This window comes from Asterias amurensis, chromosome 22 (genome assembly GCF_032118995.1).
Source record: "Asterias amurensis chromosome 22, ASM3211899v1".
Classification (NCBI taxonomy): Eukaryota; Metazoa; Echinodermata; class Asteroidea; order Forcipulatida; family Asteriidae; genus Asterias; species Asterias amurensis.
The window spans coordinates 9,884,566-10,163,781 of record NC_092669.1 but is presented as its reverse complement, the minus strand read 5'-3'; the positions used below and the strand labels follow the sequence as shown (position 1 = coordinate 10,163,781).

Genomic DNA, 279,216 nt, shown 5'->3' with positions numbered 1-279,216 from the left:
AGAGACCCACTTGAGAAAATAACCAAGTGGAGAGAAATTATTTATTTAGTAAAGCAAGGAGTTACTTCCAGTGTAGTAAAACCTAGAAGATATAGGTTAGAGCTTAAGTATTTATGTTGGCTGAATAATTTTTTTTTTTTTTTATATAAAAAAAAGAAAGGAATTTTCAAGAATTCAATTGTGATTTTAACAACTTAATGTCCTAATGACTGAAACAGTTTTTTGTAAATGTTCAAAAATGTTGATAATGTTCAAACATTGATATTGTAGCAAAATGTAACAGTTGTAAGTTACAGTTTGCAATCCAGTATGCTCTTCTTTTACAAAATTGCTTTGAAATCTCAAAGGTGGTTTTTAGGCATAATATTTGGTTCTAAAGGGCACTGGACACCTTTGGTAATTGTCAAAGACCAGTCTTCTCACTTAAAAACATAAAAACACAAATCTCTGAAAATTTTGACTCAATTGGTCATTGAAATTGCAAGAGAATAACGAAAGAAAAAACACCCTTGTTGCATAAATTTGTGTGCTTTCAGATGCCTAATAAAGGCTTCAGGCCTGAAGTCTTTTATTATTTGAGTGAGAAATCTCAAAAACTTTGTTACTTCAGAGGGAGCCGTTTCTCACATTGTTTTATACTATCAACAGCTCTCCATTGCTCGTCGTTACCAAGTACATTTTTAGGCTTACAATTATTTTGGGTAATACCATTGGTGTCCAGTGCCTTTAAAGGAACACGTTGCCTTGGATCGGACGAGTTGGTCAAAACAAAAGCGTTTGTAACCGTTTTTTATAAAATGCATATGGTTGGAAAGATGTTTTAAAAGTAGAATACAATGATCCACACAAGTTTGCCTCGAAATTGCGTGGTTTTCCTTCTACTGTGCGAACTAACATGGTCGGCCATTTATGGGAGTCAAAATTTTGACCCCCATAAATGGCCGACGTATTAGTCGACGAGGTAAAAGGAAAACCACGCAATTTCGAGGTATGTTTGTGTGGATCATTGTATTCTACTTTTACAACATCTTTCTACCGATATGCATTTTATAAAAAACGGTTACAAACGCTTTTCAAAGACCAACTCGACCGATCCAAGGCAACGTGTTCCTTTAACAGCATCTGTGTCGCTTAAAATCATCACTGCAAAGAGATGACTACCAAAATGGCACAAGCAAAATTTATCGAGATCGGTCAGGTGAATTGGATGAACTGGTGAATCACAACTTAAGATGTTAACTTATTTTTATTTAAATTGTTCTGTTCATTTGTCAGTGTACTTTAATTAAAAATGTAGCTGTTTATGTTGTCTGAGAAGTGTGAAAGACAAAATATCTGTTTAGCAGAATTAAACCAGTACTAATAATTAGCAACAACAAAGAAAAGTGTGATTTTGAGTTCTTGATGTTAATTCTTTAGTCTTAACCCCTGCAGGAAGGGACCGAGTTAATAGTGGTGTGTCCGGAGCGGTCTAGTTCACCAGACTGAAGCTCTGGGAGGCAATTTCATAAAGCCTGTAAGCACGAAAATTTGCTTAGCGTGAAATTTCTTCTTTGATAAAAACAGGCTTACCAACCAAATTTCCAAATGATTTTAGGAGAAACAAACAACAGCTGAATACTAGTAACAAGCAATATGCAACAAGTTAAAATTTGGTTGGTAATCTTGTTTTGATCAAGGAAGAAATTTCATGCTAAGCAAATTTTCGTGCTTATAGGCTTTATGAAATTTGGCTCTGGTGTTGGTCAGCAACAGAGTGAGGGTTTGAATCCCGGTCATGACACTTGTGTTTACTGGTGGGCTGAAGTTTTAAAACAGAGGCTGATATAGGACATGTTATGTTCAAAATCATACGTAGTATGCCTTGGGAACTTTGGAAGTGCAAAGCGCCCTCAATTAATCCAGAAAAATATTTTATATTCATAAATACCCCAGACAGTTTCTCTACTCCTATTTGTGGAGAGCGCGTCACGTGGTGGTGTTTAAACCTTTGATAATGACCAGCTGGAGCTGTTTATAACAAGCTGGCTTCCGCGTGTCGGGCGCGCAAGATTATCACGCAATTCATAGCTATAGTAACAGAGCGTAATCTAAGTGCGCGCACCTAATTTAAGCGCACGCGTGTACACACAACCGACGCGCATCGAACAGATTCTTCGCAAAGTTTTTGAAAAAAACATTTCAAAACCTCGCTTTTTAACAAAAGGGCATTTATGAACGGGAATAAAAGAGTAATGACTCGTTTTTAAACTTCCGTTTAAAACCTTGCAGAGTCGTTGCCGTGTGATCACCTGGCCGCCGACCCTGCCGGCTTTAAACGGCCATTGAAGAACTCGTCGCTACCCTTTTATTCCCTTATTAAAGATACATACTTTTAAGTTGGGCTGTTTTGCCTTGGAAGGGACGTGTAGGAGGGGGAATTTACCCATTCTTTATTTTTATATGCATAGGGAAGGCTCCCCAAACAGATTTTCAAAAACAAGTATTTGTAGTGCAGTCCAGTGCCCAATTTCATAAAGTCTGTAAGCACAAAAACTTGCTAAGCACAGATAAAATATTGCTTAGCAGATACTGGTTACCAGCCAAAAGACCTTAAATTAACACTGTTGTGACTGATGCCACACCCATTTTCTGCTTAGCATAATTGCTTAACAGTATTTTCTGCTTAAAAGCTTTATGGAGATTCGGCCCATTTTTATGGGTGAGTTATTGCTGACAAAAAAAGTCAAAAACTTAGGATCCACATTTGAGTAAACCATGTGGTTTATATTTCACAAAGCTTGTATGTACAGTGCCCTCAGCCTTAGAGAAGTTAGATCAAAGAGCAGGGCCCAATTTCATAAAACCTTTTAGCATACAAATTTGCTAAGCACATAAGAATCGTGCTTAACAGACTGCGAGTATATAAGCACAAACTCCATAATGTTTTCTTTTTTGATTCTGATGCCCCAATCATTATTTGCTTAGCAAGGAAAATTTTCTATGCAGTATTGTCTGCTCAAAAACTTTATTATATCGGGGTTAGTTTGCGATTATTATTTTTTTCTCAAAGTATTTTTGGATTTTGCGAAATATAAACTTTTTTTAAACCGGCCTTATGAATTTTGTTTTTTTTCATTCATCCAATCGGATTTTTTAAATTCATCCAATTGATTGGGGTATACATACATAACAACAAAAAGAAGGAACAAAAAAGCTGAGAAAATTGTGGCACTGAATTGAATTTTTTGCTTGAGTTCAGATAAAAGTTTGAAATAAATCTCACCCCTGAGGGCATCCTTAGTTGTGTGGTGCCCATACACTTCAATAGGACCAAAAAAGTAAATTTCATAAGGGCGCCTGACTATTCTTAGCACTGACCAATGCAAGCTGGTCATTAAGCAGTTTGGCAGCAAAGAGTAGGCATCATTGTTGGATGCTCCCTGCCAAATTCCTGCACTATAATCTGGTGAGTTGCATTTCTTAATTTCAATGGTATAAATGGATTCATTCTATAGTGTGTATAATAACAAGGAGTATAATTTGGGGAATTTGTTGCCAAAGAAGTCAGGTTTAGTGAAGTGGTGTCTTGCCATGCCTTCCACCTCTGGAACCCCAGTTCGAATCCCACTAGTAAATATATGGGGTGCGTTCGATTAGCATCCCTGGGTCTACCCCGCGCTGCTCACTTGGGTGAGCCCCTGACAAGAGCTAATCGAACGATCACACTCGCCCTCTCATGGTAACGTCATGTACCTCAGGTCACCCCCAAGTGACCCACTCCACAAGCAGGGCACTGGGGCTGACCTGGGTGAGCCCCTGGAATGACGTCAAAGCTTTTCGAACGCACAGGGGGCAGACCAAGGTGGACCCAGGGAAGCTTAACGAACACACCCATGGATTTGGTTTTCAGTCCCTAAGTTCCTTCCTCCATGGTCAAGTTGACCGTGTTGGTTTTCCCTGGAAAAATTCTTGGATAACTTTGCGTATGGCGCCACCACTTTTTCACTCATTTTTACAAAAAAAGGATATCTCATTGAGGTAAATTAGATTTTATATTATATCATATCGAGTGAAAAAGTGGTGGCGCCATACGGAAACTTTTCCAAATTCTCTAGGGCTATCCTTCTCTAACTTCTCTCATAGTTGTTGTTATTAATCCAAGTAATAATCAGACAAATGACGTCCATGTGAAATTCAATGTTAACGAGTTAGTTTTTTAATCATCTATTATCAAAGTTTTAAATACAGAATACAGTGCTGTGGTATTGCAACCATCAAGTACAAAGTCGTTCATCAAAATGCCGACCCCCCCCCCCCTCCTATAACTACATGTATAAATATATATTTGGTTTGCGATAACATCATGTGTGTATCTAATTGCCTGGGATGGATTTCACAAAGAGTTAAAGGCAGTGGACACTATTGGTAGTTACTCAAAATAATTATTAGCATAAAACCTTACTTGGTAACGAGTAATTGGGAGAGGTTGACAGTATAAAACATTGTGAGAAATGGCTCCCTCTGAAGTGACAGAGTTTTCGAGAAAGAAGTAATTTTCATTGAATTTGATTTTGAGACCTCAGATTTATAATTTGAGGTCTCAAAATCAAGCATATGAAAGCACACAGCTTCGTGTGCCAAGGTTGTTGGATAACTTTCCGTATGGCGCCACCACTTTTTCACTGATTTTTACAAAAAGGGATATCTCCTTGAGGTAAATTAGATACTATACTGTTTGATATCGAATGAAAAAGTGGTGGCGCCATACGGAAACTTTTCCAGGGTGTTTTCTCTTTCATTATTATCTCCAAACGTTGATGACCAATTGAGCTCAAATTTTCACAGGTTTGTTATTTTATGCATAATGTTCAAATAAACTAACTGAGAAGACTGGTCTTTGACAATATACCAACAGTGTCCAGTGTCTTTAAGACTAGTCTTATAAAAACTCGTCCTAACTTAGGACTAGCCTTAAGTTTTGAATATCTCCTAGGACTAGTCCTAACCTAACTCTTTGTGAAATCGACCCAAGGTAGATTATGCTCTTTTGAGAACTTGTCTTGCTTTATTATCTACCAGGCAAGTAGATACACACATGGTGTTAGTGTTACCGCAAACCAAATATATATTGATACCTCACCAATGCAATGCCTCAAATCTCATGTTATTGCATTAAAATAAATTTAATAGCTACCAGACTATACAGCATCTTAACCCCTTGATTTCATATTCGTTATTTGCATCAGGTGCCTGGGACCCAAACAGTCTGGTCTGGCTAGTCTGGTCACGGACTCTGAGGTCCATCTTTCAGACCTTGGAAAACCAAGCAGTTTCAACTTCACCTAATTTGTGTCCACCTTATGTCTTCCATGGGATTTCCTGACAGGTAAGATGCTATACATCATTTTATCACAGTAATTTTCACATAAAACCAAGCGTTGTAAAAAAATAATCCACAAAAACAAAAACATTTTGCGTTAGCTCACAAAAAAAGGAAAATTTGTGTTAACTTTTTGTTCTACTTTTAAAATATCCTTCCAACCATATTCATTTCATAATGCTTTTATAGTCTAAAGCGCGTAATCTGATGACAACATGTCATCAATTCCAGACTTGAATAAAATATGACCAGCCAGCAACTAAAAAACAAATACATTGTTTAATTAAGAATTTAGCACACATTGATAATACTAATTACAAAACACTTGGCCCAAATATTTGTGTTGTTGCATAATAAATAGTTAAGGTTTGACGACAAGCACATGATAAGCATTGTTGTAAACTTTGAGCCCGATTTCATTGTAACTCTTGTTAAAAATTAAGAGTAGCAAATAATTGTTGCTAATTCTTTAAAAAACAACCTCAAAATTCCATTATTCTAGTTACGGAAGCAAGGAATTTCGCACTTAGGTTAAGCGTATTTCACGGGTTAGCAAGGAATTTTGGCTTCTGTGCATGTGTACTCACTGTTTCTAGGCATTCTTTGCTTACACAGTTAGCGCAGAAATTTGGCGCTTGCACAGTAAGCGGGGAATGGTATGTAAATCATGAGAAATGTAAGTTTGAATTTTGGCTTCTGTGTACGTGTACTCACTGTTTCTAGGCATTCTTTGCTTACACAGTTAGCGCAGAAATTTGGCGCTTGCACAGTAAGCGGGGAATGTGATGTAAATCATAAGAAATGTAAGTTTGAATTTTGGCTTCTGTGAATGTGTACTCACTTTTTTTAGGCATTCTTTGCTTACACAGTTAGCGCAGAAATTTGGCGCTTGCACAGTAAGCGGCGAATGGTATGTAAATCATAAGAGAAAATGCAAGTTTGAATTTTGGCTTCTGTGCATGTGTACTCACTGTTTCTAGGCATTCTTTGCTTACACAGTTAGCGCAGAAACTTGGCGCTTGCACAGTAAGCGGCAAATGGTATGTAAATCATAAGAGTAAATGTAAGTTTGATTGAATGAAAGAATGAATGAATGAATGGTGATCGAAAGCGCAGAATTCGGCGGTAAGCAAAGCCATGAACTTGGGCCCTACTCTGATGGACTGGACATAGAGCTACATACCTTTCCAAAACCCAGGATTGCCTTTGTCGTAAAATTTGGGGCAATGTGCCTTCTTGCAGGGTGCTTCGACATCTAGCGGTGAGTAGATTTGGAACCCAAACTTAAGCCTAGGTTTTTACCACAAATGTACATTATATTGATCGCAGCACTAACTTGCCCTATACTTTGAGCCGCTAAGTTTTGAAACAATAATATCTTCCAATGAACAAAACATGAGTAACTTAACATCACTAACAAAACTCTGTTACAATAAATACAAAGACTATCAAAACAATCGACAGGTTAAAAAGTCTCACTGTGTAAAAAATATACAGTGTAGATACAGGTGAATTTAGAGTACTTGGTGTAACAGTAAGAAAAAAGCAAAAAACTTGGAAATATTTACAAATATTTACAGAAAGAACAACTTAAAGATGTCCGAAGCTACGTGTTGAATTTGAATGAATTCACTTTCAATAAAACATGAAACTTATTGTATTGAACTTCAATGAGTCAGAAATGAATGGATGATAAATGGTTAACTGTTACTTTTTGGCCCATAGGCATAACGTGAAATTTGTGTGCGTTGACATGTTCATATCATAAATCTATCTGCCATAGAAATAGAACCCGGAGAACGTTGAGTGAGACATTGTGCGGGCGCTTTTGACCACTTTTATTGATTCGCATACACCATTTTGTTTTGCCATACAGTAGACGTCATGAACATTTACTTATGAAAACCGAAAAAAAGGGTGATCATTTTGCCAAACACTTTCTCATCAAGTGACTTCATCCACACAATTAAGCCTGGACGACTTGTGTCGTATTCACGACTATTGATTTTTTAGTCCAGCCGCGACTACATGTTACAGTGCAAGGCTGGGACTCGTGCCAAGTCCCAAGATTAATCCTAAGTTAGGAAGAGTTTGGTGAAATCGACGGCTGGCCTACACACAATTATTTACAAGTACAATTTAACCAAACTGTCTGACTACTATTTCATTCTAGTCAGATTTGTTACTCAGCATTGGACAAAAATATCAATTATAGCCTGGATAAATATCGAAAAAGAGACACATTGCCTTGGATCAGGCGAGTTGGTCTATGAAAAGCGTTTTAAAACCATTTGTTATAAAATGGATATGGTTAGAAAGATGTTTTTAAAGTTGAATATAATGACCCACACAAATATGACTCGAAATTGCATGATTTTCTTTCACGTCGCGAACCAACACGGTCGGCCAGTCTATGGAGTCAAAATTTTGAATACACAAAATGGCCGACCATGTCTCTTTGCGATGTAAAAGAAAAACCGTGCAATTTTGAGGAATGTTTGTGAGAATAATTATTCTCTACTTTTACATTATCTGTCTAACCATTTGCATTTCATAACAAACGGTTTCAAACGCTTTTCAAAGACCAACTTGATCGATCCAAGGCAACGTTTTCCTTTAATAGCATGGACATCAATCAATAGATGGTTTTTTTTATGGCTGGTTTTAAAAAAGGCGGGAACTTTCAGAAGAGTGTAAAAAAATATTTTATATAAAAAGTTAAACACTAAAGGACTGTTAAAATAAATATGTTACTGTTATTAAAAATTTATGTTCTGCAACATAAATTATGAGTTATAAAGGTGGTTTACAAATACCCAAGATAGTTTTTTGGTTGAAATGTGGTCACATGACCAAGTTCCCTGTTTCAGACCAATTGGCTTGAGCACATTCAGCATTCATAGCAAATAGACTGTAACGAATATGACATTAAGCTTGGGCGATATCTCGATATAATCAAAAATAGTAGACACTTTAAAAGACACTGTTTGTGTGTGTAAACTCATAGAGCTATGAACCATGGGTAGACAGTACACCTCACAGATCCATACCTCGATTTGTTTAGATTTCAGAAGTATAAAAATTGGGCATAGTGAAATGTCAGCATTTTAGACTTCAAATATAAATCGCGATATAATCGAATATCACGATACTCTATTGACGATATATCGTGGGATGATAAAAGCAATATCGCCAAAGCTTATATGACAATCACCATTCAAATACCTGCTCGTGAACATGGCGTCTGTGAGCTAGGCGTGTACGTGTGCGTGCACGTACGTGTTCCATAGAAATCAATAGGTTTAGACGCGCATACGGCCTGCCTTACAATATTGCCTCTTGCATAGTAATAAAGGTGTTATTCGATACGGTCTATTTTGTATTGGTATGCAAGCTTACGCGGGTGCTAAATCACGCATACACTACAATCAATGAGAGTGGCATGCAATGTGACCCCTTATAAATTGAGCCTAAGGGAGGGTCTGACATCAATTGAAAATTTACAAAGCAGAAAAGTTTTACTATTTTACAGTTTAAAGGCAGTGGACACTATTGGTAATTACTCAGAATAATTATTATCACAAACCTTTCTTGATTACGAGTAATGGGGAGAGGTTGATAGTATTAAACATTGTGAGGAAAAAGCTCCCTCTGAAATGACGTAGTTTTTGAGAAAGAAGTAATTTTTCACGAATTTGATTTCAAGACCTCAGATTTAGAATTTGAAGTCTCGAAATCAACCATCTAAAAGCACACAACTTCATGTGACCATGGTGCGACAAGTGTGTTTTTTATTTCATTATTATCTCGCAAGTTCGACGACCGATTGAGCTCAAATTTTCACAGGTTTGTTATTTTATGCATACGTTCAGATACACCAACTGTGAAGACTAGTCTTTGACAATTACCAATAGCATCCAGCGTCTTTAAGCTTTCTAACAAAATCTGTCTTTATGAATACGAACTAAAGAGCAGTGACTCGGTTTTTAGCAAATAATAAAGGACCTTGCCTTCAGCTTGGTCTGTTATCACTTTGCCATGACCAAGTAAAAAAACACTGCAGGATTTAAGATCAAAACTAAAACTCAGTTTAGTATCCTATACTTTAGTATTGTTATTGCTTTGCACATGACATAAAAAAACTGAGAGAAGAAGGTGAATAATAATAACAACAAAAACTAGACATGCGGTACCTTCTAGACTGGTGCCGATTTACAACTGATGCCCTAGTCACTAGCATTTCAGTAATCTGTCAACCTAAATGGCCTGTATTTTTACTTGCATGATAGAGGACACTTACCACTAGTCAAATATAGTGTAAAAAAGTGTTCCTCATTAAATGTGCACAAGAAAATTCACAGCACATCTTCAACTTGTAGATCTTCGTAGGCAGGAGGCGGAGTTTCGTTCCCTTGCATCATGACCATGCCAGCGGCAGTGAAGCCAGCTCCGACGACCTCCAGGTACGTCGGCGGGACCTCGTCCCCGACATCATCCTCGTCCTTATCCGAGGTGCTGATTGGTTGAGGGATCTGCACGCCATTGTTCAAGTTGTACGAGACGAGTAAGTTTGTCCGAGCGGGGCAGCGATGTGGCGGGAGGTGATGGCAGAAGTTTGAATGCTGCGTGAGGCGGTAGGGCGTGGTCACTGTGTCTATCTCGCCGTTGGCGTCTATGCCGTCGCCCATTCGACGGGAGCGGCTCCGCCTTCGGCGACGCCCGCTGTGATGATGATGGTGGTGGTGAAGGTGGTGTGGATGACCGACTGCAGCAAAATAGCGTTGCTGCATACGCCGGACACGGCGAACGTAAACAAATATTGTGATGGCCATGAAGGTCATGAGCATAGCGCATGAAACGATGAGTATATCGATGAGGTTGGGGGAGGTTTCTACTGGACGGAGCGGTGTGGCAGGTGGCTGTGTGATATCTGTAATTAGAAATAAAAACAATTATTTCAAAAGATAGATGACTTAAATATGGATGATTTATAATGCGTGTTCCGTCAATCAAATGGCATGGATCTGTCTGTGTGAGTGAGTTACTTAAAGGAATACGGGAGTCGACGAGGTAAAATGAAAACCACGCATTTTCTAGGCATTTTTGTGTGGATCATTGTATTCTACTTTTACAACACCTTTCTACCCATATGCATTTTATTACAAACACTTTTCAAAGACCAACTTGACCGATCCAAGGCAACGTGTTCCTTTAATGTTCAACCAAATGTTGACAATCTCCCTATTTTGTCAATGTCTTTGTTCGGGGGTGCCAGTTAGAGGCTATACCACCTGTAACTACCTTGTAGCCAGGGATCACACCCAAGTTATGATACAACATGGGAAGCGGCAGCCAGGGGATCACCTTAAGGGGATCACCTTAAGGGGATGCAACTTTTTGTTTCAGTTATCAATATAAACCACAAGGGAAACTGACTGGGTAAATTTTGAAATGATTTTGGGGGTTGAACAAAGAATTGACTAGAGTGGGATTCGAACCAACGACCTCCGGATTAACGTGCCGGCGCTCTACCAACTGAGCTATCTAGCCCTATATTGGCGGTGTCCCTATTTTGTCAATATCTTTGTTCAGGGGTGCCAGTCAGAAGCTATACAACCGTTAACTGCCTTGTAGCCAGGGGTCACAACCAAATTACGATACAACATAGGAAGCAGCAGTAGAGACATCACTTTAAGTCAGTTGATGGAATGTAAAGTGTCTTCACCGATGGCACAAGTGCCACAGTCAGGACTCAAACCCACTGTGTACTGATAACAAAAACAGACTCAAGTGTAGTGCTGGGCGAATAGTGAAATTTTGTTATTCGGATACCGCTGGCCAACTATCCGAAATTAACCGGATATTCGAATAGTTTTTTCGCCGCTAGAGGGCGCTGTTTAAAAAAAAAAATTTTTTTTTTTTTTTGCCGCTAGAGGGCGCTGTTCGTTTGTGAATGAGATCTTTTGGGCGGATTGATATTAGTTTTAGACAGTGTCACTCGGTTCATTCATAAAAATGACCGGATCTAATTTAAAGATGGCGATTTGCTTTTTCTTTTGATCGTCATTGACTCTACGTGAAGGAAAACTTTTGTAATCTTTGAACAAATTACGTCAGAAATGTCATTGTTTTAACTCTTCACGGAGGTGAGCATAGTTAAATACTTAATATATGCTGTTTTATGCTGTCTTAATAGAAGTTTCATAAGGATTCAGACAAAACATTCATATCAGTTGTCGCCCGACGTCCGCGGATATTCGGATATTAAAGAATATCCGGTTACTCGGTTGTAATTACAGAATTATCCTGTTTGTAAATAGGTATTCGCGCCCTATGCGGATATCCGGTTAAGAAAAAAAAGGCATTCGCGGTTACGGATAGGAAAACCTATTCGCCATTAACCGGATATCCGAATAATTCGCCCAGGCCTACTCATGTGCTCTTCTTAACTGCTCTACCACAATACGCTGGGGAAACTCATTCCTAATTCAGATTCAAGTTTCAAATAGAAATACATCAGTTGTCCAAGTGCAACAAAGAAAACAAGACATTCTCGCAGAAACTTATCTTAAGATTTAATTTTGCGTTAGTGTGCTTTCAGACTCTCTTAGTCTATTCATGTTTTTTCTACTTACTTATGGTACACTTAGTTACCTGTTCATGTTTGTTGTGTTGTCATTTAGCCTTTGAGAAGGACTTTGCTAGGGTCAAAACATCAGGGCCCAATTTCATGGTTCTGCTTACCGCCGAATTCTACGCTTACGATCATGATTCCCTGCTTACGTGCAAGCGCCAAATTTCTGCACTAGCCTTTTAAGCGTAAAATGCCTAGTAACGTGGAGTACGCACGCGCAGGAGCCAAAATTCGCCGCTAACCCGTGAAATATGCTTGCCGTAAGCACAGAATTCCCTGCTTCCGTAAGTGCCGATTCTGTACTTACGGTAAGTAGAGCCATGAAATTGGGCCCAGGCCATTAAAGGCAGTAGACACTGTTGGTAATTGTCAAAATCCAGTCTTCTCACTTGGTGGATCTCAACACGTATGCATAAAATAACAAACCTGTGAAAATTTGAGCTCAATCGGTCATCGAAGTTGCGAGATAATGATGACAGAAAAATAACCCTTGTCACACGAAGTTGTGTGCGTTTAGATGGTTGATTTCGAGACCTCAAGTTTTAAATCTGAGGTCTCAAAATCAAATTTGTGGAAAATTACTTCTTTCTCCATTACTTCAGAGGGAGCTGTTTCTCACAATGTTTTATACTATCACATCAACCTGTCCCCATTACTCATTAACAAGTAAGTTTTTATGCTAACAAATATTTTGAGAAATTACCAATAGTATCCACTGCCTTCAACTATTTTTTGCATTAATACCATAGGTCCTTTGGTTGGTAAGCAGTTTGCACCAGCTATTCCTATTTTCTGTTTTTGGGTAAGTTTCAGCTACATTTTCTTTCTACGTAGTGAAAATTAGTTCATTCTGGATTGCACAGCTCAACATTCGACATAACATGAGCCAATAATTTCAGCTGTTGACATTCGATGAAAGTTTGAAAATCTGTTGCTCGCGTGATCTGGAGATGTTTTTGTCGGAGTAAAATGCACAATTTTTAGAAGAGCGCTCTGCTATGTCAAAATATTCCCCAATGCCTGACCCAAAAACAGCTAAGCGCTAGCTTCCTTCTCAGTTACCAACTTGGATTTCTGGATCACTATTCCTCTATCCTTAGAGTCACTTCCTGGTCCCAATTTCATAAAGCTGTTTACCGGTAATCACATTTTTGTGCTTACCGTATTTCACCATGATTTCTCAAGTAAGCAGAAAATTTCTAGGCCTGCATGCGCGTTCACCATGGTTTGCATTGTTACGTCACTCGTGTGCTTACTGAAGGGCCCAATTTCATAGAGCTGCTAAGCACGAAAATTTGCTTAGCATGAAATTTCTTCCTTGATAAAAACGGATTACCAACCGAATTTTCATTTTGTTGCATTTCCTAGTTACTGGTATTCAGCTGTTGTATGCTCAACTTGAAAAATCGCGTAGAAATTTGGTTAGGAAATCCTGTTTTTATCAAGGCAAACATTTCATGCTAAGCAAGTTTGTGTGCTTAGCAGCTCTATGAAATTGGGCCCAGGTTAGCCAGCATTTACCCTTGCGTACTTGTAGCACCTTGTTAACCCTTCTAAGGTGCTAGCTAATTGCGTCTCAAAATTCATCCCTACAATAACCTATCTTTCTGAAAGTTTGTATATTCTCAGCGCCTTGAGTACCTTGTTTGGTAGATACGTTCGCTACATAAGACTTTGATATTATTACTGTGAACAGCTTCATGACATAGAAATTCTGCTAAGGGACACTCCATGAACACAAAACCCTAGGTAGAAAGTTCCGCTTGCAAAAATTCTAAGGAAAAATTGAGTGGGACACTACAGCCCTGTATGCCTAGTTTTTGAAAGGGCAAGGGCACCAAGGCATTTTCTCTTTGGTAAAGGGCACCCTATAGGGAAGTTGTAAACTTCTACTGTATCATTGCAAGGGCACCAAGGCATTGGGGCAATTTGTTGCCCCAATTTGTCGCCTTTGTTGCCTCCATGAAGTCACAACAATCTGAACTTAATGTAATTTTGACAGGCAACCTGTTTCTGTTAAGCAATTCTTTTCTGCGCTTAGTACGTTTTCGTGCCTACAGGTTTCATGAAATTTGGCCCAGTTGATCACAGTGACATGTTGGCCATACATGAGTGTAAAGGAAAACATTTCCACATCATTCACAGCAGCAGCTGTATCTCAGGTGCCAAGTTCACACATTTTACCAAAAAGGAAGCTGTATGTGATTTGTAAATGGGATTCAAATCTCTTTTTTTCTTTTTTATAATTGGAGTTTGTGACAGTCAGCAGTGCGCCACAGCACCTTGTAAACCAAACATAGTGCTATGTAAAAGGAGTAGGTCTTACACATGTCATTCTTCAAAAACATAGCTCCACAAAACCTTGAAGAAAATTACTCAACGCTAAAGTGCCTTAAGGGTTACTGAGTGACTGGTACATGATGTACACGAGCGATATACACGTACGGAGCCATGTATTATTATTATTAGGCCTATTTAATGAAATGGCTTGGATATAAGATTTTGACTGATGTACTTTTTATAAACTTAACCCTACTACTGTTTACCCATTTAACATCATCCTGTTTTGAATGATAGATGCCAGCCTGCAATGATATCATGAATGCATAAGCAACACAAAGTCAACCCTCTTACTGTTTGACCGTTCAACATCACCAACATGGTTTTGATTGACAGATACACTACATGTATGCCAGCCTGCAGGTAAGCAAAATCTTGTTGTGCTTAGCTAGTTTTTGTGCTTAAATAGGTCATGGCCCATGTGTAATTCCAGGCCTGCTGAAATTGTTCAGTGTCAATGTCAGCTTGACGACGGCCTAGATACGCACAAACCCAACCTGTAAAAATTCTAAGCTTGGGCGATATCACGATATTATCGAATATCGCGATATTAATTTGGAAACGATTTCGATATCGGATTGATTTGGTTTTAATCGAAATATCGATATATCGCGATATATCGAGTAAATATCGCAATTTCACGATGTATTTCCTAGCTGAGACATCTTGCACCCCATAGGTTTGGAGTAAAACCAGAAGAATAGGTCATTAGAACACCTCTCTTATGCTATGACTGTCTCTTCTACAACTTTCACTTGGAGTTAGAAGACTGATGATGTCAAATTTAATTAATCGCGATTATATCGAATATCGCGATATATTGTGGGCGATATATCGTGAATAAAATAAATCGATATCGCCCAAGCTTAGAAAAAACCACAGCTTCAATGTTTCTGGGAATAACAGCAAACATTCTTAATTGAATTACTGGGTTTCTTCGCTCGATGGTGCGAAGATAGATCACCTGCTGGTAATCTATTCAGGACTCCTCTTAGATTTACCAATTTTGTCTTCAAGACGATGTGTCAGATGACGATAAGCTCTCAAGATGCTCAGTGATCTTAGTGTTTGTCATCTACGGCAAGTGTTTCAACTTAAAGGATTTGGGGCACTTTTTGTAAGACACAAAACACAAACGTCCACAGATTTACATTAAGCTCACACGGTTTGAATGATGGTTGAAAGCTTCCTTTAAAATATTACTTGCCGAGGTGCTGTAGTTTTTGAGAAGTTAGTGAGTAAAATAATTTCACACAAAATAATTAGTGTCTCAGCGAGACGAACAATTGTTTAAGCATGTAGAACGGATTAACACGACTCTCCTGAAAATATTGCTCTTTGATTTTTCAGGGTTTTATTTTGAAAACTTCACAGATTTATACATTATTTACTTGGAATATGACCAGGCCAAATTGTATAGAGCAGATTGCACACAAATTTGCTAAGCAGAAATGGGTGACTGACCAGTAGCACATGTAACACGCATTGATTGTTACCAGATCTCTGCAATTTTGCGCTTAGCAAAAACAAACCAAAATTTTAAGCAATTTTGACTCAAAAAATTGTGAGCAAGGCACAGTGCTACATTCTGACATGGGGGCAATACACATTTTTTCCTTTCTATTTGTTCACATACTTTACTGTTTAAACAATAGACAAAAGGAACTAAGTAGACAATAACCCTTTTAAAGACAACAGAACAAATAAACAAGCCGACAATAGTCTTTGTTCTTGCAAATGAGGACTGCAAGAATCAGACTCTGACTGTAAATAGAGCATTAAGACTAGGCCTGGGCGAATTATTTGAATATCCGGTTAATGGCGAATAGGTTTTCCTATCCGTAACCGCGAATGCCTTTTTTTTCTTAACCGAATATCCGCATAGGGCGCGAATACCTATTTACAAACCGGATAATTCTGTAATTACAACCGAGTAACCGGATATTCTTTAATATCCGAATATCCGCGGACGTCAACTGATATGAATGTTTTGTCTGAATTCTTATGAGACTTCTATTAAAAGACAGCATAAAACAGCATAAATTAAGTATTTAACTATGCTCAACTCCGTGAAGAGTTAAAACAATGACATTTCACACGTAATTTGTTCAAAGATTACAAAAGTTTTCCTTCACGTAGAGTCAATCACGATCAAAACAAAAAGCAAATCGCCATCTTTAAATTAGATCCGGTCATTTTTATGAATGAACCGAGTGACACTGTCTAAAACTAATATCAATCCGCCCATAAGATCTCATTCACAAACGAACAGCACCCTCTAACGGCAAAAAAAATATTTTTTTTAATTTATTTTTTTAATAGCGCCCTCTTGCGGCGAAAAAGCTATTCGAATATCCGGTTAATTTCGGATAGTTGGCCAGCAGTATCCGAATAACAAAATGTCACTATTCGCCCAGCACTAATTAAGACCTATGACCTTCGATCTACAACCCTCAATACTACCATCTCAATACTACATAGTATGAGCTCTGGACTCTAGAGGGCGCTGTCCAACTATAGTGGTGTCTGTGACAGTGCTCACACCTTTTGGCACAAAAACAGTTTCTCGCTCTCTCTCTCCCTCTCTCAAAACCACTTTAAGGAACCAATTAAGAAAATAGTGAAGATCATGCAGATTGAAACGACTTATAACCCTTTGCCTTCCCCCTCCCCTTTCCCCACAGATATCCCCCTTTCAGTCTGCCTTATCCACTAATTCATTATTTTTTCACTCTCTTTCAACCCTCAAAATTGTCCTTTGTGTATCCATCTTCTTGTGGTTAAACACCCCTTCCCTCCGCCCCACCCCCTTTTCATTGTTTACCCCTTTCTTTTTCTCTTTGGGGTGTGCTTTCTGACTCTCTCTTTCTATTCATGTATTTCCATTTCACTACTTATGTTATACTTATAGTTACCTGTTCATGTTTGGGAAGAAACTATTGATAAATAATCAACTTGCTGATTTTTTGTGTGTTTGATTTTTTTTTTTTATGCAAGTCTCCAGACACACAAGGCCTGAAGGCCACGTCAAGGTGTGGGCTACAATTATTTTTGTCCAGAGGCCGTTGCCACCTACTCCTAGGGCTGAAACAGGGTTACCCCTTTTACAGTCCATACGGATGTAGGCTTGGGTATCATCAGTCCGAAGCCTGGCCGGTAGAGCAGAAAGCACTACCTCCTCAATTTTACGTAGCAAGTGTCACGACCGAGATTCGAGCCCACACTCTGCTGATCAAACACCAGAGCTTGAATCCGGTGCTCTTGACATGCCACGATACAACCATGTGTGAATCTCTTTTGTTTAAGTGTTGGCTCTGAAAAGAGCCCTTGTGGTCCTGACATTCTGAGCAGTACCTGACTTTATGAGCAGTATATTCTGCTCAGGAGAGTATACAGTTCAAATATGCCAAGACCACACAAAGCTTCAAACAATGGTTCTGTACATGTATATTATGTTGTCACTAAGCCTTCGAGGAAGACTCTGCTAGGGTCAAATCGTCAGGCCGTTAACTATTTTTGGCATTTACTAAACAGACCTTCGTTTTTGAGGAGCGCGATCACGATCGCGCTCCTACCGCGCTCCTGGGGCTTTCTTCAGGTGCGCGATCGACAGCGCTCCTCCTCGATCATTGCGGTGTATTTTATTTATAATACAAAAGCATATTTCACGTCAGTCGTTGTTACTTTGCGTGCAACAATAAATAAAAGAAACATTGAACGCTAGAGGTCGCTTTGGAACGATGCACTAGCGTGATATTAAAGGCCCTCTAATGGTAAAATCTACGCGAACCAGCAATAAACGCATTGAGACAAGACTCGACGTGTCACGTGCGAGTTTTCGCGCATTTCCAGGCGGCGCAAATGCAAGGGCGAAGCGCATACCGTCAACGTACGTAGCTCAATAAAACATCTGTTGTGCAATCTCGAGATTGAGCAGCGCAATTAACAGATTGCTAGCTTTACGAACTCGCAGCCGGGTACATTACTACACGTACGTATGTACACACGCTGCTGTATACGTCGTCCATGCAATACTAGAACTACTACTAGACCAACCATGGATCAACGACGTATTTTCTCGTAAGAAAATTTATATTTTCTAATGCTTTATATCAAATGTGAAAACATTTAAGAAAAAAAGGAAAGGTTAAACATAAAACCTTAAAATCGTGCGGTATTTTGTCACACGGGAGTGGGATCGGGTTGTTTTACTTTATTTTGTCTGTACATTTTATTTGTGTACGTCCGAGTCCGATCCGACCTGACCATTTTAGTAATCATAAACCGAGTATGCTATCAAACAAATTGAGCTCCTGGACAATCTAAGATGAGTGATTTTTTAGGAGCTCAAATTGAGCTCCTGAGTATTTTCAGGAGAGCGATTAAAAGAGCTCCTTCTATTTCTATAAACGAAGGTCTGATTGACACCACAGGTCCTTTTGGTTTACCTGGTTACCTGTATATTCGGGCTCTGCATAATGAAGGCTAAATGAAGCCTTATAAAATAGTTAATAAGCAGTTTGCAACATTTTCTGATTAATAACAACCTACCGTTTTCGCAGTTATGTTCATCTTCACCGTTGCTACAATCTCTAATTCTATCACATTGTCTCTCCTTAGGTACGCAGGCTCCTTTTCCACAGTCAAACTCCCACATAGCACACGCCAACGTCGGTATCACAGAACCTAGTAAGATAATGGACAGTTCAAATATCGTTACTAGTCCCACAAAAGCCTGTTTCACACAAGATCTCTAAACGATGGTCAAATGCATTGAAATCGCATCCGTGTAATAAAATCACAAATTTAAATGAATCTGTGTGATGAAATCACCACGGACCCACATTATAATCAAACTGGATCAAGACCTCCCCCAAAAATCGCATCCCTGTTTAGAATCACCGAGATCACTTGTGTGAAATGACACATGGCATTACGATCAAGCAGTACACGCCATCACCCGGTGGAGAAACGCCGTATGTTTGAGGCATCAATCAAAATGGCGTCAACGGCACAACTGCTGCTGTTGCAAATTATTTCAAGTTGCTTTCCTGAAGGTGTTCATGCTATGACCAAGAAGAGTCCGATCACGAAAGCCTTCAATTTGGCTTTTCTACTTGCTGTTTTCGACAAAATGCTCTCGGACACTTTCATCTTTGGAGTCTTGTTATTTCAAATATGAAATTATAAATCACAACAAGGAAAACTGAATGGGTAAATTTAAAGGAACACGTTGCCTTGGATCGGTCGAGTTGGTCTTTGAAAAGCGTTTTGTAACCGTTTGTTATAAAATGCATATGGTTCGAAAGATGTTGTAAAAGTAGAATATAATGATCTACACAAATATGCCTTGAAATTGCGTGGTTTTCTTTTTACCTCGTCCAATAACACGGTCGGCCATTTATGGGAGTCAAACTTTTGACTCCCATAAATGGCCGACCGTGATAGTTCGCGACGTAAAAAGTAAACCGTACAGTTTTGAGTGATACTTGTGTGGATCATTATATTCTACTTTTAAAACATCTTTCTAACCATATGCATTTCATAACAAACGGTTTCAAACGCTTTTTATAGACCAACTCGTCCGATCCAAGGCAACGTGTTCCTTTAACAAACTAAAAAAATCAACTTAAAAAAAATCTGTTCACTTACTGCAGTCTTTCTCATCACTCCCATCCACACAGTCCTTTGTGCCGTCACAGACGAATCTCTCTGGAACACAATGGCCGCTATAACATCGGAACTCCTGAACGCTACAGAGGGCTGTTATCGGAGGTGAGTCTGCAAAACCTGGAAATTAAATATTTAAAAAAATTGTACTTAGTTTATTCGTCGCGAGACTAAAGCCCGGTTCATACTTCCTGCGAATGCGATACAAATTTTGATGTCACAGCCCCGTTTTCGCTGCGAATGTTATGCAGGAGTTAGCACATTTCAACTGATGGGAATTATTCGTTGCTAATTTGTGACATCAAAATTCGTTATCACATTCTTATTCCCAGGAAGTATGAACCTGGCTTGATTCTGGACACCAAGCAAAGCTTAAAACAATACTCCATAGTACAAATAAGCTTGGGCGATATCAATTTATTTTATTCACTATATATCGCCGACAATATATCGCGATATTCAACATAATCGCGATTAATCAAATTTGACATCATCAGTCTTCAAACTCCCAGTGAAAGTTGTTGAAGAGACAGTCATAGCATAAGAGAGGTGTTCTAATGACCTGTTCTTCAGGTTTTACTCCAAACCTATGGGGTGCAAGATGTCTCAGCTAGGAAATACATCGCGATATTGCGATACTTAGTCAATATCGCGATATATCGATTAAAACCAAATCGATCCGATATAATAGATGTTAAATTTGCATCGGGGATAAAGGATATTAATTTTGGTTTTTACCCATACACCGATATCAAAATCGTTTCCAAATTAGTATCGCGATATTCGATAATATCGTGGTATCGCCCAAGCTTAAGTACATATGTTGAGCAGCAAGGCCTTTGGTGTGGTTTTCTTGCAATGTGAGCCAAGACTTTACCTTTAAACAACTGGCAATGTTTGCCTCTCCAGAACTCATCACACAGGCAAACGTAGTGGTCCATGAAGGCTTGGCAGGTCCCTCCGTTACTGCATGGGTTGCTACTGCATGGTATGGCTGCAACAAAGTACAATGGTTACAACAATAACAAATTTTATTTGCTATGAAGAAAAGCTAGGAGCCTTTAAAAAAATGATGGTGGAGACCAATCCACGATTTTGTAAAAGTTTTACAAAACCAAGCCAAGGTTTTGTAAAGGTTTTACAAAACCTTAGCTTTGTCTCCACTCTCATTTTTGTCTTGCTCCCTTTCTACGTTAGTCTTCATGCTGTCATGATTGAAGAAAGTCGCACTGCCAGACACTGGGATAACCCCTTTTCTTGTGATAAGTGTAGTGTTCGATTTAAAGGCAGTGGACACTATTGGTAATTACTCAAAATAATTATTATCATAAAACCTTTCTTGATTACGAGTAATGGAGAGAGGTTGATAGTATAAAACATTTTGAGAAACAGCTCCCTCTGAAGAAACGTAGTTTTCGAGAAAGAAGTCATTTTCCACGAATTTGATTTTGAGACCTCAGATTTAGAACTTGAGGTCTCGAAATCAGGAATCTGAAAGCACACAACTTCGTTTGACCATGAATGGTGCGACAAGGGTGCTTTTTTCTTTCATTAATATCTGCCAACTTCGACAACCAATTGAGCTCAAATTTTCACAGGCTTGTTATTTTATGCATTCGTTGAGATCCACCAACTGCGAAGACTAGTCTTTGACAATTACCAATAGTGTCCAGTGTCTTTAACAGGCGTTGATAGTTTTTATAACAACACACTACCTAAAGCTTTACATACGTAGAGTCTGATGGGCAAAGTAAAGATTAATTAAGTGTCTTGCTTAAAGCCATTGGACCCTTTCGGTTCAGAAAAAAAATTAAAGTTCACAGATTTACAAATAACTTACAGGGTTTACAGAAGGCAATGATGAAAGACTTCTCTTGAAATAATACTCCATGAAATGCTTTACTTTTTGAGAAAACAATAAAACAATATAAATTCTCGTTAACGAGAATTACGGATTTGTTATAAACACATGTCATGACACGGCGAAACGCGCGAAAACAGGAGTGGGTTTTCCCGTTATTTTCTCCCGACTGCGATGTCCGATTGAGCCTTAATTTCCACAGGATTGTTATTTTACATATAAGTTGTGATACACGAAGTGTGGGACTTGGACAATACTGTTTACCGAAAGGGTCCAATGGCTTTAAAGCCATTGGATCCTTTCGATTCAGAAAAAAAAAATAAAAGTTCACAGATTTACAAATAACTTACAGGGTTTACAGAAGGCAATGATGAAAGACTTCTCTTGAAATAATATTCCATGAAATGCTTTACTTTTTGAGAAAACAGCAAAACAATATAAATTCTCGTTAACGAGAAATACCGATTTTTTTTTTAAACACATGTCATGACACGGCGAAACGCGTGGAAACAAGGGTGGGTTTTTCCGTTGTTTTCTCCCGACTCCGATGACCGATTGAGCCTAAATTTTCACAGGTTTGCTATTTGATATAGAAGTTATGGTACACAAAGTGTGGGCCTTGGACAATACTGTTTACCGAAAGGGTCCAATGGCTTTAAGGACACAGTGTCATGACTGGGACTCGAACTCACACTCTGCTGATCAGATAAAGCCGAGCTTGAGCAATTAAATCGATGAAGCCTTGTAGTTATTTTTTTAAAATAATGCACTCACCATAAAAACACAACAGGAATTTTGTTTTATATTATACATCACAGAACATTGGCGGTAATTTATGGCAACAAATACGAGACCTAAGTCCTAGTTCAACATGATGAGAAAGTCGCACCAAAGTGAAGAACATTTCAGTTTCAGCAATAATAATAACTGGACACTTTTTTTTTACAAAGGTTAGTTAGGAACTTTTATTCAAAACTTCCTGCAAGTCGTTTTTAATTACCATGAAACATAATTGGTGTTGATGTCCACACATTATAAATTAAAGAAAATAATGAAGGCCGGCCACATCAGTCAGAGTCGGACAATTGTGGTACAAAGTGACTTGGGTACGAAATGACTTGGGTACGAAGTGACTTGGGTACGAAGTGACCGACATCGAGCTAAAAAATTAAACGTACATACGTGTACAGTCAATAGGTCTAGTTGCAGTTCAAAGAAAAGCTGCAGACATTGCAGGATTTTGCAGCACGAAAATGTTACAATATGACGACTAAATACGACATTTTAACCTTAATTATAAAAAATACAATGACAACAACATTACACTACATGATTTCGAAAATAATTACCTGCATCATTAGGGAGAAAGAGGACGAAAAAGGACAAACCATACGCCACATTGAGCGGCCAGTCTGCTCCGAACGCCGCCATTTTGTCCCTTCAGCTCAAAGAAAAAAATTTGTGTTGATAAAAAAAACTCGCCCCAAGCGAAAGTAAATGGCCCTCTCGTGGTGAAACTAATATTATAAACAAAATTCTGGAGGCGTTCTTTTTTTCTCCCTTTATTTTTGAAGTTTGGCCCTTCCCTTGTGGTTTATTTTTTGAAGTTCCGGACTGTAGCATTATGAAATTATTGTTTAACTAAAAAACAATTTCTCGCTTACGTAACAGCAGTGACTTTTAATTTGAGGGCCAAAAATGGACTCCAAAATATCTTGCCCAAGTTCCGTGGGTCATTGCTCCTCAAAACAGTTTTACCTCAATAAAAATATGCTCTTTAATAGATGGAAATTTGCATCGGGGACAGAGAATATTAATTTTGGTTTCACCCATAAACACTGTATACTCAGTGTTGATTAAGTAATTACGAGACACAAGGAAATCGATCTTTTGTTTTTTGTTTTTACAAGAACCACTTTTCAAAAAGGTAATCATTTTGATGGATTCAACCCAATATCTGTTTCATGTTTTTTTTTTGATGGTGTTTTTTTGCTTTGTTTTTTTTTCTTCTAAAGGTAATAAAACTTCCCCCTAAATACGAATATGTTGGAATCACATTTTGCATTATTTTAATCACAATTAGGCTGCGTCTTTGTCTCCGATTTTTTTTTTTTTTTTTTTTTTTTTACACTATCTGGGTGGAGGTCAAACAGAATTAAACACGTTTAAAAAAAATACTGAATAATTTGTGAAGCAGTTTTTTTTTACTACAAACATATTTTGTCATTTTATTGGTATAATAATTATAAGCCTACTTTTATGTTGTTCGCGTCAAACCCTCAAGCGATCGGAATTGTCGGATATGGGACATTAATTTAATGATATTGCAATCAGTCTGGCACCACCATAAAACAACAGTATACATCCAAATACAGTCCACAATGGCTGGAGTTTCATCCTTGAAAGGGCAAGGCCATTCTCATTTTGCAAAGGGCATCCACATTGGGAAAACCAAAGGGGCACCAAAGCCAAGACCAGGGGCACAGGAGCCATGTCCCCCGTGGCCGCCTCTGCGTGTAATTTGTTTTCCTTCCAGTTGAACTTTTCACCCTCTTGAATCGGGTCAGTACTGTTGTTCCACCACTAAGAATTCTTTGTGCGCTTTACACTATTGGTAATTACTCACAGTAATTATTAGCGTAAAACCTTTCTTTGTGGCGAGTAATGGGGAGAGGTTGATGGTATAAAACATTGTGAGAAATGGCTCCCTCTGAAGTGCCATAGTTTTCGAGAAAGAAGTAATTTTCCACGAATTTGATTTCGAGACCTCAAGCTCAAGTTTAGAACTTGAGGTCTCGAAATCAACTATCTAAACGCACATAATTTCGTGTGACAAGGGTATTTTTTCTTTCATTATCATCTCGCAAGTTCGATGACCGATTGAGCTCAAATTTTCACAGGTTTGTTATTTTATGCATATGTTAAGATACACCAACTGTGAAGGCTAGTCTTTGACAATTACCAAAAGTGTCCACTACCTTTAAAACAATAATGATATTGTTCATAATTATACCCCCCCCTTGCACAACACGGAACGCACCCGCAAAATACGCGATAACAATTTCCAGTATGCGCTTATCTAGGTCAAGGGCACACAACTTCATAAAGCCTGATAGTAAGCACAAAACACTTTCTTAGCACAGGTAAACACCAAACGTTTCATAACAGACATTGCTGTGACCATGGAGGAATAAATTTCCTCCATGATGTGACTGGCGCCCCACTAAAATTTTGCTAAGCAAATAAATTTGAAAAGCAGTATCTTCACTAGTGTGCATGTGTACATTTTTTTTAATGCCTACCGGGCGGGATAGGCGCGTGTTACAAGTGCACGTGGAAAATAGGCCAATGGGTCAAACCATGGTCAAACCATCATTAGGTTAACTGTTTTCCCATGATTCCTTGAAGTTGCTGCACCCGTGCGATTATAATAGACAGATCCATTAAGCTCCGCCCCATTGCGTATATTGACCAATCACAACGAAACAAAGGTCCGACAAATCAAGGGCCAATTTCATAGAGCTGCTTAAGCAAAAAATTTGGTTAAGCACGAAAATAGCTTGCTAATTTTACACAGGTTACTGGCCAAAATGTCATGCCATATACATTGCTTGTGACTGGTATTGAGCTATTGTTTACTTAGCATAACAATTGAGTGGAGTCTTGGCCGGTATTCTGATTTTACTAAGCATGGATTATTTTGCTTAAGCAGAATTTTTTGCTTAAGCAGCTCTATGAAATTGGGCCCAAGTCCGACATGCGTGCGCGTACATGCTTTGCGCGCGCGGCAGAGTTGTGCAGAAAGGCATTGGAGAGGCTCACGTGTTCTTGCAGCACACACGTGCGTTGTGGGCGGAGCCTAATGGATCAGCCTATTATTATTATTATGTGACTGTCTTCTCGGTCAAAATAATGTCCACCAGGGCCCAATTTCATAGAGCTGCTAAGCACAAAGATTTGCTTAGCATGAAATTTCTTCCCTGATAACAACAGGATTACCAGCCAAATTTCCATTAGTTACATAGTGCTTGTTACTGGTTTTCAGCTTGTTTGCTTATCCTGAAAATCACATGGAAATTTGGTAGGTAAACCTGTTTTTATCAAGGAAGAAATTTCATGCTAACCAAATTTTTGTGCTTAGCAGCTCTATGAAATAATGGGCCCTGTCCCCACTCTATATTACTCGAAAGTTCAAAAGTTTGAAAGTAATAGTTTATTTTTTATTACATAACGTTACTACACCCCTGTGCAGCTTTTAATAAAACGATGTGAACAAATATTTTAAATGTGAAATGTTGCAAGTTACGAGCGCAGAAATATCAAAAGAGGTTAAAAAGTTCAAATTTATGTAATTATTTTTATTTTATTATACCGAAAACAATTTTGGACTGGAATGTTCAGACGAATTCATCAAAAGCGCCCAAATTGGGCGACATATCATCTTCGCGCAAGATGCTAATGTCACCCAAACATGCAGAAAATTGCAGTAGCAGTTGGGCTACATTTGTGCTCCACGCGTAATTGAATGGCTAGAATAGATGAATGCCTTTTTTTTCATCTACCGTCAAAAAAATTTCAACCCAGGCCGTCAAACGGGCAACCGGGAACGGAATGTTAAAATGATGGGTGAAAAATGCCCGTTGTTGCCCACAAACTTCACCCGTTTGAGGTAAGATTCTCGTGGATTATTCTAAGGATATGTACGGATACTATTTTGCGACAACATGGCCTGGAAATAATGGATTTATTCGTCGTACGCGGGGAGCGGCAGGGAGGTTTGGGATCTCATCCACGGTAAACCTCGCAGATCGTCTGCTTCTTTTCGTGAATGCAAAAGCGACGTTGGGTTTTATTTCATGTGTCAAGTCGGCAAGATGTATTTGAGATGGCGGATGACAGTGCGCAGTCTCCATGCTCCAACCTAGTAAGTTACATTTTACTATTGAATTTTTTTAATGATTTGTGCTGAATTTAATTTACATTTTAGGTAATGGCTGCGTTCATTTTTTTCATTCACGTATCAATTAGACGTCCGCATTGAAGTTCGCCTAGATAAATGTTTATTATTGTCATTAATTATTCATTGCCTCAGCTCAGTCAGAGTCAGACTGTCAAAAAAAAAAATGAAATACAAAAATTGACATAAAAAGTTTTTTTTCCTTCATTTATTTTCTTTGATTTTTGCAAAACTATTGATAGATTATTATTGAAATCAAAAGATTATATTGTCTGTGTTCAAATGAAAAAAAAATTGAAACCACTAAATTTTATAAAATTTTATTTGGGACAATATTGGGTAACTATTTATTCTTGTCCAAACAAAACAAAACAAAACATTACAAGTGCACTATAACTTATAAGTGTACATCCGGTAATTTTCAGCTGATCAGCTGGTTTTATTGTCACCAAAAAAACCAAAAAGCACTGGGATACTACCTGTAGTAATTCAGCATTTCCTTTTTCTTGCAAATAAAATAAAATAATTTGCATACGTGTCATTGTCTGAGAGTGAGACCTAATATAAAATATTATCAATGAATTCACAGTTTTTACGATTAGAAACAATTATGGCAAACTGTCAATACCAGTCAATTAATTCACATCCCATCCATTCATACAATTTAATAATTAGTTTTCAAGGACATCATTCAGACATAAAATCCACCAGGTATCAGTTACGGGAAAATGTATTGTTTTCCGCAAAATTCCCAGTTTGTAAAATCCCACGTTGTAGAATGCAACACAGATAGTAGTAAACACATTTTATAGCTGCAGCTGTTACAAGTCACTAAATAATGTTTCCTTTTGTGGTTCTACCCTTCACTAAAGCATTTATTATAAACCATGAATTATGATCTGGGCCCAATTTCATGGCTCTGCTTACCGTAAGCACAGAATCGGCGCTTACGGAAGCAGGGAATTCTGTGCTTACGGCAAGCGTATTTCACAGGTTAGCGGTGAATTTTGGCTTCTGCGCATGCATACTCCACATTACTATGCATTCTACGCTTGTAAGGCTAGCGCAGAAATTCGGCACTTGCATGTAAGCGGGGAATCGTGATCGTAAGCGCAGAATTCGGCGGTAAGGTAAGCAGAGCCATGAAATTTGGCACTGTTAGTGTCTAGCATGGTACAACAGCCCACAAAAATTGTTTTGTGCATAAATCCGATTGTGACATTTCGTAATCATCTTCAAATTCTAAAAACATAATTTGAATGAATTTGAAACGAAAACAAATCTTACTGACGAGTTGTTAAAATTTTTCCAAAACTTTGGTCTTTTTCAAAATCATGGCTTGTTGAGAAGCGAGAAGATGCTTTCCTTTTACTAGGGCTGAAGTTTGGCATACGATCCCTAGCCTGGAGTTCAGCCCCAAGCTGTGCTTTAAAAAATGGCCTAATGTTAATTTTGAGAATTTTACCAGTGGTCATTTTCAACATTAGAGACTGAAAAACTGTAAAATTTCAAAGCCCATTCTGTGATGTTTTTTGTTGTTGACATTTTATGTATCAGTGTATTATAATAATTTATTCAGGCAAAACACACTTGACAAATTGTTTGCTGTTTTCATAGAAACGAACAATAAAATGAGACTGCCTGACAACTTTACTTGGTTTCAATTGTTGTCCAAATGACATCCCTGTTTACAATGTAAGATTTTTAAAAGTAAGTAACACAAATTCTGTTATAACTTCATTTTCTTTGTTTTCATTTACAGCAGAAATTATTTTAGTCCACTAAAGTGACTAGCAGTAGTGTGGCAATTTGTCCGTTTGTTCACCGACTATATTCGACTGTGTAGGGAGGTCGCTTTAATCACAGTATGCACTGATGTAGACCGATATGAACCAAAAAATTGAGTTTATAGAGCGCTGGGGGCTTAATCCCCTCTGGCAGAGACCGAGGCCGTGGTGGAAAAAAATGGAAGCTGCGATGGTGGCCGGCGTAGAACCTTACGGGGCGGCTGGTGCCAACTCAGGCGGCCATCATGGAGCAGCACACCACGGCCCAGGAGTTCAAACTACGCATGGAGCACGCCCTCATTCTTCCAGTCCAGGGCTTACGCATCAGAACAGCAGCACAAGTAGCATCAATCCAACGACCGGGATGTCAAATTGTCGATCGCTTCCAATGCTACTTGACGAGGACGAGAGCGGCGACGAATCGGGGGACGATTGTCGCGACGGGCGTGAGCCCGGTTGGGAACGTGTCGTCATCAACATCAGTGGTTTACGGTTTGAGACCCATTCCAAAACCCTAGGCCAGTTTCCGAACACTTTGCTAGGGAACCCTGAAAAACGCATCCGATATTTCGACCCGTTACGGAATGAGTACTTCTTCGATCGCAATCGTCCGAGCTTCGACGCCATTCTGTACTATTACCAGAGTGGCGGCCGGCTTCGGAGACCTGTCAATGTACCCATGGATGTCTTCACCGAGGAGATCAAATTTTACGAGCTCGGCGAAGATGCCTTGCTGAAGTACAGGGAGGACGAAGGATTTATTCACGAGGAGGAGAAAGCAATCCCACAGAACACCATCATGCAAAAGATCTGGTCTCTGTTTGAGCATCCAGAAAGCTCCAAAGCAGCGCGGGTCATAGCAATTATCTCAGTGTCTGTCATTCTTATATCCATAATAACCTTCTGCATGGAGACAATGCCCGAGTTTAAGGACGCTGATGACGAGGCCTCATCAGAGCCGACGCCTCCGCCATGCGGGGGCGCCGTCTATGACCTCACCACGCCGGAAATGTCCAATGGAACGCACAGCAACACAGACGCCGAACTAGCAGCATACTTCCAAAATCCGTTCTTCATCATAGAAACGTACTGTATCATCTGGTTCACCACAGAGTTTATCTTGCGTCTCGCGTCGAGTCCCAGCAAATTGATCTTCTTGAAAAACATTATGAATCTAATTGACGTGATAGCAATACTTCCCTATTTCATACAAGTGGGTACCATAGTGGCGCAGTCTTCGACAGATCGCAACAGCCAAGCCATGTCTTTGGCCATCCTTCGTGTTATCCGATTGGTACGCGTCTTTAGAATATTCAAATTATCCCGGCACTCCAAAGGGCTACAAATTTTAGGTCGAACTTTGAAAGCTAGTATGAGAGAACTTGGGCTGTTAATATTTTTTCTTTGTATCGGAGTGGTGTTGTTCTCAAGTGCGGTGTACTTCGCAGACGCCGATAGCCGCGACGAAAAGGGGAACCCCATATTCAAAAGCATCCCCGATGCGTTTTGGTGGGCCGTCGTTACCATGACAACAGTAGGATACGGGGATATGAAGCCGCAGAGCACCGGAGCGAAGATAGTTGGTTCTCTATGTGCTGTCACGGGCGTGCTGACGATCGCGCTTCCGGTCCCCGTCATAGTATCAAATTTCAATTATTTTTACCACCGCGAGTCCGACAACGAAGACACGGGCCAATATTCTCATGTTCAAAGTTGTCCTTATTTACCGCCGCCATCTGCGCAGCGTAGCCATAGTAGTTGTAGTCAAAACTCTATGAACAATATTGTGGAAATGGAGGAAGGGTTACTTAATCAGCTACATGTACCAGTGCCTAAGTCTCCTTATAACAACAATATCGATGGCCGGCTAAATAATATCCAGGGAAACTGCATTAACCTAAATGCAGTCAGTATTGAGACTGATGTATGAAAATAATACAAACAGACACACACATAAGATCAAAAAATCTATCGACACATAATTTAGAAACATCTAAGTGTTCAAGAAGCAGAGTCGGATATAGAATGGACTGAACAAGCTTTTGATCGCTCCGCGTAAACCATTTAAGGAACACATTGCCTTGGATCGGACGAGTTGGTCTATAAAAAGTGTTTGAAACCGTTTGACACCCATAAATGGCCGACTGTGTTAGTCGACAAGGTAAAGAGAAAACCACGCAATTTCGAAGCATATTTGTGTAGATCATTATATTCTACTTTTACAACATCTTTCTACCCATGCACTTTATAACAAACGGTTACAGAACGCTTGTCAAAGACCAACTCGACCGATCCAAGGCAACGTGTTCCATTAAACACTTTCTCAACTCTCAGTGTACATCAACTCAACAGAAACATGAACTGGGTGCATAGTTCATTATTAGGTTAATCTCGCTTGCCATTCCCCGTTGTGAAACTGTAGCGCTCATGCTCATAAAAAGAGCGTGAAAGTCCTGCGAAAGATGTGTCATTGCATTAGAGACATGGGCATGTGATCAATATGCAAACAAGGCTTCCAGTTTTTTAATAAGCGCTGCTTGTAGTGGTCTAAAATAACAAGAGACAGTGCGCTGTATTTGAAACCTGTGACGAACAGACAGATCATCCATGTTTGTTTACTAAATAACAATTCGGACAATTTGTAATTTTATTAATCGAAAATCTTGTTTGTTGAAAGTTAAACAGATCTCATTAAACGCAGTCAATGTTAATTCATTGAACTATGAGAACATTGGTTCCACATAGTGGTCTGCTTTCAAAAAGTAGCTACATGTAAGCATTTAACAACAATTAAGCTTACCAGAATAAGGTTACCTACCAACACGTTACAAGCATTATTCTGTGCTTAAAGGAACACGTTGCCTTGGATCGGATGAGTTGGTCAAAACAAAAGCGTTCGTAACAGTTTTTTATATAATGCATATGGTTGGAAAGATTTTTTAAAAGTAGAATACAATGATCCACACAAGTTTGCCTCGAAATTGCGTGGTTTTCCTTCTATTGTGCGAACTAACACCGTCGGCCATTTATGGGAGTCAAATTTTGACCCCCATAAATGGCCGCGACGTGTTAGTCGACGAGGTAAAAGGAAAACCACGCAATTTCGAGGCATGTTTGTGTGGATCATTGTATTCTACTTTTACAACATCTTTCTACCCATATGCATTTTATAAAAAACGGTTACAAACGTTTTTCAAAGACCAACTCGACCGATCCAAGGCAACGTGTTCCTTTAAGCAACTCTATGAAATTGGGCCCAAATTCCCATCCGGTTTTACTACTTTTACTTCAAAAACATGAAACACCTACTTCCATACTTCTCACAACCTTTTTACATGATACAAATAATTAAGTATTTGGTTAGCTTTCCACAAAATTGAAAACAATTGTGATTGAAATTGTCCGTTAAAGCTACAAACTGGAGTGATAATCTAAAAAAAAAAAAAATTAACAGTACTTGCACTCTTGCACATTTAATGTTTGTCCTTTCACAGTCCTGTAAATACGTTTTTTTACATTGTACATTTATGCTGTGTTCCATTAACTTTAAGTTTTGTTTTTTTTAAAAGATATCTCAGTGTTTAAGTGTTTTTCTAAAAATCTTCTTATTGTCTATTTGAATTCTACTGTATTTTTACTCCAAAACATTTACAATCATAAAAATTCAGCATTAAAAAGTCGACAATCATTGATAAATTGTTTCAGGAACCCTTTTTTTTGGCTCAAGGTGTTTTTGTTTTATTCTTTAGAAAATGCATTAAAATTACAAAAAATTGTTTTCTAAAATTATATTGTCTTATAGAGAATGTTTTAATGGGATCAACTACATGTACCTTTTTTTCTGTAGACTTCTATAATAAGATTGTTATCAGATAAATTTAACCAAATTTAAACTTGGGTGTGATCCCTGGCTACACTGCAGCTAATGGTTGTATGGCTTTCGACTGGCGAACAAAGATTGACAAAATAGAGAGACAGCCGACATAGAGCTCAGATGTCGCGTAAATCCTGGTGCATAAGATGATTGAAATTGAAATCAAACATAGAAAAGTTTCTAGGGTTTTTATTAGGAAATTATAAAAATGAGTGTGTCCAAATTGTTGTATACATGTATGATTTATACATGTTGTCCAAGTTGTTTTCTAAAACATATTACTAACACCAATTGTATACAGTGTACACAAGTGCATAACAATCATAATTAAATAAACAATCAACAAATTTGATTAAAAATCGCAAAAATAGGAAAGTTTCTAAAAGGTAAGAGCACAAATAAATTGGTATGCAGCTAAGATGTTCATGTACCAAATTTCAAGACATTAACAGAGCTCCCATACGATATCTAGCAGTGCTTTCTTTTCACATTATAAAATACAACATGAATATGACAAATCATTATACAGTTCCAGGAAATAACATTTAGCGCTGAGACAGCTAGCCATGAGATAAATATAATTGCTTTTAAGTCACTGGACTCTTGGTTCACTCAAAAGAGTAGTAGCATAAAAACTTACTTGGTAACGAGCAATGCAGAGCTATTGCTAGTATAAAACATTGTGAAAATTGGCTTCCACTGAATTAACATTATATTTATGTAGTTTGTGAGAAAGATGTAATTTCTCACTCAGTTATTTATAAGACTTCAGCCCTTAGCCCTTTTTAAGCACACAAATTTGTACAACAACCTTTGTTGGTATGACACTGCTCTAGAATTGCAAAGGTCGTGGTTTCGAAATCCCACCTGAGTAAAATGCCTGTGAATTTTTTTCACAGGACTCAGGAAAGTACTGAGTATACAGTGCTACACACATCGGTGTACATGGGTAAAAACCAAAAATTAATATTCTTTATCCCCGATACAAATTTAACATCTATTAAACCTTTGTTTTGTCTTGCAATTTTGAGGACCAATTGAGTCCAGATTTGTTATTTTATGCATGTTGGGATACACCAAGTGAGAAGACTGGTCTTTGATACATCATGGATACATCTCAAACGCTTCCAGTATTTTAAAGGCATTGGACACTATTGGTAATTACTCAAAATAATTATTATCAAAAACCTCACTTGGTAACGAGTAATGGGGAGAGGTTTAAGGTATAAAACATTGTGAGAAACGACTCCCTCTGAAGTGACGTAGTTTTCGAGAAAGAAGTATTTTTCCACGAATTTGATTTCGAGACCTCAAGTTTAGAATTTGAGGTCTTGAAATCAAGCATCTGAAAGCACACAACTTCAGATGACAAGGGTGTTTTTTTCTTTCATAGTTATCTCCTAACTCCAATGACCAATCAAGCTCAAAGTTTCACAGGTTTGTTATGTTGAGATACATCAAGTGAGAAGATTAGTCTTTGGCAATTACCAATAGTGTCCAGTGTCTTTAATAGCATTATCTGAAGTACCTGAACAGTTCTAAAAGACTAAACGTATGCCTTCTCACTTTTAAACATCATAAATAGATTCAGGTTTGGAAGTTCATTGAGACCATTGAAGCTGTAGCCCACAGGTATTGGCCTTGGTGCACATTAAATGGAAGTGCCCTTTGAAAAATGAAGATGGCATTGCTCTCATAAATTCCAGGCCTGCAGGACATCATCAATCTGTTTTTCAAATCAATTTCTGAGACATGGTACACATAATGTTGAATACAGGAGTAGATAATGTCACAAAAGCCTTTAGGGCGCAGTGTTGTGAGGATGTACACTGAATGTGGTCAATAACACAAGTTATCATGTAACTTAATTTGAGTAGCTACGCAATGTAACATGTGTAATCCTGTGATGTAACGTGAGTAAGAGAATAATGTAATGTGCGTGTAACCAATGTAACATGTGTTACAACCAATAACCTTACAATGTTACAAACAAATGTGTTACATGAGAAACCATACACTGTAACATAAGAAACATATAATGTAACACAAGTAACCATGTATTGTAACGTGAGTAACATACAATGTAACATGAGTAACAATGTAATGTAACATGAGTAACATAAAATGTAACGTTAGTAACCATGCAATGTAACATGAGTAACCATGTAATGTAACATGAGTAACAAACAATGTAACATGAGTAACCATACAATGTAACGTGAGTAACCATACAATGTAACATGCGTAACATACGCTGTTACATGAGTAACCATACAATGTAACATGAGTAACTATACAATGTAACATGAGTAACATACAATGTAACACGAGTAACCATACAATGTTACACAGGAGTAACCACTCAAGTAACTTGAGTTACCATACAATAATTACACAGTAGAAATTCCTGGAAAAAGAACCCTTGGCTGTCTTAATTAAACTGACCAGCCGCCATAAAACAAAATTGAAAATAATAAAAAGTTATGACTTGCGATGCACGTCAGAAGCATTACCATACAATGTAACATGAGTAACCATGCGATGTAATATGAGTAACTATTAATGTAACATGAGTAACCATACAGTGTAACACGAGTAACCATACAATGTTACACAGGAGTAACCACTCAAGTAACTTGAGTTACCATCCAGTAAATACACAGTAGAAATTCCCGGAAAAAGAACCCTTGGCTGTCTTAATTAAACTGACCAGCCGCCATAAAACAAAATTGAAAATAATAAAAAGTTATGACTTGCGATGCATGTCAAAGCATTACAAATGATAGATTAAATGTAAGTTATGTACAATGTAATGCAGCTTGTGCATGCGATGGCCAGGCACTACACTGTTCAATAAATTACTCTCCTTGAATAAATGCAGGGGGATATTTATCAAAGGATTTTGACAGGAAGATTTCCTGCAGGTTGGTCTCATGTAGGCTTAAATGCACTGGATAATTACTCAAAACAATTGTGAACATAAAAAGTTACTGTTAACGAAGCTTACTTACAACAAGCAATGGAAAGCTGTTGATAGTGCAAAACATTGTGAGAAGCGGCTCCCTCTGAACTGAAGTAACGTAGTTTTTGCGAAAGAGATAATTTTTCACTCAGGTTGTAAAAGACTTCAGGCCTGAAGCCTTTCTTAAGGCATCTGAAAGTCACACAAATTTTTTGCAACAAGGGTGTTTTTTCTATGACTAACTGAGTCCAAATTTTCACAATTTGTTGTTTATGCATGGCATGGTGGGATACACCAAGTGAGAATCCTTGTCTTTGACAATTACCAAACAGGGCCATTGCTTTAAATACCAAAATACCAAAATAAAAATGCAATCCCAGACAGTAAGCTACCTACATTAGCTTACTTTTTACAGTACACAAATGTTGTAATTTTTATTTGGGGCTTAAGTTCAAGTACAGAAATTCTTCTCTGGATTAGCCCAGCAACTTTTTCTTCAATGGCTTGAAGGTCATTTGAAAAAATTGTCGTTCCAGTGGGACGCTTTCAATCTCTTTTTAAATGTAGTTCAATACAGCTACAAGGTAACGTGTCCCTCTAACAAAATGAAATGTTTGTGCTAACGGCTCAATTGAGGGGAGTTATCACCTATTACGATATATTGTCTTCATAGGCCAGTGAACACTTTGTGCCCATTGCCCGTTGGTCGGATAGACACTTTTGTAATGCATCTGTTGTCATAACAGAACAGTACAAGCGCTCGCTTAAAATTTGATCCTCAGCATTTACACACCTAAACAAGGTGTACGATGTACAGTATACATGTAATGTAAGGCTGCATTATGCGCATCGTACATGAACGGCACATGTACAGTTAATGCCCTCGCAGATGATGGCTTGTACCATGTTTCCATGGCGATATTATTCAACCCCTTGATAATGTTGATGACACAAAGAAATTGCATGTTGTGGTTATGATCTCTAAAGACCTTGCACTTAAAGCCATAAGCCCTTTTTGAGATATGGCGGACACAATGCTACAACACTATAAGGGGTGGGTAAATTTGTGCGTATTGACCATAGAAGTAGAAGTGTGTTATTCAGTGAAGTGCGCATTTTAGGCGACGCATGTCATGACACGGAAAAACGTGCGGAAACAAGAGTGGGTTTTCCCATTAATTTCTCCCGACTCTGATGACCGATTGAGCCTAAATTTTCACAGGTTTGTTATTTTATATATATATAAGTTGTGGCATAAGTCGCGCTGCGTGTGACGCGCGTGTCACGTCCGCCATACCTCAAAAAGGCTTATTAGACACTTTCGGTACAGAAAAAAAAAGAAGAAGTTATTTACAAATAATTTACAGGGTTAACAGTTCTGTAAGGTAATTGTGAAAGACTTCTCTTGAAATATTATTCCATGAAAAGCTTTACTTTTTGAGGGTTCTGTAAGGTAATTGTGAAAGACTTCTCTTGAAATATTATTCCATGAAAAGCTTTACTTTTTGAGAAAACATTAAAACAATTATCAATTCTCGACATCGAGAATTACGGATTGTTATAGTAAACACATGTCATGACACGGAAAAACGTGCGGAAACAAGAGTGGGTTTTCCCATTAATTTCTCCCTACTCTGATGACCGATTGAGCCTAAATTTTCACAGGTTTGTTATTTTATATATATAAGTTGTGATACACGAAGTGTGGGCCTTTGGACAATACTGTTTGCATAAAAGTGTCCAATGGCTTTAAAAAGAAAAAGCACTTAATTTAAGATTAGATGCTGTGAATGCATGTGATCATTTTATAGCTCCATGATGTGATACACCATGTGTAGTACATCACTTAACTGATAGCATGTTCGCTGCATATAGAATAGTCAGAGAGATGACTGAGAAATTTCAGAATCCAGAAACTGTTATGTCTGCCTGGTAAACAAATTTGCTGTCTTCAGAAAGGTACCTACTTGTACACGTAGGATTATAATGAAATTCTGTTACCAGATCTAGGTATTGCTTAGGATACTGTTCCCAGAAGCTCCTTTAAAGACAGTGGACACTATTGGTAATTGTCAAAGACCAGCCTTCGCACTTGATGTATCTCAACATATGCATAAAATAACAAACCTGTGAAAATTTGAGCTCAATCGGTCGTCGATATTGCGAGATAACTATGAAAGAAAAAACACCATTGTCACACGAAGTTGTGTGCTTTCAGATGCTTGATTTCGAGACCTCACATTCTAAACTTGAGGTCTCGAAATCGAATTCGTTGAAAATCACTTCTTTCTTGAAAACTTTGTCACTTCAGAGGGAGCCGTTTCTCACAATGTTTTATACCATCAGCCTCTCCCAATTACTCGTTACCAAGTAAGGTTTTATGTGAATAAATCTTTTGAGTAATTACCAATAGTGTCCACTGCCTTTAAATTTATAACTCAAGGGGTTGTTAAACCTTTCACGCACTTATTTTACTCGTCCATGGACACATTAATATTTACCTGTTTTTTGTTCTTTACAGATGGTGCCAAACCCCCAGCCAAAAACAAAAAAACAATTTGCACTAGCACCCTAAAAAATTTCCCTGTCTAATCTAGTTCATAGTTCAAAGTTCAATTTATTTCTAGTTCCCTATTTCTGAGGATAATGTTCCCCAAAGCTCCTTTAAATCTATAAACAATAGGCTAACTCCAGGGGTTGTTAACACTTTCATGCACCATTTACTTTACTCATAAATTTATCATCTGGATACATTAATTGTTTACTTGTTTCTTTTGTGCAAATGGCACCCCCCTAAACCCCCCCCCCAGGTCACACAAGCACCCTCAATAACGTGGCCATGCGATCTTTGGTGGGCAATGCCACTGTGCGTTATTATATTTCAGTGAAGTGCGCATTTTAGACGGCACGGTATTTAGACTTAAACCAATTGACGACCATAATGGTGAGCGTGGCACCATGTGCAAGGGTTAATACATAGTTACCACAGTGCGAATTCCTTTAACACAGGTTCTGATCAGTTGTCTCGTAAAACGCTGCTTGTTTTTGTCATGATTGGACCAGTACATCTAGACTGTGCACACAACACACACACGCTTCCATTAGATTGCTCCTGCATGGCTCACCCTCGAACAGGATTCAGCGTTCTTTCTCATTCAATATAACATTCACGCCAATAAGGCTCTGGGCAACTTTAAAGGGTCTGGGTACTCTTTGTAACACAAAACAGTGTCCACAGATTTACAGTAAACTTATACTTATAGAAGGCTTTCCTTCAAATATTGCTTGCTGAGGTGCTGTAGTTTTTTTTTAAACGAGTAAACCAATTGCACAAAATTGCTAAAATAATTGTTCTCATTGAAACAAAAATATTTCCTTGACTTGCTTTACCCATTTCTCAAAAATTATTGCACCTCGAGTAAATAATATTTTAAGGGAAGCTTTCTACCATTATCTTCAAACCGTGTGAGTTTAATTTAAATCTGTGGACATTCTGTTTTGTGTCCTACAAAAAGTCTCCAGACCCTTTAAAGGGCACACGGATAGCTTTCTCCATTATGCGCCGTGGTGATGTTTGTGTGAGATTAGAATGCACTGTATTTGTACATCACGCTGTCGTCGGCCCCCCCTTCATTCCACATCAGGGTTCACTAGAATCGACTTCGCCAGTAGTCTTCTGACAACTGATTAAATATTGGATTTGCAGGGATCCTGAGAAAGGGCCCCGTGTGGACATTTTGGAGACTCTCTCTACATAATAATGTAGAAATGTTTTCTGTTTCCAAGGGCTCTATTCTTACGTGCTAAACAATACCCAGTATTGTTATCTCATACGAATGTATAGCTTTACCCACTCAAACTAAACAACTGTGTAGTTTTTGTTGATTGATTTGTGCAAATGTCATGTAACAAATAATAATATAAAAAAAATTGTCTCCACTAAAAATTTTGAACATTGTTTTTATATAGTGATCAACTTGTGCGGGTCTTTCGTAAGAAAGATAAACCAGTGCGCAACGATTACATGATAATCAAGTAAAGACTCTGAGGGTTGAAACGTCATGCCATTGTACAAACTTGTAACTTTTTTTTTCATTTATACCATTGGTCCTTATCCATAATTATTTTGTTTCATAATGTTGAACTTTTGATCAATGTCACGCTGGCAAAGTACTGAATTCCACAAAAAATTCCTTAGCCCTGTTAGCACATAGAAATCAAGTCACTCTCTTTGATGTGGTTTTAGTGTCTGAGATGTAAATCCATAGACATGACAAAAGGCTTAGAGGCTATTAGAGGGATTTATGATCAGTGTACTCTGTTACAAGAAGGGCATAAACGCAGACTGCACTTTTATGTCTAAGTTAACTTCAGGCCATTTAAAAATAAATGTTCAGGACACCTGCGTATCCTATTAAGAGGCCGGCCGCCTCCTTTAAGAAGTTGGGCTACCTACACACACAAAAACTCAAGGAGATTTTGAAAATTGTGATTTATATGAAAACTTGAAAAATTGATTGTGTCACATTTAAAAAAAGATTGTGACTGCCATATATTCAAATATTATTGATATTATTTTTTGTTTTTATTAGGCCCAATTTAATAAAGCCCGTCAGCATATAAACTGCTAGGCACAGGGAAATCTTGCTTAGGCCAAACAAAATAAATGTTGTGTTTACGGTAACGGCCCTAAAAAATTCCAGGTAGGTAGGTAGGAAAATAATTTTATTTTGTAATTTTATTTTTATTTTTAAGTTCTTGAATTTTGAGTTATTTGTTAATATTTTAAACCCGTTACCATGAATTATACTAACCTTGTTCGACTCATCAAGTTATAAACCCTCATGTTGGAAAGTGGTAAAATATAAAAGTTTATAAGTTGTTTTAGAAAAAACATAACATCAAGTCAAGTTGCAAGCGCTTTAGAAGTTACAAGGAAACTTTTTATCTTACCATTAAATCAGGGCCATGTTTTAAATGCTGACATCAGTTTTACCAACTTTCAATTTGAGGTGTGGTTATTTTGTTCACATTTTTCATTCCATTGTTGTACACTTACTTGCACTTTACCCAGACTGACGAACCTCCGGGTTGCTGGGTGAAAATGATGTCACTCAGTAGGCTCAGTGGTGCAAGGTGTACCATAACATTAACAACAGAGCCGAAACTCACAACTCACATTTTCCCCAAAATAATATAGCAAAATGAATAAACACTTTTGAGGGTCAAACTTATTATTTTGAATGTCAGCATGATCTGATCTGAATGTGTGTTGTGAGCACAAACGTGATAAAAGTTTGGCCCATGGTGATCTTCGAAAATATTGAGAAATGTCTTGCTGACATCGATGTTTACTAGCTTCAACTTGGCTGGCTGATGGAGGCACTTTTCTGTTTTCAAGCTAAACAATTTGTTCATGTTACCGCACGAAGAACTGCCTGACGTCGACGCCATGTTTTGATGCAGTTTTCATTCGCAGTCTGTCCGTAGTGTAAAACGTGTTGTAAACGTACGCGGCCGGTCACCCACGTGCTGTACACCACTGACAGCTACACCATGTTTTGTTGTGGTGTCCAATATGCGGCCGGCTGCCAGGGGCCCAATTTCGTTTCGTGCTGTACCACTGACAGCTAGCTGTACTGTACTGTTGTACCGTGTTTTGTTGTGGTGTCCAATATGCGGCCGGCTGCCAGGGGCCCAATTTCGTTTCGTGCTGTACCACTGACAGCTAGCTGTACTGTACTGTTGTACCGTGTTTTGTTGTGGTGTCCAATATGCGGCCGGCTGCCAGGGGCCCAATTTCGTTTCGTGTGACATTGGATCGCCCCGAAGTACGCTGTGAACACAGCGGGTGCGTCGGGGCCGGGCATCGGGTGGCGCGTGCACCTTTCACAGAAAAAATTGTGGCAGTACAGTAAGCTAGGCTAGGCGTGGGCCGGGTGCACAAGTTTTGATATCGCCATGATTTTTGCAAAAATGCATTATTACACTGGTAAGTCGTAATAAACAGTTTTAAAGTGAGGCAACATGTTAAAATTCTCATTTTAAATTTTACCAACTCACAAAATATTTAGAAAAATGTTTTGAGGTCGGCAATTCGGCCGCAAAAAATTCAGGTCGGTCGGGTTACCGTAAACACAACATTTATTTTGTTTGGCCTTAGAAGAAACTGGTTACCAGCCAAAACTCAATCAAGTGTTTATTGTTGCAACTCGTGCCCCAATAATATTTTGCTGAGCAAATAAATTTGCTAAGCAGTATTTTCTGCTTTAAACATCTTGATGAAATTGGCCCGTGGTAGTTTGACTGACAGATAGCCCTGTGGACAGAAAATTTTGTACCTTTCATGCTTCAACAGCTCTGTGATATTTGTCCCTGCCTAGTGCTCAGGTATTCCCTTTTACAAGTGAGAACACTTCCCGTCAGATTTCTCCTCTTTTCATCCATAAATTATGAGAAGTCAAGTTTTTCTTTTGGCGCAGGAATACCTCTGCCGATAAATCTCAGCATTCTGTAAAAGTCATATCTGATCCAAGATGGCACATAAATATAGCAGTTGAGTCTATCACTCAACGATGCATGCAATTTGTACAACTGTCAAAGACAATATTTTAAATATTCAAGGGTTTGACATGTACTCGGTGTTTGTGAGTAGTACGCTCAGGTATACACAAATTGCAAGGTGTCTGTCGTTCAGGAGTGTCTGATGGCACATATTTGACCAAATAAGCCCCTTTAAAAGGCACTGGACACTATTGATAATTGCTCAACATAATTATTAATTAGCATAAAACCTTACTTGGTTACGAGCAATGGAGAGCTGTTGATAATATAAAACATTGTGAGAAACGACTCCCTTTGAAGTGACATTGTTTTTGAGAAAGAGATAATTTCTCACTGAAATACTAAAAAACTTCAGGCCTGAAGCCTTTGATAAGGCATCTGACGAAAGCACACACATTTGTGCAACAAGGGTAGTTTTTTCTTTCATTATTCTCTTGCAACTTTGATGACCAATTGAGTCAAAATATTCACCTACTACTGCATGTTGGGATACATCAAGTGAGAATACTAGTCTGTGACAATAACTGAAGGCCGAGTGTCCAGTGCCTTTAAAGCCATCAGACACTTTTGGTAAACAGTATTGTCCAAAGGCCCACACTTCGTGTATCACAACTTATATATAAAATAACAAACCTGTGAAAATTTAGGCTCAATCGGACATCGGAGTCGGGAGAAAATAACGGGAAAACCCACCCTTGTTTCTGCACGTTTCGCTGTGTCATGACATGTGTTTAAAATAAATCCGTAATTCTCGACAACGAGAATTGATAATTGTTTTAATGTTTTCTCAAAAAGTAAAGCATTTCATGGAATAATATTATTTCAAGAGAAGTCTTTCACCATGTAAATCTGTGAACTTTTTTTTCTTCTTCTGTTCAAAAAGCTTCTCAAAGGGGGGGGGGGGAGTATTTACAAGAGTAACTGAGGGACTTATCATTTATACCAGCACATAATATTTGTTTCAGTTGTTCACGTCCACTTGTAGTGCTAAAAAAACATTGACATCTGAAAATGATCGGATTATATAAGGAGATAATGGGAACCAGTGATTCACTCAATAACTCCATTGATACCAGATTGGCTGGTGTTTACCAGTCGCAAACAATCCTACTGTCTTCCATGTTTACTCACGGATTCGATAGGATAGATTGGTTACCAGTGTTCAAATATTGGTGTCCTCATATCACCTCAAAGACTAGACTGGCTTCTAGTCCTCCTGTACTTAACATTAATTAACACCCCCATAAACACCCAAATGTTTTAACTAAAATAATACAAAATTAATTTAAGTGCAAACCTTACTTAATTGTATCTCCACCAGGCAAAGTTTCAAATCTTACTTCTGTACCGGTACTATGACGACTCATCTTTTTCAAAAACATTTCAGTAGGCCTAACATTAGACATTGGATTTTTCAATTTTTCTTGATCTTTGCACCGCTTGAAGACAACCAAGAGGGAACTTTGTTATTGAAGCAAGCGCAATGAGCACTTTTTGTGATTCCGGCGTTATAAAAGATGTCATTATTATCATTATTATTAGATACCGCAAACCTTACTACATTGTACACCATGCAAAGTTTCAAATGCTACTCATCATAATCATTCATAGAATGTACATCGTGGAGGAATTTCTCCCTCCATTGATGTACATGGTGATATGGCAAACAGAGTTTTGCGCACCATACATAGTTTTATATGATACTGATGTACCTACATTATTATTTGTAAGCAGTTAACAACCAATTAATCAATCAATCAATCAATCAATCAATCAATCAGTCAATCAATCAGTCGATCAATCCTTTAAAAAAGTCGGTCACTGAGACAAAAATTAGTTTGTGAAATTGTTTATACTCATTTCTTAAAGAATACAGCACCCAGCAAGTAATATTTCCAGGAAAGCTTTCTACCATCAATATCTTTAAACCGTGTGAGTTTAATGTAAATCTGTGGACATTTGTGTTTTACGTCCCACAAAAAGTAAAGAAACACTTTAAAAATAGTACAGTAGGCCTAATAACTGATTTATATAATACAGCCAAGACCACAACCAGCACTTTCTTCTGATGTACTGCAGTAACATTAATCGCCTCTGATTGTTACAGGAAGTCAATAAATCATGAATTGTAGGCTTAGGGATGGGATTATGCTATTTTCTATCGAATATCACCATGGAAGATGTTAAAAGGTATTATGCAGGAGCTGGCCAAATAGTTGCAGACAGTGTTATGTTTTGTGTTATCAACCATAGTCCTGTATGCTTTGCTTTTGGAAGGGCGGGGGCACAAAGGCATTTTCTCCTTAGGGCACCCTATGAGGACCAGGGGGCATAGAGGCAATCGCCTTGATTGCCTCTACGATGAATCGGGCATGGGAAGTCAATCAATCATGATTTGTGAAGGCTTAGGGATGAGATTAAATACTATTCTTGTCGAAGATCACCTTGAAGGTCTTAAAGGTATTATGCAGGATTTGTAGAGAGCTGACCAAATAGTCGCAGACAGTGTTCATGTTTTGTGTGTTACCACAGACCTGTAATGTACATGATGCATGGAGAACGGTATGATTCACTTTTGGAAGGGCAGGGGCACAAAGGTATTTTCTCTCTAGGGCACCCTATGAGGACCAGGGGGCATAGAGGCAATCGCCTTGATTGCCTCTGTGATGTATCAGGCCTTGGAAGTCAATAAATCATGATTTGTAAAGGCTTAGGGATGAGATTATGCTATTCTTGTCGAAGATAACGTGTGATCAACCACAGGCCTGTATGCTTCGCTCTTGTAAGATGTTAAAAGGTATTGTGCAGAATTTATAGAGCTGACAAAACAGTTGCAGTTAGTGTTCAGGTTTTTTGTGATCAACAAAGCCTACAATGTATGTACACTTGAAATAACAAACCTGTGGAAATGTTTGCATTCAATGTGTTCTTCGCACTGAAAGACAAAGTGATGCCTTAAATCATGGAGGTAGGATTAGAGGAAGTCGGCACTTTAAGATCAACAGCCAACTTTAAGGGTTTGGGTACTTTTTGTATGACACAAAATACAATGTCCACAGATTTACATTAAAGACAGTGGACACTATTGGTAATTGTCAAAGACCAGTCTTCTCACTTGGTGTATCTCAACATATACATAAAATAACAAAACCTGTGAACATTTGAGCTCAATTGGTCGTCAAAGTTGCGAGATAATAATGAAAGAAAAAACACCCTTATCACACGAAGTTGTGTGCTTTCAGATGCTTGATTTTGAGACCTCAAATTCTAAACTTGAGGTCTCGAAATCAAATTCGTGGAAAATTACTTCTTTCTCGAAAACTATGTCACTTCAGAAGGAGCCGTTTCTCACAATGTTTTATTTCATAAACCTCTCCCCATTACTTGTTACTAAATAAGGTTTGATGCTAATAATTTTTTTGAGTAATTACCAATAGTGTCCACACTGCCTTTAAACGACACCGTTTGAAGATAAGAATGGTAGTGCTCCCTTAAAGTATTACTTGCTGAGGTGCTGTAGTTTTTAAGAAATGAGTATAACAATGCCATGGAAATATTTTTGTCTCTTAAGCAATTACAACATATTTATGTAACTCTCTTGAAAACATTGCGCTATGATTTTCACAGTTTCTCAAAAATTTGACGACTAACAAAGCTGAAACTTCTACAGATAAATTAAGTTACAATACACTTTATTCACAATGAGTAGGGGTTCATGTCATGGCCTAAAACTTGATCTACAAAATGTATCAAAACCCTTTATGAAGTGTCTGAGAGCATGCTCAATGCTCAGAGGTAATTGTCCGTCTGCTCCAAATTAATAATCCACCTCTTCAGCGTCTCAGGAGACCAAGTTTTTTTTTAAAGCCATTATACACTTTCGGTATAGAAAAAAAAAAAAAAAAGTTCACAGATTTACAAATAACTTACAGGGTTTACAGAAGGTAATGGTGAAAGACTTCTCTAGTAATATTGTTCCATGAAATGCTTTACTTTTTGAGAAAACATTAAAACAAATACAGTCTCGATAGCGAGAATTACAAATTTATTTCAAACACATGTCATGACACGAAGAAACATGTCGAAACAAGGGTTGATTTTCCCGTTATTTTCTCCCGACTCCGATGACCAATTGAGCCTAAATTTTCACAGGTTTGTTATTTTATATATAAGTTGTGATACACGAAGTGTGGGCCTTGGACAATACTGTTTACCGAAAGTGTTCAATGGCTTAAAGCATTAGGCTGCAATATATTTACGCGTCTCTCCTAAAAGTATTGCTCATTTTTGCTCGCAAACTTGATGAGTAACGAAGCTGAAATTTCTACAGGTAAAGTATCTTCATTCACAGTGAGTAGGAATTCTTGTCTTGGCCTAAAATTTATCTTAAAAAGGTATCAAAACCCTTTAAATGATTTGGGTACTTTTTGTAACACCAAATACCACAGATTTAAATGAAACTTACAGTCACTTTAAAGTTAATGATAGTAGAAAGCTTCCCTGAAAATATTACTTCCTGGGGTGCTGTAGTTTTTGAAAATTATTTATGGTAAATCATATAACATCTGCTTTTATAGTGAGTAGGGATTCATGGCCTAAAGTTTGATCTACAAAATGTATCAAAACCCTTTAAGAAGTGTCTAAAAGAGCAAGCTCACTGCTCAGAGGTAATTGTCCGTCTGTTCCAAATTAATAATCCACGTCTTGGACAGTCCGCATTGAAATTCAATTCCTTACAGCAATTCCTAAGGTAATGTCATTTCCATTTTTGATCAGTATTCCACCCTATAGGAAAAATTGTTTTTCCTTTTCATACATGCGCTTGTAATCTACCCATATGCCTGTTAGAATGTCTGGTGCCCTGATTATTTGCATACTAATGTCATGCTGTAGATGTAGGGACCTCCGAACCAAGCGTAAATTTAGTCTGGTATCCTTCATAGTGTATACTGTAAGAGTCGCTGTGATCTGAGCATACTTGACCCAGATCGTGGTCTAATTAAGCGTGATGCCACAGTACATTATTTATATTAATACGATGATACATTAGACAGGCGAGGCACTGTGCAGTTATTGTAGTTAGTAATAACACACAAGGGGATGCATGTGTAACATGCGTGGGTGCAGGAGAAGGGGTGGGGTAGCCCCCACCCCCACCCCCCACCCAGCATAACTTGACCCTGTCCGTTTTGTCTGTGACCTAACTACTGTCGCCATGCCCGCTTCAAGCAAACTATCCATAGTCAGAGAACCCATGGAGCTAGATTTTCTGTGAGGATTTATCTTGCAGGCCTGTTAACTTCGTTTTTGAAAGGGTAAGGGCACCAAGGCATTTTCTCCTTGGTTGAGGAAATTTCTCCCGGAGCATTTCAAGGGCACCAAGGCATTGACCAGGGGGCATGGAGGCAATTGCCTTCATTGCCTCCTGGAAGTACCAGGCCGTCTGTCATTTGTTGGGCTTATTGCAGCTACCAGGAGAAATTGTAAATTCTACTGGAGCATTTTAAGGGCACCAAGGCAATGACCAGGGGGCAGGGGGGGCAATCGTCTTTCTTTATTTTACTACCGCGGAGTAGATTTATCGGATGTTCTGGAGACTTCTCAGTTCTGAAAATAACTGTCCTGCTTTTTAACTACTACCCGGGCGGAATGTATTGAAAATTGGCTGGGACTACTACTTTAGCTTATAGGATCGTAATTAACTGCACTACACTGCGGAGTCAGTTCTTGAATTGGTCTCGACGTTTTGACTAGCTTGCTCTAGTCATAGTCAGGAGACTTGTAATTGTTCTAAAGAAGTCAAATTGCCTTGGAACATCCTCAGATGGAGACGGCGCACAAGAAATACAATAAATTCCTCTTAGAAATCTGAATCCATTAAAGCCATTGGACAATTTTGGTAAACAGTATTGTCCAAGTCCCACACTTCGTGTATCACAACTTATATATTAAATAACAAACCTGTGAAAATTTAGGCTCAATCGGTCATCGGAGTCGGGAGAAAATAACGGGAAAATCCACTCATGTTTCCGCATGTTTTGCCATGTCATGACATGTGTTTAAAATAAGTCTGTAATTCTCGCTATCGAGAATTGATATTGTTTTAATGTTTTCTCAAAAAGTAAAGCATTTCATAGAATACTATTTCAAGAGATGTCTTACACCATTACCTTCTGTAAACCCTGTAAGTTATTTGTAAATCTGTGAACTTTTTTTTTTTTTGTGTACCGAAAGTGTCCAAGTATACATAACATCTGTGTAACTCATGTATACGGGAATATAAATAACAGCCCTGTAAAGCTGTAATTTGTTGGTAACTTGTGGTCACTACTAGGAGAAGAAAAAAAAAATGCTGTCTAGTTATCTCAGCTCATTGGACTTGCATAAAACGGCGGGTGCACCGCGCCATAATTAGATGGCTAACATGACTCATGGTGCTTTTTATCTCAAGTTGTATAATAGCGGGGCGGAATGATGGAGATTGCATTCCACTCAGGGGGTGAGGGTCTGAATTAAGAACCCTTTTCATTATTTCAATTTACCGGGACTCTCTTGTCGGGGGCGATCAGGTCGTGTCGTGTCGTTAGCGATAAATATTTGGAGTCCATTAGTTGGGATTGCTGTGATCTGTAATGTAAGCATTTTGGAGACAACTGCTTTAAAGGGTTTGGGTACTTTTTGTGTGACGTAAAACGCAAAAGTACACAGATTACATATTACAAGCACATCAAACAGACATGTTCCTACATGCTTGTCATGTGGTCATAATGTATACTTTATTATACTTTAATAATCATTAAAATGAGCACTGAGGTCCTTTTTATACACCTGGTTGCAGAGAAGCAAATTATGCACAGCTAGCAGGCATATGATATGTGTTTAAGACACATACACAGTATCATACAATGATACAATTTAGGAAATAAAGACAACAAACACAAAGTACAGTCAACACAAACAAATGAAAATTTAGGGCAATAATTTTGATCATGTATCAGAAGTAAAATGAACAGTAAGCAACATACAGAATTAAAGGAACACGTTGCCTTGGATCGGACGAGTTGGTCAAAACAAAAGCATTTGTAACCGTTTTTTATAAAATGCATATGGTTGGAAAGATGTTTTAAAAGTAGAATACAATGATCCACAAAAGTTTGCCTCGAAATTGCGTGGTTTTCCTTCTACTGTGCGAACTAACATGGTCGGCCATTTATGGGAGTCAAAATTTTGACCCCCATAAATGGCCAACGTGTTAGTCGACGAGGTAAAAGGAAAACCACGCAATTTCGAGGCATGTTTGTGTGGATCATTGTATTCTACTTTTACAACATCTTTCTACCCATATGCATTTTATAAAAAACGGTTACAAACGCTTTTCAAAGACCAACTCGACCGATCCAAGGCAACGTGTTCCTTTAAGCAAATACAGAACTTGCTTTTACTTGTACTTTAAAATTAAAGACACTAGACAATATTGGTAATTGTCAAAGACCAGTCTTCTCACTTTGTGTATCTCAACATATATGCATAAAACACCAAACCTGTGAAAATTTGAGCTCAATATTGGTGGTTGAAGTTGCGAGATAACTATGAAAGAAAAAACACCCTTGTTACATGAAGTTTTGTGCTTTCAGATGCTTGATTTTGAGACCTCAAATTCTAAATCTGAGGTCTTGAAATCAAATTCGTGGAAAATTACTTCTTTCTCGAAAACTACGTTTCTCACAATGTTTTATACCACCAACCTCTCCCCATTACTTGTTACCGAGTAAGGTTTTGAGCTAATAATTATTTTGAGTAATTACCAATATTTTCCCTGATTTAAGATCAACCTGTGATAGTTTGTAAAGGAATTTATTGTAGATTTGCAACCTGGATACCCAGATTTGGACACCTTGTTTTCAATTCCTGTTTACTCTTCCTGTGTGTGTGTGTGTTTTTGCTCGTTAAAATATTCCATACAATGGTACAAGCCAACCACAGCTTGCTTTATTTTATAATTTTTAAATTTTTATTGTCCAAACCGACAGTAGACAAATCACCAGTAAACCGGAAAAAGGAAAGACAAAATTAACTCGATATTTACATGTGAAATTATAAAAACATAGGTGTGAAGAACTGAAAATAGAATTATATAAATAATCAATCAATCATTTAGTACTCATAATTATGTACATGTAGTATAAATCAAACATGGCACGCAGTAGCAAAGTAATCCTTCCATGACTCGAGAAACTGCCGCGAATGGATAACTGTAATCAGCCAATCATAGAGTGAGTTTTGCTCTTTTCATGGCCACGCCTTCTCGTACCGATCGATCCATGGCCAAGAAAATTCCAATTTTCTTTTCCACTCGGTAGCTTTTTTCTATTCACGAGATACAAAGGGGAAATCGGAAGGCACATCACAAGAGAACCAACTTTAATAAGCAATCGCGATTGTCGTAATTCTAGTGGAACTCAACCATCTGGTACAGTTGGTAATAACCCTTTTCAGTTTGTTTATCAAAACAACCCTGCACAGGCCTTGAGAGTTGGCGAAAAAACTTTTAAACCCAACATTGATTTCTATTGTTGGCCTTGCGGCTTACCAACCAAAGAAACACCCGTTCACTGACCCAATTCTACTGGCCTTCCAAAACTGTTCATCATCGGAGCGCTGTAGTGACTGACAAAGATTGACAAAGACGTGTTTAAATTGGGATCGCTGATTAGTCTGCGACGACGTAGAGTTTGTTAAAAGTTTTCTGCAGAATTGCCTGTTAAATGAGCTGTTGTTGCCAGTAGACGAATAACAAGTGATCTGCAGAGTTGCACAGTTTAATAGCGCAGCTCAAAATGTTATGCACAACACGCAGCAATCTGAGAAAGTAACACAACTTTGGACACCAAGTCCTGTTTAGAGTTGTGTTTTTTGTGTGTGATAACCCTCGGCTTAGGGGGTATGACAGGATAACACCTGAACCTGCTTTAGTGCTGAGGCGATTCCGTCACTTGAGAATGACACCCTAGTTTACTCCACTTTTAACATACTCCAGGGGTGCTTGGGGCTACACAGTAACTGCAGGTCGATAAAAACGGGGGATCTTGAGGGGTCAAACTGACTCCTCCCAGCATCTCCGCTAAGCAAGCAATTTCTGCTTACCATGCTTAAAATATAATTTTATATGCAAAACAAAACAAACAAGTTTGATTCAAAACAGGTCATATCTATTTAAATGACCCTCATGTCTGATCTTCATTTAACTTCAACTTTAATTCCTTCAAATGCTGAAGACTGAGCATGATGTAATTTTGTCTCAAAAACCATCTTCCATTTTTTCCATCTTCTACTATCGAAAAGAACTGGTCTGTGTACTCAAAGTATCTCTTCCTTATACAAATCTCAAAGAGTCTGTTAAAATATTCTGATACGCTTGAATTTAAAAAAAAAGAGGTTTCTTGTCACTGTGCCTGCCTACTATTCAAGCAACTCTATGGCATGGGTTCTCTATCAGTTTCGATTTGAATATTCAAATCTGGTGATTTGCATTAATTTGCATGTTGTACTAATATTTGCATATCTTATTTGTAACTTTATTAACAGAAGTGATGGGATATTGGAGTCATGTACTTGAATGATAGCGAACTTGTTTTTCATCCGAAATAAATTCACAAATGAATTTGATCAAGACTCAAAATCAAAGGAGGCTTTGTAGAAATAAAAATAGTTCAATCAAGATTGTCAGTATTTATTCAAAAAGTGATCATCACAACTGTTTGCGTCCAAATTGTTGAAAATTTTAAAGCGTACGCCGAGAGAAGAATGGCAAAAATGCATTCAGGAGAGGCAAGAACAATGTTTTGTTGAATATAAGCACGTACTAGACAAGCAAAGAAGAACCTGTGTTGACAGTTACCTCTTAAAAAAGTAGAGCACTCAAAGTGTCCATAATTTGGGTGAAGTACCACATAAAGTTGTCCTTATAAATTTGAAAACAAAGATTGTTTTCATTCCATACATGTAAATACTAATCTCGTCTTTTTGTTGGACAAGGTTAGTATTTATGTGTGTACAAGCGCTCCAAACTCAACACCAAACCCACAGAGTTGCTAAGCATGAACATTTTGCTAAGCAGTAACAGGTTACCAGTGAAAATGCCATAGTACTTGAATACTGATGCTCTGCATTAGATGCTTAGCAGATATGTTCCCGCTTATAAACTCTGTGGAATCAGACAAGTCTTGTTATATTACTTTCCTAACACATGAGCTTTGGTACCTTTAGCATGGTGCTGCCATTTTTGTCATCTTTCTCTAATGAATACATTGTAACCAAACTGAGGTTTGGAAGGAAAAAATAGTCTGGTTCCTTGTTGGAATGATGAAAACTCATAGTCTTTATTGTCTGAGTACACAGGGAACCTCCATTAAATTCATTGAAACCAAACCGAGGTTGGAAGTAACAAAGTAGTCCGGTTTCTTTTTGGAATGATGAAAATTCACAGCCATAATTGCTTGAGGAGACAGGGAACCTCCATTAAATTCATCAAAACCAAACCGATGTCGAAATGAAAAAAAAAAAACCTGGTTCCTTTTTGGAATTATGAAAATTCATATTCATTATTGCATGAGTACACGGGGAACATGACCAAGATGGCAGCACAATGATAAAGGTCTGCTTATAAATCTATGCATCTCATGTACACTGTTGACATTTCTCATGGTGTATGGATACTGTATGATGCTATGAAATTTCCCCCACTCTGTCAGTCTGAGGTGATTTTTCTTTACGATAATGACTCTGACACTTTTGCGAACTCGTAAAAAAAACCCGACACACTATGAATTACGAGGCTGATGTGTTAAAGACAGTGGACACTATTGGTAATTGTTAAAGACTAGTCTTTACAGTTGGTGTATCTCAACATATGCATAAAATAACAAACCTGTGAAAATTTGAGCTCAATTGGTCATCGAACTTGGGAGATAATAATGAAAGAATAAAACACCCATGTCACACGAAGTTGTGTGCATTTAGATGGTTGAGTTCGAGACCTCAAGTTCTAAATCTGAGGTCTCAAAATCAAATGCGTGGAAAATTACTTCTTTCTCGAAAACTATGGCACATCAGATGGAGTCGTTTCTCACAATGTTTTAGACCATCAACCTCTCCCCATTACTCGCCACCAAGAAATGTTTTAGGCTAATAATTATTTTGAGTAATTACCAATAGTGTCCACTGCCTTTAAATACAGACCGTCACATCCATAAAATATCAGCCTCCATTAAACGGCATGGTTACTTTGAAAGCATTGTATTTCATACACAACCATTTCAATCTCAGCCAAAATATTCAAGGGCACTTTTTTTTTTGAATAAAAAAACGCCTATAAAATGTTATCCCCAATAAAACAGCATGGTATAACTTTGAAAGCAATGTACTTCCTACATCTCAGTCAAAATATTAAAGGGCACTTTTACTTGGAAGAAGAAAAAAATACAAAAATTACTTCAAATTATGAACTAACTTGTGTAGTATTGGAACGGGGTTATTTTCTAAACAAGGTTAGTAGAACTAGGTGCATTGTTCCCATTTAGCTTGGGTGGGGTTTGTTTACCCTTTTCTCTGACCCCTTTTCAAGTGTTGGGATCCATGAAGGATGGTCAGACATGTTTACCAATTATTCAAAGCAGTGGCCTGTGACATACATTGTGCACACCCCGTGCGAGAATTATTATTGTTTGGGGTTTCGAAAAGATTTTGAATACAGGAAAAACCTGGAAACAACCCTACAAGTTCCACATATTTATTTTGAGAAATTTATACATTGTGATGGCAGTATTTCAAAATGAATCTTCAACAAGATCATACACCTTTCAAGACTTGTGTTGCATTATTGAATAATGTCCGACGTGGGAGAGATGTGTTTATCAATAGTTGTATGCCCCCCTTGAAAAATGAGCATCGTCATCACGCAGTCGGGAACTCTTATGTGATCAAACAAATATACGCACCGTCTGACCTACATCCTAAGAGGAATGGCAAGGGAACTACAGGCTACACACAAAGACACTAATATCAAAACATAGACTAGCCGTGTGTCCACTAGCCATCTAATTATGACCCTAATGGCATGCTGAATATGTTAAGCACACCCCACGTCTGTGGATTATCTTCAAATGCATCAGATTGTAATCTACAATGTAGTAATGTCGTTCACCAACGGAGTAGTTTCTTTGACTTTTATTTTACGCTAAGTCTCTGTCAGAAAATGCATAATATTGCGAAAAAAAGAATGATTGCCAATGATGATGCTATACAGTCAATATCAGAATTTAAGCTTACCATCAGAAGATTTGAATTTTTATGTTCTTTAAATTAACTCGTATTGTTTGACGAACGAGAATTCCTGTTTATGAAACCATTTTAGAATTGTTTCGTTTTAGAAATGTATTTTGTAATTCTGTTTTATCGCAACTGATTATGACTTATGGTTTGAAATTTAATTTTAATATGTGTGTGTTTTTGTTAATATGATTTTGAAGAAAAGATAAGAAAAAATGTCACCAGAGTTTGTTTTTTTCTTAAAAAAAAAACCAAATTCCGTTGAATATATTTCAATATTTTGTAAGTTTTTAACCAAAAGAATCTTCATTAAGAACAATGTAAAAAAGATGATGTCAAAGTGCAGTTGAACGTTAAACTGTTTATTTTACGAAACCTTTATAATAAAGTATGACAGACATCTTGGTCTGGTTCCAAATGCAACGTTGTGTTGTTTGTACTAACCCATGGAAGGGGGACTGACTATTGTGTCAAGCCTCACTTCAAAAACCAAACTTAATCTCACAAGGTTTAAGCACGTAAATCATTACTTACGTAATCTAACATTTAACAAACTAACTTGTGTCAACAATATTCTAACATTCTAAGTTTTTTAATGGAAATATGAATAATATTTTAATTAATTTGAGAAGGGAACCCATGTCCATAGAATTGTTATTTGCAAATTTGTGAAAAAATGGATCGGAGCTCAGAGTCTCTGAATGAAACCTATTCCAAGGTTCGTTAAAAATATATTAATGAATGCTTTCCAATATCTGGGAAAGCGTAAACAAATATGTAAACAAGGAATCATAGACAAAGGAGGCACTCAGAAAAGATTGTTGCATTTCATGTCAGGTACTCATCTGAAACTCTGTTTTTTGTTGTTTTTAAGTTTTAGAACATTTGAGGTGTCTGTTAATGACGCGTATTAGGGACAACACGGAGGATGGTCTTAGCTTGACGAGTATCTGACATAAGTCCCACACCCCCACCCCCATCTCGCTGGCAAGAAACCTCTTCTTTTTTTTTACTTGAAGAAAATGAAAAATTATTAGCACGACCCAATTGTAGCCCGTCAATGCCATAACTTTTTGTTCATGATTTTGTTCATGACGGCGATCTAGGATTCTTATCCTTTCTCAAGATTGAGCTCAAAGCCATTTTTTTGTTTAACATGACCAGAAAAAAAACCTCCAAAAGATAGCTCTAAACAGATTGAGAATGATTAAAAATAAATGAAGAAATTGCTCGTCATGTACAAAATCTTGGACCAAAACCGGTAAAAATATGAACACTATAAATCCAATGTATCATGTAGGGAACTCAACATCTTATAGGTTAAGTTTAGTTATTGGTATAAAATAAATTCTTGTGTACAATAATCATAAATATAGCTGTGCAAATAATGTGTCCTGCAGAATATTGAAAAGAAAACCAGGTGTACAGGTATTTTATTACTGGGTATTTAGGAATTTATAATATTTTATGACTTGGCTTGAGTGAGTTTAAATATTCTGATAATCGTGAACGAATGTCGTTTGAAACGGTTCCCCAAAAAGTCTGATGGATAGACTTTCTTTATCAGACACACTTGAAACCAAACCCCATTGTGGATAGGAGGTACGTACATTTGAGAATAACATAATCTATTCGCTGTGACAATCTGCGAGACTGGTCAAGGTAAACGCTTGCTGTAGATCTTCGTTGTGTTTGCGTCATGATGTTCAAGTGAATAATATACATAGACTTCTCAAGACCATAGATTTTCGTGATTTGCATAATTTTGTTGCTTTAAAGTGCATTCACAGACCAACCTCCAAGTTTTTTTTGCAAAATCTTGTCAAACATTGCTACATTTGTACAGCCATGCTAAAATTAAGCAAGGGACCCCAGTTTAATTGCTGTCGTGTGAATAGCACTTAAGAGAAAAACCCTACCCAGCTAAAACAAGACTCAGATCTTCGCTGGGTTTGAGAATCCGCCGAGGCGTTGGAGAGGATCACACCTCATCTCAAGAACACGGCAAGATGCGATCGTTGTTTGTTCACTTCTTAATCAGCGGGATGTTACACCTCACGACTGGCATTTTTTTAATCACAAACTCTCCTACCACAGCGCCCCGATGTGATCAGAGGCAAGTTTTCCCCCCTCGCACAAATTAGTTGCCAGCAATCACCGAGATATGCTTAACAGATTCCCAGCGTCTCAAAACATGCAATGGCTGAACCTGGACAGGGATGATGTGATTTTTTTTTAACAAAATGAATGTAACACGGGTGAGGTGTTGTGCGTGTGTCGCCCCACATTAAGAGCACCGTCGTCCCAAGGTGACGCCTGCATCATCCGCCCAGGCAAGAAAGGTGATCTTGTTTTTCAAACCATGGCGATGGTTTTATGACGCCAAATACAACATGGGAAGATATGTTATGTGATTACTACAGTAGCTGACTGTCTGCCTAACAGTTACCATTCTTAGACACACATGCACAAATAAAAAGACGGCTGAGGCGTATGATACTAAAACCGGCACCTCATACAAACTATTGTATGTTTGCTCATTTTAAAGGGGCATGACGTCGAAACGACAAATGAATCATTAAAAGCAGAAGTAAAATCTTCAAGCACGGCTGAGGCAAATATGATACCCAAAACTGGAATCTCAAACTAACTTTGTTTGCTCATTTTGAAAGGGCATGAGGACGATGATGAATCCATCACTAAAAGTGACTATTCAAATGAAAAGCGGAGGTAAATTCTTCAAGCACGCCCGAGGGGAACATTCGCCTGAGGCACATGATGCTCAAACTGGCACCTTACACAAACTACATGTATGTTTGCTCATTTTAAAGGGGCATGAAGACGAATCCACAAATGTCATCATTAAAAGTGGCTATTCAATGAAAAGCGGAGGGATGAATTTCAAGCTCCTAACATCTCATTTTAAAGGGCATGGCTGAGGCATACATGTATGATACCAAAACCGGCACCTCACACAAACTATGTTTGCTCATTTTAAAGGGGCATGATCACAACAAATCCACAATAATAAAAAGTAACTGTATTCAATGAAAAGCAGAGGTAAAAACTTTCAAACACATGGTCTCACAAAGGGCATGACGATGAATCAGCAAACGTAATCATTAAAAGTGACTGTTAAATGAAAAGCGGAGGCATAAACTTCAAGCTCGTTTTAAAAGGCATGTTCCTCATGGAGGTTTGACTATAAAGAAATTGTTTGGAGTGACTCCGTCATTTGATACTCATGGTAGTATGTGGTCAGGCGGTACCTCTGAGGTTGATGTTGAATGTGAGGTTCTATTTCCGTCTGCACCCCCGTCTTCTCGTGATACGTAGCTCTGTCTAATCAAAAACAGTCAGCTGCTGCTTTCACTCAACTCAGGCCAAGTCACTAATTGATAGAGATCTCTAATATAGATTCAATGGAACTCGGGAAGCATTTGATTGCCAGCCGGCATATCCTAATAACTGCCTTGTGTTCTACTGTCAGGAAACAGTTTTGTCAATCGATGTTAAGCAGATTTCGTATGCTTAGCGGAAGTCGTGTCGGAAAAAGTGTTATTCAAGTTTGCATTGTTTTCTGAAAATTTCTGCTTAGTGTGTGAATTTGTCAAGTCTTATACGGTAACTGCCTTGTGTTCTATCAGGAAACAGTTTTGTCAATAGGTGTTAAGCACATTTCTTATGCTTAGCAGATTTCTTATGCTTAGCAGAAGCCCTGTCGGAAAAAGTGCTATTCAGTTTGCATTGTTTTCGGAACATTTCTGCTTGTTGTGTGAATTGTCAAGCAATATTTTCTGTATTGTTGAATTGGCTCTTTGGTAAGAATGCGGTTTGAGCTCAAACTAATGCGTTAGACCTTTGTTAAGTGGCCGTGTAGCCAGACCACAGAGGTTCCCGCATTGCTTCGGATTCAGAGCTATGCGGTGAATTTATGTGTCACTGGTACCCTGAGGCAGTGTACAACGGGCAGGTGCCTGCCTCGTCGGAATCCATTGAAGTGTAACATACATATTAAACATAGTTCATGACGTACACTACGTGTACATTCTATCTGGACATATTAAATTAATTACAGATCATAATGCAGGTACCATTAAGGCTTTTATTGTCTACTGTCGGTTTGAACATGGCAGACTTGTTTGGCAACCCATAAAAAACTGCAGTTTGTATGCACTCTGTAAGCATGCAGTCAACTGCTTTAAAGCCTTTCCATTAAAATGATTAAGCAGTCTGTAAGCACATTACTTGCACAGTTATAGTGTTATTAGGTATTTTATTCAGTAGATCCATATCAGTGCGTGGCCATCTTGATTTCCTATCCAAAGACCTTTCTATTGCAACATCACAGCCCAAGTTTTTTTTTCCAACCGAGGTTGGGAAACTGTGGAAAGCCATGAATGTAAAACAAGTAATAGAGGACCACAGTTTGTACCAAAACAATTCAAAAATTGTGATGACTTTTTTAAATTTATTTTTTTAAATAAAGCAACCAATCATGGGAGATGCTTTATTTGATTGACAGTCTGCAGAAAATGTTAAATTTGGTTAAAACATCAGGGCCCAATTTCACAGCGCTGCATTACCAACCATACTTCCAAATGTTGCATATTGCTTGTTACTTGTATTCAACTGTTGTTTGTTTATCCTCAAAACCAAATTTGGTTGGTAATTCTGTTTTTATCAAGGCCAAAATTTCATGCTAAGCAAATTGTTGTGCTTAGCAGCGCTATGAAATTGGCCCCTGCTCTGAATGTTTTGGTAACATTCGGTTGTCCTGCCAACGAACAAGGTTGGTTTATCGACAATGGAAAGGTCTATAGTATACCACTCAAACTGAGGCTGGTGGTAAGAATTAGTCTGGCCCCTTATACATTTCTGTGTTGTATTAATGACTGCAAGTAGGGTATCTGACAAGATGGCCATGTCATGCTAAAGGTCTTTATAAATAATTCCAGTAACGAGATCACAAGAAAATACTTTTATCTAATCATATCCCTTGAATCATATTTCTGGATAACTGTCTATAAATCAACAATAAAATATATCATTATATCGTACTTGTAAAGAAATCATACCATAGACAATCCTATAAACCATCTACAGAGGTGTCATGCAAAAGAGTGTATTTGTCAACAATATTTCAAAATAAGAGCCATCTTGAATTAAATATGTATGTTGCCTGTTACTACTATGAATTACTTGTGAATGTTTGACAAAATGACCAGCAAAATAACTGGACTACCACATTGCGATTATTATAAACACGTGTACCATCACATTTTCATAAATCACTAATTAATTAGGCCGATGTATGTATAGTATTTCTAAAAATATAACAGTTTTTTCTATATTTGGAATCTTGATGTTTATACTGAGCCAGTGAAATGTTTGCTTGCATTTTTACGTCTGCCTCAAAGCTAAAAATGAAAATACAGGTTCCTGTGTATAATTGTGTCACCAGAGCGTTGTGTACAGAAGTGCAATGTCAGGTTTTTCGAAGTAGTTTTTACTGCAGGGTTTCTCCCGATGTTTTTTTCCTCACAACTGTGGGGTTTTCTTGACCAAAGTTGCTGAATTGAAACCCGATCATCAGAATGTTTTCTACATGATGCTTATCTTTGGTTTTTAAAAACCCTACTGTGTGATTCGGAAGAATTCTAAATGGTGAACATTTGAGTGAATTTGATCTAAAGTAAACAAAAATATTATTTTTTTGTTTTGTGTATCAGTCAAAACTTGTGTGTATCAGCCCGATACACTAGCTTCTACATTGGAGAACCCTGTTGTGAACTTAAATGCTTGGAAAACGTTTATGAAACTCATAGATCAGGCTGATTATGTACTAATGTTATGTGACAAACAAATTATACTCATGTGGCAAAATGCACTGATGTAAAGCGCGGTCTTCCCCTGGAAGTTTGCCGCATTTTAAGGGGATAGATCGTGATGATGTACTAATGTTATGTGACAAACAAATGATACTCATGTGGCAAAATATGCTGATGAAAATCGTTGTCTTCCCCTGGAAGTTTGCCGTATTTTAAGCGGATAGATCACGAGGATGTACTAATGTTATGTGACAAACAAATGATACTCATGTGGCAAAATACGCTGAAGCAAGCGGCGTCTTCCTCTGGAAGTTTGCTGTATTTTTAGAGGATAGATCATGATGATGTACTATAATGTTATGTGACAAACAAATTATACTCATGTGGCAAAATGCGCTGATGCAAGCGCCATCTTCCCCTGGAAGTTTGCCATAGGCTATCTCTGGTTCCTCTCATCGCACCATTTTTATTCAGTAACTGTTAATTTAGATCTTGCTATTGCCTTTTCTATTCCGCACTAGCTAATGTAATTTCTGCTCCTGGCGGAATCTGTACTTTTCAGAGATGCTAATGTTGTATTTCTCCGGGAGTTAAGTTGGGGCGTTAGATTATGAGTCCAGCATAAAAATAAGGACACACCAAAAAGGAATGTTCAAGTACTGAAGCGGTGTACGCTTCCTCTTTGGGCTAATACAAAATCTGCTTTTGGAAGAGTTAATTTATGTACATGTAGACATGTATGCTTCGTTTTTAAAAAGGGCACCAATGATGAATGGCACCCTATTATAAGAACATTGTAAATTTCTACCGGAGTGTTTCAAGGGCACCAAGGCAATGACCAGATGGCATGGAGGCAATCGCCTTCATTGCCTCTGTGAAGTATCACAATCAGGCCTGAATGTTTTTTTCTTAACAATTTCTTGTTTGGTCAGTCTTAAGATCACAAATAAATTGTGTAAAAATGTATCCAGAGCACAAGAAGAATATACAAGTTGGACATTTTCTTGGTTTGTCTGAAAGGAAATAGTTGGAGTATTTCTGGATTTTAGAGTTTTGGGACATCCAACATCTTTGTGGCAATTGACGTCGTTTCAGTGTGCCATAATTAATCGGCATGCTCCTACATTGATGTTCATTACACGATGAAATTATAATGTGCCGTCGCTAATGGAATTGATCAACTCTGCGTGTCGGTTTAAAGGGAAGGTCACAAGCACTGGAAATTTTTTATTTTTACTAACCTAAGATTGTTTTTAAAGAATCATTCAAGTTATTCTGTATAAAACTGAGAAGTTAACCTTTTTGGGAAAACCAGTTGCTACTTGAAGCTTAGTACATAAAAATTGCTTAGCAGAACAGGTGACCAGCCCACAGACTGGGTATTGACGTGATGGCTGGTCCTCTTTTCAATTTTATTGCAAGCAGATAAATTGACTAAGCAATCATGGGGTTGTCTATTCTCATTTGTTAACAATGACCTTTTTTTCCAGAAATATTTCTGGAATAAGTAGTTGACCTACTTTTTAGTGGCCATTTTATTCTTCCATCCATTCAAGTGAATGTACACTATACCAGACTGAGGCTGCAAGGCAAAAAATTCTGTTCCCCATTAGTGAAGTGAGACTAAACACCCTCATTGCCATTGGGTATAAAGGCTGTTATACGGCAGCGGCAGTCCTCAGACCTTTCCTTTAAATATGATATCGCACTGTTATGATAATTATTCTATTAATTGACTGCAATGATAACAATGCAGGGATATGAGTTTCAATTCGTGCATGCATTAGTACATGCACTGTACGTGTTCTCTACTTCATGTACAGTTCGTATGTATGTTAACATGTAGCCTAGGTTGGACTCCTCCATTGCATACAACGCACTAGACTTGGTTTCAAGTCTGCGATCGTGGCTTTTAGTCTACCCGATAGCCAATGCATTATTGCCTGAAATAGCGCCCTCTTGCAGATTAACCTCCGTCAGGGAGTAAGGGCGCGTGTGATAGCTATTATCTGTGGGGACCCTTTTTTCGTGGCTGAGATGCAGAGGAATGACCGCGTTCTCAGACTTGAAATCAACGCACTGATGTCCTATCAGAGCTAGTTTACGTGAAGGCAGCTCGAGCCACTCAAACGGACATTCTGTGCTGTGCAAAGCTCTAAGAGTAAACAAAAAATGAGGCGAGCGTTGGGAATCAGAGAGAGATAGAGAGCAATTGTGTCACGCATTAGTCGGCCATCTTAATTGACTGACGCACAAGGCAGGTCAAAATGAGGCTGGGATTCAAATAGTATGGTACCATAGTAAGCATGATTGTGTCATGGTGATTTTGGTACAGAGGTTAGGGAAGCAGACTAGACCTAATGCCTTATTGTGATTATCAGTGGTACACATCAGCATGTTGGTGAAGAGAAATTTTCAAGAGCATAAAAGATGATTTTCGAGAGCATAAAAATAAATAAATTAAGCAAATTAATGTATAAACTGGCTCAGATATAAAGTATAAGATTTCTCATTCACACCCCGCCCTTAAAAAACCCTTTACCCCTGTGTGATTCACAGGGGTCCATCCTGAATCTAACAAAATCCAACACTTTATAGTAACTTAACATGCTCTTTTAGCTGTTGGACTCTACGTATTTGGTATGTCTAATCCCATGTATAAACAGTTTACTAGTCCAACAGTATCTAACAAAACATGCAGATGGATTTTGATGGGTTCGGGCTGGTATAAGGTTAGAGACCGTTGTGCCCAAAAGTGGTCTGTAACCCAAATTCCAATAGCGGCCGCAACCTGCCATAAGATTTGACTAAACTTCCATTCACACAAAGAGGTCAAATAAAGGTTGTGTCTGAAAAGAATTTTTCAAATAATCCCTTTGTATGATTGTATATTCCCAATTTCTACACCCAAAACAAACTTTCTGTTTCATATTATATCAATCTTTCCTATGTAACAGTGTGTCCCAATTTCTTAAAAACAAAACAAATTTTCCAATTCATACTATTTCTTGAAATTTTTACTGAAAAAAATTGAACAAAACTAAAAGTGTCATATGGATGTATTGTGATACATCAACGAATGGTCTCTGATAAGGGTTTAGGGGTAAAATAGTATTGTGTAAAGGCCTGGAATTTCATCTTTAAGAGGGCAAGGTCGTTTTCATGTTTCAAGGGATTTTCCATTGAAACATCTTAGATGCTATAGGAAACTTTTAAACAATGTTGAAGGGGCGCCAAGGCCAAAACTAGGTCTTTGTGAAATTCCAGGCCAAGTGTAATAGAAATAAAATTGTCCGCTATCACAGGAACTTGGTTATTACCGTCTGTCAGGGCTTAGTAGAGGAACAAGCTGTCTATGGCACCCACTTGGATCACACGGTATCAATATTGCCAGCAATTAGAAATTCATGCAATCGATTTATTGTTAAAGGGGCAACCAATTATATTGGCCTTGCAAATTTGTCAAAAAGACAAATAAAAACTAAACGCAGGAAATTTGCCTATCTTTTGTTTTCGAAGTGTTGTATTTCAGATTGTACAAGTACAGGAACACGTAATAGGGACTTGCTATCACGTCATTCTATATAATTAGTTATCTGTACCAGTAAACTACAAGTCGTCCGGCAAAAGTTCAGTCGACGATTTTTATTGTCTGTCTCTTCTAACGCCTAATACGGGTGAAATCAGTACGTCGTCGAGTGTAATCGGAATCGCTGAGTGGGATCAACATGGATGTAGGTGTCGGCGTGGTGACATGATCTCGGTTTTGTGTCATTGCCACTGTTTGGATGCGGTTGCCACGGTGACAAGCTATCTTCATCTGCTCGCTGTTTAAACATACCCCCCCCCCCCCCCCCCGATCGTCAATGGATATGATTCCAAATCTTGCATTTCATCAACCTAATGAAAGGGAGCACACACACAGAATAAGTCTCCTTGTAGTTCGACCTGCCCCTACTCAAGAAATTCATCCTAGGATCACAGTTACCATGGAAATGCAATTGTCACAAAGTACGCAAGTAACATGTGTCCGTCAGTTGGGAACCTCCACGCAATCTGCATTTCACTGAAATGGCTCTACTCGCATTGCTGTCTTGACCAAGCCAACGTTACTCGATCCTTCCACATTTTTTTTTTTTAATAGTTCCCCCCGTCGTCGGTCTGTGGATATTTTGTCAAATACAGGATCAGTGAATATTCTCCGCACCAAGCGTAATGGAATCATCTTGTTCGATTTGCATCTCATGATTAATTCATGGGGCCCTACTCTTCTGAAATGCCTATACCCTCTCCAGCATTTGCATCCAGGGAAATGGAATCTGATGCTGTGTCATTTGCATCTCATGAATAATTCATTTGTGTCGGAATGTAGTCTTCAATATGCCATCTTGAGTGTGCCATCCAGGTGATGGGATCTGCTCCCGAGTATTTGCATCTCATGAATAATTCATCAGATGCTGTAATGTAGTCTTCAGAAAATGATAATGCCATCCTGAGTGTGATGGGATCTGCTCCCCGAGCATTTGGTTCTCATGAATAATTCATCGTATGTAAGGGATGTACTCCAAAAATTGATCAGGGAGCCTTTGAGAATTTGCATTCCGTTGGAGCCACTCGTCATAATTGGGGACCACTTCAGACAGTACTTCAAGAAGGGAAAAAAAACACCGGTTAGGAAGTCTACGTCTGGTTTCATCACGTTGAAGTGGTTTCGTTGAAGGGGAACTACAAAGTTTCAAAAAGAATGAAGGATATTGGAGGAGACCGTTGACTCAAGAAAAAAACACCAATGGATCAAAGAGGTAAGTTATTTTTTTATTTTCCCCCCGAACAATGAAAAAAGAGAGATTTCTTTTTCACGACAGATGGTTCTACGACGATATTAGCCGAACGTTGTCGTTTACAGCACAACGCAGATTCATCTCAAGTGCTGTCGTAGAAATATAGGGACGACCGTTGTCAAAGCCGACGCATGCGCAGATGACGCCAATGTCGTCATTACCGTCACAGAACCATCCGTCGTTGAAAACGAAATCTCTGTTTTGACAAAATAGGGAGACTGCCAACATACGGCTTGATAGCTCAGTTGGTAGAGCGCCGGCACGTTAAGCTGGAGGTTGTTGGTTCATATCAAGTTCTAGTCCAATTTTTTTTTGTTCACCTCCAAATCTTTTTTATATTTTGTATTTTGACGCTTGTGTGATCTCATTGTGTTGTCAATGGGAGTTTATAAAGTGCTGTGAGAAATTATTGAGCTACTTTAAAGTTGCAAATTTTGTTTGTTGTTTACTAATCACACTTTCAAATAACCCAGATACATAATTTTTCAAATGGTTGTCTTAATACACCAATCCATTAAGCCAGGCCCAATTGTCATTGACCAATCACAACCGCGAAATCTGATCACCATTTGAACCGTTTGGTGATCTTTGCACTAATGGTTATCGGGTTTCGCGGCTGTGATTGGTCAACTGGTAAGGAGGCGGGGCGTAATGGATCGGTCTATTGTCACATGGATACGCTGCCAATGGATTTAATAATAATAATAACAATAATAACGTAGTCTTTTGTAGCGTACATATCCACAAATGAGGTTCACAATAACAACAGAGATGAAGAGATATAATACTAAAATTTCTGCTCACTAAATGTTTTGTTTTGTTTGAGACTGATGCAAGAACATTTTGAACTTAAACAAATACATTGATGTGACAAAACTTCAATAGAAGAAAATGGTGACTGAAAAATGTTTTATTTAACTCAGAAATCCCAGGCAACTTACACATAATTTCATGGCTTAAATTGTCATCTTCTTCTTTAAAAGTATTGATAATATTGACACTTAGCGAAACAGTCGGGCGCTCCCTAAACAAAAAATTATTTCTCAGCTTCGCTTTCGGAAAAATTCAAGATTATTATAATCTGCAAGTGTTTATCAGAGCTGGGGTGGATTACACAAAGGTAGTCCGACACACAAGGCCGAAGTCCACTTCAAGGTGTGGGCTACAATTATTTGTTTCCAGAGGCCATTGCCACCTACTCCTAGGGCTGAAACAGGGTTACCCCTTTCACAGTCCATACGAATGTAGGCTTCCTAGAGCAGAAAGCACTGCCTCCCCCATTGCAACAGAAGAGCGTAAAATGTACTTATGTAGGTCAAATAATTGTGCAGGTTTCACCAAGAGCCGTTAATGTCAATGTGAGTGTAAAATGCGTTTTTTTTAGCGGGTTGTTTAAGTACAGTAGGTCATCTCACTTTTTAGTTTTTAGCCTTCACAAAGCGACACATACTTTGTCTAATATGGCATTTAGCCAATATATTTAAAGAATTTATTTAGTCAATGTAAAAGTTAAACTTAAATACAGAATCGTATAAAGGTTCCTATATTGCAAATTGCGACTTAAAGGCAGTGGACACTATTGGTAATTACTCAAAATAATTATCAGCATTATAAAACCTCACTTGGTAACGAGTAATGGGGAGAGGTTGATAGTATAAAACATTTTGAGAAACTGCTCCCTCTGAAGTGATGTAGTTTTTGAGAAAGAAGTAATTTTCCATGAATTTGATTTTAAGACCTCAAGTTTAGAACTTTTGAGCTCAAATGTTCACAGGTTTGTTATTTCATGCATATGTTGAGATACAGCAAGTGAGAAGACCGGTCTTTGACAATTACCAATAGTGTCCACTGTCTTTAAGTATTGCAGATATGTTGTAAAATGCAAATCTGAATCACGCGTTTGGACATAATTGGCGTGTTGTGAAAATGCTGACAATTAACGTAACTACATGTACACACAACGAAATTATTAAAGGGACACGTTTACTAACACGGCATGCAATTTAAGTGGAGTCGAATTCCATAATGGCTGACCATGTTAGATAGCAAAGTAATATGAAAACCATACCAATAAGATGCGAATTTGTTTGGATTGTTGCACATGTAATCTACTTTTAAAACATCTTTCTAACCCTATATCCATTTTATAACAAACGGTTTCAATCGCTTTTCATAGACCAACTCGCCTGATTCAAGGCAACATGTCACTTTAAACAAATTGTCATTCTTAATTTAGCATCATGTGTAAAGCCCTTCACAGTGAAAGTAAACAGTAAACCTGGAATTTTTCCGAGAATATTCAGTTGCCTTTTCCCTGAAAAATCATTCATTTCAACGCCCCCTTCCCCGCCTAATCAAATTGTCAATGCATAATTTGGCATCACCTGTAAAGCCTAGGCACTGTCAAAATAGCAACCAGGAGTTTTTCCAACATTAGAATCTCTTTCCAGGAAAATGCTGTCCTTGATATTTGCAGTATGGTTATTGAAGTATCTTTTTATAGGCATAGAGGTTGCAGTGATTTGGTTCATTTAAAAAAAAAAAAAAAATTCAAAGTGAATAAAAAATAGGAATTCACTCTCAGATTCAACTTTTGGGGCGTAAAAACTGTTAGGCTTATCTTATTACATTTTAACCACTTTGAAGTGAAATCTTTTTCCAAAATGCTTTATATATCGAAAGCTATGCAAATTTTGAACTCAAAATGGCGGTCTGTGTTAGTTCCAACATACAGGTATTATAAGGAAAACCATGCAATTTCAAGGCTTAATGCATTTGTTTGGATCGATGTATTCTACTTTTAAAAACACCTTTCTAACCATATGCATTTCATAACAAATGGTTTCAATCGGTTTTCATAGACCAACTCGCCCGATCTCAAGGCAACGTGTCCTTTTAAAGCCATAATACACTTTCGGTAAACAGTACTGTCCAAGTCCCACACTTTGTGTATCACAACTTATATATAAAACAACAAACCTGTGAAAATTTAGGCTCAATCGGTCATCGCAGTCGGGAGAAAATAATGGGAAAACCCATTCTTGTTTTCGCGTGTTTCGCCGTGTCATGACGTGTGTTTAAAATAAATCCGTAATTCTCGCTAACGAGAATTTATATTGTTTTACCGTTTTCTCAAAAAGTAAAGCATTTCATGGACTAATATTTCAAGAGAAGTCTTTCACCATTACCTTCTGTAAACCCTGTAAATTATTTGTAAATCTGTGAATTATTTTATTTTTTTTCTGTACCGAAAGGGTCCAATGGCTTTAAAGTACACATACATGACTAGATCATGCTCGAAAGTAAATTGAGTGCAGACAACATAATTTGACCAAGTTGCATGAAATAGTCGCAGAGTACATTCTAATGGGGCTGACAACATGGACTCTGTACTGGTATATTCATGGGACATTACATAGAGTCTTAAGAGCTGTGACATTTAGGATGTCTCTCTATAAATAGCATTACATTTTTTTGTAATACATTGTTTGATAATCTGTCATGTGTAATACAGTGTATTACAATGTGTTACTAATCCAGCTACTGTTCAGTACCCAGTTGCCTGTCTTGGCCCAAGGAGTGCGTTTTGGCGACCCCACCCAAAAACTGTTTCGGTTGTTGGTCGTTGGTTCTGCTGTTCAGACTGAACGATAACAGAGTTGTGAGCTCGGTTACTGTACTGGTTATGACGTCAGAAACAGTTTTTTGTAAAGCATTTCATGGAATAATATTTCAAGAGAAGTCTTTCACCATTACCTTCTGTAAACCCCGTAAGTTATTTGTAAATTTGTGTGAATTTTTTTCTTCTTTCTGTACCGAAAGTGTATAATGGCTTTAATAGCGAGAATGTTACGCCAAGTGAGAATAATGGTCTTCGACAATTTACCTATCTCGAGTTAGGATGAGTAACTCGTGTTAACTTAAGATGAATCTGAAGGTTTACATGTTACAATGCAAGGTTGGGACTCATTGTCCTAAGATTCCTCCTAAGTTAGGAAGAGTTTGGTGAAATTGAGATGGCAGTCCCTTTAAAGGGAAGGTACATGTTTGGCAATTACTCAAAACAAATATTATTTTAAAAACTGACTTGCATGGTAACGAGCATTGGAGAGCTGTTGATAGTATAAAACATTGCGGGAAACGACTCCCTTTTTGAGAAAGAGGTATTTTCTCACTAAAATAATGAAAGACTTCTAGCTAGAAGTCTTTTATTCCTATCTGAAAGCACACAAATTCTTCCAACAAGGGTGTTTTTTCTTTCATCATTTTCTCGCAACTTTGATGACCAATTAAGCCCAAATTTTCACAGGCTTGTTATTTTATGCTTTTATGCAGTGTTCTCACCAAGTGAGAACACTGGTCTCTGACCATTACTAAACGTGTACAGTGCCTTTAAAAAATCCTGGAGTGTCAAACATTCCTGGAATTTAGGTGTCACTTTGAGGCAAGAAACTGACCAGGCAGCCTCTGGTTTTGATTTATACTGGAGGAGCTGTTATGTCTTCTTCTTCTTCTTTTTCTACTTCTTCTTCTGCCAGCAATATCTCCAGGGCCCGCTTTCATACAGCTGCTAAGCACAAAAATTGCTTAGCATGAAATTTTTGCCCTAATCAAAACTGGATTACCAACCAAATTTCCACGTGATTTTCAGGATAAGCAAACAACAGCTGAAAATTAGTAACAAGCAATATGCAACAAATGGAACTTTGGTTGGTAATCCTGTTCTTATCAAGGCAAAAATTCCATGCTTAGCAAATTTTTGTGCTTAGCAGCTTTATGAAATTTGGCCCTGGTGTCCATACTAGAACCCCTGGGTGCTCTGCCTCCTCATGTTGTTATTGTTGGACTGCTGTGAAGGGATGTTGTTTTCAGAACAGCCTCGGGGAGTTTTAATATTTGGTTGAAGAATTTTGTTTTTTTGGAGGAGGATAAAATTCAGTCAAATTCAAGAGTGTTTTCAGAGACAGAAGTTTTGTCGAGGAGTAGTTTATTTGTTGGTATTTAGCTTTATTGGTATGTCATAAAGAAACTATGACATCATCGGTTGAAGAATTTTGTTTTTTTAAGGAAGTTATGATTCAGTAGAATTCTAGAGTGTTTTCAGAGACAGAAGTGCGTCAAGGAATAGTACATTTGTTGGTATTTAGCTTTATTGATATATGTCATCAAGAAATTATATGGATGGTTGAAGATTTTTCTTTTCTTTGGAGGATGTTATAATTAAGTCCAATTCTAGAGTGTTTTCAGAGACAGAAGTGCGTCAAGGAATAGTACAAGAAAATATGACATAGATGCTCAAGGAATTTTGTTTTTTTGGAGGGGGATAATATTCAGTCGAACTCTAGAGTGTTTTCAGACAGAAGTATTGACGAGTATTGTCATAAAGAAATAATGGTTGGTCAAAGAATTTTGTATTTTTAGAGGAGTATGTAATTCAGTCCAACTCGTGAGTGTTTTCAGAGACAGAAGTGCGTCAAGGAATAGTACATTTGTTGGTATTAAGCTTTATTGATATATGTCATAAAGAAATTATTATATCTATTGGTTGAAGATGTTTCTTTTCTTTTCTTTGAAGGATGGTATAATTAAGTCCAATTCTAGAGTGTTTTCAGAGACAGAAGTTCGTCAAGGAATAGTACAAGAAATGATGACATAGATGCTCAAAGAATTTTGTTTTTTTGGAGGGGATAATATTCAGTCGAACTCTAAGAGTGTTTTCAAAGACAGAAGTATTGACGAGTATGTCATAAAGAAATTAAGACATGGTTGGTCAAAGAATTTTGTATTTTTAGAGGAGTATATAATTCAGTCCAATTCTTGAGTGTTTTCAGAGACAGAAGTGCGTCAAGGAATAGCACATTTGTTGGTATTAAGCTTTATTGATATATGTCATCAAGAAATTATTATATCTATTGGTTGAAGATGTTTCTTTTCTTTTCTTTGAAGGATGGTATAATTAAGTCCAATTCTAGAGTGTTTTCAGAGACAGAAGTTCGTCAAGGAATAGTACAAGAAATGATGACATAGATGCTCAAAGAATTTTGTTTTTTTGGAGGGGGATAATATTCAGTCGAACTCTAGAGTGTTTTCAGAGACAGAAGTATTGACGAGTATTGTCATAAAGAAATTAAGACATGGTTGGTCAAAGAATTTTGTATTTTTAGAGGAGTATATAATTCAGTCCAATTCTTGAGTGTTTTCAGAGACAGAAGTGCGTCAAGGAATAGCACATTTGTTGGTATTAAGCTTTATTGATATATGTCATAAAGAAATTATGACATAATTGGTCGAAGAATTCTGGTTTTTTGGAGGGGTACATAATACAGTCTAATTCTTGAGTGTTTTCTTCAGAGACGACGTGTTGTCAAGGAAAAGTACATTTGTTGGTATTTAGCTTTATTGATTATGTCATAAAGATATTATGACATAATTTGGTGAAAGAATTTTTTTTTTGGAGGAATATATGATTCAGTCAAATTCTAGAGTGTTTTCAAAGACAGAAATGTTGTCAAGGAAAAGTACATTTGTTGGTATTTAGCTTTATTGCTAGATGTCATAAAGAAATTATGACATAATTGGTGAAGAATTTTGTTTTTAGGAGTAGGATAATTCAGTCCAATTCTTGAGTGTTTTCAGAGACAGAAGTGTCTTTGAGGAATTGTTCGTATGATTGAAGGCTACACTCATCCTGTATCTTTTATTGAAACACGTCATAAAGAAATGGTGACGTCAGCATTGGTTGCAACAACAACAAAAGCAACACAAATAGTTAGGCCCCTACCTGTTAATAGAAATTATTGTGAGTGTAATAACCAAATGTATCCAGTGCCTTTAAAGGCACTGGACACTATTGGTAATAACTCAAAATAATTGTAGCATAAAAACTTACTTGGTAACAAGTAATGGAGAGCTGTTGATAGTATAAAACATTGTGAGAAACGGCTCCCTGTGAAGTATCGTAGTTTTTGAGAAAGAGGTAATTTCTCACTCAAATATTAAAAGACCTGAAGCCTTTTTGGTATCTGAAAGCACACAAAAGTGTTTTTCTTTCATTATTTTCTTGCAATTCTTCAATGACCAATTGAGTCAAAATTGTCACAGATTTGTTTATATCATGCATATGTTGGGAAACACCAAGTTCGAATACTGGTCTTTGACAATTAACAAAGGTGTACAGTGCCTTTTAAAAAAATGAACAGAACAAATTATTTTCACAGTGATATTTTAAAAGCTGATCTTTAAGGCCCAGGGTCACTGCCCAGTGCCATCTTGCCGCTTTTTTCCTCTTCTTACACGGACAGAAACCACCTCTCACTAACAGCGGCAATAAAACCAAAAGCACGGCAAGCTGAGGTGGCAAGTTTGTAATGCGTACGTGTCGCCTGCTCCACCCAAACCCACAATCTCATTTACAGAAGGTGCGGGATCGGTGAAGGTGACTGGCTCGTTTAGTACAGTTCAGCACCTGGGTTATGTACAGGTTACATCGGAGAGCCTTAAAGGGGTAATTCCTAAACTAAATAATAATAATAATATTCTAAGTTTTTGTTGTACCCATACACACGGAGCTCCGTGAAAAAAAATCACAGGCATATTTCTCGGGTGGGATTTGAACCCACGACTTTTGTAATTCTAGAGCAATGTCATAGCCGTTAGTTGCGACTATTTTTGTAGTAGTCGTGGTGGCAAGATCATACCCGAGAAAACGGTAGTTGTGACTCGAAGAGGATAACCCTGTTGCAGCCCCATGAGTAGCTGGCAACATGCCCCTGGTGGCAGTTGATTTTCCTTGATAGCCCAATAGGCGTGTAGCCCTCTCCTTGAAGTGGCCGTCCGACCTTGTGGTGGCACGATAACCCGAGTAGTTGAAAAACGGTAGTTGTGACTCGAAGAGGATAACCCTGTTGCAGCCCCATGAGTAGGTGGCAACTTGCCCCTGGTGGCAGTTGATTTTCCTTGATAGCCCAATTCAGTTAGGTGTAGCCCTCTCCTTGAAGTGGCCGTCCGACCTTGTGGTGGCACGATAACCCGAGTAGTTGAAAAACGGTAGTTGTGACTCGAAGGGTATAACCCTGTTGCAGCCCCATGAGTAGGTGGCAACTTGCCCCTGGTGGCAGTTGATTTTCCTTGATAGCCCAATTCAGTTAGGCGTGTAGCCCTCTCCTTGAAGTGGCTGTCCGACCTTGTGGTGGCACGATAACCCGAGTAGTTGAAAAACGGTAGTTGTGACTAGAAGAGGATAACCCTGTTGCAGCCCCATGAGTAGGTGGCAACTTGCCCCTGGTGGCAGTTGATTTTCCTTGATAGCCGAATTCAGTTAGGTATAGCCCTCTCCTTGGAAGTGCTTTTATGCAAAACAATAGTTTAGGCTTGATGTTTTAACCCTAGCAGAGTCTTTCTCGAGGCTATAATGTTCCCTAACATACATCAAAAACAACTAGGTTGAATCTAAAACGAAAGATTTAAAAAAAAAGGAACCCCACTAAGCATAGTACAAATACAAATGAGTGCTAAGTTTCTTCATGAAAAAAATAGTTAATGGCCTGATTTTTCGATCCTAGCAGAGTCTTACTCGAAGGCTATAATGTTCCTTTATAATTGTCAAAAAGAACTAGGTTGAATCTAAAATAAAAGTTTTAAAACGAACCTCAGTATACATAGTACAAATACAAATAAGTGCTAAGTTTCTTCATGAAAAAACCTGTTAATGGCCTGATATTTCGATCCTAGCAGAGTCTTACTCGAAGGCTATAATGTTCTTTTATAATCGTCAAAAATAACTAGGTTGAATCTAAAATGAACCCCACTGTACAAACGGAAATCGAATATTCACAAAATGAGCGGATTGGTTTACTACCTCCATATGTTCTTCAGTTGAATGCTATCTCAAATTTGACACAACAACCGTGTCATACAAGAGATCTATACGTCTCAATTACTTCACAACAGCAGTACTCCCAGTTTTCAAAAAGAGACGCAATTGTCTAAATTCGTAATGTATGTTTGCACACAGCCACAATCAAAGACACTTAGAGCCATGATACACTTTCGGGACAGAAAAAAAATAAAAGTTCACAGATTTACAAATAACTTACAGGGTTAACAGAAGGTAATGGTGAAAGACTTATCTTGAAATATTATTCCATGGAATGCTTTACTTTTTGAGAAAACATTAAAACAACTGTCAATTCTCGATGTCGAGAATTACGGATTTATTTTAAACGCATGTCATGACCTGTGAAACGTGCGGAAACAGGAGTGGGTTTTCCCGTTATTTTCTCCCGACTCCAATGAATGATTGAGCCTAAATTTTCACAGGTTTGGTAGTGGAATATAAAGCAAGACAGTTCTCAAAAAAAAAAAAATCTATAACCGGCAAGTAGATACATGGTCATACCACAAACCAAATATATATATTGTGAAAATTATTCTAAACTGACAATATGGATGGTCTGTTGCTTGTAAATTTAATCCATGCTTATTTTTCCGTGAAATATAGTCCGCTACAGCAACGCTTAATGGGTTGCGCATCGCCATGTCCCGTTTTAGTCAATTTGTTTTTCTGCATTTGTTTATTCAGGATTTACTAAGCAAACACGGAGGAACAATTAGGGTTACTACAGTAGTCCTGTGGCTACTGTAAATTAATCATGCTAAATTTGAGCCTTACACTTTCGTTCACCAACAGTATCAAAAACGGTCATCAAGATTCAGTTGTTTGTTTCCCTGCCTTTCACCTCTGAGGACCCCAGTTCGAATCCCATCTCAGACCGTAGCCTTGCATGTGGACTGGTTTTCAGACCCACCAGAATGCACAGGTGTCCCCCCCTTAAGAGGTTGCCTCCTAAATCTAAAACCAACAAGACTATTTTGTTTAGGCCCTATTATAGTCTCCTAGTCATGTGAACTATTATGGTTCATTTGAGGGTTTGCTTTGTTCTAGAGTGTATAGTTGATATTATGAAGCCATTAAATTAAAGGCAGTGGACACTATTGGTAATTACTCAAAATAATTTTCTGCATAAAAACTTACTTGGTTACAAGTAATGGAGAGCTGTTGATAGTATAAAACACTGTGAGAAATGGCTCCCTCTGAAGTAATGTGTTTTTCAGAGAAAGAAGTAATTTTCCACGAATTTGAATTTGAGACCTCGGAATTACATTTTGAGGTCTTGAAATCAAGCATCTGGAAGCACACAACTTCGTGTGACAAGGTTGTTTTTTATTTCATTCATCTCGCAACTCATATCTCGCAACGACGACCAATTGAGCTAAAACTTTCACAGGTTTGTTATTTTGTGCATATATGTTGAGATACACCTACTGAGAAGACTGGTCTTTGACAATTACCAACAGTGTCCAGTGTCTTTAAAAATATAAATGTGGTGTGGGTGGGTAAAAACAATTTTGAAAACAAAAATTTAAATATTTAACTATTGCCTACACAGGTCACATAATGACATAAAGAGAGCGCTAAAAGGGGCTGATTCATTTAGGACAAATGCAAACGAATGTAAACAGTGTTAATTAGCCAGAACTCCCTGAAGAAAAAGTTGTGCCCCCTCAAAATTTACCCTTGTCTTATAGCACAGCAAGAAGGGGAAAGCATTCTGTGTGTAAATTGAACACATCTGTGTTATAAGGAGGCCACCCCAAAGATTACGAAGGTCAACTTGTCTATTCAAGCTGTCTATTCTCCACCGTTGTTATAGATAAATCTTGGATGTGCCACCGATTGCGTTTGTGCATGTGTGCAGGTGAACTGTATTTTCAGTGTTTAAATTTTTTAGTTATATTAAAGCCATTTGACACTTCCGGTTAACAGTATTTTCCAAAGGCCCACACTTCGTGTATCACAACTTATTATAAAATAACAAACCTGTGAAAATTTAGGCTCAATCGGTCATCGGAGTCGCGAGAAAATAACGGGAAAACCCACCCTTGTTTCCGCATGTTCGCCGTGTCATGACATGTGTTTACCATGTGTTTTAATGTTTTCTCAAAAAGTAAAGCATTTCATGGAATAATATTTCAAGAGAAGTCTTTTACCATTACCTTCTGTAAACCCTGTAAGTTATTTATAAATCTGTGAACTTTTAATTTTTTTACTGTTCCGAAAGTGTATATTGGCTTTAAGCCCTCATGCTGACAACGTAACTGTTTGGCAAATGCCTTTGAACCATTTTTACCTTGAACCATGGGGCAACCAGTCCCTGGTTGTCGAACCGTTAGTGTTTGGAACGCGCGCCTTACCTTATAAAGAATAGCAAATGACATAACGAAAGGGCTGAAAAGGGGCGTAGTCATTTAGGATAAATGCAAACTAACATTTACAGTATTAATTAGCCAGAACTCCCCCAAGAAAAACCCCAGTTTTAGTGCAGCATTTTGTGTGTAAATTGAACATCTGTATTATGAGGAGGCCTGCCCGAGCTTAATCAAGGTCAAGTTGTCTATTCAAGCCATCCCTTCTCCCATCGCTGTTATAGATAAATCTTGGATGTGCCAACGATTGCGTTTGTGCACGTAAGCAGGTGAACTCCATTTTGCATCGTGGACAAATATCAGTTGACATGTACATGTACATAATTTATACTCCGCTTACCGAGAAATGCAGGGGGGGGGGGGCAGGAGGCTGGCTTTCTTTAAAGACACTGGACACTAACTATTAGTAATTGTCAAAGACCAGTCTTCTCACTTGGTGTATCTCAACAAATGCATAAAATAACAAACCTGTGAAAATTTGAACTCAATTGGTCATCAAAGCTGCGAGAGAATAATGGAGAAAAAAAGAGAGAAAAAACACTCTTGTCCCAAAAGTTGTGTGCTTTCAGATGCTTGATTTCGGAACCTCAAAATCTAATTCTGAGGTCTCAAAATCAAATTCGTGGAAAATCACTTCTTTCCAAGAAAACTATGTTATTTCAGAGGGAGCTGTACTATCAACAGCTCTCCATTGCTTGTTACCAAGTAGTATTTTATGCTAACAATTATTTTTAGTAATTTCGAAGAGTGTCCACTGCCTTTAAAGCCATTATACACTTTCGGTAAACAGTATTGTCCAAGTCCCACACTTCGTGTATCACAACTTATATATAAAATAATAAACCTGTGAAAATTTAAGCTCAATCGGTCATAGGAGTCAGGAGAAAATAACGGGAAAACCCACTCTTGTTTCCGCACGTTTCGCGGTGTCATGACATGTGTTTAAAATAAATCCCTAATTCTCGCTATCGAGAATTGATATTGTTTTAATGTTTTCTCAAAAAGTGAAGCATTTCATGGATTAATATTTCAGGAGAAGTCTTTCACCATTACACTTCTGTAAACCCTGTAAATTCTTTGTAAATCTGTGATTTTTTTTTTTGGTATCGGTGCATGACACATTATTGGTTGATGAAATAAAACATTGAAATTACTAAATAAGGCCGATAAAGATGTAACATTTTATTCTGGTAATTCCTGATTTTAACTAGAAATACTGGATACAGGACTCGGGAAAGTACTGAGTATACAGTGCTAACACACATCGGTGTATGGGTAAAAACCAAAATTAATGTTCTTTACCCCCGATGCAAATTTAACATCTATTATAGAAATACTGGCTTTCACAATACTATATTTCCTTCCCTGCCTTCAAAAGAAAATTCCCTTGCTACATTCCCAAGTCTTAGATGACTCCAACATCCCTCCTTGAAATGTTGAGGGGTCTTGTGTCGTATAATATGTTTAATTGCTTTGCGTCATTGATGAATGCCTCTTTGAATGGTTCAATCCAAAGCACATATTCTCCATGACCCTTTCCCCCTGTTAGATTAATGCATTCACATCTCGTTTAGAACCCCATTACTAAATGGAAGTGGGGGGTGGGGGGCTGTATCCCCCTTCTAACAATTGTAGATATAGGCTGATCATGGTGATTGACTTACGTCATTGATGGATTGGTAGTTTTATTTCTCCCTTCCCAGAAATTATGTTGAAATAGGCAGCGTCATACTTTAGTCACCATCATTAATAATAATTATAATAGTAATAATAATAATATAGGCTACCCATACAAGCCTATAGATGAGACAATGTTTAGATTTTTATGTAGCGCATTTGTTTGTTTGTTTGTTTGTTTGTTTGTTTGTTTGTTTTATTTCCATTAGTACAACAACAAAATTCTACGTCTGAGGTCTCAAAATCAAATTGGTTGAAAATAACTTCTTTCTCGAAAACTATGTCGCTTCAGAGGGAGCCGTTTCTCACAATGTTTATATCATCAACCTCTCCCCATCACTCGTCACCAAGTTAGGTTTTATGCTAGTAATTATTTTGAGTAATAACCAATAGTGTCCACTGCCTTTAAAGAACAAACTGCAAATGGCAAAAAACATGAAATTGTAGGAGTGTCATTTACGTAGTACATAGCAATAAAAAAGGCTCGGCCTCAAAGTTGTAAGCCTGATGTCACAACCTAAAAACAAAATCATCCGCGCGTACGGCGATATCAATGTCCCTGAGGGCTATAATTTCCGACGGTCCCTAGCACTCTCGTGTACAGAATCCAACCTCCCTGCATTCATCTCATACTAAAAACTAAAGAGAATACTAAGGCCGAGTGAAAAAAGAAACATGTTTAGCGTCCGGGTTTCAAAAAAAAAGGAAGGAGGAGGGGCTTTTTATTTTTTTATTTTTTGTTTTTAAGATAGCCACCATTCTTTTTCAAATTTCCATTGTTTTTTCTACTGTTCAAACACAATGCATAAATGAAACATGCTGGACCAGACATTGAAGGAAAAAATATTTAAACAAAAAAGGAAGGAAGAGGTTTTTTGTTATATTTTTAAAAAAAACATTTTTGAAAGGCTGCCCAACACAATTCTTGAGACAAATGGCTGGGCTATTTTTTCAAAATTTATGTTAAAATATATCCCTTTTTCTGTTTACAAACAAAAAATCATTTAAAAAAAAAGAAGGTGGCCTCTAAAAAAGAAGCGGACGGGGACGCTAAACATGTTTTTCTTTTTCTGCCTAACATAAAAACTTACTCAATTAATAACCATCATCATCAGTGAGACAAGAATCAATGTAAATCAATAGCTCCATATGACCATGGAAGCAAGAGAGACGCGTGTATTCCAATTGTTCCTAATATTTTCCGCAGTTCATGATAATCGCATTAATGGGAGGTATTATTATCGACTTCCTATAGGGAGAGGAGGGCGATGAGGCAAGAGGACATGGGTGATCCTAATTGTTATTAGGGGCTTGTTGTTATGCGGCCATGTAATTGTAATTGTTTTGACATGAGCAGGAGGCCTTGCTACGGCATACAGGGGGCGGATCGCTATGGGATGTGAAGACAGTTAAGGCCTGTATGCTTCGTTTTTGAAAGGGCAAGGGCACTAAGGCATTTTTCTCCTTGGTAAAGGGAACCTTGTGAGGAAATTGTAAATTTCTACTGGAGCATTTCAAGGGCACCAAGGCAATGACCAGAGGGCATGGAGGCAATCGCCTTTGTTGCCTTTGTGAAAGATCAGGTGTACATTGTACATGTAAATGCTTCGTTTTTGAAAGGGCAAGGGCACCAAGGCATTTTTCTCCTTGGTAAAAGGAACCTTGTGAGGAAATTGTAAATTTCTACTGGAGCATTTCAAGGGCACCAAGGCAATGACAAGGGGGCATGGAGGCAATCGCCTTCGTTGCCTCCGTGAAAGATCAGGTGTACATATGTAAATGCTTCGTTTTTGAAAGGGCAAGGGCACCGAGGAATTTTTTCTCCTTGGTAAAGGGCACCCTATGAGGAAATTGTAAATTTCTACTGGAGCATTTCAAGGGTACCGCGGCAATGACCAGGGGGCATGGAGGCAGTCGCCTCCGTGAAAGATCAGGCCTGGCCAGTATAGCAGCAGAGTATCAACAGATTTCGATGAAGAAAATTACCAGTTGTAAAACCATTGTGGAAACATTTGTGGGATATTTTTGGGTAGTATTCTATGAAAAGAAGTATTAAAAAATGGAAAACAATTTCTAGACAAGTGCAAGCGTTTGATACCCTTCAAGTTTAAATGTGTTTCGAAATCTTAAAACCTTTGATGACGTCACATTTCAAGTAGAATAAAGTCTGTACATTTTTGTACCGAGATTTTGTAGTTGATTCCTGAGTGTTGATGATATTTCAAAATGCCATTGAACTTGACCTTTAGTCTGGTGCAAATATGCCCCTTTGGAATGTACCGACCCATCCGGTTTTGATGTGAGATGACGTCATAACTTAATATTCGCTCTCAAAGAGTGTCAACAAAATAGCAGTTTACTTGCAGGCCACTGGGGTGGATTTCACAAAGAGTTAGGACTAGTCTTATCTTGAGTTAGGATGAGTTACTCGTCCTAACTTAGGACTAGCTGTACGTTTTTCATATCTCCTAGGACTAGTCCTAAGTTAGGACTAGTCCTAACAGTTTGTGAAATCGACCCCTGGATACCTTTGGTAATTGTCAAAGAGTGAGTAATCTCACTTGGTGTATCCCAACAAATGCATAAAATTTCTTTTTAAAACCTGGTTCATACTTCATGCGAACGCGAATGCGAAGCGAATTTTACGTGAATTTGACGTCACACCCTTCTTTTGCAGCGATTATTCGCAAGGGAGTAGAGCAGAGTTCAACTGCTGCGAATTGTTCTTGCGAAATTGTGACGTCAAGATTCGCTTCGCATTCGCATTCGCATGAAGTATGAACCAGGCTTTACTCGATTGGTCATTAAAGTTGCCAGAGAATAATGAGAAGAAAAAAAAACCTTGCTGTACAAACCCATTAGTTTTTGACGTCATCTTTCAATATTCATCCTGGAAGAGGGTCAAACAAAATAGTAGTTTACTTAAAGCCATTATACACTTTCGGTACAGCAAAAAAATAAAAGTTCACAGATTTACAAATAATTTACAGGGTTTACAGAAGGTAATGGTGAAAGACTTCTCTTGAAATATTAGTCCATGTAATGCTTTACTTTTTGAGAAAACATTAAAACAATATCAATTATCGTTAGCGAGAATTACGGATTTATTTTAAACACATGTCATGACACGGCGAAACGTGCGGAAACAAGATGACCGATTGAGCCTAAATTTTCACAGGTTTTCACAAATTTTCACAGGTTTGTTATGTTATATATAAGTTGTGAAACACGAAGTTTGGGACTTGGACAATAATGTTTACTGAGAGTGTATAATGTCTTTAAAGGCACTGAACACTATTGGTGGATACTCACCAAAACATAAAAACTTACTTGGTGATGAGCAATGGAGAGTTGTTGCATCTGAAAGCACACAAATTTATCCAACAATGGTGTTTTTTCTTTCATTATTTTCTTGCAACTTTGACGTTGTGAACATTTGAGTCAAAATTTTCACAGATCTGTCATTTTATGCATAATGTTCAGATACACCAAGTGATGAGAATACTGGTCTTTGACAATGACCAAACGTGTCCAGGGGTCGATTTCACAAAGAGTAAGGACAAGTCCTAACTTAGGACTAGTCCTAGGAGATATACAAATTGCATGGATAGTCCTAAGTTAGGACGAGTAACTGGTCCTAACTCGAGATAAGACAAGTCCTAACTCTTTGTGAAACCCACCCCAGTGCCTTTAGGTTAACATGAGGTTTGAGACTTCCCCACTATCACTAGGCCTCAATCTATTTGAAAGTGAGTGCATCTTGCAACCTCTCTTTAAAAACTGTGCAAAATATAAATTTAAAAGTTAAAGAAAGTTTCTGCAGAAAAAGATGATTTCTGAGATAGACAGAACTATGGCCCGTTTTACAGGAGAGCAAATTATCACTTGCTAAAATGTCAGCATACATGTAATTTTAAAATTTTACAAAATGTACCTCTTGTGAAAAGAACAATTGTTTCTACTATCCAAGTTCTCTTGCAAAATCTTGTCAAACATTGCTACATTTTACAACCATGCTAAAATAAGCATGGGACCCCAGTTAAACTGCTGCCATGTGAATAACACTTTAGAGAAAGGAGGTTGTCCATTGACAGACACAAAAGAGGAGGGGCAGTGAATGTTTAGACTAGCATCCATGCTAGGAGATTGCAACTGGCCCATTGCTATCATGTTATTGATTAATCCTTAACGAGATTATGGAGTGTTAATCACTAGACTGCTTCTGTTAATCAGATAAGCTGATAATCCCCTGTGATATCAATTAGGTGGAATTAGTGGTTAGTGAACTGGTTGAGTGCTTTGTTTGGTTTGTGGTTTGGTTTGTGATGGATCTGGATTGTGGTTTTCTTCAGGGGTCTAAATTTAGGGGAATCCCCTCATGGCTTGCAGCTCAAACAAACTGGACCAGAATTTGTAAACAAGGCCAGAATTGAATTGAGAAGCAACTTGAACAAGTACTGACCGACGATTTGGTGTTTAAAATGTTTAAATTTTTGAAGCGGAACTAGATTTGTCCATAAATGGCTGACCGTGTTAGTCGACGAGTTATTTGTGCTTATCATTGTATTCTACCCACCAACCCACAATTTCAATTTCTTTTTAAACATTGACTATTCATTTCTCACAATGTTTTAAACTATCAATAGCTCTCTGTTGCCTGTACCAAGTAAGTTTTTATGCTAATAAATGTTTTGAGTTATTACCAAACATGTCCAATGCCTTTAAAGCCATTGGAAGCTTTCGGTAAACAGTATTGTCCAAAGGCCCACACTTCGTGTATCACAACTGATATAAAAAATAACAAACCTGTGAAAATTTAGGCTCAATTGGTCATCGGAGTCGGGAGAAAATAACAGGGGAAAACCCACCCTTGTTTCCGCACGTCGCTGGTCATCACATGTGTTCAAAATAAATCCGTAATTCTCGCTATCGAGTATTGATAATTGTTTGAATGTTTTCTCGAAAAGTAAAGCATTTCATGGAATAATATTTCAAGAGAAGTCTTTCACCATTACCTTCTGTAAACCCTGTAAGTTATTTGTAAATCTGTAAACTTTTTCTTTTTTTTCTGTGCCGAAAGTGTATAATGGCTTTAAGCACAGACAATGAAAACAAGTTGATTGCAATGAATGTTCTCTTCCGGAAATTTTGATCATGTTCCGTCTCTTTAAAACAACAAGGCCACCCCTTAAGCCATGAAAAAAAACCTAGTTGATCATCCGGGCTTTTCCAAAAAGAGGAGGATGAGGGTGTTTTTTTTAATGTTTTTTTTTTCAGATGGCTGCCAAGCATTTTAATTCAAACTGGCCACCAGTTCTTCAGTTTAAAGTCACCACTTACTTTATGTAGTTACAAGTTCTTAAAAGATGAGTAAGTTTTATGAGAAATACACAGAAAACTTGTCTAAAAAAGAAGAAGAAAAAAAGTAAAAATAGAAAAATAAAATAAAAAGGATTTGGCCTCAAAAAAAGATGAGGGAGCAGATGATCAACTTTTTTGTTGTATTTGGCCATAATACATTCGCTTTTCCTTCGCATCCCCAAGTGTTAAAATCTCCGCCGAAGCCATACCTTCATTGATTATTTTCTCGGTGTGTGTTTGCTCATCGCACACCGCTATAGATTTTGTCGTTAATACCCGGAAAGTGGCGGTCGGCGACCAATATCACCTGAGATGAACAGGTTGCTGCTTCCGCTGTTTATGCGTTATGCTCCGTCTGTGAATTGAACGTGCCCTACTGGCTAGACGGCTATGTATTATTAGTCAATATGGAATATTTCATTTATTATTTCTGATGGTGACTAGAGCAAGCTAGTCGAAACATTGAGACCAATTCAAGAACTGACTCCGCAGTAGTACAGTTAATTACGATCCTATAAGCTAAAGTAGTAGTCCCAGCCAGTTTCTATACCTTCCGCCTGGGTAATAGTTAAAAAGCAGGACAGTTCTTTTCAGAACTGAGAAGTCTCCTGAACCTCCGATTATCTACTCCGCGGTAGTAGAATAAAGAAAGACAGTTCTCTAAGAACAAACTCTACCTGGCAAGTAGATACACACATGGTGTTACCGCAAACCAAATATAAATTGATACCTCACCATGCAATACTTCAAATCCTATAGACATTATGGACATTAGCAAAACATTGCGTACCATTGCGTACATTGGGTACTGTATACAAATATGAGATCTGCAAAGTACCGAGTATACAGTACTATTCACACATGTTGGTAAAGCTAAAATTAATATTCTTTATTCCTGATGCAAATTTCCATCTTTTAAATCGTTGCGGTACCTGCTGCCATAGCATAGGATTCGAACTGCCTCTATAGCTCCTGGGCAAACTTGGTGGTCTAGTTAGTAAGACACTGCTCTAGAATTGCAAAGCTCTTGGGTTTGAATCCCACCCGAGCAATTTGCCTGTGATTTTGTTCACACAGAGCTCAGGAAATTTAAACCAAAATTAATATTCTATATCCACCATGCAAAATTCAATCTACTCAGAATAATCGTTATGACTTTTTGTTCCACTTATGATGAGACCTCTGACATTTTGAAGTGGTCACTCGGCAGCATATTTGTTTTAATGTTATGACGGAACCATCTGGTTGCAGATATGTAAAGATTGACGGAGCTTCAAGCTTCAAGGGAAGGAACTAGATCTATGCTGTGACATCATCTTGTCGCTCTGGTATTTATTTGCAAGATCATATGTTTGTAATGATAAAAAAAAAAACTCAGGGGTCACTCAGAATATTCAGTCTTTACAATTTTTGTCCCTCGTAACTGTGGGTTGGTAGAAAAAGAAAGAAAAACAAATTGAAATTCAGTGTACAGTTAAAAGGTTAGGGTACGTTTTTTACGACCCAAAACACAAACGTCCAACGATTTACATTAAACTTACAGTTTAAAGATATTGATGATAGAAAGCTTCCCTTTAAATATTACTTGCTGAGGTGCTGTAGTTTTTGAGAAAGGGGGTAAAACAGCCTCACAAAAACAATTGTTTATCAGTAAAGCCTGCATGGTTCATACTTCCTGCGAATTAATGTTGACGTCACAATTTCATAACAAATAATTCGCAGCAGTTGAGCTGTGCTCAACTGTCTTGCGCATTCGTAGCTAAAAAAGAGTTGTGACATCAAGTTTACGTCAAATTCGTTTCGCATTTGCAGAAAGTATTAACTTGGGTTAACACAAAAGTTTTTTTACACTTAGGGAATAACAGTGCGAGGACCCAGTCTTCACTGCGTGGTAATGACCAGGTTGGTGGTTGGCGCTGTTAACGGACCGAGCTTTCACTGGGGTCAAAGGAGACATTTGATTGGCTGATAGCTGTTCTTTGTGCATTAAAACGCACGCATGAGCTCAGCGTCCATGTAGCATGTCGCTGTAAACAAGACCATATATGGACAAATGAGTTTATACACGCGCACCTGTTACCTCAAAATTGATACATTTTCAGTGCGTACGCGCAAATGCGCGAAGTTGCAATGAAACTAACATGTATATAAATAAGCATGTGATACAGTGCAATGCACAAGTGTTACACAATGTATGCTGATTTAGGAGCCACTTAATAGCTATTTTCCAAAGACGGTCTTTATACAGCACGTTAATACACCCCCACGTGACTGGGTTTTGACAAATCAGAGACTTGAAGCCGTCCAAGGTATTTATTAATGTAGCATGAACAACAAATTTAAACAACTCTCCAGAAAAATTTCCCTGTGATTTTCTCTTATTTTTGGAGAAACAAAGACCGGGCAACTTTATTTAGAGACTGCATTCTGTGTATGGTCAGACATGGCTGACTTTTACAAAACATAAACTTGTTTCGTTTAAATTGTGAAAGATTAATAATGTTAATGTAGGGGAACATAAGGTTTTCTTATTCACAGTCCGGTTTTTATTACGACCGTTTGAGTTGAATGGATGTCGGCCAGTTCTTGATTGGGAAGGAATTAAAGTCGGCTTGCCCAGCCAAATGTGTAAACTTGAGTCTCTGGAAATTGAGTCAAAAGAATTTCAAAAAGTTTCACAGATAATGCTTGATTAGTTTCTTGTAAGTACAGATGGTCTGAGGATCCTGAAAGACAGTGGACACTATTGGTAATTGTCAAAAACCAGTCTCCTCACTTGGTGTATCTCAACATATGCATAAAATAACAACCTGTGAAAATTTGAGCTCGATTGGTCATCGGAGTTGCGAGATAACTATGAAAGAAAAAACACGCTTGTCACACAAAGTTGTGCGCTTTTGAATGCTTGATTTCGAGACCTCAAATTCTAACGTCGATGACCGATTGAGCTCAAATTTTCACAGGTTTGTTATTTTATGCATATGTTGAGATACACCAAGTGAGAAGACTGGTCTTTGACATTTACCAACCATGCTCAAATTAAGCAAAGGACCCCCGCTAAATTACTTTCCTGTGGAAACGGCTTTAAAAGTTAATAAGCCCCTATAACAATATTACGCCAGGGTGCTGCCTCTGTAAAAAATAAGACCTGTATATAGGCTTCGTTTTTAAAAGAAAAAGGGCACCCTATGAGGAAATTGTAAAAATGCACCAAGGCAATGACCAGGGGGCATGGAGGCAATCGCCTTTTCATTGCCTCCTTGAAGTATCAGGCCTGAAAAAATATTGTCCCCGGGGCTGCTCAAAAAGGAGAAGAAAAAAAAGAAGAACAAAAGTAGTTGAAGAGAGTTGACGACATGTCAATCATCGCTCTAGGCAAGAGTTTCACCCTTCACTGGTTTCCCTCATCAAATATTTGTGTTGAACAGCATGTTATCATCCCAATAACACCATCCCCAGGGTACCAGGGAATCCACAAGGAATTGTCAAATCATAATGCGGTTTAGGAGGCACTTGACTTGAAGAATTTAGAATGATTATGAAAGACACTGGACACTATTGGAAATTACCAATAGTGTCCACTGCCTTTAATTCATTTGAAAGGACAATAATGTGTGAACTGTCCAAGGTCCCTAGTGCAGGCATGGTATTCTTACACCTTAAGTCTGATTTCTGATTTATTTTGCTGGAAAAATCTGAAAAATTGTGATTAAATAGCCTGAAAAACATGAACAAGAAGGCTAGCCCTTGTGCTCAAAAACTATTTCCTACTTTTTTCCCTAGGACCAAAAATCATGTCCGCTAGTTAGATCTCCTTAAACTATTTCTGTGACGTCACTCTATTGTTGAAAGTGTAGATTATTTTTACGAATCTACACTTACCTGTATAGAATCGTAACATAATCTACAGTTGAGTGTAGATTCATTACAAACTTAAGTAAATAGTTCAACTTGAAAATTACTGTCCCAAACTGAAAGATGGCATGAAGTGCAACAAAACATAGCTGAAAATTCCTTATCTCTCAATTTTCAAACATTATCCAGTTTAGAAAAATCACTTTAGTAACACAACTAAAACAACTATTTAAAATTTATATTTTTACATAGTTTTTAATGATTCCTGTAAGTGGCGGCTTTCCGCTGTTGGATGTCAATAAATAAAAAAAATAAAAAAAATAAAAACTTATTGTTAGCTGAGCAAACTTTGAGCAGACGTTGTACTCGATAATAATGCAAGCTGTAAAGTATGCCTATTTTGTAGGCTAATTTAAAATGTGACCAACCGTCGCTTGACAACGTACAGAAGGGCCTAGATACGAAATTAGATAGACCATGGAGTAGACTGACTAGTGTTGTTACCGAGCGGTGGAAGTGTCGTGGCCGAGTGGTTAAGAGCACCGAATTCAAACTCTGGTGTTTCTGATCAGCAGAGTGTGGGTTCGAATCCCCAGCCGTGACACTGTGTCTTTGAGCAAGACACTTAACCATTGCTTCGTCCCTCGGATGGGACGTAAAGCCGTTGGTCCCATGTGTTGTGTAAGGCATGTAAAAGAACCCAGTGCACTTATCGAAAAGAGAAGGGGTTCGCCCCGGTGTTCCTGGTTGTGGCTGCTTAATGCGCCGTAGCACCTTGTAAACCCTTATTAGGTGCTAAATAATTGGGTCTCAGAATTCATCACTGCAATTACCTATCTTTCTGAAAGTTTGTATATACTCAGCGCCTTGAGTACCTTGTTTGGTAGATACGTGCGCTATATAAGACTTCGATATTATTTTATTATTATTTGTTACTGTGGAGAAATCCAATCCCTTGAAACTGTTACATAACCAATGGGGGAAACGGTTCAAGTCAGAGAATAAACTCTAAAGTGTAGATTCGTGATAACAATGTACACGCCTTCGGCTCTATATTCTATTCGCGAATCTACACTTTCTCGTCCATTCTCCTGAACCTAATTATCCAGGCATGCAACTCTTTTGCGTTTCCGCGTTTTTTGGGGGTTTTTTTACGTAAAAAAAAAAACAAAAAAAAAACAACAATTTTTTTTTAAGCCTAATAATATATGACTGGCAACAACAGCGTACAACTACAATCATGTAAAATAAGCCTAGTACATGCTAACAATGTACCTAAGAGCATAATAAACCTCAACATTTTCTAGGGTACCGTTGTGGGTATCATGTCCCGTGGCGTTTCGGCTGCCTCGCTCCGCACTTGCGTTGAAAATGTTCCTCTTTTTTTTTTCAACGGGCAGTTGCATGCTTGATTATCCATACTTTATGGAAAGTATAAACGTCATTGTCCCTTCACACAAGGTTCATTCGCCTCTAGCAAACTGGAACCTGCCTCTAGCTACCCGCCAACCTCGGTAGTCTAGTTGGTAAGACACTGCTCTAGAATTGCAAGGGTCGTGGGTTCGAATCCCACCCGTGTAACATGCCTGTGATATTTTTTCACAGGACTCGAGAAAAGTACTGAAATACAGTGCTAACACACATCGGTGTATGGGTAAAAAAAAAAAAAAAAGTTCATTTAGTGAAGTTTCACAACCATACTAACATTTAGCAAAGGACCCTTGTTAAATTGCTTTCGTGTGAAAGGGCCATGTCAAACAGCTGAGCAAATGTTTGCCATGAACTTGTAAAAATTAATTAGTAAATGAATTTGTTTATAGGGCCTAATTATATTTTATTAAGGCTCTCATGTTTGTTGGAGTTGGCTCTGGCCACCTGAGAGCCCCTGGTGATGGTCACTTAATTAACCTACTTGACATTCTATGGATAGATCTGAATGCTAATTAGTTGTCCCTGAAAAACCTCAATGATAACGATCATTGAACCTGCATTCTCCTCTGGTTTGCACGCCGATGCTCCACCAACTGAGCCATCTAGCATCTATGTAGCCTTGATTCAAGGCTGTTGGTTCAGTGTGCCTCGGCGCGGCCAATACGATTCGGCAACAACTGCAGTGCATAGACAGTGTACATGAACACTCAAACACAGTATACATTTACAATGTACAGTCGAGATCAGTAAAGCGAAGTCGTGAGTACGGTCATTCTTTCAACCTCGTACGTACTACACACAGTAAAATGTACACATACAGGTACATATGCAAACACTGTATGTACAATGAACACACTGATCCACACACTGTAATACTGTAATATAATAATAGTACTATAACAATAACAATAATATCGAAGTCTTATATAGCGCACGTATCTACCAAACAAGGTACTCAAGGCGCTGAGTATATATATACAAACTTTCAGAAAGATAGGTTATTGCAGTGATGAATTCTGAGACCCAATTATGTAGCACTTATAAGGGTTTACAAGGTGCTACGGCGCATTAAGCAGCCACAACCAGGAACACCGGGGCGAACCCCTTCTCTTTTCGAAAAGTGCACTGGGTTCTTTTACATGCGTTACACAACACATGGGACCAACGGCTTTACGTCCCATCCGAAGGCAAAGCAATGGTAAAGTGTCTTGCTTAAGGACACAAGTGTCACGGCTGGGGATTCGAACCCACACTCTGCTGATCAGAAACACCAGAGTTTGAACTCGTTATGATCAAGTTCAAGTGAGCACCATGATTTACTAAAGGTTGACTATTTCGACTGAAACCCAGGCTGGTCCACCATTGGTTGACTACTGTGGTCGACCATTTGGAACCATGGTTTCTTCACTGGTCCATAGCATGTTCCATTCTAATATGTGTAAATCTAAGAGGGGAACCAATGACACTTAAGCGAAAACGCGGATGGCAATGGAGTGTTGAATACAGTCATACCGATGCTACCGATTTTCACTGAGCGGTAACAAGTTTATCAATAAAATGCATTTATATTGAAACAAAAAATACACATTTGAATTTTTTTTTTAATTAGGTGCACACTATGCAATTGTAGGCCATTGCAAAAGTAGCTTCTGTGCACAATTTTAAAATATGTTTTTACTGTTTGCCTACAGTGGCTTTTAGCCTTGCTTGGGGCAAACTTCCGTGAACAAAAAAACATAACAAAAACACCAAACAAACACTCGGTGATATGATTGGTTAATGACCATCACATTGATAATAAACAAACTGACTGGTTTACTGTTTTGTTTGACTTCATCAGGTTAGAATAATATTGAAAAATGTAAAAGCACTGGTACCATTAAAAACATAGACAGCTCATTGATTCTGGGATGTGGATTTCTTTTGCACAGAAGTTGGGAAAGTACTGAGTATACAGTATTAATTTTTAGTTTACCCCTATTCACCGATGTGTGTTAGCACTGTAAACTATTGTACTTTCCAGAGCTCTGTGAACAAATCACAGGCTTTTTCAATAACTCGGGTGGGATTCGAACCCATGATCTTTGCAATTGTAGTGCAGTGTCTTACCAACTAGAACACCGAGATTGCCCAGTAGCTAGAGGCAGTTAGAATTCGTTGTTTTAGCAGCGGGTACTGCAATGGTTTAATATATTAAACGGCGGCTACAGAATGCTCAGAAATATATAGTTGTTACATTTTTGTAATAGATGCAGTCCAGTCCACGGGAACAGAAAAAACAACGAGTCTCATACCGCACGTTAAAACATGGTAAAAATGTTTTTTCCCTGAAACACTCCAAGCCAAAATTCTGAAAAACGTGAGGTCAAACAAACTCGCGCGACAAAGGAATTGTGATGTCATTAGCGGCTATTTGATGTGGAAAATAGCACCCTCAGTTTGCCAAAGCTGGAGAACTGTGTTCAAACCCAATTAGGTGAAAATCGCCACTGACGTCAAGGGGTCATTATAATAGATAAGCCGTTTTTGACTCTCGGCTGAAAAAGCCGCATGGAGAGGTGCATTTTTTACTTGAATTGTTTACTACCAAATGCAAATTTTAAGCGTAAAATGGTCATAAATCTGTATCTACGATGACTGTTTGGCAAAAAAAAGGGTAATAGTTAAAATATTGAGATTATCCTGTAGCCGCTGTTTAAAGAGTACAGGGGGTGGATTTCACAAAGAGTTAAGACTAGTCTTATCTTGAGTTCAACTTGTCCTAACTTAGGACAGTTTCTAATATCTCTCAGTTAGGACTACAGGCCTGTATGCTTCGTTTTTGAAAGGGCAAGGGCACCAAGGCATTTTCTCTTTGGCAAAGGGCACTCTATGAGGAATTTGTAAATTTCTACTGGAGCATTTCAAGAGCACCAAGGCAATGGCAAGGGGCAACGGAGGCAATCGCCTCCGTTGCCTCCGTGAAGTATCAGGCCTGGGACTAGTCCTAACACTGTGAGAAATCGACCCTTGTACTAAATACACAGCGGGGCTATGAAATTGTGTCCTGTAACCCCTTCATGAAATATCTCTAGGTAATTGAAACAAACCGCACATACTGACCACAGCAGTCTAGCTTAATCCAGAATAAGGTTACCAGCCAAACTATTATATCACATGTACAATTTGACCGGTATCCTGCTAATACCTGCTTAGCAGACGATTTCAGCTTAAGCAAGGTGTAGTGAACTCCATTAACAGCTGCCAAGCATGTGTTAACTTTAATGCTTGCATGCAGAGACTATTGCAATTTCTCTTTTTGTGTATGACCATTCTGGGAATGCCAGCTGTAAATGGTGAAATTGGACCATGTAACCCCTTCATAAATGTCTCTCTTTGTAATTGAAATAAACCGCACATACTGACCACAGCAGTCTAGCTTAAGCCAGAGTAAGGTTACCAGCCAAACTATTATATCACATGTACAATTTATGACTGGTATCCTGCTAATTTCTGCGTAGCAGACGATTTCTGCTTAGCAGACGATTTCTGCTTACAAAAGCAAGGCTATGAAATCTGGATCTGTAACCCCTTCATGAATATACTCTACGTAATTGAAATAAACCGCACATGCTGACCACAGCAGTCTAGCTATAGCCATCTGATGTGTACAGCCCTGATGTGAATTAACATGATGTGATGCAGTGTTACAAATCCCCATAGGGCCTCCATGTAACGTATTACTATTCGCAGTGTCAACCGCTGTTTGCTTTCAAAATATATTCACAGCCGCGTGCCGGCTTGGCCACATGGACGAGACGTGGGGCCTGTCAGTTGCTCTTTAAAGGGGTTTGGGTACTTTTTTATACAAAATAAAACGCAAACATCCACAGATTTGCATTTAACTTACATTGTTTAAAGATAATGATGGTAGAAAGCTTCCCTTAAATTATTACTTGCGGAGGTGCTGTAGTTTTTGAGAAATGAGAAATTTCATGAAAATGGAATATAAAATTTCACGACAAATATTCTTGCATGGTTAATGTGCATTGGATTTACTTGATTTTCCTGAAAACATTGCTCTGTGACTTTTTTTTCTCTCTCTAAAACTTGATTAATAAAGCTGAAACTTCTACAGGTAAATTAAAACAAATAACATCTTCATTCACAGTGAGTAGGGATACATGACATGGCCAGGCTTAAATGTTTTGTTTTTGAAAGGTCAAGGGCACCAAGGCATTTTCTCCTTGAAAAGGCATGTAAGGGGCACCCTATGAGGAAAGTGTAGATTTCTACCATGGCATTTCAAGGGCACAAAGGCAATGACCAGGGGGCATGGATGCAATCGCCAAGTATCAGGATGTATCAGGATTGCATGGTGTTGAAACCCTTTAAACAGGGGCGACAGGATAATCTCAATATTTTTACTATTACCTTTTTTGGGGCCAAATAGACATCGTAGAACCCTTTTATAACCAGTTTACGCTTAAAATTTGCATTTAGTAATAAATAATTCATGTCAAAAAATGCACCTCTCAGCGCGGCTTTTTCAGCAGAGAGTAAAAAACTGCTTATCTATGATAATGATATGCAATGACCCTTTGGCGTCATTGGCGCAATTTCCCAACAGGGTTTGTGCACAGTTCTCCAGCTTTGGGCAATTGAGGGTGCTATTTTCCATATCAAATAGCCGCTGATGACATCACGAGTCCTTTGTTGCGCGGGTTTGTTTGACCTCTTGTTTTTCAGAATTTTGGCTTGGAGTGTTTTGGAGAAAAACCATTTTTACCATGTTTTAACGTGAGGTACATGTAAGAGACTTGTTATATTTTTTTCTATTTCCTATGGACTCCATCTATTACAAAAATGTAATAACTATATAATTATTTCAGAGCATCCTGTAGCCGCCCTTTAACTTGGCAGAGCGTGCCGTCTTAGGCTGTGATGGTATGTTGAGTGCAGCGTGGATGGAGTATTAAATGTGGAACGTCAGTTCATTATCTTCAGATTAAAGATAAGATTATGTTGGTTAGTTGCGACGACGTTAATGCATACATGTGTCAGTTGTACACGCATCCTTTATGCCAATTCATGCCTAAAAATAACACTCTTAAAGGTATGGACACGACAAGATACTGAGAAAAATTTACAAATTTTCCAACAATGCTTTTTTTATTGCACGCCCACGACCCTGATGGTTTTAAAGTAGTTTTAACAAAGTTTTTGAGAAAGTGGAAATTTCTCACTCAAATAATAGTGCCTTTAAACGAACATTAAAGACTGCGTCCCAATTTACTTACGTCTATTGATGGACATATTCCTTCAGCATCTCAAGTTTATAACTTCCTGGACTAATGGAAAATAGGTATCAAATATTTCAATCAGTTTTTTTCTTCACTATCAGTTTGGCTGTGCATCTGAAACGGTTTTAAAGATAGGGTCGTCATAGATTGTTTTTTTGTATTAATAAAGTAAAGTTAAGGAATATAAGAGTAGGCAACGAGGTATTAAATGGCCATTTAATACCGGTTGGGTTGTGGCCAAGCAATAAAGGCCCAGCCGAAGTCATCATTTGAACATAATTTGTTCAAGATATTAAACAGCGAGGTAATTGTCTGAGAATGTTTATAAATTATTATTATTATTATTATTTATTTTTTTTTTTACAAAATAGGAGGCGACTCAAAAAAGGAAGCGGGCAGGGATGCTAAATACGTTTTTTCCCCCTCATACAGAAGAAAACTTCTGGCATCATGTTGATTGTTTTGCATAAAATGTGCACATTAAATTGTGCATGACATCTCCCTCGTTGTGTATATATAACAAATGGGTAGTCGCTCTGGCTCATGCTCAGTGAGTGGCCTAAGGATATAGGCACATTAGTAGTCACATCCGATAGGATGCTGATGTTTGAATTTCATGATGTCCAGCGAGGTCCCGTTCACGTCGTCCTTCAACAAGCCTGCGGCAACGTTAGGCCCAAAAGAAAAAAACTTGAGGGGCCTTTTTTTTTCCTCCTTTTTTTTTTTTCAAAAATGGCTGTCTGACAATGTTTTACCAACCGGGCTGTTTTTCAAAATTTATTTGTTTGAATTTTATGATGTCCAGCAAGGTCCTGTTCACGTCGTCTTTCAACAACCCCGCGGCTACGTAAGGCCTATAAAAAAAAAAACGTTTAGCGCCTTTTTAAAATTTTTGCACTTGCGCCACAGCACCTTGTAAACGTGGTGCTGTGTTAAAGGAGTAGGTCTCATAATTCAAATGTAGTCCCATATACGTTGCAGGAACTACTGAATGTTGAAGCACCTTCAGCATCCTGCCTTTAAAAAAAAAGGAAAGAGGGCCCTTTTTTTTCCTTCAAAAATGGCTGCCCGACACAGTTTAAAGCAATCGTCTGGGCTATTTTTCAAAGTTTATTTTGCTTCGCCTGAGATTTTGTAAAGAAAAAAAAAGGAGGCGGCCTCTAAAAGGAAGCGGGCAGGGATGCTAAACATGTTTTCTTATTTATTTGGCCTTATAGATGTGTCTGAGCGCTGACGTAGGTTTAAGCAGGCGGCAGACAACTTGCATTGATTTTAAGAAACCTCGCTGTAAACTACTCGCTGACTCACATATCTTTGCATAACCTTTCTCAAGAAAAACAAATTTTAGTTTTATCAATTGTCCTCTAAGTAGGATTTGAAACTTTGCATGGTGGAGATAAGATATAGAAGAGTTTGCGGTAACACCATGTAATAACAATCTCTAAATGAGTTGGGGTGGTTCTGAAAAGAACCGTTGGGTTAACTCGACGTTTCGATCAGTATGCTCTGATCGTCTTCTGTCCTCTAGTCATTTGCATAAAAAGTTTTCAAACAGTGCTGATGTTTTGATGGGTGAATATTGTTTGTGTTTTACCCATAATACATCCTCCCCACTGTATACTTGGTACTTTCCAAGTTACAAATCCACTGGCATAAACCTAGGGCGGGATTCGAACCAGCAACCTTTGGCATTGTAAAGCATAGACCAATTTTATAAAGCTGTTTAAAGGGTATGCCGTCGATTTCACAAAACTCTTCCTAACTTAAGACTAAACTTAGGACGAGTCCCAACCCTGCACTGTAGCATGCAGACCTTAAGATTAATCCTAAGTTAGGACTTAGGGCGGGATTCGAACCAGCAACCTTTGGCATTGTAAAGCATGGACCAATTTCATAAAGCTGTTTAAAGGGTATGCCGTCGATTTCACAAAACTCTTCCTAACTTAAGACTAAACTTAGGACGAGTCCCAACCCTGCACTGTAGCATGCAGACCTTAAAATTAATCCTAAGTTAGGACGAGTTACTCATCCTAACTCGAGATAAGACGAGTCCTAACTCTTTGTGAAAACGACCCCTGGGTCCTTTTGTAGGACACAAAACACAATGTAAGACAATGATAGTAGAAAGCTTCCCTTCAAAAAAATTACTTGTTGAGGTGCTGTAGTTTTTGAAAAGTGAGTAAAACAATGTCATGAAAATAGTTTTCTTCTAAGGAGACGAAAATTATTTTAGCATGGAAAACGTATTTTTGCAACGTTTTATTTATTTCTCAAAAACTACAGCACCTCAGCAAGTAAATATTTTAAGGGAAGCTTTCTACCATCATTATCTTTTAAAGACAGTGGACACTATTGGTAATTGTCAAAGACCAGTCTTCAATCAAATTCGTGGAAAATTACTTCTTTCTCGAAAACTATGTCACTTCAGAGGGAGCCGTTTCTCACAATGTTTTATACCATCAACCTCTCTCCATTACTCGTCACCAATTAAGGTTTTATGATGATAATTATTTTGAGTAATTACCAATAGTGTCCACTGCCTTTAACTGTGTAAGGTTAATGTAAATCTGTGGACATTTGTGCTTTGTGTTGTATAAAAAGTACCCACAGACCCTTTAAAGGTACACGTTGCCTTGGAAATCTTTTACTCCACAAAATGGCCGACTTTGTTAGTTTGCAAAGTAAAAGTAAAACCATGTTATTTAGAGGCAAATTTGTGTGGATCATTACATTCTACTTATAAAAACATCTTTTTAACTATATGCATCACGCCTGGAATGTCATCTTTGATAATGTTGAAAGGGCAAGGCCATTTTCATTTTGCGAAAGGGCACTTCCATTGGAAAATCTTAAAGTCAATGGGGAAACTTCTGAAGGGGACCAAAGCCTCCGTGGCCTTCTTGTAATTCCAGGCATGAATGTTTTTTTATAGACAAACTCGCATGATCCAAGGCAACGCATCCCTTTAAAGCAATCGCACAACATTGGTAAACAGTATTGTCCAAAGGTCCACAGTTTGTTGTATCACACCAAAACCCACCCTTGTTTCCGCACGTTTCGCCGTTTCATGACATGTGTTTAAAATAAATCTGTTATTCTCGATAACGAGAATTGATAACTGTTTTAATGTTTTTTCAAAAAGTAAAGCGTTTCATGGAATAATTATTCAAGGTTCAAGGGAAGTCTTTCACCATTACCTTCTGTAAACCCTCTCTTTAAGTTATTTGTAAATCTGTGAACTTTTAATTTTTGTTCTGTTCAGAAAGTGTCTAATGGCTTTAAAGGCAGTGGACACTATTGGTAATTACTTAAAATAATTGTCATCATTAAACCTTACTTGATTACGAGTAGTGGGGAGAGGTTGATGGTATAAAACGTTGTGAGAAACAGCTCCCTTTGAAGTCACGTAGTTTTCGAGAAAGAAGTAATTTTCCACGAGTTTGATTTCGAGACCTCAAGTTTAGAAATTGAGGTCTCGAAATCAACCATCAGAAAGCACACAACTTCGTTTGACAAGGGTGTTTTTGCTTTCATTATTATCTCTTAACTTCGATGACCGATTGAGCTCAAATTTTCACAGGTTTGTTATTTTATGCAAATGTTGAGATACACCAACTGTGAAGACTGGTGTTTGACAATTACCAATAGTGTCCAGTTTCTTTAAGAATGAGCGATGCAGTACAGATAGGAGTCTTCATGTCACCACATCAATGGTAACCTGTTCCTATACATGGAAAGGCCACCAGGGCAAAGTTCTTGATTATTGAGGGTGCCGTTTCTCACAATGTTTTAAACTATCAACAGCTCTCCATTGCTCGTTACCCAGTAAATTTTTATGCTGACAACTATCTTGAGTAACTACCAATAGTGTCCAGTGTCTTTAAGATTTGCAATTTAGTACAGATAGGAGTCTTCTCATGTCACCACATCAATGGTAAACTAATCCTATACATGGAAAGGCCACCAAGGCAAGGTTCCTTATTAATCTGGGGTGGTATTCGACTAACAAGCTTACAAGAATGTTTACTATTTTCCCCGGTAGTACGAGAGCAGCATGCATTCGGCTATCCATGTCTGTGAAGTTATGGAACCAATTTAGAGTGCTATAATACTTCTGGTGGAAGGTCAGTTGATGATCTATCCCAATAAATAAGAGAATAAAAGATTAGTGACTCGGTCTTGAACGTTTGTTGATGATGCATTCACGACTCTGCATTCATATTTGCTCTTTTTGTTAAAAAGCATAATTTGTTTTGAAAATCTACCAAAAATTTGTTGTAAATTTTCAGTTCTTGTTACGATCTCATACTCTGTTTCACAAAGCGTCAAAATGCGACGCACTAATAGTTGTGCATTGATAACCTGTATTCATTATATTACAAGTAAATTAGTGCCAAGCGTAAAGCTGATCTATCCCAATAATATTTATCCCAATTAAAAAAAAAAATGGAAATGTGTTGTAACCAAACACATATCTGTAGCAGACTAACTTCCATGTCTGGTTCTCATCAATTATTCCTATTGGACAGATAAAACTACATCCATGAATCCCAAACATTGATCTAACGCGCCCAAGATAAATAATACATGGCCATGTATAATTTATCGTTCTGGTAAGGTACTGATTTTCACAGCTTGGCAAATCAAAATAGGTCAGCGTTTGAACATTTGTAGTGCATCAGCACGATGTGATTAAAGGTACTAGACACTATTGGTAATTACTCAAAATAATTGTTGGCATGAAAACTTACTTGGTAACAAGCAATGGAGAGCTGTTGATAGTATAAACATTGTGAGAAACGGCTCCCTGTGATGAAGTAACGTAGTTTTTGAGAAAGAAGTAATTTCTCACTAAAACATTTGAATTGATTCGAGACCTCAGCTAAGGTCTCGAATTCAAGCATCTGAAAGCACACAACTTGTGCGTCAAGGGTGTTTTTCTTCCATTATTCTCTCGCAACTTCGACGACCAATTGAGTTCAAATTTTCATAGGTTTGTTATTTTATGCTTATGTTGAGATACATTAAGTGAGTAGACTGGTCTTTGACAATTACCAAAGGTGTCCAGTGCCTTAAAAGTTCAGTTATAAATTCCAAATGCTTTTTCTTTTATGGGTTTTGATACCTTTTATTTTTTGCCATGACATGAATCCCTACTCTCTGTGAATCAAGATGTATGTAATAAAAGTTTCAGCTTCATTAGTCATCAATATTTTAAAATAAAAAGTGAAAATCACAGAGCGATGTTTTCAGGAAAGTCAACTAAATACGGTATTATTTAAGTATTGTTCAGTACTGGTATTTTACCAGCTCTGGTAAATATATTGTACATGTTAAAATGGAAATTAATTTTTTGTGACATCGTTTTACTAGTTTCTCAAAAACTACAGCACCTCAGCAAGTAATATAAGGGAATCTTTCTAATACAATACAATTTTTTTTACAGTTTAACGTAATTCTTTGTATATTGTGTTTTGTGTCCTACAGAAAGTACTCAAACCCTTTAAAGGATCTAGTTACTTTTTGTAACACAAAACACAATGTCCACAGATTTACATTAAACTTACACCGTTTGAAGATAATGATAGTAGAAAGCGTATTTTAAAATATTAGTTGCTGAGGTGCTGTAGTTTTTGAGAATTGAGTAAAACAATGTCATGAAAATACGTTTTTACAGGCTAAAATAACTCTCATTGTTTTACTAATTTCTCAAAAACTACAGTACCTCAGCAAGTAATATTTTCAGGGAAGCTTTCTACTATAAGAGTGTCAGTTTAAAGCCATTGGACCCTTTTGGTAAACAGTATTGTCCAAAGCCCCACACTTTGTGTATCACAACTTATATATAAAATAACAAACCTGTAAAAATTTCAGCTCAATCGTTCATCGGAGTCGGGAGAAAATAACGGGAAAACCCACCCTTGTTTCCGCACATTTCGCCGTGTTATGACATGTGGTTACTATAAATCCGTAATTCTCAATATCGAGAATTGATAATTAATTTAATGTGTTCTCGAAAAGTAAAGCATTTCATGGAATAATATTTAAAAAGAAGTCTTTTACCATTACCTTCTGTAAACCCTGTAAGTTATTTGTAAATCTGTGAACTCTTTTTCTTTTTCCTGTTCCGAAAGTGTATAATGGCTTTAATGTAAATCTGTAGACATTGTGTTTTTTTGTCCTACAAAAAGTACCAATACCCTTAAAGTGCAATTTGAAAAAATTACCTGATCTTTTTCCCCAGAGTGAGAGTTGAAGGCTGAATGCTGAATACAAACATAATCAGGTTACCACCGGAGATTGACGGACAAAAACCTTCAGAAAATCAGTTTGATCATCCCCAACAATATTGTTCTCCCTTACATTCACCTGAACGTTTTCCCCTCGACTTTTAAGATCCATAACAAAGCCTGATTCAGTCGACTTTAAGAAGGAAATACTTCAAATTTGTGTTTGTTTGTTGAGGAAAGTGGATTTCTTTTGTGGCGTTTTCTACAATCCATGGTCAGTGACATGGCTAACAAAAATTAATAACAAGATTTTATTTGAATTTTTCGGACATTGAGTTTATTTGTTTTATTTATTGATTTAGTCGGATGTTAAACCATTGAAGATATATAATAAAAAAAATCTGTTAATGGCTGTTTTTATTAAATTCTGACTCTTTTATTTTACCGGCAAATAGACAGGGAGTTTATAAAAACGGATGATTTAAAAATCTTGCTATTGAAATGTCTTAACAATGTAATAAGAATGGGTTTTCATTCACCGCACATGTCAATAGCTGGATAAGGCACTTTACAATTGCGATTTCTTAAACCAATTAAAAAAACTTTCTCAACTCACTGGGGAGCATACAACCTCAAGCTGCTTAATGCTAGCAGGGGTCAAAATTAACTCGTGACCACAGGCCCAAGGTCAGTTTTGGGCCAGCAAACTCATAACTGGACAGGTCCGGCAGTTTTGTGTGATTAAATAATGATAAAAAGTTGCATTTTCATACTTCCTGCAAATGCGATAAGAATTTTACTATCACAGTCCTGTTTTTCTCTGCGAAGGTTTCCCAGGAGTTTAGCTCAAGTCAACTGATTTGCAGGAAGTATCAGCCAGGCTTTAAGGTGATCCCCTGGCTGCCGAATTGCAAAGGTCGTGGGTTTGAATCCCACCCGAGTAATATTCCAGTGATTTTCTTTTCACAGAGCTCCGGTAAAGTAACGAGTGTAACAATGCTTTATCTGGTGTATATGGGTAAAAACCAAAATTAATAACAATCATCATCCCTTATAAGGAGTGGTCATTTTACTGGATGTTTTTTTTATTCACCTGCAGGTCATCCTACATGTGCATCTATCATCGAAGAAGGCTCCATCTCATCCAGGAAAATCACCCAGAAGTACTGACGAAGCCTCTCATATGCAGCGTCAAGGAATAACCCACCATGATTTCCTACCTACGCTTAGGGATACCACCAAGTATCGCCCTTACTGAGTAACATGCAACGTTGCCTGAACATCAGTGGGATTCCAAAAATGGCTCATCATGTTCACATGCATGGACTTAAAGTGGCAGGCACCCTGTGAGGAAATTGTAAATTTCTACTGGAGCATTTCAAGGGCACCAAGGCATTGAACAGGGGCAACGATGCCATCACCTCTGTTGCCTCCGTGAAGTATCAGGCCTGCACTTACCTATAGTCTGTGGGTCATCACTCCCAACTGGGGCAGAATGAAAATTACAAAACAGTAAAACACAGCGCCTATTCGTTATAAGCCCCCATAAGGATAAGAACATGACTCCTCCTGCCATTTCATCATCAGACAGTCTCCAACAACATCATCGTCGTGTGCCCAGAAAACAACTAATCATGCAAGACGACTCAAAAGACAAGCCCTGATCTCCCTAAACGCCCTGCCATCTTTGCTTCAGCGGAATGACCTTCGACCAAACGATTGTGATTAGAAACAAATATAAGTGATTGAGAATATCTTTAGACCGTTTTCTGTGCGTATGGCTCGGCGATCACATGGCTATTCGATAAATCTGATTTGTTAAATCTGAAGGGTTTCGACTGACGACTGGCAGAGCCTCACCGATGTTCCTAATTACATATCCCAGACAGCTCTAAATCCTTGTTCCAACCTCCAATTGAAATCAGAACCAAAATCGAAGATTACTTTCCGAGAAATGCATGATTAGAATTCAATAAGACCAGTTTATGAGGACTTTCAGGGGATGAGAGCGGCCCTGGAGAGTTTAGCTCTGACGGTGGTGCGGAATTAGCTCGGACCTAGTTGTGAATCAGAGACCTGTTACCACACAACACATCTTCACTCTAAGGTTTAACCACAACTACATGTACAAATAGAAAACAAGAAGCATTGCATATCACTTTAAAAGTCAATCAAAATGAAGCATAGATGTATCTTCAAAAATAAAAACTACAGAAATTGAAGTTTCAAAACTAAATCGTCCAACTACTTCCCCGCATTTCATGTTTTCTACAAATATGAATTAAAATCAATATTACCCAATGAATGATATAAACCGAGTCTTCGCATGACAAGGAATTAGCCGGATCCACTATGAACTTTGACCTTGTTAATCTTTGCGGTGAGAGGAAGCAGGAAACCACAAGCGACCTACTCTGAACTTTGACCTTTGAGGTCAGAGTGAGCAGGAAGCGTTTGGTGACCCACTCTGAACTTTGACCTGGCAACTGTTAAGCTTTGAGGTAAGAGTTACAAGGAAGCTACAAGTGACCCACTTTGAACTTTGACCTGGCAACTTGTTAACCTTTGACATTGAAGATAAGCAAGAAGAGAACTTGTCAGGAATGTAATTGGATCTTCACTCTGAGAAGTTCCTCAGTAGATACAGGATGGATAACTTGAATAGGAGACCACTTTGAGCCGAGGTGAGCAAATCTTTTTTTTTCTGAATTAATAGAAAAAGAATAACGAGAACTCTGAGTCTTAGGCTATGTCCGAAACGGCGACTTCTACGACAGCTACGGCTAGATCGTGCGCTTCTGCCTATTCTTCAACACAGAGGGACGCGCTGATCTTAGCCGTAGCTGTAGCTGAAGGCGCGGTTTCGGACAAGGCCTTATCTTGGTTTGTAGTTGGTTGTCAGTATAACTTTAAAGCAAGTATTTTAGACTCCCATAAATGGCCGACCGTGTTAGTTCGCACAGTAAAAAGAAAACCACACAATTTCGCGGCAAACTTGCGTGGATCATTGTATTCTACTTTAAAAACATCTTTCCAACCATATGCATTTTATAAAAAACCTGTTACAAACGCTTTTTATAGACCAACTCGTCCGATCCAAGGCAACGTGTTCCTTTAAGGTATTTTTTTGTCATCTTTTGACATTCAAAAGATGATAGGTTATAGTTATTAAAAGTGCTTTGAGGGGATTGTGCATGCTTCCGAGTAGCAGGTTTCAGCTAGCCCGTTGGCTAATCAAGTGATTAAGCCATATGTTACACACTATTGATGTTCTATGTCCACATAGAGTGCGTGTATGGCAGACACAGATGACAACTGAGCGTGACATTCTTTTTTAATTTTATGGAGTTAACAAACATTTTGTACTTGAAGTGTTCAGAGTGCAAAAAAGCCCTATCTTGACTTTTCAAGATTGAAATTCTTGAATAGAAGTCTTTTATATATTAGGGCCCACTGATGGCTCTGCTTTCACAATATTCCGCACGTACAGTCACACTTCTCCCCTTAAAAGATTTTGTTAGTACAAACTTTCCGCGTTAAAGGCGGTGGACACTATTGGTAATTACTCAAAATAATTATAAAACCTTACTTGGTAATGAGTAATGGGGAGAGGTTGACAGTATAAAACATTGTGAGAAATAGCTCCCTCTGAAGTAATGTAGTTTTCAAGAAAGAAGTAATTTTCCACGAGTTTGATTTCGAGACCTCAGAATTAGAATTTGAGGCCACGAAATCAAGCATCTGAAAGCACACAACTTCGTGTGACTAGGGTGTTTTTCTTTCATCTCGCAACTTTGACCAGTTGAGCTCATTTTTTCACAGGTTTGTTATTTTATGCGTATGTTGAGATACACCAAGTGAGAAGACTGGTCTTTGACAATTACCAATAGTGTCCAGTGACTTTAATGTGTAAGCAAAGAATGCTTTTTGGAAGTGGAAGTTTTGCACACTGTAAGCAAACATTCCTTGCTGACCTGTGAAGTATGCTAACATTAATCATATATTCTTTTGTTACCTTGAGCACTGGTTTTTCACTAAGGAGCCTTGAAATAAGTTAAAATATCACTATAAATATAAATAGGTAGTCTTCGAGTATTTTTTATGCTAACAATTATTTTGAGTACATACCAACAGCCTGTAAGTCCTACTTAAAATTTGGCTGACTATTTCTACATTTTGAAGTACTGAGTATACAGTGCTACACACATCGGTGTATATGGGTAAAAACCAAAAATTAATATTCTTTATCCCCGATGCAAATTTAACATCTATTAAATACATTTTGAATAAAATCCTGCCCCCTTATGCTGGCCTGTCTTTTTGTCACTCATCCCATGGTACCCAACCTCCTTAAACTTCATTAAGAATTGGAATTGCTAAACTCCATATCTTTGGATCTTCTCATCCATGCACTGAGTTCTTGAGGTCTGTTTGATCACACACCATGGTTGACTTGGTGTTAAATTTCCATAAATCTTGCATCATGATGCTCATCCATCACATCCGTCCCCTGATACCTGTCAAATTCAGAAAAAAAATGTAAAAATGCTTTGCTTTTCATATAGTCGGGAATTTTTTTTTATTGTTTATACTTATATAACCCTTGCAATATGCACAGCGTACTCACATGTGCCTATCCTGGGTGTCATTTTGGGAGTCAAAATCGTATACAAACATGCTAAAAGAGAGTTGACACCTAAAATTATGCGGATTGTTTGGAGGCGCGTTCTGTATTGTGTAAGAAATCAATAGCTCCCTCTTGCATAACACGAAACGCTACAGGTATGCCTAGGTCATGCGCACGTTTTTACGCACAGAGAACAGCTATGTATTGTCCAATGATCTGCCTCCTTTTTGAAAGTGTGACGTCATATGCAATGGGTCTGTAGATGGGTTGCAATACGCGTCATTAACCGCCATCTTTGATGCTAAACAACGGAAAAGTGCACACGTGTACGCGCTGCGCGTGACTCTCAGCCATTCACAACTCATCAAATATGGCGGCCGACGACACGTATTGCAATCCATCTATTTTTGCCAGGCTATTAATAGACTGACCTTGGTTAAGTTTTGTCTGTGAAGATGCAGCGAAATTTTTTAAATGTGACGTCATACGTACAGGCAAAGTACAGCATCGGTAATTTGTTTGAAAAATTTTGCTAGAGAAATATTTTTTTTATTGTTATTATGTTATTCATGGTTAATTAAAAACATTTAATTTGGTTGCCACGGGCAAAATTACATTGAATTCACAAAAATTTACAGTTAAAACATTAAAATTACAGAAAGAGAAAAATTGGGTTTAACAAGAAAAAAGGAACATTAAAATTCTCACAAGTAAAAAACTTAGTGGGGAATAAATAGAAAAGAATTAGAAAACAATAAGAATGTATATATTTGGTTTGCGGAAACACCATGGTGTGTATCTACTTGATAGGTAGAGTTTGTTCTTAGAGAACTGTCTTGCTTTATTCTACTACCGCGGAGTAGATTGTTCGAGAGACTTCTAAACACAGTTTCCTCTTAGAAGTTTAATATGTAAGGAATTGCACTATTGAATTAGCATGACGCAAAATTACAGACAGAGTAAAATTGGAAATCATTAGAAAATTATGATTAAAATTGACACAAGCAGAAAACATAGTGGAGAATATTACTGGAAAAACATTAATTTAAAAACCCTTTTTTTATCATTACGGATACGAAATTGCAATAAAAGATAATGGTTTCTGTGTTTCTTCACTTTAAAGTGCAACGAATACTTGTTTTGAAAATGACGCTTGAGCCGAGACGACTGTTGGTTTTAATGATGAAGTCGCCCATATGTGCATCCCATCTGCGATCGTCAGATACCGTGTCGTCTTTCCTCATTACACCAAAACAAATTGGTTCCTGTTTTACTCATTTTGTGCATCATTTCAGCAGATGCGGATATCTACGGCAAACTTCCTCAATACATCGTTGATTACAGGGTACTTCTTGTTCATCTTGTGTAACCCTTGTGTCCCTGCAAAAGCAGGACAAATAATAATAATAAAAATAATAATTATAATGTAAGCATTTATGAAGCGCCCCACAAAGATCGGAGCGCAGTGGACACTTTTGGTAATTATTCAAAATAATTATTAGCATAAAAACCTACGTGGTTATGAGGAATGGGGAGCTGTTGATAGTATTGACCCCTTGCACGTGCGTCAACGGCAAAAAGTAAAGCATTTCATGGGGTAATATTTCAAGAGAAGTCTTTCACCATTACCTTCTGTAAACCCTGTAAATTATTTGTAATTCTGTGAACTTTTTTGTTTTTGTCTGTACCGAAAGTGTATAATGGCTTTAAAAACATAGCTTCATGTACATTGCAGTATAATTATAAATTATAATAATGATAGAGTGCCATGAGCGTCACTAAGTGATGGGTTTAAGTGCAATTAAAGAAACCACTATTATTTTTAATTGGGGCAATTGCTCCACTTAAATGCACTAGACGTTACTGGTTATTCCTCAAATATATGTGAGCATAAAATCTTACTTGTTATCAAGCATTGGAGAGGTGTTGATAGTATAAAACATAAGTAACAAATTTGAAAAAGACTAACATTTAAAGACTTCAGGCATGAAGCCTTTTTTAGGCATCTGAAAGGAAACAAATTTGTGCAACAAGGGTTTTTTCCCATTCATTATTCTCTTGCACTTTCGATGACCAATTGAGCCCAAATTTTCACAGATTTTCGCATGCACAGTCGCACAGACACCATGTTGTAGGGCAGATATTTGAACGTTGACGTCATATTTAATACGGTCTGTTATAGTAAAGTGTCTTGCTCAGGGACACAAGTGTCACGACCGGGATTTGAAACCACACTCTGCTGAAAACAAACACCAGAGCTTGAGTTCGGTGCTCTTATCCGCTCGGCCACGACACACCCACTTTAAAGCCATTGGACACTTTCGGTACAGAAAAAAAATTAAAAGTTCGCAGATTTACAAATAACTTACAGGGTTTACAGAAGGCAATGGTGAAAGACTTCTCTTGAAATATTGTTTCATGAAATGCTTTACTTTTTGAGAAAACATTAAAACAATATCAATCAATTACGGATTTATTTTAAACACATGTCATGAAACATGCGGAAACAAGGGTGGGTTTTCCCGTTATTTTCTCCCGACTCCGATGACCGTTTGAGCCTAAATTTTCACAGGTTTGTTATTTTATATAGAAGTTGTGATACACGAAGTGTGGGACTTGGACAATACTGTTTACCGAAAGGGTCCAATGGCTTTGAAGGGTATGGCCTTAATTTTCTGGGTATATGGGTGCAGTATAAAAAAACACCATCTGGTAATGATACTCACGCTCCCTTTGGAAGGCGAATCATTAGATCATGCATTTTTCCTGGTAACTCTTTGTCTGTTTCGATGATTCAACCCAAATAGATAAATGGACAGTATTGATTTATTTATTGGTCCAACTTGACCCACATCCAGGACAGTAAAAAATGTGAAAGATTGAAGGTATCAATGACACCTCATACCCGCCTGTCATCCATTTTACACTTAAAGGAACATTACGCAATTGTTTTGTTTTTTTGCTAACAAAACAGTTGCTGGCAGTGCAAGCACTTCATGTAATCCACCATATATACATAAACTGACTTACCTGTAGAAGTTTGAGATCGCTCGACCATCCTGGTCACGAGAAAATAGTGAAAAACTGATTACAAGTTTTGCATTGCATCAATGGCAAAATAAAAAGGAATCAAACGCTCACTGAGCGATAAAGTCCAAAGGGGAACTTTAGATTAATTATTTCTAATCAAAATGAATTCTTTGGACAAGCACTGACCTACTTAGAAAATGTCTTAGAGACACTGGACACTATTGGTAATTGTCGAAGACCAGCCTTCTCCCTTTCTGTATCTCGATGTATGCCCCCCAAAACAAACTTTGAGCGCAATTGGTCGTCGAAATTGCGAGATAACTATGAAAGAAAAAACAACCTCGTCACACGAAGTTGTGTGCTTTCAGATGCTTGATTTCGATACCTCAAAATCTAATTCTGAGTTCTCAAAATCAAGTTTGTGGAAAATTACTTCTTTCTCGAAAACTACGTAACTTCAGAGGGAGCTGTTTCTCACAATGTTTTATATTATTAACCTCTCCCCATTACTTGTTACCAAGTGAGGTTTTATGCTTATAATTATTTTGAGTAATTACCAATTGTGTCCAGTGCCTTTAACTTGGTTGTATGGTATTAAGTACACTTCAATACTCAACCAATTTTAGTCAATTGAAAAGCAAAAGACCACCGCTGGTACCGGACGTGTCCAAATCTGAGTTTACTAGTCCGCAGGCTAAAATTAAAAAGTTTAAGTCTTCTATCAAAAAGGAAAAATTTGTGTAAACATACTGTATGTTTTGTTATACTCTTAGATACTATTACCAAATGGTATCAAACTTGATCGCTAGCTAGACCAGCATGCACCTCATTCTGTGCCTAACACGCACGTACCGAATACTTGCGATAAGGTCTACAAGACGAACATGGCCACAGCATGCGGAAGTATACATTACTTCACTTACCGCCAATACACAAGCATACCTACATCATCACCTTCTCTACCAACACCCCCCCCCAACCACACCTGGTGCCACCCACGCTTTGTTCCCACCCAGGTGACCAAAAGCAACAACAAAACTTACAATAAAATACACGCAAAATGTATACATGGATCATCGGCAGTATGAAAACATGCTAACAACGAGGTACTCATTGTTTTAAGGGACACGACGCCTTGGATCGGGCGAGTTTGTCAATTAAAAGCTTTGAAACCGTTCGTTCGTTATGAAATATCTGGTTATAGAGATGTTTTTAAAGTAGAATATAATGACCCACACAAATATGTCTCGATATTGCGTGGTTTTCCTTTTACTTTGCGAACTAACACTGTCGGCCATGGAGAGTACAAAATTTGACGCCACAAAATGTTCGACCGTGTTACATCTGGTTCACGATATGTTAGGAAAACGGGGCAATTTTAAGGCATATTTGTGTGGATCATTATATTCTATTTGGTGTGTATCTCAATGCACAAAATTATGTCGAAGCTGCAAGAGAATATCGGAAGAAAAAACACCCTCGCGCACAAATTGTGTGCTTTCAGAGTCTTTAATTTGAGACCTCAGCTGAGGTCTCGATTTCAATTCAAATATAGTGAGAAATTACTTCTTACTGAAAAACTATGTTACTTCAGATGGAGCCTTTTCTCACAATGTTAACTTTCAACAGCTCTCCATTGCTCGTTACCAAGTAAGTTTTTATGCTACCAATTATTTCAAGTAATTACTAATAGTGTCCAGTGCCTTTAACGAGTATAGTCCGCAGCCTGATATTAGAGAGTTGTTTGCTACATTGATTTTTCTCGTTGTCTCCTGACAAAAGCCAATGACCTTGAGAAGGAGAGTGGATCGATTCGATATGTCCGCTGTTCCACATCCTCTTCTCATGCGTGTGAAATTGTAACAGACGTGGCTTGCTTATTTTTCACCCCCTCTTTTCTTTTCCTGGTTACAATGTGTGAAGATATGAATGGTAGGAGATCAGTTTCAAAGAGCTGCTTAAGCACACAAAGTAGCTAAGCAGAAAATGTATGCTTTGTAGAATGGGGGTTACGATCCAGAATACCATTTCAAATGTACTTTTAATGACTGGTGTCCTGCCCCCTTTTGCTAAGCAGAAAATTGTTAAGCAATTGTTCCTGCTTAAGCAACTCTATAGAATTGGGCCAAAAAGAGCTGCTTAAGCAAAAAATATTGCTTAACAACTGTCTGCTAAGCAGAAATGAACAGGATACCTGTTACACATTGTGACATGGTTTGGCTTTTTTTCACTCCACCTTTTTTTCCTGTTTGCAATGTGCAAATATATGAATGGTAGGAGATATGGGCCCAGTTTCAAAGAGCTGCTTAAAGCCATTGGACCCTTTCGGTTTAGAAAAAAAAGAAAAAAGTTCATAGATTTACAAATAACTTACAGGGTTTACAGAAGGCAATGGTGAAAGACTTCTCTTGAAATATTATTGCATGAAATGCTTTACTTTTTGAGAAAACAGCAAAACTCAATATAAATTCTCGCTAACGAGAATTACGGATTTATTTTAAACATATGTCATGACACGGCGAAACGCGCGGAAACAAGGGTGGGTTTTCCCGTTGTTTTCTCCCGACTCCGATGACCGATTGAGCCTAAATTTTCACAGGTTTGTTATTTGATATAGAAGTTGTGGTACACAAAGTGTGGGCCTTGGACAACACTGTTTACCGAAAGTGTCCAATGGCTTTAAGCAAAAATATTGCTTAGCAATTGTCTACTAGTAGGATTTTAAACTTCGCACACGTATTCTAGTAGCTAAATCGGGGTACTTTCCAACTTTACCATCCCTGTTCATCAGACATCCTTAGACCGTTCCTTATACTTTCTCAAATCCCTGAGGAGTATACAACCGCATCAACTCGGTACAATACTGCAATGAGCCCCTCTTTAAATAAATAAATAAATAAATAATAAAAGGTAGTTCAAATGTGCTTTTCCAAAACTTGATCAAAGCGCATAACAAAGAAAAGGATAAACTAGGCCTAAAACTAGAAAGAAACAAATCATAATCTACCATTTAGGAAAGAGATAATATTAAGTTTTTTCTTAAAAGTAACAACACAAGAACGGACATTAATTGGTAGAGTGTTCCAAAGTTCCAAAGTTCAGCAGCAGAGTGTGAGAAGGCGTTTTTCCATAAGTTAATCTAGATTGATTGATGAGTGTTTAGCTGAGTTTTATCGGAAGAAGAACGGAGTCCTAGACGGTGAGTTTGGCGAAGATGAAACATATAAGACAAATAAGGTGTAGCAATGCCGTTTTATAATGTGTTCAGATGTTTTTCAGTAATTGAATTGCAGCCTTGCAACAGTAACATTGTTTTCATGTTGTGACATTCTCTCCAAGCCGTTTCTTTTTCTACTTGGTCTATTTGGAGTATTAGGAGCGTGTCGTCCGTCCCAAGTGGCAGACACACGCAGTGTGATTGGGAATGTGTACACCTCTGCACTGAGCCCCTCTATGATGATGTCTTCAGATGTTTTTCTCCGTAAATTGAATTCCAATGGAACAGTAACATTGTTTTCATGTTGTGACATCCTCCCAAGACGTTTCTTTTTCTTCTTGGTCTAGAGTAGTAGGAGCGCGTCGTCCATCCTAATTGGGGGACACACGCAGTGCGATTGGGAATGTGATTTCACGGTCTGTTAGGGCTGTGAAATTTACACAGCTTGTTGTATGCCGTGGAATTGTGATGCAGAGGCATCCATGCATGGTTCCCCGCTCGGAATGCTTGAACTCATGGTGTTCTGTCAGGTACCGACCGACCATGGGCTCAATAAGCCATTTACGGAGTTGGATTTGAATAATGTCTGGTACAATGACTTGCTGATAGTCACAATGTACCACTTACATTTGAATTCCTCAGACTATTTCTTGAGCTGCATTCTAAAACTTGGACTCGCTGCTTAACACAGAATTTTGCACTTATAACCCCCTAGAATCCCCTAGAATCCTGCATAGAGATCCATATGCGCATTAATCTGTAGTGGGTAGTGGCATGCAGGGCCCAAATGACTTAAAGGCAGTGGACACTATTGGTAATTGTCACAGACTAGTCTTCACAGTTGGTGTATCTCAACATATGCATAAAATAACAAACCTGTGGAAATTTTAGCTCAATCAGTCGTCGAATTTGCGAGATAACAATGAAAGAAAAAACACCCTTGTCACACGAAATTGTGTGCGTTCAGATGCTTTGATTTCGAGACCTCAAGTTCTAAACTTGAGGTCTCGAAATCAAATTCATGGAAAATTACTTCTTTCTCGAAAACTATGCCACTTCAGAGGGAGCCGTTTCTTACAATGTTTTATACCATCAACCTCTCTCCATTACTCGTTACCAATTAAGGTTTTATGATGATAATTTTTTTGAGTAATTACCAATAGTGTCCACTGCCTTTAACTAGAACACAGACACTTGGCACAATTTGGTGATCTAATTGTTAAGCAGTTTTGGCCGAGCGGTTAAGAGCACCTGACTCCATCTCTGGTGTTTCTGATCAGCAGATTGTGGGTTTGAGTCCCAGTCAGGACACTTGTGTCCTTATAAGCAGGACAAATTTCCATTATTGCTTTGTCCTTCAGATGGGACGTAAAGCTGACGGTCCCGTGTGTTGTAATGCATGTGAAAGAACCAAGTTATGGATACTTATCGCTGTATTAAGGAGTTCTCAAAAGATCAAACTCTACCTGGCAAGTAGGTACACACATGCTGTTACCGCAAACCAAATATATGGAAATATTTTGTTGATCTGAATTAATTACTGTACGTTAACTATAACGTGTATAATATCACTACTTTAGAATTCACCATACCTTTAATAAGCACATACTAATTCCAACACGTATATTACATGTTGGTATACCGTGGCCTTGTAGTTCTACTCTTGTTCTCGAGTAATTCTCGCATTCACTGTCTACGCTCGGCGAACTGGGGTCACGTATGTTCCACGCTCCAGTGAGCAATTTTAATTAATCTCGGCCAATGTGACACTCGCAAAGGAAGAAAAATAACTCCTCGATTCGACAACCACTGAATATTTCATTAAGTTTTTGATGTATATGAAGTTAGTGATATGTAGATCAATGTTGGGGAGAGCTCATTTCAGGATGATCATTACTATGTGACTCTAGAGACTTTACAAATCTTGTCATTCTGTCATTTAAAGGAGCATTACAGAATTGGTAAGAAACAAAAATAGTGAAGATCACAGATTTACTCAAAACTTACACGGTCTAATGATGATGTTAGTTTAAAACATCCCTTGAAATATTTATGTCTAAAATGTCATATTTGATGAGAAATACACACAAATGTAAATAATCTAACTTCGCGTTTGGGGTTTATCGCTCAGTGAGCGTTTTATTCATTTTTATTTTGGAATCGATGCAATGCAAAATTTGTAATCGGTTTTTCACCATTCTCTCGTAACCCAGATGGCCGATCGATCCCAAACTTCTACAATTTTGTCAGTTTATGTCTATGGTGGATTACATAAAGTGCGTGCAACTGCCAGAAATCTTTTGGCTAGCAAAACCAATTCTGTAATGTTCCTTTAAGGAAGCTTGTGCATTGGACTTGAGAACTCTTGTACTGTTCCTAATTCATGCTCATCCATAATCTTTGTTAGGTTCTAATAATAGTTCCCCGCTTCTGTAGTCATCCTTTAAAAACGTTTCAGCTGTTCCTCAGTCAATAACATTCGTCTTCATCATGCTGAGGAATAAATTAGAAAGCAGTCGTGGGTCTTTGATCGCGAGAGCCAGTCTGGCGGTAACAATGTCTGTGTGGTCAAACTCGCTGCTCAGTTTTTATGCCACGTCGGCCATTTTTTAAAGGGTTTGGCTACTTTTTGTCTGCTGACACCACAATGTCCACAGATTTACATTAAACTTCATTTAAAGGGAAGTTTTACATTGTAATCACTCTTAAAATCTATGGCAAAAAAAACAAACCTTTGATTCTTGAATCTTGAATTGTTATACTCTCCTGAAAGCATTGCTGCTGTCCTGGGTCCAATTTCATAGAGCTGCTAAGCACAACAATTTGCTTAGCGTGAAATTTCTTCCTTGATAAAAACAAGATTACCAACCAAATTTCCGCGTGATTTTCAGGACAAGCAAACAACAGCTGAATACCAGTAACAAGCAATAAGCAACAAATGGAAATGTGGTTGGTAATCCTGTTTTTATCACGGAAAATATTTCATGCTAAGCAAATTTTCTTGCTTAGCGGCTCTATGAAATTGGGCCCTGGAGAGGGTGGGCTGCAAAGTCCATTTGTGCTGTGCTTGTGCTGTCAACATTGTGCTTAGGCTACAACAAACAATTGTTGAATTACTTCTTTCTCGAAAACTACGTCACTTCAGAGAGAGCTGTTTCCCACAATGTTTTATACCATCAACCTCTCCCCATTACTTGTTATCAAGAAAGGTTTTATGATGAAAGTTATTTTGAGTAATTACCAATAGTGTCCACTGCATTTAATGTCCTAAAATTTGAACCTGAGAAGCACAACTGCGGTAACACTTCTCAGATTGTGTATTCTTATTAGGGAGGTTTTTTTTCGCTCCAGATTTTCAGCGATATCTAAAAAAAAACAATTTTTAAAAGTTTTGTTGTGTGCATGACTAACACAGTCATGGTTCTAAAAACCAATGGTATATAATATCGAAGTCTTATATAGCGCACGTATCTACCAAACAAGGTACTCAAGGTGCTGAGTATATACAAACTTTCAGAAAGATAGGTTATTGCAGTGATAAATTCTGAGACCCAATTATTTAGCACCTTATAAGGGTTTACAAGGTGCTACGGCGCATTAAGCAGCCACAACCAGGAACACCGGGGCGAAACCCTTCTCTTTTCGATAAGTGCACTGGGTTCTTTTACATTCGTTACACAACACATGGGACCAACGGCTTTAAGTCCCATCCGAAGGACGAAGCAAGGACACAGTGTCACGGCTGGGGATTCGAACCCACACTCTGCTGATCAGAAACACCAGAGTTTGAATTCGGTGCTTTTAATCGCTCGGCCACGACACTTCCACGACTATATATACTTTGCCTTTAAAGGAACGTTACAGAATTGGAAGAAAACAAAATTGTGAAGATCACAGATTAACATCAAGCTTACACGGTCTAATGATGCTGATAGTAGAAACATCCCTTGAAATATTTCTGCTTGAAATTTCATATTTGGTGAGAAATAAATAATTTAACTTTGCGTTTGGAGTTTATCGCTCAGTGAGTATTTTATTAGGTTTTTTTGTCTGCATCAATGTCATGCAAAATGTGTAATCGGATGTGTAACCCAGATGGCCGATCGATCTCAAACTTCTACAGGTTTGTCGGTTTGTGTACATGGTGGATTACATAAAGTGCAAACACTGCAAGCAACTGTTTTGTTAGCAAAACCATTTCTGTAATGTTCCTTTAAGTCTCATGTATAATGCATCTGTCTTTGTCTGGGGTGGTCGTGAGAAAGGGGCCAAGGAGGTTTTTCATTAAGCTTTCACTTCCGTGTTTTCCCCTCTGTTAAAATCAATGTAGCTAATCAAGTGTAGCACTGAACGCAAATTGCTTAATGTTTAAAAACAAGCACAAAAATACTTAGAAGTCTCACAGATTTTAACAGTAAAAGGGACAATTACTGTTAACTTTAAAGGAACACATTGCCTTGGATCGGTCTAGTTGGTCTATAAAAAACGTTTGTTATAAAATGCATATCGTTAGAAAGATGTTTTAAAAGTAGAATACAATGATACACACAAATTTGCCTCGAAATTGCGTAGGTTTCTGTTACTTTGCGAACTAACACGGTTGGCCATTTATAAAAGGAAAACCGTGCAATTTCGAGGAATGTTTGTGTGGATTATTGTATTCTACTTTTACAACATCTTTCTAGCCATATGCGTTTTATAACAAACGGTTAAGGCCCGGTCACACAGGCCCCGATAACGAGAATGAACACGATAACGATAAAAATGCGCACCCTCCATTAGTTGAATGAGCGTGGGCGTATTCTGTGTGGAGCAATTCAACCAATCGCGAGCGTGCATTTTTATCGCTCTCGTTTTCGTTCCTGTTATCGGGGCCTGTGTGACCGGGCCTTTACAAGCGCTTTTCAAAGACCAACTCGACTGATCCAAGGCAACATGTTCCTTTAATCCTCTGCTCAGTTTAATATGGGGAATCCTAGGGCCGGTCGAGGTATTCCCCATCCAAGCCAAAACACCCCTATACCAAAATATCTTAAATATAGTGAGCAATTAGTTTATTGCTTCATGTTAATACTCAAGTGTAATTTTTCCAAGCTTCCGAGCATCTATCTTGAAAAATGTCCCAATAACTCCCAAGAAAAAGGACCAATATCTTAACGCCCAATGTCATCAAAAATACATCTGCTCTAGAATTGCATGGGTAGTGGGTTCGTATCCCACCAGAGATACATGCCTGTGATATTTTTCACAGAACTCAGGAAAAGCACTGAGTATACAGTGCTTACACACATCGGTGTATATGGGTAAAAACCAAAATTAATATTCTTTATCCCCGATGCAAATTTAACATCTCTTATTAAAAATACATCAAAGTTGGAAGTCAAGGTTACAACACTGAGCAACATTTTTACTCAGTATCCCAGTTCTTGGGCTCTCAAGTCTGTCTAATATGGAATAATTTTGAGGGCCTACAAAGAATTATAATGAACTCGAGGCTCTGTTTCTCCTTATTATAGTGGGGTGCACCGTTATTATCAACTGAAATAAAAGCGCCATCCTAAGAGGCCCAATTGACGACGCTGCCTAGTAACTGAGGCTCCCCTTAAGGCTTTTTTTTTTATCTCCAAACGAATTAAATGTCGCACACTTGCCATGCCTTGTTTACTTCGGTTGAGTATTTCTCTCAATTTGCATTTGGCTGACGTTATTTGCTACTCATTGGCATTTACATGGAGTATGTCTTAAAACATGGAACTGGTGTTAATTCATTTGCAAGGTGTTGTGTTTTGGGTGTTTGTTTTTTATTCTAAGTGAACAGTGGTCTAAAAAGGACCCAGTTGCATAAATCATGTAAGCATAACAACTTGCTGTTAAGCACATCAACATATTTCTAAGCAGAAATAGGTTACCACCCAAAAACATAAAGTTAATAATGCTGCGGCTGGCACTCAATTCTATCTGAGCAAAGATAGCTAAGCACTAAATAATTATGCTTACCAGAATAAGGTTACCAGCCAAACTAACATGTCACTGGTACAATTTGTGACTGGTATCCTGCTCATTTCTGCTAAGCAGAAAAAATGTTAAGCATTATTGTTATGCTTTTATAGCATCTCTGTGAAGTTTGGTTTTGTGGATTGTTTTATGCAAAACCAATGTTTAAAAAAAACATGAGGTACATCTCCTTTTAATATTTTGTAAATTACATGACCCTCGGGCTACATTTAGTCTCAAATGTGGAATATGCATTCTTGGGTCTCATCCAATGTCGGCCTGTCCTAACATTGATGCCCACCCCTTAGTAATTGATTAGGATGCATATACAGCACATGTCGAATTCTGCATGCACAGAGCCGTAGCATATGCTAGCCATAGTGATGTATTGACATTTGTAAAGTCTCTGGTTTCATTCTTGATTAATGTACTCTTTAAAGGGATGTGCGTTGGATGCGCTTAGCAGATCCTGAACAGAAACACGTTTGTGCTGTGGTAAAAACTTGTTAAGCACAGAAATAAGTTGCTTAACAGAAATAGACATTCATATGCAATGTCTTTTACATTCTTAATTAATATATCCTTTTAAAGGGATTAGCATGGGACGTGCTTTGCAGATCCTGACCAGAAACACGTTTGTGCTGTGGTAAAAACTTGTTAAGCACAGAAATCTGTTGCTTAACAGAAATAGACATATGCAATGTCTTTTACATTCTTAATTAATATATCCTTTTAAAGGGATTAGCATGGGACGTGCTTTGCATATTCTGCTTGACAGAAAAGAAATTAACAATTTTTTGTTATGCCTTACAAAACACACCTAAGGTTTTACGTCCCATCCGAAGGACGCAGCAACTTATGGCAAAGTGTCTTGCTTAAGGACACAAATATCAAGACCGGTACTTGAACCCACACTCTGCTGATCAGAAACACCAGAGCTTAAAAAAGTTTGAACATTTCTTGTTTTTCTACCTTTGTTTTGTTTTCAAAGGACAAATCTCCAATGGTCTGCTGCCACTTAGCACACCAACGTCACCAATTGGGAGTTTTCGTAAAACCAACTTTTCTGTTGTTGCCTATTTATCTTGGGTTGTTGTGATAGTTATATTAGATATTTTGTGATTTACTCCCTTCTAATCACTTATAATCTAATCTTATCCCTTCCCATTTTAGTAATCCAGTTAAGGTAAACCATGCTTACGGCTTGTTCCTCTATTACTTTTTCAACTTTGAGCAAGTTCGAGTGCCACCATTTAGTCGACAAGTGATTGACCACTGGCCAGCAACATAGAGCAAGTTCCCCTCTGCGCTTAACACATGTTAGAATGGAACATGCTGTTGGGACCGGTGAAGAAACCATGGGCTCGAGGCTGGTTCCAAATGGTCGACCACTACTTACAGTTGCCAACCTATGGTCGACCAGCCTGGGTTCGAGTCAAAATGGTCAACCTTTAGTTAACCATTGTGCACACTCGAACTTGCTCATACTTGCGCAGTAACGCACTCACTAGAATGACTCGTCTGGAAGCCTAGTCAACCATCGGTACCACGATATTAATTACTTCCATTGCCTTCTGAGTTTTTGCTATATAATGTCACCGCTTCCCCTCTGCGCGTTGATTAGGATTAAACAGCACAAAAAGCAGCTAAGCACCAACTAATTATGTTGCCAGAATATGGTTACCAGCCAAACTACCATGTCACAGGTACAATTCGTGACTGGTATCCTGCTCATTTCTGCTAAGCAGAAAAAATGTGAAGCATTATTGTCATGCTTTTATAGCCTTCTGCGATTTTTGCTATATAATGTCACTGGTTCCCCTCTGCGCGTTACACATGTTTGAATGGAACAGGCTATTGGGACCATGGAAGAAACTGGGGCTGGTTCCAAAAGGTCGACCGCAGTAGTCAACCAATGGTCGACCAGCCTGGGTTCGAGTCAAAATGGTCAACCTTTAGTTCATAATTGTGCACACCCAAACTTAATATTTGTAACGGGAGCGACAACGTCATGATTATATCTTTTCCCAAAAGAAATGTACCTGGCATGTCTGCAACCTTTGCTACTGTTGCATTTTTATCTTGGCGTGATGTGACAGTGATATGAAATAATTTGTGAGTTAATCATCTCTAATCTAATCTAATCTAATCTTCCCATTAGTGATCCAATAGATTAGGTCAACTTGTTGATGGTTTGTTACTCACTTGATTTCTCAACTTTGAAAAGGGATGTTTTTTGCCGGAACAATTTAAATGTACGCGGCTACTTTGGCTGATGTGATAGTGATATTATTAGATAGTTTGTGATTTAAAGACAGTAGACACTATTGGTAATTGTCAAAGACCAGCCTTCTCACTTGGTGTTTCTCAACATATTATGCATAGCATAACAAACCTGTGAAAATTTGAGCTCAATCGGTCATCAAAGTTGCGAGATAATAATGAAAGAAGAAAAAACACCCTTGTCACATGAAGTTGTGTGCGCTTAGATGGTTGATTACGAGACCTCAAGTTCTAAATCTGAGGTCTCGAAATCAAATTTGCGGAAAATTACTTCTTTCTTGAAAACTATGGCTCTTCAGAGGGAGCTGTTTCTCACAATGTTTTATACCATCAATCTCTCCCCATTACTCATCACCAAGAAAGGTTTTATGCTAATAATTATTTTGTCCACTGCCTTCAATCCGTTCTATCACTTCTAATCTAATTCCATCCCTACCACTTAGCGATCCAATAGTTTAGGTCAATCTTCTGACATTGTTCCTCTATTTATTCTCTTATCTTTGGAACAGGAGCGACAACGTCATTATGGTGTTTTTTTTCTCCGAAACAATTGAAATTTAACTGTTGCATTTTTACCTTGGGCTGATCTGAAAGTGATTATGAAATAATTTGTGATTTAATCCTCTTTAATCCTAATCTAATCTTATCCCTTCCACCTAGGATCCAATAGTTTAATCCAGTTTGCTGACGTTGTCCCTCTATTATTTTTCAACTTTGAAACATGAGCAACGAAATCATGATATTAATACATGTTAAATTTGCATCTGGGTTAAACAAGATTCATTTTATTCTTTATACACCGATGTGTGTTAGCACTGTATACTGTGTAGTACTTTCTGATTTCTGTGAAAAAAACATGCATATTACTCGGTTAGGATTCGAACCAACAACCCTTGCAAGTCTAGAGCTGAATTTCATAATGACTAGACCACCGTGACTACCAGGTAGCTAGAGGCATCACGATATGTTTATCAATAGATAATTTGTGAATAAATCCTGTCTAATCACGCCTAATCTAATCTAATCTAATCTTATCCTTCCACTTAATGATCCGAAAGTTTAGAACATTCTGCTGACGTTATTCCTTTTATTTTCAAACAGGAGCGCCGACATCGTGATATTATTCTTTTACCGAGATGGATGTCTCCATGGTAACATCCAGGCCAAAGAGATTTTGAGGAGCTTCGTCGTCGGAGACAGGATAAGAAATTGAGCTCCACCCGTCTCTGTGCCCCATCCTTCGACTTCCTCCTTCCTAGGGATAATGAGATGCCTCCAAGTCTTTGTTGAATAAACATCCCCCTAATTGCGACTCGTCTAGCTTCAGAGAACTTCTGAACTCAAAACAGCCAGACAGCTCCCTCGATGTATACTGTTAAAGGGAAAGTATACCTTTGGTTTTTTGGACCGTTCCGTTGGTTTAATCCTACATCAATGCAGATGTACAGACCTGTATGCTTCGTTTTTGAAAGGGCAAGGGCACCAAGGCATTTTCTCCTTGGTAAAGGGCACCATATGAGACCGTTTTAAATTTCTACTGGAGCATTTTAAGGGCACCTAGGCAATGACCAAAGAGCATGGAGGCAATTACCTTCGTTGCCCCCTTTGTGCCCCCTTCAAAAGTTTCCCATGGACTTTAAGGTTTTCCAATGGAAGTGCCCTTTGCAAAATGAAAATGGCCTTGCCTTTTCAAAGATGAAAGTCTAGGCCTGATACACAACACAAGTAACCTGTGGATATTCATTTCAAGAGGTGGTCTTGTTTTTGAGATATCGCCCAAAAAACCAGAAGTCGTTATTTCCAAACCAGAAGAATAATCAGTTATAGAGAAATGAATCTGACGTTAGTGTTTCTCAGATTCAAATTTTAGAGGACAAAAAACTCAAGTATTTTTCCTATAACCACATTACTCTGAAGTGAAATGATTCTCAAAACTCTTTTTACGCGTACTGTCGAAGGCTGCTGTACTTCTAACCATGGAGGAAGGAAGAGAAGGAGCTCGAACGACCCGCAAAACCGCAGAGTAACAAAAGATATACCCTGATAATGCCCCTGTCTGACCAGTGGAAAAAGATAGGAGACCTCAGCTGGATGGCCGATTAACGAGCAGGATTAGATCTCTTTGTACAGAACCCGTGGTACCGCCGCTCTGCACCGTTGCCTTCGTGTAAAGTTGAATCATTGGAGACAAGAATTGTGAATATACTCGTTTGCATTTACAGTTTGTGGTGTTTCACTGAAACATCATGGCATATTTTTACATTTTATGTGACTTTCCGGTCACTAGCGGTGGTTCAAAACTTGGGTATTAGCACACGAGGGTGGTTGGTATTCAATTGTGTTTTTCGATTTGGTTGGCACAAGTGTACACAATTTGTATCAGGTCTCAAAAAAGTTGTTTTTTCTGTATTATATCCATACGACATACGACACCATAGTTGAGTGAAGAACCTAGTGCGCACGCGCAAACTCACATACGCCAGGTCGCCCATTGTCTGTATAAGGTATGTGGGTGATTACGACAGCGGTACCACGGGTTCGACTTTTGAAGTCCCTTCGTTCGAGCTTCTTCTCTTCCTTCCTCCATGTTCTAACCAAGTAAGTTTTGAATGCAATTAATTTTACAAAACGTATACCTTCCCTTTAAACTTTGCAAGCACTGAACTCGTTTCCCCTCGAATCATTTCCACTACTGCAGAGTAGTGGCTCTGAAAGAAAACACGGCTTTCGTGTTCTTAAGTGAGTAAAAACAATAAGTCGTAAGTACTCGAGCGAAAAGTTGAGAATGTATGACAATTTTTTTTTACCAGTTTTTAAATTTAAGTAAGAAGAGGAATGCTATTTATTGCTTGCCTGTGAACAGTACTAAATCAACAATCTTTGTTGTTATTTGTATACAATATGTTGTGACGCTTATACTTGTAAAGTTCTTGGTTACATTTCAGAGAAGAAAGACTCTGCTAGGGTCGAAAGTTCAGGTTACTATATTTGCAAAAGATTATAATATTTTCTGGAAAAACAAAATCAGGACAGGGGTCGATTTCATAAAGAGTTAGGACTAGTCCTGAGAGATATTGAAAACTTAAGACTAGTCCTATGTTAGGCGAGTAACTCGTCCTAACTTGAGATAAGACTAGGCTTAGTTAACTCTTTGTGAAATCCACCCAAGAACTCATTGTACAATATCAGTAACCCTTCAAATACGAAAATCAGAACCTTTTTCTTTCCATGTATTCTGAAGGGGCAGCCTTTCATGTTTTAATCAATCAAATTTTGGTTTGGGGTTTGACTTGTCTGATATTTAAACTCATCCTTAAAAACAGTAAAGTTATTGACAAAGTGTCCTGCAAAATGGCCTTTTTAAAAACCATGTTTTTGTGATCTGTAATCAGAAAACTAGCTTCTGGGTCATGTAAATTCGGTAAAATATGGAGTATAAAATTGCACACAGTGTGACACTTATGGGGATACACATCTAAGTGTATGAATCCAACTAGCTGTGTGATTTGTTTATCCCTCTGACCGGAGCATAACCTACAGGCGTTTTTTATTAGTGCATTATGTCGTCGGGTCTTGGATGACCCAACTCCCATTGTCTGATTCACTGACGTCACTACCTGAGCCCGCAGCCGTTTATTTTATGAATGAATGAAAAGTAATGAGCGATGGGCTGTGTTGAGTACACGTCATTGCTATGGACGTCATGACATAGGGACAAGTTTTGTCTAAACCGTCATCTTTTACACTTTGCATGACATCCGCAGAAAGGGTGTGAAAGACTCGTGACACATCCGATGTATAATTAGCACAGCTTGGAAATCAAAGATGGCCACCCAAAGTTCATTATTTTATTCAGGACATCGGTGTATATGGGTAAAAGCAAAATTAATATCCTTTATCCCCCCAATTTCCATCTATTAAAAACTTGTAATTCATAACAATTTCAAACCATCCTTAAACAAAAAAAAATCATATATTTTAACTAATTTCTTTTTTATTCTCCAAATGAAAATTAATGAAATTTTAGTGGCTTATTCTTGAAAGATTGTCCTCTTCTTTTAAAGAATTAACAATATTTGAATAGCATTTTGGATGGAAGATTTATAAACGCTTGCCCGGCATCCTAACATTCTTAATCTAGTAATTGCATGCTTGGCTATAATCCAAAGTTCCTGTATGTAACTGATAATAATAAAGGCTGTTAAAAATGTCAGCTTAGAATGCCAAACAAATGTTAAGCTTTTGACCAAACTACCATAAATATGTATACGATAAAGTAGAGTCCATTGTCGCAACTGTCTTATACACAACCCGGTCTAGTACAGTTATAGATAATTGCAAAGATGGAATCTCCATGAAATGTATTTAAAAAAAGTTCCAGTAAACAGTTTCCGTGTAACAATTTCTCTAATGAGTGGGATTTGAAACTTTGCATGGGGAAATACAATATGGAAAGGTTTGCAGTAACACCATGTAAGACTATCTCTAATGAGTTGGGGTGGTTCTGAAAAGAACCGTTGGTTTAATTTCTCTAATGACTATAAATTTCTTGTTTCGTTTTTTTTTTATCCATATTCTTTAAGAGTTTGATATCTCTGTGTCATGTATAATGGTTAGAAGCTTGTATACGTTGTATAGTCAGTTGCAGGGTTTTTGAAGAAAAAAACAAACGTTTTCATAAAGTTGTTTACTCTTCTTTGTATTTGTGCCATAACAACAACAACTGTTGTATTGACTTATTTTGTATATATAAAGACAAGTCGGTTCTATGCAATTAATTCGATATATTAATTGATTAATTGATATGTTATTATTATTGAGTGAAATTAGTAGTTATTTTAGCTGATAAATATCCAAAAACGTTTCAGCAATATACATGCACACGCAAGGACAGTTTATTTAATGTTGCCATTTATTAAAACAGTTCCGGCTGGGTGCTGTTTAGGTTACTAAATATCCAGGTTAATGAATATTCAATGAATTCATGAGTATCCAATGACTTAATGAATATCCAATGAGTTAATGAATATTTAATGAGTTAATGAATATTCAATGAGTCAACAAATAGTCAATGAGTTAATGAATATTCAATGATTTACTTAATATTCAATGAGTTAATGAATATTCAATGAGTTAATGAATATGCAGTATGACATTTGCTAATGAATAATATTCATTCCAGTGAGGACACACTCAGTTTGGCATTGAATATCAAGATAGGATAGACAAAGGGTTAATGCTAATTCAAATTTGTTAATGAATATTTAAATTGGTTTATGAATATTCAATCAGCAGATGAATAATCACTTCTATAGTGCTGACAATTCTTAACCAAATGCTGCCTCAGACTTATTATTATGTAAATGACAGTCATACAGAGATTAATTTAAACTTGTTTTGCTATTTTGTTTTCTTGGTAGATATTATTTTGCACAAAAGTGGGGTGACTCAAATAAGTAATGTTCAGCTTGCAAAATTAATAACGTTGAAGGTGGATGCAATATATCTACATTAACCCTACAGGCCAAAACACAAGCAATTTACAGGCAGCTCCGTGAAGGCTTTAGTTGAAATGCAAAAAAGTCTCTCAAATTTTGCATGTTTTTCTTTTTCAGCCCACAACAGAGCAGGCAATGTTTTGTATTGGGAGCCAGTTTTATATAGCACTATTTAGTTAAAGCTGAGACCAAATTATTTTTATTTGGGAACAAACGCAAGATGACGAGTTTTGACTTGTAGATTGAGTGAAGTAGTTTAGATGACCTTGTAAATAGAGGACAACAACAACAGCAAAGGACAAACAACAACAAAACATACGTAGTCATTGTTTCCGACACTGAGCACATCAGAAAACTTCCCAAAGTAATGCTTTTTTAAAGTTCAGTGATCAAGATGTGAAGGAACAATTGTAATCAAAATCTACTCCCTGTTCTATTTAAAGATAGAGTCATACTTTAATGAAGACGCTGAAAAGAAATTGTGTAATTTCTATCCGAAAGCGTAGTTATTATAAAAATGGTAATGCATTACCATCTTAAAAAAACTTTGCTTAATACCATTATAATGGTCATAAACATCCTGCAAAGTTATTTTTATTAGAAGTCATAGAAGTCAACAAAGTAAACAACTTTGAATCATTTCGATATTTTTGAAATTTGCATGGTGTCCGTTTGAAAACCCTTAATATGACCAGAAAATTTGGTTGGTACCCGCTGTCACATCGCTATATGTGTATGGAGTTGACATTCTTGATCAAAATTTGGTGACAGTTTTTCCTGTTTCCTCCACTTCATTAAACTGAAACTTTCACAGGTGACCTTAAAGTATCTTTCTTAATAGCTATTGTCTGTAAATCAACATAAAACGTGGACGAAAGCTAAAAGTTTTACTGAAGTAAAACTGAATAGATTGCAAAGGTCGTGGGTTCGAATTCCAACCCAGAAATATGCCTGTGTTTCACAGAGCTCGGGAAAGTACTTAGTATACAGTGCTTACACATCGGTGTATGGGTAAAACCGAAATTAATAAAACTGAGTACTAAAATATTATTGAGAATTGAATCAAATTGTATGAAACAAAACGGTGTTTGTAATTTCAAGTAATAGGACGGCCATGTTTCTCTCTCTCCTGCGTACATACAACTGCTGCTCACTTCCATGGCTTTTAGTTTAACCTCCGCACCCAGGGGTTTTTTCAGGACCAACATGCCTCCTTCCCTCCGCCCATGACACCATCCTCCATTTCTGGAGTCATGGCATTTTTTTCTCTATTTAAGGACACAATTCGGTTGCATGCCTGTGTAACAAACATCTGATCAAAAGTTGTGTAGACAGACCTTATGCACATGACGTCATTTCAGTAGGGCGCCTCACCTAGAGGTCACAAGGAGGTTGTTCATTGGCCAATCCTGTGCGCTGCGCGTACAAATCTGTGCGTTTCGATTGTTTCTTCACCGTTTTTCCACTAAGATGGCCGCTGGATGACGTCAATGCATAAGGTCTATTAATAACCAAAATCTGTGATTATTCTTATTATCTGGAAAAAATATGTGGTCCATGACTCCCCCCCCCCCCCCAAATGAGACAAATATTTTCTTAAAATGTTGTCATAATATACAAATTTAAATGAAAGAAAATTTAAGGAACTCTATGAAGGCTAAATGTTTACCATCAAATTCTAGTACTTGTAATCCATAAGACATCTTGTAATGTTAACTCTATATAATCAGTACTAAACAAATTGTATTCAATACAAAACTATCAAGTTGCTTTGGTCATCAATTATTACCATCTCTACCAAAAGAAGACAGGAGATTGGAAATTATATTTATAGCTTAGAAAAGCATGTTGTTCTTTTATAGAATGTTAGAGACAATCAAGGTGATGTAATTTTGACAGCTTAACTGCTTACAAATCAATTTCAATGACGTAGGTGTCTAGAATGAATAGACTTGCCCCAAGCTAATGTGCGTTTCTAAATGGTCTCTGCTGAAAATGCCATTGTCACCCGTGTTGTATACCGAGGTAATTCTAACTGAAGGTATGCAAAGCATTTGGGAAGTCTATTAAAAATGGTGTTGGTGTGAATAAGCAGGTAGGGAGTTTTTAAACTGACATTATCTGTCAAAAAATATAATGCTGTTTCAGTTCTGTCAAAGATAATGCCGCTTTAAAGGTGCATTGAATGAGCCAGTTTGTGATTTATGAAAGTGTACAGCATTGTGCAGTGTTTGAGCCATATTGTTGTAAAACACGCGGGACTTGGAGCAAGTCTAAGTACTAGTTTCAGTAAACAAACAAATTGTCTGGTTTAATATAGTAGAGAAAGACACAAATATTATACTACTCTTAATAATGCCTTCATCTTATTATATAAAAGTGAAATTATTATTACAAAAATTAAGATTTGTCTGTGTGTATTTCGCTTGTACGCACAGCGGCTGTTTCAAAACTATACAATTTGGCAAAGTAGTGGAATAGCTTTCATAGGGGTGAGTGAAGTTCTGTCATGAAAAAGGCCCTGGATTTCAAAACGAGTGAATACTGTAGACCTTCAGCATGGTGCAGCCATCTTGAATTTTTCCCCATTGACATCAATGTAACCAAACCGAGGCTGGAAGAACAAAATAGTCTGGTTCCTATTTGCAAAATGGTAATTCGCATTCATTATTGTTATTGGATACAAGGAACGCGACCAAGATGGAGAAAGCATGCTAAAGGTCTATAGTCTTAATCTTGAGTTGGGAATAATTAATTACTTCTAACTTAGGACTAGCCTTCAGATTTTAATAGTCTGGTCATCTAGAACTGTGTTTGAAAAAGGGCAGAGGTGATAGTTTTCAATTTTGAAAAATTAAAACAATTATTATGGGAATGTTTGAATAAAAATTATAAAGGAGGTTGTTGTGATTGTATTCAATGAGGAAATATTTCTGAAATTGTGAGATTAACAAAACCATCATTCTGTATTGTTATAATTATAATCGCCTTAAAGAAAATTATCTGTATGTGTCAGGCCTATACATTGCCGATGTCGTTCAACAGTTCAAAGTGAAATTATATAAAAGAAAAATATTGCAAGAAATCAATTTAACTTGTCTCTAAATCTGTCGAAAGCCCACTCAATCAATGAATTTTAACATAAAGTAGTTCAGTGGTTTTGGGGGCAGAGAATTTCTAGCACAATTTTAATGTGTAAAAACAGATACAGGTTAAAAACCTAGTCTGTGATCAGTACACACAAGTTACGCAATTACTGTTTCCTTTTGTTTTCAATTAAGATTATTTTTTGAAATATTATTTTAGCGAGGTTTGGTTTTTCAGTACTGTTAAGTTTGTTTATAATCTGAAGTATTAATAATGATAGAGATATGTATGTATTCAATTTAAATTGATTATTTTGTACTTGGTCAGGATTTGATTTTGTTACAAGGTTTTTCATCTAATCTATTGTATTGATTATGTAATCATTTATCTTTTGGGCTTGCCAGAACATGTTTATTTCTTTTATGAAAGTTTTTAGGTATCACTTGGTCGTAGCGGTCTTCTTCACTTTCCTTGTTCCGTTGTTGCGTTTAATTTATTAACTTGCATCACATTGTAAGATAGTTTGTATGTTAATCTATTTGAATATTGTTGAATATTCATGAGATATCTATGACGTAGCGTATAACTGCTCATGCATCATTCATATATTAATCATATACCCTCTCTTTTGACTTCTACTACAGATATACCGACGTTGTAAATAATAACTGAAACTACAATTTTATGACGACTTATGAAGTATTATGTGTATACACTAACAGGGCTAGTAGCTTTATGACATTTTATTACATAATAATGTAAAGAATGTGTGACTTGGAACATTAACTCGAAATGTAACATTTATCAGCTCATGTGATTGATTATTATTGCTTATAAACATTTTCATGTTGGGCATACTACTTGAGAACTCCTGGTGTTTTCTTATTGTGTTATTTGTCTTACATTCTCATCAGCAAGGGCCCTTCTGTTCAGTGATACAACCAGGACCCAATTTTATGGCTCTGCTTTCCGCCGAATTCTGCGCTTACGATCACGAATCCCCGCTTACGTGCAAGCGCTGAATTGCTGCACTGGCCTTGTAAGCGTAGAATGCCTAGTAACGTGGAGTACACACGCGCAGAAGCCCAAATTCGCCATTAACCCCTGAAATAGGCTTGCCGTAAGCACAGAATTCCCTGCTTCCGTAAGCGCCGATTCTGTGCTTACGGTAAGCAGAGCCATGAAATTGGGCCCTGATACTTCTATGAGGGGTTAGGGTTTGGCAAGGGGTTACAGGCAGTGGACACTATTATTGGTAATTAGTCAAAACAATTATTAGCATAAAACCTTTCTTGGTAACGAGTAATGGGGAGAGGTTGATGGTATAAAACATTGTGAGAAACAGCTCCCTCTGAAGTGACGTGGTTTTTGAGAAAGAAGTAATTTTCCACTAAAATATTTGAATTTGATTTTGAGACCTCAGAATGAGATTTTGAGGTTTCGAAATCAAGCATCTGGAAGCACACTGGACGAGTGTTTTTTCATTCATTATCATCTCGCAATTTCCACTTCTCTACACAGGTGAGAAGACTGGCGGGTCTTTGATAATTACCAATAGTGTTCATGCAGTGTCTTTAATTTTATTGGGGAGTTGCTATACAGACCATTCGGAGTAAAATTATAAAAAGTCTGTTTTATTCATTACTTATTGTTTTCAAGACACAGTTTCTGGAAAACCGTACAGTGCATCCATCGAACATTTGAATTAACCATCAAAGAATGATTAAGTTGCTCAAAGAGATTCAATGACTACTCCCTTCTCTCTAAAAATACACATTTATTCAAAATGACCACAAGAGGGCGGTATACATTTTTACCATGATGGTGATAGCGAGACAATTTTCCTTGTAACTAGTGCAGTGTCTTGCCTGCCAGAACAGGTCAATAAGGGGAACATGATCGATACATTCTAACCCCTAGCCCAATACCGACCACGTGCGTTTTGGCGGCTGTAGCCAATAAATGTTTCCGATTCGCTGATAATGGTATGTTATGGTCAAGTCAACCGAAACAATTATTGAATACGACCAAAACGCACCCCTTGACACCATTTTAAAATGTAGGGTTATGAAAACAAGGGGAAAACCTTCTTTCTTATTATTATATATATTTATTATTATTATTTTTGTTTCATCTAAAATTAAATAAAAATCAAGACGTGATATACTTGTTGTGTTTTTACATAATTTGAGTAATAAAAATTCAATAAAAATGCAACTTTGTGGTGGGAGCACAATAGCCCTATAAATCGGTCCAATCCACTCCGTATCCTTGGCCCCAGCACGCACTGATATCAAAACCTCCACAGGTTATTTTTGGGGGAAAAAACCCAAAACCCCAATGAATAAATACAAGTTCGTTCTCTCTACGGACGCATGGGACAAGTTTTTTACTGGAATCAATAAACTTCACTCACACTGTTTTTCTGTACATTTGTTTACAAACAAACAACTTTTAATTGGGTCTCTCAACCAGGCAAACAATCAATGAAAATGTCACATTTTCAAATAAAATACGAACATAGGAGTGTATATTACAGTGATGCATACCAAGCTATACTAATCTACGTTGTAAGAATCAGGAAAATGGTAAATAATTTATATCAATGAAACCACAAGATGGTAAAAAGGGCCCAATATCATATTTGCTTATCAAACATTTTCTGCTAAGCAGAATTGAGCAGGATACCAGGCACAAATTGTACATTATGTTGTGGTAGTCTGGCTTGTAACTTTATTCTGGTAAGCAACATTTTGTTGTGCTTAGCTACTTAGTGCATGCTTAAAAGCATCTCAATGAAATTGGGCCAAGGCGGGAATTAATAATGATAGTGAATTGGATAGCTCTGTAGAGCTGAGCCGCAATCCCAAACGACTGGCATGGAAGGAGAGACCACTGGAGCGAGTGGAGTCGCGAAGCCACGAGGTCCTTTTACAACCTGGGCCCACTTTCATAGAGCTGCTTATGCAGAAAAGTAGCTAAGCGCACCAAATTTGCTTACCAGAATAAGGTAACCAACAAAACTATAATGTCACATGTACAATTTGTGACTGGTGTCCTAATCATTTCTGCTCAGCAGAAAATTTTTAAGCAATATTTTTTGCTTAAGCAGCTCTATGAAATTGGGTCCTGTTCGCGTTTTTTTTCTCAAGAATTATTCATGAGTATGAAGTGTGCATTATTCATAACCTTGTATGCAAAGTGCTGAACGATTAACCAATCTAAACGCAGACTTCCCAAAAACGTTTTATAAATGAATAAAAGGTGGATGATTGTTGTTTCACAGGCAGTGTGCATAATTTGTGAACGAATGCTGACCTGCTGACCCCTGGCGCTTCTGATTGGTTTGGACTTTTGCAACCGACTTGACAGCAAAAGTCAAGATTTGTATAAAAAAAACCATAAGAAACCGCAATCAAGTTTTAAAAGTCCCTCGTGCTGCGCCACTCGGTGCATGGTCTCCCCTTTCAGTCGCTTGGGTAATAAGTTTACTTTTGTATATCTCGAAGGTGCTACTGCTAATCACTGCCCCTATCCTACACTGTACTATAAACAGGGCCCAATTTCATAGAGCTACTTACAAGCACTAAATTTTGCTTAAGCAAAAACATCCTTGCTTAGTAAAATCAGATTACCGGCCAAGACTCCACTCAAAACAACAGCTAATACGACATACGTAACATGAAATTTTTGCCAGTAACATGTATAAAATAAGCAAGCTGCTTTTGTGCTTAAGCAATTTCTTTGCTTAAGCAGCTCTATGAAATTTGCCCCAGGTTTTATCTAGCATTACAAAATGTCATGATTGGTTATACACTATGTAACTATCGTTTACAAAAAGAGTGTTCTTGTGCATTCCTGAGCCTTTGAGGCAGGCAAGATACTACAATGGTCATCAAGCTTGATCGTCATATGCCATATGGGAAATTTTACACTTTGAGTCGTAATTTCAACATATATTCAACAAGCAGTCATAACAATGACAGTAATGTAATTTTATTGTAAACCAAATCCCCTTAGTCTTATTTGTCGACGTTTTGAGATGTGTCCCTTCATATCAAATCAGTTTGAACAATCTCCATAAAATTCAAGATTTAAAGTTTTATACCGTGGGGCTGTGTACTTATTGTGCCTGCAGGAAGTCCAGGCTCTGTGGCTCTTTTGTAAACATGTGATGTTACAAGTCACATGGTCTATAGACGAGAAACCCAAAGTCTGCAAGTAAACTGATATTCTTTGTACATATTTACAACAACATGATTTTGTCAATAATCAAAATGAAGAATGAGGGGGAAAATTGTGCACTTAAAAATTAATTGAGTGTCTCTTATCAGTTTAAAGGCACCTTAGTCTTCAAGTTATAAGGACTAGTTATACTTATCTAAATACAATAAACAGAAACAAATGAGAAAGAGTGTTGAATAAATAACATTTTGGACAAGGTTTTAAACCATCATAAGTTTACAATCCCCCCCCCCCCAACCGTCGCCCTGAAAACAATTGTCAGAAAAAATGGTGCATGGGCTTGTGTGAAAACAAATTTTGTTGCTGACAAACAGTCAAGAAACATACACGCGCAGTGAGGGGAGACATTTTGTGGACACAAGATGGCAGCAGGTAGTTCTCAGAAGAGACTGTTTCGCAAATACCCATTGTGCAAGCCCTAACTGTTGAACGAGGTGCATGCTGATCTAGCATGCGATCAAACTTGATTGCTAGCTAGACCAGCATGCACCTCATTCCAAGCCCAACATGCGCGTACCTAGTTTGTATAAAGTTTCTAGTAACTTTAGCTAGTATGTCTGCTGCCACCAATTGTCTCAAAGCCCCCTTTGTTGATTGAAAGAAAGTGATCAGTTGATTATTTCTATTAGAGTCATAGATCCCCAAAATGAGTTCACTAAAAGTGTTACGACTTGGGGAGTAATAGCGACTTCGGGATTTTTCGAGGCAAGCAATTTTGACTGACTGATATTAAATAAATGTAACTTGCAGAAAACACAATAAATAAAACTACTTGTCTTATACCATGTTACCAGTTTTCCCAATGGTTGTACATTTTTGTTAAGCAACTGACTGAAACCACCCAAAAGTATTTCAACTTGTGAATGGACATCAATAAAAAAGAATGAATTATTAGGCCTGGAATATGATAGTGGATACTTTTAGGTTCACCGAATAATATAATAATAATAATGGCTTCTAATATAGCGCTCAGGTTCGTCACGCAGTGACACTCATGGCGCTCCAACATTATTACCCCTGGTCACTGGGCCTTAAATCATTCCTTAAACCATCTCAGCTCCCTGGTGCAACAGCCTTGTGCAACAAATGCGCTACATGGCTAAATAGGGACACCGCCAATATAGGGCTAGATAGCTCAGTTGGTAGAGCGCCGGCACGTTAATCCGGAGGTCGTTGGTTCGAATCCCACTCTAGTCAATTCTTTGTTCAACCCCAAAAATCGTTTCAAAATTTACCCAGTCAGTTTCCCTTGTGGTTTATATTGATACATGGCTAAATCAATCACAAGAACCATCTCTGCCCTCACAGGTACCCATTTACCCCTGGGTGGAGAGAAGCAATTGTAGTGAAGTGTCTTGCTCAGGGATCCAAGTGTCACGACCGGGATTCAAACCCACACTCCGCTGAACAGAATCACCAGAGCTTGAACTCGGTGCTCTTATCCGCTCGGCCACCACACCCCATAAATAGTGCCCTCAAACTGTGTACGTCATGTCTAAGAAGACTAACTGCAAAATCTTGTGGTCGACTTCCACAACATTTGTCTGCAGATTTGTAAGATACTGTACCCCAAAATAGAACATGTTTAAAGGCACTGGACACGTTTGGTAATTGTCAAAGACCAGTATTCTCACTTGGTGTATCCCACACACGCATCAAAAATACCAAACCTGTGAAAATTTGGGCTCAATTGGTCATCGAATAGTGAAAGAAAAAAACACCCTTGTTTAATAAAAGGCTTCAGCTGAAGTCTTTTGAGTGAGAAATTACTTCTTTCTCAAAAAGTACGCACTTCAGAGAGACGTTTCTCACATGTTTTGTATACAATCAACAACTCTCCGTTACCAAGTAGGTTTTTATGCTAACAATCATTTTGAGTAATTACCAATAGTGTACAGTGCCCTTGAAGAAATTGCCCATTTGTAAATGGGGATTATTATTATAAAGATGCTGACCCTATGAAATGTATACAAAAGAAGGGATTATACCATTGGATTCCTCTCTTCAAATCGACTAAGAAACTGCAGGGAAAACAAAACAAATGAAAAGAAACAAAACTGTGATAATGATAAAAGAAAAACATGTAGAAGGGTTGACTGATGAATGGGGTCCAAACATAGAACCCTGAGGAACTAGAGTGTATCTCAGATACACAAACACATTGCCAATCTACTAGTCTTAGACTAGACTTGTGGACAAGTCGTTAAATGTCTGTCGCGGTGATAGCATTCCGGTTCTCTCCGCGATTCCTGTGACACTGGCGATATTCTCACGAGACCTCCGGCCCCCCTAGCTACCGCTCTCACAACTACGCAGTAGTAGTCGTCAGCTTCGAGCGAGAGAAGTAATCTAGCCAGAGCAGTATTTGATCCACCAAGACTTGACTATCGTGACAGATCATTAAAGACTTGTTCACAAGTCTAGTCTTAGAAAAAAAATTCTCTGCTAAATAAAAAATGTGTTATTTGGAAAACAGTTTTTAGCAACTACCTTTGAACAAACTATTTTTTTATTCCAAGAATAGAAAGTTTCCATTTGACGTGACACAGTAGTGTGAAGTCGGCCATCTTCGAAGGCAACTCAATCATTGTTTTTACGCAAAACTTACTGTTATGCGGCACATTTCATTTCTACCAAATTTCTCCCATGATTGGGGGCATAGACAACTTAGAACGCTTGCTGCAGCTCAAAGCCAAAACCCAAGTTGCCCGTAAAGATGGCGTCTATCACAACAATCTAAACAAAACCAGTTGCTCAAGTTTGTAAAATAGTCAAACAAACAGAAACCAATCTTCTAAAAATTGTTCCTTTACAAAAGGAAAATCATTCCCATGAACTCGTAAAACGTTCACAAAAGTGTTTGAAAGCGAGGTTTAGCTGCATATGACGCAAGCAAAACCGTGAACGCTAACGTCAAAAAATTGTGTTATATCTGGGTGATGTCACCACTTAGGGCTCATGCTCACGTATGACATCTGCGCATGTACGTACCTGACGTGAAAAATGGTAACCCCACAGATGCTAAAAATGTGAGATTTTAACGAAACAATTTTCTGATGGTCACGTTCATGCGGAGCGTGCAGTTAAACCTCCCTTATGTTATAAGAGATGTTAAATTTGATGAACTGCCTCTAGTTACCGGGCGTTCTTGGTAGTCTAGTTGGTAAGACACTGCTCTAGAATTGCAAGGGTTGTGGGTTCGAATTCCACCTGAGTATTATATGCCTGTGATATTTGTTTACATGACTCGGGAAAGTACTGAGTATACAGTGAAACACACATCGGTGTATGGGTAAAAACCAAAATGAATAGTCCCTAATGTTGTTTAACACCAATACTCTAGCGTTGATATCAAACCAAGCCCTTTTCATATCTACGGCTTCAGCTTCAGATTCAGCTCAGGGCTAGCTTGGCCCTGCGGTTCTTTTGACAATTGCGCATGCTTTGAGTACGCGCTCATCAGGGCCCATTTTCATAGAGCTGCTAAGCACAAAAATTTGCTCAGCAGGAAATTTCTTTCTCAATAAAAACAGGATTACCAACAAAATAAATTTCTATTTGTTGCATATTGCTTGTTACTAGTAATCAGCTGTTTTTTGCTTATCCTGAAAATCGCATGGAAATTTGGTTGGTAATCCTGTTGTTATCAAGAAAGAAATTTCATGCTAAGCAAATTTTCGTGCTTAGCAGCTCTATGAAATTGGGCCCAGAACTTCAGATGAGAGGACGGAGCCTGAAGCCAAATCCATAGCCAAAGCCGTGGTTTCAAAAAGGGCTATAGTACTCAATGAGTTAGTATTTACTTCAAATGCATGATGACCAATGTAGGCTTCACTGATCTGGTGCACTTACCCCACTGATGCCAGGTAGATTTAAAATGGTGCTAAGTACAGGTACTCTACGAAGGAAGTTTATGACTACTGGGAAGAAACCACTGTCAAGAAAAACAATCAAGAAAATTGTGAAGATTAGGGTTAAAGATAGTGTGAAGATTAGGGGTAAAGACACTGGACACTATTGGTAATTGTCAAAGACCAGTCTTCCCACTTGGTGTATCTCAACATATGCACAAAATAACAAACCTGTTAAAATTTTAGCTCAATTGGTTGTCGAAGTTGCGAGATAATAATGAAAGAAACACATTTGTCACACGAAGTTGTGTGCTTTCAGATGCTTGATTTTGAGACCTCAGATTCTAAATCCGAGGTCTCGAAATCGAATTCATGGAAAACTTCATTCTCAAAAACTACGTCACTTCAGAGGGAGCCGTTTTGTCACAACGTTTTATACTATCAACCTCTCCCCATTACTTGTTACCAAGTAAGGTTTTATGATAATAATGATTTTGAGTAATTACCAATAGTGTCCACTGCCTTTAAAGATAGTCATACATCTATGTATGTAGATTGGTTATTAAAAGTGTCATAATAGTGGCATCTTATAAAGACCCATTGCATATGACGTCACACTCTCATACAGGAAGCAGATCATTGGACAATAGCTGTTCTATGTCTGTAAAAATGTGCGGGTGACCTCAGCGTACCTGTAGCATTTCGCGTTATGCAAGGGGGGCTGTTGGTTTCTTACATAATACAGAACGCGTCTCCGAACAATGCGCGTAATTTTGGGTGTCAACTGAACTCTCTTTTGTGCACGTTTGTGTACGGTTTTGACACCCAAAATGACACCCAGAATAGGCACATGTGAGTACGCTGTGCGTATTGCAAGGGGTCTATAGCGCGCATATCCGTTTATACTCAGTGACGCTCAAGGCGCTTTAACACACAGTATTTTCCTGCAAGGTATGAGGGACTCTGTTTGAATAATGAGATCTTCTCCTTTTCGAACATGCCACCTACTCCTAGGGCTGCAACAGGGTTACCCCTTTCACAGTCCATACGAATGTAGGCTTGGCATCAATTCGAAGCCTGGCCGGTAGAGCAGAAAGCACTACCTCCCCAATTTTATGTAGCAAGTGTCACGACCGGGATCCGAACCCACACCCTGTTGATCAAACACCAGTGCTTGAATCCGGTGCTCTTAACCGCTCGGCCATGACACTGCCACCATGTTATGGTTTCTACTGCGGCGCAATATGCTGCCAATCAAATCAGGAACAACGGGGCGAACCCCTTCTCTTGGTTCTTTTACTTGCGTTGCACAACACACGGGATCAAAGGCTTTACTTCTCATCCGAAGGACACAGCAATAATGGTTAAGCCTCTTACTAAAGGACACAAGTGTCACGACTCTTAAACCCACACTCTGCTGAACAGAAACACCAGAGCTTGAGTCCGGTGCTATCACCTGCTCGGCCACGACACGCCATTTGGCAATTAAAGCAAAGATTGTTGTAGACGACCATGAAATCAAAGATAATCTCAACTCTGTCTTACCCAAATAATAAGAAAAATCCATATGTTTCAAGGATCATGCCAACAAGGGGCCATCCTATCAGAACGATAACCATCCCTCCAATGAAGAATCCCGTTGCTTTCCATTTATGTTGCTGGAAGAAGAAGCGGAAGGTTCTTTCAAGGCCAATGACGCAGGCTAGACCAGCAAGAAATAGAATCTGAAAACGAATCAAGAATTATTCAATTATTGCGGAGGATTTCTTTCGGAGGATAAAAACTTAAAACTGGGTCTTAAAACTGGGGTCAATCTTACAAAGAGTAAGACTAGTCATAGGAGATGTTAAAAACTTAGAGGCAGTGGACACTATTACTCAAAATAATTAATAGCATAAAACCTTACTTGGTAACCGAGTAATGGGGAGAGGTTGGTAGTATAAAAACCGAGTAATGGGGAGAGGTTGGTAGTATAAAACATTGTGAGAAACGGCTCCCTCTGAAGTGGAGTAGTTTTCAAGAAAGAAGTATTTTTCCATGAATTTGATTTTGAGACCTCAGATTTAGAACTTGAGGTCCCGAAACCAAGCATCTGAAAGCACAAAACTTTGTGTGACAAGGGTGTTTTTTATTTCATTCATATCTCGCAACTTTGACGACCAATTGAGCTCAAATTTTCACAGGCTTGTTATTTTATGCTTATGATGGGATACAACCAATTGAGAAGACTGGTCTTTGACAATTATCAAACGTGTACCTTCCCTTTATAGGATTGCGGTAGTTTTTGTAATACAAAACACACATTCCACAGATTTACATTAAACTTACACAGTTTGAAGATAATGATAGTAGAAAACTTCTCTTAAAATATTACTCACTGAGGTGCTGTAGTTTTTTGAAATGATGAAAACAAGTCATACAAATAATGTAAAACGTATTTTCGTGACGTTGTTCATTTACACTCATTTCTCAAAAACTACAGCGACTCAGTTAATAATATTTTAAGAGAAGCTTTCTACCACCATAAGCCTTTTTGAGGTATGGCGGACGTGATACGCGCGCATCACACGCCGCGACTGATGCCACGCTCACCACATTTGTGGTCATTAGGTTTACGTGAAAACGCTGTGTCGCCTAAAAGGCTAAAATGCGCACTTCACTGAATAACATACAATCTATTTCTATGGTCAATAAGCACAAATTTACCACAACTTTACTAGCATTGTGTTCGCCATATCTCAAAAAGGCTTATTATCTTCAAACCCTGAAAGTGTAATGTAAATCTGTGGATATTGTGACACGTTTTGTGTCCTACAAAATGTACCAAGACCCAGTCCTACTACTTGCCTTCAACTCGCCGACTTGCCGTCAACTCGCCGTCAACTCATTTTCGTGCCGTCAACTCATTAAATTTAATAAATGGGGCACAGAAGTGTTAAGTCTGGGCTAAACTACATATTTCTCATGGTTTTCGGTAAAATTCATTCACAAAAACGACTTTGTGTTACAAAAAAAAAGTACCAATCATTGACATCTTGGACCAATACTAATCAATGTGAAAAAGCTAGATGACTGCCGATGGTTTTGCTGCTTCGAGATAATTTTTTCACGCAAAAATACCTAAATTTTTATTCCGAAATATGACCTAAAACTTACGCGAATTCTCTTTGAGCTGATACTTTACAATTCTATGCTCTTTTGTGGATTTTAAAAATATATTCGTGGAGTTGACGGCGAGTTGACGGCAAGTAGTAGGACCCCCAAGACCCTTTAACCAAAGAGAAAGCAACTTCGTGTCGTTTCCCTTTCAAAAGCGAAGCATCTGGCCTAACTGTATAGTAAAAGATACAGGTAGTCACTCACATTTCCAATAGCAAGAAGTCCTTTGTCGAATAGAAATATGATTCCAAGGAATAAAAAGAAAGCTCCAAAGCCGGTCAGTCCTATGCCAATCTCTGCAATTAGAGAAAAATATATCAAATAGTATACACATATTGACTGGCAATGAGGTAACTAGTAATCATCTATTCCCCCGAGGGACTTTGAGTGACCAGAATAGGGACCTTTTTCCCGAAGCCGAAGGCCGAGGGAAATAGGCCCCACTTCTTGTCACCCACAGGCCCGAGTATGGATGCGCCATGTACGAATCGAGGAAATTAGAGTCGGAGAAAGGTAGCAAATTTATCGTTAAAAATTTCTTTTTCAAATTTTATTTGTTTCACTTTTCAATACACACAAAAAAGCAAGCAAAGAGTTAGGTTAACACATTCAGCTCAGCCGGTTTATACTGCCAAGTGGCTCGCATGGGGAGGCACCAGAATTTTTTTTATTTTTGGTTATTTCTGAATGAGGAAATGGTGTGGACGTATGACTAAGGATTCAGCTAGCAGATAACTTTCCGTATGGCGCCACCACTTTTTCACAAATTTTTACAAAAAGGGATATCTTATTGAGGTAAACTAGATACTGTTTTAGAATAACTTTCCGTATGGCGCCACCACTTTTTCACTTATTTTTACAAAAAGGGATATCTCATTGAGGTAAATTAGATACTATATTATTTCATATCGAATGAAAAAGTGGTGGCGCCATACGAAAACTTTTCCCTGTTTTATTTCATATCGTATGAAAAAGTGGTGGCGCAATATAGAAACTTTTCCCAGCTAGCCTTGGCCACACAATCAAAAGTCACAAGTGTTCAATTCAATTCAAGTGGGGCTAAAAAACATGTTTTTTATTTAAAACAATAATTTACCGTAGGGCCAACAAGCGGAGGGAGTTCTGCGTATTTGGCACTATTTATCATGTTTGTTGAACCATGGACATGATGAACTATGATTGTTTGGACCACTCACTCAGCTTAAGACAAAATGTACAAAATGGCTCAATCAATCATTTCAACATGTTCAATGCAAATTTACAATGACAAGTCGATCGTGTTCTGATTTTGGCCAGTTGCATTGTTATTTTTTGACCGATATTGAACACACTTATTCACTACAAAAACGCACAAATTTGTCGATACACCTTTAGTCTTAGACTGTTACTTAAAAAAATATAAAATACTCACTCTGAAAATCAGTAACTTCAAACATTTTGCGAACTCTTTCAACCACTGTCGTCTGCAAAATTGACGTGTCTAAAACTATAACCTCGTTCACTTCTTTACTTTTCAGTCTTTTTAATTTATTATATTTTTTTAGTCCAAAAACTAAACAATTATTAATAAAAAACTTATTCGATTAGATAATATCTTCATGAAATATTTTTTTTTATTAAGTAAATATAAATAGGTGTACTAAGCGAACCAAAGAAATACAATTTTTGGCTAACGTCTTAATGTATCATGCGCCCTCAAGCGTTTGTCGTGACTAGTCTTGCTTTGATGGTGCTCGGATTTATAGGCGAAGGTGGGCCAAATTGAGGAGCATGAAAACCAACTTTATCCCGTCATGTGTGACGGCTGCTGATCCAAATCAGTGCATACATGGCCCAATTTCATAAAGCTGTTTTATAGCAGAAAATACTTCTTGGCAAAATACTTTCTTTGCTAAGCAAAAAGTAGGCACCACCAGTCACACATCACAACAATAAATATTCGCCGGGAAGCGGTTTAATAGTGGCATAATTTTCTTTTATACTACTTTTCTCTGTGCTTAGCAAGTTTTTGTGCTTACATAGGCTTTATAAAATCTGGACCAGGTAGAACATAAACCTGGCGTGTATTTACACGGTGGCTACAGAAACAGTGTGCCCTTTTTGCAAAAATTTATGTAAAAAAATAAATAAAGGCTTTGCCCCCCGCCCCCCCCCCCCCCACATACTTGAGTCCACAACAAGATGAAATTCCAGACCTGACGAGAAAGGGCACTGATCAGATACGTGAAATAGCCTCCCAAACTTCGTTTTTAGCACCATAGTGTCAAATCATGTTTCTTTTGAAGAATGCACTGGGGAGGTATAATCCACAACATACAGGCCTACATCTGATGATCTGAGTAGGCCTACATAATGTGGATATGATTTTGAGGTGTGGATGGCATGGTGAGATGTCATTGGTTTGCGGTATGCCGTGATGGTGTGTATCTACATGCCAGATAGAGTAAATTAAGAAAGAAAAACCACAAGGCTTCAGCATTTTTATCAAAATTTATTTAACAAAAATAATATAATTAAATAACCATTATTTAATTTATTAACAATTATTTAATTAAAGAGAGGCGTGGGTGGAAGAACCAGCTTTATCATAATAAAAAAAAATGAGTTGATTAATTCCGCTGATTTAAAAAAACAAAATCCATTAATAATACAAGAGCTGTTTTGAAATCCCTAATCCACCCCAAGTCAAGGAACATGTCTCCACATTTGGCTGACTGAGCTGGGTCCTTGAGCTTCGATGCCCGGGCTAGCAGCCGTGAGGCCGTAGCCCGGTAACTTCTACCTTTCTCCTGTTGACCGTACCGAGTCCTTGTCAGTACACAGCTGAGATGTAAAAACCCCAGTAGAACACCTCGCGGATCCGCCCACGACTGGACCATGGCAGCGACGAACCCTAACTTAGTTAGAGTTTCGACGGAGGTAAAACTTCTCCCCTATTTATAATTTCACCCGTTCCATTACCACCGCCCCGCTATTTTCATGTATTTAAATCTCTTCATTGAATTCAATTATTTTCATTGTATTAAATTTCTCATTGTATGTAATTAATTCAACTTCCCTTTATGCTCATATATTTTGAAGCGCTGAGTATTTATTTCATTAAAATTTAATGTCTTATATTTTGTTGTTCTAAACCTTGACTCCCATTCACATTTATTCAAGTGCGGTCTTTCCCTTTCATTTCTGTTAAGGTTGTTAATTTCGATTTGCGACTTCGTAACACTACCAACACATTTCCTTATCTTTGCGAATAAAGGACTTGCAGGGACCAGTCTAACCGTCTGAGTGTCTTCAATCATAGGTCCTTTTCGAAACTACAGATTCGGCTTTGGAATCGACTCGGCTCAGGCCGGCTAGCTTCGCCCCGCGGCAGTGTTTCGACAATATTGCGCTTGCTTTGCGTACGCGCTCAGGGCTTCTTCTGACGAGAGGACGGATCCTGAAGCCGAACCCAAAGCCGAAGCCGTGGTTTCGAAAAGGGCAATAATAAGCCATAAACGTACTATAATGACACCACACAGGGATACTGGCTCACAAAATGGCGTACCCCAAGATATATTATTGCTGATCAGGTAAACTGGGTCAATTGAAAAGCGACTCATGGACATTTAGTTGGCTGTATCAATACATGATTAATTTATGAACCTGTAGTATTGAATAATGACATCAAGCGCTAATAGGGCTAAAGTGACTTCGCAATAATGCTCAGTGGACCATACCATTCTGAGAACAGTATTATTGTCTTTGGAGCTATTATTATTATTATGATACCGTAACAACAATATTAATGTTTGTAAGGGGCCGTTCCGAACATTAATTTTTTTGTTTATTTTGATAAGACCTAAGAAACAATTTTTGACCCTAAAAAACAACAAATTTTTTATTTTAAATGTTTGGCTTCTCATAATATACTTCAATATTTTACACTATATTGAAAATGACATCAAGCGTTATTCACGAGCCTCAAAGTGTGACGTCAGATGTTTAGGCTAGTTTATTGTAGGCCATATAGGTAACGTGTTCTGCATCACGTCGGCTTTTCAAAAGGAGAGCAGTGTCTGGCTCTCTTCAATTGTCATCCATCAGCTCAGCGTACCGTAGTACGACACGAGTCCATCTAAAATACTAGAGTGGGTGTATGGCCTGCCTCACTCTACAGTTATCACTCGATGTAGTTGAGCGCCTGTTTCAAATTGGCTTCTCAGTTTCCTCCATGGTTCACTTCATGACAAATTAGTCTTGACTTTTACACTGCGTTTCACAATATTGTTAATTTCTGCGCCAAGAAGTGGATTTCCTTCAGAACTCATCAGCACGCCAGGGAGCCTCTCAAGGACAATTGAACTTGATGCCATTGTTGAAAGGTAAACAAAAAACCCGAGAGAGTTTTTGATATCCGTAAAAACAGACTGTGCGCGCCCGTCGTGTTTGCGTCGATGCAATAACCGCCTGTTGTTTTAGGCCAACGTCACTGTACAACTGATAGTCTTCTATACTTCACTGTCCCAGCTAGACTATTGCTTTAAATTATCTTGGTAACTGCAAGGACAAAAGTGTAAAACCAGCTACAAGTGGTTGAGATCGCCACCTCGCGTTCGACATTCGCTATAAATGAGGATTTTGAGTTGATGGAACTAGGCTTTAAAACACATCAATTTGTACCTTATTGTTTGCCGTAATTTCACCCAACGCACAACGGAAATTAATGTGTCACTGTCGGTAAAAACTCGCACTGAGTTTTATAAAACATTTCGTCACACTCGCGGCTTTTGCGAGGAGTAAAGACCCAATTTTGGCTGGAAATATTAGAAAAAAAAATCTGCACATTCAACAACATTTTTTTCTCTCGAGGAGTTACACCGAATCTTGGCTGAATATTAGTGAACATTTCTTCACATTCAACACCACTTTCGAGAAGAACAGACCGATTCTAAACATCATACAGCTTATGCCAGTACAGTTTGAAACTCAGTTTTATGCTATAGACCATGAAGCTAACAATATGCCTTGCTGCCCTTGTCACTGTGATTGCTCTATCGCAGTGGTGCCCTATGGTCTGGGGCGACTGCCCGGCTATGGTGATCGGCAGTTGCTCAAGTGGATGGAAGCAATGGGAACGAGCGTGCTACATGGTTAATACCGGAAAAGCTAATTTTGAAGATGCACATAAAGTTTGTGCAAAGAAAGGTGCCGTTATGGCGGCTCCTCGCTCCCATGCAGAGAACGAGTTCTTGGCAGACCTTCTGAAGACCGGTACAGAAACTACGATCACAGCATCGTGGGTTAACTGCGTCACAAGTTCAAACGCCACTACCAGCTGCAAATGCTACGGGGATGACCAGAAAGCGTATTACTTCACGCCTACTTGGAAAACAGATGACCCTACAGGTACAGAAGGTGAGAATTGCGTCATTCTGCATGTAAGGCAAGACAGTACATACGGCAAGTGGAGTGATACAGCGTGCGATGGGTCAAGGGTCTTTGCATGCAAACGGCCCGCCGGTCAACTTCACTTCTAAGTGGGACCCCACGACTAAAACGCTCACTCCAGAACCAATAAATTATGTCTCTTTTGCCGATAGATCACTTTTTTGTGTATAGGGCCTCAGAATCTGGAACAAACTTTCGAATACATCATAGATTCCATATCACTGCATACATTCAAGACACTCCTGAAAGCTCACATGTTTCATGAGGTGTACCATCTATAATGTTTCTTCTGATGTGCCACAAATACATCAGCAGCGCCTAGAGCAAACTTTCGATTTTGGCACTTTATAAATTCTTTTGATCGAATGATTGACTGAAGCGTTTTGGCTCACATACAGGAAAACTAATCATTTAATGTAAACTTCACTTCTAAAGTGGGGCAACTTGGGTCCCATTCTGATGCTCTCAGTTTGCTCCACACACCTGGAATGCACTGTCCACCTCAATTGGGAAATCTGACTCTCTTCGAATATTTAAGAAGATCAAATATTCTCTGTACCATATCTAATGCGCTGCGTTCTTCGCGTAGTGGCGCTATACAAATGTCTAATAATATGTATGTATGTAAGTATGTATTTACGACCAACCCTTTTGGACCATAAACAGGAAAACTGAGCATTTTAAATTGTCAACTTCAGATCTAAAGTGGGACACCCATGTCTCACGACCAGCCGTTTTTGGCACACGAACAGGAAAACTGGACTTCACGTGAACTTCACTTCTAAAGTGGGGCAACTTGGGTCCCATTCTGATGCTCTCAGTTTGCTCCACACACCTGGAATGCACTGTCCACCTCAATTGGGAAATCTGACTCTCTTCGAATATTTAAGAAGATCAAATATTCTCTGTACCATATCTAATGCGCTGCGTTCTTCGCGTAGTGGCGCTATACAAATGTCTAATAATATGTATGTATGTAAGTATGTATTTACGACCAACCCTTTTGGACCATAAACAGGAAAACTGAGCATTTTAAATTGTCAACTTCAGATCTAAAGTGGGGCACCCATGTCTCACGACCAGCCGTTTTTGGCACACGAACAGGAAAACTGGATTTCACGTGAATTTCACTTCTAAAGTGGGGCAACTTGGACATCACGGAAAACCGTTTTGGCTCGCAGACAGGAAAACTGACCATTTTCATTTTCCAACTTCACATTGGTATGCCTACTATAAATAATTTGGATTGAGCAAAGAACATTGAAGAGAGTAACCTAAAGAGTGTAACCTCTTTGAACTGGCCCCTTTAACAAAGATATTGACACAAAGGCTAGATAAACTCTCCCAGCTCATACAATGGTATTAAATGTTACATGTACCAAAATCCCTGGCTCAATATTACATATAAAGCTGCATTTGCACAAGTAGTTTTTAACTATACTTTTTGTGCATAAAAGCACAATAAAACCATCACAGAACAGGGTAAGAAAAACTTGGCAAGTGTATCCTGATGTTAACAGTACTGTCTCAAAAATAGACTTTTTTCCTCAAACAGAAAAATGCATTTTGAATTGTTTTTTCTTCATATTGAATTTCTAACATTAAAAAGTAATAATTCTATCAATCTTGCAGCTTTTCCTTAGCACTTAGTGGATTACCCAACATTGATCAGGAACTGTTGATGACCTTAATTTTACAATTTGCCCGGCCCAGCCCCAATCATATTTCTTGACATTGCATAAAACAATGTTTTGTGAATAGCGCCTCTTTTTGTGAAAGTGTTCCCTTTCGGTTGTTATTGGTGTTTTCATGTCTTCTGGGTAGAAACACTGTGTTTATTGTATCCTGTTGTGACTGATCATGCCTTAAGTATAGTAATTTTTCCAAAAACAATGCATGCTTGTTAAAAATCTGGTACTGTTTCCATGCCCTTTGAGTAATGAATACAAAGTTTTTATTTAAACATAATGGTATCCAACCAAACCATAACCAATGCTTTGCCACTGAGAGTTCTTGATTTGGCTACTTTACCTATTGTACAGGTATGATTCCCATTGCAAGTAGAGTGCGATGAGCATTCTTTACAAGTTGTCTTTAATACAGGGCCTACTCTCCTTGGTCCCTGCCTGCTACCAAATGTAAAACTTTTCTTAGAGATAGAGATCATAAACAATGTAGTTTCTGTGCTTGCGGCAGATGGTTTGGAGCATCCAATCATGTCCAACACAAACGTGGGAAATTAAAAAGCCCGCTTAAAAGTGTTGGAAAAGTTTGCCAAGATCTTATTAAAAACAATGATACTAACGATTTGCAAGATGAGCGTAAGAGATTATTTAAAAGAAACACGTTGCCTGGGATCGGTTAAGTTGGTCTTTGAAATGCGTTTGTAACGGTTTGTTTTAAAATGCATGGTTAGAAAGATGTTTTTGAGTGATACTTGTGTGGATCATTATATTCTACTTTTAAAATATCTTTCTAATCATATGAATTTTTTATAAACGTTTACAAACGCTTTTCAAATACCAACTCGACCGATCCAAGGCAACGTGTTCCTTTAATGAAACAACATTGAAAGAAGTTGTAAAAACTTGCACCTGCTGAACATAAATAAGTAAGATGCATTTGCAGTGACAAAAGTCTATTCAGGCTAGTTTGATATTTTTTCCATTCACTATCTTACTAATTCATAATTATAATATATGTCTCTGAGAACGATCAACAAAAAACATTGAATTGTTTATCACGTTAAATAAACCAACTCTTTTATTGTTTGCAACAGTACAATTGAAAGGAACCCCACCATAGATGGGGGAACTGCTTACAGAAGGCCAAAGCAGGTGAATGGCCATTTAGCCCTTTAGTCCCTGCACCCCCCGAGTTTGCTGAAATCCAATTTCTCAAGAGTCTTGCAGTAAATTACTGGAATCATAGTTCAAATTTTAAAAGATAGCCATGGCTTAATGTGTATGCACAATTTTTTACCCTTTCGGTAATATTTGTATAAAAGTTCTCATGGGAACATTAAATGCCTCTCGTTAAACGGCTACGGTAATTTTTATGGCGAATATTTTTGTGCACGGATAAAATGAACACGATAGCTTTTCAAGGCTTTTTTTCTGGCTCAATGCTCATACTGATTAAATGCGAAGGTGTTAATTTTTGACAATATAATAAATGATGAACAGTCTCCTGTTTACTAATGAGCGTTTTATTTTTTGTAAGAGCTAAATTATTTCATCATCATTAGCTTCGACAAGTCAACTGTGAAGGGAGAATTAATAACGATCTTTAACAACTAGATATATTAACAAATGCGTAGACCTACTAATGACTATCGAGTTTTCTTTTGATGTTCCTTTTTTTCTACAAACACAAGCTAGCGAGGTTTCCTCGTACCGCATACAGTGTATCGCTATAATGCGGCTGGGCGGTACAGCGGCTAAATGGTTAGATACTTTGGATACAGTACTTGCTCACTTTTAGAGCCTCTTTGTTCTGATTGGGATGAAAATGTTTAGTTTGGTAGCGGGCAGGGGACCAAGAAGACTGTTCTAAGGCCATGTAAAGACAAGAACAGTAAAGCTTGCTCATCGCACTACTTCTCTTCTTGCAATGTGTACAACTAGGTAAAGTAGTTATGACAAAACAAAAACTCAGTGGTTTAAAGATCATGGAAACAGTGCCATATTCTTTTAACAAGCATGCTCGTTTTTGTTTTTTTATCAATTCAAACTAAGGGATAACTTCAAAATGCATTTTTATTGTTTTTGGAAAAATTACCATTTTTGAGGCAGAAGTGTCACAACAGGATACAATAAACCAAAGTGTTTCTCCCCAGTAGACATGCAAACCATAATGATAGCCCATCAAAACAAAAAGGGAAATATTCCGAGAACCAATAAAACATTAAAGACAGTACAAACTTTCTTGATGTGCAAGGGGAATTAAAAAATGTGACTTTCAAAAAAGAGGTGCTGTTCACAAAACTGTTATTTTATTTTATGCAATGTCAAGAAATATGATTGGGCCAGGGCCGGGTAGGGGCAAATTATAAGATTTAGGTCATCAACAAGTCCTGATCAATGTTTGGTAATGCACTAAACTTACAAAGTGCTTATAAAAAGCTGCCAGATTGATGGAATTATAGCTAACTTCTTCATGTTATAAATTCAAAATGAAGCAAATATTTCAAAATGCATTTCTCTAGTTTTCGGGGAAAAGGGTCTATTTTTGAGACAGTTCTGTTACATCAGGATACAATTGCCCGAGTTTTTCTTACCAGAAATAAAAAGACAAATTATGGCCCTGATCAAAACCGAAAGGAAAATATTCTGAGACCCCTGAAAAAATGGAATTTTGAGGGCAAAAAATATGGTAAAAATGTTGATTTTGCAAGTTCTAAAAACATACTGTAATGCACGTTCTTAAAATAGCACAAGGGGGAAATTTATAGCAATATTGTTTAGTCTCAAGTAAAGCCAAGGATGATACATTGTAGTGATGTAAAAGGTTTTATGAAATAATTTTGTTTTTTGGTGGGGAGGAGTTGTAAATATTAACTTAAAAAAACAGTTTTTCATTCCCCCAATATCGGCCCAAAGTGGCCTAAACACAAATGAACTGTTACCATGGCAACGTGTTATATTATGATTTGAAATGTTAATGTTGTTTATTTGCACCCCAAGTCCCTACCATCCACAAAGTATAGGAAAAATATTCCTTTTCTTTTACCATGGACACGTATGTCGATATTATGTGAAAAGACCCTTAAAAAGGCATTTTTCATGTTTTTGGGAAAAAAGTCTAGTTTTGAGGCAGTACTGGCCCAACAGGATACAATTGCCCAAGTTTTTGACACCAGATATGGAAAGACCAATGTTGTCCCTAATCACAGACGAAAGGAAAATTTTCTGAGACCCCTGGCAAGTTAACATTTTGGGGTCCAAAAATAGGGTAAAAATGTTGATTTTGCAAGTTCTAAAAACATACTGTAATGCATGATGCAAAAATAGCACAAGGGTGATATTTAAAGCAATAATTTTTTTTCTCAAGGAAGGCCAAGGATGATACTTTGTAGTTATATAAAAGGTTTTTTTAATTAATATTGCATTTTGGTGGGGTGGAGTTGTAAATATGAGCTAAAAACCAGTTTTCCAGCACCCCAAAATCGACCTAAAATGGCAAAAAATTAAAACGAGCCGTAACCATGGCAACGGGCTATATATAGAATTGAAAATGCAATTTTTTTTACTTGCACCCCAAGGCCCTTCCACCCACAAAGTATAAAAAAAAATCATTTTTTGACCGTGAGCAACTATGTCAACTATTTACCTGAACTGACTCTTAAATGATTGGTGTCAGTCTAAAAACTGGCACCAAATTCTCAAGGAAGGTAGTAACGGTCTGATTTACTGGTCAAGAAAATAATAATTGCATATAAATCACATTTTGTATATTTCGATTTGGCTCAGGATAGACAAGTGTTTGACCCCCCCCCCCCAAAATAAAATAAATACAAATTAACCCGTTTATCAATTAAAGCATTTTTTATTTATTTGTATAACTGGGCCTAATTTCTTAGAGATGATTAAGCAGATAATACTCACTCTGAAAATCAGTAACTTCAAACATTTTGCGAACTCTTTCAACCACTGTCGTCTGCAAAATTGACGTGTCTAAAACTATAACCTCGTTCACTTCTTTACTTTTCAGTCTTTTTAATTTATTATATTTTTTTAGTCCAAAAACTAAACAACAATTATTTAATTAAAGAGAGGCGTGGGTGGAAGAACCAGCTTTATCATAATAAAAAAAATGAGTTGATTAATTCCGCTGATTTAAAAAAACAAAATCCATTAATAATACAAGAGCTGTTTTCAAATCCCTAATCCACCCCAAGTCAAGGAACAGGTCTCCACATTTGGCTGACTGAGCTGGGTCCTTGAGCTTCGATGCCCGGGCTAGCAGCCGTGAGGCCGTAGCCCGGTAACTTCTACCTTTCTCCTGTTGACCGTACCGAGTCCTTGTCGGTACACAGCTGAGATGTACAAACCCCAGTAGAACACCTCGCGGATCCGCCCGGCCCACGACTGGACCACCGCTGCTTACTCGCTGACAGTTAGTTTTGCGCATGTGCGAAGTTGTTGACGAGCGCTCTCTTGAGTCAAAATCGTAAACAAAACATAGCCTTTCAACCGTTGAAAACGATCTGGGGTCATCGCGATTTTTGACCAATTAAAAGCCAAGATGGAAAACTAAACATGAATATGCAATGAAGTTAGTTGCGATGGTCGGATTTTGAGTCGAATTGATACTTCAAAATCTACGTAATGTGAATTTTCTAGTTGAGAAATAGACCTCACACGTAAGAAATATATAACAACTATGGTTTTCCACTCAAAATTGAGATAGCAAACCCTTTGAAAACAATTCCCTGTTTACTTTTGTAACACATGACGACGTTCTGGTGAAGCATTTTTATCAAGAGTAATGTACACAAGCATTGGGCAATTGTCGCTTTTTGTGACGTGTGCAAACTGTAATAAACATTGTGCATTGTATGCGTTTGTTTAGTTTGTATGTGAAACATGTGGGCCGCGTCAGAAAAACGTTGGTGGAATCCCACTGATTTTAATTAATCCAGAGGGTTTGCTGCTATATAAACGGAATAATTTGATAGAATAATAATTTTCCTCTACAACAAACATTGTTTTAATATCAGGGAAATTCAATTTTACTCACAAACGCCAACAAAACTCATCGTTAAAGTCATAGAAACATGCACAAAACAGCGATGGGGTCACTGCTGTGAATAACTAATGAAAATCTCGCGCATGCGCAAAACTATTTGGCACTCGATGTAGAGCTCTGAACAGCGGTGGGACCATGGCAGCGACGAACCCTAACTTAGTTAGAGTTTCGACGGAGGTAAAACTTCTCCCCTATTTATAATTTCACCCGTTCCGTTACCACCGCCCCGCTATTTTCATGTATTTAAATCTCTTCATTGAATTCAATTATTTTCATTGTATTAAATTTCTCATTGTATGTAATTAATTCAACTTCCCTTTATGCTCATATATTTTGAAGCGCTGAGTATTTATTTCATTAAAATTTAATGTCTTATATTTTGTTGTTCTAAACCTTGACTCCCATTCACATTTATTCAAGTGCGGTCTTTCCCTTTAATTTCTGTTAAGGTTGTTAATTTCGATTTGCGACTTCGTAACACTACTAACACATTTCCTTATCTTTGCGAATAAAGGACTTGCAGGGACCAGTCTAACCGTCTGAGTGTCTTCAATCATAGGTCCTTTTCGAAACTACAGATTCGGCTTTGGAATCGACTCGGCTCAGGCCGGCTAGCTTCGCCCCGCGGCAGTGTTTCGACAATATTGCGCGTGCTTTGCGTATGCGCTCAGGGCTTCTTCTGACGAGAGGACGGATCCTGAAGCCGAACCCAAAGCCGAAGCCGTGGTTTCGAAAAGGGCAATAATAAGCCATAAACGTACTATAATGACACCACACAGGGATACTGGCTCACAAAATGGCGTACCCCAAGATATATTATTGCTGATCAGGTAAACTAGGTCAATTGAAAAGCGACTCATAGTTGGCTGTATCAATACATGATTAATTTATGAACCTGTAGTATTGAATAATGACATCAAGCGCAGGACTAAAGTAACTTTGCAATAATGCTCAGTGGACCATACCATTCTGAGAACAGTATTATTGTCTTTGGAGCTATTATTATTATTATGATACCGTAACAACAATATTAATGTTTGTAAGGGGCCGTTCCGAACATTAATTTTTTTGTTTATTTTGATAAGACCTAAGAAACAATTTTTGACCCTAAAAAACAACAAATTTTTGATTTTAAATGTTTGGCTTCTCATAATATACTTCAACATTTTAATCTATATTGAAAATGACATCAAGCGTTATTCACGAGCCTCAAAGTGTGACGTCAGATGTTTAGGCTAGTTTATTGTAGGCCATATAGGTAACGTGTTCTGCATCACGTCGGCTTTTCAAAAGGAGAGCAGTGTCTGGCTCTCTTCAATTGTCATCCATCAGCTCAGCGTACCGTAGTACGACACGAGTCCATCTAAAATACTAGAGTGGGTGTATGGCCTGCCTCACTCTACAGTTATCACTCGATGTAGTTGAGCGCCTGTTTCAAATTGGCTTCTCAGTTTCCTCCATGGTTTACTTCATGACAAATTAGTCTTGACTTTTACACTGCGTTTCACAATATTGTTAATTTCTGCGCCAAGACGTGGATTTCCTTCAGAACTCACCAGCACGCCAGGGAGCCTCTCACGGACAATTGAACTTGATGCCATTGTTGAAAGGTAAACAAAAAACCCGAGAGAGTTTTTTATATCCGTAAAAACAGACTGTGCGCGCCCGTCGTGTTTGCGTCGATGCAATAACCGCCTGTTGTTTTAGGCCAACGTCACTGTACAACTGATAGTCTTCTATACGTCACTGTCCCAGCTAGACTATTGCTTGAAATTATCTTGGTGACTGCAAGGACAAAAGTGTAAAACCAGCTACAAGTGGTTGAAATCGCCACCTCGCGTTGGACATTCGCTATAAATGAGGATTTTGAGTTGATGGAACTAGGCTTTAAAACACATCAATTTGTACCTTATTGTTTGCCGTAATTTCACCCAACGCACAACGGAAATTAATGTGTCACTGTCGGTAAAAACTCGCACTGAGTTTTATAAAACATTTCGTCACACTCGCGGCTTTTGCGAGGAGTAAAGACCCAATTTTGGCTGGAAATATTAGAAAAAAAAATCTGCACATTCAACAACCTTTTTTTTCTCTCGAGGAGTTACACCGAATCTTGGCTGAATATTAGTGAACATTTCTTCACATTCAACACCACTTTCGAGAAGAACAGACCGATTCTAAACATCATACAGCTTATGCCAGTACAGTTTGAAACTCAGTTTTATGCTATAGACCATGAAGCTAACAATATGCCTTGCTGCCCTTGTCACTGTGATTGCTCTATCGCAGTGGTGCCCTATGGTCTGGGGCGACTGCCCGGCTATGGTGATCGGCAGTTGCTCAAGTGGGTGGAAGCAATGGGAACGAGCGTGCTACATGGTTAATACCGGAGAAGCTAATTTTGAAGATGCACAGAAAGTTTGTGCAAAGAAAGGTGCCGTTATGGCGGCTCCTCGCTCCCAGGCAGAGAACGCGTTCTTGGCAGATTTTCTTAAGACCGGAACAGAAACTGCGAAAGCATCGTGGGTTAACTGCGTCACAAGTTCAAACGCCACTACCAGTTGTACATGCTACGGGGATGACCAGAAAGCGTATTACTTCACGCCTACTTGGAAAACAGGTGACCCTACAGGTACAGAAGGTGAGAATTGCGTCATTCTGCATGTAAGGCCGGATAGATCCGGCAAGTGGGGTGATGCAGTGTGCGGTGGGTCAAGGGTCTTTGCGTGCAAACGGCCCGCCGGTCAACTTCACTTCTAAGTGGGACCCCACGACTAAAACGTTCACTCCAGAACCAATTATGTCTCTTTTGCCGATAGATCACTTTTTTTGTATAGGGCCTCAGAATCTGGAACAAACTTTCGAATACATCATAGATTCCATATCACTGCATACATTCAAGACACTCCTGAAAGCTCACATGTTTCATGAGGTGTACCATCTATAATGTTTCTTCTGATGTGCCACAAATACATCAGCAGCGCCTAGAGCAAACTTTCGATTTTGGCACTTTATAAATTCTTTTGATCGAATGATTGACTGAAGCGTTTTGGCTCACATACAGGAAAACTAATCATTTAATGTAAACTTCACTTCTAAAGTGGGGCAACTTGGGTCCCATTCTGATGCTCTCAGTTTGCTCCACACACCTGGAATGCACTGTCCACCTCAATTGGGAAATCTGACTCTCTTCGAATATTTAAGAAGATCAAATATTCTCTGTACCATATCTAATGCGCTGCGTTCTTCTTCGCGTAGTGGCGCTATACAAATGTCTAATAATATGTATGTATGTAAGTATGTATTTACGACCAACCCTTTTGGACCATAAACAGGAAAACTGAGCATTTTAAATTGTCAACTTCAGATCTAAAGTGGGACACCCATGTCTCACGACCAGCCGTTTTTGGCACACGAACAGGAAAACTGGACTTCACGTGAACTTCACTTCTAAAGTGGGGCAACTTGGACATCACGGAAAACCGTTTTGGCTCGCAGACAGGAAAACTGACCATTTTCATTTTCCAACTTCACATTGGTATGCCTACTATAAATAATTTGGATTGAGCAAAGAACATTGAACAGAGTAACCTAAAGAGTATAACCTCTTTGAACTGGCCCCTTTAACAAAGATATTGACACAAAGGCTAGATAAACTCTCCCAGCTCATACAATGGTATTAAATGTTACATGTACCAAAATCCCTGGCTCAATATTACATATAAAGCTGAATTTGCACAAGTAGTTTTTAACTATACTTTTTGTGCATAAAAGCACAATAAAACCATCACAGAACAGGGTCACATGTAGACATTGTGACTGGTATCCTGCTCATTTCTTCTTAGCAGACAGTCATTAAGCAAAATTTCGGCTTAAGCTGCAGCTCTATGAAATTGGGCCCCGTTTTGTTGATGTATTTTTAATTGATTAGTCTGCATTATTGATAATCTTCAGTTTCTGGTTGATTTATTTTTGTCAAGAGCCTTGCAATATAAGGCGCAATAAAAACGCTTATGCTTATTGTTGTGCACACTCTTGACAAAGTAAAGAGACATCTATAGGTTAAATGATTGGTTTTAGTCTAAAAGCTGGCACATTAAACAACAGTTCACCAGAACCAAATTCTCATAAAAGGCAGTGGACACCTAATCTTAATATTTATTAGCATAAAACCTAACTTACGAGTAATGGGAGAGGAGTAGTTTTCGAGAAAGAAGTAATTTTCCACGAATTTGATTTTGAGACCTCAGATTTAGAACTTATGAGGTCTCGAAATTAAGCATCTGAACGCACACACCTTCGTGTGACAAGGTGTTTTTCTTCTTTCTTTATTATCTCGCACCTTCGATGACCGATTGAGCTCAAATTTTCACAGATTTGTAATGTTATGCATATAAAATGCTGAGAAACAGCAAGTGAGAAGACTGGTCTTTGACAATTACCAAAACTGTCCAGTGTCTTTAAGGGAAGTAGTAAGGTCTGATTTACTGGTCGAGAAAACAATAATTCACATTTTGTATATTTCGATTTGGCTCAGTAAATACATGTTTGAGAAAAATTAACCCGTTTTTTGTTTAATCAAGTATATAAAACAATCACCACTTTTTTGTATAACTGGGCCTAATCTGTTAGAGATGATTAAGCAGAAAAATATTGCTTATAAATTTTATGCTCAGCAAAAATAAGCAGGATAGCAGTCACAGATTGTACATGTGACATGGTATTTTAGCTAGAAACCTTATTCTTGTAAGCAAAGTTGCGCTCAGCGTTTTGTGCTATTGCCCTTTTCGAAACCACGGCGTCGGCTCCAGATTCGGTTCAGGCTAGCTATGGCCCCGCGCTTATTTTGACAATTTTGCGCGTGGTTTGCGTACGCGCTGAGGGCCCAATTTCATAGCGCTGCTTAGCGGCCGATTGTGTGCTTACTGTGCAATTTCTATTTCATAGCGCTGCTAACCGTAAGCACACGAAAAGGCATGCTAACCTTCTTGTGCTTACCGCATGAAAGTAAATGATGCACAATGCAAATCCACGGTAAACACGCAATATGGCCGCCCAATTGTTCTGCTAACATGTGAAATACGCTAAGGCTTTAAGCAAATTTTTCTGCTACAGTAAGCACGCAAATTTGCTTACTGTTAAGCAGCATTATGAAATTGGGCCCAGGGCCCAGGGCCCAATTTCATAGAGCTGCTAAGCACACAAATTTGCTTAGCATGAAATGTTTGCCTTGATAAAAACGGGATTACCAACCAAATTTCCACGTGAATTTCAGGATAAGCAAACAAAAGATGAATACCAGTAACAAGCAATATGCAACAAATGGAAATTGGTTGGTAATCCTGTTTTAATCAAGGAAGAAATTCCATGCTGAGCAAACTTTCGTGCTTAGCAGCTCTATGAAATTGGGCCCAGGGGTTTGGACGATTCGGCTTAAAGCTAAATCCAAAGCCGAAGCCGTGGATTTGAAAAGGGCATGTGGGACCATCGTTCATCGAATAAAGAACTGAAAATAAAATATAGTTACGAAAGGTATGGACGATACAGCGCAAAAAATGGTCAGAATCTACAAAAATTTGACACTGAAATAGGTTTGTTATTATTCTTGGCTTATTCAAACAGTTTAACTCATCTACAACGATATAACGAGGCATTTAAAGTCACCTGGAAGTGGTATTTTTTCAAAATAAAGCTTTTGTCATACACTAAAATATGTGTTTTGATGAACGGAATATGAATAAACAATTAACTTAGGTTTTGAAAAATTAGTTTCCATGTTATTTACAAATTAGAAAATAAGCCCGACCCGAGAAGGCGCTGTTCGTGACGTCAATCGAGGCGCGATATTTGAAGAGAAAATGTGTAGTCTGGCCACGAACACTACGTCTGGATAACTGATCTGTAAGACAAGAAGTACAGAAGGCAAGACAAAGAAGTACTGTCACGGAGCAGACTGCACGCACAACTGCATGGCTGATGTGCGGACGATCCACTCGGATTACCCAGCACAGTGAATCGCATGCAGTACCAACACAAGATAGTGACGCTTGGCGCAAGCTAAAAACATGCCCTCAATGTTGAAACAATCGTTTTTTCACGATAGGCAAATGTTCCTTTAGGTTCATTACGTCTTTCAGGTACTTTCTTCGACTTCCCCACTAGCTGGGAAAAAAAAAAGTTGGGATGGCGTCATGTTGTAGAAAAGAACTTTTCTGTTCATGTCAAAATGTGTAGTGTATTCCGGATTCTCGAAGCACGACGGCTCGAAGTGTTTGCTGCACAGTGCTCGAAAAGACTTGCAAACTGACCCCATCTTAAGTTGTTTTGCTGCATCCAGCAGCAATACACCTGGTCGACATTGCCGGAAAAATGCAAAAAAAAAACTTTTTCGAAACGTACAAACTCACGACTAGGACTTGAATGTACTTGCACGTACGTGTGTTCGATGTTCGATCGAGGCAAAGTCTGCATCAATTGACGTCACAAAAGGTGCAGGCGGAGACACCCCCGAACAACTTTTTTTTTTTTTTTTTTTTTTTTTTTTACATATAAATCGTTAAAAACAATTACTTCAAAAATTATTTTATTGTTCAGAAACATATACTCTAATTTTTGAAGAAAAAAAGTATATATATTTCAAGGTTGCTTTAAGTCTAGTTTTTAATTATGTGATGCATAATTGTTTTGAACCGCAATGCCATGAGCGCCGCTTGCGCGACACCTGCGCTATAAAAAGTTCCATATTATCATTATTAATATTATAAGCATAACGACGGTTCGGTAAAGATAATAATTTCCGTAATGTCAGTTTAATTGTGGTTTTATTGGAAAGTACAGCTAGAAAATTTAAAATTAATTTAACCTTCCCAAAGTCGATATTGTAGTGTAATATACTCTCACGAATCATTGCACATCAAAACAAAATATAAAATAGTTTGTAATTGTGTTTGGTTTGCAGTTTAAATTAACTTCCACTATGTAGTTTCCAATAAAAACATCATCAAACTGAAATTATGAAAATGATTAACTTTACAAAACCCTCATCGTTTTAGTTTGTGTCTTCATTAAAGGTAGTGGACACTTGGTAGTTGTCAAAGACCAGTCGTCTCACTTGGTGTATCTCAACATATGCATTAAATAACAAACCTGTGAAAATTTGAGCTCAATCGGTCATCGAACTTCCGAGATAATAATGAAAGAAAAAATACCCTTGACACACGAAGTTGTGTGCGTTTAGATAGTTGATTTCGAGACCTCAAGTTCTAAACTTGAGGTCTCGAAATCAAATTCGTGGAAAACTACTTCTCTCTCGAAAACTATGGCACTTCAGAGGGAGCCATTTCTCACAATGTTTTATACCATCAACCTCTCCCCATTACTGGTCACCAAGTGAGGTTTTATGCTAATAGTTATTTTGAGTGATTACCAATAGTGTCCACTGCCTTTAATTTGTGTCTAGTGCACATTCACCGTTTTCGTCCTTAAAAGGCAGTGGACACTATTGGTAATTACTCAAAATTATTATTATTATTATTATAGAACCTTTCTTGATTACGAGTACGATGGGGATAGCATAAAACATTGTGAGAAACAGCTCCCTCTGAAGTGACGTAGTTTTTAGAAAGAGGTAATTTTCCTTGAATTTGATTTCGAGACCACAGAGTTAGAATCTTAAGGTCTCGAAATCAAGCATCTGACAGCACACAACTTTGTGTGACAAGGGTGTATTTTCTATCATTATTAATATTATCTCGCAACTTCGATGACCGATTGAGCTCAAATTTTCACATGTTTGTTATTTTACGCATATGTTGAGTTACACCAAGTGAGAAGACTGGTCTTTAACACTTAACAATAGTGTCAGTGTCTTTATGCGCTGATGCATCTAATGTCGGCTTTTCAGCCGTTGCCACAGCGTGATATTTTTCTAACAACCAATGAATTAAAGCGGTGGACACGTTTGGTATTAATATTGTATTGATAGTGCCATTATCTTCATATCGTTGCATCTAAAAATGATTAATTTTTAATAGTTTTATTTTTGTTAATCTTCATTAATTTATGCCGAGTACACATTAATTGTTTGTATGCCTTTTTATGATTAGTTTTCCTTTGACATTTTTTTACTTGATGCGCTGATGCACCTAATGTCGGGTGCCTATTCAGCCGTGGGTGCATTCTTGATATTTGTTACCAACAATTAATTATTGAATAAAGGAATTTATTAGCGTAAACAGGTCAACTGTGACAGGAGAGAATGTAAAATAAAAAAATAAAAAGCTATTGAGTTATTAAACAATGGTCTTTGAAATGCCTAGCTTGTGACAATGATTTATTTTTTTTTTTTTTTTTTCATAAAGTAATTTCAGCAAGAATTAATTGAACTTCAATAAAGCGCATTCAAATTCGCGCATAATAGGGTTCTGTTAAGTTAATAGATGTTAAATTTGCATCGGGGATAAAGAATATTAATTTTGGTACCAACATTAATAGTCTGTACGTAATTGGTAATGGCTCTGATATTTAATGGCAATGGACACTATTGGTAATTACTTAAAATAATTATTAGCGTAAAACCTTTCTTGATGACGAGTCTTGGGGAGAGGTTGATGGTATAAAACATTGTGAAAAATGGCTCCCTCTGAAGTGCCATAGTTTACGAGAAAGAAGTAATTCTCCACGACTTTGATTTCGAGACCTCAAGTTCTAAACTTGAGGTCTCGAAATCAACTATCTAAAAGCACACAACTTCGTGTGACAAGGGTGTTTTTTATTTCATTATTATCTCGCAACTTCGACGACCAATCGAGCTCAAATTTTCACAGGTTTGTTATTTTATGCATATGTTGAGATACACCAAATGAGAAGACTGGTCTTTGACAATTACCAATAGTGTCCACTGCATTTAATGGCAATACAAATCTACGTAGTACCACGTAGTACACAGCGGCTTTGGATAGTAAAATGGATTTTTAGAAACATTTCACTCAAAGTATACGGTTATGGTGAAAATAGCGTATCCGTGGTAACGCTTCTCAGATTGTGTTTTCCTAAAGGGATTATTCTTCCTGCATGGACATATTCGCTCCGGCGTTTAAGCGTTATCTAATAAACGCGACCTTTTGATATTAAAGCCATTGGACACTTTCGGTAAACAATATTGTCCAAGCTCGCTCACACTTCGTGTACCACAACTTATATATAAAATAACAAACCTGTGAAAATTTAGGCTCAATCGGTCATCGGAGTCGGGTGAAAATAACGGGAAAACCCACCCTTGTTTCCCCACGTTTCGCCGTGTCATGACATGTGTTTAAAATAAATCCGTAATTCTCGCTATCGAGAATTGATATCGTTTTAATGGTTTCTCAAAAAGTAAAGCATTTCATTGAATAATATTTCAAGATAAGTCTTTCACCATTACCTTCTGTAAACCCTGTAAATTATTTGTAAATCTGTGAACTATTTTTTGTTTCTGTTCCGAAAGTGTATAATGGCTTTAAATTTTCAGAGGTTGGCACTGGACGCTATTAGTAATTACTCAAAAATAATTATTAGCATAAAAGCTCACTTTGTAACGAGTACACCATTTGAAGATAATGATAGTAGAAAGCTTATTAGTTGCTGATGCTGTAGTTTTTGAGAAATGAGTAAAACCATGTCATGAAAATACGTTTTTACATGCTAAAATAATATTCGTCTCATGGTCACTAGGACGAAATTTATTTTGGTGACATCGTTTGATTCATTTCTCAAAAACTATAGCACTTCAGCAAGTAATATTTTCAGGGAAGCTTTCTACCATCATTATCTTCAAACTGTGTTAGTTTGATGTCAATCTGTGGACATTGTGTTTTTTGTCATACAAAAAGTACCCAGACCCTTTAAAGGCACTGGACACTATTGGTAATTTCTCTAAATAATTGTTAGCATAAAAACTTGCTTGGTATAACCATGGAGGGTATAACAAGCAATGGAGACATCATATCAGTGTAAAACATTGTGAGAAACGGCTCCCTCAGAAGTAACGTATAGTTTTTAAGAATGATGTACTTTCTCACTAAATTGATAAAAGACTTCAGCTGAAGCCTTTTATTATGTATCTGAAAGCACACCAAGGGTGTTTTTACAATATTCTATTGATGACCAACCGAGCCCAAATTTTCACAGGTTTCTTATTTTTTTTACATATGTTGGGATAGACACCAAGTGAGAAGACTGGTCTTTGAAAATTTACCAAAGGTAACATCAAGTTATTACCAATAGTGCCACAGTAAGGCCCACTGCTCTTAATAACTGGTGACCAGAAAAATAATATAAAAATCATATAAATAGATAATACAACATGTCTTTTTTCCTTTGCCGCACCTTATTTATACCGTATTAAAAGCCTTACCCCACTTTCTTTATAAGATGACCTTGTATACATTGATCGCGCCTTTATCCCTGGTCTATTTTGCTTTCAATGTGTCTTTTTTTTAATAAAGTTGTCTATTATGAATTTGTGTTTTCCTTATGAGGTCAGAAGCTTCGCCAGTGCTTATTTAGGCCAAAAGTGGCTAATTTTGGCTGCTGTCTTCATGCATCATAGATCCAATATCCGATTGGTCTTTTCATTTGGATCATGGGTGTTACTGGAAATAGATTCTTCATTAAAAGATATTGTACAGAAGCATATTAATAATAATAATGATAGTGATAGTGATAGTGATAGTGATAGTGATAGTGATAATAATAATAATAATAATAATAATGATAATGATAATGATAATGATAATGATAATGATAATGATAATGATAATGATAATGATAATGATAATGATAATGATAATGATAATGATAATGATAATGATAATGATAATGATAATGATAATGATAATGATAATGATAATGATAATGATAATGATAATGATAATGATAATGATAATGATAATGATAATGATAATGATAATGATAATGATAATGATAATGATAATGATAATGATAATGATAATGATAATGATAATGATAATGATAATGATAATGATAATGATAATGATAATGATAATGATAATGATAATGATAATGATAATGATAATGATAATGATAATGATAATGATAATGATAATGATAATGATAATGATAATGATAATGATAATGATAATGATAATGATAATGATAATGATAATGATAATGATAATGATAATGATAATGATAATGATAATAATAATAATAATAAACATTTCTATGGCGCTCTACAATTAACACAGCGCCTCACAAGAAAAACAAAATAACATAAGTAGAAATCAAAACAAAAGAAAATTACAGGAGGCTCTCAGTGGGGAAACAAAAACGTTTTGAGAGACCGCTTGAAGATCAAAGTATTGCCACCACAAAAAAAATCTCTCGTCGTGTATGTACATGATAACTAAACGTGTACGACACGATGAATCATGTGTACATACACAATAATTTATTGTGTACGTACACGATAATTTATAAATCCAAACTATTAGTGTCATACACAATACATACAAGTGTACGTACACGATAAGTTATCTTGTACATAAAAACAACTTATTGTGTATGTACACAATACGTTATTCTGTACGTACACCATACATTATATTGTTTTATTCTTGTGGCAGCTTTACGCTGCAATATATTATTTTTATCCCAGAAAATTTGGATGTTAGAAGATTTCTGCGCCAATCCGCTTCTTAGGGCGTGGGAGTCTTAGCGATATCCCTAAAATGTGTTAATTTTTATTGTATACAAGTACAACCACATTTAAAAAAATCAGAAAAAAAACCCCAATCGAGTGGTTACAAAAACCAAAGCTTCCTTGATTTGTGCCACTGCTTTACACAAGCTGAAAACACAATGAGGGTTTATAAATGAAGTGAAATCAGACACTTAATAACAATCACCATTTGTCATTTCTAATAATTTATTAAGAATTAATCAATTATAAGAACTACATGTATTTATACATTCTCAAAGAGCTGTCCTACGTGTGACCCAACACTCTTTTTCAATGATAAAGCTTTGACTACAAGCTTCTTTCATACCTACATCTATAGTTCGGAGGTTAAAGAATATACCTCCATCATGGTGCCACCATCTTGGGTCATGTTCCCTGTATCAAATGACAGTAATAGAAACTGATATTTTCAATGTACAAAAAGGAACCAGACTATTTTTACTTCCAGCCTCGGTTTGGTAGCATCGATTTGAATGGGAGTAAGTCAAGATGGCCGCTATACTCAAAATTTATCGACTTACAGTTTATTTTAAGGCACTTTAAAAATAGCCTACTTGCAGCATCCAAGAAAGAATCTGTAGATTTAATCTTAAGAACCTCTACATCCTAGTTTCAGTACTGCACAGCCAAAACCAATCATGCTTAGCATGAGGCCAGTCATACCAATCATGCTTAGCATGAGGCAACCAGGCAACAATTAGGTGTGATCCCTGGCTACACGGCAGTATAGTAACAGGTTGAATGGCATCTGACTCGCTTTCCCCTCCCCCCCTCATGTAGGCGGCTCAGTTGGTCGAGCGCTGGCATGTTAGTCCAGATGTCGCAGGTTCAAATCCTGCTGTTGTAAGTTTTTCTTTTGTTGATCACAAACTATTCAAAGTTGACCCAGTTAGTTTCCCTTGTGGTTTATTACTTGATCATAAGAATCCTGACAAGTTTGCAGTTATCCTTACCTCCTTTTTTGATTTTCATTCAAAGTATCAAAAATGGAAACAAATATACAATTATTATCACAGTATTCTAAAATAAAACAATAAATAATGATAAATTGTTATAGGAAATCTGAATTAATTTGTTTCATTAAATACAATTATTGAAAATGAAGGTTGTACGGAAATATTATTTCAGTTTTATAAAAGCACGCCATATTGTAAAGTACAAAATATTTTGCGCTCGGCAAAAACAGATTCACTGTGTCCAACATGAAGGCATAAAACATGATTGGTAAAAGGGTAATTTGGAATATCCAACATTAAAAGTTTTAACAGTTTTCAAAGATGTTTTGACCAACCCAGCCAAATTTTCGCACAAAAAAAGACAACCGTTCAATATTATCCTTTATAACACACCTCTTGCTTGTTCTGTATTCTGGTTGGCTGAAACACGGTCACATGGGGTGAACTAATATAGTCTAGTGATCGCGCCCATGTGTTTTGCGGGAATAGTGCCCGAAGAGCAGAAGAGGGACCTATTTCCCTCGGCCTCGGGAAAAAAGGTCCCTCTTTTGGTCACTCAAAGTCCCTCGGGGGAATAGACGTACACTAGTTACCTCATTGCCAGTCAATATGTGTATAATATAGTATGACATAGTGATGCCACAAATGAAACAGTTATTTTTTATATTACAGCTATCCCAACATTTCAATGGCTTTTCCTGACTACAGTTGTCAAAGCTTTATAAATTATAAAAACAATATCACAATTTTAAAAGACTGGATATTTTGAATGGCCCTTTTGATGGCTGAAGGAACTTGTAAACGTCTTGTAATCTCAACCCAATTTTCTATAAGTTTGATGCTATTAGCATTTTTTTAGTGTCCATTTTCCCCCTCCCGTGTACAAAACACTGTGGATCCTGTCACAGCGTATAACAATGGTATTATGTAAACAAAAGTAAAGCTGTAAAAAGAATAGAACACCGCCAATATAGGGCTAGTTAGTAGATAGCTCAGTTGGTAGAGCGTCGGCACGTTAATCCGGAGGTCTTGGTTCGAATCCTACTCTAGTCAATTCTTTGTTCAACCCCAAAAATCATTTCAAAATTTACCCAGTCAGTTTCCCTTGTGGTTTATATTGATACCTGGCACCCCCAAACAGAGATATTGACAAAATAGGGACACCGCCAATATAGGGCTGGACAGCTCAGTTGGTAGAGCGACGGCACGTTAATTCGGAGGTTGTTGGTTCGAATCCCACTTTAGTCAATTCTTTGTTCAACCCCAAAAATCAAAAGTACAGCTCATACGCTTTTTGACTTTTTACAGTAAGATTTACAAGGTATTTTTGAAGTAAACGTTTTGAAATAAATAAATTTAGGCCAGGGGGGCTTTTTCGCCGGTCATATGAGGAGGTTTAGCACCTCTTTTTGTTTTACATTGCCTTGATACAAACTAGAGGATTAGAATGCATTTACTTCTTCTGAATACTGATGATGTATTGGACTTTTAAACTTATTGTAATTCAAAATTACACTTACCAGGGCCCAATTTCATGGCTCTGCTTACCGTAAGCACAGAATCGGCGCTTACGGAAGCAGGGAATTCTGTGTTTACGGCAAGCGTATTTCACGGGTTAGCGACGAATTTGGGCTTCTGCGCGTGCGTACTTCACGTTACTAGGAAATCTACGCTTCTACAAGGCTAGCGCAGAAATTCGGCGCTTGCACGTAAGCGGGGAATCGCGATCGTAAGCGCAGAATTCGGCGGTAAGCAGAGCCATGAAATTGGGCCCTGAACAGGCATGATATTGGTTCCTTGGAAAAAGAGTGGGACAATTTCACTGACTGCAAGGGATGACCGACAAGTACATGGTGTTGACTTTAATATCATTTTCAGGTTATCTGATCACAATTTTTCAGATTTCTCCAAGGGCAAACAAAATCGGGAATCAGAATTAAGTACAAGGAAAACCATGCCTGCCAGAATGAGGTTACCAGCCAAAATACCAAGTCACATGTAACGTCCGTCGATATATCGAAAATACTCAAAAACTCGATATTTTTTTGACATCGAAATCGCCGATGTCACTTTTATAATCATATCGTAATATCGGAATTTTCGATATATCGAAAATAATTTCGATGTTTTGAAAATTTCGATGTTCCTAAATGATATCGAAAATACCAAAAGAGTGTCCGATTATTTAAAAGAAATCTGTGTTTGAGTATTAGAAAAGCCGTCGTCGTTATGTAGTTTCATCATTTTGAGTTGCCCTATTAAATAAAATACGTTTTACAACCAAGTATGTCTGCTTGTTCTTTGTGTTTTCGCCATCAGCCGCCGGCCCGCCGCAGAAGTTCACGACCCCGCGGCGAGCGCTCGGTAAAACCTCAAAAGAAACCGCCGCTGCTGCCCCATCGGCTGTTTAAGATGCAACTTCCCATTGCGCATGTGATCAAAATCAATGCGTCTTCACCCCGCAAAAACTTCCCCGAATCAACAAGACAAAACAAAACAAGGAAGAAAACAATCTTACGTTATACAGTAAAATAATCTTTCTAACAATCCAAGGTATCGTAATGGCGTCATTTTGGTCAAATAAAGCCCACACGTTGTGTTGTAAACAAGCTAACATTTCCGAGGAACTTTATGCTTCGCAGCACAGACCACGCTGTCGGCGGCTATTGCGTGCGTACGAGCGAAGACTATGCTTTTGTACGGTTTAAGCGTGCACACCAGCGTGTATGGTTATTGCAATTCGGGGGGAAAACCCGTTTGCCCAAGCATGCACAGACACGTGCAGTCTTTGGTCAAGGCGGTAACGCGTGATGCACTGCGTTATTTCGACAATAGAGGGCGTTCTAGCATTCAATGTTTCTTGCCTTTGTTATAGAATGCAAAGTAAAAAGACTACGAGCCTTTATTGGAGACTATGTGACTGCATGCTGCGTGCGTTGTATATTGTGATCGCGGAGTCGGAGTGGTAGGTCTGTGTTTTGCGGGACTTTCTAGTGATTTTTTTTCGATGATTATCTCAACCATTTTCAACCGTAAAGGTAGTCCGGGCGCCCGTCGGACAACTTGATTGACACTTCTACGTCAATGCATCGGCAACTGACACCTTAATGTCGGCGAGTCACGCAACTCACAAAGGCTCTGTGTCATTTTGAGACGGCCAATCATGGCCAATCACGAATCGAGAATTGTGGTGAGCGTTCACCAAATGGCCAAGCCAGCGGTAGCGGCGATCATACTTTGTTGTAAAACCAGAAATAATCGGGGCGGGACTACGCAATTTGAAATTGTTTGAACTACAAACAAGTTCGGGGGATCAGACAAAAACAGGTTGAAATGTAACCCTATTAAACTGTCAGTCTACGGTATATATATTTCTACCTCCATGGGTATACCAAGTGCTGTTTTTAGGCTTCCATCTTGCGCGCGGGAAATACTCGATATATCGAGTATACTCGATATTAAATTTTCGATATATCGGTTATGGGAAAAAACCGACATCGACGGACGTTAGTCACATGTAACATTTATGACTGGTATCTTGCTAGTTTTCACTAGTTTTCATTTCTTCAGCATTAATTTCTGCTTAAGCCAACGGACACTATTGGTATTTGTCAAAACCAGTCTCCTCACTTGCTGTATCTCAACATATGCATAAAATAACAAACCTGTGAAAATTTAAGCTCCATTGGTCGGAGTTGCGAGATAACTAAGAAAGAAAAAAACACCCTTGTCACATGAAGTTGTGTGCTTTCAGATGCTTGATTTCGAGACCTCAAATTTGAGGTCTCGAAATCAAATTCGTGGAAAATTACTTCTTTCTCAAAAACTACTCCACTTCAGAGGGAGCCGTTTCTCACAAAGTTTTATACTATAAACCTCTCCCCATTACTCGTTACCAAGTAAGGTTTTATGCTAATAATTATTTTGAGCAATCACCAATAGTGTCCACTGCCTTTAAGCTGCTCTATGAAATTGGGTTTGAAGACCAATTATGTATCATCCATTCAGTTACTGTAAGAAAGTTTGACTTTTGCGCTCACCCCCACTGAGTGACTAGCTCTATGCCTCTAATGATGCCATAGCTGTGTCCGTTTCAACTGCGGAAGCTACATTAGCGATACTCACTCCCTCTGGAGTCTCTTGTGCGTTAACAGCTACAATAGCATCCTGTAGTTGCTGCCTCTGTCAATACAAAATCCAATAGGATAGATGAATAAAAACAGGGGGAGGATGTTCAGTACTTGGGGATAACCAATAGAGTCCTTTTGAAAGTGGGGAAAAAAAACTACAAGTCTCTAACCTTGTGTCAGGGTTGTCCACAGTTTTGAAGTAACAGGTGAAAAAAGTATAAGTAGCTGGTTTTTGTCAAAGTACTTAGCAAGCGCGCAAGCATTACTCTCCGAGCATAAGCTGCTCTGTGGTGCATTTTGAGAAATTTTTGCTTGATCCATTGAATAAATTTGCTTAAAATCATGACATCTTTTGTTAAATTGACTCCTGAGCCTGTCATTTATGCTTATAAGCATGTTGCCTTGTCTTGAAAGATTGGGGGGACATTCGAAAGACCTAAAATTTACGGCGTGGGGTGCCGGGCCCGCTTGGGGGGAAATGGAGGCCAAACAAATCTGTAAAAAAAAAAAAAAAAAAAAAAAACGGAAAAAAAAAAACCCCAAAACCAAAAACCCCCCCCAAAAAGTAGCCGGCAGCAAAGGACCCATGTTTCATTATGGGCCATCATTCCTGAAGTGCACGCTTCAATCATGAGGCCAGGTTTCTAAACTGTTCAAGTTATGAGCCATGCAATAAGTTGAATTGCCTTTTGAATGTGTTCTTTCTCTGTGACATTTGATACTCCTTATCATTTGCTGTGTCTCTGATCAATGCACAGTGGATAATATTTTGACGCATTCCAGGGGAAATCTGTGCTGTACGGCACAATGTATTTTGCTCAGAGTGCTGAGCAAAAAATGTGAGTCCTGGGTCCAATTCCATAGAGCTGCTAAGCACAAAAATTTGCTGAGCATGAAATGTTTGCCTTGATAAAAACAGGATTTCCCAACCAAATTTCTACGTGCTTTTCAAGATAAGCATTACAACAGCTGAAAACCAGTAACAAGGAAAGGCAACAAAATGGAAATTTGGTTGGTAATCCTGTTTTTATCAAGGAAGAAATTTCATGCTAAGCAAATTTTCGTGCTTAGCAGCTCGATGAAATTGGGCCCTGGATAGGCCGCCCAACAGTGGCTATTACCACACCATGCCCACCAACTCTTTCTCTAATAGCTTTTATGTATTGATGTCATCCAGCCGCCATCTTCGAGGGAAAACGGCAGATGAAACAATCACAGGGTTGGCCAATGAACAACCTCCTTTTTGACCTCTGGGTGAGGGCGCCCTACTGAAATTACGCATAAGGTCTATAAGTTATTTGAGAATATCTACCCAGATCCAGAACTAACCTGATCTTCAGTTAGCTCCTGCCCATTGGCCGACACAACATGCAGGGCCGTCTCCTCCACTGCCTTGATGGCTGCCATGGCAACCTCAGGGTCCACATTCGTCACCATGGTAACTTTACCAGTCGAGCCGACAATGTTGTCAATTTGTGACTGGATTACGTTGGCTGCATCGGCCTTAACAACCACATAAATAATAAAAATAATAATATTGAATAAAAAACGCTTTTCCTTTTTACTTTTGATGTTAAATATTTCAATTTTTTTTAAAACTTGTAAAATTCATGCGAGAATGATGATTAAAATAATATGTCTCAATAATATGAGATAGGAATCCTGCTACTTTTTGCTTAGCACAACAACTTATAGCGAAATTGCTGCTCAAGCAGCTCTATGAATTAAGGACCTCGGCAAAGCCTGTTAGCACAAAACAATTGCTAGGCAAAGAATAGTATTGCTTAGCAGAAACAGGTTACCAGCCAAAACTACATTAAGTTTGCATTGTTGTGGCTGGTGCCCCACTCTATTTTTGATTAGCAAAGAAATTTGTTGAGCAGTATTTTGCTATGATGCTATGTAAAAGGAGTAGGTCGCATAATTCAGTATGTGTAAGCAGTATTTTCTGCTTAACAGCTCCATGAAATTGGGCTCTGGTTCTGAAACTTGGCTAAGTCTTTTTTTTTTCTCCAAAATGCAGTTCTGATTTCGGCTCTGGCTAAGCCAGAGCTGGTCTTTGACTCACCTGCTGAAGTACTCCTGCAGCGTGCATGACGATGGTGTCTGTGCCGAGCGAAGCGCCCTCACAGGTTACGGTAGTAATTTCATATTGGACGCGTTGCTGTTTGGTAGGCGTCGTCAAAATTGAAGACACAACACCTCCGACAATTTCTTGATTTCTTTCTGCGATATAACAATAAAAAAAATGTAAAAATTCCTTTGCGTTAATAATAACAACAATAGTGGGTTCTCATATTTAATGCTCATATCCGACACTCAGTGTTACTCAAGGCGCTTTAACATACAGTATTTTCCTTCAAGGCATGTGGGACTAGTTTGAACTATGAGATCTACTCCTTTTACATAGCACCATGTTATTTTCTCCCGACTCCAATGACCGATTGAACCTAAATTTTCACAGGTTTGTTATTTTTAATATCAGTTGTGATACACGAAGTGTGGGCATTTTGACAATACTGTTTACCGAAAGTGTCCAATGGCTTTAAAGGAACTTGTTGATGAGCAACAAAGAGATGTTGATAGATTCAAACATTGTGAGAAATGACTCCCTTTGAAGTATCATAGTTTTTGAGAAAGAGGTAATTTCTCACTAAAATATTTTTTGAACTTTAAAAGAACATACATACAAAAACAGTTACTGGCAGTGTACATGGTGTAAGCACTTTATGTAATCCACCATTACATAAAGTGACAAACCTGTAGAACTTTGAGAAGTTTGAGAACAACCGGCCATCTGTGTCACAAAATAGCGAAAAAACTTACTAAACATTTTGAATAAAACACTCACTGAGCGCTAAACTCCAAATGGGAAGTTAATTTCATTTATTTTTCATCAAAAAGGACATTTCAGACAGAAATATTTCAATGGATGTTTTCTACTATCATTCGATTGTGTAAGTTTGATGTAAATCTGTGGTCGTAGACAAGTTTTTTTCTTACCAATTTTGAATATCCCTTTAAAGACATTGGACACTATTGGTAGTTGTCAAAGACCAGTCTTCTCACTTGCTGTATCTCAAGTATTTTCCTTCAAGGTATGTGGGACTATGTTGAATTATGAGACCTACTCCTTTTACATACATGTAGCACCATGTAATTTGGCCCACGACTGGGACTCGAAACCCACACTTTGCTGATCAGAAACACCAGAGCTCGAGGCCGGTGCTCTAAACCGTTAGTCCATGACACGCCACAAACAAATTTGACAAAACAAATGGACCCTTCCCATGAAATATGCTAATCACATTCACGCATGCGTACAGACCCTGTTGGTTGGCAAACGTCATAGAGTTGTGCACTAAGCAGACGCGCAATCGCGTTTGCGTCACGCACCCATTAGCCGTGTACAAAACAGCACGATGTTCCCTCATTTTGCCAACCAAAACGTTAGTGCGCACGCGCTATGTGCAATTTACATATTTCATGGGAAGGGTCTATTGACTGGTGTGGGATCCACAGGGGATCCCATTGAATCCAATTAAAACAATGGAATCCCATTTAATCACACACAAAATATCAATGGGAATCAATGGGATTCAATGGGATTGGTGTGGAATTTGGGAAATATTCAATGGGATCCAATGGGATCCACAGGGGATCCCATTGAACCAAATTGAATCCCATTGAGTCCAATTAAAACAATGGAATCCCATTTAATCACATACAAAATATCAATGGGAATTAATGGGATTCAATGGAATTGGTGTGGAATTTGGGACATATTCAATGGGACCAATGGGAAAGGCATGGGATTCCATTGAACCAAATTGAATCCCATTGAGTCCCATTAAAACAATGGAATCCCATTTAATCACATACAAAATATCAATGGGAATCAATGGGACTCAATGGGATTGGTGTGGAATTTGGGACATATTCAATGGGACCAATAGGGGATCCAATTGAACCAAATTGAATCCCATTGAGTCCCATTACAACAATGGAATCCCATTTATCACTGATGAAATATCAATGGGAATCAATGGGACTCAATGGGATTGGGATTGGTGTGGAATTTGGGACATATTCAATGGGACCAATGGGATCAACAGGGGATCCCATTGAACCAAATTGAATCCCATTGAGTCCCATTAAAACAATGGAATCCCATTTAATCACATACAAAATATCAATGGGAATTAATGGGATTCAATGGAATTGGTGTGGAATTTGGGACATATTCAATGGGACAAATGGGAAAGGCATGGGATTCCCTTGAACCAAATTGAATCCCATTGAGTCCCATTAAAACAATGGAATCCCATTTAATCACATACAAAATATCAATGGGAATCAATGGGATTCAATGGAATTGGTGTGGAATTTGGGACATATTCAATGGGACAAATGGGAAAGGCATGGGATTCCCTTGAACCAAATTGAATCCCATTGAGTCCCATTAAAACAATGGAATCCCATTTAATCACATACAAAATATCAATGGGAATCAATGGGATTCAATGGAATTGGTGTGGAATTTGGGACATATTCAATGGGACCAATGGGAAAGGCATGGGATTCCATTGAACCAAATTGAATCCCATTGAGTCCCATTACAACAATGGAATCCCATTTATCACTGATGAAATATCAATGGGAATCAATGGGACTCAATGGGATTGGGATTGGTGTGGAATTTGGGACATATTCAATGGGACCAATGGGATCAACAGGGGATCCCATTGAACCAAATTGAATCCCATTGAGTCCCATTAAAACAATGGAATCCCATTTAATCACATACAAAATATCAATGGGAATTAATGGGATTCAATGGAATTGGTGTGGAATTTGGGACATATTCAATGGGACAAATGGGAAAGGCATGGGATTCCCTTGAACCAAATTGAATCCCATTGAGTCCCATTAAAACAATGGAATCCCATTTAATCACATACAAAATATCAATGGGAATCAATGGGATTCAATGGAATTGGTGTGGAATTTGGGACATATTCAATGGGACCAATGGGAAAGGCATGGGATTCCATTGAACCAAATTGAATCCCATTGAGTCCCATTAAAACAATGGAATCCCATTTAATCACATACAAAATATCAATGGGAATCAATGGGATTCAATGGGATTGGTGTGGAATTTGGGACATATTCAATGGGACCAATGGGAAAGGCATGGGATTCCCTTGAACCAAATTGAATCCCATTGAGTCCCATTAAAACAATGGAATCCCATTTAATCACATACAAAATATCAATGGGAATCAATGGGACTCAATGGGATTGGTGTGGAATTTGGGACATATTCAATGGGACCAATGGAATCAACAGGGGATCCCATTGAACCAAATTGAATCCCATTGAGTCCCATTAAAACAATGGAATCCCATTTAATCACATACAAAATATCAATGGGAATCAATGGGATTCAATAAGACTTCTTGAGCTATGGCGGACACAATGCTACAACACTGTCAAGCTGTGGTAAATTTGTGTGTATTGACCATAGAAACAGAACGTATGTTCTTCAGTGAAGTGCACATTTTAGGACGACGCGGCGTTTACACGTAAACCTAATGACCACCAACATGGTGAGCGTGGCATCAGTCGCGGCGTGTGATGCGCGCGTATCACGTCCGCCATACCTCAAAAAGGCTTATGGAATTGGTGTGGAATTTGGGACATATTCAATGGGACCAATGGGATAGGCATGGGATCTCATTGAACCAAATTGAATCCCATTGAATCCCATTAAAACAATGTGATCCCTTTACTCACCCGTATGCACCGCTAAGAACTGATTTTGATCCTCCATCTCGTCTTCGACATCCCCATGAGCCGTGCGTTTGTGCATGGCTAGCGTTGACGTCTGCCGGTAGTTCTTGCCGCAGTGTTCGCAGATGTATGGCTTGGAGTGGGTGTGTACGACATGGTGCTTGTAAAGACTGGAGTACTCGGTGAAACGTTTGCCGCAGCCAGCGACTGTGCAGACATAAGGCTTCTCACCTAATGGGAGAGAAAAGTTGTTAATAAGCTTGTGCGATATTATCAAATAACGCAATACTAATTTGGAAAACGGTTTCGATATCGGATCGATTTGGTTTTAATTGAAATATCGAAATATCAAGACATATTGCAATATCCAATAAGGATCACACTAATATCGCGATGTATTTCCTAGCTGAGACATCTTGCACCCCAGGTTTGGAGTTTGGATTAGTAGGAGGGTTGACCGTGTACTGAATGGTCAGACAGTAGGAGGGTTAACTGTGTACTAAATAGTCAGACAGAAGGAGGGTTGACTTGACACGCCCTCTACAGAACCAAAAGGAAAGGCAATTCACCCGTATGAATTCTCATATGGTTTTTATAGTTAGTAGGAGGGTTGACCATGTACTGAATGGCCAGACAGTAGGAGGGTTGACTGTGTACTAAAAGGAGCAACTCACCTGTATGAATTCTCATATGGTTTTTATAGTTAGTAGCACTAGCGAAGGCACGTCCACACATTGGCTCATCACATATGTACGGCCGCTCTCCTGTATGCGTTCGAATGTGGACCTTGCGAATGTTTGATGTTGTGAAGGATTTGTCGCAGCCTTCAAATGGGCACTTGAATGGCCTCTCCCCTGCAATATCAAAGATGGCAAATGTTTATTTTCTCACACTCCACTGACAAGATGAACCAGTCAAAAAATAGTCAGCTGCATGGATTTTGTAAGGCGGCACAACTGTGTATCAGAAATATCTGAGTACTATATTCATGCATTTAAAGGCAGTGGACACTATTGGTAATTACTCAAAATAGTTATCAGCATAAAACCTCACTTGGTAATGAGTAATGGGGAGAGGTTTAGTGTATAAAACATTGTAAGAAACAGCTCCCTCTGAAGTGACGCGGTTTTCGAGAGAGAGGTCATTTTCCATGATTTCAAGACCTCAAGTTTAGAACTTGAGGTCTCAAAATCAAGCATCTGAAAGCACACCACTTTGTGTGACAAGGGTGTTTCTTTCTTTCATTAATATCTTGCAACTCCGACGACCAATCAAGTTCAAATTTTCACAGATTTGTTATTTTATGCATATGTTGAGATACACCAAGTGACAAGACTGGTCTTTGACAATTACCAATAGTGTCCACTGTCTTTGAAACTCTGACTGTGTACAGAATGTGTACAGAATGATCAGAAAGTAAGAAGTTAAGAATGGATCGAAAGTAGAAGGGTTGACTGTAAGTACCGACGGTAGGAGGGCAGTGTGCTAAATGGTTTATTAGAGAGTAGGAAGGTTAACTGAGTATTGAGTGGTCGAACAGTAGATGGCAAGTAGGAGGGTTGGCAGTGTACTCAATTGTCATAAAGTAATTAGCACTGATTGAGATTCTAACCTGTGTGAGTTCTGACATGTTTCTGTAGGTCTCCCGACGTCTTGAACGCCCTGGTACACAACTCTTGAGGGCACCGGTAAGGCTTCTCACCAGTGTGGACTCTAGTGTGGCTCTTCAGTCCATAGCCCGAAGCAAACGCCTTCCCACATCCCGGTGCTTCACATTTATACGGTTTTTCACCGGAGTGCGAACGCTCATGAACCTGTGACAAATATTCCACAAATAGGGACAAAGTTTTCATAATCAGGGAGATCTTCAATTTTTTCATCAGTACATCGAAAGATTGGTTGATATTCAGGGGAATCTTTCTCCATATTCAGGAAAAATTGGCAGCTCCGCTAGCCACACCCAAATATCCTCAGCCACGCCCTGATATCCCTAGCCACACCCTACTTTCATACCTTAAGATGATGTGCAGTGGTGTACATCCTCCCACATTCTTTGTATCTGCATCTGAAACCCTTTGATGAGGAGCCTTCAGAGAGAGCGGTTTTGGTGATCATTGGTTGATGGACCAGATTGATTGTCTTGAGCATAATGCTAGGTTCGCTCACTTTGCTGATATCGCTCTGGGAGCTAGATGCCTCATTCTCCATCTGACGGTCAGAAACAAAAATCCTTAGAGGCAGTGGACACTATTGGTAATTAATCAAAATAATTATTAGCATCAAACCTTACATGGTGACGAGTAATGGGGAGAGGTTGATGGTATAAAACATTTAGAGAAACAGCTACCTCTGAAGTGCCATAGTTTTTGAGAAAGAAGTAATTTTCCACGAATTTGATTTCGAGACCTCAGATTTAGAACTTGAGGTCTCGGAATCAACCATCTAAACGCACACAACTTCGCCTCGAGTGCCATTTTCCCCCTCGAGTGTACAAAACGCCATGGACCCCGTCACAGCGTGCAACAATTGTATAATGTAAAGTTCTTATCATAAGCTGTGTCTTAGATCAATGCACAGTGGACACTATTCTAGGGGAAACACAGTGTATTTTGCTCAGAGCGCTGGGCAAATATCTTGAGTCCTGGTCAGGCCTGCCCAGCACAGCACACCATGGCTACAATACTGGCTACCGGCTCTACACAAATATCCATTATCTTTCTTTTCTTACTTGCGATGTACATGTAAACTGATCCAATACATTGAGTGCTGTGGAATCCACAGCTTCATCAGTACCATAGGAACCTGAAAAAAAATACAAAATAAATCGTGTTGTGATATTAAGTTTAGGGCCAAATATCATAAAGCTTCTTAAAGGCATGGGACACTATTGGTAATTACTCAAAATAATTGTTAGCATAAAAACTTACTTGGTACGAGCAACGGAGAGCTGTTGATAGTATTATAAAACATTGTGAGAAACGACCCCCTCTGAAGTAACATAGTTTTTGAGAAAGAGGTAATTTCTCACTGAAGTATTTGAATTGAATTTGAGACCTCAGCCAGGTAGAGTTTGTTCTTAGATAACTGTCTTGCTTTGTTCTACTGCCGCGGAGTAGATAATCGGAGGTTTTGGAGACTTCTCAGTTCTGAAAAGAACTGTCCTGCTTTTTAACTGTTACCAGGGCGGATGTTGTAGAAAATAGACTGGATTACTGCTTTAGCTAATAGGATCGTAATTAACTGTACTGCCAATCTCCTGACGATGACTAGAGCAAGCTAGTCGAAGCGTTGAGACCAACTCAGAACTGACTCCGCGGCTTTGGAGAATCAATATAAGAAATCCAAGATGTCATTGGTGAGTTCCTTTTTTTTCATTTGGTAACTTTTCATTAAGTTGTATAAAACAGAGTACATGATTGGTCGGATTTTTATGTAACAAACCTTGTGAGTGGTCAGCAAACCCTTCAGGTGAAATCTCTGTTTGAATTAATGCTGTGGAGCCGTCTTCAAGTTGAATAGCTTGCAAGTTTTGACCTGAAATAGAAGAGGAAGAAGAGTTAAAGCCATTGGACCCTTTCGGCACAGAAAACAAACAAAAAGTTCACAGATTGACAAATAACTTACAAGGTTTACAAAATGTAGTGGTGAAAGACTTCTCTTGAAATATTATTCCATGAAATGCTTTACCTTTTGAGAAAACACTAAAAACAATACCAATTCTCGTTAGCGAGAATTACAGATTTATTTTAAACACAATGTCATGACACGGCGAAAAGCGCAGATACAAGGGTGGGTTTTCCCGTTGTTTTCTCCCGACTCCCGATGACCAATTGAGCCTAAATTTTCACAGGTTTGTTATTTTATATATAAGTTGTGATACACGAAGTGTGGGCCTTGGAAAATACTGTTTACCAAAAGGGTGCAATGGCTTTAAAAGAGGATTGTGGAATTAAAGTTTTTAGAGTCAGCAATCTTGAAACCTAAACCGACCCAACAAGACAATTACTTTTGGGTTGTTACAGCCTCGTCATTGTAGTTTAACCAAACCTGCCAAAAAGCTCAACCAATGGCCAAAGCTAAAACATGTTTCTGGTTGCTCTTGCCAAAACGCACTCTTACTTCACATTTTGGTTATCAGGACCCAATTTCATGGCTCTGCTTACCGTAAGCAGAGAATCAGAGAAGCAGGAATTATGCGCTTACACCAACCGTATTCTACTCCGCGTATTCTACGCGCATATTCTACTCCTCATTAACAAATCGGGGAGCCAGCAGTTCGCGTGAGAGCAGTGATCTCGCGAGAGCACCGTTACAACTCGACTATCTTACCGCTTGGGCCGATTTAACGACTTGTCCACAAGTCTAGGGTTAGCAGTGAATTTGGCTTGTGGGAGTGTATACACCACATTACGAGGTCAATACAGCTGCATCAGAAATTTGGTGCTTGCCATGCAAGCAGAGAATGGTGTTCGTAAGCACAGATAAGCAGAGCCATGAAACTAGGCCCTGTTTGGCCAAGACGTTTACGATACCTTTTGGTTGTGTTCTGAGGATGAAAGCAGTAGAGCCATCTTCCAGTTGGACAGCCTGGCCTTCCTCAAATGTTGGAGCTGTAGAAATGAAAAGGTCAAGAAGATCAAATCCAAATGTTGAATATAATAATATCGAAGTCTTATATAGCGCACATATCTACCAAACAAGGTACTCAAGGCGCTGAGTATATACAAACTTTCAGGAGGATAGGTTATTGCAGTGATGAACTCTGAGACCCAATTATTTAGCACCTTATAGCATAAGGCGACATTTAGTCTCTCTCTCTAGTCGACTGAGGTCGGAATCATGTTGAGGCTTGCCCATCCCTGTCTATCTCTCATTAGGTTGGGAAGATCAGCTGGAAGCACCCCAATGTCCCTAGCAACTACGATTGTATAGCTGAGCCTTTGTCTTCCCCTGTTTCTCCTTCCATGTTTCGGTGACCAGGTGATGAGCTGAGAGACAGGTTCTTTGGTGCTTCTGTATGAATGCCCTGCAAATCTCAGACGAAGGTGTTGTATTTTGGTGGATAGTTTTGGTTCCTTTCCATACAGTTCTGTATTATTTTGTCATGTATTGACTCCAGTGAACGTTGAAATACATTTAGTACCTTTGTTTAGGGGTTTAAAAGCATGTGTCTTTGTCCTTGTCTGAATAAAAGCTAAAGCCTCTAGCTACCGGCAACTAGTTGGTAAGACACTGCTCTAGAATTGCAACGGTCGTGGGTTTGAACCTTAGTCCTTGTCCGAATAAAAGCTAAAGCCTCTAGCTACCGGCAACTAGTTGGTAAGACACTGCTCTAGAATTGCAATGGTCGTGGGTTTGAACCTTAGTCCTTGTCCGAATAAAAGCTAAAGCCTCTAGCTACCGGCAACTAGTTGGTAAGACACTGCTCTAGAATTGCAACGGTCGTGGGTTTGAACCTTAGTCCTTGTCCGAATAAAAGCTAAAGCCTCTAGCTACCGGCAACTAGTTGGTAAGACACTGCTCTAGAATTGCAACGGTCGTGGGTTTGAACCTTAGTCCTTGTCCGAATAAAAGCTAAAGCCTCTAGCTACCGGCAACTAGTTGGTAAGACACTGCTCTAGAATTGCAACGGTCGTGGGTTTGAACCTTAGTCCTTGTCCGAATAAAAGCTAAAGCCTCTAGCTACCGGCAACTAGTTGGTAAGACACTGCTCTAGAATTGCAACGGTCGTGGGTTTGAACCTTAGTCCTTGTCCGAATAAAAGCTAAAGCCTCTAAGCTACCAGCAACTAGTTGGTAAGACACTGCTCTAGAATTGCAACGGTCGTGGGTTTGAACCTTAGTCCTTGTCCGAATAAAAGCTAAAGCCTCTAGCTACCGGCAACTAGTTGGTAAGACACTGCTCTAGAATTGCAACGGTCGTGGGTTTGAACCTTAGTCCTTGTCCGAATAAAAGCTAAAGCCTCTAGCTACCGGCAACTAGTTGGTAAGACACTGCTCTAGAATTGCAACGGTCGTGGGTTTGAACCTTAGTCCTTGTCCGAATAAAAGCTAAAGCCTCTAGCTACCGGCAACTAGTTGGTAAGACACTGCTCTAGAATTGCAACGGTCGTGGGTTTGAACCTTAGTCCTTGTCCGAATAAAAGCTAAAGCCTCTAGCTACCGGCAACTAGTTGGTAAGACACTGCTCTAGAATTGCAACGGTCGTGGGTTTGAACCTTAGTCCTTGTCCGAATAAAAGCTAAAGCCTCTAAGCTACCAGCAACTAGTTGGTAAGACACTGCTCTAGAATTGCAACGGTCGTGGGTTTGAACCTTAGTCCTTGTCCGAATAAAAGCTAAAGCCTCTAGCTACCGGCAACTAGTTGGTAAGACACTGCTCTAGAATTGCAACGGTCGTGGGTTTGAACCTTAGTCCTTGTCCGAATAAAAGCTAAAGCCTCTAGCTACCGGCAACTAGTTGGTAAGACACTGCTCTAGAATTGCAACGGTCGTGGGTTTGAACCTTAGTCCTTGTCCGAATAAAAGCTAAAGCCTCTAAGCTACCAGCAACTAGTTGGTAAGACACTGCTCTAGAATTGCAACGGTCGTGGGTTTGAACCTTAGTCCTTGTCCGAATAAAAGCTAAAGCCTCTAGCTACCGGCAACTAGTTGGTAAGACACTGCTCTAGAATTGCAACGGTCGTGGGTTTGAACCTTAGTCCTTGTCCGAATAAAAGCTAAAGCCTCTAAGCTACCAGCAACTAGTTGGTAAGACACTGCTCTAGAATTGCAAAGGTTGTGGGTTCGAATCCCACTCTAGTAATATGCCTGTGATTTTTTTTCACAGTATACAGTGCTAACGTACATCGGCGTATATGGGTAAAACCAAAATTTAAAAAAAATATATCAAAATTTAATATTTTGAATAAAAAGAGTGCATTTCTGTATTTTGTTTCCCTAAATGGTTAAAAACTTGTGACTTCTCACAAGAGGTTAGTTCTCACTTAAATATTTCAATTCAGGCGTCTGAGAGCACACACATTCGTGCAACAAGGGTGTTCTTTTTTTTCATTATTTACTTGCAACTTCGATGACCAAATGAGCCCAAAATATATTTTATCTTGAGTGCGTTTTGAGACCCCAACAAGAAACATTGGTCATCGGTTGAGCGTTTTTGCGTGTTAAGCGCGGTGCAATGCTGTTCAGACCAACCGGTACCCGACTTGTTGCGTCGGTTGGGCTTTGGTTGGGGTCGCCACAACACACTCCAGATGCTAGGAAACCTTAAGTGAGAATACTGTCCTCTGGGAGTCTGTTTTGATTGATTTAAGTTACCCTTGTTAGTGACTTGTTGGATGTAAGCTGTGGACCCATCCTCTAGCTGTACTGCCTGTCCATCCACAAGGTCTGAAAATAAGACACACTTGAATTACAAGGAGGTCACGACCTTCAATGCCCCATGTCTTAGGAGCCTTGGAGCCCTTTTAAGAGTCTCCCGTAGACTTTAAGATTTTACAATGGATGGAAGTGCCCTGTGCAAAATGAAAATGGCCTTGCCCTTTCGAAGATGAAATTCCAGGCCTGCTTTCTTAACAAATTATCAAACCAGGGCCCAAATTCATGAGCCTGCTCGACAAAAACTTGCTAAGCACAGACAAATCTTGCTTAGCATGAAGCCAAAGTATGTTACCACACAACGTTCCACAAATTTGACATTGTTGCTGCGAATGTTGCCCCACTCGTGTTTTCTCCCGAGGAACAACGCTTTGGCAATCCAAAACTTGTATTGTTCGTCACGTAAATATTTTGGGAGTTCTGCACTGACACAACAATTTTGTAAGTTTAAGCTGTTCCTTTAAAATATTGAATGGATGTAGTCTTGTCACCTTTGCGTTGTATGATAGCTGTAGATCCATCAGGGAACTCCACTGCTTGAAGAGTCTGCCCATCCCCAAAATGGAGGCCTCCTGCGTCCGTTACAGTAGAGGCCATGTTACCGGGGGGCAACCCTCCATGTTCAACCTATTGGGACAGAAACAAAAATTTCGAGTTAGAAATCCTACATTCAGGTAAACTTCTAAGATTAAGAAATCACCACATGGCACAATATGCAGCTAATCAAACCAGGAACACCAGGGTGAACCCCTTCTGTTTTCGATAGAAAGTGCACCGAGTACTTTTACATGTGTTTCACAACACACAGGACCGACGGCTTTATGTCAACTCCGAAGGACGAAGCAATGGTTAAGTGTCTTGCTTAAGGACCAAAGTGTCACAACTGGGACTCGAAACCCACACTCTGGTGATCACACAAACTAGACTTTGAATTCGGTGCTCTTAACCGCTTGGCCACAACAACCCATAGATGCAAACAGAATAGACTCAATCTCCACAAACCTCGGATGTCGGAGGCTGTTCTATTTGAAGTTCGCCCTCCTCATGCTCGGCCTGCTGGGCCAGCAACATACCAATCACCTCTTGCTCATTACTCGCAGAACATGAAACGGGTACCGCCACCTCTGTATCCATGGCAATGATATGTCAATGTCTGTGGAGAAAAACAAGGGGCAAATTGAGGTTACAGATCTTGAGCTGGGGTGGTTTTTGCCAAAAAATGTTTGGGTTGAAATGTCCATTGGTTACGGTTAATCTGCACGGGTGCATACGCTAAAACGGCACCCATGCGTCTTTGATTGGTTCACCATTGGGGGAGGGGGCGTTGCAGGGCTGAAATTACATGAATCTAGAGGCCATAGGGTAACGGTTGCATTTATTCTTGGCGTTGGGGCCCCTTCAGAAGTTTATGAACTTTTGAAGATTTTGTAATGAAAGTGCCCTCTGCAAAATGAAAATGTAGGTGTGGGTTGTCGGACAGTACCATTTTTTATAGTTTCTGAGACTTTTTTATAGTTTCTGAGAACTCACTAACTCTACTAAAGAATAAGTTTTACAATTCTACAAAGTACGAACAGGGCAGCTACTATTTTCTTGTATATTTTATGTAACTATTTTAGTGTGTTCTGACTGATGAATGTGTCCTGACCTGCCGTAACCTTCCATCCTTTCCGACCGGCCGGAGGATTGAGGGTTACGATTATCGTAACTAAACTAGTGTCGACTGTGCAGTGTGGATGGTGCACCAATGATGCGGTGAACGATAGGTGGTGAAATGTTTGTCTGGCAACCGGGTACTTTGAACCATTATGCAGAGAAGAGGTAATTGCTAAAAAAGCATTGAATTGTGAGTCATGGCCTACCAAAAAGTGACTTGAACTTGATTTTAACTTTCAAGTTTTTAATTTAAATATTATTTTGTTCTAAAGCCATTGGACACTTTCGGTACAGAAACAAAATTAAAAGTTCACAGATTTTACAAATAACTTACAGGGTTCAGAAGGTAATGGTGAAATACTTCTCTTGAAATATTGTTCCATGAAATGCTTTATTTTTTGAGAAAACATTAAAACAATATCAATTCTCGATATCGAGAATTACGGATTTATTTTAAACACATGTCATGACACGGCGAAACGTGCGAAATCAAGGGTGGGTTTTCCCGTTATTTTCTCCAGACTCCGATGACCCGAGCCTAAATTTTCACAGGTTTGCTATTTTATAAAAAGGTAAAGTTGTGATACACAAAGTGTGGGCCTTTGGACAATAGTATACTGTTTACCGATGTTGTGCGATTGCTTTAATTAAAAAAACAAAACAAAAAAAAAACCAAAAACTATTTGACATAGGCATGATACTGATTGATAGTACTGGGATGGGGGTGGCCTGTTTTCATTTTCAAAATAAATTTGATTTAATTTTAATAATATTGTATTTTATTTAATTTAACACATGACAATCTCATTCCAGACCAGAGTTAGTGCCTGCCAAGACAGAGTTGAGCAAAAGTTTATGTGGTCATTTTGAAATAATGTAAAACCAAAAAAACAAAGCCACATTTTGGGATATTGTTTGATTTTATATTTTTTTATATTTGTAAACAAAAATTACCAACGAAAACCTGTCTGGCTTCTTGACCCTCCTAATAACACAAACACATAACCTGCAGACATGACAGGGGATCAGACTATAAAGTAATACAACAAAAATCGTATCCGTCGTACGTGCACATACGCAACATTCCTCGCCTTTTCTCAGAAAGCTACTCATTAAAACGTATGCCATATTTTGCAATCCAATACTTCAAAAAGTACGATCACTTTGGCTCTAAAAATTTCTGTCTAAAACGCTTGAATACTGTCGCCGATAAACTATTTCGGTAGCAGCCGACAAAACTTGGCATTTGTGCTTTGAATTCTGGGACACAATTCTAAGATTTCTGGGTAGGCCCAAAATGCATCGGGGAAAATTTCCAATTAGCGGCGGCCCTGAAACATGAATTGGCTTGCTTCGCCCGGTTATCTTCGCTACCAATGTGGAGTTTGCAACAACTATCCTGGTTTAGGGGCCATATCAAGACGCGGCATTGTGGGAGATTACCTACAATTCCGTATTTTTTCTAACTTATTTGCATGTTTTTGATGCTTGTTTAGTTACATTGGGAGTTAAATTTGGACAAGAGACACAGAACAGCTTAAATAGAACCCAAAAAATACTCACCTAAAGGCTACAATGCACGAGATATTTGATAAAATTCTTACCTATTTTTGGAGATTGCCGTTTGGCGCATTTTATACTACTCCCTGTTTATTTTGCGCAGCAAATATTACGCATGCAGATTTTCTTCCGGCGACCGGGGGGTGCCACAGTCACTTTTCAAGTCGAACATGAATCAACTACATTTTTATAAAATTATATTTTTGTAATTATTGTATTGTAAATTAAAACAAATTTTGCTTACATTTTAGTTTCTAAGAGCTTATAAACATCCCTGTGGCTGCACATGACATAACTGTCCAAAATAAAGCAATTCCATTGCAGTATGTGTAAAGTGGTTCCCTGAAATTTCGTCACTGAAATTTTGTCTTACAGATTGATGGTTATCGGGGCAAAAATTCAAATAAATTGTGTAGTATTATGGTCAAATGCAGCATATAAGAGCTATTAGAAGAGAGCAAATTTGAAATTACATTGTACAACAAAATATTAAAATAATTCAATAATACTTTACTTCATATACAATGCATTTTCAATATAAGCATACATCCTCGGTAGTATAGTGGTAAGTATCTCTGACTGTCACTCAGGAGACCGGGGTTCGATTCCCCGCCGGGGAGGATGCAATTTTTTTCCCCCAAACAGATTTCTTGGTTTTCTTGTTGAATTAATTTTAACCAGAATTGTAATGAAAAAGCAATCAAATATATTTTTTTTCATGTTGAAACTATTGTTTTATTACTGTAGTGTGGTCAGTGTGCATTTTTGTTCCTATCTGATTTACTTTTAAATCTATTAATGAGAGTTGCTTCAATGTTTTACCAGAATCTTCGGGAAGAGCAGGCATGCAACCATGGAGGAAATTTGTTCCTCCATGATGCAACCAAATAGTATACAACGTACTTCTCTGTTTTCATAATAAAACATTTGTTTACTGTAGTGGCCAACATGCAAACTTTTCTCCCGATAAAACAATTAAAAGATGTTGCCTTGTTTCTAATTGTTTACCCATGGTTTTACAGATACCTTTTGTTTTGTTCATCTTTACTGACCCTTTTTTATGACAAAATTGGGGATTCTGGGGAATGTTGGTTTTGGAAGTAGTGGGATCCGAGCACAGAGCTCTGTGTTCCCTTTTTCGGCCTGCAAAGTAATACCATTTATCTGTTTGAATTTAGTCAGACAACAATTATGTTATTTTTTATTCGACCGGGTGGGGGGGCTAAAAAATAAAAAGAAGTATCGTGAAAGTGAAATTTAGCCCGTTTTATTAAAACTTTCTTATCATTTAATTTACCGAAAAGTAGTGCATCAATAGGGAATTTTGGACGGGCTCTATACACCCCCCCCCTGTACTGTGTGACCACAGTCAGAAAAACACGTACACGCCCCTCTGTCGGTTGTCAATAGAGGGGGTACTTTTGTTTGGTAACTAGAACCTTTGCAGTTCAAATAGGTTTGTTTTTAGTTTTGGACACTGACTACTTATATTTGAGAACTATAATATATGTTGAGAACACAAAAACGTGAAATTTTGTGACTGGGTGACGTGAGTGCTAATGTTGTCTTTCAGGTATATATTGCATTTGATCACATTATTTCAATTATTTGAACTTTTGTGTGCTGAGTAACTAGGGTATATTTATGTTTGTCATGTCAATTTATTCATTCGTTAGATCGTACCTGACTGGCTGCTCACACGATTTGTTGACATGGTTGATGCTTTTTGTGTGCCCAATTTTGTAATTTGATTGAGAGTATTTTTACCCTGTCCGTCCACCGTCGTGTCGCCTGTCACTCCCCCCCCCCCCCACCCCCACCCTCTGCCATGTCTGCTGGTGTATGTTTTGTTTTTCGTGACGTGACTGTATTATTTCTAGCTGTACAGTATTGAACGGGGATAACTTTCCGTGCGTATGGCGCCACCACTTTCTTTGTGACTTTTTCACTCATTTTTACAAAAAGGGATATCTCATTAATTATTTATTTATTGATACATACTATTTTTATTTCATATCGAATAAAGGTGGGTCGCGCCACACAGAAACTTTTCCAGAATCCTTGGCATTGGGTTGGATATAGGGATAGGCCTAAAAATAGTAATAATGTTGGCAGCAGGGTTTCACAAGATTACACAACAATTTGAGTTGATTAACACCAAAGTTTTCGGTGGTCATAGTGAGAAAATATTTTCAAAAGTGATGTTGAATGGAATAAGATTTATTGCGAATAGTGAGGGCGCTTTTGAACTCACACAAAGATTAGGCCAAGTGTGCGCATATCATGCATGACAACATACACACCGCGATTGTCGAATGCCCCCTCTACCTACCCATAATGCATTGTGGTTCTGGAGTTAATTAACGGCGGATAAATTGGTGGCGACGTCCGGACGATTATCCCATTCCATTCCCTCCAGCATACATGTAGATAACACTAACAAGTAGCAACATCGTCCCAATTGAGAATGGATGAGAGAAGGGTCAGAGAACGGGAGAGTTGGGACACCAGTGGGAGAACTTACAATTTTCTTTTTCTTCTTAATTTTCAAGGATTTAGCCAAATATTAATTGTTTAAAACTAAGGATAACTTTCCGTATGGCGCCACCACTTTTTCACTCATTTTTACAAAAAGGGATATATCAATCAGGTAAATTAGATACTATATTATTTTATTTCGAATGAAAAAGTGGTGGCGCCATGCGGAAACTTTTCCAAAACTAAAAGCGGTCCCGTATAAAAACTATTAATTTAATACTTTTCATAGTTATCCCAACCATATCTGGTGGTGTAAACAACAACAAAACTATAAAATGCTACAATGCTGTTTGCTTTATTGTTAGCTGGACACACACAGTTCTTCACACAATGTGAGTAGTTACTAAGACTGAGCGAGTTGTTCTAAGAGAGAGCTGATAAATTTCCAGATCAACATGGACATGTTTAATAGACTGAAAAGCACAGTTGGCGGATTAATTGGGAACCCCGTTGTGAGTCAGTATGACATCACAGGCCTGATTGCCACCGGTGGATTAAATTGCCTCTGGAAGATCTATCATGGAGTCAAACGGTCAACAAAGCAGGTATGTATGATGCGCTTTAATCGCAGCCTCGCTACCACAAGCAGCACGTGCTGTTTTATTGTTACCTCTCGTCACTTACCCCTGGAAGGAAAGCAACTGAATAGATGGGTTGCAATATACGCATCATTGCCTTCATCTTTAATGTAAAACAATGGAAAAGTGTATGCGTGAACACGCTGCGCGTGACTCTCAGCCAATGATAGCTCTTTACGCATGCACAATAATTAAAATATGGCGGCCGATGACGTCCATCTATAGCAGTACTTGCTTACCAACACAGTTAATTCCCAAGCTTGATCTGCTTATGGAATGCCTTTCCAGCCTCAGTTGTATCAGCCCAGTCCCTGGAAGTTTTCAGGAGCCGACTGATGCCACTGCCGCTCCACTAAATATCGCTGTTGCCTTGATTTTTTGCTCGCACCCCTTTCATCACCCAGTTTGTCACTACTTACGCGTTCCCGTACTCGCACCCTTTGCACCGCACCTGACATTACTTGGGAGTCACCGGAGGAACTCCTAGGAGGAACTGTACTAGAAGGAAGATACATAGGGTGTCGTGGCCGAGCGGATAAGAACACCGAACTCAAGCTCTGGTGCTTCTGTTCAGCAGAGTGTGGGTACGAATCCCGGTCGTGACACTTGTGTCCCTGAGCAAGACACTTAACTATAATTGCTTCTCTCCTGGGTTAAATGGGTACCTGTGAGGGCAGAGATGGTTCTTGTGATTGATTTAGTCGAGTAGCGCATGTATGTTGCACAGGCTGCATACTCCCACCAGGGAGCTGAGATGGTGGTAAGGCCCAGTGACCAGAGGTAATAATGTAAAGCGCTTTGGGACGCCCTCCGGGTGTGAAAATCGCTATATATATCGCTATATAAAAACGGGTTAATATTATTATTATTATTATTATTATTATAGATAGATAGTACTGATTGGCTATCAAAAATAAGTGCTTGTTGCGTACGCTTGTTAAAAACTTTTGAGCGCTCGTCTGGTGCTTGTGGGGCACTTGGTACATGTGCGTTTGCATACGTAAAAATTTCATTTGGATTTACTGCCCACCACTATAATTGGTCTAGCTACAGCCCTGTGTATCCTATTTTCTCCCACTCAGGAGGCAGCAGTCTTTGTATTTGAGAAGAAGCTTTTAGAGCGTTTCCATAAGAAGGATCGTGAGTACGTCTTGGAGGTGTTGAGACGAGGGCCGACCCAGTTGACAAAGCTGAGACACCCATGTCTCCTGACGATACAAACCCCAATGGAAGAATCAAGGTAATGATTAATAGTGGCTTCTTATAAATATCCGTCACTCAGTGATACTCAAGGCGTTTTAACATACAGTATTTTTCTGCAAGGTATGTGGGACTACGTTTGAATTTTGAGACTAAAGCCCTGTTCACACTTCCAAAATGTAGCCAGGGTCCCTTGCTACAAAGTTTACGAGCGTGGATTGTTTATTTGTTATCACCATTTTGTGAGCTTTCCCACTGCAAAGTTAAAAAAACTAACAAGCCTTGTGCGACATGAGAGTGATATGACGAATTGGTTATCCTAATCACCTTAGTTGGACAAGATAGCACCCACAATAGCATGCGCTGTATGGGTATTTTCACCCAGGACGTCGTTCAATAAACAAGGATTCCTTTCACACGATGATGTAGCCCATGTCCTTGGTCAAAACTTCCACTAGTGTAAGATTTTGTCTTAGGGTAGCAATGTTGGACAAGATTTGACAAGGGACCCTGGACACTCCAAAAGTTATTGTCCTTTCACACGAGGTGCATTTTGTTAAATCTTACAACCATGCTACAATTTAGCAAGGACCCTTGCTAAATTGATCTTGTGTGAAAGGGGCTCTACATGTACTCCTTTTACATAGCACCATGGTTTACAAGGTGCTGTGGCGCTATGTGCTGCCAATCGAACCAGGACCACTGGGGCGAACCCCTTATTTTTTTCTGATAAGTGCACTGGGCTCTTTTACGTGTGTTACACATCACACGGGACCAGCGGCTTTAGGTTCCATCCAAAGGACAAAGCATGATGGTTGAGTGTCTTCGGTACGTTGTAAACCTAATGGGCTGGTGTCTTAAAACTGGTCCTCTTATCATTGAATCAATGGCGTTGCCACAAGAATTATGGACTCTATTATTTGATTTTATCTAAACCTGATGTGTGAAAGCACTGTAAACTCGGTACTATCCCAAATTTTGTAAAGGAATCACACCCAAGACCTTTGCAATTCTAGAGCAGTGTCATACCAACAAGACAACCAAGATTGCCCAGTCGCAAGAGGATGTTTGAATCCTATCCCATTTATTCCATCCTGGACTTTGTTTGTCTGGACCCAAATGTTTAAACCTTTTTGGGTTGGAACAAAAGAAAGAGCTACATAATAATAATAATAACAATAATATCAATGTATTATATAATGTACATGTAGCGCACATATCCACCAACATGGTACTCAAGGCGCTGAGTATACAAACTTTCAGAAATATGGGTTATTGAAGTGATGAATTCTCAGACCCGTTTATGAAGCACCTTATAAGAGTTTTACAAGGTGCTACGGCGCATTTAGCAGCCGCAAATAGGAACACCGGGGCGAACCCCTTCTCTTTTCGACAAGTGCACTGGGTTCTTTTACGTGCGTTACACAACACATGGGACCAACGGCTTTACGTCCCATCTGAAGGAGGAAACATTGGTTAAGTGTCTTGCTTAAAGACACAAGTGTCACTGCTTGTGATTCGATACTTTGTCTATCTAGCCTTAATGGTGGCTGTCTCCCTGTTTTTAACTTGTAACTGCCGTATAACTTAGGATCACAACCAAGTTTACAACACAACCTGGGAAGTGGCAGCAGTGGGATCGCGTGAAGAGGATGCAATTTATTTTATTTCACATATCAAGTAATAAACCACAATATTAAAGCGTAGATATTTTTTTTGTATTGCAGAGATAGCTTGGCCTTTGCTACGGAGCCAGTTTTTGCCAGTTTGGCCAATGTATTGGGTTGCCATGACAACCTGAGTCCGATACCTGACATTCTGAAGGGTCATGAGCTGTTCGAGGTGGAGATCAAATATGGGCTGTTGCAGGTCAGTTTTACTTGCATCCCCTCCCCCCCCCCCCCCCAATTTCATTTCCTTATGGTATGTTCAGGTTATGATATTGAATAGTGTTGAGGCGCTAGGCCTGGGCGACTGGTGACACTTACTACTCGTCTAGTCACACCTCAAATAGTCGCGACTACGGCACTAGTCGCGACTCAAGATGCATTGTGGCAATGATTGCCACAGGCACAATACAGTAAAATTTCAGCTGAAAAGATTTAAGGATTGTGTCACTGATGTCTGATTGTTTTTGTGAGGTTGTTGTGAATAGTCCCGCGCGACACCACTGGTTCACCAAACAGGTAGTCGCGACTATTTTTGAAGTAGCCATGGCTGCACGATTAACGGGTAATTGATAAACGGTAGTCGCGACTCGACTAAACAATCAATAGTCGTGACTGCGACACTAGTTGACAAGTCGCCAAGGCCTCGGAAGGAGAAGCCTTGTCCCAAGTTCCTTCTCCGAAAAACTCGCTGTGGTCCCCCTAAGTGTCTCAATGCTTTGTAACATCACGTCAAAATAAATTAATTTATCATTGAAATTCAGATCAGTTCCTCATAGATGCATTCAATTCAAAATACATCTGCTCACCATCAAGGCACTGCACAGCAGTGCTCACTTGTACATCATGGATCTCCTACACAACTATACTCGTACCCACACTTTTTGCTCCCAAAACTAACATCTCCTTCAGATTGCAAGCCTCAACGCATAGCACTAGGGAAACCGGTCATTCAGCGTTACTGCTCCAATTCTCTTGAACAATCCAATTTCACATTCGATCTATCACCTCCTTTGAACCATACAAAAGTTTCCTTTATGAAAACCACCTCTTTATTATGTATAAATACAGTATTAACTACTTTGCTTAAATGGTTAATCTTAGTATAAGTTCAATCAGTCAATTGTAGATAATTTGACACATAATATTATTTAATATACTTTCTTATGCGCCAAGAGATAAATTTATATTAGGTGCTCTATAAATAAAGTCTATTGTTATTATCAGTGTTTAAAATACGACAAGACCATAGGACTACTTGCTCGGAATCTTTACTAGACCAGGATGGTATTTACAAGACAAGAATCAACGCACAGTTTTATCATCTACCGTGAACTGTTTTCATTTGAACAAACGCTAAGATAAGGTTCATCTACTTCTGTTTTTGGGGGGTGATACTCAGCAGGATTAAAAGATACTATGTGAGACTCGAATTTAATCATTTGAACATCATCATAAATGGTGAATGGAAATAACAAGACCTCTTGACTTGTTCTGTCTTGAGTTTGCTGGCCTGACACTGAATTAACTGGCCTAGGGCCGGTGATCCAGTGTAAAAGTTGAACCCTGAGTATTGTATTTTTTGGTTTGATCATAGGTCACAGAAGGGCTGAAATTCCTGCATAATGACGTTCATATGATTCACGGTAATCTAAATCCAGAGAATATCATACTCAACGCTAACGGAGCCTGGAAACTTGCTGGCTTTGATTTCTGCAGTCAGTCAATCACACCTCAGGATCAAATGGTGAGTTAGTCTTGATTCAAGCCGTTTCTGTCTAACCAGGGCCCAGTTTAATAGAGCTGCTTAAGCAAAAAATAATGCTTAACAATTTTCTGCTGAGCAGAATACTAGTCACAAATTGTACCTGAGACATGGTTGTGGCAAAATATTGTGACTATTTGTAGTTTACTTGTAACATCAAATTCATTAAAGTGTGTAGTGAAAAACGTGGCAAAAACCATTAACTACAAAATACAAATCTGCCGACAGATACAAAATACAAATCTGTGCATATGTGTCAATGTAATATGTATCCTGCAATAGTTATCAACCAGTACTGGCACAGCTACACTGCAGCATTGGGTTGAGATCTTTCTTTCTTTACTAAGGAAATAAAAGAGTAGCCACGAGTTCTTAAACTGCCGTTTAAAACCTTGCAGGGTCATGGCTGTGCGATAAGGGCCCAAGCCGCAAGGCCACCCTGCTTTTATTCCAATTCATAAATGCCTTTTTGGTTAAAAGGTGTAATGAAGTAAGAAACTCTGTAACACTTTTTCCTAGGTCCTTTCTTTGAGCTCTGTACGTGTGTTGCATTTTTAACACAGTTTTCGGATATGCATTCATGTGCCTAGTATTAGTAGTATGCATCCTCGCATTCAATGGCCAAAATGGCACAGCGAGACCAATCACCACTGGGAACGAGGTTGTGAGCCAAGATAATCCGCACAAATGTAGCGAAAAATAATCCGTTATAAACAGCTCTGGCCAGCAGGTCATTATCAACCGTTTAAACACCCCCACGTGACGCGCTCTCCACCAATAGGACTCTATAGAAACTGTCTGAGGTATTTATGAATTGATAATTGTGTACAGTTATTTAGTGCTAGAAGACTTAAAGACACTGGACAATATTGGTCTTTTCACTTGGTGTATCTCATCATGCATAAAATAACAAACCGGTGAACACTTGAGCTCAATCGGTCGTCCAAGTTGTGAGATAATAATGAAAGAAGAAACACCCTTGTCACACTAAGTTGTGTGCTTTCAGATGCTTGATTTCGAGACCTAAAATTCAAAATCTGACGTCTCGAAATCAAATTCGTGGAAAATGACTTCTTTCTCGAAAACTACGTTACTTTAGAGGGAGCAATTTCTCACAATGTTTTATACCATCAACAGCTCCCCTCTACTCGTTACTAAGTAAGGTTTTATGCTAAAAATTATTTTGAGTAATTCCCAAAAGTGTCCACTGCCTTTTAATTCAATCACTGTAATGTATCGTGCAATAACTATCACAAACAACTGGCACAGCTACAATGTAGCATTACCTTGAGATCATTAAATCTTTACTTGATAAATGTGAACAGTGAGTTAATAACAGTATCAAAACAATATAATTTGGTTTGCGGTAAGACCAAGTGTATACCTTGCCAGGTAGAGTTTGTCTTTCTTTAATCTACTACCGCGGAGTAGATTTATTGGATGTTCAGGAGACTTCTCAGTTCTGAAAAGAACTGTCCTGATTTTTAACTACTTCCCATTCGGAAGGTATAGAAAATAGAGAGGTTTCGCAGAGTCACCGACACTCTTACGTGAACGGATACGTCATAATACGTCATCACTTTTTGAGGTCCATGTGACATATAACCATTGTACACAAGTTAGAATAGTCGCTCAAAACGGGAATCTGTCGCCATATATACGTCAGTAAACAACGAGTATATTTTGTTCATGTTTTTGTAGCGGATTGTTATTTTTAAATGTACCAGGTTTTCACCATGTCTATTAGAGGTATCATACATGGATGTAGTTGGACATTTGTTAACCACCATGCTTCAGAAAAAGAGAAATGGCGATTGTCCATGGGTGCAGCCATTTGGTTAATAGCGCCCTCTTGAGCCTCAAGTTGAGGGTATTCGTTACAATTTTGCGAAACAAAACTACACAGCTCACTTGACGCGAACGCGTACGGTTCGATACCTGTATGCGTATTCGTATCCGCGACTCTGCGAAACCTCTCTAATAGGCTGGAACTACTACTTTAGCTTTAAATAGGTTTGTAATGAATTGCACTACCGCGGAGTCAGTTCTCGAATTGGTCTCAAAGTTTCGACTCTAGCTTGCTCTAGTCATTGTCAGGCAGGAGACAGAATCAAAACAGTGTACTGAAAGCCTGTACCTGCCGTTATCGACAAACCAATCACTGTGCAGATTCATTCTGAGGCTCTGCCTGATTTTTTGGTGCATCAATAACTGACACTGTAGCGCTAACAGTGTGTTGTGCATTAGTGTCTTGCCTGGTTGATCCACTAGTTGTGCCTACTTGGTTGATGTTGCGCTGACGTCCACACACCATCTTCTTGACTTGTTTCTGAAAGCGTTCGTAGGTGAAGCAATAGATGAATGGATTGATGCAAAGATTCACGAACACCATGGTGGTGAATATTGCAGTCACAGAACTAAAGGAAGAGGGGTCAAAAATACCAAAATTGAACAACAGGTAGTTGACGGAACCTGGTGTCCAACAAATGACAAAGAATATGACTACAAGAAGTAAAGTTTTTGTGACGTTTTTCTCGGCTCTAGACAGCATGTTTCGAGCATCTTGGTTGTTGTCGTTAGCCCTGGCTCTAGAACGCCTACGAAGCTCTAAGATGATTTTAACATAGGCAATGGTCATGCTGAATAAAGGGATTAACAGAGATGTGGCAACCGACTGGCAAATAATGACACTCTGCACAACTGGAATTGACCACGAGGGAACACATGTGCTATGGCTTTGAAACATACTGAAAAGTAGATGTCCTGTAGAAATCAAGCCAAATATCCAGGCAGAAGCCATGATCATCTTGAGGCGGCAGGTTGTGAACATGTTACGATGTCTAACCGGTTTACATGTTGCGTAGTACCGCTCAATAGATATAGCCACCAGGTTATAACTTGAAGTGACAAACACTGTGTACTTGAGTAATCGTGAAGACCACAGTTTGCAGTAAATTGAGCCTAGGATGTTGTCTGGTACAGTCCCTGGTTGTATCCACAGAAACTGTTTAAGAATAAACAAAAACGACGCCAGGAAATCCACAATAGATTGATGGATGATTAGCTTATTGGTTGCAGAGTTGAAGACTTTACGATTTCTTAGCATGACCAGACTGACGAACGCATTGCCGATCAGTCCAAGTAACCCAAGAAATGTGTTCACATAGGTGTTAATAGCGAAGCTATCAACGTGAACCACTGGCTCAACTGTAGGGCTTGATTGAGTAGACGTTTCCATCATGTTTCAGAAAGTTCCGTACAAGCTTACAGCTATCACAGTGTTGTAGTGTGCCTCCGTGGTGGACAGGTTGCAAGTAATGAAAAATTAACATCGGGCTGTACATTTTATATGTTGAGAAGGACCTGAAAATTCACCCATTGTAGAAAAATCTTGATGTTAAAAGAGCTGATGTATATTATGTAGGCCTTACTTGTTTTGTGAGGTCTTTTTTAAAAGGAGCTAACATAAAGCGGAATTAATATTTTGAAATGAGCTTAACATGGAGTCGTTCATTGGTTCATACATGCTTCATTTAATCACGTTCTCCATGATTGAATGCTTATAAGATTTAACACTTTCAGAAAACTAAAAAAAAAAAAAAGATTCAAACTCAAGTTCTTTTGTATGCAATCAAATATCAGAAGTTTGGCAATGATGGCTTTTAATGTCGGTTTAACAACTGAATCGGTTGCTAAAAACCCTGTAACAGTAGACACGCCACATTTAATTTCATCTTGTATTAAAGTGATTTGCTTTTACCTTTTAATTTCCATTAGAGACTACAAATTTAGTTCCGGCTTGTTTGACTTGGAAATGCTTTTAGCAAGATGTTTTATTTACAAACATGAAGCACTTAATCCTTTGATGTCCTTACCATTGGCGACTTTTGTTGACACCACTTTTACCCCTCTTTTTTTACCGCCAAGGGTTGAAAAAAAAAAAAAACGAACTTACATTAAGCTTTTAGTATGAAGGCTGAAGTTTTTGAAGCTATGTTCACTTAATGCTGACTTAAACTTATTTTGTATGTGGGTGGGGCAAATATTTAATGTACTTCATCAATTCAACCAACTAAAAACATAAATTGGCATTTGTGAAATAAATAATACTTCAATTGGGCGAAAACTACAAAATGATCATCACGTTTGAAGTATCTCTCCCAAAAGGCCCAAGCTTTTAATGTGGGAAGTTAAGAATAATGATGTAAAGAACCTTTATTCTTGAGTCTCAAATAATGTGTAGCTAATTTATTTGCACCAATTATCCCAAAGTAATGCTGAAATTTGAAGTGTTTTGTTAAAAATTAACTTTTCCTTGTGTGGACATATTGCTGTTTCGGACATAACTAAAGACAGTGGACATATACAAATGGTGGGCCATGGCTCTAGTCTACATGAAGGTAATGAACAAGATAAATTGTTAAAACTTCCACAGGAGTGTGTGTCTGGGTGGGTTTGACTTACATTTCTGTAAGAGTACGCTCAAAACCTGTATTAGATGATGTACACAGTATACATAGACTACATGACAGTATACTACAACAAGCACTACTTCTGCACGCACATAGCACACGGTATACCACACTTCTGCTGCAGCGAATAGGTAAGTGATAATTGTGTTGTCTTAAAACAATCATAAGACCTGAATTTAAACTATTTTCCAGAGATTCCTTGCATGTTTTTGTAGGCTTAGGAAACAAAGAGCAGATGTAAATTTTGTTGCAATAGGAACCAGGTAAAATCTGTATAGACTGTTTCTGTATCTGAGAGTGCGACTTAAATTGCTTATTAATTGTAATTAAAATTGAGGTCATATTGTTATTGTTTTCCTCTTAAACCAAAGTTTCTTTCATTTTTTCAAACTCAGGTTGTCAAAAAAGGGTTGCTTTGTTTGGCCAACTGGAGAGAACAAGGAGTGGACGTCATCACGGGCATCCCTAAACATGGTGATCTCAATTCCAAACCCTATAATAATGACTCAAAGGGGCGCACGCAAGTGGAGTGACGATGATGTGTCACAAGTTTAACAAAAGCTGGCGTTATTGTAAAGCATGGGTATTTACCTGTCATCCAGATCAACCAAAAGGAAAGACAACTGTGTCCAAGTTAAATTTGTTTGTATTTTATATAATGTTATTGGCAGTTACTTGGTGTTAAAATGTCTTTTGAGTTTAAATTGGTTGTTTCAGTTCTCTTCAAACATGTCACCTACTTTTTACTTTGAAGGTGGTTTTGACATGGTTTCACTAAAAATGCCTTTAACTTGCTACATTCCGTAACCTGTATATAGGTAAGGCAGCCTAATGTTATTTGGGGAATATCTTGTTAGTAGACCATCCGCTGTCTTCCAGTAGTAGATTCGTATTGAACAAACTGCGATGCTACAATAACTGAATAAGAGTTATTCAAATAACTTCCCCGAGTACTCACAAAAATGGACATTGGACATAGTTATGTCCGAAATATGATTAATTTCAAAGTTATGTCTATAATATAATGATATGACTGAAAGAAAGAGATCCCACATCATGATTTACAATTATTTATGTACCAAGCCATCAGTTAAATACAAAAAAAGGTGTCTCGTAGTGTCTTGTCCATGTAAAACTATGTAATTTCTACAAAGAGTTATGTCCGAAATGTCCACATTGTCCAAAGTTATGTCCGAAATTGTGCACCCAAAGAAATATGTATCTTTTAAACCAATTACACTCTAAACTTCAATGATTGTATGAATGATCAGTAGGTTAGTATGTCTAAACACAAGCATTGATATGAGACTAGGACTATTTGTTGTTCAGTTACACTTCAAAATATGTGCGCTTGTCATGAAAAAACACTCTGAAATTCACGCAGAAAGCCATAATTTTTTTCTATAACAGCCAAATGGTACGTACTTCGGCAAAAATGTTGCAGAGCATATTTGTAACAAGGTGTTAAAAACATATGCAGTTAACATTAAAGAGGTTTTTCAAAATGGTCTTATTGTTTTGTATATTTACTGCTCACTGTGTACAAGTTGTTGAGCCTAAAGTATTGTTTGTTAAATATTCAAAATAGTTGTAGCCCCGACATTATCAAATTAATAAATTAGAACAATTGGACTATTTGACTGAGTTGGAATGATTATTCTGAATCTTGAATTTTGAATTTTTGACCCAAGTTGAACGTAATTATGGCGGCTTAGTGAATTTTCACCCATTTAATAATATAATGTTTAATAATAATTTAATATTGAAAACTTATATACAACGTAGTGCAAGTATCTACCAACAAGGCACTTACTATAAACATTTTTGCAGAAAAATTAGTTATTGAAGTTAATAATTCTGAGAGCCAATTTTGTAGCACCTTATATCATTGTATAAATAAGGGTTTACAAGGTGCTACGGTGCATTCAACAGCCACAGGAAGGAACACCGGGGCGAACCCCTTCTCTTTTTGTTAAGTGCACTGGGTTCTTTTACGTGCTTTACAGAACACACAGGATCAACGGCTTTACGTCTGATCCGAAGGACGAAGCAATGGTGAAGTGTTTTGCTTTGGGGTTACGGCTGGGGATTCGAACCCTCACTCTGCTGATCAGAAACCCCAGAGTTTGAAATTGGTGCTCTTAACCGCTTGGCCACGAAAACTTCCACTTCAGTTTAAGTGTATTTTGCAATTATTGTTACAAACAACTGGCACAGCTAAAATGTACATGTGGCATTGTAGATAGTTGTGTACAGTATTATCAAAGTACCTAGTATCAAAACAGTGTACTGAAAGACTGTACCTGCCGTTATCGACAAACCAATCACTGCGCAGATTCATCCTGAGGCTCTGCTTGATGTTGTGTTGCATCAATAACTGACACTGTAGCGCTAACAGTGTGTTGTACATTAGTGTCTTGCCTGGTTGTTCCACTAGTTGTACCCACTTGGTTGATGTTGCGCTGACGTCCACACACCATCTTCTTGACTTGTTTCTGAAAGCGTTCGTAGGTGAAGCAATAGATGAATGGATTGATGCAAAGATTCACGAACACCATGGTGGTGAATATCGCAGTCACAGAACTAAAGGAAGAGGGGTCAAAAATACCAAAATTGAACAACAGGTAGTTGACGGAACCTGGTGTCCAACAAATGACAAAGAATATGACTACAAGAAGTAAAGTTTTTGTGACGTTTTTTTCGGCTCTAGACAGCATGTTTCTAGCATCTTGGTTGTTGTCGTTAGCCCTGGCTCTAGAACGCCTACGAAGCTCTAAGATGATTTTAACATAGGCAATGGTCATGATGAATAAAGGGATTAACAGAGACGTGGCAACCGACTGGCAAATAATGACACTCTGCACACCTGGACTTGACCACAAGGGAACACATGTGCTATGGCTTTGAAACATACTGAAAAGTAGATGTCCTGTAGAAATCAAGCCACAAATCCAGGCAGTAGCCATGATCATCTTGAGGCAGCAGGTTGTGAACATGTTACGATGTCTAACCGGTTTACATGTTGCGTAGTACCGCTCAATAGATATAGCCACCAGGTTATAACTTGAAGTGACAAACACTGTGTACTCTAGAAAGTTTGTAGACCACAGTTTGCAGTAAATTGAGCCTAGGATGTTGTCTGGTACAGCCCCTGGTGATATCCTTAGAAACTGATGAAGAATAAACAAAAACGACGCCAGGAAATCCACAATAGATTGATGGATGATTAGCTTATTGGTTGCAGAGTTGAAGACTTTACGATTTCTTAGCATGACCAGACTGACGAATGCATTGCCAATCAGCCCAAGGAATCCAATACTGCTGTTCACATAGGTGTTAATAACATATCCATCCACAGAAGCAATCATCTCAGGGCTTGATTGAGTAGAGGTTTCCATCTTTTTTCATAAAGTTTCATAGACGTGTAGCAAACGATATCACGTACAGCATCTGTTCTGTTGAAATATTTTGCTGTGGCATTCAGAGCATGATTTCCCTCGTGTACATAGCAGAGCAAAACGCTTCACAAATTGTATCAGTTGCTACTCACAAATCACAATTTGCTACTCAAAATAGGCATTCATAGGCGAAAAATAAGTTCTGTTGAAATACTTTGCGATGCCAGTGAACAGTTTTCCTTGTATAGCAGAGCAAAATGCTTCACAAATTGTATCAGTTGCTACTCACAAATCACAATTTGCTACTCAAAATTGGCATTCAGTGTTCACAAAATAAGTTCAGTTAAAAAAGGTTTGCTATGCAAAACTGCTGGACAAAATCGTTCCCTGAAGTGGATGGTGGTACAGTGAGGTTGTGTGCTGCGACTTGTAGACAGATTGCAGTTGCAAAGAGCAAAACGCTTCACAAATTGTATCAGTTGCTACTCAAAACTCACAATTTCCTACTCAATATTGGCACTCAGTGTGCACAAAATAGGTTCAGTTAAAAAATTTTTGTTATGCAAAACTGCAGGACGAAATCGTTCCCTGAAGTGTACAGTGGTACAGCACGGTTGTGTGCTGCGACTTGTAGACAGATTGCAGTTGCTAAAATGATGGAAATTTACGTCAGGCCGTACAACATAAAAGACTTGAAAATCACCCCCTGTCAGTCACGTGACACATTACATTGCCCTTTTGCGCATTGTTGTAAGTAGACTGGTGCTCTGTTTATGTAAATGTTTTACCATGGCGTGGCATGAGTTTCCAAACATTCAACTCAAACATGTCAAACAACCGAGGTCAGAACACACATCAGTCCAATCCTTCGACATCAAAAGATCGTTTGTTATTGGTTTTTTTAATGGTTTCTGAGGGGAGGAAATGGGATCCACTTTCTAAAAGGATTCTTGCTTTCTGTTTGCTCATATTTCTTTTAGCCCTCTCGTTTCTGATTGATTATTTTGAACAAACAATCGCTGGCAACTGCATTGTTTGACCACTCAAGCGTTAATTGCACATATTTAAACAGCAGAAAGTTTTTGATTAAAAGCACCGGACACTTATATAAATAATTGTCAGCATAAAAACTTACTTGGTAACGAGCAATGGAGAGTTGTTGGTAGTATAAAACATTGTGAGAAACCGCTCCCTCTGAAGTAACATAGTTTTTGAGAAAGAAGTAATTTCTCACTATAATATATGAATGGAATTCAAGACCTCAGCTTAAGTCTCAAAACAATCTGAAGCATCTGAAAGCACACAACTTGTGTGACAAGGGTGTTTTTTCTTTCATTATTCTCTCGCAACTTCAACGACCAATTGAGCTCAAATGCACCATGTGAGAAGACTGGTCTTTGACAAATATCAAAGGTGTCCAATGCCTTAAATTGCATGTTAATTGAAACAGCAGAAAGCTTTTGTTCAAAGGCCATTTTTACAAACCTTACAAATCATCTTGAAGAATTGTTTTTTTCTAGCAAAATACATGTACATGTTAAAGTCATAAAAACGCCCAAATTATTGAATCCCTGGCACTGGGTGGACACGTTTGATATTTGTCAAAGACCAGTATTCTCACTTGGTGTATCCCAACATATGCATAAAGTAACAAACCTATGAATAACTTGGGGTCAATTAGTCATCAAAGTTGCAGGAGAATAATTAAAGAAAAAACACCCCTTTTTGCACAAATTTGTGTGCTTTCAGATGCCTAATAAGAGGCTTCAGGCCTTAAGTCTTTTAATATTTGACTGAGGAACGACATCTTTCCCCAAAACAATGTTACTTCATCAGAGGGAGCCGTTTCTCACACTGTTTTACACTGTCATGACTATCAACAGCTCTCCGTTGCTCATAACCAAGTAAAATTTTATGCTATCAACTATTTTGAGTGTAATTAACAATAGTCATTACTCATTATAGTGTCCAGTGCCTTTAAAAAGATCCACTCATACTGTTTGCAACCACATAAAGCTAAGCTTGGGTTTAGAGGGTAAGCATGTGGACAAATAAAGTACAGCTTTATTTAACTAATGGCTCTTGTGCTCTTGCATGAGTTTTTTTGTTCCGAATAGCTTTGTTGATTTTAGTCACCAAATGGTAAAGATGATAGGGGTTTGACATGTAGGAGTGCAGAAGGAAACGGTTATGTAATGTATCCTTGTAACCGTCTAAACATTTTATTATAGTTTTTTAATTACTTTTGCTACCTCGTCAAATAATCAAGGTTTGCAGATGGTTTCTTCAAATCAAGGTTTCACTTATTATTGTAATTGCTAAAAGGAACCTAAAAATGGAGCCTCTTGACATATTGATTTCCTCTTACGAGAGATTTGCAGCTATTATCTTTTTTCTTCCCATCAGAAACTACAGGGCACTCTAGAGGAAGTGTCGTGGCCGAGCGGTTAGGAGTACATTGTACCGTATTCAAACTGTGGTGTTTCTGATCAGCAGAGTGTGGGTTTGAATCCCAAGCCGTGACACTTGTGTCCTTTATTTAAAGCAAGACACTTAACCATTGCTTAGTCCTTCTGATGGGACGTAAAGCCGTCGGTCCTGTGTGTTGTGTAACACATGTCAAAAATCCCAGTGCACTTATCAAAAAGCGAAGGGGTCCCTTGGTGTTCTTGGCTGTGGCTGCTAAATGCACCGCTTTGTAGCACCTTGTAAACCTTTGTAAGGTGCTACATAATTGTGTTTCAGAATTCATAACTTTCAATAACGTCTCTTTCTGTATAAATAAGCGCCTTGAACACCTTTTTGGTAGATAAGTCGGCCATATAAGACTCAATATTATTATTATTAGTTTTGGCTCAGAAAGCTTTCAGGAAAGCACTTAAAATGCCCCTCATCTTTGAAAGACATGATGCATGGGTTTCAACAACCAGTGGCATGCCTCCCCAAAAATTCCAGTGCCCGCTTACATGTTTAGGTGTGGGTGCCCCCCATGACAAGAAATTGCAGTTGTGCTCCCAAAAAAGAAAGGAAAAAGAAAATAGAAAAATGAGGAAAATGCGTGTTTGTATTTACAGCGGCCACAAAAAAGAACATACTTGTTGGAGAATGGTAAGTCCCCTGTAGCGTCCCCTTCCATTAGAAACCACGTTCCAAGGACAGTTTCCTTGGGTGCGTTTTGGCGGCTGTAACCAATAATTGTTTCTGACGTCATAACCAAAATGCTAACCGAGCTCACAACTCGGTTGTCGTTCAGTCTGAACAGCAGAACCAACGACCAACAACCGAAACAGTTTTTGGTTGGGGTCACCAAAACGCACTCCATATGAATGAATAGAGCCCGGATCTCCCAGCATTAGCCCAGCCGAGGTTAGAGTGCTTAGCCTCAGAGTTCTTGTTGACTATGAGCTGTAATACTGTAGATTATTACACGTATTTTTCCTTGTATTTTCCTGTTAAGGCGAGTTTCCCAATGAAGGAATGGAGCTCAGACCTCCCAGCGTCAGCCCAGCCAAAGTTAGAATACCTTGCCCCTGAGTATGTATTAACGATGAGCTGCGATACTGCTAGTGACTTATTCTCTCTAGGCATGCTGATGTATGCCGTTATGAATCGAGGAAAGACCATGTTCCAATGTAATGAAAACATACAGACATTCAAGAGAAACTGTGAGCAGGTAAGAAGTTCATTTTAACGGTTGCCATTTGTAATAATAATAATAATTTGGGGGGCTAATCATCCTTACTCGCAGCTAAGAGCTGAATTGCGAAGGACGCGGCTACAACGTGTGTGAGAAGCAGGCATGCAAGGGTGCTTTTAGCTGCCAGCCACATTAACCCATTATGACCGCAGAGCACAGCCTAGATCGAAAGTGTTTGAATTTTTACCGAGGGAGGAAAACCGGATAGTCTGGTAACCCCCCCAGCACAGTAGAGAACCAACGCACAACTCAACTCAGATCTGGCCCTGGCCGGGAATCGAACCGGGGTCACCTTGGTGAGAGGCGAGCGCTTTACGCACAAGCCAATCCTTCTATCTGCCCGCGGCCAGGCCTGGTTTCTCAGTAATTTGCTAGTGTTTTTACATATTATTTTTTTGTTCTCTTTTTATAACCATTGTATTACTTTTTCTTGTAAATCTTTGATGTGCAGTTTTTTAATATATGTACATGTATGTGTTTTTTCATGTTAGCTGGCAAATAAAATGAAATTAAATGAAATGAAACCGTGCTGTGCCACCCACAGGGATGAGAAATTTCAGTCTGTTATCTGAATTCAGACTTTTGAAGTAAGCGTTGTCCACATTATAAAGAAATTCAGTTGGTGAGACATGCACTGTGCACACTATCAGGGCCCAATTTCATAGAGCTGCTAAGCATAAAAATTTGCTTAGCATGAAATTTTGCCTTGATAAAAAAACAGGATTTCTCAACCAAATTTCCACAGCTAAATACAAGTACCAAGCAATAATCAACAAATGTAAATTTTGTTGGTAATCCTGTTTTTATCAAGGAAGAAATTTCATGCTAAGCAAATTTCGTGCTTAGCAGCTCTATGAAATTGAGCCCTGGTTGTCATGGCTGGGTGGTTTAGAGCATCAAATTCATGTACTGGGTGTGTAGTTCATCAGAGTGTAGGTTTGAATTCCGGTCGCGACACTTGTGTCCTTGAACAAGATGCTTAACTATAATTGCTTCTCTTCACCCAGGGGTATAAATGGGTACCTGCGAGGGTAGAGGTTGATATTGTGTATGACAAAGCCTAGGGTTGTATACGGTTGTATACTCCCCAGGTAGCTGAGAAAGATTAAAAAAGGAGTGTTATTGGCCCAATGACCAGGGCACTAATGTTAAGCCCATGCAGACAATTATTGTGAAATGCGCTATATTAGAACTATCACTGGGAAGGGAATTTCATAAGACCGATTGGAAATAATTTGCTTATTTGTCGTTTGAACAGCTCTGTACGAGCTGAGAAAGATTAAAAAAGGAGTGTTATTGGCCCAATGACCAGGGCACTAATGTTAAGCCCATACAGACAATTATTGTGAAATAAGCTATGTATTAGAACTATCACTGGGAAGGGAATTTCATAAGACCGATTGAAAATAATTAGCTATTTTTTGTTTGAACAGCTCCGTACGGTTAACATGTCGCTACTCGGTAGTCTTAATGCGGGTTTGAAGGAGTATGTTAAGATGTTACTCAGCTCTACACCAACAGTCCGACCTGATGCTGATCAAGTATCAAAGGTAACAACCCTTTTGCAGCCATCTTTGGTCTAGTTGCCTGTCTTTGATATTAGACTAGTGACTCTTATTTTATGTTAGGGGACCATACTATTTTCTCAGTAGCCTCACTTTGATTGTACTCGGTCAAATGAGTGAAAAGAAGAGATTGCAGATAGATCCTTATACCCTGTTCACACAGCACTATGACCTTACGAAGATCATGCCAATCACCCCGATCAAAAATTATCAAGTCGGTGTATATCACCGTCAAAATCAAGTAAATTGGCAAATTGAAGACTCCACCCAACTTAACTGCTTCTACGTAAAAAGTGTTTCTGACTCGCTACCACTACGATTACTGATACATCAGGACCAATGCCGACCAAGCGGTTTTCTACCTGAAAATGGCTGCCGACGGTGAGCTGCATTTTTATTACGACCACAGAGATCTCACCATGATGCTACCACGTACGCTGCTTATATCCTACTTCCTGTTTTATTTACACAGTGCGTATTGTGAAATGTCATTTTGTCACGCTCCGTATACGGACAGTGCAAAAATTACATTCTAAACTTTGTGCGCGTGCACTAACGCTCTGAAATTTCAAATTTTGCACGTTGCAAGTGAGACTGGAAGATAAATTTGTGAAATACAACGGCCTCATTGGATATGGGACGCAGAAGCGCTATATTTTCTGTATTCCACTCGCGCTTGTGTGATAACTTATAATAGACATATGCTTCACTTTAATACATGTAAAGCCACATTTTGTCCGTTTGCAGATTCCCTTCTTTGAGGATGTTGGTTCAATGACCTTGCAGTACTTGGACTCTTTATTCCAGCAAGATAACCTCGCCAAGTCACAGTTCTTCAAAGGGCTTCCCAAAGTGCTGACAAATCTCCCAAAGGTATTAGAAGTTCTTATGTCTTCCCTACTTCTTTAAAGGTACTGGGGTCGATTTCACAAAGAGTTAGGACTAGTCCTAACTTAGGACTATTCCTAGGAGATATACAAATTGCATGGTTAGTCCTAGGGGTACTGGGGTCGATTTCACAAAGAGTTAGGACTAGTCCTAACTTAGGACTATTCCTAGGAGATATACAAATTGCATGGTCAGTCCTAAGTTAGGACGAAAAACTGGTCCTAACTCAAGATAAGACTGGTCCTAACTCTTTGTGAAAGCCACCCCAGGATACCTTTTGTAATTGTCAAAGACCAGTATTCTCACTTGGTTTATCCAAACATTATGCATTTACATAATTGGTCATCAAAGTTGCAAGAGAATAATGAAGTTATGAGATAACTATGAAAGAAAAAAACACCCTTGTCACACGAAGTTGTGCACTTTCAGATGCTTGATTTAGAGACCTCAAATTCTAAATCTGAGGTCTCCAAATCAAATTCGTGGAAAATTACTTCTTTCTCGAAAACTACGCCACTTGAGAGGGAGCCTTTTCTCACAATGGTTCAACCTCTCCCCATTACTCATTACCAAGTGAGGTTTTATGCTGATAGTTGTTTTTATTATCAATAAAATTAATTACCAGTAGTGTCCACTGCCTTTGATTTTTGTTTTGCTTTAGAGAGTTGTACATCAGAGAGTTTTACCCTGCCTCAGTAAAGAGTTAGTCAATCGAGACATGGTGCCGTTTGTTCTTCCTAACATCCTTCACATCGCAGACGCTTGCACGGACCAGGAGTACGTCAAACTTGTCCTGCCTGAACTCAAACCTGTCTTTAAAATACAGGAGCCAGTGCAGGTGAGAAAAATAATTAATAATAATAATGACTACTACTAGAGTTAGCTAGTCACAGCGTTGAGACCAATTAAAGCCATTGGATACTTTCGGTAAACAGTATTGTCCAAGGCCCACATTTTGTGTATCACAACTTCTGTATAAAATAACAAACCTGTGAAAATTTAGGCTAAATCGGTCATCGGAGTCAGGAGAAAATAATGGGAAAACCCGCCCTTATTTCCGCATGTTTCATCGTGTCATGACATGTGTTTAAAATAAATCTGTGAATCTCGATATCGAGAAATGATATTGTTTTAATGTTTTCTCAAAAAGTAAAGCATTTCATGGAACAATGTTTCAAGAGAAGTCTTTCACTATTACCTTCTGTAAACCCTGTAAGTTATTTGTAAATCTGTACCGAAAGGGTCCAATGGCTTTAAGAACTTACTTTGCGGTAGTGATTAATAAAGATCCACTAAAAGCTAAAGTAGTAGTCCCGGCAGATACATGTATTCTACCTTCCGCCCGGGTAGTAGTCAAAAGCAGAACAGTTCTTTTCAGAATTCTGAAAGTCTACTCTATGGTAGTAAAATATAAAGCAAGACAGCAAAAAAAGCAAAATCTTCATGACAAGTAGATACATACATGGTGTTACCACAAAGCAAATATATTGATACCTCACCATATGCCTCAAATCCCATATAATAATGACTAGTTATTATATAGCACTTCATCTTCAGGCATCTCGAAGCGCTTATCATTAGTTATTTCCAGACATTTTTTGTGAAGTTTTTTGTTTTAAAACCCATTGATGTTACACCTTGGAGCTGAGAAAGATGAAAGGAATATTCATAAATGCCTCAGACAGTTTCGCTATTCCTATTGGTGGAGAGCGCGTCATGTGGGTGTGTATAAACCTTTGTTTATGACCGGTAAAAAGTGTTAATTCATGGGTGTGACACGCGACCGTGCACCTGTTCTTATAAGACAGTTTCTTCATTCCTATTGGTGGAGAGCAACTGCTGAAACAGTAACATCACGCGATACACGCGGCGCGCACAGCATTCCCTTATAAGGAGTTGTTTATCCGAGGGCGGCGGAGGGCTTTACCATTTCATAGCTGGAGGGGTGTTGTGTTGAAAGAAATCATTTAACAATTATTATAATTTTTGCATTTATTTTACTTTTTGACCAAAAAGTGATGATGTTTTTGACCAAAAAGGTATTTATGAATGGGAATCAAAGTGTGTTGAATCGGTTTTCAACTAGTGATTTAAACCTGCCAAGGCCTGGTTCTTGATAATTAACCTCAACTTTGTCTTGGTAAAATGATCAAGAACCAGGCCTCGTTGGGAATAAACCACTAGTTGAAAACCTCTTCACCACACATTGATTCCCTTATTGTAAAATGCACTGTATAACAATTAGTAGTTAATATTAAGTGGTTTGATTTCTTTGCTGCAGGTGATGTTGATATTTATGCAGAGGATGGACATGTTGCTGACCAAAACACCCAAAGATGACATCAAGAATCATGTATTGCCGCTGGTGTATAGGGCACTAGAAGCACCCTCACCACAAATACAGGTTAGAGATCATCTGACAAACAGACAGATAAACATATAGACAGATAGACATGTGAACGAACCGACAGACTAATGAAGATAGATTGACGTATCGGTACTGTTGACCAAAACGCCCAAAGATTACATTAAGAATCATGTATTGTTGCTGGTGTTTGACTACTAGAAGCACCCTCACCGCAAATACAGGTTAGAGATTATCTGACAAACAGACAGATAAACACACAGACAAATAGACATGTGAACGAACAGACAGACTAGTGAAGATAGATTGACGTATCGGTACTGTTGGTTTAATCATCCTGTAAAAGTTTGCCTGGTGTTGTGGGAGTGCTTTCCCTTTAAACTTATATTCATAAATACCTCGGACAGTTTCGCTATTCCTATTGGTGGAGAGCGCGTCACGTCTGTGTGTATAAACCTTTGTTTATGACCGGTAAAAAGTGTTGAAACATGGGCGTGACACGCAAGCTTTCACCTGTGCTTATTAGACAGTTTCTTCATTCCTATTGGTCGAGAGCAACGGCCGGGACAGCTGTGCCACATCATGCGATACCCTCGACGCCCACAGCATTCCCTTATAAGGAGTTGTTTACCAGAGGGCGGCAGAGTTCCTTACCTTTTCGTAGCTGGAGGGGTGTTGTGTTGAAAGAAATCATTGAACAATTATAATTTTTGCATTTATTTTACTTTTTGACCAAAAGTGTTGATGTTTTTTGACCAAAATTTTATTTATGAATGGGAATCAGAGTGTGTTGAATTGGTTTTCAACTAGTGGTTTAAACCTGCCGAGGCCTGGTTCATGATAATTTACCTCGACTTCGTCTCGGTAAAATGATCAAGAACCAGGCCTCATTGGGATTAAACCACTAGTTGAAAACCTCTTCACCACACATTGATTCCCTTAATAACATACTTAGACTGCTTAGGGATATCTTTTGGGCTGGGAAATCAACTGCAGATAAGTTCATCCACAAGTTAGGGGCACTTCCCAAACCTTGGCTGGTGCTCTGGCTCCATGGGCCGTCTGATGTTCGAAAACACAGCGTGCAAAATACACACTGCTCCAAAAAGCTTAGGTCTAAGCCGAGCTGCGTTTCCACTGCGTACGCAGCACGCAGAGCCCAAGCTGCAGATGGAGCCCAAGGTTTGTGAAGGTGCCTTACACACAGGTTACACAGTTAATGAAATTGGCCCAAGGTAAACACCAAGTATCTAAGGTCTTGCTGCCTAATTATATTTCTTTGGGTTTTTTTTTTTGCAGGAGTTGTGTCTGACCATTCTACCCACGTTTGCAGGAATGATCGACCAGGCCTCTATGAAGCACTCCATCATTCCACGCATCAAGAAACTTTGTTTAGAGACAGACCGTCTATCGGTAAGTCTCTTTTCTTGAGCTTTTGAAAAACCAATGTTTATGCAAGTGTCCAGACACATAAGGCCGAAAGGTCACTTCAAGGTGTGGGCTACATATTAACTATTTTTCCACGGGCCGTTGCCACCTACTCGTGGGGCTGAAACAGGGTTTACCCCTTTACATACAGATGTATTCACGATATATCGCCGACAATATATCGCGATATTCGATATAATCGCGATTAATTAAATTTGACATCATCAGTCTTTAAACTCCAAGTGAAAGTTGTAGAAGAGACAGTCATGGCATAAGAGAGGTGTTCTAATGACCTATTATTCTGGTTTTACTCCAAACCTATGGGGTGCAAGATGTCTCAGCTAGCAAATACATCAAGATATTTAATCAATATCGCGATATATCATTGTTATCGCGATATATCGCGATATATCGCGATATATCGGTACTTCGATTAAAACCAAATCCATCCGATATCGAAATCGTTTCCAAATTAATATCGTGATATTCGATAATATCGTGATATCGCCCAAGCTAAGGCTTGAGTATCGTTCACCAGCCTGGCTGGTAGAGCAGAAAGCACTGCCTCCCCAACTTTTACGAAGCAATCAGGATTAATGTTTTTCAGGACCGGCACCCACACTCTGCTGATCAAACACCAGGGAATGTTTTTTTATTTACGAATACTGTACTGTCCATGTTAATTTTGGTTTTACCCTTACACTTCTGTGTGTTAGTACTGTTTACTGTTTACTGTGAAAAATAAATCACAGGCATATTACTTGCATGGGATTTCAAATCAATTCAATTCACTTTATTTCCAAATCCAAACAAATAAACAAAACAATTAGCAGTGAATAAAGAACTATGTTTTACACGCAAATGGAATAATGATAATGCATGAAGTAATAGACGATGTGACCTCTGACGTCACACGAAAACCATAACATGATTTGCGCGCATACCGCCGGGCAAAACCTTTGTGTTTTGGCAGCCAGCTAGAAAGTGTACGTAATCTTACTGTGACTGCGCAACTCAGTGCCCGGCGAAACATGACGTATAGAGTGTTTTGTCAACAGAGGGCGGTTTGAATGTAAACATAGGTCACATCGTCTATACTATAATACTAAATTTACAAGCAAAGGCAAAATATAAATTACGGAAAACAAAGCAAAACAACATACAGAGCACAAGGTGATGGAGTTGGAGGGGGCCCATGAAAAGCAAAGCTTGTCGAGTATGGACCCCCTATCGAAAGCAATAAAGCATAACAATCAGTTTACAAAAGGAAACAAACACAATACAGTACGTAGGCGCTAAATAAATACTAAGCAATACTTAAAAGATGAACATGAAACAGATATAAAAAAAATATAAAAAAACACACGACCCCTTGCAGTGTCTTACCAACTTGACAAAACTGTATGTCCTTTATTTTTATTTATGTAGTCACGTGTTGGAAGCCTGGTATGTACCGGCAAACTGATGGAATACATGGATAAGTGGTTTGTCATTGATGAAGTGTTGCCGATGGTGATGGCTATACCATCCAGAGAACCTGCCGTCCTTATGGGAATATTAGGTAAGAGGAACCAACTTAGTGTGGGTTCAAATCTTGGTTGTGACACCTGTGTCCCTGAGCAAGACACTTTACTATAATTGCTTCTCACCACCCAGGGGTAAATGGGTACCTGTGAGGGCAGAGATGGTTCTTGTGATTGATTAACTGAGTAGCACATTTGTTGCACAAGGCTGTATACTCCCCAGGGAGCTGAAATGGTTTAAGGAATGATTTAAGGCCCAGTGACCAGGGGTAATAATTTTGAAGCGCTTTGGGACACCCTTCGGGAGTGAAAAAAACCACTTAATATTGTTATTAATTTTATTATAGCAGGAACCAAACCCATGCTCTGGCAAGACCAGAATTTAAAGGGATGCTGCCGTGAATTAAAATAAAACAGTTAATTTTGCTGTCATTTATTTCTGATATATGTATTGAACATCAATAAAATGTGTTTTGTTTATTCCCGACATATCTGACTTGCGTAATGACCCTTTCGTGGATTGTTACCGCCCCTACCATCGACGTCACGTCGTGAATTCAAGCATATTGTCGGCAAAAAGAGTCTGGACCCTAACTACACGTGCCTAGGTACCATGCCACACAGTGTACACGTCTCTATACGCACACAGCCAGGGGGCCCGACGGCTCGGGTTACCGACATGACGTCACGTTTATGCAAACGTTTAATCTCTTGAAAACCATTTTTAAAATACTTTCGCATTTAAAAAAAAATAATAAAAAATATTTCAGGTTTAAAAAGTCATGTTTAATCGTTTAAATGAATAGAAAAAACACTGCAGCCACCCTTTAAATGCGATGAACTAAACTGCTCGGCCACCACACAAAATTGACATGCAATGACCCAGATGTTTTTTTTTTATTTCTCCATTAAGGTATCATCAAGTTATCGATTGGTCACAAGAAGCTTGGAATTACTAAAGATCTTGCAGCCACCAAGCTTCTTCCATTTCTATTCCCCCTGAGCATCGACAACAATCTTAACCTCAACCAAGTAAGGAAATTATTTCATTTTTTTTTTCATAATAAGGACTTGTGCTTCAAGGCACTGGACACTATTGGTAATTACTCAAAATAATTGTTAACATACAAACTTACTTGGCAATGAGCAATGGGGAGCTGTTGATAGTATAAAACATTCTGAGAAGCGGCTCCCTCTGAAGTAACGTAGTTTTCAAGAATGAAGTAATTTCCCACGAATTTGAAAGCACACAACTTCGTGTGACAAGGGCTTTTTTCCCGCAACTTCGACAACCAATTGAGCTCTAATTTTCACAGTGTGTAATTTTATGCATATGTTGAGATACACCAAGTTAGAAGACTGGTATTTGACAATTACCAATAGTGTCCAGTGTCTTTAAGAATTTTAATTTTAACCACATTATGTCTTGAATAAATGAAAATTTGCAGATAAAGAATATTAACTTTTAGTTTTACGCAATGTGTGTTAGCACTGTATACTCAGTACTTTCCCGAACTCTGTGAAAAAAAATGGGATTCAAACCCACGACCTTTGCAATTCTAGAGCAGTGTCTTACCAACTAGACCACTGAGATTGCCTGGTAGCTAGAGGCAGTTTGATTCCTATTTTTTAGCAGCGGATACCAGAAGGATTTAATAGATGGAAATTTACATTGGGATATAGAATATTTATTTTGGTTTAACCCATATTACACCAGTGTGTGTTAGCACTGTATACTCAGTATATTCAAGCTCTGTGAAAAAATCATAGGTATATTACTCGGATGGAATTGAACCTAGGAATTGAAATCATGTCTAGTAAAGAATCTTTACCATGCCCTGTATTTTTTTCAGAACTTTTTTTGGGGAGATTGTTGTCGCAATGAAACATTGACATAAGCCCGGTTTATACTTCCTGCGAATGCGAATGCGAAGCGAATGTTGACATCACTAAATTCGCAATGAATACTCGCAGCAGTTCAGCTCTGGGCAACCCACGTGCGAATATCTCTGCGAAAGGAAAGTTGTGTGTCAAATTTGCTTCGCATTTGCATTCGCAGGAAGTATGACCCGGGCTGTAGTAATACAAAGAAAAGACAACACAGAGTTTGATAAAAAGTAAATATTTTTATTGTAATTTTTGTTATTCTTTTCTTTATGATTTTGTAATGTTTCTCTTTTCTAGTTTAATGCCTTCATGTCAGTGATTAAAGAGTTGATCCGCCATGTTGAGAATGAACAACGAGGGAAACTTGAACAACTCAACTCCATGCAAGAAGAACAAAAGTGAGTCAAGAAAATCGTTGTGTTAGTTGCAAAAATGTTTTAAAATGCTCAAGGCAAAAGTGTTAATTAGCACTTGCGTCATGCACAAGTTTGAAATTGTCAACGTGCATATCCCACTTAAAATAGCCTGTACACACAAAACAAATACGCACTGAGAGACGCTGTGTTTTTAACTGTATTCATAAACTGATTGTGATTTACATGGGATCAGGCATACCACCATAATCAGAGCCAAACTATTTGGTTGTTGAGTTACTGTATGGTGTTGGAGTGGAGACTGCACTTGTGAACTTGTTATGCTTTACATGGGTTTAGGCATACAGCTGGTGGTCAGAGTCAAACAGTTTGGGTGTATACTTACTGTATGGTGTTGGATAGGCCTGGGCGAATAATTCCCTTTTTTTCTTAACAGGATATCCGCATAGGGCGCGAATACCTATTTACAAACCGGATAATTCTGTAATTACAACCGAGTAACCGGATATTCTTTAACTATCCGAATATGCGCAGACGTCGGGCGACAACTGATATGAATGTTTTGTCTGAAGCCTTATGAAACTTCTATTAAGACAGCATAAAACAGCAAAAATTAAGTATTTAACTATGCTTACCTCCGTGAAGAGTTAAATTAATGACATTTTTGGCGTAATTTGTTCAAAGATTACAAAAGTTTTCCTTCGCGTAGGGTCAATCACGATCGAAAGAAAAAGCAAATCTCCATCTTTAAATTAGATCCGGTCATTTTTATGAATGAACTGAGTGACACTGTCTAAAACTAATATCAATCCGCCCATAAGATCTCATTCACAAACGAACAGCACCCTCTAGTGGCCAAAAAAAGATTTTTTTTTAAATAGCGCCCTCTAGCGGCGAAAAAACTATTCGAATATCCGGTTAATTTCGGATAGTTGGCCAGCGGTATCCGAATAACAAAATTTCACTTTTCGCCCAGCACTAGTAATGGACTGGGTCTAACAGGTTTAACACAAGCAGACAAAACATGCAGTTGGATTTTGGTGGGTAGGGGTTGGTCAGAGGTAACCCAAGCAGTTATTCAAATAATTTTCATACTGATTTTGTTCCAGGACATCTGTGGACTTTAACCAGAAGCTTCAGAGCCAAACAAAATTAGATGAAAACCCATTTGCAGGTTTAGGCGTTAGTAAAACCAATGGACAGGCAGACTCAATGGTAAGGGAGTATATTGTTACTCATAAGGTCTATTATAACCAACACCATGTGTACATGTTGGTCAGTCCATACTTGATAAAATGTTCTTACTTTCTCCAACGACCAAAAATAACATGCCGGAACATTCAGGCATGCGTACAGACCCTGTTGGTTGGCAAACACCATAGAGTTGTGCACTAAGCAGAAGCGCAATCGCGTGTGCGTCACGCACTCATTAGCCGTGTACAAAACAGCGCAATTTTCCCTCATTTTGCCAACCAAGATGTAGTGCGCACGTGCTATGTGCAATTTACATACTTCATGGGAAGGATCTATTAACCAGGCATGTCACAATACATACAATCGCCAAGGGCTTTGAAATCTTATAGGTTGACCAAACCAAAGATTGCTCAGTGGGGATTCTGTCAAAATACTTGCAGATAAATTAACCTTTGTATTGGGCAAACTTAAAACTATGAAAAAAACTTGTCCACAACTTATCCTCAATGATTTACCCTTTGCAAAGAAATTTTCCTGAAACTTATCCCGAAAGAGTTTTTAAGGAGGTACCCAAGTGAAAATTCAACATTAGTCCTTAAAATATTATTTAATTTGACTGGAAACAATTCGTTCACTGGCCCATGTGACTACATGAAAGGTCAAACTCTGGTAGCTTTTGTCAAATTAATGGAACCTTCCTTTCTCTTCCTTCCAAATTATGTGGCCATCTTGGTCATAATCCCAATGTGCAACAACAATGATCAATGTAATACTTATCATGGGGCTCTGACTATTTTGCCACAAAATAAAGACAGATTTAGGCCGTGTCCGAAACGACGACTTCGGCTACAGCTACGTCTAGATCAGCGCGTCTACCAGTGTTGAAGAATAGGCAGACGTGCGCGATCTAGCCGTAGCTGTAGCCGAAGTCGTCGTTTCGGACACGGCCTTACATTTTCTTTCCTTTACTAGATGGATGATATGTTTAAGACATTTGGCTTGAGTGAATACATCGGGGATAGTTCAGACAAAGTGGAAGCTGTTAACCGTGGAACCGCTCCCAACAGCTCTAAACCGGATAAAACCAGTTCATCTACTTCACTAGCCTCCGGTTCAGCCGCTAAGTACAAGCAGCAATCTAAGGTCTCATTGTCAATGGAGGAGAAGCAGAGAATACAAAAGGAACAGGAATTCCAACAGAGAGTGAAGAATCAAAAGCCAATAACGCCTGTGGAGAAGACTAGGCAAGAGCCAAAACCACAGGCTAAGGACCTGTCCAGTATGCTGATGGACTCCTCTCTAGGCACAAAGCCAAACTATTCTTCAGCTGGGACAAACAGTGCAATGGGAGTAGGCTTAAATCAAGCCGCTAGTTCCTTTGGTAATAGTAACAGTATTGGTGGCCAGACATGGGGCATGACCACACCAATGGGAGGAGTGTCTGCAATGCAGACTAGTCAATCAACTTTAAGCGGAGCAGGAAGACCCGGGATCGGATTAGGAGTCAACCAATCAACATCCAAACAAAAACCAAACATGGCCGCTTTCGATAGTTTACTTGGACCATCACAATCACAGAAATCTAAACAAAAGTTGAATCAGATGACTCCAAAACCTGCAGGAGGAACTCAAGGCATGATGGGAAATCAGGGCATGATGGGAAATCAAGGCATTATGGGAAATCAGGGAATGATGGGAAATCAAAGCATGATGGGAAACCAGGGCATGATGGGAAATCAAAGCATGATGGGAAACCAGGGCATGATGGGAAACCAGGGCATGATGGGAAATCAAAGCATGATGGGAAACCAGGGCATGTTGGGAAACCAAGGCATGATGGGTAGACAGTCACCAGGAATGATGGGAAATCCTCAAAGCTTGATGGGTGGCCAGCAGCAAAGCATGATGGGAGGATTCGATCCGCTTTCGTCGGCTCAACCCTCAAAGCAACCAGCCAAGAAATCTAATGACCTTCTAGGATTCTTAGGATGAGATATTTGTACAGAGAAATCAAATTCCAAGACGATCACAACAAAATTACTGCAGAAAGTCGATGAGTGTGATTTGGCAACGCCAACAAGAAACATTGGGCATCGGTTGAGCGTTCGCGTGTTCGGTTGAGCGCGGTGACGATGCTGTTCAGACCAAACGGAACAGACTTGGTGAGTCGGTTGGGCTTTGGTCGGGGTCGCCAATTAAATCGACTCAACTTCTGAACTGTATAATGGCAGGGCTGATTAAATTGGCCCATATCTGTGTTGGCAGCAACACATCGTTTTACCTTAAAATGAACTTTGTGAAAGTTCAAGTTGTGACTAGAGTAGTGTTTGGGAAGTCAGCTTTGAACTTGTGTATGCCTTGACTGCAGTCATTGTTACTGAATGTTTTATTTGCCATTTCTAATAAATTGATCGATTGCAGCTTAAAAAGTGAAGCATTAACCACATCATTAAGTTCAGTTCACACGTGATGCAATTTTCCTGGAAAAAAAAAATGATCACTCAGTACCGGCCCTCCAGTTTTACTTCCTCTAGTAAAATCTAGTGACCGTCCATGCCTGTGGCTCCAGCCACATCCTTCGGCTGTTAGCTGCACAGCTGCGAGTAAGGATGAATAGACCCCAAATTATTAATATTAGAAGTATTTATTTTGGAAAAAAGTAGTAAAACCTTTGCATGTACATTTCCCGTTTTTGTACGTAATTTCCATCGGTATTTCCTAGATGAGTCGCACCACCATTAGATTTTATGAAATGTTAATTACAGTTTACACATAGTCTCCATTTATTTATCTGACACAAATATTTTATTGGGGAAAAGAATAATAATAACATTTTGTTTTCCGTATAAAAGGTATGTATATATATTTCAATCCTACCCTTTCATGTTTCCCTGCATTGTTGTCGAACAATACATTTACCACTTTTATGGTCCAGTAACCCATCTTTTCATACTAAACATCCTTTGTCCTCGCCACTTCATTCCTATTGGTTCATAGCCACCAATATTGTTTCTAAAATAGAAACTTTGATTGGCTGTTATTTTCCCGCTTCTTTCTGGATCCTTCCCTTAATCCCTTTCCCCTCTCTTTTTCTATAAATGGATATGTATTTGTTTGTACTTGTTTTATGCCTCTGAAGAAGGTCCGGTTTGGATCGAAAGCTAAGGCCACCTACCCTATTCATTATATATTTCTATGATTTAATATATCATCATTTTGTTTGGCCGGTAGGATAAAAAGATTATTTTAAACATTCCTGGGTTAGGGAGATAGTAGTTTTTTTATATATTTAATTCTAATTTTTAATCAGTACTACTGCATAATTTGGGAAATGTTAAGCATGTGAAGAGTTAGTGCGGCATGGAATAATATGTATAAAGTCATTGCAATATATTTATTTATCACAGTGCATGTATGTAATTGCTTGTATGTAATTGTACTTAATAAACGAATTCAGGAAAACACTGTATCCCAGTTGTTTGGCAAATATTGTTTGTGTTTTGGGTGTGTTTCTTCAAGGCACTGGGGTGGATTTCACAAAGGTAGTCCTAACTTAGGACTAGTCCTAGGCAATGCTAAGAGATAGGACCAGTCCTAAGTTAGGATGAGTTACTGGTCCTAACTTAGGACCAGTCCTATCTCTTAGCATTGCCTAGGACTAGTCCTAAGTTAAGACTACCTTTGTGAAATCCACCCCTGGACACGTTTGGTAATTGTAAAATACCAGTACTCTTGGTAACAAGCAATGGAGAGTTGTTGATAGTATAGGCCTTTATTTTGGAATGTCACAGCCAACCCCGGGCTTTTGCCAATCCAGGTTGGAAATATAGGGAAAGCCATAAATAGAAATCTAAAACAGATTGCTACTGTTTGTAACAGTAATACAAACATTGTGTTGATTTTGTTGAAAACAAAACAACTACTTGTGGGAGGTATTATATTTAATTAAAAGTTTGAAGAAAACCTTGAAATTGGTTAAAACATCTCTTAGTATGATTGAGTGTTTTACAAACATTCGGCCGTCCATGCCAACCAAGGCGGTTTGTTTAGCAACAAAAGAAAGGTCTTTAAAGACAGTGGACACTATTGGTAATTGTCAAAGACCAGTCTTCCTAAACATATATGCATAAAAGAACAAACCTGTGAAAATTTGAGCTCAAATGGTCGTCGAAGTTGCGAGATATGAATGAAGTAAACAAACGCCCTTGTCGCACGAAGTTGTGTGCTTTTATATGGTTGATTTCGAGACCTCAAATTCTAAACTTGAGGTCTCGAAATCAAATTCATTGAAAATTACTTCTTTCTCGAAAACTATGTCACTTCAGAGGGAGCCGTTTCTCACAATGTTTTATACTATCAACCTCTCCCCATTACTCTTCACCAAGAAAGGCTGTATGGCAATAATTATTTTGAGTAATTACCAATAGTGTCCACTGCCTTTAAAACATTGTGAGAAACAGCTCCCTCTGAAGTAACGTAGTTTTTGAGAAAGAGCGCATTTCTCACCCATAGTAGGAATCATTGAGCATCAAGGGTGTTTTTTTCTTTCATTTTTCTCCTGCAACTTCGGTATTCAATTGAGTCAAAATTTTCACAGATTTGTTATTGTATGCACGGATGTTTGGATTCAACAAAGTGAAAATACTGGGTCCAATTTCAAAGAGCTGCTTAAAACAGAACATATTGCTTAATTGTCTGCTAAACAGATCTGAGCAGGATACCAGTCACAAATTGTACATGTGGCATGGTAGTTTAGCGTGTAACCTTTTTCTGGTAAGCATAGTTTTGTTATGCTTAGTTACTTAAATTATCCCAGGTCTTTGACAACGGGCGCGGTCCCGTTGCACCCACTATAAAGCGCATGGTATACGCCCACTTTCCAAAAAATCCAGGGATGACCTTTGCACCCAATCAATTAAACATTTCCCCAGGGTAGGCATATTGTTGGGAAGCACACATTAATCATCATGCGCATACTCCCTGCCCGTTTGTACAAAAGATTAATACTTCAGAGAAATTCTCCACCTGTTGGATTCGCCCAAAAAGTTTTAAAGGGGTGACAAATATTCAAATATTAAAACGTTTTAAAAACACCATATCTGAGAAAAAGTATTGACGTTTGCATAATTTTTTTTGTTTTTTGTTAGCTTTAAACTTCTTTAACTCTGACTCTTTGAATATTTTAAAGCCATGGTTTAAGATAAAACTGTAGTAGGATGACCGAACTCCCCTATTTTGTAATGAACTTGTCTTTTGACACCTTGATCTCTTTATACGTGTACTGTGTGGATGTGGGCCGGGAGACATGCACATTTTATTCGTGGGTCAACCATATAGCTCTATATGCTGAAAAACCACCGCAGCCAATCTCATGCATTGAAATCTTGAAGGAAGGAAGACTGATTGATGACAGCTCCCAAACTCAAAACAACATGAATATCCAGCTGTTAAGAACTATTTATCATTCGAAATGGAAGACAGAATTGCTCGCACACCGGAAGAAACTTTCAAGAGTTCTGACAAATTCTCCAGGAGCAGCGTGGAACAGGTCGAGTTCGTCCAATGTCCGAGGGCTCTCCTCTGTAGCGGGCGCGTCGGGGCCCACCCCCGCCGTCGCTCCCGTCTCCGGGGCCGCCCATCACGAGCACCTGAAGTGGACGTACTACGATGAGGTTTACCGGAGATCGATCAGCGATCCAGTGGAGTTTTGGGGCGAGCTGGCAGAACATGTGACTTGGTTTAAGAAATGGGACACGGTTTTGGACGACAGTAAATCTCCTTTTACACAATGGTATTGATTGAATGATGGTCTGGATTTTATTTTTTCATTTTAGAATGATATTTTCAATTTCAGGGATATTTTGGTACTCTTTTTAGGGAAAAGTTTCCGTATGGCGCCACAACTTTTTTATTCGAAATAAAATAATATAGTATCTAATTTACCTGATTGACATATCCCTTTTTGTAAAAATGAGTGAAAAAGTGGTGGCGCCATACGGAAAGTTATCCCTTTTTAGTGTGGTGTAGTAGTCCATCGATTACGGTGTAGATTAAAAATATTTTTGTTTTTAAACCACCGATACTAAGTTTATATTAGGGGGTGGGGGCCTATTACTTCTAGAAACTATAAGGCTCCCCTGTGAGCTTTATACTAGTTTATAGAAGTAGGGGCCTATACTATAATATTAAGTTTATACACCATGTCTTGTTTAACAATTATGTTAAGTTGCCCGACACTTATGACAGACTAGTTGCGATAACGTAACCCTCCTGCCGTCGGCAGGAGGGTTACGTTATCGCAACTAATGACAGACTAGACCAAGTATTGTGGCTGGGACGCTGTACTCCTATTTTTGAAATTGTGTCATTATCTTATCGGTTGTAACAAAATTTTGAAAAAAGAAGTAGGACCTACACTATAAACTTGCTGCAGAAGTTAATTCATTGTCCTTAATAAGCTATAATATTAAAAGTTTTGAGAAAGCTATACAAGCTCGGCGTGATTGTATTATTCCCGATATTCTTTATCACGGACCAATGCAAGTTTAACATCCACTAAATTCGTCACCAGTAATCATGTTTCACTTTGTTTTTCTTCATACAAAAGGTTTGTCGGTGGTGAGACAAACATTTGTTACAATGCAGTTGACCGGCATGTAGACGCAGGGTATGGTGATCAAACAGCGATTATCCACGACAGCCCTGTATCAAACACCATAGAGAAGATCACATATCAACAACTGCAGAATGAGGTAAAAATTGTCACCTTGTCCAGACTCAAGCTCTGGGCCAAATTTCATGGCTCTGCTCACCGCTGAATTGTGCGCTTTCGATCACCATTCTCGCTTGCGTACAAGCTGTGTAAGTGAAGAATGTCTATAACGTGGAGTACGCACTTGCACAAGCTAAAATTCTTTGCTTACTCATGATAAACGCTTGACGTGAACACAGAAATCCCTGTTTCTGCAAGCGCTGATTGTATGCCTAATGGTAAGCTGAGCCGTGTAATTTGGCCCTGGTGTTTCTGTTCAGCAGAGTGTAAGTTAGAGTCCCAGTCGTGACACTTGTGTCCTTAACCATTATTGCTTCGTCCAAATGGGGTGTAAAGTGGAAGTGTCGTGGCCGAGCGGTTAAGAGCACCGAAATCAAACTCTGGTGTTTCTGATCAGCAGAGTGTGGGTTCGAATCCCCAGCCATGACACTTGTGTCCTTAAGCAAGACACTTAACCATTGCTTCGTCCTTCGGATGGGACGTAAAGCCGTTGGTCCCATGTGTTGTGTAAATGCATGTAAAAGAACCCAGTGCACTTAGCGTAAATAGAAGGGATTCGCCCCGGTGTTCCTGGCCGGATTGGCAGCATATTGCGCCACAGCACCTTGTAAACCATTACATGGTGCTAAGGATTAGGTCTTATATCTCAAACTTCGTCCCACTCCTTGCAGTAATAATACCTGGCGCTTTGTATCCTTTGGCAAAAAGCGCATTATAAATACGGTTATTATTATTAAAGTCATTGGTGCAGTGTAAAAGAACTCAGTGCAATTATTGAAAAGACCTCTGAGGCTCTTTGTGTTCATTACCAATCTAATACGCAGGGCATAGGGTTTAAGCGCGGTTCATACTTTCAGCGAATGCGAAGCAAATTTTGTCGCCACAGGGCTGTTTTTGCAGCTAATGTTTCACAGGATTTCAGCTCATTTCAACTGTTGTGAATTTTTTTCAGGAAATATGAACAGTGCTTGAATGTCCTATTCAAAGAACAAAACATTTATGGTAAAGTATCTTGCTCCAAGACAATAGTGCCACGACCAGGACTCGAACCTTACACTCTGCTGATCAGAAACAGGCCCGAGTTGGGTGCTCTTATCCTCTTTGCTGTGACATGCCAATGGGGGACTTTCAGGGCGCTTGGTGGCAGTAGACTTACCAGGTTTAAACCATTGTTCTTGGTAATGTGCGCATGCTCAGATCTACTTAAACAATGACAATTTACCTGGTAAGTCTGCTGCCACCTAGCGTTCCAAAGTCTCCCATTGATGGTTCCTTTTGGATTCCCTGGTACACTTTAAGATAGTTCTTGTTTTCTTGCAGGTAGCCAAGTTAGCCGATGTTTTCGTTTCACAAGGCGTGAAGTACGGAGATCGTATCATCATCTACATGCCAATGATACCCCAAGCAATGATTGCGATGCTTGCTGCAACACGCATAGGGGCAGTTCACTCATTGGTGTTTGGAGGATTCGCGTCCAAAGAGCTGGCAGTTCGCATCAACCACTGCAAGGTACAGGCCTGTGTGCTTTATTTTTGAAAAAGGAAAGGGCACCAAGGCATTTTCTCCTTGGTAAAAGGCGCCTCTATGAGGAAATTGTAAATTTTTATTGGAGCATTTCAAGGGCACCAAGGCAATGACCAGGGGGCATGGAGGCAATTGCCTTCGTTGCCTCCATGAAGTATCAGGCCTGAAGGTATTCCTCTATTTCAGCACTGTGGTGAATTTCACAAAGAGTTCAGACTAGTCTTATCTCAAGTAAGGACAAGTTTCTCATCCTAACTTTAGGACTTGCCTTAAGTTTATAGTATCTTCTAGGAGTTTGGACTACATGTAGTCCTAACTCTTTGTGAAATCGACCCCAGGACACGTTTGGTAATTGTCAAAGACCAGTCTTCTCACTTGGTGTATCTCAACACATGTGCATAAAATAACAAACCTGTGAAATTTTGAACTCACTTGGTCATCAAAGTTGCAGGAGAATAATGAAAGAAAAAACACCCTTGTTGCATATTAATGTGTGTGCTTTCAGATGCCCATAAAGACTTCAGGCCTACAGTCTTTTTGTTTTTGAGTGAGAAGTGACCTCTTTCTCAAAAACTACATAACTTCAGAGGGAGCTGTTTCTCACAATGTTTTATGCTATCAACAGCTCTCCATTGCTTGTTACCAAGTAACTTTTTATGCTAACAATTATTTTGAGTAATTACCAATAGTGTCCAGTACCTTTAAATGTTATCCTCCCAAATCCTTATCCTTTTTGCTGAAATACATTGCTTAGAAGGACTAATAATAATAACAGTAATATTTCTCACTTAATGCACAATGTTTGTCAAGTATGAAAATGGAGCAAAATCTACTCAACTAATAAGCAAATAATACTAACTGTATTTATATAGCGCTGAAATTCTCAGAAGAAAGTCTCTAAGCTCTCAGAAGAACAAACCAATGAGAGCTGGTTTTTTATTTCGACAAGTTTCCCAGAGCAGTGGCCACTATAGTTGGACATAAAACGTACTGAGTTCAAGTGAGTCCTGCATATTTTGAATGTGTTGCTTGATTTCACGTACATGTGTGTAGTGCCTTGAGAGGAGGCTACTGTTTTGTAATGTAGAGTTCGGTTGAGCCATGCATGTTTAAAGCAAAAAATAAAGCAAGTCTGCTATAATGTAATGCAGTGTTGTTGAGCTCAAGTTAGGCGTGCATGTTTGAAGCAGGTCTGTTTTCAAATAGTGCCTTGAGAGGAGGCTAGTGTGGTTTGTCTTGTTAAGTTTAAGTGAGCCATGCATGTTTGAAGCAGGTCTGTTTTCAAATAGTGCCTTGAGAGGAGGCTAGTTTGGTTTGTCTTGTTGAGTTCAATGTAGGGATGCATGTTTGAAGCAGGTCTGTTTTCAAAAAGTGCCTTGAAAGGAGGCTACTGTGGTCCGTCTTATGGAGCATGGAGGACAAAAATAGTCCTCCATGGTTCATGTTTAGCAATGCATGTATAAATAATGTCTGATTTCATGTGATGCCTTGAAAGGAGGCTAGTGTGGTTCATAAGAAATATGAGCGCGCTGTCTGCTGCATGCTCATTAGCGTTCCAACTTGTCCATTAAAACCAATAATTCCAACATTGATGCATGTCTTTATTGATGGTAAAACAGTGTTTGAAGAATTTTATTTGTGCTACTGAAGTGTTCCTTTTGCATGCACTGCAGTTGGTTGCCCCAATGTTGCCGGTAAAAATTGCCCTGCGTGAGTGACAAGGCCATTAGTGTAAAGGCATATTAATGTTGTACAGGCTGCATACTCCCCACCAGGGAGCTGAGATGGTTTAAGGAATGAATTAAGGCCCAGTGACCAGGGGCCGATTTCACAAAGATCTAAGATTGATCGTAACTGCAAATCAATCATAGTTGCTATGAAAATGGTGATGTCACAATACAAATTACTCTGGTGATACTGGAAAATTGTCTTGCGATGAGTTTTATTGCTTTGTGAAATCGGCCCCTGAGGTAATAATGTTGGAAGCGCTTTGAGAAGCACTCGTAGAAAACGATTATTATTGTTATTAATCTTGATTACTGATGTATGATTCTGTTCCCTTTACAGGCTAAGTTAGTGGTGTCGGCGTCTGTAGGCATCGAGCCAAATCGAACTGTAGACTACAAGGAACTCCTCAATAAAGCCATTGATATCAGTGAACACAAACCAAAGCATTGCATCATCTTCAATCGACCAAACGTAAGTATTATAGGGTTTGGGTACTTTTTATGGACACAAGACAAAATGTCCACAGATTAACATGAAACTTACACGGTTTTAAGATAAAGATGGTAAAAAGCTTATCGTAAAATATAACTAGCTGAGGTCCTGTAGTTTTTCAGAAATGAGTAAAACAATGTCACAACAAATATATTAATTGATAATCATAGACGTTAAACCAATGTTTGTATGTTGTATGAGAGAGATTGGCTGTTGCCAGATTGGCATTTATTTTCCCCTTGCTTGTGGGAGGTTGCTGAGATCCCTTGATGGGAAAATCATCTAAACAACAAATAACTCTGACTACTGACCCTCTTTGTCCAGCATGTGGCAGGAAACAAAAATATCTTTTTGTGAGGCACGATAACATTAGTCACCATAGCATTTAGAGGAAGTCATTCATCGAACAATGTAATTTGTATTTGGGGAAGTGGAATTCATATGGTTTGAGGAAGTGTGCAGTTCCCCCTGAAAACATCCTTTTTATGGAAGTGTCATGGCCGAGAGGTTAAGAGCACCAAATTCAAACTCCGGTGTATCTGATCAGCAGAGTGTGGAAGCAAGACACTTAACCATTGCTGCGTCCTTCGGATGGGGCGTAAAGCCATTGGTCCCATGTGTTGTGTATCGCATGTAAAAGAACCCAGTGCACTTATCGAAAAGAGAAGGGGTGCGCCCCGGTGTTCCCGGCTGTAGCTGCTGTATGCGCCGTAGCACCTTGTAAACCCTTAGGTGCTACATAATTGGGTCTCAGAATTCACCAGTGCATTAACCTATCTTTCTGAAAGTGCGTACCGTAGTTTTCGGATTATAAACCGCCTGTCATATAAACCACACTTCCCCAAAATACAGAACAAAGTGTCGGTGTATAAACCGCCAGGCAAATAAACCAGTCTCGAGCGCACAAAGAGAGGGGCCGTGCGTAAGTGGGGTCCTACTACTTTCCGTCAACTCGCCTTTAACTCACTTGGTGCCGTCAACTCGCCGTCAACTCCTCCATTCATACATTTAAAATCCACAAAAGAGGCAAAGAACTGTAAAGTATTAGCTAAAGGGGAATTTTCACAAGTTTTAGGATACATTTCGGTATAAAAAATTGAGTTTTTTTCTCATTAAAAATTACCTGGAAGCAGCAAATCGTCAGCCGCCATTTTTCTTTTTTACAGAGCTTACACAATATGGACAACAGAGGGCGCCGTTCTGTAGGGATTAGTCTACGCCCAAGATGTCAATGACTGGTACCGCGTAGTGTCTTATGTACTGCGTCGTCGTGTTAATTGATCGCTGACGTCTTGGGTGAAGACTAATTCGTACCTGCCATCTGTGAGTGGTTGAGTTAACGGCGAGTAGACGGCACAAGCGAGTTGATGGCGAAACAATGTTTCTTTGAAAAAAATGTACACTGTTTTTTTCTTCTTCAATATTAATATGTCAGCATACAAGCCGCCCGGCGAATAAACCGCAGGAGTTCAAAAAAATGTCAAAATCAACGTATAATTCATTCATTCATTCATTCAAACTGATATTTATTTCCATACTTCATGAAAACAGAGTACAAACAATGTTTTTAAGGAACAACCAATAAACAAAGCTATTTAATGAGGGTGAGAAAAATAAATAAATAGAGTATGGAGGCATCATCTGGAAGCCGAGGCTTATGTAAGGATGCCTGGGGACAGACAATAAACGGGGACAAGAACGAGCGGTTTATAATCCGGAAACTACGGTATATCTTCCAGCGCCTTGAGTACCTTGTTTGGTAGATACGAGCGCTATATAAGACTTTGATGTAATTATTATTATTATTTATTATTTTCAAAATAATGTGTGGTATTGAGATGCTGAATTTTGCAAACAAGTCCAAACACTGAGGGTTAACCAAATTGACACTTTCAGACGAGGTGGAATCATTGTCAGTAGAGTTGTGCGTTGGTTCCAGCCTATGCCAAAAGGGTTTTTCCCCCACACATGACAGGGTCTTTTGTTTACCCTTCTGGAGAAATCAATAAAATATATACATGTACATGAGTTTATTCCAGTTGTGTTTTTTCTCCCACATTTATAACTGCCATTTCTGCATCATCTTCTCTACAAATTTATCTTCAGGCCTACAGGTCACAGTGCAAGACACCTTTGACGGTCCCTTGTTTAAATGAACAGTAAGATATAACAATTTCATAAATTTCTCTTTGTAGTTTGCACCCGCTGAGTTGATCCCAGGTCGTGACCTTTGCTGGCAAGAGGTCATGTCAAAAGCCAAAGGGCATGACTGTGTTCCTGTCCTAGCCACTGATCCTGCTTATATACTGTACTCGTCAGGAACAACTGGTATACCCAAGGTAAGAATGGAGCCTATAGACCGTATCGAATAACCTCTTTGTTGCTATGAAAGTGGCCATGTTGTAGGCCTGATGTGCGTCTAAAACGCGTAGATCAATGAATCTTGCAGCACGCAGCATTCCCGGTTTTATGTCTATGACACACGCACGTACACGCACACGCTCACAGATGCCATGTTGTGGGCAGGTATTTGAATGGTAACGTCATATTCGCTACGGTCTATATCCAATCACTTGTGGGGAGACCGATCTTTCTCACTTGCTGCCCCAGGCCTATGGAACAAATTACCTGCACTAGTAAAATCAATTGTTTCTTTAACCCAATTTAAAGAAAACCTTAAGACACATCTTTATTTGAGTAAATGGTTTGATTTTCGACCCTTCGATGTTTTCTTAGATATTGCAATTGTGTTGTATTTCTCTACCACATGTTCTGGATTTCTTCTTAGCTTTAGGCTTACGGTTCAATTTTGGTTATCAACTGGTTATCGTACATGTGTATAATATTATTGCTTGTATTAAGTGGAATGAGCACTTGGATTTGTGCGCTATATAAGTTTTCATTACATATTGTTGTGACTGGTACCATGCCAGTTTGTGCTTAGCAGAAACAAAATCTCTGAAGCTATTTGAAGGTGTGTGCTGGAAGAAAGTTTTAAAGTCTTTTCATTCACGTTTTCATTTTTCTCCATGTAGGCGATTGTGAGACCAAGTGGTGGCCATGCAGTAGCTCTAAACTGGTCTATGAAGAGTCTTTATGGAATCGACCCTGGTGAGGTATGTTGGATCACTTAGGACTCAATACAAATCCAAATTGAGTTTTAGCTCTAACTTCTTGCAATTGACTGCCAGATATGAAAAACCACATAAAACCACATTTTGAAAAGTGGAAACATACACTTGGGATGCGTTCCACTTGCACAAACGTTGCCAACTTTTGCCTACAATTTCAAGTGAAAAGAGTTGTGCGCCGCCACTTGGCAACCATAGGTGAACGTACTTCTGAGGTGTTGGTGGTGGGTGGTTTTAAAATAGTGGACAACAACACGATAAGCAGACAATATTATTTTCTTGTCACGGATATAATTGTAGTGTGTTTTGGGTGATTGAGAACGCAGTCAGGTGGAGTTGAAATAACAACTTAATGAGATGATATCATGGTGTACAAAAGAGGATTAAAATATACCTTCAATTCATTACACAAAATTCTGCACGCAGTATCAGGACTGACGCCATCTTCATTACAGAGGGCTGCCATATTGACATCACGAAGTGCGCAACCAGTTGTTCCAATGATGAAAAACGCTTGCGCGAACGGTTGCGATATGTTTGCGCAAGTGGAACACACCCTTGACCTATGCAAATCAATATTCAGGCCAGCAAGCAACTTGGTCCCTACACTTAAAGAAGTATATCTTATCTTCCTCTTGCAATTCAGGCATGGTGGGCAGCCTCTGACCTGGGCTGGGTCGTAGGTCATTCCTACATCTGCTATGCACCCTTGTTGACAAGATGCCAAACCATCATCTATGAGGTAAGACCCATTTGGATTCCTGAAAAACCTGAAGTCATTGTTAATTTTTCCAAGTATAGGTGTTTTGTATAAGAATACATGTAGATGAGAATAATAGTAGACATTTGTAGTGCGCCATGTCTAACGGAAAGATTCTCCTGTCACATAGAAAAAGGAACTCTGCTTATGACGGTACTTAAAGCCATTATACACTTTCGGAACAGAAAAAAAAAAAAATTCACAGATTTACAAATAACTTACAGGGTTTACAGAAGGTAATGGTAAAAGACTTCTCTGGAAATATTGTTCCATGAAATGCTTTACTTTTTGAGAAAACATTGAAACAATTATCAATCCTCGACATCGAGAATTACGGATTTATAGTAAACACATGTCATGACACAGCGAAACGTGCAAAAACAAGAGTGGGTTTTCCCGTTATTTTCTCCCGACTCCGATGCCCAATTGAGCCTAAATTTTTACAGGTTTGTTATTTTATATATAAGTTGTGATACACGAAGTGTGGGCCTTTGGACAATACTGTTTACCGAAAGTGTCCAATGGCTTTAAAACTAAGAGTGAATAAGTGAGTTTTCAAGGTAGTTTTGAAGCTGGAGAGAGTGTCTACTTGTCTGAGGTTCAGTGGAAGAGCATTCCAAACAGACGGTTTCCCCAAGTGTGTTTAGAACGAGGGATATTGAGGAGCATGGTGTTTGTAGAGTGAAGACATCTTGAAGAAACACTAAGTTGTATTGAATCCTGGATGTATCTAGGAGATGTACTATGTATTGATTGATAGATGAGGAGTGAAGGGGATGTGTTTTTATATAAAAAACTTGGTTGGACATGGTCAATCTGAGAACTTCCATTTTATATACTCGGTATTAACCACTTCACATCGTTCATAATTTTGTATTGGCGGTAAAGGGGTGAGACGAGTCCTGCACACGGAAGAATTGACACGTTGTTCTTTTGGCTTTGGGTGCAGGATTCAGACTGACAGCCTTGTGGCCAGCTTGCGGTCTGGCAACTCCTGCCGTTACGTCTGACTGGCTTGTTGATACGTAATCACCACAGTAACAAACCTTTACCTTACCTCATCGTGGTATTTCGGTCTGGAATTGGGGATTACACTTAAGAAAAAGAGATTTGGAGCATGAATTCCAGGACCCTTTGTCCAGGGTAATTGAAGCATAGCACAATAGGTGAAAGTATTAGGCCTGGGCTAATTATTCGTATATCCGGTTAATGGCGAATAGGTTTTCCTATCCGTAACCGCGAATGCCTTTTTTTTCTTAACCGGATATCCGCATAGGGCGCGAATACCTATTTATAAACCGGATAGTTCTGTAATTACAACCAAGTAACCGGATATTCTTTAATATCTGAATATCCGCGGACGTCAGGCGACAACTGATAGGAATGTTTTGTCTGAATCCTTATGAAACTTCTATTAAGACAGCATAAAACAGCATAAATTAAGTATTTAACTATGCTCACCTCCGTGAAGAGTTAAAACAATGACATTTCTGACGTAATTTGTTCAAAGATTGCGAAAGTTTTGCTTCACGTAGAGTCAATCACGATCAAAAGAAAAAGCAAATCGCCATCTTTAAATTAGATCCGGTTATTTTTATGACTGAACCGAGTGACACTGTCTAAAACTAATATCAATCCGCCCATAAGATCTACTTCACAAATGAACAGCGCCCTCTAGCGGCAAAAACAAAATGTATATATATATATATATATTTTTTTTTTAAATAGCGCCCTCTAGCGGCGAAAAAACTATTCAAATATCCGGTTAATTTTGGATAGTTGGCCAGCGGTATCCGAATACCAAAATTTCACTATTCGCCCAGCACTAGAAAGTATACCTTTGGTTTTCGGACTCATGCGATTGTTTTAAAAACTAAGCCACTAAATTTCATTTCAAACGACGGTAGTGTTTTTGAGATATCACCATACATCATATTAGATTGAAGTTTTGTTTATCTCTTCCTCTAAAGCAACACTCCTTGCTCAGAAATCTTTTCTTAAAATGTTTTACGAAAAATTCAACAGCTGCAGTGCTTCTTACCGAGTAAGATTTTATGGTCATTCATTTTTGGAGTAATTATCAAAGGTATACCCTACCAACTGGAAGGCTGATAATTCTAGTCTAAGCTAAAGGACAAAGGTGTCACGACTGGGACTTGAACCCAAACTCTACTGATCAGAAACACTCATAGAGTTATATATAAGAACTAGAGGGCGCACTGGTGATGCTTCTTGCACAAACGCGACAGGACCGCAAGATGACAAGTGCGCCATTTTGTACGCACGTCGAATATGAAATACACGTTTGAGGTTTTTTTTATTGAACGCTCACGCGATGCTTTTTGTTCAACTTACAAAATGGCCGCATAAACACACGCTGTGAGATGGCTAATTTGTCAACTTAGAAAATGGCCGCCTGCGTGCATACCGGGGCGCGTATTTAGGCCAGTGCGCCCTCTAGTTCTTATATATAACTCTATGGAAACAATAGAGTTTGATTCTGGTGCTTTTAACTGCTTGGCCACAACACCCCACAATTAGCGTAAATTTTCATCTGTTTGGTTCTTCAGGGTAAGCCGGTCGGCACGCCAGACCCAGGGGCATTCTTCAGGGTTCTACAGCAGCACGATGTGGCTGGAATGTTCACCGCTCCCACAGCGCTAAGGGCCATCATAAGGGAAGATGCAGACGAGAAGTACTCCAAGATGTATCCTCTGACTAAGTAAGTGCAAAAATGAATGAAAAATCTATGTTTCCATTGTGCGTAATGTGTTCTGCGCAATCCTATAAAGGCACTGGACACCTTTGGTACTTGTCAAATACCAGTATTCTCACTTGGTGCATCCCAACAGATGCATAAAATAAGAAATCTGTGAACCATTTTGGACTCGATTGGTCATCGAAGTTGCAAGATAATAATTAAGGAAAAAACACTCTTGCTATACAAATTTGTGTACTTCAAGATGCCAATTAAAAAAACTTCAGGCCTGAAATCTTTGAATATTTGAGTTAGAAATTACCCCTTTCTCAAAAACTACGTTCAATCAATCAATCAATTGTAATTTGTATAGCGCCTAAATCAAAAGTTTGCTGAAAGGCGCTGAGGCACAGAAGAAATAAAAAGTCATTGATGGTAGGCCTCCTGAAACAAGTGGGCTTTCAGAAGTGCCTTGAATGTGTTGAGTGATGTTGTGTCCCTGATGTGATTGGGAAGTTTATTCCAGAGTTTGGGTCCATATACCGAGAAGGCTCTATCGGCAAAAGTGATGTGACTTGTTCTTGGTACTACAAAGTATGGTGAACAGGAGCTGTTTGACCGAAGGAGTCTCCAATCAGCACCAACTTGCAGAATGTTCATGATGTAATGAGGGGCTTGTTGATGTAAGGCCTTGAACATGAGAACGATGACCTTGAAGTCGATCCTTTGTTGGATTGGGAGCCAGTGTAGTGTGATGAGTTCCGGGGTGATAGAGTCGAACTTGCGTTTCTTTGTGATGAGTCTGGCAGCTGTTCGTTGCATGTTATTTTGCCTCGTTTTGAGTTTTTGGCTGACTCCAATCAGAAGACTGTTGCAATAGTCGAGCGAGGGAGCCTTTTCTCACAATGTTTTATACTATTAACAGTATTTCCGTTGTTCGCAACCAAGTAAGTTTTTATGCTAACAATTGTTTTGAGTAATTACCAATAATGTCCAGCACTTTAAACTGAAATACATGCCAAGCAATGTACATTATATTCTACAGATAACGCAGTACGCATTACGGATATGTGCAGTTATCATTTCATTAACGAAAACTAATCTTTAACCCTACCTTGTAAATTAGTTTTTCAGATGGACTTGAAAAAAAAGTCTAACATTTTTATCCTTTCACAGATTCCGAACGCTGTTTGTAGCCGGTGAACATTGCGATAATGAGACAATGCAATGGTGTAAAGACGTTTTCAGGACACCGGTACTAGACAACTGGTGGCAAACAGGTACAATAAATCAAAAGGCACTTAAAATGTGCCGCATCCTTCACAATTCAGTTTGCAAAAAAATAAAGCTAATAAAACTAATGTGGAAAGGTCTTGGTCAAGCGGTTAAGAGCACCATTTCAAAGTCTGGTGTTTCTGATCAGCAGAGTGTGGGTTCGAGTCCCGGTCGCAACGCCTGTGAACTTAAAGGAACATGTTGCCTTGGATCGGACGAGTTGGTCTATAAAAAGCGCTTGTAACCGTTTTTTTTATAAAATGCATATGGTTGGAAAGATATTTTAAAAGTAGAATACAATGATCCACACAAGTTTGCTTCGAAATTGCTTGGTTTTCCTTTTACTGTGCGAACTAACACGGACGGCCATTTATGGGAGTCAAAAATTTGACTCCCATAAATGGCCGACCGTGTTAGTCGACGAGGTAAAAGGAAAACGGTGCAATTTCGAGGCATGTTTGTGTGGATCATTGTATTCTACTTTTACAACATCTTTCCAACCATATGCATTTTATAAAAAAACGGTTTCAAACGCTTTTCAATGACCAACTCGACCGATCCAAGGCAACGTGTTCCTTTTAGCAAGACACTTAAACATTGCTTTGTCCTTCGGACAGGATGTAAAGTCGTTTGTAATAGTTCACAAGGTGCTGTTGCGCATTATGCAACCAATCGAACCAGGAACACCAGAGCAAATCCTTGGGACTTACAGCTTCACGACCTATCTTGTAATCCCATTTGTAATTTCTGTAAATGTAAAGTTTTTTTAAGTTAGCCTTATGATAATAATAATATTAATAAGACTTGTAATGCACACATATCTATCCTGCTGGGTGTTCAAGGCGCAGTAAAACCAAAAACAACACCAACAACAAAAACAAAGAAAAACATACACAACAAAATTAGTCCTTGAAAACCTGTGACATAAGATAAGTTTTTAGAAGATATTTGAATTTTGTGGTACAAAGACAAGATCTAAGATGAAGTGGTAAAGAGTTCCAGATGCTTGGCACAGCAGAAGAAAAAGAGCTGTCACCCCATGAATGTCAAGACTTGGGTTCAATGAGGAGAAGCATGGAACTTGATCAAAGATTCCTTAATGGAGTGTAAACTTGAAGCAGTTCAGAAATATAGTGGGGAGCCTTGCCATTAAGAGCTTTGTGGACAATGAGCATCAGCTTGAAGATGATTTGTTGAGAGATAGGGAGCCAGTGAAGTTGTTTCAGAAGGGGGGTGATAGAACAGGATGCCTTGTGCTGCGAGGACAGTTTTTAAATAAACCATTTTATATCTATCTAACTATCCATCTCCAATATGGAGGACCAAGCTACAATGGTTAAGTACAACACAAGTGTAACGACTGGGATTCGAACCTACACTCTGCTGATCAGAAATACCAGAACTTGAATTAGATGCTCTTATCCGCTCGGCCCCGACATGCCAAGTAATTATTATTTTGAATTGACTAATTTGTTGATCATATTTGTTATTTTGCAGAAACCGGTTGGCCAATCACAGCCTCACCTGTCGGCCTTGGAACGGATCTGAACCCCAGACATGGAGTTACAGGCAAACCCGTACCTGGATGGAATGGTAAAAACCTTCTGCTTTTTGCCTGAGCCCTAATTATAATCCCTTCGTTGACAATTAGCAAAAGTATACCCTGCCTTTAGGCACTGGACACTATTGATAGTGCTCAAGATAATTGTTAGCATGAAACCTTACTTAGCATGAAACCTTACTTGGTAATCCAGGGCCCAATTTCATGGTTCTGCTTACCGTAAGCACAGAATCGGCGCTTACGGAAGCAGGGAATTCTGTGCTTACGGCAAGCCTATTTCACTGGTTAGCGACGAATTTTGGCTTCTGCGCGTGCGTACTCCACGTTACTAGGCATTCTACGCTTACAAGGCTTGCGCAAAAATTCGGCGCTTGCACAAAAGCGGGGAATCGTGTTCGTAAGCGCAGAATTCGGCGGTAAGCAGAGCCATGAAATTGGGCCCTGTTGACAGTATAAATCATTGTGAGAAATGTCTCCCTCTGAAGTAACGTAGTTTTTGAGAATAATGTAATTTCTCACACAAATATTAAAGCCACTGGACCCTTTCGGTAAACAGTATTGTCCAAGGCCCACACTTCGTGTATCACAACTTATATATAAAATAACAAACCTGTGAAAATTTTGGCTCAATCGGTCTTCGGAGTCGGGAGAAAATAACGGGAAAACCCATCCTTGTATCCGCAGTTTTCGCCGTGTCATGACATGTGTTTAAAATAAATCCTTAATTCTCGATATCGAGAATTGATATTGTTTTACTGTTTTCTCAAAAAGTAAAGCATTTCATGGAAAAATATTTCAAGAGAAGTCTTTCACCACTACCGTCTGTAAACCCTGTAAGTTATTTGTACATCTTTGATTTTTTTTTTTTTTCTGTACCGAAAGGGTCCAATGGCTTTATTCAGGCCTGATGCCTTTTACACATGTGTGCAACAAGGGTTTCTTTGTTTTCATTTCTCTCTTACAACTTCAATGACCAATTGAGTAAAAGTTTTAGACTGTTTGATCAGCAATGGTTCTCGCCCTTGGTAAATAATGTACATAGTGTACCTTTATCATTATGTATTTTTCATCACCAGTTAAAATCCTGAATGACAAATGCCAGGAAGTTGCTCCAGAAGAGTTGGGACGCATCACAGTCAAGTTAGTAGCTATGATTTTATTGTCGTCATTTTAAAATAAGAGCATATATAGTCATATCAGTGCAAAGGTTTGAGTTAGCGTGTCATGAGCGGTTTAGAGCAATGGACTCAAGCCCTTGTGTTTCTGATAAGCAGAGTGTTGTTTCGAGTTTCAGTCGTGACACTTGTGTCCTTAAGCAAGACACTTAACCATGATGCCTCGTCCTTCGGATGGGACAGAAAGCTGTTGGTCCCATGTGTTGTGTAACACACGTAAAAGAACCCAGTACACTCATCATAAAGAGAAGGGGTTCTCCCTGGTGTTCTTTATTTGATGGCATCATAGTGCGCCACAGCGCCTTGTGCAGCAATAAGGATACAAGTGTCATGTCTGGTACCCAAACCCACACATTGCTGGGCCCAATTTCACAGCGCTGCTTAACGGTAAGCAAATTTGCGTGCTTACTGTAGCAGAAAAATTTGCTTAAGCCTTAGCGTATTTCACAGGTTAGCAGAAAAATTGGGCGGCCATATTGCGTGTTTACCGCGGATTTGCATTATGACGTCATTTATTTTTGTGTGTTAAGCACCGGAAGGTTAGCATGCCTTTTCGTGTGCTTACGGTTAGCAGCGCTATGAAATAGAAATTGCTCAGTAAGCACTAAATCGGCCGCTAAGCAGCGCTATGAAATTGGGCCCTGATCAGAAACCCCAGAGTTTAAGTCCGGTGCTCTTAGGCCACGACAAGCCAAAAGGCAGGATTTGACAACTAGGCCTTATAACAAACAGTTTTTTTTAAACTTCTTCCTACCCAGTGCCATCCATAATTTTAACAGGAGTTTAATAAGATAACTATTTTAACTCTTACTGTTTGTATGACTCTCTGTATCTTTACTCTCTTTTCTTGTGAATATAATTGTCTAATTGTGATGTACTTTTGTGAAGGTTTTAAAGACATGGACACTATTGGTAATTGTAAAAATTTGAGCTTGATTGGTCGTTGAAAATGCAAGATAATATTGAAAGAAAAAACACCCTTGTCACACGAAGTTGTGTGCTTTCAGATGCTTGATTTCGAGACCTCAAATTCTAAACCTGAGGTCTCGAAAACGAATTTGTAGAAAATTACTTCTTTCTCGAAAGCTACGTCACTTCAGAGGGAACCGTTTCTCAGAATGTTTTACACTATCAACCTCTCCCCATTACTCGTTACCGAGTGAGTTTTTATCCTAATAATTATTTTGAGTAATAACCAATAGTGTCCAATAGTGTTGTAGAAAAGAAATCTTAAATTTTCATGTGTTCTGAGTTGAATTGAAAAGTTGTATTTTTCCAGCAGGCTGTGAGGATATGCAGGTTTTAAAATAACTACTAATTGCCTGTTGTTTTCAAGAGGCTGAAATTGAAAGTGTAGTGTATACAGTGTGATATCATAACTGGTCGGGTCGGCGTAGTGGTAGCTTTCCTCGCCTTCCATCTCTAGGACCCTGGTTCGAATCACACCGGGGCGGTATGTGAATTGACCTGACTGCATGGGCTTTCACTGGAATATTTCTATGTAGTTTTCCTCACACATCTAAAACTGAAACGTCCTTCTTTGTCTTATCTCCATTGGGTTCTTGGCCAGTATAGTCTTAACGAGAAAATAATAAAATAAAATAAAATTATTTCGTTCCAGATTGCCTCTGCCACCAGGCACTATCAGCACATTATTGGAGAATGATGAACGATATGAACAGACCTACTTCCAAACCTATCCAGTAAGTATTGTTTGAAGCTTCCTTCCTGCCCAAATATGCATCCCCTAGCGCTACTTAAGCTCCACCACCACCAGTAGTCCTGCATGTCAAGCCCTATGTTAGCGATCTCTCTATTTTGTCAATATCTTTGTTCCGGGGTGCCAGTCAGAAGGCATACAACCGTAACTGCTGTGTAGCCAAGATTGAGAGAGCCATAATTATTCAACTGATTTTGTGTTTGTTTAATAAGAATACTACAAAGAGGTAATTCCTATTGCATTTTTGTTTGCCAACATCATTGAAATGTTGTTATATCCTTGCCGTATGTCGTTGATTGAGAAGGACGCTTGAACGCAATGCAATCTGTGTATTTTTCTGTGGCGTAACTGGGTAGCTAGTTCTTTATACTTCGCTCGATAGGAAATGCATCCACAGATGTTTCTGCCGATTAGCGCTGGTCGTTATACGCCCGCGGTAACACACATGGAACCTTTGAAGACGACTAGTTGTAACTCCTTCTGTTCCTTGCTCTATGGGATGAGTTACTCATCCTAACTTGAGATGGGATTAATCCTACCGTTTTGTGAAATCGGCTGCTTGTAAATTTTACATTTTTGTCATCTAATTATCTTCTAGGGTTATTATGACACGATGGATGCTGGGTATTATACAGCAGAGGGATACGTGTCTGTCCAATCCAGGGCTGATGATGTCATCAATGTAGCAGGACATCGGATCTCGGCTGCTGCCATTGAAGAGGTAACGCTTATATTCACTTAAGACCCTCCTTCGTCCTTCAAGATACTCCACTCTGTGGTGCACTAATCTTCAATTCTTTGGTCCTCGTGTGTGGAATGCCATAGATGAACGCATTAGATCTAAGCGGTCCGTGTGTCTTTTTAAGTCTGCTTTCAAACGTGACATTATCTCCCATTAATAAATACCTTGTCTCTGATTGGTCAAAACCCGGTCACGTGTGGGAGTGTTAACGGTGGTATAAAGACCGGCTTTGGAAAATAGCGAATAAGTGGCCACTAAATCAGCATACATTGTGTAAACCTTGCGCATTGCACTGTACCGCACGCTTATTTATATCCCTGTAAATTTCATTGCAACTTCGCGCACTTACGTGTACGCGCGCTGAAAATGTATCAATTTTGAGTGCGCGCGTGTAACATGTGCGCGCTTATAAACTGACGCCGAGCTCATGCGCGCGTTTTAATTCACAAGGAACAGCTATCGTTGAATCATTTGCCTCCTTTGACCCCAGTGAAGGCGCTGAACAGATAATTATTTAAAAGAGTCACTGGTCTCAAAGGTCAGTAATGTGATTAACGCACGAGATGGGAACCGTCAAAAGCTCAAATATGGCCCCTGAACATGTCTGGAAATACCGCCGAGAGAAAAGTCACAAAACTTGGACAATTTTAGCCGTTTAATTCGCTAAGGTATTTATTAATGGGAATAACAGTGTTCGTACCCGGTCTTCACTGCGTGGTAATGACTTTGGTTGGTGGCTGGCGCTGGCGCAAGTTCGATGACCAATTGAGTAAAAATTTTCAAAGGTTTCTTGTTTAATGCATGGCATATGTTGAGATACACCAAGTGAGAATACTAGTCCTTGACAAATACCAATAGTGTCCAGTGTCTTTAAGTAAATTATTTGATAAAATGACTGATTTATTTACTGATTTGAATATTTCTGTTTCTATTCAGGCCATTGTCGATCAAGGAGATATAGTTGAGTGTGCCGTCTTCCCAATGAAAGATAAACTCAAGGGATTGGTCCCAGTTGGACTCTGCGTTCCCAAAATGGGTCAGTTTTTGTCTTTGTACATAATAATAATAATATCAAAGTCTTACATATCGCACGGATCTACCAAACAAGCTACTCAAGGCGCTGAGTATATATAAACTTCCAGAAAGATAGGTTATTGCAGTGATGAATTCTGAGACCCAATTATTTAGCACCTTTTAAAGGTTTACAAGGTGCTAAGGTGCATATAGCAGCCACAGCCAGGAACATCGGGGCGAACCCCTTCTCTTTTTGATAAGTGTACTGGGTTCCATTACATGCGTTACACAACACATGGGACCAAAGGCTTTAAGCCCCATCGGAACGATAAAGCAATGGTTAAGTGTCTTGCTTAAGGACACAAGTGTCACGGCTGGGGATTCGAACCCACACTCTGCTGATCAGAAACACCAGAGTTTGAATTCGGTGCTCTTGACCGCTCGGCCACGACACTTCCACATGGTCTTGTTTCCAAATCTAATTTGGCTTGTTTGTATAAAATGCAGAAGATGTTGTTTTACACATCTCAAAATTAGGATGATTGTTATGGTAGTCGTCATGGAAACTAGCACTCTGCTGCCTAGGGCCCAATTTCATAGAGCTGTTTAAGCACAAAAAGTAGCTAAGCATAATGAAATTATGCTTTCCAGAATGAGGTTACCATCCAAACCACCATGCCACAAGTACAATTTGTGACTGGTATCCTGCTCATTTCTGCTTAGCAGAAATTTGTTGAGCAATAGTGACTGCTTATGAAATAGGGCCCACGAAACAATCGTGTTGGTACAGAGGGTGGTCGTAATTTTTCATTATTTTTCCGGCTTTTGTTAAAGGCAGTGGACACTATTGGTAGTTACTCGCATAATTATTATAATATAATATAATTAATTATTTGCATAAAACCTTACTTGGTAACGAGTAATGGGGAGCTGTGCAAAGTATAAAACATTGTGAGAAACGGCTCCCTCTGAAGTAACGTAGTTTTCGAGAACGAAGTAATTTTCTACGAATTTGATTTCGAGACCTCAGAATAAGATTTTGAGGTCTCGAAATCAAGCATCTGAGAGCACACACCTTCGTGTGACAAGGGTGTTTTTTTCTTTCATTATTATCTCGCAACTTCAATGACCAATTGAGATCAAATTTTCACAGGTTTGTTATTTTATGCATGTTGAGATACACAAAGTGAGAAGACTGGTCTTTGACAATAACCAATAGTGTCCAGTGTCTTTAAAATACACTTCAATTTAATAGTGACGTCTTTTCATATTGTAGACATTGACAAATCTCGTGAGCAGATAGTCCAGGAGGTGATTGAGGCCGTGCGGCACGGTGTGGGGCCAGTGGCAGCTTTCAAACGGGCTGTTCTCATCAACAAATTACCCAAGACAAGATCGGGCAAGATTCCAAGAGCAACGGTTGCCGCTTTGGCGGATGGGGAGCCATTCAATGTAAGTACACACAACGAGGATTTCAAATTTGCAATTGATTGTTAGTGCACCCTACTGTTCGGACGTTAACGTGTTTGGATGTTAATTTTTGGTTTTACCCATACACACGGAGTTCTCGCACTGTATACTCTGTACTTACCTGAGCTCTGTGAAAAAAAAGACATATTACTCAGGTGGGCTCATTGTAAATCAATTTATCTTCAAGTACGCGCTAATCCTCCAATCAGATTGGCAGAATGGAGTGGTGATAAAAACCTATATTGCATGGCTATTATCACTACCATGCGTCTTGTGTGTTCTATGTCACGCGCCAAGTTTGCTTGAAGATAAATACGTTATCACACGCGCGCTCCTGGAAATACGGAAAATATAGCGCTATTGCGTCCCATATCCAACTCGGCCTTCGGCCTCGTTGGATATGGGATGCAGAAGCGCTATATTTTTCCGTATTCCACTCGCGCTTGTGTGATAACTTATAATTTTAATTAAGTTATTATTATTATTATTATTCAGGAGATTAACCATCGTCTTTTTTTAAAATCCTATATTCATTTTTTTCTTAGATTCCACCGACGATAGAAGATGCATCTGTCTATGACAAAATCCGGGAAGAACTGGAAAAATCCGGTATCATCCGGCCCAAACCAGTCTAATCTAGTGATAGATGCTGTAAGTGTTCTGCTCTTGTATTAATGTAATGTTAATGTACATTGAGTGTGTGAGAGAAAGCCACCAGGCAGCTTTGTTTTCTGTAATAGTACTTGGTTCTGATATTGCCCCCTTCCAGACGTGGAACACAGCTCCACAAAGAGCGCGTCCACCATTTTTACCATATTTGTGTCGTGTGCATAGAAATAGAACCCGGAGAACGCTGAGCTCGGCCACCCTCTGTGTCGTCTGTGGACGCGGAGTATCAATATCGCGTAATACGCGCGTATGGCAAAATTATCATCGCGTGACACGCGCGTATGGCAAAATGGCAAGATGTCAGCGCACATAGACCGTTTCTAGTGTTTTCATTGGTCAATGATGATGTCATTGGATGGCAAAATTGTATGGCAAAATAGTTTGCCATACACGCGTTACGGAAATGGCGTATGCGTGTCCATAAAAATGGTCTCACAACGAAACCGCACGCACAATGAGACACTCTGCGTTCTCCGGGTTCTATTTCTATGGTTGTATACGAGTGGGCAATAGCACACTTATCCTAGTACCAAGTACAAGGGGCTTTACCATAGTGTTCATTATAAGTCTACTACACACAGGGACATACTTTGTAGTACGCACAAAACATAACTACCAGACTAGACTTATACCTTGACTTCAGGCGGTGTGTCCTTGGATGCTCAAGAGCACGTAGGATTGCTCTTCATGTATCTTCCATTCTGCGAATCTGATTGGAGGATTAGTGCGTACTTGAAGATAATGTTCATTATAAGTCTACTACACACAGGGAAATACTTTGTAGATACGCAGAAAACATAACGTACAGACTAGACTTATACCTTGACTTCAGGCGGTGTGTCCTTGGATGCTCAAGAGCACGTAGGATTGCTCTTCATGTATCTTACACCCAAACGATGATGATGTAGCACCATTTGCTACAGTGTTGTCGACTGATCCCTGCTGAAATGTTGGGTATTCCGAGTTTATTGTTCTTGGCTCATGTTCCTATTTTTAGGGCGTGCAAACAGCGCACTCTGGCCAAGAACACACCGCCCGATCTCAGCCTGTCTGTACAAATGTAGTGTTGTAACTAGGGGGGTGGTGCGTGGTTATCTGTCCTCTCCTTCCACTTCTAGAACCCTGGTCAAAACCTGACTTGGTAACAAGCATTGGAGAGATGTTGATAGTATAAAACACTGTGGGAAACGACTCCCTCTGAAGTAGCGTAGTTTTTGAGAAAGGGGTAATTTCTCACTAAAAAAATACAAGACTTCTAGCTAGAAGTCTTTTATCCTTATCTGAAACCACACAATTTCGTACAAGGGTGTTTTTTCTTTCATCATTTTCTTGCAACTCCGATGACCAATTGAGCCCAAATTTTCACAGGCTTGCTATTTTATGGTTGTGATGGCCTACACCAAGTGAGAAGACTGGTCTTTGACAACTACCAAACGTGTACCTTCCTTTAATATTTGTTTTGAGTAATTACCAAACGTGTACCTTCCTTTAAGATAATGAACTTGGCTTAGTTTTAGAAGGAAGTACATGTGATTAAAACTGTTTTATCAAAACAAGGAAGTAATATAATGTATGCAGATAAAATTTATTATCATTTTTTATGGGGTCCTACTGAAGATAATATGTGTAGTTTCAATCACTCCAGTGAAACAAAATTCAATACAACTTTCATTTTCTGAAATAGGAGCTGAGCGGTTTAAAGGGTTTAGGTACTTTTAAATGTCCACAGATTTACTTTAAGGCAGTGGACACTATTGGTAACTGCTCAAAATAATTTTTAGCATAAAAACTTTCTTGGTAAAGAGTAATGGAGAGCTGTGAGAACTGGCTCCCTCTGAAGTAACGTAGTTTTTAAGAGAAGTAATTTTCCATGAGTTTGATATAGAGACCTCAGAATTAGATTTTGAGGTCTCGAAATCAAGCATCTGAATGCACACAACTTCGTGTGACAAGGGTGTTTTTTCTTTCATTATTATCTCGCAAGTTCAATGACCAATTTAGCTCAAATTTTCACAGGTTTGTTATTTTATGCATATGTTGATAATTACCAATAGTGTCCACTGCCTTTAAACTTACACGGTTCAAAGATAATGATGGTAAAAAGCTTACCTTATTACTTGCTGAGGTACTGTAGTTTTTGAGAAATGAGTAAACCAATTTCATGAAAATAATTGTCGTCTCGGAGAGGAAATATATATATTACAATGTACAGCATGAATCCCAACTCGCTGGGAATGACGATGTAAGTATAATATTAGAAGTTTTAGCTTCATTAGTCTTCAAGTTTTTTCTTGAAATTGTTTTACTAATTTCTCAAAAACTACAGCACTAATAGTATTGTAAGGGAAGCTTTTTACCATCATTATCTTTAAACAATGTAAGTTAAATGTAAATCTGTGTACTTTTGTGTGAAATGTCACACGAAAAGTACCCAAACCCTTCAACACTGACAAAGAGGTACAGTAGTATGGGCCTTTAAAGCCATTATACACTTTCGTAACATAAAAAAAAAATTCACAGATTTACAAATAACTTACAGTGTTTACAGAAGGTAATGGTGAAAGACTTCTCTTGAAATATTATTCCATGAAATGCGTTACTTTTTGAGAAAACATTAAAACAATATTCAATTCTCGATAGGGAGAATTACAGATTTATTTTAAACACATTGTCATGACACAGCGAAACGTGCGGAAACAAGGGTGGGTTTTTCCCGTTATTTTCTCCCGACTCCGATGACCACTTGAGCCTAAATTTTCACAGGTTTGTTATTTTATAAATAAGTTGTGTTGTGATACACGAAGTCTGGGCCTTTGGACAATACTGTTTATGGAAGGTGTCCAATGGCTTTAAAGGCACTGGACACTATAGGTAATTACTCAAAATTTTTGTCAGCATAAAAACTTACTTGGTAATGAGCAATGGAGAGTTGTTGATAGTATAAAACATTGTGAGAAGCGGCTCCATAGTTTTTGAGAAAGAAGTAATTTCTCACTGAAATATTATTTGAATTGATTTCGAAACCTCAGCTGAGGTCTAGAATTTAAGCATCTGAAAGCACACAACTTGTATGACAAGGGCGTTTTTTCTTCAATTATTCTCTTGCAAATTCGATGTCCAATTGAGTTCAAATTTTCACATTTTTTATTATTTTATGCATGTGTTGAGATATACCAACACCAAGTGAGAAGACTGGTCTTTGACAATTACCAAAGGTGTCCAGTGTCTTCACTGGCCTATCAGGAACACAACCAAGAACTAATAGAAACTGAAATGTTTCGAGTGAAAGGTTAGCTGACGGTCTTAAAATTACTTTCCTTTCAGAGAGCCCCTTCCATTTTGGAATATCCAGTCGGCAGAAGAAGAAAATATTACAAGGAAATATAAGCAGAGGTCAGTTTCACTTTCTTATTATGGACTGAAGGCTGAAGGTTGTGTGTAACTTTCTTTAATGGATTTGGGTACTTTCTGTAACACAAAACACAATGTCCACAGATTTATATTAAACTAACACCATTTGAAGAAAATGATAGCAGAAAGCGTACCTTAAAATATTACAATGTAGTTGCTGAGGTGCTGTAGTTTTTGTTTAGAAAGAGTAATACAATGTCATGAAAATATGTTTTTACATGCTAAAATAATTTTCGTCTCATGATAACTGAGACGAATATCATGTTCATGACACTGTTTTACTCATTTCTCAAAAACTAAAGCACCTCAGCAAGTACTATTTTAAGGGAATCTTTCTACCATCGTTATCTTCAAATAGTGTAAGTTTTATGTTAATCTGTTGACATTGTGTTTTATGTCCTACAAAAAATACCTAGACCCTTTAATTGAACGTATAACCATTTTAATTTTCATTTAATTGTACAGCTTTATGTACATACATCATGCATTATGAATTGGAAAATATGTCATTTAATCCTTAAAGGCAGTGAACACTATTGGTAATTACTCAAAATAAATGTTTGCATAAAACTTATTTGGTAACAAGCAATGGAGAGCTGTTGATAGTATAAAACATTGTGAGAAACGGCTCCCTCTGAAGTAACGTAGTTTTGGAGAAAGAAGTAATTTTCAAGACCTTAGAATTAGATTTTGAGGTCCCGAAATCAAGCATCTGGAAGCACACAACTTCGTGTGACAAGGAAGTTTTTTCCCATTATTATCTTGCAATTTCGACGACCAATTGAGTTCAAATTTTCACAGGCTTGTTATTTTGTGCGTATGTTGAGATACACCAAGAGAGAAGACTGGTCTTTGACAATTACCAAAGGTGTCCAGTGTCTTTAAAGGCACTGGACACATAGCTATGATCTTTGTCAAAGACCAGTATTCTCACCTGTTGTGTCCCAACATATGCATAAAATAACAAATCTGTAAAAAGTTTGACTAATTTGGTCATGGAGGTTGCAAGAGAATATTATAAGAAAAAACACTCTCGTTGCACAAACTTGTGTGCTTTCAGATGTCTATTACAGGCTTCAAGTCTGAAGTCTTTTAATATTTGAGTGAGAGTTTGCTCTTTCTCAAAAACTATAGCACTTCAGAGGGAGCCGTTTCTCACAATGTTTCATGTCACCAAAAGCTCTCCATTGCTCATTACAGAGTAAGCTTTTTTGCTTACAATTATTACCAATAGCATCCCATGCTTTTAAACAATGAGCCATTTGCGAGGTAGATTTGAATAAAGTCTGGCACAATGACTTCCTTAGTCAAAAGTAACCACTTAAATTTAAGTATCTCAGACTAATAGAGAAGGTTTCTATGTGAATTGTCTTAGGCAAACTTTTGTATAGCAACCTCCAGATTATGTTATGTTATTATATTTATTAACCAAACCAACAGCGGACGAGCCGCCAATTACAGGAAAGGATAAAAAAACAATTAGAAATATTCATATAGCCTATATAAAAACAATCTGATATGTACAAAGTTAACAATTAAAAAAGAATCGTCTTAGGAAAGAAAAATTAAAGCATACATTGAGGATTAAATAAAATAAAATAGGGAACAGAAACAGACCACCATGAACGACTGTGAAAATATATTAAAAATATATTTTAAAAGCAAAAGCCTACATTAAATTATAAAACAGAATAAACAATAAAAAACAAAGGAAATAAATTTAAAAGCCTGGAACCATCTTCACATTCATTCAAAATTGTGTATGGGTGTTCGCTGTATTTTACGCAACTACGCAAAAGCTTGCCCCGAATCATGGGATATAGCAACTGTCTTGATAGTCTGAGGAATTTAAATTTAAAGGCACTGGACATCTTTTGGTAATTGTAAAAACCAGTTTTCACACTTGGCGTATCTCAACATATGCATAAAATAAAAAACCTGTGAAAAGTATCGAGAGAATAATGGAAGAAAAACACCTTTGTCGCACAAAGCTGAGGTCTCAAATTTAATTCAAAAATCTTAGTGAGAAATTACTTCTTTTCCAAAAACTACGTTACTTCAGAGGGAGCCGTTTCTCAAAATGTTTTTTTTTATACTATCAACAGCTCTCCATTGCTTGTTACCAAGTAAATTTTAATGAATAAAATTATTTTGAGTGTCCAGTGCTTTTAAACAGTAAGTTGTGACTTTAGCAAGTCATTGTACCAGCCATTATTCAAATCTCGACGCAAATGGCTTTTTGAGTCACCAAAAGTTGTTTACATCAAAACAATTAGGCGACCTTAAAGATAAAAAATATATGATATACAATACCAATTATGAACTATTATTAATAATTATGAATGTTTATTGAAATAAGTTTTCAAATTTTTCCGAATTACACTTTAATCATGTGCCAAGATTTGTTGCTGTTTTTCCAAACTATTTCTCGGTGTTTTGTAATTTCTGATCACTCATCTTTTGTTTTAAAGATTAAAATTTTGCAGTTATGAGTATATTTTTTTTAAATTGTACAAAAATGTTAACTGCTTGAAATATCAAATTGTATTTTTATGTAATTTCCAAATATTGGAGTAACAGATATATTACTAATTTTTTAATTTTTTTAATTATATATAATCACAATTTACGAAGAATTCTCTTTTGAAATTATATTTTTAAATGCATATTTTAGATTCCAATAATACTCTATTGAAAAAAGTACTGAACTAAATTTAAATCACCTTGGTACGTGTCTCCTTGCAGCAAACTGACTTGTGTAATAGAGCTTTTTGTTCTCATCAGAAATGCATAGAAATGTGGAAGTGTCATGGCCGAGCGGTTAAGAGCACCGAATTCAAACTCTGGTGTTTCTGATCAGCAGAGTGTGGGTTCGAGTCACCAGCCGTGGCACATGGTCCTTAAGCAAGACACTTAACCATTGCTTCGTCCTTCGGATGGGATGTTAAGCCATTGGTCCCATGTGTTTTCGTAACGCATGTAAAAGTACCCAGTGCACTTATCGAAAAGAGAAAGGGTTCACCCCGGTGTTCCTGGTCCGATCGGCAGCAAATTGCGCCACAGTATCTTGTAAAGCATTACATGGTGCTATCAGAATTAGGTCTCATTATTCAAACGTAGTCCCATAATCTGGCAGGGAATACTGTATGTTACAGCGCCAGGAGCGTCACTGAGTGACGGACATGTGCGCTTTATAAGAAGCCACAATTATTAGCTATTGAAATCGTCAAGATTTTTATTTGTTATTAGCTGTTCCGAACTTTAGTCGGAACAGCTATTGAAATCGTCAAGATTTTTATTTGTTATTTGTTTCCGTCAAAAGCCCATAGGTTTAACCAGGGCATTTTGTTAAAGCCAAAAATCATACTTGGCTTAGTATAAAAGAGTCAGACCCTATATCATATTAAAGCTTATGTCTTGAAGTTGCAGTTAAATGTAATTTGCATAAATTAAATAATTAATTAACTAAGTTATAACGACATGAATATTAAATTAGCAAATCTTCAGACCGCCATATCTCACAAACTATACGTCCGATCGCAATTTTTTTTTCTCAATGTTGTACTCTTTGGGTACTGTATAACTATTCCATGGCCTTAAAATCCGGACGACGTCACCATGACGTCATGTATTGCACGTTTTGTGTCTGTGCACAAACACAATGGCTCTTCAAATGTCAACATTTAAATGGTCAAAAACTTAATAACTTCAAAATTATTTATCTGTTTGTTTCCTAAATTTGATATTTTGTGTCAAAAAATATACTGATTCTAAAAATAATTGTTTCCGTCCATTAAAACCAATCAAGGGATGTCTATCATTAACGAATAAATTAAAATATTGGCGTCATGGGTACAACGTAGTACTTCTGGATGTAGTCACTAAAGTGGGTGCAGTTTCTCTCATGTGGATGTACACTTTCTCTATGGGTGTTTGCAATACAGTGTGGACCTGTTTGGATTAAGGACTTACTTGAGGGGAGTCTACGACGCTTTCCTAATGTTGGCATCATTGTGTTTTTTTTCCTAACCGTGTTCTGGACATACTCCATTGGATTTGTACACAACCAATAAGCATACATTGGAATCCTACGATGGTTCAGGGTTTTCGTTAAAACTAATGTACGTTCTAGTATTTGTATTTTTGTTTTGGGACAAATACACGGACTGGCATCAACTTCCCTGTGTTTGTTCTGACCACCTTGATCGGGTCAGATCCAGTTCCATCCGGATACTGAGGCACGGTCATGTCTTCATAACCTGGCATGTTATCTGGAGTTACAATTGGGTTACTGTGCTGGTCAGATCTGGTTCTAGCCGGTTTCTGGACCCTATTCATGTCTTCATAATTTGTCATGTCATCAGTTGTGCATGGTGGTGTGCCGTGTGTTGGCAAGACTTTGAACTGGTTCATCCTGGCTTCGTTTGGATAGTCCAAGTTCCTGACTTCTCCTGAAGCGATCGTGTCGTATTCTGAAGCAGGTTTGGAATATTCTCGGGGCGGTATGGGCGGTACTGCCGGTACTTTCTTTTTAGCAGCTGGTTTGAAATCTCTTGCCTCTTTTACGTGATGCTCAGGAATAGTAACGTTGTCATAGCTTACCATGTCATCAGTTCCCACATGGGATCTTTCTGGATTCCGAGGAGGAATAACTGGTGATTGCCTTCCCTGAACCGGCTGGAACTGGTCAGTTCTAGTTGTAGTGTGGTGGTCAGCAAAAAGTTGCACTTCATCACAAGGTGGTATCGTTGGTAATTTCTTGCCTTTGGTCTGTCCAGTGAGATTTACTGGGATGCTGATGTCTTCATAGTTGTCTTCAGGTGGTGCATCAGTATAGCGTGGTGGAAATACTAGAGCTTTGGGAACCGATTTAGCGTGTTCTATTCTGGTCGAAGGCTCAGGTGAGTTGAAAGCATCTTTGGTGTACGCAAATGCTGTGCGGGGATTGTCAACACCACGAGAAGGTATAGCTGGTAACTTTTTCTGGCGAATTGGTTTTCTAGTTCCAATATGAGACTCGGGTTTAGTGACGTCTTCGTAGGTCGTCATTTCATCGGTCACAGTCCGAGTAATGTTTGGCATTTCCTTCCTGGAAACCGGTTTTAACTGATCCATTCTGGCGCAATCTGGATTACATGGAGTTGTAACATCTTCGTAAGTAACCATGTCATCTGTTGGGAGGCGATAGTCCATGTTTGTTCGAGTTGGAATTTGGGGAACAGTTTTTGTTTTGGAAACCAGTTTGAATTGTTCACTAGATGTACCATATGGATACTCGGGTATACTGACATCCTCATAGCTGACCATGTCATCGACTGCTGCCTGTTGTTTAGATGGTGATGCCCCTGGAGGAAAAGATGGTATCTTTTTCACTTTGGGAACTGGTTTGAGCCGGTCGGTTCCGGTCACTTTGGGAACTGGTTTGAGCCGGTCGGTTCCGGTCACTTTGGGAACTGGTTTGAGCTGGTCGGTTCCGGTCACTTTGGGAACTGGTTTGAGCTGGTCGGTTCTGGTTCTGTACACTGGTGTACTGGCGCTTCCATAGCATTCCTTGTCATCCGTTTGCGCAGAGGGTAACACAAAGGGTAGAAGATTTGGCAAATTCTTGGTTAGGGCCAGTGTGATCGGGTTTGCGACTTGTTTCTGAAATGTGCATATGTCTTCGTAGCATTCCATATCTGCAGTTTTCGCGCATGGTTTTATATCTTTTGGTAAGGATTTATTTGGAGAGAGTTTAGCATCAAGTTGAGCGCCAACTTCATACATCGAAGTGTCTTCATAGCTTATCATTTCATCTGTTAAAAAAGACCAAGTTCGAGATTGTCAGTCAGTTATTTATTTAAAGGCGCGGTACACATTTGGTAATTATCAAAGACCAGTGTTCTCACTTGGTGTATTCCTTCATAAGCATAAAATAACAAGCCTGTGAAAATTTGGGCTCAATCGGTCATTGAAGTTGCGAACAAATGATGAAAGAAAAAACACCCTTGTTGGACGAATTTGTGTGCTTTCAGATAGGAATAAAAGACTTCTAGCTAGAAATCTGTTATTATTTTAGCGAGAAATTACTTCTTTCTCAAAAACTACATTACTTCAGAGGGAGTCATTTCCCACAATGTTTTATACTATCAACAGCTCTCCAATGCTCGTTACCAAGTCAGTTTTTAAGTTAATATTTGTTTTGAGTCATTACAAAACGTGTACCTTCCCTTTAATGTGAGAATTATTTTATTGAAGTTTCTACTAGCATGGTGTTACACTAACTAAGAGAGTTTTATGGTCAGTATGCTATTGTCTTCAGGAGTGGTTAATCACCAGTTCTTTTCAGAACCAACAATCATCAAAAGAGATATTCACATGTTTTTTTTTGTGCAATTCGCCAGACACATAAAGCCTGAAGGCCACTTCAAGGTGTGGGCTACAATATTTGTTCATCCAGGGGCCTTTGCCACCTACTGCAAGAGCTGAATTAGGGTTACCCCCTTTACAGTCCATACGGATGTAGGCTTGGGTATCATCAATCAGAAGCCTGGCTGGTAGAAAGCACTACCTCCCCAACTTGGTGTTACCGCAAACCACTCTTGGTTGCAAATCCACCATGCAAAGTTTCAAATTCTCAGTAGTGGCCAAGTTCTGCTTACATTATTTACATGTTTTATATAGCTGCACTTGAACTCCTCAGATTTACCAGAAATGCTTGAATATGAGGAGTATACAATAATAACACTGATGACTCTTGATTTTTGTAGCAAACAACTTATTACTTCATAATTATCTCCATCTGTGACGTCATGATCATGCCACTGTTCCATCGCTCTGATATTTTGTATGAATGGCGCATTGGCTACCGTTAACATCCCTCCATTCGTGCAAAAAATTCGAGCATTGGAACAATAAAGTATGAAGTCACTGGTGAAGGTTAAAGCACGGTTCATATTAACTTCCTGCAAATGCGATAAGAATGTTTACGTCCAGATTTGCAAGGAGTACTTCGCTTCAGTTGACTTGTGTTCAACTCCCGCGAAACATTCGCTGCGAAAACAGCCATGTGACATCCAAATGCTTCACAATCGTAGGAAGTATGAACCGAGTACCCTCGGGACAATTCCAACCCCACCTGAAGCACTATCCTATTTATAATCACCTGTACTGTGTCGAGACTTACGGGAGCGGTTAGATGTAGTTCCAGCACCTATACCTGGTAATCCAACTGCAACATCATTCCCATCTACGCCTTGAGCTTCCGTGCAAAATTTGGATCTCGATGGGATGAATGGCTGTTTTGATGCTGTGCCTAAAAGTTGGCAAAAAAGAAAATTTCTTGTAGTTTATGATAAAAGAGAAACAGAGTTTCATTTTGACCAAAAGGAGGACAAACTGGAGAATGGAGAATGTCTAGAAGCTTTTCGAGTTTGTTCACCAAAAAGTCATTCTGTTTTTTACAAGAACTGGTATTAACGCCACTCTCCTGAAAACATCGCTCTCTGATTTTCACATTTTTTCACAAAAACTTGTCAGCTAATGAAGCTGAAACTTCTCAGGTAAATTATGTTACATGATGTATACATCTTCATTCACAGCTAGTAGGGATCCATGTCTTTGCCAAAAAACTTGATCTACAAAAGGTATCAAACCCTTTAACTGCTTTATAGGGTATTTTATAAGCTGTGTAAGATAATTTATTCTGATAATAATGTTACACGGTGGCTTGTAGCAGTATTGGGGAAGGTGGCTTGTAGCAGCATTTGGAAAACTGCTGTCTGTAGTTTACTACCTAAAAACCTTGTATTCCTCCACTTACTTTGGGTGAGTTTTGCCAGCAGGTCCTTAGACAGTTGCTTTCGCTGCTCTCCATACTGCCGCTCTCCAGATGCATCAGCCATTGTGAGTTCTTTCTTTTGATTAAAGCAGCCATCGATGTCATCATAGATGGCCTCCTTGGTTGAATCATCAAGAGGGAGACTGTCTTGCCTTTGTCGTCTCTCCAGGTCATCTTGTCTTGGTGGTCTCTCCAGGTCGTCTTGTCTTCGTGGTCTCTCCAGGTCATCTTGTCTTGGTCGTCTCTCCAGGGCGTCTAGTCTTGGTCGTCTCTCTAATTCCTCCTTGGGCTTCTTCTTCAGGTTCCTCTTGACAACTTTGTGGAGATTCTTTAGTTTTCTTTGAAATGAAGGGGCATCTTGCAGTGCAACGTCTTGGGTACTTTCATCTGGGCTGTTGTCTTCAAGATCTGAATCATTGTCTCGTTGCAGGTCCTCAGGAGCTCTATAATCCTGATTTAGGTGCGGAAGTGGGATTACGGAAGTGTTATACGTCCTTTTATGTTCATTTTGCTGGTCTGTTGACATATCTTTGAGGGAAATCAGTGATTTTGAACATGATTTAGAGTCAACCAATGAGGTATCTCGCACTGTGACATTGGAAGGTCGTATCGAAGCATCTTTTCCTTTCTTCGTCTTAAAAGAAGAAGACCGAGCGGGTGGAATTGGTATTTTAGTTTTTTGACAATCGTTTTTCAGTCTTACACTTTGTGATGATTGTCCATGATGAATGGGTAATTGCACTTTTTTTCTATCAGGCTGAAGATATGGGTTTTCCTCTTCGGGAGTGATGTCATGGGTCACGGCACCTGACACCACAACGGCTGGTACCTCGGGTTTCTTGGATTGTTCAGGTTCTTGCGAAGTAGACTCTTTAACATATGAGGTGACATTGTGCATCGGTCTCAATAGCCTAGATGCTGGCAACTGTGATGAAGGCGTGTCATATGAGAATCCTTTTGGACTTGTCGTTGGGCTTATGACCTTTTCAGATCTTTGACTCCCGAAGTCATAATCCCTTTGAGAAGGAGGTTCGTCTTGGTGATCACCTTGCACTTCAGTGGGTCCCGTCCGACCGGTTTGCTCTTCCTTATCATGATCACCTCTTGAAATCTGTTTTGCGGACAATCTGGGACTAGGGATCAAGCTCTTTCCTTTGTTAAGCTTCTCTCCTAGGTTTAAACATCTAGATGGAGTTTGAACCTCGGTTTTCTGGGAGACACTTCTTCCAGGAGATTGGCTGTGGTTGTCATCATCAATTATCTCATAGATCTTCAGATGTGTAGACGAAGTGAGTCCTTGATTTTGATTCTCTGTAAGCCTGAGCTCTTTGACCATAATGGATTGGAGTTCTGGCCATTTCATTTCTCTGAAGAGATCCAAGAGTCTACGAAGTGCCTCACGTGGTGCAACGATGGCCACCTGCAGCATCAAGAGAGGAAAATTATCATGTGACAAAAATGCGCATCCTCTGTCGGGTTATCTTGTTACGTTTTGTAACATTACGTTACGCTATGATACGTTAGGTTAGGTTACATTTCACCATGTTACGCTGCGTTACACTACGTTGTGTTACGTTGCGTTACAATAAAAAAATGCCCTCTGTTGGGTTACCTTGTTACGTTTTGTAACAGTACGTTACGCTATGATACGTTAGGTTAACAGGTTACATTACGTTACGTTGTATTGCGTTTTGTTACATTAGAGTATAGGATGTCATGGACCAAGACTAACCGTAAAGTAGATATGTGTATTGATGAATGCCCTAACTACAGGCTTGGGTAGTGACGTCTTTGACCAAGAATAACCATAAAGTAGATATGTGTATTGATGAGTGCCCTATCTTACAGGCTTAGGACTTTGGGTTTAGTTTCTGGCTTACCTGTTGGCCTAGGTACCAGTTGATCAAAGCCTCCCCAGGGCAGAGGTACCTCTCACTCAGACAGCAGATGTTTGGAGCAGAGAGTCCCATGTTCTTAGCTAGGAGCTTCCAGCAACGGCCAGAGATGTCGCTCACCTTATTAAGAAACAGTACAGAAAATAATAGGGTGAGGTGCTTAAAGGCACTGGATACTTTTTTTATTTTATTTTTTTATTTTTATTTTTAATGCAAGTCGCCTGACACACAAGGCCTGAAGGCCACTTCAAGGTGTGGGCTGCAATTATACTATTGATAATTACTCAAACAAATTGCTAGAAGAAGAACTTCTTTGGCAACCAGCAATGGAGAGCTGTTGATAGTATAGACGTTGTGAGAAACGGCTCCCTCTTAAGTAACAATTTCTTTTGACAAAGAGGTAATTTTTCACTCAAAATATTTGAATCTGATAAAGGACTTCAGGCCTGAAGCTCTTTTTAGGCATCTAAAAGTACACAAATTTGTGTAACAAGGGTGTTTTATCTTTCATTATTCTCTTGCAACTTCGTTGACCAATTGATTCAAAATTTCCACAGATTTGTTATTGTATGCATTATGTGGGCATGGAATACACCAAGTGAGAGTACTGGTCTTTGACAATAAGGCCTACCAAACGTGTCTATATAGTGCCTTTAATGAGGATTAGATCAAACATTAAAAGCCACAGAGCTGGGCCCAATTTCGAAGAGCTGCTTAAGCACAAAATTTTGCTTAAAAAAAAATCCTTGCTTAGTAAAATCAGATTACCGGCCAAGACTCCACTCAATTGTTATGCTAAGTAAACAACAGCTAAATACCAGTCACAAGCAATGTATATTGCATGAAATTTTTGCCAGTAACATGTGTAAAATAAGCGAGCTATTTTCGTGCTAAAGCAACATTTTTGCTTAAGCAGCTCTATGAAATTGGCCCCAGATAGAAAGTTTACGTAGTTACTGCTGCAAGATTGACAAAAAGTGACAAACTTCAGTTTCTTGTTTCAAAGCACTTGATTTTTCTTGAGGTTTTGATACAAACAATTTTAACTGTTTATGAAGAATAATAATGATTAGGGGAGATGGCCCTAGCTTTCGATCAAAACCAGACCTTCGTTATAGGCATAAACAAAAACATATTCATTTATAGCAAAAAGAGGAGCAAAAGATAATAACGGAAGATTGCAAAAAAGGGCGGGAAAACTTTGTAGGTATAACAAGTACAACGCGGGAAACATGAAAGGGTAGGATTAGCATTAGGATTATGAAACCAACAATAGACAGTTATAGAATTACAGGATCAAAGATAGGATAATGACGTTACAATTTTAATGTATTATAAACAATAATGGTCTAAACAAATTGTCTTAATGGTCTAAAAAGATGTCTCCGTCTAACTAATGTTTACTTTACCTCCAAGTGAAGAGCCAACTCCCCAAGTATTTGGTATCTCAGGCAAGCGGATGGTTTAGCGATGGGTGTCACGGGGAATGATTTGATGGGTGCTTTGAGGCCCTTTCCAGGGGAAGGTTCGTCCTGCAGCCCCGTTAAATCGCCAGAATCCTTGAGTTGTGTTCGCGGATGGACTGAGGGTGTATCAGGCTATTGAGAATGGATATTATTAAATACCAACATGTATTTTGTAAGTAAAAGGAAACTTCACACGTTTATTTTTGTTTGTTTAAACTAACGCCATACTTTGTGAAAAGCCCTGCGAAACAAATATCCATTTGGCTACACACCACGACTTCACGAGTGACGACACGGCATGCATTTATTATGACAGCAAAACTGCCTCAATCAACTGTAAACAATTTATATAGCGCCTAAATCAAAGGTTTGCTTAAAGGAACACGTTGCCTTGGATCGGACGAGTTGGTCTATAAAAAGCGTTGAAAACCGTTTGTTGTGAAATGCATATTATGGTTAGAAAGATGTTGTAAAAGTAGAATACAATGATGCACACAAGTATCACTCGAAATTGCACGGTTTTAATTTAACGTCGCGAACTAACACGGTCGGCCATTTATGGGAGTCAAATTTGACTCCCATAAATGGCCGAACGTGTTAGTCAACGAAGTAAAAGGAAAACCAAGCAATTTCGAGGCATGTTTGTGTGGATCATTGTATTCTACTTATTAAACATCTTTCTAACCATATCAATTTTATAACAAACGGTTACAAACGCTTTTCAAAGACCAACTCGACCGATTCAAGGCAACGTGTGAAGTTTATTCCAAGGTTATTCCAAAGTTTTACGTGGTTAACAGGAACTCTATTTGACTTGTCCAAAATAGAATGAAAGCAAAACGATAACTAAAAGGTAATTGGCTTTTGCTTTCAAGTGAACAACTCTATGAGTAGGCCCTATAATAATTCATTGGAAATGCTAATTTAAAGCATTTTCCTATAACTTTTCTAAGATAAAATATATAGCAAAAAACGTACATCACAAACCGCTTGCTGATTGGTTGCAACGCCTTCAACTATTGCCACCAACTGTATGGTATCACCCTCGTTCCCATCATCCTCGTCCCCACCGTCTTGTGAGACCTCAATGGTACATGCTGCTACATGAGGGGTATTGGTTGCCCCCGGACCCCCGACACGATATAGGGCGAACGTGCAGGATGGGAAATGACCACCTTTGCGGTTTTGTGAGAGGATGTGCTCCACCGTAAAATTCTGAAAACGGGAAAATATTTATAATATTGAAAATGTTGATCGTTGAAATCATTTTCTTTAAGGAAGAAAAAACTCACCTAAGACCACAGATTTACAGAAAACTTACACGGTCTTATGATGCTGATTGAAGAAAACATCCCTTGAAATATTTCTGTTTGAAATGTCATATTTACTTTGTTTCCCCATTTGGAGTTTATCGCTCAATGAGCGTTCAATGTCATGCCAATTAATGTATAATTGTGTTTTCACTATTTTCTCATGACCCGGATGGCTGATCGTCCTCAAACTTCAACAGGTTTGTCAGTCTATGTAGGATTATATAAAGGGCTTCTGTTCCTTTAAAAACGTATTGTGATTTGATAGTTTGTTTGTTAAGCTGTGCAGGCCTGAAAATAAACCCAAGGCACCACCAATTGTCGTGGTGCCCTGTGCCTTTGCTGTGGTGCCCAGTGCAAAAAAAACCCAAATAAAAATGTACATTTTCCCCATAGAGTGCCCCTTGCCAGAGGAAATTTGACGTGCCCCTTCAAGAGTAAAGTTGAAAGCCTGACTTTGAAATAAGCTTTGAATTAAATCGGCAACTTTTTTTGTCGATGTTCACCAAATATTTTGACAAAGTGTCGGCTTCTGACACCACTCCCAGCATAATCGAACACTCTCATCTGCTCAAACCAGACCCATTCCCCTTTTGTTGCTCCCCAAATGTGGAACAACCTTCCAGTACGCATCAGAAATTGTAATTTTTTGACATTGTTAAAAAAATCTCTAAAAACTTGTTTGTATCAGCTTGTTGTAGTTTAGTTGCGCTGTTTTGCTCTTTTCTGTGCTTTGATATCGATGGAAGGCGCTTTACAAATGCTCTGTTGTATGTATGTATGTATATAAAGTTTGTTCCCACTCCCTACCTGTTCTTTTCAGAACAATTTCTGAACATCCTTTGACCTCACCACTTTACTCCTATTGATATTGGTTCATAGCCACCAATTGTTTCTGAAATAGAAACTTTGATTGGCTGTAATTTCCCGCTTCTTTCTGGATCCTTCCCTTAATCCCTTACCCCTCTCTTTTTCTATAAATGGATATGTATTTGTTTGTACTTATTTTATGCCTCTGAAGGAGGTCCGGTTTGCATCGAAAGCTAAGGCCATCTAGTACTCTACTCATAAAGTATGTTTTAACTATTGTGCATTATTTGCAATGCGTGATTGTAGGCCAATTCCGTATTCTATTTTACGTTTCCGCCTTAATTTCGAAGAAAATGGTCCATGCTGACAAAAAACAAAAGTGAAAGTTTGTATTATTGTTGCTCAAAGGGTTATAAGGAATCAAAACTGAAAAGGAACTAGTTGCAATAAGTGTTTATAGTATTGAGTCACATTGAGAGCAAGATCAGGGTCCAATATCGTGCTTTCCTTGGAATGTTCTTTCACGGAGCACAAAAAAAACCATTGCCCAGGTTGGCCTGTTGGTTTTTTCCCTTCCTTTTACCACTGCGGACTCCGGTTCAAACCCGTAATATGCCTGTAATTAGTACTTAGTATTTAATAGATGTTAAATTTGCATCGGGGATAAAGAATATTAATTTTTGGTTTTTACCCATATACACCGATGTGTGTAGCACTGTATACTCAGTACTTTCCCGAGTCCTGTGAAAAAAAAATCACAGGCATTTTTTTACTCGGGTGGGATTCGAACCCACGACCTGACTGCTCTGGAATTGCAAAGGTCGTGGGTTCGAATCCCACCCGCGTAAAAAATGCCTGTGATTTTTTTCACAGGACTCGGGAAAGTACTGAGTATACAGTGCTACACACATCGGTGTAATGGTAAAACTAAAATGAGTACTCTTTTTCCCCGATGCAAATTTAACATCTATTAAAAATAAAATAGATCCGGGTAAATTGAAACCCGGAAGATTTTAGGTGATTTGGTAAGCGGAATGGTTTCACACTTAAAGGCACTGACGCTTTGGTAATTGTGACCCACTCTGTGAAAATGAGTCACATGAGCCCAATGCAATATTAAGTTATGGACAGTTTAATGTGGAAAATGAAGGGAAAAAAAGGAAAAAAAAAAGTTTTTTTCTTTTTCTTTTTAAGATCTTACGTTGCATGGTTAACCTTTAGAACACTTACTTTTAGGCAATAAAGCTATAAATACAACAATTTTGTGGTCATACTTATGTCTAATTTGTATCCTTTTTCACACAATGGTAGTTTAAAATATTATTTTACTTGTAATTCGTTTTTCACAAAAAATGGTGCAGTGGCTAATTTCAAAATGGGAGTAACTCAGCAACGCGATACACCCCAAAGCTTTAGACACACACCAAATTGCTGCTGCTGATGTGTTCTTTCCATCAGCCATGCATATAACTCAATTCCTGAAATTGCCTACATCTGACTCATTTTCACAGAGCGGGTCACAATTGTCAAAGACTTGGTGTATCACAACATATGCATAAAATATCAAACCTGTGAAAATTAAGGGTCAATTGGTTATTGGATTTCCAAGAGGTAATGAAAGAAACAAACTTGTTTCATTACTTCGTTTGCTTTCAGATGCATAATAAAAGGGTTCAGGCCTGGAGTATTTTCTTTCTCAAAAACAACGTCATGTCAGAGGGAGCCGCTTCTCACAATGTTTTATGGTTCAGCTATTCACTTCTCGTTACCAAGTATTTGTTTTATGTTAAAGACATGGACACTATTGGTAATTGTCAATTACCAGTCTTCCCGTGTGTCTCAATATATGCATTATGAGCTCAATTGGTCGTCGAAGTTGCGAGATATGAATTAAATAGAAAAAAAACCTTGCCACACGAAGTTGTGTGCTTTCAGGTGCTTGATTTCGAGACCTCAAAATCTAATTCTGAGGTTTCTAAATCAAATTCGTGGAAAATACTTATTTTTTGAAAACTACGTTACTTCAGAGGGAGCCGTTTCTCACAATGTTTTATACTATCAACGGCTCTCTATTGCTTGCTACCAAGTAATTGTTTTATGCGAATAATTATTTTGAGTAGCATAATTACTAATGTCATACACCGACAGACTTTGTACTTGGACTTCTTTATCAAGTCGCCGTAATTGTTTGGAACATTGTTGTTAACCATAGATATGATAGCGCTTGGTAATTATTTTGAGTAATTAACCAAGTGTCCACCCTGCCTTTAACAATTATTTTGAATAATTATCAATAGTGTCCAGTGCCTTTAAAGTGACTCTTAGACTCAGAATAAACTCTGACCTCTTTGTCTTTTGATAGAAGGTTCCATCCTGGTATGACATTGATGACTGCTACCCCTACTGCTTTGCGGTATCTGTTGATAACCATGACCCTAACCCGGTCCAACTTGGAGAAACCATCTCGTTGCTCCTCACACATTATCCTCTATAAATAATAATAAAAACAATATCGAAGTCTTATATAGCACAGGTATCTACCAAACAAAGTACTCAAGACGCCGAGTACATACAAACTCTCAGAAAGATAGGTTATTGCGGTGATGAATTCTGAGACCCAATTATTTAGCACCTTATAAGGGTTTACAAGGTGCTACGGCGCATACAGCATGCAGCCACAGCCAGGAACATCAGGGCAAACCCCTTCTGTTTCCGATAAGTTCACTGGGTTATTTTACATTGGGTTAACACAACACATGGACCAACGGCTTCACGTCCCATCTGAAGGACGAAGCATTGGTTAAGTGTCTTGCTTAAGAACACAAGTGTCACGGCAGGGGGATTCGAACCCACACTCTGCTCTTAACCGCTCAGCCACGACACATATAGGATAGACGAAAGGGAATTCGATCAAGTACAAGACGAAACCAAAACCCAGATAAGGAGTTAGGAAGAAAGGAGGAGAAAGGGGGAAAAGGGTCCAACAGTAGACTTTTATGATGGTGCAGCCATCTTGAATTTATCCCATTGATATAAATGTTGCCAAACCGAAGCTGGAAGAACAAAATAGTCTGGTTCCTATTTGCAAAATGAGTGTTAGCAATCATTATTGTTATTCAATACGAGGAACATAACCAAGATGGAGGCAGCATGATAAAGGTCTATACACCTGAAAACTGGGACCTGAGACCAAGAACCAATAGCCTTTGTCGTGTGAAAAGAGCTTAAGGGTCATGTCATCCCCAAGAAGAGAATCTATTCACATTTGAGTGTTCTCATAATTTTTTGGAAGACACTGTTTGAAAAATTACCCATGTTATGTTGAATGAACTGCAGTTGGTTGCCTCTTTGCCTGCAAAAGTTGCCTCGTGTGACAAGGCAATAACTTGCTTTATTTTCTTTCCTTTTATTTAAAGCCTTTGAGATGATTGTTGTTTTTTTAGGTCAAAATGTACCTGGATTGGCCTAGATTGCATCAGAGAGCACCTACTAATGCACAATTTCCAGGGGCCCTTAAGCGGCCTGGTCCTCAAACCATACTGGTTGAGCGCTTGCCTCGAGTTATTTTTTGTTGTTTGCAGATTACAGGTCAGAATACTTTGATGTTTGAGACTCGTTGGTCTCCATCAGAGGGAAGTCATGTTGGCTCTAGTGGATTCTTTCCTTGGCTGTACTCTTTGGAAATGAAATTTCTACATGATACTTTATTGTATGCACCTTCATTTACATAGGATTAAAACAATCAAACGGTTCCAAGAGACAAAAGTATACTTTGCCTTTAAAGGCAGTGGACACAATTGGTAATTACTCAAAATAATTATTGGCATAAAACCTTTCTTGGTGACGAGTAATGGGGAGAGGTTGATGGTATTAAACATCGTGAGAAACGGCTCCCTCTGAAGTGCCATAGTTTTCGAGAAAGAGTTAATTTTCCATGAATTTGATTTCGAGACCTCAGATTAAGAACTTGAGGTCTCGAAATCAACCATCTAAACGCACATAACATCGTGTGACAAGGGTGTTTTTTTCTTTCATTATTATCTCGCAAGTTCGAAGACCGATTGAGCTCAAATTTTCACAGGTTTGTTATTTTATGCATATGTTGAGATACACCAACTGTGAAGGCTAGTCTTTGACAATTACCAATAGTGTCCACTGCCTTTAAAGGAAACATGCGTAAATTTGAACGCTTGAGCGGAAAAACACAAAATATATAAAATAAAACAAGTTTCCAGAAAGATATTGAAAATTACTACAAATATTTACCTTCGTTTCCAAATCACTGTCCTTCCAAAATATAACCCTTATCTGAGCACTCCCCGTTCCTGCTATTTGCCTACCAAACACGCCAATCCGAAGGCTTACGGACTCATCCGAAGACGGGTTCGGATAGTAAGATCGGGAACCTTCGGCCCGTCGTTCGGCCTTCGAGATGACAGTGAAGTTTGCTAATTGGTTGACCATCAGTGTACAACGGTTGTCTTGAATGGAGTAGAAACAGTCGAGGATGTTGTCCATGACCTGTTGTTTGGGTTTGTCGTCTGTCGACATCCCATACTCCCAGATAATGACCTGTTGATCGACAGAGTTATCTGGGCCATGTGTTGACACTGGAAAAGACAGAACAACATCGCTAGAGAATTTGTGTCCAGTCTTACCACACACGATGGTAGAGCTTATAACCTCCTCACCATTCTCAAAGACTAGAATCTCTTGGGTGGATTCGGGAAGGACGTAGACAAAGATAGGCTCTTGTTCGTCTCCCACGATCGCATGAGGAGTAACGTAGAGGGATACTTTGTGGGCAGGGAGGGGGAGATAGCCCCCATGGTGGTCGAACATCCCACACGCGAAACGATCGGAGGTGAAGATCAGACGCCCATCAGCTACCTGCTTAGCGTATCGCTCCATGGTATCCCCGCACTGCTGGAAGATACCACGCAAGACCGGGTCGACAGTCTCCAGCTCCCTGAGAAACCCCGTGGTCAGCGACAAGGAGGTTGGGTGCCTTACAGCTCCAGAGAACGGCACTGTGATTTGCCTCGAAGGCCCCGGTATTCGGTCCTTCTGAAACCTCGGTAATGGTATTGGACCCCTGCTTCGCGGGGAATTCATCCTGCTTTCAAGGATGCCTTGAAGGTTCCCCATGGTTGTTGGTGGATCAAATTCAGATCTCCTTTGTGGACGAGGAGAATTGGCATCGACTTTACCCTCTCGTTTTGGCGTCCTTGGCTTTATTCCTACTGGTGGGTCGCCTCGGCTTTCGACTGAGTGTTTCACATGTGGGGTGTTCACCTGAGGTGGCAGACCTTCCTGCCTCCCAATCATCAAGTTTCTAGCCTGGGGATTCCTCGGCACATTAAGGTAGTGTTCGGTTGGGTCCTCTTGTTGGGCGAACCTTCTTGCTGGAATGACGTAACCGCCACCGATGGAATCGCGTTTCTTGGGCACTGGTGGTGATTTGACCGAGTCGTACGTGTGGTTGAGTTCGGTGTGCCTGTTTTTGGCGGGAAGCTTGTTCCTGTTTTTGGCGGGGAACTCGACTGACTGATTTCCTTCTGGTCGTCTGGATCGAAATGATGACATGTTTTTGAAAGAAATGGTCAGCCAGATTTCGAGTCATATGATAAAAGCCTGAATTGCATCAGGCATGCAGTGTGGTCTAAGATTGCTTTAAGCAGTCTGTTGATGTCTCAAAAAGAACTGATCAGAAACCGAGAAAGGTGTGCACGGACGCTGTGGTCTTCGGTGCGAGAGATAAATCCACAATTCAGACTATGTTTGGACATAGAGTTTTGTTCCTCGAACCATGGAGGAAGAAAACAACTCGAACCCAGTCGCGGAAGTGTGAAATGGTAAGCCACTACGCATGGGCTTAGCTAAACCATGTGGCGTACCTGTCACTGCTGAAGTCCACTCTCATCAAGCTCCGCAAAGACACCCAACCTCCCAGTATTTTCAGCATCCAAACTGGCCACGATAATTACATTCAAAAATATTTTGTTTGTACAAAAGAGCCGACACTTTTCCATCAAAAATGTTTGCGTGTGAGTCCGCGAATATTAACTTCAGACACACGAAAATAAGGCAGACTGAAATAAGGCAACTAAAATACAGACTTATCGGAAATGATTGAATATCTTTCATTTGAGACTCCTCAGGACAATCAAACACGATGTTTTGGTGGATCTTTCCAGTTTTGTTGTGAAAGGAAAGGCCCATCACACGACAACACTTCTCACACCGAACGGTTCAGCTGAAGTAGTGTAGCCTACTGGTGTAGTTGACTCCAACGCTTTGTTCTTACAAATGAAAGGCATTCGAAAGAAAGAGTTAGCTGGGATTTTACTGACACTGTTTAGTTATAAATAAATGTCCCTGCGGTTAGTTCCTTGTAGTGTTTTGGCTATCACAGTTTCACTCTCGTCTGTGGCAGAAACGAAGGGCTCTTCAGTAAAATTGGAAATCCATGCAAAAAAAACCATGTTGCTTTTGCCTCTCAATGTACTGGATACTATTGGTAATTACTCAGTATAATTGTTAGCACAGTGTGGTGTGTAAACTGTATAAAACATTGTGAGAAACGGCTCCCCCTGAAGTAACGAAGTTTTCTTTTAGAAAGGTATTAATTTGTCACATCAAAAAATCTTCTGGGCTGCAGCCCCAGGTCAAAATTCCAGTTGAACCTAGTTAAACTGGGTTTAACTGGAACTAGTAGAAAACCAGTTGATAAACTAGTTAAACACAGTTAAAACCAGTTGGTTTAATATGGAAAATGGACAGAGACCAACTGGTTTATAATTTCAACCTAGTTGAACACAGTTAAACCTAGTCCAAACCAGTTGGTTAATATGGAAAATGGACGAGTTTGGTCACTAACCAGTTGAACCAGTTGACCCCAGTTAACTAGGTTCAACTGGAATTTTGACCTGGGGCCCTTTTTAGGCACCTGCTGAAAGCACACACATTGTGCAAAAGAAAACATTTTTCTTTCACTATTCTCTTGGAACTTCGACGACCAATTTAGTCCGCATTTTCACAGATTTGTTATGTTATGCATATGTTGGGATAGACCAAGTGAGAATACTGATATTTGACAATTACCAATAGTGTCCATTGCCTTCAAGTATAAGTGGAAATCCATGCAAAAATAAAACTAGATTTTGACTTTGAAATCCAATACTATTATTACAACATGGCAAATTGTGTAGGTGAAATCGTGGGGTCCATTGGCCGGTCCTTGTGGGACGCCATAACATTAGTGGGGTTTCTGACGAAATAGATCATTGACTGACAACGAGGTAACTAGTATACGTCTATTCCCACGAGGGACTTTGAGTGACCAGAAGAGCGACCTATTTCCCGAGGCCGAATGCCGAGGTAAATGGGTACCTCTTCTGGTCACTCACAGGGGGAATAGACTTACACTAGTTACCGAATTATGCCAGTCAATATGTGTTTTATATACCACAGCTCGGTCTTAAATGTGAAATAAGAACAGAAATCTGGAAAAGAAAGAAAGTTTCGTAATTGCTGTTCACGGTTCAAGTCCAGAGAGGGCTCTGTAACCGGGCACTATTTTCAAAGACTAGTGCCCGCTCGGGATCCCGCAAAACACGCGCGCGCGATCACTATACTATAGTTCATCCCACGTGACTGTGTTTCAGCCAACCAGAATACAGAACAAGCAAGAGGTGTGTTATAACTTGGCTTATCAGTCGATTATCAAAGTTACAAGAAACTATTGGGAAAAGTCCATTGTTGAGTTTCACTGTTTCAACCATTGGGTTTTGGACTCGCAAGTAATAATGTCTCAACAACTGCAGCGACCCCCCCCCCCCCCAAAAAAAAAAAAAAGACCAATAACTTATTCTCAGTTGGCTCGACATAATGCATACACTAACAAACGTGTGTAAATTTTGGCTCAGTTTGGGCTTGAAGTTGCAAGAGAATAATGGGGGAAAACACCCTTGCTGTATTGACCCACCTCAAATTACTTATTTATAACTTCATCAATTTTAAACAAAACGAGAACTAGTCTCCACTCGGGTAGTCTATAATTCATGACCATGCGTTACCAAGGCTCGCTTTTGTTACCTATAGTCTTTCTCTCCAGCCGCAATCGCCAGCTTTCCACTTGCCAGGATCGCGTACACCTTGCCCGTTAGCCTTTAGTCAAGGCGCACGCGGCACCTCCTGGATGTCACACACGACCCCAAAAGTCACGAACGAAAAAAAACACCAGCGCGAGCGGCCAAATAGGTGCGTGACATGCACCGCCACCGCGTGCGCCTTGACTGAAGGCTACGTGCCCGTCAGCTTTTGATACGTCATTTTCACGTTATCACTCTGCCTGTAAATAGAAGGGTACCTATCACACCAATGGACCGTGCGTTGATTTATGGTGAATTTAGTTGACCTGCATTGGAGCTGAAAGTGAAACTTTGAGCATTGAGGTAAGGTGTTTATTCTGACTATAGAGCAATGACAATCCTATCGAGCTTTGCTTAAAAGAAAAAATAGGCCAACTACTGGCCTAATATTTTACCAGAACTGTAAAAGGTTAGTGTCGTCTGCTCAATGTGTGAGGCCCAGCTGCAACCTTACAGAGCTATAGTGCCAAATTATTACACCAATGGCGAGTATGCCCTATTTATAAATACATTGATGTTTTTGCACTACTTTTGCTGTTCCACTGACTTGTTTTGGTAAATACACACCATGTTGATGTATTGCAATGGGATTAGCTGTGTCGTGAAACATTTTATGTCCTTTTTGCGATTTTAGCCAAGAAAGCTCACCAATTTGCAGTTTGTTGACATAGGATAGTACATGCGCACATCCCCAATATTGGATAACCTTTCTTAAAAAACCAAAAAACCAAATGAACAACAGATACATAATTGAGAAACTCTAATTGCAGATCTTGTATTCTACAAACCCCATCAAGCACTTCAATTCATCATTGACACAGCGACTGTTAAACTGACATAAAAATAACTGCTGCCACACAGTGATTTTCAAACTTTTGCTCATAAAATATGGACACTAAACAAAGTGTGTAAGCTATCCTTGAGTGTGGCTGTGCTCATGTACCAGGGGTCGATTTCACAAAGATGATGCTAACTTTGAACTAAAGTCTATGACCCATTAGGAGTTAATTGAAAACCGAAGGCTAGTGTAGGACGAGTAATTCGTCCTAACTTGAGATAAGACTAGTCTTGACTCTGTGAAATCCACCCCAGTCGAACGATTCAACACACAAACTATGTGACACGATAACTATGGGATACAAATCCCGCAATCAGTGTTCCTGTATATCATCATCAGGTGTTGTTTTGTGTAAACCCAGTTCGACCATGAATAGCCAATCGATCACCCTCAGTGAGTTTAGCACCCCATAGGGTTCACTTTGTTGCCGGGAGCCATGGCAACATAACCTCTAACTCACAATGAAACTCCGGGGGTAGCAAATTCCTTGCATGGGTGACTGCAGTGACTGCAGTGGATATTTTGGGTAACGATGTTGGGCAAAATGAGTTGCCTGTTGTCATACAATATAGTAGGAGATATTTAGTAAAGTCAGAGAGAAATCACCCACAGAAAATTCTTTGCATGGTTGATATTTTTGTAACAGTGTTGGGGAAAAGGTGCTTGTTGTCAAATTTTGACTAATAAAATGTACGGGGAAAGGTAGCCCTGTATAGAACTCTTCCTCTGTATAACGCGTACACAGATACAAAAATACGAAAGTGTAAGGCAGTCAGGGCTAGGGGAAAGATAAACTTGTAGCGACGGAACAAATTGTCCATTTGAATATGACCACAAAAGTAGGTTAATTGGTTGATTTGATCAACTTCGCCTTTTCTTTTTCGAATGGTGTCAGTTTCGCCCTTTTGAAGTCAATTTTTTGTTTCACTCTTTTTGAGTGAAAACGAACTTCACTCTAGATCGAGTTGAACTTACCCGGCGTTCACTCTATTGGGCGAGTTGGTCTATGAAAAGTGTTTGAAACCGTTTGTTATGAAATGCATCTGGTTGGAAAAATGTTTTAAAAGTAGAAAATAATGATCCACACAATAACTTGTGTCGAAGTTCCAGACTAGACTCCACAAAATGGCGTGCAATGGTTGTTCAAGACGAATAAGGAAAATCATTTGAGACATAATAATTTGTGTGAACCATATGCATTTTCTTACAAACGGTTTCAAACACTTTTCATAGACCAACTTGCCCAATCCAAGGCAACGTGTCCCTTTAATGTTCACTCGTTTTGCCTCATTGTGTCATGTTCTGAAAAGATCTGCAGTCTGCGACACGCTTATTTATTTAGCCGCAATATCGATTTGTGTTTGTCAGTCTCATGTAATTTTTAAACGTCTGGAAGACTAATAATTCCAATCGATAAAACAATTGTTGAGAAGTTGTGTTAGATTGTGTACTTATACACACGTGGAGGCCATAGCTTTGTCCTGCACATTTAATATGGGTGCGTTCGTTTAGCTTCCCTGGGTCGACCCCGGTGTGTGGTGTTTTTTTTCCCAGGACGAACGTGGGTAACTATCTGCACACGTTCGTCCTGGAAAGAAAAAAACGCCACGTACCGGGGTCGACCCGGGGAAGCTAAACGCCAAACCCTATATACGTTTGGTTGAACCCCCGTTTGTGGTGACGTCCAGTCAGAGAAGAATGTTAACTGGAATACACAAGAAATGTTACTGTCGGTAACGCTTCTCAGATTCAAATTTGAGGTGATTGCACTTAGTGTTATATTTTTATTTTTTTAATAACTACATTAAAGACACTGGACACTATTGGTAATTGTCAAAGACCAGTCTTCTCACTTGGTGTATCTCAACATATGCATAATAACCAACCTGTGAAAATTTCAGCTCCATTGGGTTGTCAAAGTTGCAAGTAAACTATGAAAGAAAAAACACCCTTGTCACACGAAGTTGTGTGCTTTCAGATGCTTGGTTTCGAGACCTCAAATTCTAAATCTGAGGTCTCGAAATCCAATTCGTGGAAAATTATTTCTTTCTCGAAAACTACGTTACTTCAGAGGGAGCCGTTTCTCACAATGTTTTATACTATTAACCTCTCCCCATTACTCGTTACCAAGTAATGTTATGTGCTAATAATTATTTTGAGTAAATACCGATAGTGTTCACTTCATTTAATAACTCGTAAACTTGGAGAGAAAAGTTTTTCAAAGTCATTATTTACTTTCCAATGCTGCAATGTGTGTATTGCCATCAATTCCCAGAGTCGTTCCCATTCGTTAATGTATTCTGACTTTAGTTCCATGTCCCTCTCGATTAATTGTAAAACTGTGGTTAAATTTACATTTCCATTCGTTTTGTTTGGGTTGGTTTTTTTGCGGGGGGGGGGGCTGTGTTAATTGTATCGAACCAGCCATTTATGTGTATGTTTTCGATATCATCTGAGGAGAAGGGAAGGGCCACAGGATCCTGCCCCACCCATGCAACTGCTGCACCTGATGATTATTTTAAGTGATCTCGCACAAACAAGCAGCCGTTAATCTCGTGCGTTTTCAAAGTGTATACAAACTTAAAATCGTTGTGTGTGTTGTATGTTTGTCTTGAAGACTCTGTTCATAGCGACTGGTGTTTTCTACATTCTTCAGTTGTCTGTTCTGTCCTTGTAGCTGTAAGTGTGCAAACAGGAACAGATTCACACCATCAAAAGAACACCATTCAATCTGTGTAAATATTGACCATTGTTTGCATGTTAAACCGTGAACAGATTTTTAGGTACTGAAAGAGTCTGTTGTGGCAAGAGTGTTATCGCTGATAGAGACTTCAGCCAGGTGCACGCACACGGCTTCTTATAACAACAGTGTTGGTAATTACGACACATCAGGTGAGTCCATTCAATTTGTTAATACCCGGCTCATTAAATTTCATTCAGGAAATTATGCTCCATTTCATCGGCATGCATCAATCAAAATGTAAAATCTCAACAGATAGACATTCATATGGTCGACCGTATTAAGTAAGATCTTTCGATTGCATTGGGTAAACTTCTTGAAGACACTGGACACTATTGGTAGTTGTCAAAGACCAGTCTCCTCATGGTGTATCTCAACATAATGCATCAAATAACAAAATTGTGAAAATTTGAGCTCAATTGGTCGTCGAAGTTGCGAGATAACAGTGAAAGAAAGCATAGTGAGAAACGGATTTTATAGTTATATAGTTATTATTAATAGCCTGTGTAAGTTTTACGTAAATCTGTGATCTTCACGATTTTTGTTTCTTACTAAATCTGTAACGTTCTTTAAGTGTCAACAGCGTTCGGCATTCCTTAGTCTTATTTAATCAGATTATTCAATTGCTTTTAGTTAACTTCTTAAAAGGTCGGCAGCAAGAACTACTCATTTTCATCAATTGTGAATCGATAGAAAATCAATGGTGCAAATTTAGTTCTTCTATAATGAGAATCTCCTTAGTTTGGTGCCACGTCATATGAATTCGAAAGAGTTCAACGATTACAAAATGGTGTAGCTCGTTTATGTTTCACACCCAAGAGATAACATCCCATCACTTATGGAACATCCTTGGTTACCGATTAAAGAACGAATCCAATTTAACATTGCTGTTCTTCTTGTCTTTTTAAATGCTTGACAAAACTACTCCTCGATATATTTCCACTCTATACTGTCACATTACACTTTTTTGGTCAACATCTTGACATCACTCGCTTGAACGTTCACCGAGCAAGTAAAGTTCTCGGTCAAAAAGCGTTCGGTGTGTAGCTTGGCCAATTATTTGGAACAATCTTTCTACTGTCATAAGAGAATCTGTTACTTTATGTACATTTCGGAAAATTCGTGCGCAATGATCTTGATAAAGAAATATGAACTTATGTACGTTAGAGCTACACGTACAAGCTCTTTTTCTTGGGGGGGGGGGGGGTATATATTTTGTTGCTTACTTATTGGCGTTTAATGTGTCAACCAACAGGATGTCATCAGACGCCTGCAATCTGACCTTTGCAGGGACCTCATTCATGGGGGTCTACAACATAGGCTCAGCGATCTGCCTCCTGGACCATGGTAAAGAATTAATCCGTAAGATCAACTGCTACGGTGGTACATCGGCTGGAGCCATCACCGCCTGCATCATGCTCAGTGCACCAGAGAGACTACCGGTAAGATGAAACTTAGACTGGTACCCTGACTTTATCAGAAAGGACTAGAGCGCGCACTGGCCTATAATACGCGCCCCGGTATGCGAGCAGGCGGCCATTTTCTAAGTTGACAAAACAGCATAGAGTTATATATAAGAACTAGAGAGCGCACTTGCCTATATACGCGCCCCGGCATGCGCCCAGGCCCATTTTCTAAGTTGACAAAACTGGCATCTCACAGCGTGTGTTTGTGCGGCCATTTTGTAAGTTGAACAAATAGCATCGCGTGAGCGTTCAATAAAAAAAACCTCAAATGTGGGGCCAGACTACATATTTTTTCTTCAAATAACGCGCCTCGATTGACGTCACGAACAGCGCCTTCTCGGGTCGGGCCTACTGTTAAATTTGTTAATAAAATGGACACTTTCACCTTATTCTGTTTATTCACATTCCACTCATCAAAACACATATTTTAGTGACAAAAGCTTTTTTTATATTGCTTTTCAGTGTGTTCTTAAAATTCACAACAACATTATTTTATAACGTGTTTTTTAAAATAGGAGTACCTGCGATCGATCTTTGACCTTTCTGCATCAATAACGGCTATGACCTCTGGTGCCGTGACCCCTGGATATGACCTCATGAGTGACATCCGGAAGATCCTCCAATCACACTTAAAGGACGATGCGCATGTCCGTTGCTCGGGTCGACTCCACGTACCCATCATGGAACTGGTCTCAGTGACCCCTGACCCAAGATGCAAAACGACGGCCATTATTCCGCAGCCGACTAAGAAGCCAAATGTTCTTGAATTTGGCGGGAAAATTTGGGCGTGTGGAGAGAAGAAAATTGTGACGTCATTCAGCTCAAGGGAAGAATTAATAGAGGTAGGCTAATGACCCTCTTTGAATCCACGGCTTCGGCTCCAGATTCGGCTCAGGCTAGCTTGGCCCCGCGGTTGTTTTGACACTGTTGCGCGTGGTTTGCGTTCGCGCTAAGGGCTTCAGACTAGAAGACGTACCTGAAGCCGAATCAAAAGCCGAATCCATGGTTTTGAAAAGGGCCTAATTTAAGAGTGGTGCGTCCCATAGCGCCCTCTTGTGATTTTAAAGTGTTTATGTGCCATTTTCTAAACTGTGGCATTGTCTTCTGCTCAGGCTCCTGCACCGAAAGCAACGTTTTCAAAAGAACTGACGAAGCCAAATTTTTTTTTTAGGAATTCGTGAACGGGCGTCGTGGATTTGCGTCATGCTAGAGACTTACTTATTTATGGCCCCCTCTAACTTGCAGAGACACTGCGTTGCAATCAGACACTCCCCCCCTTTTTATGCGGGGGGAAGGGAGCAAAGACTTGAGGGTGGTTAAATATATCGAACCATTCTTTGTGTGCATGTTTTGGTCCAGCAAGGAGTGGGGGCGACTGCGCCTCACGCCCTCTTTTTAAGCCAATGCAGTGACTATACATTTTGAAAAGTTGTGAGCTCTTGTTTTTTTTTCCTTCACGAAACAGGTTCTGCTGGCAGGTACATATGTGCCTTGGTTTAGTGACTGGAAGGCCCCGTCGTACCAGGGGAAGGTGAGTTTATTTTGGTAATGATTCAGACCACCTGTTCACTATGTATGGACCAAAACAACTTATTAAAGGCAGTGGACACTATTGGTAATTGTCAAAGACTACCCTTCAAAGTTGGTGTATCTCAACATATGCATAAAATAACAAACCTGTGAAAATTTGAGCTCAATCGGTCATCGAACTTGCGAGAAAATAATGAAAGAAAAAACACCCTTGTCACACGAAGTTGTGTGCGTTTAGATGGTTGATTTCGAGACCTCAAGTTCTAAACCTGAGGTATCGAAATCAAATTCGTGGAAGCCGTTTCTCACAATGTTTTATACCATCAACCTCTTCCCATTACTCGTCACCAAGAAAGGTTTTATGCTAATAAATATTTTGAGTAATTACCAATAGTGTCCACTGCCTTTAAACGGTGTAAATAAGATCGTCTGTTCAGAGCCTTAAGGTCAATAATGGCAATACGTAATGATCAATAGGTCCTGAAATAAAAAATATAATGTAATTGAAAAAAATATGTCCAAATGAAAGTGAATGTTTTAAGCCGGCCTCAGGTCGACCTTGCGTCAATAAAAAACAGTCGGCAACAGACCTTGTTGGGATCACACTGCGCCTGAGCTAAGACCTTCGGGAACTTTTCAATCGGCGATTACTTACGACCTGAGCGTAGCTGCGATGATTTTAAGACAATCTGAAAGGGTTGCCGCTCGAAAAAATTAACAGTCGCAAGAGTAGAACAATTTCAACTTATACGACGTGATCCCGACGGTCGGGAACCAATCGCAGGCGCACGATTTCTCAGTTGTTGTGACCTGAGCATATTTTGTCTGTGCGTTGCCGACGGTTTGTTGCGGGCGCAAGAAAATCGTAGGTCGACCTAAGGCCGCCTATACTTAGAAAACGAGTGGTTCTTTTTGCAAAACAAATACTTGGATGACAACTTATGACAAAAATAATCGCAGGCATATTACTTGGGCGGGATTCGACCCCATCGACCTTTGCGATTTAGAATTGATCAACTCTAGAATTGCAAAGGTCGTGGGTTCGAACCTTACCGAGTAATGCTTGTGATTTTGTTCACAGAACCGTAGGGAAAGTGCTAACACACGTCGGTGTGTAGGTTACAAACAATTTTACAGGGCAGTGGACACTATTGGTAATTACTCAAAATAATTATCAGCAAAAAACCTCACTTTGTAATGAGTAATGGGGAGATGTTGATAGTATAACACATTGTGAGAAGCGGCTCCCTCTGAAAGGACGTGGTTTTCGAGAAAGAAGTTATTTTCCACGAGTTTGATTTCGAGACCTCAAGTTTAGAATTTGAGGTCTCCGAAATCAAGCGTTTGAAAGCACACAACTTCAAGTGACAAGGTTTTTTGTTTTTTTCATAGTTATCTCGCAACTCCGACGACCAATCGAGCTCAAACTTTCACATGTTTGTTATTTTATGTATATGTTGAGATACACTGGTAAGAAGACTGGTCTTTAAAGGAACACGTTGCCTTGGATCGGTCGAGTTGGCTTTTGAAAAGCATTTGAAACCGTTTGTTATGAAATGCAAATGGTTAGATAGATAATTTAAAGGTGAATAGAATGTTCCACACAAACATGCCTCGAAATTGCACGCCTTGCGTCGCGAAGAAACACGGTCGGCCATTTTGTGGAGTCAAAATTTTGACTCTTGGCCGACCGTGTTAGTTCGCGACGTAAAAGGAAAACCGTAAAATTTCGAGTGATATATGGATCATTATACTTTTAAAATATCTTTCAACCATTGCATTTCATAACAAACGGTTTCAAACGCTTTTCAAAAACCAACTCGTCCGATCCAATGCAACGTGTTCTTTTAATGTGCTTTATCCCCATGCAAATTTAACATCTATTAAATAATATATATTCTCTTAATTGAATTTAAAATAATTTTGTGTCTTTATATCCTAATTTGAATGCTTGAACTCCAGTTCTGGGTCGATGGTTCACTTCTCAACACAAACCCCGGCGGAATCGAGGATCTTCAATTTCCAGAGGGGACCCTCATAACAATTTCCCCGAACAAACAGGCCGCCCACTATCGTCCACAAGACAATATCACCACCACCTGGAAAGACATCAGCCAGGAACGGTTCGAAGCTTCGCCCTTCAATATGTACAGAGTTCCGATCAGCTCCGGGGGGCAACGCGGGGGGTATGGGTTCGTCCTGAACCCCCCACAAAAGGACGTACTGCAGAAAGTGGTCCAGACAGGTGAACGAGATGCGCAGGAATTTCTGCGGCGCTATGGAGTGTACGAAGGTCCTATTGCCGATCGGCAGAGAACAGACGGCTTAATTTCCTAATGATTTTTTTAAGGCAGTGGACTCTATTTTTTTAAATATTTTTTGTATGCTAGTCGCCAGACACACAAGGTGTGGACTACAATTTTTTTCCAGAGGCCGTTGCCACCTACTCCTAGGGCTGAAACAGGGTTACCCCCTTTACAGTCCATACGGATGTAGTCTTGATAATTATTATTAGCATAAAACCTTACTTGGTAACGAGTATTGTGGAGCTGTTGATAGTATAAAACATTGTGAGAAACGGCTCCCTCTGAAGTACCGTAGTTTTCGAGAAAGAATTATTGTGCATGAATTTGATTTTGAGACCTGAGAATTAGATGTTTAAGTCTCGAAATTAAGCATCTGAAAGCACACACCTTCGTGTGACAAGGGTGTTTTTTCTTTCATTATTATCTTGCAACTTCCATGACCAATTGAGCTCAATCTTTCACTGGTTTGTTATTTTATGCATATGTTTAGATACACCAAGTGAAAAGACTGGTCTTTGACAATTACCAAAAGAGTCCAGTGTCTTTAAACATAAATCGGAAGATGGTTTGCAATTTTGTGGAGTCAAAACTTTGGCTTTACAAACCAGTAACTCCACACAGTTTCAAGGGATATTGAGAATCATTATACTTTAAAATGTCTGTTCAACAACAGTCAAGGCATTTTACAACCCAATACGCCGAACTCAATTCGCCCCTTGTATTCAAATACGACGTAAACTGAGTCCGGGAGATGACAAAACATTTTTCCCCACTTTTGGGGATCAGCCCTGTTACATGTCAAAGAAAATATTAATGATATCTATATTTATGATGTATCTTTTTTAAATTCACTTTTATTTGAATGAAATAATTAATAACTTTGGTACACTTTCCGTTTTGACATTTTTAACAACAATATTATGCCTTACTGCTGTTTAGCTTTTTCTAATGTCAAATTGTAAGTTTTAAACTAAATTGTTAATATTATGTACTTCAGGCAACATGACCTCACAAAATGAATATTCAAGTAACTTTTGTCACAGTCCCATTTTCGAAAACATTTGGAACCTACAGTTTATATCTGTAACAGCAAGATAGGACTTGTTTTGCTTTATTTTGCCATCGACAATATTATGTTCACAAGATTGTGATGCTTTGTCAGATTTTTGGCCGATTTGACCCACAAATTTTGATTTAAAATTCAATTGGTATTTTGATAGGGGTCGAGAAAGTTACAAGCTTCATTTGAGCCATTGCTCGAAAAAGTCCGCCAATTATTAGTAGCAGTGAAATAAAGTGCTCAAAATTAGATTTTGTCGAGATCCCGACAATATATCACGTGACCAATTCTAATGTGTTTTTTAAGAAACGTTTTAAACTTTTGTCATTAAAAGTAAAAGTAAAAGTAAAAGTTAAACTTTTTCGTCGTTAGAGCGGGTGATACTCTTTGAAATATCATTCGCTCAAAAAATCTATTTTTTAATGTTTGGTGCCAAAAATCTGACATAGCATCTTTAATTCAACTGTAGTTTAGGGTCATACATTTCTGCTTATAAAGCTAGTGCGATAAGGTTTGAATAAAATGATATGATTGGTCACATCATGTGAATACTCAAATTTAATTCCTTAAGATTAAAGGCGCTGGGCACTCATTGTTAATTACTCACAATAGATGTCAGCATTAAACTTACTTGGCAACGAGCACCGGATAGTATAACACATTGGAAACGGGCTCCCTTTAAAGTAACGTGGTTAGTCTTGGTTCCAAGACCATTGGTGTTGCGCGGTCACACACAACCAACGTTCCGATTATGCACGGCAAAAACTGCACACGCTTGCAATGAACGAACACTAGCGGGCGCTCTGTTTCTCTGACTTATATCTCACCACATACATTAAAATTCGTTTGCATAGTCTTGCCACGCCTTCAATTTGCAAATATCCAAGACTTGGTGAGATCCGGAAACCAGAGAAACAGAGCGCCCGCTAGCGTTCGTTCATTACAAGCGTGTACAGTTTTTGCCGTGAGTGCATAATCGGAACTTTGGTTGTGTGTGACCGCGCAACACCAATGGTCTTGGAACCAAGACTATAACGTGGTTTAAAAAAATACTTTTTAATATAAAATCGGGATGTACCACAAAAAATACAACAGGTTCAGAATGTGTTTAGTGACGACTTGAAAGGCCAAGTTACTAGCACAAGGTACTATGCTGTAAGTTTTAAAAACATGTAGTCGTAAAAATGTGTTAAGCAAATAACTATCTTGCTTAGCTGGGACAGTACACCAGCCAAGAAGTCCATATGGTTAACATTGGTGTCACTGGTGCCCTTGTCATTTTTGCTTAGTAAACGTTTTTGCTCTTTAAATGCATGGCCCTATCTTGAAATCACAAAAAGTTCTAAGCATAGAATATCTTGTTTACCTGAAAACAGTGGTTAACCTACCAGCCAAAAGTCGATACAGTTTGCATTGGTTCCACCCTACTCATCTTTGCTTAGCGCAAAGAAATTGCTAAGCAATATTGATAATCAATCTGAGCTCGACCTCTATACCGCCCTCTGTCGACAAGGTCAATGCCCTCCCCTCCATAAGGAATATAAATAGACATGTTACAAGATCAAAGAAGAACCAGCCTAAGCACGAATTTTGAAATGAATGTCCCGCTCGTTACTCGTAACCCCAAATAAAGTTCACATCTAAGCAACTGAAAACAATCACTGGGTACTGATCGAAACGTCAAGTTGTTTAACAACAGCATTTCATTGAAAACATTAACATTTTTAAACCGGGAAAAATAATATTATTTTTACAGTAATGTTTTCCATAATTTTCGGGAGAGCTTTCAAATTAACGAAATATAAATCACACACCAAAATATGTCCCAATTGGATCAAACTTCACACAAGAACAAGGCAAAGTCAGAGAAAATAGTTTCTTTGGACGCAACGATTGTTCTCCCCGCTGTTAGGCCAAATAACAAAAAGCACCAGTTGGTCGTCCGGATTTTTCAAAAAAGAGGAGGATGAGGGCCTATTATTTACTATTTTTTCTCAGGATGGCCGCTATGTATTTCAAATCAAACAGGCCACCAATTCTTCAGTTTGAATCAACCGCAAACTTACTTATACCTATTAGTTGCATGAGGACCTGTGTTAACACTAACACTAACAGGGTCGGATAACACTATTAATAGAATCGCTGGTAGGCATTCACTAATATTGTTTTATGAAACAGACAGTTACAAGTGTCCGAGAGCAACAAGTTAGATTCGGGAAAAGCTCCTAGGCCAGTCCTTTTGAAAAGATGGATAAAAAAAAAAAAAAACACACTTTTTTTCCCCCCAAAATCGAAAAATAGTGAATAGCAAAAAACATGATGCGGCCCGAAAAAAAGATGCGGGCGGGGGCGATCAACTGGTATTTTTATTTTATTTGGCCTTACAGCACACCCAGCATCTTACTATAGTCTTAATCCCCTCACTTGCGCAAGGAGCCGCCTTGACAATAGAGACGATTTGTCGTTATTGCAACCGTTATAATCTCTTTTGAAGGCTCCGGGTTAAGCTCTTTTAGGGGTCAGCAACAAATTAAAAAACTCAAGAAAATGAACTGGGTTAATTCTGTTATGGTTAGAAATCTGTCCTTTCTCTATGGTTAGACTTAACATCTCAGCTTACCAAAGATCCACAGAGCAAGGCCTC

At 38.7% G+C, this 279,216-nt stretch overlaps 10 protein-coding genes, 1 long non-coding RNA gene and 1 other non-coding gene across 15 annotated transcripts; 8 read left to right on the top strand and 4 right to left on the bottom strand.

The window, feature by feature from the left end:
- Positions 1 to 4,192: 4,192 nt before the first annotated feature.
- Positions 4,193 to 23,827, bottom strand: LOC139953598 (uncharacterized). Its single transcript, XM_071953068.1, has 5 exons — positions 23,217 to 23,827; positions 20,884 to 21,000; positions 19,989 to 20,126; positions 18,888 to 19,022; positions 4,193 to 10,292 (listed from the first exon to the last, which is right to left on the bottom strand). Exons 1-5 carry the CDS (start codon positions 23,296 to 23,298, stop codon positions 9,718 to 9,720), a joined length of 1,047 nt encoding a protein of 348 aa, XP_071809169.1. The 5' UTR covers positions 23,299 to 23,827; the 3' UTR covers positions 4,193 to 9,717.
- Positions 23,828 to 26,446: 2,619 nt separating this feature from the next.
- On the top strand, positions 26,447 to 31,430 carry LOC139953695 (potassium voltage-gated channel subfamily A member 1-like). The gene is made up of 2 exons (XM_071953211.1): positions 26,447 to 26,791; positions 28,587 to 31,430. The coding sequence occupies exon 2, from the start codon at positions 28,712 to 28,714 to the stop codon at positions 30,539 to 30,541; it is 1,830 nt and encodes a 609-aa protein (XP_071809312.1). The 5' UTR covers positions 26,447 to 26,791; positions 28,587 to 28,711; the 3' UTR covers positions 30,542 to 31,430.
- A 32,687-nt stretch (positions 31,431 to 64,117) lies between these two features.
- LOC139953782 (uncharacterized) lies at positions 64,118 to 128,693 on the top strand. The gene is made up of 3 exons (XR_011788011.1): positions 64,118 to 64,971; positions 101,211 to 102,795; positions 120,364 to 128,693. It is a non-coding gene; the product is annotated as an uncharacterized lncRNA (long non-coding RNA).
- Positions 128,694 to 130,285: 1,592 nt separating this feature from the next.
- LOC139953892 (vesicle transport protein GOT1B-like) lies at positions 130,286 to 140,572 on the bottom strand. Its single transcript, XM_071953492.1, has 5 exons — positions 140,514 to 140,572; positions 139,307 to 139,398; positions 137,489 to 137,667; positions 135,945 to 136,026; positions 130,286 to 134,113 (listed from the first exon to the last, which is right to left on the bottom strand). Exons 1-5 carry the CDS (start codon positions 140,536 to 140,538, stop codon positions 134,075 to 134,077), a joined length of 417 nt encoding a protein of 138 aa, XP_071809593.1. The 5' UTR covers positions 140,539 to 140,572; the 3' UTR covers positions 130,286 to 134,074.
- Positions 140,573 to 144,090: 3,518 nt separating this feature from the next.
- Positions 144,091 to 144,621, top strand: LOC139954077 (snaclec subunit A-like). Its single transcript, XM_071953738.1, has one exon. It carries the CDS (start codon positions 144,091 to 144,093, stop codon positions 144,619 to 144,621), a length of 531 nt encoding a protein of 176 aa, XP_071809839.1.
- An 8,896-nt stretch (positions 144,622 to 153,517) lies between these two features.
- Positions 153,518 to 154,042, top strand: LOC139954076 (pulmonary surfactant-associated protein D-like). Its single transcript, XM_071953737.1, has one exon. It carries the CDS (start codon positions 153,518 to 153,520, stop codon positions 154,040 to 154,042), a length of 525 nt encoding a protein of 174 aa, XP_071809838.1.
- A 9,151-nt stretch (positions 154,043 to 163,193) lies between these two features.
- LOC139953655 (uncharacterized) lies at positions 163,194 to 184,598 on the bottom strand. Of its 3 annotated transcripts, none has more exons than XM_071953160.1 (14): positions 184,543 to 184,598; positions 182,285 to 182,435; positions 181,774 to 181,909; positions 181,223 to 181,294; positions 178,440 to 178,517; positions 177,349 to 177,441; positions 176,636 to 176,709; positions 175,921 to 176,115; positions 175,520 to 175,721; positions 174,582 to 174,761; positions 173,911 to 174,138; positions 170,180 to 170,337; positions 169,441 to 169,614; positions 163,194 to 168,163 (listed from the first exon to the last, which is right to left on the bottom strand). In XM_071953160.1, the coding sequence occupies exons 2-14, from the start codon at positions 182,414 to 182,416 to the stop codon at positions 168,041 to 168,043; spliced, it is 1,845 nt and encodes a 614-aa protein (XP_071809261.1). In that variant the 5' UTR covers positions 182,417 to 182,435; positions 184,543 to 184,598; the 3' UTR covers positions 163,194 to 168,040. The 3 variants fall into 3 exon arrangements, with proteins under 3 accessions (XP_071809261.1, XP_071809262.1, XP_071809263.1); XM_071953161.1 differs by lacking the exon at positions 184,543 to 184,598 and adding an exon at positions 183,893 to 184,176; XM_071953162.1 differs by lacking the exon at positions 184,543 to 184,598 and adding an exon at positions 183,273 to 183,284.
- Positions 184,599 to 185,046: 448 nt separating this feature from the next.
- On the top strand, positions 185,047 to 185,118 carry Trnad-guc (transfer RNA aspartic acid (anticodon GUC)). Its single transcript has one exon. It is a non-coding gene; the product is annotated as a tRNA-Asp (tRNA).
- An 882-nt stretch (positions 185,119 to 186,000) lies between these two features.
- LOC139953649 (SCY1-like protein 2) lies at positions 186,001 to 218,488 on the top strand. The gene is made up of 16 exons (XM_071953152.1): positions 186,001 to 186,071; positions 187,342 to 187,581; positions 188,697 to 188,854; positions 190,542 to 190,683; positions 192,079 to 192,228; positions 203,574 to 203,789; positions 205,247 to 205,363; positions 206,126 to 206,251; positions 206,928 to 207,104; positions 208,548 to 208,670; positions 209,931 to 210,044; positions 211,488 to 211,620; positions 212,496 to 212,614; positions 213,767 to 213,867; positions 214,953 to 215,058; positions 216,010 to 218,488. The coding sequence occupies exons 2-16, from the start codon at positions 187,432 to 187,434 to the stop codon at positions 217,027 to 217,029; spliced, it is 2,952 nt and encodes a 983-aa protein (XP_071809253.1). The 5' UTR covers positions 186,001 to 186,071; positions 187,342 to 187,431; the 3' UTR covers positions 217,030 to 218,488.
- Positions 218,489 to 220,350: 1,862 nt separating this feature from the next.
- Positions 220,351 to 247,823, top strand: LOC139953654 (acyl-CoA synthetase short-chain family member 3, mitochondrial-like). Its single transcript, XM_071953159.1, has 17 exons — positions 220,351 to 220,828; positions 221,645 to 221,789; positions 223,130 to 223,318; positions 225,401 to 225,532; positions 227,749 to 227,892; positions 228,589 to 228,669; positions 229,331 to 229,426; positions 232,015 to 232,166; positions 233,319 to 233,422; positions 234,915 to 235,010; positions 236,055 to 236,118; positions 237,775 to 237,856; positions 238,472 to 238,594; positions 239,552 to 239,651; positions 240,906 to 241,081; positions 241,645 to 241,750; positions 245,093 to 247,823. Exons 1-16 carry the CDS (start codon positions 220,470 to 220,472, stop codon positions 241,732 to 241,734), a joined length of 2,133 nt encoding a protein of 710 aa, XP_071809260.1. The 5' UTR covers positions 220,351 to 220,469; the 3' UTR covers positions 241,735 to 241,750; positions 245,093 to 247,823.
- Positions 247,824 to 247,933: 110 nt separating this feature from the next.
- On the bottom strand, positions 247,934 to 264,224 carry LOC139953647 (uncharacterized). 2 transcript variants are annotated; one of them, XM_071953150.1, is made up of 8 exons: positions 262,746 to 264,224; positions 260,824 to 260,967; positions 257,338 to 257,574; positions 256,303 to 256,491; positions 254,879 to 255,013; positions 252,981 to 254,418; positions 252,324 to 252,473; positions 247,934 to 250,974 (listed from the first exon to the last, which is right to left on the bottom strand). In XM_071953150.1, the coding sequence occupies exons 1-8, from the start codon at positions 264,063 to 264,065 to the stop codon at positions 249,308 to 249,310; spliced, it is 5,280 nt and encodes a 1,759-aa protein (XP_071809251.1). In that variant the 5' UTR covers positions 264,066 to 264,224; the 3' UTR covers positions 247,934 to 249,307. The 2 variants fall into 2 exon arrangements, with proteins under 2 accessions (XP_071809251.1, XP_071809252.1); XM_071953151.1 differs by having other exon boundaries at positions 252,345 to 252,473.
- Positions 264,225 to 266,822: 2,598 nt separating this feature from the next.
- LOC139953667 (patatin-like phospholipase domain-containing protein 4) lies at positions 266,823 to 277,112 on the top strand. The gene is made up of 6 exons (XM_071953173.1): positions 266,823 to 266,935; positions 270,246 to 270,362; positions 271,466 to 271,652; positions 272,192 to 272,518; positions 273,142 to 273,207; positions 275,169 to 277,112. The coding sequence occupies exons 3-6, from the start codon at positions 271,467 to 271,469 to the stop codon at positions 275,541 to 275,543; spliced, it is 954 nt and encodes a 317-aa protein (XP_071809274.1). The 5' UTR covers positions 266,823 to 266,935; positions 270,246 to 270,362; position 271,466; the 3' UTR covers positions 275,544 to 277,112.
- The last annotated feature ends 2,104 nt before the right edge of the window (positions 277,113 to 279,216 follow it).

What these genes read in the sequence shown, in the direction of transcription:
- LOC139953598 (XM_071953068.1), bottom strand. Translation starts at nt 23,298, where the DNA reads ATGGCGGCGTTCGGAGCAGACTGGCCGCTCAATGTGGCGTATGGTTTG. An exon ending in ACATTGCCAGTTGTTTAAAG is followed by an intron (nt 20,127 to 20,883) that starts GTAAAGTCTTGG and finishes TTTAATTTCCAG; the next exon opens with GTTTTGCAGACTCACCTCCG. An exon ending in GAGTGATGAGAAAGACTGCA is followed by an intron (nt 19,023 to 19,988) that starts GTAAGTGAACAG and finishes TTATCTTACTAG; the next exon opens with GTTCTGTGATACCGACGTTG.
- LOC139954077 (XM_071953738.1), top strand. Translation starts at nt 144,091, where the DNA reads ATGAAGCTAACAATATGCCTTGCTGCCCTTGTCACTGTGATTGCTCTA.
- LOC139953647 (XM_071953150.1), bottom strand. Translation starts at nt 264,065, where the DNA reads ATGTCATCATTTCGATCCAGACGACCAGAAGGAAATCAGTCAGTCGAG. An exon ending in GCTGGCAAAACTCACCCAAA is followed by an intron (nt 252,474 to 252,980) that starts GTAAGTGGAGGA and finishes GCCAACTTTTAG; the next exon opens with GCACAGCATCAAAACAGCCA. An exon ending in TAAGTCTCGACACAGTACAG is followed by an intron (nt 250,975 to 252,323) that starts GTGATTATAAAT and finishes CTTTTTTAACAG; the next exon opens with ATGAAATGATAAGCTATGAA.
- LOC139953695 (XM_071953211.1), top strand. Translation starts at nt 28,712, where the DNA reads ATGAACCAAAAAATTGAGTTTATAGAGCGCTGGGGGCTTAATCCCCTC.
- LOC139953654 (XM_071953159.1), top strand. Translation starts at nt 220,470, where the DNA reads ATGAATATCCAGCTGTTAAGAACTATTTATCATTCGAAATGGAAGACA. An exon ending in GAACAACTGGTATACCCAAG is followed by an intron (nt 227,893 to 228,588) that starts GTAAGAATGGAG and finishes TTCTCCATGTAG; the next exon opens with GCGATTGTGAGACCAAGTGG. An exon ending in ACTCTGCGTTCCCAAAATGG is followed by an intron (nt 239,652 to 240,905) that starts GTCAGTTTTTGT and finishes TTCATATTGTAG; the next exon opens with ACATTGACAAATCTCGTGAG.
- LOC139953649 (XM_071953152.1), top strand. Translation starts at nt 187,432, where the DNA reads ATGGACATGTTTAATAGACTGAAAAGCACAGTTGGCGGATTAATTGGG. An exon ending in TCAAGAGAAACTGTGAGCAG is followed by an intron (nt 203,790 to 205,246) that starts GTAAGAAGTTCA and finishes TTGTTTGAACAG; the next exon opens with CTCCGTACGGTTAACATGTC. An exon ending in ACAATCTTAACCTCAACCAA is followed by an intron (nt 212,615 to 213,766) that starts GTAAGGAAATTA and finishes TCTCTTTTCTAG; the next exon opens with TTTAATGCCTTCATGTCAGT.
- LOC139953655 (XM_071953160.1), bottom strand. Translation starts at nt 182,416, where the DNA reads ATGGATACAGAGGTGGCGGTACCCGTTTCATGTTCTGCGAGTAATGAG. An exon ending in CCAACAAGTCACTAACAAGG is followed by an intron (nt 178,518 to 181,222) that starts GTAACTTAAATC and finishes TCATTTCTACAG; the next exon opens with CTCCAACATTTGAGGAAGGC. An exon ending in AGGAGCTAACTGAAGATCAG is followed by an intron (nt 168,164 to 169,440) that starts GTTAGTTCTGGA and finishes TTGTATTGACAG; the next exon opens with AGGCAGCAACTACAGGATGC.
- LOC139953892 (XM_071953492.1), bottom strand. Translation starts at nt 140,538, where the DNA reads ATGTTTGAAGTTACTGATTTTCAGA. An exon ending in GGATTTTTCTTATTATTTGG is followed by an intron (nt 136,027 to 137,488) that starts GTAAGACAGAGT and finishes TTTTCTTGACAG; the next exon opens with TGGTTTCTTCCCAGTAGTCA. An exon ending in ATCTACCTGGCATCAGTGGG is followed by an intron (nt 134,114 to 135,944) that starts GTAAGTGCACCA and finishes TTTTCCCTGCAG; the next exon opens with TTTCTTAGTCGATTTGAAGA.
- LOC139954076 (XM_071953737.1), top strand. Translation starts at nt 153,518, where the DNA reads ATGAAGCTAACAATATGCCTTGCTGCCCTTGTCACTGTGATTGCTCTA.
- LOC139953667 (XM_071953173.1), top strand. Translation starts at nt 271,467, where the DNA reads ATGTCATCAGACGCCTGCAATCTGACCTTTGCAGGGACCTCATTCATG. An exon ending in GTGCACCAGAGAGACTACCG is followed by an intron (nt 271,653 to 272,191) that starts GTAAGATGAAAC and finishes TTTTTAAAATAG; the next exon opens with GAGTACCTGCGATCGATCTT. An exon ending in CAAGGGAAGAATTAATAGAG is followed by an intron (nt 272,519 to 273,141) that starts GTAGGCTAATGA and finishes TTCACGAAACAG; the next exon opens with GTTCTGCTGGCAGGTACATA.